Raw genomic sequence first — 288,358 nt, 5'->3', positions numbered from 1 at the left:
ACACACCTGTAAAGGGATTTGTATGTCTACAAGGGATTATAGCTTTTTAACCAGGTTTATAATTATGGTATTAGGAGGATTCATGCATTATATGGAACTTCTCAACCTTTAAAAATAGGGCAATGAGAAGAATAAATTTGTTTGCTAGAAATAAATTGAACATAATGGTCCCATTATGGGAAAACATTATGTTATAGTCTAAATAGAAAAAAAAGGCTTTTCATAGATAAACATAATCCAATAAAAATAAATCAGTGAAGTGGTTAAAACATGAGAGTGGAGAATATTTTAACCGTAGAAATGGCCCATCTGGACAAGTATGTCCCATTTGTTTTTATTCTTATTCAGGTAGTCTTTTCATCAGCTCTCTTACTAGTCAGGAATGAATCTACCTGTCTCTTGAAATACTTTTGCCTTTGTTACACTAGCTTTGATTCTCCTGCTTCAGTTACTTTGGCTGTAGTCATAACCATTACAAGACATTATATGTCCTAAATCTTCACTGATGTGATTACAGGGTTTACTGTTCTATTTTCAAATGGAATGGGATGATGGAGAAGATGGAAAATAAAAAGCAGCACTGTATTATGTGGTACTCCTTTGGTCACAAGTAACAAACTGAATTGAGCTAGGTTAAGTGAAAAAGGGGGGTTTTAGAATAAGGATACAGGTGTGTCTTTAGAAACCCAAACGCAAGGACAGAGTGGCCCTGGGGAAGGGACAGGAGCTGGAGATGAGGAAGGGAACTCGTACCGATGTTCATTACAAGCCGTGTGTGATACAAATGTCAGTAAATTCAGAGGAAAGCTGATCGAAGGCACGTAGAAATCTATGTAGTGTAACACTTTACACTGGAGCCTGGAGTATAATAAGGCTTCATTGTATTCTTTGGAAAAATCCTGCTCATAAGAAATTCATACAGTATAAGAAGAAAAAATGCTCTAAAATCCTGATAATCAGTGGTGATCCTAACTATTTTGGTAAACATCCTTCTGGATGAGTCTTAGGACATCTAGGAACACACACATACACACACACAAATGGAATCATACTATGCAGGGTTGTTCACCTGTTTCACGTGGATATCTTTTGATATCAATATATACAAACCTCAATCGTTATTTTCAGTGTCTGTATGGTTTATATAACCTGCTCCTATTTGTGAACCTTTAGGGCATTGACTTGTTTTCTCTGTTAATTACAGTGCTATATATATCCATCTTTCTGCTTACACAATTAACTACCCGTAAATTCTTAGGGGTAGCATTGCTGGATCAAAGAATATGTCATTTTACATGTGGACAAAATTATGTAAGTGGTGGACTACATCGTGAACTATGTCTATAACATTGGCTGTGGTCAGTCTTTAACATCTCTATCAATTTGATAGGTTAAAAAATCCTCCATTTTCTAAAGCTGTATGTTTTCATTGTTACTGTAGTTGATTATCTTCTCATATGTTTATTGCTATTATGATTCCTTTTTGAAAATGCTTATTTTGAGAGCGCATGTGCTGTTGCAGGAAGCCTGACATGGGGATAGATCTCACGAACTGTGAGATCATGACTTGAGCGGAAATCAAGAGTTAATTGTCTACTTAACCAACTGAGCCACCTAGGCGCCCTGTATTAGGATTCTTCTCTTAACGAAAGCTTATTAATCGTCTTTGTCCATTTTGATGGGACTATTTTCTTACTGCTTCATTTTTTTGCTTAATAAGGAAAGTAGCCTTTATATGTCTGCTGTATAAATATTGTACCTAGTTTCTTACTTTACTTTTTGATGAAAATACCACCTTTTGTTCTTTGTTTTTGTTTTTGACACATTTTTGCCATTCACAAATTTGAAATTTTAAAAAACTCACCCAGCCAGATGTCTCACTCCTTTATAGTTTCAGTTTTTGATGTCCTGTTTAGAAAAAGCTTTTCTGGGTGGCTCGGTCAGTTAAGCATCTGACTTGGGCTCAGGTCATTATCTCACAGTTGGTGAGTTTGAGCCCTGCCCTGGGTCAGGCTTTGTGAGCTCGAACCCCATGTCAGACTCTGTGCTGACAGTTCAGAGCCTGCTTCAGATTGTGTGTCTCCCTCTCTCTCTAACCCTTCCCTGCTCACATGTCATGTGTATGTGTGTGTGTGTGTGTGTCTGTCTCTCTCTCAATAATATATGAACATTAAAAAAATTTTTTTTAAAAGCTTTTCTGTCCCCGTGGTATAAAATTATTTGTTTATATATTCTTCTAGGACTCATGATTCTACCTGGAGTTTGGTTTTTTTATAAGCAGAGAGGTAGAGATCTAGATTTTTTCTTTCTCCCAAATAGCTAACCAACACCTTTTATTAACTAGTCTTACATAACTACCCAGGTATGATTACATGTACCTGGGTCTATTTCATACAAGTACTTGGTTCTTTAGTTGAATGTTTATCCTGTTTCAAGGATTCGCATATATGTTCTTACTCAGATACCTGTTTGTTAACTGTGGCTATGAGCCATTTTGATTTGGACAGTCGATGATGGTGCTTCTCTGCTTCAGACTGGGTTCCCAGGGACTGGGGTGCTAAATGGTCAGTTGTGAATGGCTCCGAGAACCGGGAATAAGATGGGAACAGTTGAAGCAAGAAGGGACCACCTGATAGACACGTTCGAGGAGCTGAGTAGGAAAAGGGTGAATGAGACCAGAAAGGCTCCTGTAAGCTAATTTTTAAAAAGGAGAAAAGTGCCTGATTTTTGTTCTAAACACTGGTGGGGGCAAGTGGGTGGGGAAATGTATACATTTGGTCTTTGTTTAAATTCAAAACCATTAAGGACTTTTACCACAGGGAAGGGGAGGAATGAGTTTTTGCCTCTTTGCCAACAGTAACATAATTTTGGTCTTTGAAATAACTGTCTTGGGACCTCAATTCCCTGTTGGTAAAGAAAATTCCCAGCCCATGTGTTGGAGCGGAAATTCATTGTTTCCTGAGTTATTTCCTTTCATGCTTAGTATGGGGGGAAATGACCAAATGTATAGATGGAGAATTGTCCCCCCCCCCAAACTGACATCTATAATATCACTTGATTCTGATGATTTCTACTGTTTTAGGTATTGCTGCTGAAGGCTTCTCCGATGCTTTAGGATATCTTCAGGGAAATCAACTCTTTACATAAACTGAGAATTTCGGTGAGTCCTTTAAAAATATATATCTTCTTTAAAAAACAAATGTTGGGGCACCTGGGTGGCTCAGTTGGTTGAGAGTCCAACTTCAGCTCAGGTCATGATCTCATGGTTCTCGGGTTCAAGCCCTGCCTCCGGCTCCGTGCTGACAGCTCAGAGCCTGGAGCCTGCTTCGGATTCTTTGCCTCTCCCTCTGCCCCTCTCCCGCTTGTACTCGGTCTCTCTCTCAAAAATAAACATTAAAAAAAAAAATTTTAGGTGCTTAATTACTTTTCAGAGAGAGAGAGAGAGAGGCTCAGCGCTGAGCCTGATAAGGGGCTCGATCTCCTGAACCATGGGATCATGACTTGAGCCGAAATTGGGAGTTGGACATTGAGCTGACTGAGCCACCCCGTGATCCCTAAAAAATGTATCCTCTTATTGGGACCCTTGGGTGGCTCATTTGGTTAAGGATCCAACTTAAGCTCAGGTCATGATCTCACGGTTCATGGGTTTGAGCCCTGCGTCGGACTCTGTGCTGACAGAGCCTGCTTCAGATTATCTGTTTTCCTCTCTTTCTGCACCTCCTCCGTGTGCGCGTGTTCTCTCTCTCTCTCAAAATTAAACATTAAAAAAAAAAAGATTAAAAAAAGATGTATCTTCTTACCAATTAGCCACTCCCTGCATTGATAAAACTTAGTGTGGAAACATTGTCACTTAGCCTGTCTCATTTGATATTTTCTGAGGCAGGCCTGTGTAGCTAGCTGTCTGGTCTTACTACTTACATTGCTGTTTGTTTTTTGCACCTCGTAGTTGGGTGGGGTGAGGATGGGAGTCTGCAAGAATGGATAAGTAGCTGTTTTTTAACCTTACAGCATGAATTCTCATTTATTCACACTTGTTTGCTTTATAAACGTTTGATTTTTGAAGTGTTTGATAAGGAATGTAGAAAATTCTAGTAGTCATTGCACTGTGAAACTGCTTGGTGGCTCTTGGAGCCTTCCAGGGATGGAACACTATTGCTCTAACATGAAATGAACTTGGGTTATAGATTATGGGTTTTGCACTCTGATTGTCCCAGATGGGGCTGCACGGTCCCAAGTTCCCTCGGCAGGGACAAAAGGCAGGTCCTTGCTGTCCTTGGATTGACATTTGACAGGTTAAGAAGGATTGGCTGTGCCCCTCTTCTCAAAAACCGTATTGTGGCACACGAGGCTTACTGGTTCTGTTTCTGACCAGCTGCACAACTGGGGACAAGCTGATCTTTGCCAATTTTCGTATCTTCATCTGTAAAACGTGTAGGCTGGCCCCAATTAGTTGTTCCCACACTTTGAGATTTTGTGGAACAGGAAAAAAAAAAACTTCATGACCAATTTCTATTATATGTTTTTGGCTATGTATATATAAAGTTGATCATTATTAAAGCTGGATGAGTGTGTGAGTCTTCACTATGCTTATATCCTATACTCTTTTGCTTCAGAATTTTTCATCATTAAAGATTTGAAAAAAAAAAAAACTTCGCATCTAACATCTCATGAAAAAACAGATACTTTAATACTGAAAAAGTAGGAATGTCCTACGTTTGTCTTTAGATGGCATGCGCTTAGCATTTTCATACATGAAAATTCTCTTTTGCTTATACCTCTTTGTCATTTCCCTGCTGACCTGCGACTGTTAGCCATGAACTAGCCAGCACTTGGCTGAAGACTGGCATTTGAGAAATTTTGGCATGCCTGACTGATGGCTAAGGGCTGTTCTGCCTCTAAAACTGTCTCATTCCTTTGAAGCAGGATAGAACTGTACCATAGTCCACAATAGCTCTTGTGAGAAAATGCCGTGACAGTTAGCCTAGTTGAATTGAGAGGTGAGGTCAAACAGAAGAGAAGGGACCATTCTCTTGGGAAACCCAAATAAAAAAGGCTGATTCACATGAACATGCAATTGAGCCGTGAGCTATCTTGCAGTCAATGTAAACATAAATTTGACGGGATCTTAAGTTGTTGGATAAAAGGATACAGAATCCTCCTTTCTCACCATGGTGGGCAGCCCCCCGGCCAGGTAGTATCTGACAGATGAGTGTGCCCCTCCAGTGTGGGGACGCTGAGAGGCAGGAGTGCAGTGGGCTGAATGCCTGCCTGCAGGGAGACCAGTGCTTACAGTCTGTGTGAGGAGCTGAGGACTGGGGAGGGGTGGAGGGCACGGCCCAGAGTTCTGTGCTGAGGGCAGTGGGATCACGTGTATAGGGGATAGGAAAGGGTAAGGGAGCTCTCCTGCTCAGGAACCATTTGGTTGTCCTGGTGTTGCATGTGGTCCTTGGAGGACCTACAGGTCCTGTTTGGTTAAGGGGCTTGGGCCCAGAGGGCAGGAAGCACCTCAGACATAAGCCTTTTCCTGGGTTCCAGATCCGAGAGCAGTGAGCCAAGTGCTTTCTTAGGCCATGGCCTGTACAGAAGGGAAAACTGGGCTTTCCATTTACTTCTCCTTGGGGTGTATGGCTGTGACTGGGGGCAGGGTGGGTGGAGAACAGGGGCAATAATGGACTGAATCACTAGGAGAGGAAAATACTGTGGGGAAGGAGCAGTAATAACACCTATTTCAAGATGCCTACATAATCCTGGCTGCTTTTGAAAGCTCTGTGAAATCATTCTGTGGCCAACATTGATAGGAACACAGTGGTTCAGTCCTTTGGAATTCCTCCCCTGGTGATTCCTTTAACATTCCTATTTTCTGGCAACTTAAATGAAATTTGACAGACTTACCTCGTTGTTTTCCCTTCCGTCAACCCTTCTCTTGGTTTACTGCCTGATTTGTATGTTTCATTTGGCTTGCTTTCTGAGGATATTTATTTCACTATCCTTTTTAGGAAAAAGCTATATCAAACAACAGCAACATTTGTCTTAAATGTATACGAATACGAGAAATTATCTGAAATCTTGACACTGCTGAAAGTGTCTAAAGTCATGAAGAAATGCTAGCAGAAGCTTTTATTTTGACATAAACCAGAGAGGGGAGAATTGCTTTAAGGGATGTGGGCCAGGCTGAGGCTGAATACAATTTAATGAATGAAAAATAAAATCAATCAATCATGTTCTGAGTATTTCAGAAGGCCAAGCACTGCTGGGCGAGATCTTGTAGGGGTGAACGTTGAGAATTGGAGATAGCCATGCTTCACAGGAATAAACGTGTGCTCTTAACGGGTTATGTGCATGAGAGAGGAGAGAAATTGATAAAGTGTTTGGGGGGGGGCACATATGACAAATGACTTGTTTAACGTTTTACTTAATGACTCGTGATGTATTCTGGATTTAAGAATAGATGTAATATTCTGAACTTATCTCCATTTTCCCTGCAGGCTTGTCAGAAAAATATTTAAAAACCAATTTTAAATGAAAAACACTGTTTCTGACTCTCTGGGAATCGTTAATTCCCAGTGCTGTTTAGGGGAGGTCTTGAATCGGTAAAATTCAAAGCAGGATCTACATAGCTGTTTGTCATTATCAGTCCCTTAAAAGCTCTGACGTCAGGAAGGTGAGTTCCGATGCTTATTTTTCCTCATTAAAAATGTAATCTGTTAGGCACTTTTGTCTTCCTGCCATCCTCCATTATTAGCTGGATTCTTTAGATTACTCTGCTGGTTGACTGGAGGCACTGCCACTTGCTTACCCCCCTGTGGGCTGCCTGAGTGGCTGGGAGTCCTAATTAGCATCATCCTAATTAGCATCACATCCTTGATCAGGGTTCCCTGTCATGTGCGAGGCTCCTCACTCTGCTGTCTGTGCTTAGTAAATGTTTCAGAACAACAACAATTTCCAGATTGTGTTTCATTAAACTTAGGAATTCACGGGTATAATAGAATGTGCTGTTTCTGTATGCTTTTTGACTAATGAGGCTCATCACTTAATCTCTTTCAAGGTTAGCCCTGTGGAGAGCTCAAGATTTGAGCCTTTTCTAAGAATTGATCGTCATTCCCGAACTTGACGGCTCTGGAATATTTGTGTCTGCGTTGAAATAGTCTCCTATAGAACACAAACCTTTAAAACTCCCATAGTTTAGCTATGAAGTCCCATATTCTGAAGACCTAAAATGATCAACAAAGCCTTTCTGTTTATAACAAATCGGAATTGGACAGCTTTTCAGACCAGAAAATAACTAGTCTACTCGCAGAGTTTAAACATGACTTTAAGCATGCTGCAGGCCAGCTTAAGCGTGCTGCAAGGACTCAACACAGCACCGTGAAGCCTGCTGTAAGTTGAGAAAAAACCTACAGCTGTGATCTAAACATTAGTCTTCTAGAGGATCTTGCCTGTCATATAATGTTAGTCGAAGTAATGCATGCAAATGGCTAACAGTGGAAAACATTCCAGAACGGCTTGTAATGAAAGCAATAGGGTTTTACTTTACCTCTTCCTTCACTTAGTCTTGCTTTTCTCAGAAGCAACCACCTTTTTTTTTTTTTCCCCCCTGCAGATCATTTTTACTTTTGTGGCTTGGACATGTATAAATACTATGCTAACAGCACCTTTTCTCACTTGATCAGTTTTAAGAGCTGTTGATGGTGTCTTGTTGTGATTGCTGATGAGCTCACTCTGACCATCCCCCTTCTCCCTTCCTCCCTGCAGCTGATTAACATTTTCAGTCCCATAGCTGTCTCCTCCCTGCCCCCTCAGCAACCTCCTCCATCCTTGTTCTGTCTCCTCCATAGGCTGTTACAACGTTTATTTATTTTTGGGACAGAGAGAGACAGAGCATGAACGGGGGAGGGGCAGAGAGAGAGAGGGAGACACAGAACCGGAAACAGGCTCCAGGCTCTGAGCCATCAGCCCAGAGCCCGACGCGGGGCTCGAACTCACGGGCCGCGAGATCGTGACCTGGCTGAAGTCGGACGCTTAACCGACTGCGCCACCCAGGCGCCCCTCCATAGGCTGTTTCTTGTTGACCCCCTCCCCCCACCATCATCTACCTCTCCATTTGGGGCAGCTGTACCTTTGATTTTCTAATGCTCCACGTTGGTGATATTTATATTCTCTCGTTTAGTACGGGCTTCCATGATTTACCTGTGACTTGATTCTGAATGTTAAATGCAAGAAGCGGCATTTACTCTGTTGGGATGAGGGTAGCAGCTGTTCCCATCACAGCCCAGTTACGTGGTGAGATTATAGTCCTTCCTCTCTGGGCCTGATGTCCCCATACCTTGGCACCTCCGTGGAGCATGTTTGAATGGATTCTCCCTTTTAGGTGGTAACAGCCATCTTGGGCACGGCCTCAAGTTTTCCTAGCTTCTCAGTCTTCCCGTCCTTCCGAGGAACCAGCTTTCTGTTTGGAGGTCTTAGTCCCGTTGCCCCCCACCCTGCACCTTCAACCCAGAACCGTCTAAATTCTCAGGGTATGCTGCCTACCCCTAAGCCAGTGCTGATGGCCTGGAAAAGCTAATCAGTGTTAATACTGTTGGAAAAATGGCTTCAGGCTCTGGTGTCTCAGAAGAGGTAATCACCTTGGTCTTTAAAATTAGCCTTCATTTATTGAGGATCTGGTGTGTGAGGCACCTAGGCATTTGAGGCCTGGTGTTTGCAGAAGTGCTCACACCAGCCCTTTGGAACAGAAAAATTACCATGGACACTGCTTCCATGAAGAAGTTGAGATCTAGATCAGAGCCTGATCCAAGGCCTCCCCTGGGAAGTCCTTCTTAGATCCTGGGCTGGGTGGGGGGGCATGGTGTCAGCTGTGGTTTCCTAGGTGAGAAAAGACTTACCTGCCATGTCATGGACACTTTTTTCAACGGACCCTCCCCCCACCCTGAGCAAATGGCTGCTGTTCTAAGGAAAACCAGCCCTGCTTAATTCCACCCTCATCCTTGTTGTGGGTATGCTGTGTGGCCAAGAATTCATTATGCAGAAGTCTCTGACTGGAAATGGCACTCTCCTTACCTACTCAGTGTTCCCTTTGTGAACTTGAAGCGAGACAGGGGCTTCCTACTCAACCCTGCTGGTAAATAGGGAAAAGGTGCTTTGTCAATGGTGTTGGTGGGCTTAGAGGGTTTTTTAGAGCCTGGAGTATATGTGTGGGAGTCTGGTACATTTGATCCTCTTAACGTATATTGTGTTTTGGTGGCTCTTTTAGAAGAGAGTTTGGGAAGACCATCACATTTATGTTTAACACTTTATTTTCTTATGAATGTGGCGGTCTGGGTAAATCTTTCCGTTTACCTGTGTTTGGTGGATTACGCTTATGGTCCTGACCAGGTGGATGGCAGGTGCCCAAAGCAGGCGGCTCCCTTACACGGCGTTGGGCTTCCTCTTCTCCAGCTGCTTGCTCTCCTCATGATGCAGACCCGGGTAAGGTGGAACGAGCAGTCTCTCCTCAAGCCTGTCTTGAGTTGGTCGTCTGCTTTCTAGGCAAATAGCTCATGGACGAGTGGTTGGCGTTACTCTTTGTCACTCTGCTCAGTGAAGGCAGTAGTAGCATTAACATCTTCAGTCGAAGTGCTAACAGTGCTTACTTTCCAAACCTCTAGACCTACTCAGTTTGTGCTCTCAAGTAAGTAGTGAATGAAAGGGAAGTCGGTTGAGCTGCACCTCATTTACATATGGGAGAGGTGTTTAGCCTTAATGACATCCAGTCTTAATGCACAGATAGGGGTCAATATTTACCTTGTTGCAATGGTTACAGAAGTAATCTCTCCTGCTTTGAGACTTAGTAGTGATACGCAGTCCAAGGTGACCCTAGTAAGAACTTCTAATGATCCAATTCCGGCTGACTATTTTTAATTTTTATATTTACTGACTGACTGTAAGGAGAGGATAGGGTGCTAAGCAGGTAGGGTTGTAATCTGGGTGAGACCTTTTTGGTTCCATTCTACAAAGATCACTAATCCTCACAGTTATATAGGTGACTTGACCTTTGTGTAAAAGTGACTTACTTGGACAGTTTAAATCTTGATCAAAATTTTATCCCATGGTTAGAAATGGAGCTTCTAGAAGAGTGGGACTGAACCCAACCCTTTAGCAAGAGAAGGGAAGAAGCGTTTTGTATTACCTTTGTATTACCTGGTGCTAAATAGTCCCCAAATTAGTTACATATTCTTCCATTTATTTACCTCTAAGTAGTGAAAACGATTCCATCTCCCCTGTAGGAAACCATTTGGCCCCAGGCATCGGGGTCATGCAGGATGCGTGGTTCATTTTGCCAGCGCTTTGGAAAGTTTGATGCAGGCCCCGGGACATGACCTGTGTGAAAGTGAGGCCTCGTCTCTTTGGTTGGCCACTGTTCTCAGACGTTTGGATTCAGAGGAAGCATATTCAGTTTTCTGAACTAGGAAGGACAAATACAGATCAACACCGCACAGTATAACGACGTGGGCCTTGTTCTCTTGGGTCTCCACGCTCCACAGGTGCAGAGGCATCTGACCAATGAGCAGGAGGAGAGGAAGTTTGGAGGAAGGAGCTATATCTAAAGGGGTAGAGTAGGTTTCCAAAAGAAAGCAGCATTTATTTCTGAGTGAATTGGTTTCAGTTTTGCTCCTTCCAGCAGAACAGACTATAAGCCACAGTGGGTTAAGCAAGAGAGAAGGTGATGTTTTCTCACCTGGAATGAAGTCCCGAGATGGGCTACTTAGGGCTGGCAGGGGCGTGGGCTCCTTGCAGGGTAAGTAAAATTTCACATCTTACTTGGAGGTAAACTTCTTAAAATTTTTTTTGAGGGTATGAAAAGTGAGGTAAACTTTTATTTTTAAAAAATCTTTTTCAATGTTTACTTATTTTTGAGAGGCAGAGACAGAGTGTGAACGGGGGAGGGGCAGAGAGGGAGGGAGACACAGAATCTGAAGCAGGCTCCAGGCTCGGAACTGTCAGCACAGAGCCCAACGTGGGGCTCAAACTCCCAGACTGCGAGGTCATGACCTGAGCCGAAGTCGGATGCTTAACTGATTGAACCACCCAGTCACCTGGGGATAAACTTTTAAAACCAGCACTTAAAGCAAAAAACCCTCAGAGACAAAATTGCTCCTGAACATCCCATGGGAAGATGCCCCATGAGGGGCTGGTATTGTCTCTCCTGGTCAGTCCAACAGAGCAGGCTTTTCTCCGAGCTCTGGAAGAGCTTGCTGCTAAGTCATTGGTGCTTTGGTTTAAGGCCCATGTTGTAAACGATAGAGCGGCTTGGGCATCCAGGTAGGACCCCAAGAGAAACCTAGTTCCCTGGGTTTTGCTCAGTGTCTGAAAGTTCTTATGTCCCTTCCGTGGTCTTTCTAGGACTTGCTTGCTCTCTGAGTGGGAGTGGAATTGCCTGCCGGGTTGATTATTTATACCTTTTCTTATGGAGGCTTTGAAACCCATGCAAAAGCGAAGAGAATTTTATAGTGAACTATATGTCCACCATCCTGGTTCAACAAGGATTAATCCTAGTCTTGTTTCATCTGTACCCTTCTTTCTTCCCACTCCCGATTTTGAAACACCTCTTTGCTATTTTATTCTATCAGTATTTCAGTATATGTCTCTCCAAGGTAAGACTTAGACCATATCATACTAAAAACGTAAAAATTACCAATATTTCCTTAATGTCAATAAATATCAAATTAATGTTTGACTTTTCTCAGTTGTCCCACATCCTTTTTGTTTGTTTGTTTATTTGAATTAGGATCCAAACGAGGCTTCCATGTGGCAATTGACTGATGGGGTCAGTCCAGATCAGGAGATTAGAGACCCATCTCCCCCACCCCCCTGTGATTTGTTTGTTGAAGAAACTGGATTGTTTGTCCTTTAGAGTAGAAAGCCTGAGAATGATCTTCCTCCCCTATCGACAGACATATGACAGTGTTGAGGGATATTTTTACTCGTCACATTGTAGGGAGGCTTACTGGCATCTAGTGGGTAGAGGCTTAGGATGTTGCTAAAATACTATGGCACACAGGACAGCCCTCCACAGCAAAGGATTATCTGGCCTAAAATGTCAGTAGTGCTGAGGTGGAGAAACTAGGCTGTGGAATTTCCCATACTGTGGATTTTAATGATTTCTTCTCTCTGGTGCTGTTTAAACTGTTTCTCTGTTTCTTGTGTTTTTTATGATTTGTTAAAGCTTAGGTTTTGGTCACATTCAGATCCAGATGTTTGTTTCCGTCTTGTCAAGCCTACATCAAACGTAGGCTGTGTATTTTCTTTTTTTTTTAAATTTTTTTTCAACGTTTTTTATTTATTTTTGGGACAGAGAGAGAGACAGAGCATGAACGGGGGAGGGGCAGAGAGAGAGGGAGACACAGAATTGGAAACAGGCTCCAGGCTCCGAGCCATCAGCCCAGAGCCTGACGCGGGGCTCGAACTCACGGACCGCGAGATCGTGACCTGGCTGAAGTCGGACGCTTAACCGACTGCGCCACCCAGGCGCCCCTGTGTATTTTCATTAAATTCATAGTCACGAATGGTCTCACTCTTTTGTGATGTTGGCGGTCATTGATCATTGCCTATATCTTTTCGTTCATTAGTGATTGTGAAATAGTGATTGTCAGTTCTATCATTCCTTCCTTATTTATATATGAGAATAGTTAAAGAGAAGTTTCATGGCAATTGTGTGTTTACCTTGAGGTTCATAGAAGCAAGGATCGAAGCTTGATATTCCCTATATTTTCAAATACACTGGGTTCCCTGGTGGCATCCTCCAAAAGTGATCCCTGAAGTTTTATTTTTTGTTTTGTTGTGGTTGTTTTTTTTTTTTTTTTTTGGTGTAAATATAATTGATGCATGTCAATGTAATCTCCTTACTGACATTCAAATTGTGCCAATTCTGGCCAGCAGAAACTAACTCAAGTTGGCTGCCAAATCCTTTTGGACAAGATTTGAGGTTTTTTTCTTCTTCTTTAGTATCCTTTCTGGTGTGACACAGTGTCACAGGCTTGTCTTACCTGGTTCCTACTCCCGAGTTAGATCTGCCACTTTTCCAAGGAACTCTGGTTCCGTTGAGTATTTAAAAGGCACAGTGTAGAAACTAAGAATGTTTATTCTCATTGGATTCATCGTTGTTTCTGAATCTTTTCAGTGGACCAAACTAGGGAATACGTGTATATATGTGTATTTGTGTTTGTGTATCTTATATATAAACGTAAAACCAATTATTCGTATAGATACTTCTAAGTAAAATTGAGGTATAGAGGGTTCTACTTGATCACTTTTATATCTATGTTCTTTCTTCACCACTACCCCCCCACCCTCACCCAGGTCTCAGTGATCCCATATTTTTTCATTTGCTGTATCTCATGATATGTCATACACAACAGACTTAGTTGTAAAGATGTTTGGAATAGTTCTTACCTGTGTGATTGTGCCACCAGCTGTATATATAGTTAAGTTCATTGTTTGATTTCATTTCTGGTTTTGGGAGATTCCCTTTTCAACTGAATTTTGTGCAATATTGTCATGGTTTCCAAGTCTCATCTACAACGTGAGGAATATTCAGAGGGGTTTGGTTTTACCCTTTTTGCCTTGCCGTCCTGTTTCCTCCCTCCCCATATGTGCCATTTGAAAAAAATACGGTTTGTCTTTGCACTATCTTCTTCTTTATTTAAATTTATTTGGAGAAAGAGAGGACAGGATGGGCAGAGAGAGAGGGAGAGAACCTCAAGCAGGCTCCATGCTGTCAGCATGGAACCCAGTCTGGGGCTTGAACTCGCCAACTGCAACATCATGACCTGAGCTGAAGTTGGACGCTTAGCCAACTGAGCCACCCAGCGCCCCCGCGCAATTTTTTTTATACTAGCAATTATGTGTGTGCTTTCATATTTACATATCCCTCCCTTTTTCAGTACACAATAGTATACTGTACATATTTTACCTACCTTTTTCGCTTAATTTATCCTGGCTCTTGGCCAGAGTAGTGCACAGAGATAATACACACACATTTGCACAGCTGCCCAGTCCTGCACTGTGTGAGTTTGCTCTTACTTTCTCAGCCTGCCCTGTTGGTGGGCGTGTGTGGTTTTTCATCTTTCACTATTATGAATAGTGCTGTGTGGAATAGCCTCGGGCACCCTTAAAATTATTTTTCTTTTCTAACTTTATGGAAGTTAACTGTGTATATAATGTGACTCCTTTTATGAAGAGAGAGAAGGATGTCTGCAAGCTGGTGGGATGAAGCAAACTCTGGAACGAAAAAGGGAAGTTAGGTCTGGGAGAAATAGAGATGCGCTTTTGGGCGGAATAGACATTCTGTCTTCAAGTAGAAGAAATCAGGCTTAGGAAGCCTGGTGGAATCCAGGTTTTCACCACCAGTGTTGCCTGGCCAAAGTCATTCAGCGTTACACTTCAGGGCAGGAGTTGGCAATCTTTTCCGGCAGAAAACCCAGGCTGTAAATATTTTGAGCTACCATCTCTGTTGCAGCTTCTAAAGTCGGTGTCGGAGTACAAAAAGCAGCCATAGATAATTCATAAATAAATAAGCGTGGCTGTGTTCCAATCAAAGTAGAGTTGGGCGCTGAACTTTGGATTTCATACAGTTATCATGTATTATGAAATAGGATTCTTTTGGATTTTTCTCCCCCAACCATTTAAAAATGCAAGAGTCATTCTTGGCTTGTTGCCCATAGTTTGCCAACCTCTGATCTGGGCATTTGGGAGCCGTAGAAAGTTCTTGAGCCCAGGAAGGACCTCCTCAAAAGGATTATGGACATTGGATCAAAGAGGACTCCATCAGAGGGGAGGAGCCCAGGCTGTTCAGGAGGCTGGCTGTTGATGGTCTCCATGTGGATATAATTGGAAGGTGTCAGTGGGAGAGGGAATGGATTTCTTCTTTTTGTATTACCTGAGATGGGAGAATTATTGAGAAGCATGGACCTCATTATATTGTTTGATAGGGAATTTGCTTTATGTATAAAATTGGTACTCTTTAATCTTCCATCGGTTATATACAAAGAGAGAGCCATAATCCTCATTGCACATTGTGTGAGGGTGAGGGCAGAGTCATCTCATTCCTGCCTCTATTTGCCACCCTCACCCCATCAAGAAACCCAATACTGAGCCCATTCACCAGTGATCCTGTTGTGTCAGCTGCCTTGTACCTCTCGTTTTCCTGCGACATTTGCAGCTGACTGTTGAGAAAACAGCATTTTGTTTGTGGGAGGAAAATCAAAGACGATATAAATGAAAAAAATGCATTTTCATATAATGGAAATTATTAGAGCAACTTTTAAAATGTCACTGCAGATTAATGCAGACAAGTAGGAGCTGAATATATTAGAAAGTAGGTCAAGTTACCTCATGTTTATGAATGAGGTGAATTACAGTGTGGGTTTAGGTTTATAAAATTGTGTGATACTATGGTTTATAGGAATTACCCTAGCCCAAATGATATTATGGCAAAGTATAATTAAAATAAATTGAGTTTGTTTCTTGATCCTTTGTGGCTCAGTATTTTATACCTAATATTTTATGAATTTAATAAACTAGAGAAAGTGATGAGCTTCTTGTTACTGCTCACATATCCTGTACTAGACACAGAATCTACTTGAGGGAGTTAAAGCTAAAGTAGATTGAATGCAGAGGATGAGTGCTTCCAGAATCCTTGGAAGGTGTGGAGGTGGAATTGGCTCTAGGTGAAGCCTCTAGGATACCCCACACCCCCAGAACCATTTTCTCCTACCAGAACTAGGAAAACTGCCAAGGCTGTGGGAAGCTGTCGAATTAGGAACCCAGTATTTGGGATGCTGGCTCCTTCCCTATGCCTTCTCTGCCAAGAGACCTTGCGTTTTGTGAATGCCCTAACACCCTGCCTCTTTCCCCAAGCCTCAGTTCCAAACCAAAGTTGCCTGTGAGCCCATCTCATTCGTGGAGAGAGTCTGTCACATTGGACTCCAGAGCTGCAAAGGAAGCTGGGCAATATGCAGTGTTGGGCTGTCCAGCCTTTCCCTGCTTTGAGTGAGCCAATCCCCTGAATTGCCTCAGTCTTCATTTTCAGGAAATGCCGCTTGAGAGATGCATGCTGCCACAGGTAGGCCTTTGAGGTATGGTATGTCAGAATCTCCCTTCCTTGGACACACAGGATACGTTTTGATAGACTTACAAATGAGGCTAATAAATGGTGTAATGTGTCACCTTGCCACTTGTGTGGTTAGTTAACCTGTATTAGTTAATAGTGTTACTGATAGCATAGAGAACTCAGTAAGGAAACATTTACCATTTCAAGAAAATCTTTTTTGGGGTTGGAATTATTGGAATACTAGGAAAGGAACTCCTGTAGATTAATAGTAAAAACTTCAGGGATGGTGGAATCCAGGCCTAGAGAACCTATTTTCTCCACGAAGGATGGTAGGTCAAAATACCGTGTTGATCATTCATTACTTGAGCATTCATTGTGCTAACCCAAGTGGAAGGACAATGGTAAGGCTTTTGTTCACCACGGTGTTGCCGTCTAACTTCCTCACTATCACATTCTTCTATGAGCGTTTACTTGGGCACCCCCTTTTTCATCTGGTTAGGAACAGTCATGCCCAAGGGAATGAGTAGATGGAGTACTTCAAACAGGAGGTCGTTGATTTTGAAGTTGGGCAGACCTGGGTACAAATCTTAATTCCACCACCTACTAGAATTAAAAATACTGGCAAAACTTAGTTTTCTGTACCTATGTCTTCTGTTGAGAATGGAATTAATAATAATGTTCAGCACAAGCCTGCCATGGCCCATGTTCATGCTGGGCTGTGGCTGTCAGTGTGGAGGCATCCCTGTCACTGATTGGACTGCCCTCTGCCTTTTTCTTATCTCCTGATGAATTTTCCATGTGGTTATGCTGCTGCTGTGTCTGCACAGTAGTAATTTGCTCATCCTTGGTCATGGGTCTCTTGGATGTTGCGGACGTTGCTTTTCTTTTTTGTATTCGAAGGCTTTTTCTTGCCCTTCAAGCACCCTTGGATTTCTCTCAAGACTCTTTCCTACGTGGAAAAGATCTCTCTTAGTGCTTAATAGGCATCAGAGCCATCATGGGGTCAGAGAAGTCACGGTAGCTTTTTATTTGTCATTCAGACATCTGGAGCTCCTCCTGAGATTTGAAAGGTTGATGGTGGCCTGCCTGCGTGACTCCTCCTTCTTAATTAGATTACTGATGCCATTTCAGTGATGGTTTTACACTAAAGTGGCCTTAATTCCGTTGCCTCTGCATGTTTTTTCTTCACTCCATCTCTCCTTGGACTCCCCCGCAGTCCCTAATGTGAAGCCAGTTGCAGTAGTTGGGAGCATATAGGCCTCTCTTCTTCAACAAGCCTCCAGAATGGCCACAGCTTAGTAGAGTTTTAGGAAAACATAAGGAATAATAAAAGGTTCAGAAACAGCCTTCCACACTGTCATGTGCCAAGTGAGTTTCCATAGTGTTTCTCATTTGATTTTTATCTGTAATTTGGTCTTCTTTCCTTTGGCTTTCTTTGACCCCTTGGTGAAGCCATCCTGACTCTCTCTGGGCCCTGTGCACACGTGTGTGCTTGTGTGTGCATATGTGTCTCCCTGTCCCTGGGTAGGCCCACTGCTCCACTCTTTTTGAGTTTACTGTCAGCACCCCATAGACAGTGGGCCTCACATTTACTGTGTGGAATTGAGTAAAGTGGAATCGGGTCCTGGTGTGACACATCACACCTCCCTGAATGACTGTGAGGAAGTATGTCTGTCTTCTTGCTCTTTAACGTCTAACCTCAAGGACCTTGACCTGCTTATAATTTTGTGCAAACCCTATGTGACATTTTTGTTAAACGCTTGCCCAGGATTTGAGTGATCTGTTTAATACTTGTATATATTTGAAGGTTGGTATTTGTGTTAAAAATTAGGTTGGCCTGTCCTCCCTCCCTATCTAATAGATTCCTTCATCAAACATTTATTGAACATCTACAAAATGCCAGGCATTCTGCTGGATCTTAGGGCATTGTTGCTAGCAAGATAGAGATGGGAAATACTATAGTTTAGTTGGTACAGAGGGTTTAAGATAGAGTTGAAAGTAGGTCTTGTAATATGTAGTGTAGATATCTAGTGTAGACTTTTTCCTAAGAGCAATCAGAATCCTTTAAATGGTTAAGGCTGAGGAGGATCTAGTCTGAAAACTTTAGGGAGGCCACTGAGTGAGATGTGGAGTGTGTATTCAAGGGTAGTAAGAGTACAAGTGGGGAGCTCAGTGGGAAGCTGTTGTAATTTGGGCAGGAATGATGGCATCCTACGAGAAAACCAATTTGAGAGAGTCTTAGGAGGTCGTAGTCAAGACTTGGGTGGTTGGATGTGAGAGCGCAGGAGAGGCTCAGGTCAAGGCTAAGTGTCTCTTTTCTGGCTTTGGCGGTTGGGTGGATGCCGGTTCCCCTGAAATCAGGAATGCAGGAGGGAGGGGAGCTAGTTTCAGAGCAGTGGTAGCAGGGAAGAAGTGATGAGTTTATTTTCAAAGAAGGTGATAAGCTTATGAAAGGGCTTGAAGATACAACTAGACTTGGATAAGGAGGGCAGAGGACAGATCTGCAGAGCTGATGGATGCAAGTCATGAGAGCAGATGAGGTCCACCACACAAGGGTGTACAGAAGAGGGGCTGGGAAAGAACTTTTGGACCATGAGGTTTAAGCGAAGAAGAGAGATTATGGGGGAGACTGAACAGGAGTAGGTCAGACAGAATGGGAGAATCTGCTGGAGTGGCTGCTGTTGTCCACTGCTGTCCACACAGGTAAGGACGGAGAGGGAGTGCCTGAATACCCTTGGCAGTGCTCAACAGAAGCCAGATGAGGAATAGGGTGAGTATTCAAGGTCTGTCCGTGGAGAGCACTCTTGCAGGAACGGTGGCTATGTGGGTTAGGCTGGGCCGGTGCAGTAAGTCTGCAGGGTTTGTGGGCTTGTGGTGATGGCACCTGCTCTAGGGGCAGATGAAGAGTTTAGTATAGAGGGATGCCCCTTGTGTCCTTCATTCTTGCCATGCTTATTGCTCTGTTACACATCTCCCCCCCCCCCACCCCGCCAATACTCAGAAAAATGTTTAAAGACTCACACAGTTCCAGAAATGCTGGAAGTACAGCCCAAAGAATGATTCCTTGAACCATCTGATGCCCTAATGCATGATCACCTCCAATTACTTTTACTGTAAAAGGACCTCCTTGAACCTAGCCACAGTGCAATCGTCTAAACTGCTACCACGTAATCCTCAGATGCTATTGTGTCACATGTCCCTTGCACATCCTTTAAAGCAGGAGGATCATGTTCAGAATCATTTGTGGCAGTTACTTGTCACATATCTTTTGTCTTCATTAGTCAGGACAGTCTGTGAATCTTTGCTGGACTTTGATGATTGAGACCCTTTTGAAGATAAAGGCCAGGTATTTTGTAGTGTATCCCTCCATTTAGGTTGTGTCTTGCCTCATGGTTAAATTCATGTGTTGCGTCTTGGGCATGAATATCACAGAAATGATGCTCTGTGGTTTTTGCATCCTGTCCTGTGGTGCACAATCCAGATGTGTCTCAGTATTGATGATGCTCCTGTCATCCCACGTTTGATGTGCTGTTGGCCAGGTTTTGCCTCTGAAAAGGTTTTCTCCCCTTGTTCTTAAGAATAACTATTTTGTAGGGAAGTACTTTGGAGCTTACTCGGGAGCTATCTCATTTCTCCTCAAATTTTTATTGATTCATTGATTGATGTTGGTATGGACTCACGTTTTCATATTGCGTTTCTTAAGGTAGGTCTGTTACTATCAGTTTGGTGTTTAAGTTGTTCTTGATTCGGCCAGTGGGAGCCCTTTCAAACTGGTTTCTGTGTCCTTTTGACACATCTCCATCATTCTTTGAGCAGTTCTTTACTTAATAAGATGTGCAGTGTTTATCTTAAAACTTCCCTTAGCTCATCCCTACAATCAGTTCTTTCTCTGTGGAGCCCTGGTAGCTTGCATTAGAGAGAGGTAATTTGAAGCCAAGATCTGGGCCCCAGTGTGTTCTTTGATATTGGGCTATCCTCTGTCCCAGGCCTTCTCAGTGGACAGAGCTAGGGAATACATTAGATTCTTGTTATTCACAGCAGTTACAGTCTACATTGTCTGAGGAAATACTGAATTAGTGAACGTTGAACCATTGCTCCTTGGGGAAATACAGGGTCAGGTTCTTGCCAGCCTCTGGTCACAACATTTTTAGCTGATCAATACATTACCTTGTTTTATGTGTGTTTCTATTTAAATAAGCCATATTTAATATATGTTGAATCACTCACATTGAACTCAGTGGCCAACAGCCCTCAAGCCCGATTGCAGTTTATCCAACCTACTCATTCCCTCCGTAAGGCACATCGCAGCCTTCCTGGGCCTAGGAACACTCGACCGTGTTCCACCACACTTGGGCCAATTTAAACAGCTAAATCATCAACAAAAACATGCAAATGCAAATATCATGACCCTATATCAACCACAAAAATGATGCTTGTTTAGTCTGAGCGCTGAAACCAAAAGGCAGAACATCCTCTTGTTGGACCTCAGCTGGAGTGTGTACGTTAGATGACTCCATTTTGCCACTTGGCTTGTGTCCACAAATATCGAGGAAAGTGCTGTTGGGATTACCAATAAATTTTAGCAGGGAGGTGAATTTGCAAATACAGAATCTGCGAATAGTGGGGATTAACTGTGTATCTGTCTTTGCGTGCACACATCACTGCTAAGCCCACACAGCTGTTCTCTGTGTATCTCTGCGTGTGTGCAGGTGGTTCTTTTCATCTATCTGTCTTGAAAACCATGAATTCACACCAGTATTTTAAATTCCAGTGTAACACCATGGAGTCTCTTGTAGTTTTTCTCTGTTCTAGGCCACCATGGCACCCCCCCCCCCCCCACACACACCTTGCTTGACACCTCTTTCCCACATAATGACTTGAAAGCTGATTTCTTCTGGAGGGGAAAGCTTGGTGGGGGGGGGGGGACAAGGAAGGGAATGGAGGTAATTATATATTATTATCTCATTCATATTTTATATGCCAATTTAAGATAGGCAGATATTAAAATATTGATGAAGCCTCCTTTTCATCTCATAGTTAGATATAATCCAAGGATCATCAAAAATTTGAGGAAGAAAAAAAAACCCAACCCTTTTAAAGCTGATGAGTGGTGCCGGAATTGAAAAGTGACTTGATACTATTGACTTAGGGCGGCACCATGCCCCTTGGTGAAGAGAAACACCCACCGATCGTAGGTCATGCCGGAGCCCCAGGAATACATCCTGCCTTGTAGGCTCACTCTGTCAAGACACTTGGAGGTCTCTGCCTCCATCCACGAACAGAGTCCCTGGAGGGTGGGGACTGCATTAGTTGCTCATTACTGTATCACTAAAGCTTCGCAGTATGAAGCGAATGGTGTGCATTGGTGACATTGTTTGACCACATCTCGCCAAGCGGTTGCCCAGCCTTTCAAAGCCTTTCCTTGTCTCGTAATTTTCTTGACTCTTTCCCTTGAGTTTCTCAGGAAGCTCATCCCCTTACTCCCTGTGGGACCCTTCTATGCTCTCTCAAACCAGAGGGAACATTCTTGAATGAGCGTCTGATGGCTTGGGAGAGTTTGTGTAACTTCGTGCCTAGCGTCCGCTTTGGAGTTGAAGAAAGAAGCTTTGGATTTCCAGTTGTATCACTTACTGGCTGTGTGGTCAGGAGTGAGTCGTGGGCCTTACCCCAGTCAATTTACTAATCAGTGAAATGGAGATGAGCAATGACTGCCTCACATGATTTTGGGGAGGATTAAATGAGGCAGTGTTTTGGAAGGACTTGGCACCATGGCTGTACTTAGTCAGTGTTGGCAAAGATGTCGGTGGTGGATCATTATTGATCTGTCACTGGGGTAGGTCATCTTTTTCACAGTGTAGACCCTTCCTCTCACTTGATGAGCTCAGAATTGTAGTAGAGGTCTGTTCTCCTGCGTAGTGCGGGTATCTGACCACAGCCGTGCCATGCACCTACCCCCTCTCATGTGCCGCGATGTTCTGCACCTGGTAGACAGTAGCTGTCTTTTGATTGGTCATTGAACAGTCCTCCTTCATGCGCACACCTCTCTACCCGGCCTCGTCTTGCTAGTAGAGTAATCTGCTTCCCTTTTATCAGAGAGCTGGGAGGTGCTGGTTATTTTTTCCAACCTTCCTTCTTTTTATGATGATGAATCAATACTCTCTGTGATGTGGTCGATGCCATGGTCTGCTGCTGCTAGGAAGTGTTCTTTCCCAGGTTTTCTCCCTGACATAAGTGCTGCCCTCGGTCCCCGGTGGACTCTCAGGCTCTCTTTAAACGAAGAAGTGGCTGCATAATTGCCGTCTGTTTTTACCCTTGAGCATGACGGCAACAAATGCCAAGAAGTTCTTAGCCAGGTCATCAGGGTGTTTTATCTTCCAGCCCTGGATCTTCATGGGAAGGACTTTGAGCAACTGGTTTGGGTTTTGGAAAACCGCGGCAGCCTGACCTGCAATGGAAATGAGTCTGCCTGCCTGTGAGACTTTTTTCCCTCATCTTACAATGGAAGAGCACTTTATTAAAAATAAGCATGCCCTTTGAAATGTCTTCTCACTCTTTTGGACTGACTTACACACTTAATAGGTGCTATCTACTGGGTTGATTTTTTTTTTTTTTATCAATATCTCTTCTGTCATGCTGGGACGATTTTCTATTACATGGAAATGTTGGTGTTATGAGGATCCAGCATTGGGTTTAACTCCTTAGCTCAAAATGATATTCTAGGCTTATTACCCAATCTCCTTCTTGAAGATTTGAAATCATTTGCCTGAGGTAGAACTGGAAAGAAGTGTGCTGCTTTGGGAGATAAATGACCAGCATTCAGAAATGTGTAGATGGTCGCAGGGGCTGTAAGTAATAGTAAAGAACCAAAGCTCAGGGCTCAGGCTTTGGAGTTCACGTCCTGGCTCTGTCTGTCACTCATTAGTTCCATGACCATGGGTCATACTTCGTTGTCTCTTTCCCTCAGTTTATTCACATATAAAGTGCGTTTAATGGTTTTATTTTAGTACTTACCTTCACAGGGTTGTTGTAAGATATATATAAGAGGGAATACATAACATTAAGAATATGGTAGGCCATATAAGCATAAGTCAGTGAATGTATATCATTGTTCTTATGAACATACTTTGGTGCCTTTCCATATAAGTTGTGCTACACGATAAGGGCAGAAATTAACATTCCACCTTCAATAAATATAATGGTCAACTTACACTCTGGTTCCTTTAAAGTAAGCAAAGCTATATATGCAAAGTGTGGCATGGACAAGTGGTCCTGTGTCCTACAAAGCTACTTGTAGTTGACGTGGAGCAAATGGAGCTCAGACATGGCTGGCAAGAATGTAAAATGGTACAATACTTTTGGAAAATGGTTGGACGTTTTCTTCAGTTATTTGTGTCCTACCTATGCTTTAATTAAAAAATCGAACTCTTGGAGCGCCTGGGTGGTTCAGTCGGTTGAGCATCTGACTTGAGCTTAGGTCATGATCTCACGGTTCATGGGTTTGAGCCCCATGTCGGGCTCTGTGCTGACAGCTCAGAGCCTGGAGCCTGCTCCAGATTCTGTGTCTTCTTCTCTCTCTCTGCCCCTCCCCTGCTCATACCCCATAAATCTCTCTCTCAAAAAATAAACAAACATAAAAAAAATTTTTTTAAAAATCAAACTCTCTTAATTGAAAAAATGTCGTCATAGATTTGATGGTATGAGGTATGATAGAACTTTTTTTTTTTTTTCCAGATAAACAATTTGCCCAGTACCACTTTTTGAATAAACCTACCACCTATCCTGTGTCACAGACCTTCTACCCTTTGGTATTTACCCAAGAGAAATGTAAGCTATGTCCTTAAAATGACTTGTATGTGGAGGCCGGAGGCAGGACAGTGGACACATGCACCTGTTACTATGAGCTTTATTGATAATAGTCCCAAATTGGAAACCTGAGGTGTCCATTTGAGGATCAGTAAAGTGTGCTATGTCCATTCAAGAGAATACGACTTCACGGTAAAAAGAAACGAACTATTGGTGTGTGTAGCAACATGGGTGGCTCTCAAAATAATGCCACTTGAATGAAGCCAAACCAAAAAAGTACATGCTACATGATTCCTTTCACGTAAGAGTCTAGAAACCACAAACTAATGTATGGTGACGGGAAACAGATCCCTGGTTGCCTGAGGACTGTGGAAAGTGACATTTCGCAGTGAGGGCTTTCCAGGGGGTACAGGAAAACTTTGGGGGAGTAATGGGTATGTTCTTTAGCTTGATAGTCCTGATCATCTCACAGGTATACGTAAAAATTCATATCCTTTAAATATGTGTATTTTATTTTCAATAAGGCTTTAATAAAAATATATTAGTTACTGCATACCATGGGCCCAATTTTTAAAAACATTTGTTTTGCAATGGTATGACATTCATCAGCTAGCTTAAAAAACATTTGCTCAATTGTTTATAAGCTGTTTAGTTTTCCCTTGGAATTTATAGTGCCTTATTAGAATTTTTCGAACACTGTGCCCACTTTTATGAGTTTTGATCAAATCCTCTGTGACAGATAGAAGCATGTGCATTACTGCACTGTCCTTCTAATTAGCCATTACAGCATCTAAATGTTCTAAACTTTTCTGCAGGCTTGATTTTGCTGCTTAGAATTCTAAAATAGGCTCTCTTTCTGATTTTGTCTGTATTCCCTTTCCTTCTCTCCACCTCACCACCCTTCCACCTTGCTGCTGTAAAGAGCATTTCCTCCTCCACTGTAAAAAGGGATGTGAAGGAAGCCACCTTTTTGTTGTGATCAGACTTAATAAGTTCAGTTTGTCAAAATTAGTTTAATGAGGATAACAGTTCATTTTTATCAAAAGTCAGTTAAAAATGAGGATCGTAAAATCCTACAACATGCTCAACCTAAAACATGCGAACTTAAATTTGGACTTAAGGTTAACGTGGACTTACGGGGTGCTAGGGTGGCATTGTCCGACTCTCGATTTAGGCTCAGGTCATAATCTCATGGTTTGTGAGCTGGAACCACATGCCAGGTGCTGTGCTGATGACGCAGAGCCTCCTTGGGATCCTCTCTCTCCCTTTCTCTTAGCCCCTCCCTTGCTCACTCTCTGTCTCTGTCTCTCTCTCAAAAGTAAATAAATAAACAAACAAAACCGCTTAAACAAATTTAAGAACATTCTGTGTAGGCTTACCAGTCAATAATAGGTGTAGCATACCCCCGGGAGAGCTACTTCAATTTGGCAAGTTGGTTAAATTGGCTATAAGACGGTCCACTGTATATACACATTGTAGGATATTGAAATACAGCAATCTAGATATCACTTGGCCAGAATTGAAGGACAATGAAATTCACTAACATTTTGGTGGATGTTTTTCAGTCTTGTATGTGTATATGCGTGTTTGTTTGTAGCTTTCATTATTTTGTATTCCCCTGAAATAAAGCAGTGATGAATGTGCTCAAACATAAATACACTTGCGCTTATCTCTAATTATTTCTTTTCAGTAGACTCTGAGAATTGAAAATACCAGTCTCAACAGTGTGACCGTATTTAAGACCCGTAAAGAATATTACCATATTGACTGCCCAAAAAAGCTATACCTCCTATGGAAAGAAATGTGTATTTCATCACGTTTCTGGCCAAAATGGTGGGTGTTCATCTCCCTGCTAACATGATAGAGAGTATCTTTTTTGGGTGTGTATTTTGAAGGTGTTAGTGAGGACCTTTTTATTTCCTTGACATTTGTGTTCTGTGAAAAAGCTGCCACTCTGCTTTAACCATTTTGTATTAGGATATTTTATTATCTGGATTTATTTTTTAAGCTCCAGCTAGTATCTCTCTGGTAGATAGTAGCTTTTTGTAATGCTGCAGGTAAGTTTTCAAAGTTCATTGCCTATCTTGTGACTTAATGATATTTTTACTTTTTATATTGTAAAATGTTATTGTGATACCTTCTCTTGCATTGTTCTTACTTAGGCCTTTCCCAGTCTGACTCTGGTAAATTGCATAAGTCTTAACTGTCATATGCTTTTATTGTGAAAATAGTGTTTTCAATTTCATGTAAATTTTACTGTGGTATACAGTATGAAATATGATTTAACTTAATTTTTTTTTTCAGATAAGTTTGCCTAGCACCACTTTTTGAAAATGCTTTCATTTCCTGGTAGTTTGTTGGTTTTTGTTTTTTTTTTAATGTTTATTTTGAGAGCAAGCGCCAGCATGAGCGGAGGAGGGCCAGACAGAGGGGGAGAGAGAATCCCAAGTAGGCTCTGGGTGCAGAGCCTGACCCAGGGCTCGAACCCATGAACTGTGAGATCGTGACCTGAGTCAAAATCAAGAGTCAGGGGCTTAACCGACTCAGGCCACTCAGGTGCTCCTCCTGGTAGATAGCTTTAATGAAGCTTCTTTCATGTATGAACGTTGTGTCTGTTCTAGATGTGGTGTCATTTCATGGATCTGTTTGTCTCCTAGCAGCATGAGGATGTAATAATTTTATTATTTTATTTGACGATGTAATCATTTGAGTTTTATTGTTAGTGTGAGCCGGGTTCCATTTTTTGCAACTTTTTCTTTGCTATTTTCAGTATAGTTTGTTCAGGTGGGTCGTAGCCCAGCCTTCTAGTGGTTTGCAGGTGTCTCCCTGGGTAATTTCACTCCCTGGGAATCTCAGGAGAGTTCGAGGACCTTTGCCATCTCTCACCTAAACATCTGTCTCTTATGTTCCTAACCCTTTTAACGCTCAACCTTTACTAAAGAAGATGCTTTTTGCTGTTGCTTTTTGGTGTAGTCTGAGTTCCCTCATTAATCTTACTTTCTTAGAAGGCACTTGATGAATAATAATTACTTAGAAGAGCAGAACCGAGGTTGCATGTTGCTGTGGCCTGTGTGGTCAGCCATCTGGACTGACTGTGGCAGAGTAGAAGTGTCACTTGAGTGTGCGTCTTCACGTGGGATTTCTAACTGCTCAGAAAAGGAGACATGACTGTGCGGCACTATGTGCCTGTAAAATGTCTCTATTGGGGTGTGAAGTTGAACGTAGGGCTTCCTGAAGCTCTGATTATCTAGACTGGCAATTGATAAATCACACTGCACTGGCGTTATCAGGGGTGGGGTCAGCCGCTTTCTTTTCAGCCTGTCAGCTTTATGCATTTGGAGAAAATTGTATAGCAGCTGAGATGTGTCAGAGCAGAAAGCAGAAGTTGGCCAGGCCAAGTCAGTTTGCCACCTCTGTGTTACCAGTGAGGCCAGAGGATCTGGCGGAAGGTGACCACAGTGACTTGAAGCTTGTCCTTGGCACGTTGTCCTTCTGGAACCATCCCTTGAATACCTTTAGGTGATCACTTCCAGGTTTTGGTTTCTCAGTCTGCCCTCTCCACTGGGCTAAGTGACGTGGACATTTCATCTCCCTGATCGAACGTGCAGAGGTACCCGTTCTTCATCCGCTGCATGTTTATAGAGAAGTAACGGAAGGCTCGAAGAAAGAAGAAATGGACTCTACCCCAAGCAGGGGTTGCCTTGGCTTCTCTCCCCTTTGTCATGCCTCTGTGAGCAGCGCTGTGTGGGCTGTCACACCTGGATCAGAGGGGCTGCCTGACATAGCCACAGCCCCTGCTGCCACATTGCTCCTCTGACTGCTGAACCTCCTGCCTGTGTGAAGGGCCTGTCACACTGAGTGGCTCTCCATCGGGATTTCCTTTCATTTTCCTTCCCTGGAACTTGGAAATCAAATGCACTAGGGGAGAGAGGAGTAGATTTTAGTGCCGAAGATGTAAAGGAAGGACTTTATACCTTCTGTTTAGGGGAAACCTATTCTATAGCATTCGGGGATGGCACTGGGAACAGAGTTGGTAGTCTTGGAGATGAAAAGTCCTTTCTGAAAAGGACTTCTCCACTACCCCCCAGCCTTCTCCACTACCCCTGTGGCAGGAAGGCAGGCCCTTGGACACAGGTGCATTTTACTGTGAGGTGATGACTGAGACCATGGATCCCTAATGCTGACAGAGGACTCATTAGGAGCCTCCTGGTCAGAGGGCTTGATGTGACCATTGTGAGCTGGTTGCAAGGTACGCTCTGTATGCAAGGTGCGCTCTGTATGCCTACTGGGGGCGCAGGGTTGTCATGGAGTCACAGACTTGCCCTGAAGCCCAGGGTGCTGGTGCTGCTTGTCCTCATTAATGTGTTGAGGGGACATGAGTCTCCACCTGCCACTGGAGGAGGAACGGCAGCGTGCAGTGAGCTGGGTGAGTGAGACATTCAGCAGTTCCCTTCTTGCAAACACTGTACATAATGATGAAGGTGGTGGTTCTTCAGCCTAGACAAGTGCACGTGGGAAAGGGTTTTCTGAAGCTTTCTGGTCACTTTTCTCCTGATGTGTTTAGTTTTCAGAGTGAAACGTTGTGCTGCAGATGTTGAAAACCTTTCCCAGCTTTAGGTGTAGAAAAGAAAGGTTTAGTTAGAAAGTGTGCATTAAAATGGCTCTCCTGGAGTTGCTATTAACTCTACAAGTTAAACACACAGCATATAAAGTAGCGAAGAGAATTAAACACTTTGCACTTTGAATTTTTTTGCAGAGTAACTGGGAAAAGCAAATGAGCATTTCTAGCTGTGGCTTATATTATGACCTGTTTTCTGTTTTCAGTCTGGATTGTTAGGTTGCCCGAAATGCTGAAGTGTTTGATTTTTTTTTTTTTTTAACTGAGCACAGCAATTAATGTGGGTAAACGTGTGGTATGTATTGTCTATGAATCTTCCTTGGGTTTTAAAGGTGCGAAGAGGGACTTGGTGCTGTGTATTTTTCCTGAAAAATGGCATTTAATTTCCATGTTTGGCTCTGACAACACACCTCTATTCCTTTGGAGAGGGGTGAAAGAGAAGCGGGGAAGCTATTGGTGTTGGCTTAATCATAGTTGTGGCTTTTCTTAGCTCATCTTTGGTTTGTCTCCTTAGATGAGGTCACTCCCATGTCTCATTATTCATTCATGATTGGCATGTATATAATATTTTGTATTTTCGTAGCTCTACAAAAAATCTTTTTATATCAAGGTAATTCTTGTCCTAACACTTCGACTTGCCTTTTCATTAATAATGGCAGTGGGTTGAGTAGTTGACCCTCCAAATACATGTCTACCTGAAACCACAGAATGTGACCTTACTGGGAAACAGCCTTTCTAGACACAGTTACTTAAACGGAGATGAGGTCATACTAGATGACTCCAATGACTGGTGTCCTTATAAGAAGAGGAGAGGACACAGAAGAACGCCGTGTGAAGACAGCTCAAAGAGACACGGAATGCTTCTTCCTTAGAGACTTCGGGGAGAGTATGGCCCACCAGCAACTCTTGATTTCAGATTTTGGGCTTCTATAGCTATGGAAGAAGAAATTCCTTTTGTTTTAAGATAAACACTGAGTGGTAGTTTTTAGTGCAGCTCTAGGGAACGAATACCACAACCAATACAGCATGGCAGAGATTGAAGTTTGACCGCTTATTGACCTTCAGCTTCAGGTGCCCTGAGCTTAGCAAGGTTTATTAGCAAGATTATAAACTAGAGTGTTTATAATCAAGGCAGTAAAATTTTCCATGTGCAAGAAGCTCTGGTGTCTGGTGCACCTCCTATTTTAATTTGGTCAACACATGGTGAAAGGCAATTTACTGGAATCCCAGTTGAAGGAGCTTCCGTGGCCTCATTAATCACAACCTTTGGAAGCTGTCTGTGGGGAGAGATATCTCTTGCCGTTGTTGCTCCATCGAAGTGAATTTGCAGATTCCATAAATCTGCCTCATGTAGCACCTTGGGACTTAAGGGATTGATGGGGTCTCTTAAGTACTTACTCGTTCACATTGTCATTGGTCAAGGCCTGAGGTTAGAGTGTCAACAAACAAATTGGAAACCCTGCGGAAGGTGCAGGATAATGCTGTGTGGCAGTGTCCTTTTGAATCCTCAGTGGGAAAGACAACGTTTGGGGCACGTTAGGCTGTCCCACACTCCTAGGACGTGGAGAAACACGGGATGCAGTGACTGAGAACGAGAGGAACCGTGTCCTTAAAAGAAGAAAGGACTCAGCTGGTCAAGAGAAATAAAACTGCAGTATCTTGGGGACATTGACCCAACCACCCTGTGTGCTCCCAGCCCCATATTCTAAAATCTATATTGGGGGGGCACCTGGGTGGCTCAGGTGGTTAAGCGTCCAACTTTGGCTCAGGTCACGATCTTGCAGTTTGTGTGTTTGAGGCCCATGTCAGGCTCTGTGCTGACAGCTCAGACCCTGAAACCTGCCTGGGATTTTGTGTCTCCCCCTCTGTCTGCCTCTCCACTGTTCACGTTCTCTCTCTCTGTCTCTCTCTCTCTCTCTCTCAAAAATAAAAATTAAAAAAAAATTTGTAGTATATATTGGAGGCTCAAGTTCTCCTGCTGTGAAACTCAGTTATGCATTTGCTATATATATGTTCACCTGAAGGGATTGTGGAGGTATTTAAATGACTGTGAAGTGTTACCGAGATGATGTAGTTTTGCACTTCACCATGAGATACTTTGGCTGTATTTCTTAGGACAGGAGCCCTCTTATTTGCTGTGAAGATCACCTTGACCCTAGAACAATCTGCCCAATAGAACAGAACCTCGTGTTTCCATTACTAGGCGTTGAGAAGGAATGACCACATCTAGAGGTGCTCTCCTCATGGCACAATCACTAAGTGGATTTGCTTTACTTAATATCCATATGGAGTGACTGTTTGAATGAGCGGTGGAGATTTTAACTGAGCCCTCTGCTGAAAACCCATGCCAGAGTGGAAAAGAATTAAACATTACCATACCAGTGGAAGTACAGCTCTTGGAGATTTTGCCACCCCAGATTTCTAGCTAATTCTATATGGGAGACTCTGAACAGATGAGAGCCAGGACATAAAGTCATTTTGGAATGGAGAATCGCTTTGATCGCTTTAGATAACATGTATGCACATTCAGGAAAGCCTTGATGTTATCCAGAAGAAAATCTCTTCTGTCACCCTTCCTAGGAGGCACCACACGTGAGCCAGTCTTTCTTGCTCTGACCGGGATGAGCACTGGAGTGGGTTACTGCCCTTCCCTCTGCTCCCCGCATCTTTTGAAAGTGAACCCTACCAGGCATTACTGATTTGATTTACTCCAGCGTTCGGGGTGTTCCTGTGATTTGGACACATTGGTATTGTTAATGTGGAAATGATAATTAGTCTTAATTTGGAAATGGAGAATCAGAAAGTTAAAATAATTTACTCCAGGTTATACAGTTAAGGTTAGTTGGATTTCTTTTTTTTTTTTTTAATTTTTTTTTTCAACGTTTTTTATTTATTTTTGGGACAGAGAGAGACAGAGCATGAACGGGGGAGGGGCAGAGAGAGAGGGAGACACAGAATCGGAAACAGGCTCCAGGCTTGGAGCCATCAGCCCAGAGCCTGACGCGTGGCTCGAACTCACGGACCGCGAGATCGTGACCTGGCTGAAGTCGGATGCTTAACCGACTGCGCCACCCAGGCGCCCCTAGGTTAGTTGGATTTCTTACGGGCCATGGAAGGGAAGAAATGGAAAAGAGTACGAGTGAACGATTGTCTGTATGTGTCTATAAACTTAGGGGAATTTTTTTCTGGTGATTTCTGACTTCAACCGTTTGCGATGTTGAGAGGACTATTTCAGGTCCAGAGGGATTGGGCGGGGGTGGGGGGGGGGTACCCAGCATGCAGTCTCCGTTCAAGCTGGCCTGTTAGGATGAGGGCTGAAGACTGATAGGTCTTTTCCTTAACTATTAAATAGGTGTCCCTTCATGTGCACAAAGGGAGTACAGAGAAAGCTGAGACTCCTTTCTTCTTTTCAACAATACAATTAATAATACAGAGTAAATAGTGTAAAGTTAAATAACTTGTTTACTCAACCGTTTTATGTATCCTGTTCTTAAAGGGCAAACAAGTTGGGTTTTGTAATCTTCATCTTACATGTACACTCAGTTGTCTTACTTAATATATAAATTGATTTTTTTTTTTTTGCCCATGTCAGTGATAAAGAAGACAAAAGCTTCCTTAGTCCTGCACTGTATTATGAGTAATCTAACTTTATCTTAATAAAATGAGATGTAGTTTGGGTTTCTCTTGGGCCAGTTCTATATCCTTAATAACCCCAGAAGCTGTCCACATAGCATCCATCACTGCCCAGACCAATTGCTGGAAGGCCTTCGATATTGCCCAGTGCCTCTGTGTACCCTGCCCAGCTGGCCCTAAGTGCCAGCAAGTCTTTCTCCAGCTGACAGGGCTAATCAGGATGATCAATATGGCCTCCCCTCCTCATGGCACAATCACTAAGTGGATTTGCTTTACTTAATATCCATATGGAGTGACTGTTTGAATGAGCGGTGGAGATTTTAACTGAGCCCTCTGCTGAAAACCCATGCCAGAGTGGAAAAGGATTAAACATTACCATACCAATGGAAGCACAGCTCTTGGAGACACGGTATCCCAAATCAGGTGAGTGTAGGTAAATACTATAGCACTCTAGAATGTTTTCCAGATGATTTTTCATTACTAAGGATGAAGGGGACTATTGGTTTGAACACATGGGGAAAAGCATTTGTTTTCATGGAAAATCTCATAGCTTGTAAATCAAAAGAAACATTACCATCTCTTACACAGTTCACCCAGTGACTGAGTAATGGTTCCATATTGGTAAAAACTGGGTAGAAATTTGTAAATGAGGTTTTGTTGGCTACGTTGCTAAGATAATGGTTGTGAGTTCACTCTGTGGTTCATACATGAAGTATTAGATGTGGAATGTAAATGTATCGTAAGTGTAAATCATAACTGATCGACACCAACACCATTTGGTGTAGACTGTCAGCTCCAAGGTTACTTCTAATACTAATGTGGACAAAAATACAGAATACACATTTTTTTCTCATCCTCTGTTTCTTAGCAAGTTAGCTGTCTATCATTAGGCTGCTTCTCATTAGATGTAGAACCTTTGGTTTTTGCTTTATCTTTTGAGTTCAGATATTTCATTTAGGGGTGAGAAGATACCTGGTAGGAGAGTAAAATATGAGGGAAGGGCATATGGACTTTGATTATTGGAAGAACTGTTGATTTGTCATTCCCTCAAAGAGTGGCCCGTAAGCTCATTGCTCATCTTAGATCTGCCCTTAATTGGTATTTGTTGGGGATATTATTGTAATTTTCCTGTCAGCCGTATGATGGCTGAGATCCTCCTGGATTTCCACTGTTACTCTAACCACAGAAGGGAATGAGGTATTTGATACCTCACTGGGGGCCTGAGGGTGTATTTTAAGGGCCCTAACCCATGGTTTTATAATGGAGCTGCCTGAGAATTTTGTATTCCACTCAGAAATAATATATTGCTGTTGTTTTTAAACGGCCAGTTTAACTGTAACCTTCATTTGATCCAGGAAGGTTCACACTGTTTGACCTGAAACTTTGTCTACTCTTCACAAATGGTCCTGTATTTCCATGTTTGTTTCCAGTTATGAAAAAATGTGGTCTTCAATGGCTTGCAGTATTACTTTTCTGGTGGGTTTAAAAGTGACTGTGATCCAGCCGCAAGTTTGTTGCTTCTCACCTCATCGAGGAAGCCACCTCTATCCTTGGTGAATCCTCTTTTCTGGGTCTCCACCGAAGGGTGGGATGGTTTGGCCTAGGAAGGATTGGGAGTAGGGAGATCTCAAGATAGGATATGTGAGTGCGTCGTTCTGGGGCTTTGTCTCAGAAACGGGCCAGATGAAAGGCATAGGATTTTCTCTTTGCAGGGCTGGGGTGAGGAGAGGAGGTAAAATCGTACAGTTAAGAGGGAAGAACAGAGATGGAAGAAATGGGCAAGCTTTGACAGTTTGCTGCTGCTGCTTTGTCAAGCTGTCTTAAAGCACCAGAGTGCTGACAGTTCCTCGGCAGTCCGGCGTGTAATGTCAAAAGTGTGTGGGGGTGGGTAGCTATATACATAAGCACAAGATGGGAGTAAACGCTAGGAGAGGATTGACCTTAAAAATAAAAAGTTAAAGACTAAAAACAGCACATTAATAGGACATTTACTGACCAAATGGGGGGGAAAAACCACTCAAAAACCAATGCAGCTAAGAAAGATTAAGCTTATCTTAATCAGAGGCTATTGCCTTGAACTGCTGGAGCACAGTGACCTGAAAGCTGCTTGTACCAGTAACACCCTAGATGGCTTTTCTTTTTCTTTCTGGCTGCCCCAGGGGAACTATTGTCGGGTTTAGGGGATCACTGGAAAATGCAGGAGGGTGTATTGTCATCGAGGCTGATGTGGGGGTACCGGTGGGGGCCATATCAGCAGGACCCACCTGTAAATGTCATTGTTTGAATCTTGGAAACCACACAAAACCTGTGGGTCTTAACTGACGTGCATGTCGGCCTTGAGACTGACTCAAGCCTCTGACCTACTTTTCTGGTTACTCATGCCTAAATGAACGTGTTAGGAGAGAGCTCTTCCAAGTTGGAGTTACCCTGATCACAACTGGAACTCTTCAAAGTGCTGGCCTGTGGTGGCTCCCCTTACACTGGGGTACGGTCAGGCCTTGGTGGCCGCACTAGAAGCTGAGGATTTTTCACTCTCAGAGACCTAACTATGCATTATTCATCCGTGTAATTGAATTAAAGGTGAAGAGGGCATAGGCTGTGGTTAGGACAAGGACTGGGAGGAAATGCCTTTGGCCATGAGCTGATCTTAGAGGTTTCAGTGGCCATTCCATTAGAGTGCAGTGTGAGAGTCTGGAGGAAGCCAGCAGCTGCTGGGAGCAGCTAGGCCACCGTGCCCTGGCAAGGGCAGGGAGAGGACAGGAACTCCCATAGCATATGTTTTGGGGTAGGTGGCGGAGGGAGCATGGGCTGAAGCTGATGGGCAGGGAGGACTCTCAAATACAGCCACCTGTCTTTTCAAAGTTTAGGACTGTTTGAAATCTAGCCAATCTGGGTTTTTGTGTCTCCAGCCTGGCTTTTAGCCTGTGCTCTGCTGATGTCATGTTGCTGGAGACTGCAGAGATCCAAGTGTGGGCAGATGGGAATGGATGGTGGAGAAAAGATGGCAGGCTGCTCATGTGTTGATGTGCAATAGAGGGCGGCCAGGAACCTGGAGGCTATGGCAGGGGTGGGAGGGGGTGGGGTGGGGTAGACCTGAGTTCTCTATGAAATCCATTTGCATTCTGTGTTGAACAACACAGATATGTTGTTCAATGTGGGCAGATACCACGTCCTCACACATGCCGGAGGGTGAGTTTGAGAACGCATGTCTTCCTCTAGCCCTTTCCTTCAAATCATTCATTCTGATGGTTTTCAAGCATTTGAGATGATTTTTATATAAGCGTACATACGAGGCATTAGCACATAAAAGACATTTTAACAGGAGCCGGTCGTGTATTTGTGCCAATTATTTGATACACATAATTTTTCAGAGCAACAATTCAGTCTAATATCTGATAGAATTGTGTTCTTTGTGGCTTACAAAAGTTCTTTTTTTGTTACTTTTCATCTATTTGAACAAACAGTAAAAAACAGGTGTTTAAATTCCACTTTCCAGGAATGACAATGTAGTTTGACATCTGCTAAGATGGGTCTGTCACCTCTTAGAAGTTAGCAGTCAGAGGCCCAGGCAGTCCAAAGCACTATTGACTGGACTGTGGGAACTAAATGGACATACTCACTATCACCCTTGATCGTTTTCTTCCCTAATCCTCAAGTTCTGAATCCCTTGAGACAACACCAGAACCCGAGGCTGAAGTTCCCTTTCTCCCTGATACTGGCGAGCTGACGGCAAGGATATGCAGCCACATGGAAGGCATTGGATGCTGGGAGGCCATTCTGAGATCACCTTGCCCTCACACAGGAGGAGAGGGAGACTCAGATGATCAGTGTCTCGTCCAGGGACCCAGAGCTCTTAGAGGTCCATGCATTGCTACGTGGGAAGTTAAATGAGAGCTTTTAGTTGGATCAGGTATCTGTGGCTGCTGGTGTAAAGTTGGCATACAGATGGAATTAAAGATGTCATGAATTGTGTCTGATACTGGCAGGTGGACATAGAGGGGAAGGGCTTCAGGAGTGTGGGATTAGTTTCAGCACAAGGACGAATACCAGTGTTTTTCTTCTTGGCAGATGCTCAGTTTTATTAAAAGTATTTTAAACTCTGCCCTACTAAAATAAGATTGTGGGCTTATTTTGAGGGTTGAAAGGAAGGACTAAGGTGAGTGCTGGTGGAAAAACAAACAAACAAAAAAGAAACAAGGAACATCTCACTTTAGGAGATGCTTATGCTGGCCACGCCTTCAATACGCATGCCTTTTAAAATTGCATTATCCCCCAAGGCTAATGCACTTCTAGTAGTTAGACCATTTTGTTTCTTGGCAAAAGAGAATTCTTAAGGGCATGATCCATTGTCTGCATGGATTGTACAGGAAGAAAGGTTAGATGTTCAACTTATTATATCATTCTGCCCTTTGGTAGGATGGAGTTGTATGCCAAATAATTCGGTTGGTCTCATCAAGAGGCGAATTTATACATATGCCATTTCTGTCTTGATTTCCCTTTGTCCCTCATCATGGAGGGAGTTGGTGAATTTTAGGAGCCAGCCAAGCAGGGAATTACGTAAGCAAAGTCTTTATTTTTGCTTTCACCTTGTAATCATAGAATAGTAATGTTTAATAGTTGCAATTATCCTTGAGATAAGTGAAGAGGCTTGCCACACACAGAATCATATTGTAAAACATTGATTTCTGCTTTTTAGAGGCTAACACAGAAATTGAACTGCTGTGCATCAGCGACATCATTTTAAAAATAGAGCCATACTGAATGCATGCAAAGGATTTTGTCTCTTATCTATACTAGAATTACCTCTATTTGAATTTTAAAAATTGGGGTTATTTTGCCATTATGGTATCAAGTGCGTTATTATTATTTTTTTCCCATTTCCAATTTCTCCAAGTTTTCATTTTTTTTTTTAAGAAAGCGTCATGTTAAAACTTCCCAGAATGAATGATTTTTATTAGTCAATTTTCAGCTTGCTTTTTTGCCCCTCTCAATTCTTTCCAGGTGGAGATGGTATGGTCTCCTCTGCCTTGTGCCCAGTGAAGCTTTGAAGTATTTGGCACTGGATTTAATTCATTAAGGCTCTGACTGTGCTAGGGCTTTAGTTTTCAATAGAGTAAATTACCGAAAGGGTGAAATCAATAACAACGTGGAAAGTGAACATTCTTTTTTTCTGTAGTCCTGAGGTAGAAATAAGCATTTCATAATTGTTCCAGCATAGGAAGTCTCTTTCCACTGAGAAAGGGAAGATTAACAGTGATGGTAATTGACAGTCATTGCTCTGTTTAAATCTCATATTGCACTTGCTTAGTCTTGGTAACAAGATGAGGACTACAGTTCTCTTTTTTACTGATAATTCACTGTATACTTCAGGGCAAGACTAAAATGACTGTAGTTCTCAAACTGTTCACCTACCTACTGAGTCATCCTTGACCTGTTAAAACAACACATTCAGGCTTTTACTGCATTGTCATCCTGGAGTGGCTGCTCTAGGTAAAATCACAAGTAGACAATGCTATTGAAACAGGAACAAATATTGAAATACTGTTAATACTTAGGACATTGTATATGGTAGACTTTCAATAAGTACTTGTTAAATTAAATGGAATTCCTGTAAGTATGGATGAATATGTAGAGGCCATTTGCTTTCCCTAAGTCTAAAAGACTTTTCAAAGGAAGGTCTGGATATTAAGTCAAGTCTTGCTAACTGATTACTGTAGCTGAGATCCAGTATCAGAAGAAGAGTTGGATGTTTCTGTGTGCCAAGTATGGGGAAAGAAAGTCTGACAGCCAGTGTAAGTGGGAAATGGATCTTCCATGCATAAACCCTGGTTCATTGTAGCTAAGCAGATATTAAGGGACAGGGGTAGAGGAGGGGTCTGGTATCTTACAGAGAGCTCTTCAGAGGAATTTTTATTGGGAAGCCTCTTGGAGATCCAATCAGTGGGTAAGACCAAACACGAGAGCAGAGTTTGCTTATTACTTGTAGAATCAGAGCAGAATCCTAAGTGGCCTTAGGAGAATTGGTCATAAAATAACCATATTCCAAGGCCCCATCTTTTCTTTGGAATTCCCTGTCCTGGTGACCTGCAGGGTCTCCCCAGTCAGTCCTGGTGACTGACCTCTCTGGTGGTGCGTAACCTTCCGTTTTCCATGTTTCATATCAGAAATTGAGGTGGTGGGCCAAAATTTAGGTAGAGTTCACTAGACTCCTCTACTTCCTTGGTGTCAGGAACTTCATGTGGTCCCTAGATGGCGTAAATGAGATAAAATGGATGAGCACTAAATAGTGTTCACATCTCTCTGTGAGTTGGAGCTTCCACCTCAGTCACATGAGACATTTTGTGAGATTATACTCTTTTCAAGGGGATCCTTCTCCTAAGAGAAGAACCTTGAGCTGAGCTTCAGGACGGGTCTCAACATTACCGGTAGTGACTTTGGTTTTTAAAGCTTCATATTTTTGGCCTGCCTTCCTACACTGATATCTGTTGTTTTGTGGGGGTTCTAGTTTCCCCAAATGAGGTGTTTTCCAAAGTTTTCCTGGAATTCTGAGATCGGTCCTCGTGAGGCTAGCCCAAGAGCTGAGGTTCGCGGTTTTATCTGGATTGCAAGGTTGTGCTCAGTGCGGGTCTTAATGAAGTGTTTGTTCCCTTGAGAATAAGGGATATATTGATTGGTGCATATTTGTTCTCATCTTCCCACATCTTTCCAAATATGTTTTTGGGTGCGTTATGCTTTTCTTTACTTTGGCAGTGTTTGAAGCACATGATAAACGGGAAACATTAGGCTATTAAAAAATCAAGACCTCGGTAGCCATTAAAATGGAGACTTCTAATCCATTTACACCTTGGAAAATTCCTTAGAAAGCACATAACATTCTAAAAATAATTGAGGATGCATAGACCACTTTAACACCTTTTTATTCCTAATTCAGAGAAACTCTTCGTCTGTGTCTTTGGGGAAACTGTCTTTTTTGTTTGTTTGGTGAGGTGGTGGTCCATTGTATGACACACGTAAAGATTTGTCAGAATGGTCATTAACACTATAAAATCAAATCTGGTGTCACAGAAGATTGTGCCTCTATTGGGATATTGTATTAGCTCTGTTGGCTCCAGCATATTAGACTTTTTTTTTTTTTTTTTTTTTTTAAGGCTTTCGTAATTGAACTACTTCACTCTTAGAGGTTGAACCACTTGCTGGGAAACCATCCTTATTTCCAAGTTGGTAGATTAATCCTTAGGGTGAGGGACTGTCTTAGCTATATTTATATTATAGATTGGGGGCTAACAGATAAAGGCTAAGATCACTGGTATTCAGTAATGGTTTATTTGATTGATCTTGTTAGTTTTAAGGCAATATCCCTTAATAACTGAACTCTTCCCTCTACTTGGCTATCATTTGAAAATCAGAGTGATGAATTCTGTCCCAGTGCTCAGAACACCGAACTTCTGTAATTACCAAAGGGGATTTCAGACTCATCAGGGAAAGTTCGGTTGCTATCTTCTGTCCTCGTTTATAAATGAATCTTAGGTTTGGAATTCTTTGGCCTTTCTCCCCATCTCCACCATGCAGTGGTAGTGGGGAGAAAGCTATTTTTAGTTTTAAAAGCTGATGAAGAGCAGGGTACCTGGCTGGTTCAGCCATCCCCCTGTTGGGAGTAGAACCTACTAAAATAAATGAATACACAAATAATAAAACTGATAAAGAATAATCTTGGACCCTTACCTCAGACTGTATATTAAAAAAATAATTCAAAAAGGATCAAAGATTTAGGGTGCCTGGGTGGCTCTGTTGACTGTCTGACTCTTGATTTTGGCTCAGGTAATGATCCCAGGGTCGTGGGATTGAGCCCTGTGTCAGGCTCTGTGCTGAGTGTGGAGCCTGCTTAAGATTCTCTCTCTCTCTCTCTCTCTCTCTCTCTCTCTCTCTCTCTCTCTCTCCAAAAAAATAAAAGGATCAAAGATTTTAAATGTAGGAGCTATAAGACTGCAAAACTTAGAATAAAACATAGCTGTAAATCTTCATCAACCTTGAATCAGGCAATGGTTTCTTAAATAAGACACCAAAAGAATAAGCAATGTAAGAAAAAAATAAATTGGACTTGATCAAAACTAAAAACATGGGGGCGTTGAAAGGACACTGTCAAGTAAGAGAAGAGACAGTGTGTAGAATGGGAGAAAATGTTTGCAAATTATGTAGCTGATAAGGCTCTAGTCTCAGGAATATAGAAGGAGCTCTGATAATCTAACAATAAAAAGGAAAGTAATCTTTAAAATTAGCAAGGGATTAGAATAGCTGTTTTCCCAAAGAAGATACTCACATGGTCAATAAGCACGTAAAAAGATGCTCAGCATCACTGGTCATTGGGGAAATGCCAATCAAAACCATAAGATACTGTAATAAAAACGACAGATGAGAAGAAGTGTTGGAAAGAATTTGGAGACACTGGAATCCTATAGATGTCTGGTGGGAATGTAAGTGGTGCAGCTGCTTTAAAAAAAGACGCAGTTTCTGAAAAGATTAAACAAAAAATTACCATATGACCCAGGAATTACACTCCTAGCTATATACCCCAAAGAAGAGAACTTTGAGAATTGTATCTCCTGAAACAAATTTTTTTAAAGACTTAATTTCTTAGAGAAAATTTAGATGTGCAATAAGGTTGAGAGGAAGGTACAGAGACATTCCATATATCCCCTGTTCACACACACTCACACACATACCCCACTTAACAACATCACTCAACAAAATGGCATATGTATATATTTTTTCTTTACGAAGGATAAACCTATACCCATAATAATCACCCCAAATCCATAGTTTAAAGATTCACTCTTGGGGCACATTAAATCATTTTAGGGGCGCCTGGGTGGCTCAGTCGGTTAAGCGTTTGACTTTGACTCAGGTCACAATCTCACGGTTCATGGGTTCCCGTCCCCTGTCAGGGTCTGTGTTGACAGCTCAGAGCCCGGAGCCTGCTTCTGATTCTGTGTCTCCCTCTCTCTGCCCCTCCCCTGCTCACCCTCTGCCACTCTCTCTCTCAGAAATGTATACATGTTAAAAAAATTTTTTTTAATAAAATCAATTTAGATAAATGTATATTGACATATATCCATCATTATAATATACAGAATAGTTTTACTGCCCTAAAAATTCTGTGGTCTACCTATTTAACTCCACCCTCCCCCTTGAGATCACTGATCTTTTTATTGTATCGGTGGTTTTACATTTTTGAGAATGTCATATAGTTGGAATCCTACAGTATGTAGTATTTTCAGATGGTCTTTCACTTGGTAATAAGCATTTAAGGCTCTTGCATGTCTTTTCATGGCTTGATAGCTTATTTCTTTTTAGTGCTAGATGATCCATTATCTGGATGTACCACAGTTTATTGACCCATTCACCTATGGAAGGCACATCTTGGTTGCTTGCAAATTTTGGCAGTTATGAATAAAGCTTTTATCAATATCTATTTGCAGGTTTTTATGTGGACATAAGTTTTCAACTCCTTTGGGTAAAATACCAAGGATTGTGATTGCTAGAAAAGTATATTTAATTTTCTTTCTTTTTTAAAATTGTTTTGAGAGAGAGAGATAGAGAAAGAGAGAGTGTGAGCATGTGTACACAAGCAAGGGTGGGGCAGAGACAGGGAGAGAGAATCCCAAACAGGCTCCATGCTGTCAGCATAGACCGTGATGTAGGGCTCAATCCCATGAACCATGAGATCATGACTTGAGCAGATATCAAGAGTCAGACGCTTAACCAACTGAGCCACCCAGGTGCCCCTAGAGTAGATTTAATTTTCTAAGAAACTGCCAAAGTGTCTTGCAAAGTGGCTATACAATTTTACATTCCCACCAGCAATAGATGAGTTGTTAGTTTTCCTCATGCTCTGATCACCAACATTTGGTGTTGTCAGTGTTCTGGATTTTGGCTAACCTAATGAGTGTGTAGGTGTGTATATTGTTCTAACCTAGACGTCCCTGATGACATATACTGTGGAACATCTTTTTATGTGCTTATTTGCACTTTAGATCTTCTTTGGTGAAGTGTCTGTTAAGGTCTTGGATTCATTTTTTAATCAAGATGTTTGTTACTGAATTTTAAGAGTTATTTGTGTATTTTGGGTAATAGTCTATCACATGGGTCTTTGGAAATATTTTCTCCCAGTCTTTGGCTAGTCTCCTTATTCTCTTGATAATGTGTTTCACGGAGCAGAAGTTAGTAATTTTTATGAAGCCTAGTTTATCAGTGAACTTTGTCATATATCATGTCTTTGATGTTGTACCTAAAAAAGGCATTACCATACTCAAGGTCTTCTAGGTTTTCTCCTATGATCGAGAAGGTTGTTTTTTTGTTTTTACTTTACATTTAGGTCTATCTTGAGTTACGTTTTATGAAGGGTGTATTGTATGTCTTTAGATTATTTTTTATATGGTTATCTTGTGCCAACACCATTTATTAAGAAATTATCTACTCCATTATATTGCCTTTGGTCCTTTGTCCAAAGATCATTTGATTATATCCATGGGATTCTATTTGGGTCTCTTTCTGCTCACTGATTTATATATGTATAAATTGTGAAAGGATCCCCTCATTGAATTAACACCTCCATCACTTCACATATTTACCTTTTCTTTGGTAAGAACATTTAAGTTCTACTCTTTGAACAAATTCAATTATGTAATACAGTGTTATCAATGTTAACTACTGTTAGAGCCTTGGACTTTATTTACCTTACAACTGAAAGTTTACACCCTTTTTACCAACTCTCCTTATTTCCCCTGTCACCAGCCCCTAGCACCCACTTTGCTACTGTTTGTATGAATTTGACGTTTTTTTTTCTTTGATTCAATTTGTGAGTGAGATCATGTGATAATTGTCTTTATCTGGCTTATTTCACTTATCATAATGTTCATCAAATTCATCCATACTGTTGCAAATGACAGAATTTCTTTCTTTTTGAAGGCCAAATAATCCATTGTGTATTTATATCATATATACCACATTTTCTTTATTTATTTATCATTTACTGACACTGGGGTTGTTTCCATACGTTGGCTATTGTGGATAATGTTGTGATGAACATGGGAGTGCTATAGTAAGTCTTGAAGTCAGGTAGCATCAACTTTGTTCTTCAATATCATATTGGCTATTATGGGTTCTTTGCCACTCCACATAACTTTAGAATCACTTTGTTGATATCCTTAAAATAACTTGCTGGGGTTTTGACAGAGACTGCATTGAATCTATATGTCAAATGGGCAAGAACTGACATCTTGATAATATTGAGTCTTCCTATCCATGAACATTGAATATGCCTCCATTTATTTACTGCTTTGATTTCCTTCATCCGAGTTTTATAGTTTTTCTCATACAGATCTTTGTTAGATTTATACCTAAGTATTTCATTTTGGGGGAAGTGCTGATGTCATTAGTACTGTGTTTTTAGTATCAATTTCTACTTGTTCATTGTTGGTATATAGGTAAGCAGTTGACTTTTTATATTAACATTATGTCCTATAGTTTTGCTATAATGATTCCAGTTTGTCAACTCTTCCAGATTTTCTACATAGAGGATCATGTCACCTGCAAACAAAGTTTTATTTCTTCTTTCCCAGTCTGTGTATTTTCTATTTTCGTCTCATGCCTTATTGCATTTGCAAGGACTTCTAGTACATTGTTGAAAAGGAATGGTCAAAGGAGGCATCCTTGTTTCTTACATGATCTTAGTGGGATAACTTCAAGCTTTATCATGTTAAGTGTGATGTTAGCTGTAGGTTTTTTTTGTAAATAATCTTTACCAAGTTGAGAAAGTTCCCCCTCTATTACTGGTTTACTGACAGTTTCTATCATGAATGGGTATTGGAGTTTGTCAGATGCTTTTTCTGCATGTGTTAGCATGATCAAATGATTTTGCTTTTTTAGTCTGTTGATGTGATAGATTACAATAATTGATTTTTGAAAAAAAAACCTGCTAGAACTAGTTAATAATGCAATGGGACCTTTCTCATAATTATAGGAGTATTTGTGCAAATATGGCACTAATCTTAGTTCTTGCTTCTTTCCAGGTTGTCTATCATTAGGGTAGAGGGAAGTCTATGCAGGTGGAGCCAGACTTGAGGTACCAGAAGAGGTATCCATAAATGTGACCTGAGGTCTCATGGAAGGCAAGAAAGTTGAGGAGGGCCACACAAACATTTTGAGAGCTGAGTGAGGACTTAACAGCGCCCTCCCTGGATTTTGTTTTTATAATCATCTCATCAGATGTTCACTCTTTCCTACCAGCCCAGTCAGATGGGTAGAACTTAGCCTTAAGAGCATCTCAGAGGAAGAACTGCACAGACTCGGAGGCGTTCATAACAGATGGAGGTACTTGAACAGCCACTCTTGAATGGTCTGAGGCTAGGTTTGTTTTGACATGGATTGCTTGTTTCTGTTAATGCTCTCTGCAGATATGTCACAAAGAGACTTAATATTTCAAGGGGTCTGCATTTAATTGATGTATGACCTGGTGACTTGAGTTATACCATTAACCTTTTTTTGCTTTCTGATTTTTATGTACCATATAACAGAATCAATAAAGAAGAGAATGGAAAAATAGCTCTGTTTAACATTTCAGGGGTGATAGAGTAATGTTGTCTATAAATATTTATATATTCCTGAGATGATGCCTTTTTCTTTTGACATTTAGACTGACTCATGGAGAGATTCACCACTGGGGAGGAAAGAGAATAAAGAAACTTTTTTTATCCATAAATTTATTTATATGTGTCTTTCAAAGGTAAACAGAAAACTCAAAAGGATTTTTCATTATAATATTTTTTTCTAATGGAGCATTGAAATATTTAGCAATCCTTTTCTCATCCAGGATAGTAACAGGGGAAACATGAATGTGTAACTGAATGCTCCCCAAAATCCAAATAGATGAGTTTGGCTTACAGCTTCCTGTGTGTCCCACAGCTTAATTTCCATCCAGCTTCCCTGCTCTCTCTGCACCTGGTCTCTCCTGCTTCCCTCATCCCTCCTTTCGCCCAGTCTTGGCTTCAGTCCTGTCTGCCTGAGTCATTGCCTCCCACATTTCCCCCTTGTCAGCCACAGTAATGGATAGAGACCCTCTGGGCAGCCTAAAGCCCAGCCCCAGTAAGTGCTCACCTGCCTTTCCTAGGGAGGGTGGAGGCCTGGTCAGGGAGCCTGGAAGCAAAGCAGTGCTTCCTTCTTTGGAAGCTCCGTGAACATGCTCTCTGCGTTTCAGCAATCTGGCAGGCAGGCAGGCAGAGGGAAAGCTGTGCTTTTTGACTTGGCTGGAATTACTGCAACCTGGTATAGAGAATTTGATCGTACCTTTTGATCAGGGATAGGTCTTCGGTGACCGGAAACTAGAAAGTTGATGATTACAAACGTGTAAAGTCGGGGGGATAGGGTAAATCTTTTTACAGTGTGGAGCCATGATATTTTAAAATGAAGACCAACCCTGAGAAAGTGGACATCCACTCAAATAATGGTGTAAACTGAGCACTCATCTGTTTGGGGCTCTCATGACAGTCTTTGGTGTAGGGGACTCAGAGTTCAAGGTAGTGATCCTCTGACAAGCTTATGGCATACAGTGGGATTCAACCTGTGAATTTTTAAGAGGGCTTCCTCAATGAATTCTTATTAAGTCTTATTTAAGCCTTCTGTAGCACAAATAATGATCTGTCGTGTTTTCAAGTTGACAGTTTTATAGTGAGGTATCTTTTTCAATAGTCAAATATATGTACATATGTGTATGTGTGTATATATATGCATATATAGTGGTAATGTTAAAATCTGTCTACTCCAGTGTCACTGGTAGCTTTGATAATGTGAGAACCCACAGGATTACATCGGGTGCTGCCATTGACCGCTGGTACAGTAGAGTGGCCACACAGTCCTTGCAAGTCATGGTTGGAAGTTATTTGTACTTTCTTCTCCTTCTTGCACACAAATTTAAATTTATTCTCAGCTTTCAGGACAACCCAAGCAGCTCTTTTGAGGCCTTCAAGTGTTATAGGCAAGTAATTTACAGAGGACACAGCAGTGTCATACACAGGATTTGTGCCACCATGTGGGGTGGCACTAAGGTTGGATGGCTCTTGCCTGTGCTGTGGTCTGTTCTCATTCTGACTGACTGTCACCCATTTAGATGTTGCCTGGGAATATCCAGAAAGATCTAGACTAATCATGGAGCCCTTCAGGAGCCTCAGGGATTCCAAGCCACCCAAATTCTTAGAGTCCTGACTTCATCCTGGAATCATTAAGCTGCTGGAAAGACTTTGATGATCAGAGTGGCTTTGGCCTTTATTCCAGACACATCTCTCTGTATTACTTGTTGGGGTCCTCTGTGTACAAGGAGCAGCATCTGGTCTAATGAACGGTACTCAACGAGTATAGGTTGGTGAATAAAAGGATGACTGCATTCTTTAAGAAATACGCATTTTGTACACTGTTCCAGTTGAAGTAGTTGGCTTCCTGCCATCCTGAGAAGCAGTCAGGGCTGAAACTTATTGTCTGGTTTTTTAATCGGTTCTACAGAAGACTTTAGAACTAGAGTACCCACAGTATCTCTCTGGTTTAAAGTTTTTCTGCATCTAAAACCTGAGTCATAAATTGTCCCACTGACCTTCTTTTAGGCAAGAAAGACAAAAAAATAATGGCAGACACAGGATATGTTAAGCTGGTTTTCAGTGAAGAGCTATTACCCTACTTCTTCCCTCTGCTGGCTTGACTACTGTCAGTTATCTGATTTTGTATCTTCTTGGGGCAAAGAAAAAACCTTTTAGAATTCTGTATTTTTTGTTTTTATCCAAATAGCATATTAGGCATTAGTAATAATAGTAGCAGCAAATACTGTGGTTTGGCTCTTCCAGTGATAAGATCCTTGCTATATGTTAAGTGAGTTTTGCATGAACTGAGATGTAGTATGTGCATAACCATGGAATTAGGAGGTCACACAGACCCTAAGTCATGTTACTGCTCAGGCAGTGGACTCCCAATCCAAATCTGTGTTTTGACTCCCAATCTAAATATGTTTTCTCCATAACATGGCTTATCTCACTATTAGTCAAGGCAATGGAAAGGGTATGCTTCAAATTGGCTGACAGGTTGTGGTAGTATTAAGATGAGAATAAATCTTCTCAAATCTGAAGGAACTGGCCTATTTTTTTTTTTAACAGAGCCATCATTTCTTTTAGATACTTGTTATTGTGTAATTAAAAGGAAAGAAATCAGGGGCGCCTTGGGTGGCTCAGTCGGTTAAGCGTCCGACTTCAGCTCAGGTCATGATCTCGCGGTCCTGAGTTTGAGACCCGCATCGGGCTCTGTGCTGACTACTGAGAGCCTGGAGCCTGTTTCAGATTCTGTGTCTCCCTCTCTCTCTGACCCTCCCCCATTCATGCTCTGTCTCTTTCTGTCTCAAAAATAAATAAATGTTAAAAAAAAAAAAAAGGAAAGAAATCAGATGGAGGAATTGCATCCACCTGTTTATCAATTACTTACTGAAAATCTGTCCAACATTGAGAACAGTAAGAAATCATTGTGGACCCTCAAGAAGCTTACCATTACATATGGAAAGTAGACTGAGAAAAAGTTACTCAGTGTTCAGTTTTCATGGCATACCTACACATCTGCCAGGCTCTGTACTAGGCCCTGGAGTCACTAAGTCCTGGGTGGTGAGTACTGTTGGAGAGGGGAGTAGGGAATGTGACCAACTGAGTCGTGAACAAAGAGTAGAACTTCCCCAGGGTGGAAGGGTGACTTTTCCTAATGCCATCTGGAACATGAACCTTCTCCCTTATCTACCCAATTCTGTCCATCGTGTATGAGCTTGTATCTTGCCCTCTGCCTGATGTTATTCTTCCATGACTCTACCCAAAGTTTTACTTTCATCCCTTTGGTGTTTCTGGTCCTCTGCCACGTGTCTACTTTTTTTTTTTTTTTTCCCCTAGTAACCTCTATACCCAACATGGGACTCAAACTCACGACCCTGAGATCAAGAGTCACATGCTCTTCTGATTGAGTCACCCTTCTTCTTCTTCTTCTTCTTCTTCTTCTTCTTCTTCTTCTTCTTCTTCTTCTTCTTTTTAAGAACTTCTTTATTACCTCTTAAGTGGGTCTTCTCTGTGGGTGTGGGTTGTATGTGTGCTCTGAGAGTTGAAGCCCATCGAATGCAATGCACCAGTCTCATTCCATCTGCTGTATTCCCTGAAGGACTCAACACAGTGGCTTGTACATTATAAGTGATTGGTAAATAGTTACTGATTGACTAGTTATCAGTCCCCTCTCTGCCTTTCCTTATAGCCCTGGGATATGAGTCTCAATTCTTGCTGTGTCCATGAGATACTCGTGCCCTAGATAGTTAGGTCTCCAACTTAGGGTGTTTGTGTTGAATGTGAGAGAAGACTCCACAGAAGGTCATTAAAATGACTCAGGTTAGGAATGGAATATATTATGGGGTTGCCTGGCATAAAAAGGCAGGGAAACATCCTGTTTCTTTATCCAAGGGAAGGGATGATCTCACAAGGAAGAGAACCATTCAGTTTCATCAGAATTAGAGCAGTTGAAAGTTGTCTTGTGTTGTAATTGAATTTATTTAATTCCTGGAGGAAAGTGTGTATTATGACTAAAGCCCAAATCAACGAAACTCAAAAAACATAGTTTTACTTTGCCCATAAACCACTTTCATAGTCTCTTCCATGCTTGCCTATAAGGATCCTAAGTTCTGCACATCTCCTACTACACCATCCTATGAGGACAGGCATTCTCTCCATTACAGTCTAGTTTTGTTCGGTGGGATTGAAGCAAGCTGTGGACCCCAGAGGTAGATATACCCAGGTTAGAGCCCTCCCCCTCCCTGCCAGAGCTTACTACTGATGTGACTGTGGGCAGAAGATATCCATGTCCATATGCCTGTGCATTTGCCTACCCCAATATCTGCATCTATGCCTACATTTACATGTTAATAAACACAGCGTATATGTAATTTCCCTGCAGATAATTACATACATTTGACTATATTGTTTGTCAGTTTGTGTCAAAATTGTACTAATTTCCTATATTTAGGAAAATTATACTAATTAAAATCTGAATTGAACCATAATTAGCCTGGCTAAGTGCATTAGTTTACTGAGGCAGCCGTAACAAAGAACTGCAAACTGGTGGCATAACCAACGGAAATGTATTGTCTCACAGTTCTGGAGGCTGGAAGGCTCAGGTCAGGGTGTCTTTCTGAGGGCTGTGAGAGAACAGTCTGTTGTGGGCCCCTCTCCTTGGCTTGATGGCCATCTCCTACCTGGGTCTCCTCACATTGCCTTCCCTCTATGTGTGTCTCTGTGTCCACGTTTCCCCTTTTTATAAGGACACCAGTCATTTCGGATTAGGGCCCACCTTCATGACCTCATTTTACCCTGATTATCCCCGTAAATACCCTCTCTGCAAGCAGGGTCCCATTCTGAGGTTCTGGGGCTTAGGACTTCAACATATGAATGTCGGGGAAAGGAAACATTGCCACCAATAATGCAGTGTTAGGTGTTGAATTTGATAATACGTGTCCATATAAGAAGCCAGCACTGAGAGATGACAACATAGCATAGTGTAGTCCTGTAGATGAGGCCCTGACACTTTCGAAGCCAGGAAATTCTTCAGTCGTGCTATTTCCTTAAGGATACTTATCCTTTGTTTCTCGCTCTCTGTTGGTCTCTGCATCTCTTTTATTTTTCCAGCTTTATCTTAATATATTTATGAATATATCTATTAATATATTTATTTTTGGGAGAGTGCAAGCAGGGAAGGGGTATAAGGGATCTGAGATGGGTTCTGTGCTAACAGGCTGATAGCAGTGAGCCCGATGTGGGGCTCAAACTCAGGAACCATGAGTTCATGACCTGAGCCAAAGTTGGTCTCTCAACCGACTGAGCCACCCACATGCCCCATCTTAAGTTTTATATGTTTTGAAGATTGTTTTCCAAGAATTAGTCCAGGTTGTAGAGACACATAATATGTAAGGAAACTACCTTAAAAGAGTACTTTAAGATGTTGTGCTATACTCAACTGTGCTGTCAGGAGTTCATTATTTGATGTCATCTCCCATGAGGACATGTTTGTTTCTTCGCTGTGCTCCTGATGAGGTGATATTTATGTATACAGACTGAAATTTGTTTTGGTTTTATTATTTGGAAATGTAAATCTTATCTATAATGCACTGGTAGAATTCGCAAGACTTGCAATTTGGCTTTAGTAAGTACAAGAAAATGATACTCTGTCCAAGTACTTCAACTTTGTAATTATGGTTTGATCCACCAGGCAGTTCTAGAAATTTGAGCTTACAGAAATCAAAGCATTGATATTTACTGTGTATGTCCACTATTTGCTTTAGTAGAGTCTGTTCCAATTTTTTCTTCTGTCACTTCTATTAGCAATATATTTTAAAATTTATGTTAAGCATCTTTCTTCAGCCTCTTTTCTGTAAATCTGGTTTATTGCCCATACCAGATGTTTTTCCCCTGTTCACGCCTTTGTCAATGCTATCTTTTGATATGGTCCTTGCCAGCCTGAGCCCTTGCTAGCAGGATCATTCTCCGGGCTAGATTGAACTATAAAATCTAGATTGATTATTGGCTTTCTTGGTTGTTAATGCATATTCGTTTAGCTAACCCATAAATCAAACTGCTAATACCTGTAGATTCAGATTTTTTTGGTCTTTAATATCTTCTGGGTTGCTCCTTAAATATAATGATGAATCCTTAAAAACAAGTCTACCTTAAGAAAATCTGAAATAAAAAAACAAAAGTTTTTAAACAAAATCCTATTGCAGCCTTATTTTATAATAGTGAAAACTCACAAGCAGCTGGGCCTATATAAAGGCAAAGATACAACTGAGTAAATTATGACTTGCATTGCAATATTATATACCTATTTTTAATAGTTTCTATGGGAATGCAAGCTGATGCAGCCACTCTGGAAAACAGTATGGAGGTTCCTCAAAAAACTAAAAATAGAACCCTACAACCCAGCAATTGCACTACTAGGCATTTATCCATAGGATACAGGTGTGCTGTTTCGAAGGGACACATGCACCCCCATGTTTATAGCAGCACTATCAACAATAGCCAAAGTATGGAAAGAGCCCAAATGTCCATCAATGGATGAATGGATAAAGAAGATGCGGTATGTGTGTGTGTGTGTGTGTGTATATATATATATATATATATATATATATATACATACCACACACACACAATGGAGTATTACTCGGCAATCAAAAAGAATGAAATCTTGCCATTTGCAACTACGTGGATGGAACTGGAGGTTATTATGCTAAGTGAAATTAGAGAAAGACATATATACATATATATACACACACACACACAATGGAGTATTACTCGGCAATCAAAAAGAATGAAATCTTGCCATTTGCAACTACGTGGATGGAACTGGAGGTTATTATGCTAAGTGAAATTAGAGAAAGACAAAAACCATATGACTTCACTCATATGAGGACTTTAAGAGACAAAACAGATGAACATAAGGGAAGGGAAACAAAAATAATATAAAAACAGGGAGGGGGACAAAACAGAAGAGACTCATAAATATGGAGAACAAACTGAGGGTTACTGCAGGGGTTGTGGGAGGGGGGGTGGAATAAATGGGTAAGGGGCACTAAGGAATCTACTCCTGAAATCATTGTTGCACTATATGCTAACTAATTTGGATGTAAATTAAAAAAAAACAATAAAAAATAAATAAAAGTTTCTAAAAAATGTACAATCCCATGGAAAATGATTATTGTATAATTACAATGGGGTAAACATGAGAATACAGAATGACATGGAGTGTGTGATCTCAACCACCTAAAATCCTGCATAAACAGTGGAAGATGAGTCAAGATGTTAGCATTGCTTATGTGTGGGTGGGACTATTCAAGGAAATCTGGATTCTGAAGGACTTGGGTTTAAATCTCTCCCTTCAACTGTGAGTGCCTGTTACTTAAGAGACCTAACCTCCTAAGCCTGATGATCCAGGGCAGGTAAGACCTCTCTGAATTGTGGAGTGATTTCTAGTAACACAACCCATGAAAATTCAAGTATTAACAAAAACCTTAACCCATTTGGCCACTCTCCTAACAGAGTTTTCCACGTTTCTTGTGGTTTCAAACAGCACACGGGAGGAGGCAGGGCCCACAGTGCAGTGGCCTCTGTCAAGCCCCATAACCTCGGTTGTCCTGGTTGCCTTACCTGGGTGGAGTCTAAACTCCTTAGCAAAGGGTAATGTTAAAGATTCAGGGACTTGACATACAGAAAGTGTTTAGAATTCATGAAGGCACGTAATTATTTATCTATGTTGGCTGCTGTGGATTAAGAAATTTAAAAATACAAGCTTTAGTTCCTACATGGAGGAGAAGGGAAAGAAAGCTAGAGTAAGGATTTACCTACCCTGCAGGCAGGCAGGTGGACTTGATGACTTTCATGGCTGAGTTTGGGGATGCCACAGGCTAGAGGTAATTTAACTGAATCGTTCCAATTTTCAGATATAGAATGGGGGGTGATCTCAGAATGAATGGCCACAGAAAATGAGGGTGCTTTGGAAAATCTAATCTCGTGTGTGAATGCTGAAGTGCTACTGTGATGGGCTTGGAATCTCCAGAAATGTAAATTGCATCAAATTCCCTGATTGGTTTCAGTTCTTCTCACAAATGCCTTATTGTTCTGTCTGCTGTAACAGAAATGCCCTTCTGATTTATGGTTAATGGATTAATAGAGATAAGCCTCAAGAATATGTTTTTAGTATTCTATTTTTTCTTTAGCATCTGTCCTTGCCAAAACCATGCACTATTGCCTTTTTGACTGATGTATGATGCTGTGGGTTTGCAGTTGTGAATTCACCGGTCAGAGATCAGTGCTGAAAAACCTTTGTAGTGAAAGGGATTTGGAGATAGGAAGTAGGAGATTTGTTCGTTTCTTAAACCAAACTTGATGGTGTGCCCTATTGCTAAATACCAAGCCTACACTGCTTTGGCAGATACTCTACAACCCAGTGTATACTTTTTTAGCATTAAATAAGCACAAGCATGAGGAATGTGACCTGAGAAGAAACTTGACGTTCTTTGCTCTCATTCTACCAGGTTTGGTGTGCAACACGGTGAATATTTTTTTCCACATTCATAGAACAAAGCTCTCTATTTTGTCCAGGTAAAACCCAGTCCATGTGTACCCATCCCCATGGTGTGTGCCTTAGTGACCAAGCTTATGTTTATCAGCATCGTCAGTAGCCTAGGGAATCTGCTTTCCTGGGATTTAACAGGCTTGTCACCAAGGGTCAGAAAAAAACGAATAATGGGATGAGTTTATTACCAGTGATCCAAACAAGTAGTAAATAATTCACAGTTCTCCTGGTCTCAACCGTCACTTTTGTTTTTCTTCTGCTTTTCGTTGGACGTGAGCTTTTTTTTTTCCCTAGCCTATGTATTTTTGTAAATAGCTTCAAATCATTTGAGTTGGGGTACAAGAATTCAAATTAGAGTTCAATTTGGAACCTTCTTCCCTCTTTAACTTGTAAGGGGAAACAAATAACAAGGCTTCAAGGTGGACTACAGGAGGACTAAGCTGTGTAGATGATTTATTCTGCTGTCTCAGCAACCACAGGGGACCACTGATATTGCTGGAAAGCCACCACAGCTTTCTCAGTGGTCTGAGGGAAACGAAGGTATATTCCATAGGAGTACTGTATCCTACCACATTGTCCATCTGTGAAATGGAGATGTAAAAAAAAAAATTAATAAATAAAATTTAAAAAATCTGTTGTACTTTGTAAACTCTTAGGCACATCAAGGGAGAAGACATGTGGAAGTGCTGTGGAATTCTCCAGGGCCAGATAAACACTAGATGTAGCATGTCCTGTTGTTGGAGTCGGGACTGGAGCCCGAGAGGGCTGGTGCTAGAGCAGGGGTTACAGGTGAGTGCCCCACGAGCTTAGGAGAGGAGAGGAATTCTCCATCGGGGGTGGTTGGGAAGACGAGGAAAGCCAAGCTTGATGCTGGGCTTGGGCTTATAGGGTGAGTAACCAGGAAGAACGGGATGCATGACGCATTCCAGATAGAGGTACCCCGCAAGAACTAAAATAACCAAGGCAGTTGTGCAGGATTTGAAAAGACATTGTTTTGCTAAAATGGAAAGTTCTTAGAGCATAAATGGGAGAGGACAAGTGGGTGGATGGGAGGTCTCGACCACCCTGACGCTAAGCAGGTTGAACCTGATTACCCGTACATTTCAAAGCGGTGTGCACATTCAAATCCTTTCTAAGCACAGGTTAAAACACTGTGAGCCCATAAGTGTCTGCTCCTCTTCCTTTTAGCACGTTTTCTTCCCACTTCTCTGCTCACTGCCCTTTATTAGCTCCGCCAGAGCTCTGGACTGGTCTGCAGTAACCCTCCTACCTCCTTAGAATTTCCTGGAAATTAGGCATCATCTTTAATAAAGGGCAGCTCTCAATTTGTCTGAAAGGGTCTGAAACACAACATTCTAAGACAGTGATAAGTTATACATGCAGATATCGACTTGCATAGCAGGTTTAACCGGGGGCACATCTTTGTGACCAGTGATATAATTAATGATGGAATTTCATATGGCAGTGCCAAGAGGTGAGTGGAGATGGGAAGGTAAGTTAGAGGGATCCTTGGTTGGCTCTCGTCACACCACATACAAAGCAGATCCTCGTGGCAAGATGGCAAGGTCTGGTTGTGGTTTTCTAGCAGTATGACCTTGGGGAGGTCGCTTAATCTCAAGATCCTAGTTTCTTCATTTGAAAATGGAAAATAGGATCAAAGCTCTTTTCCCCATCATTGTGTACTCCATACTGGGAGCACATTCTTCGACTTTCGTCTTGGAGGTAGTACTGCTGACTTGCCCTGCCCTCCATGGATTAAATACATCTTGAGCCCTTCTCTGCACAGGTACTTTACAGTGAGCAATGTACATTGGTCCCTGCCCTCAGGGAGCCTCCCAAGTGTCCCTGACTGCTATGGCCTTGGTCCTTTTTTTGAGTTTCTCCTTTGCCAGGCCGGAGAACTTCATCTTGTAAGCCATGAGGTTAAGCTTCTGTGGTCCATGGGATAAGTTGCCAATGAGTAGAAATAGGGCCCACTTGGTGTTTGCCCTCCAATCATACTTTAGTCATGGTATTTGTGTGGATAATTCCTAATGACTAACTTAGTAAAACATCTGTTTAAATCTTTGCCTGCAGGACATAGAAATTCCACATTTACTGAGCATCTCCGGTGCGGTGGGCCTTGGGCTAGGGCCTTGAGATTCATAGGTGGTTGTGATAATACAGTCCTTGCTGTGGGAAAACAGTGAGGGAGGAAGACCTCTCCCAGAAAATGTATTCTTGAGACCATGTTGTGTATGTGTCGTAGTGCAGGTGTACTCGGGACAGGCGGGAACACAGTGATAGCTCTGTGGGTGAAGAGGCATATGGAGGGTTTGCAAAGCAGCTCTGGGTGCCAAACGCTTGGCTGGAATTTTTATTGACTTGCCCGACCTGCTGCTGAGTTCACACCTGCGTGGGTGGTTAATCATTTCCCCTCTGTTCCATTATCACCTGACCTTTTAAGGGCTATTTCTAGTTGAGGTATGCAAAGTCAAACAGTCGTGGTTCCCATGCTTCCATGAAGGAGGACTAGAGAGGAGATCCTCATGTGAATATTCTCCTTGCTTTTCTGGTCTCCCTCCTCTGGCTGCAAAGGGGGAGCTTGATGATTCTGATATTTTTCTATGTGGGCTGTTACCATGTGAGGAAATCCCATCAGCCGTGTTCTTGTGCTGTTTTCCCCAAGCTTAGGGTTAGCTGGAGTTTCTCTCCCGAATTGTGAATGTGGGGGGCTAGAGGAGCCTCTCTACTCAGACTCTGCCGTCTGCACTCTCACTAGTTGGGAAGAGGGAGATTGAGGGGCCCGATGGGGGAAGGCCAGGTTATTAAGGAAGGCCTCTGGCTCCCTGGTAAAGCTGACTGAGACCAACATGGGACACTCTGCCTTTTCTCCTCCTCACCCATCCCTGGATGACAACCAGCTGGCTCCCCGTGAACAGTGGATTTGACTCACCCTTCTAGATGGTAACACATAGGCACCTGGATGTGCCTGGTGGGCTCAGTATCCTGTACTGAAAGTTGTGAATGTTTGAGCTGAGCACAGATAGAGGGCACAAGACAGCAAGATAGAGGGCGAGACCCTGGTTTTTGCTTTTGAAGCACCTCTTGGGAACTGTGACCCCATCAGGTGGTGGGTTTTTACTTGTCAGCTGAGCTGTTCCCCTTCCTTCCTTGGGGAAGATCAGTTAAAGAATGGAGAGAAGGGAATATCTTTCCTGGGTGTATCAAGAGAGCAGATTTGCTCACTGGAGATTGAGGTGAATGATAGCCCCACATTTTATGCTGACTTTTGGTTATGCAATGCATGCTGTTAACAGACAGGGCTGTATTTTGCTTGCTGGAGGGGGAAGCAGACCTAAAGAAGAGGTTCAGAGACAGCCATCATAATTGGGTACAGTGGTCTTCCAGTGGGTCAGAATGGAGTCAGTGGCTGGAGGTGGAGAGAGGAGAGGGATGGTGGCAGTTCTTACTTTATTCAGGATCCAGGGTCCCACTGAGGCATGGTAGCCTGGCCCTGTTGTCCTGTCAGCTGTGTATGACACTTGTGCTCCATAGAGGAGTGTGCAAAACCCTGTGGCCCCTCTCCTACATTGCCCCTGGACAGAACTCATTGACAAGCCCCAGGGCAGGGGTTTGCTTTAATGCCAGCCCTGACCCATACCGTAGGGTCAAGTTTTGCTCCTTTAGGCTCTTGGATTGGGGGAGTCTGACTGACATCCAAGATAACAGCCTGAGGAGTTCCTTGTTCCACAAGCACACTCAGCTTCCTGGCTCATCCTTGGGTAATTCTGCATGTACAAAAAGCATGTTGAATGGCTTGAATAAAGATGAACACAGGAACTGTACAGCGAACAGGGTTACTAGAAGGGGAGTGCTATCTAGACAGGAATCTTGATTGTCTTTGCTCTCTAATGCCCATGATCATGTCTACTACATAATAGATGTAAAATAAACAATAAATTGAATTGCACAGCTCAGACAGTGGCTAAATAGAATAAGCTGCTTCCAGTGTTTCTCCAACCACTGTGGCTAAGACGAGTAATAAGAAACCCTTAGCTGGCACTTTCTTTGTGTCTTTGACATGTGTCCATTTATTCCTGTAGCAACCTGCAGGTTATTGTCCCCCATTTTATGGAAGAAATGGAAGCAGACCGCAGTGAAGTAACCAGCTCAGGGTCATGAACTGGGAAGGTTGGAGCACCTCACAGCCTCACTTGACACAGCGGAGATCCCTGAGGGGTGGGTGCTCATCTTGAGCAATGGTGGACATTTCTTGGCTGGGCTGGGCTTGTTTACTCGAGGGTGGACTGGCCTGAGCCTGGCAGTCTGTACCGCCGCCACCTTTCTGAGCTGTTTACAACTCCCTGGGACCAAACAGTGTTTACTTTAAAAGGAGAGTGTCAGAGTCTCACCCCTGGTTCCATTGGCTCATCGGCCACAATGGATGGCACAGGAAGGCTTTGTGTTGGCCCCAGGTGACCTTCACACATAAATCAGGGCAAAAAATGGTCAGAATGAGAAGAAATTATGGAAAGGAAAATAACCTATGTTCTATGAATTCTATACCCTGTCCTTTAGCAAGAAACCAAAACTACAACAAAAAAACTACTTAAGATCAAGCAAGATAGGATACATTCAAATTGGGGTAAAAGAAAAAGATAGCATAAAATAGAGATAGAGGTTAGACTATAACACAGTTGGCTCTGAACCTTCTTTGCAGCCAAATCCAAAAAGGAAACCTGGTCTGCTGTCTCAGGCTCCCTGCCGGGAGAGGCAGGAATTAGCCAGAGGGGTTAGGATGCAGGGGAGTGGAGGTGAGAGTCAGCTGCAGGCCACGTGGCTGCTGTGCTGCCCTGAGAACATCTCACTGGAGAACGAGCATTCGTCTGGATCATGGCATCTTGTCTGAGCTACGAGATTTTCTCAGGGCTTGAAGGGATACATAGTGAGACTTCGCCTAAGTGTTGAAAACACATACTCATATGTACTTGACGTCTGGGTTCTTACATGCTTTGATCTGATGATCTTTTGCCATAGGTCAGGACCCTTAATGTCACAACGTGTCTGTTGTGCAAGTATCTCACTGTGTCATAGGTGGAACTAGAAACGGCTCGGTGCCGTGTTCCCTGGGAGTGGTGATTAAATGACCGTGTACTTTGGTTGCAGACCTCCTTGAGATTTGCCTGTGTGGATGATCTTCTTGCATGATAAAAAAAAAAAATCCAACCTTATAGTTTATAAGGCATTTTTATGTACAGAATTTGCATGTTTATGACGTTACCATGAAGGAAATCATGGGTCTTGTTTCATGCTTCATGTTGGGAACACTAAGTCATAATAAAACCGAGAGCCAGGAGTAAGAAGAAACTGGGGCCTTTGAGTTTTGACCACCGAGCAATGCTCTGAGAGTGACTGGTTTTCGTTTTTTGGTTTTGCTGTGTAATGTGTACCCATGTTGAAACATTGAAAGTGGTAGAAAAGTTGAGAACGCGAATCCCGTAATGAATCTCTGGTGTCGAAAGTCTCCCTTGAACTAAGGACAGTTGTCTCCAGTCTGTGGCTTCACTTTTGAGATATTAGGATGAGAAGACCCGGGGATCCTGTGGGAATAGTTGGCCAAGCATCCAGTGTCGCTGGGAAACTCCTTTCTTGGGAGCCGCTTGCCCGCTGCTATCCAAAGAGCAGAAAGAGGAAAACTAACAGGCCCAAAGGTCCCAGGTATCCTCAGACCTGGGAGTGAACCTGGAGCCCAGACTCCCTTCTAGTCCAACACCCTGCCCTTGAACCAAGACTTGGCTACACCTCTCCTCTCTTGCAGGTCCAGAATGGAGATCATGCACACTGAAGCACCTGCCTCCAGGAAGGGCACTTAGGTGTCTTGAGACTGCCCCTCAGGCCATCATCAGGTGGAAACCATGTTTGTACAGATGCTACGTAGATACGGACTTGGTGGCAATTACACGATACGTATTTCCTGGATAAATAAGCCTGAAGGGCATAAATGAGAAACACTGCCTATTCCTCCATCCCTTCCAGTAGACAGCCCTAAGAGATGAGGAGACAAGTCTGCACTTGCTGTGCCAGCCCCCTCCCCTTCTCCTCCAAACCTGCTGTTGTAGCTTCACCTCTCTGCTAATCTCTTCTTACCTCAGTTGTCAGACACCTGCCGGCCAGATTCAGTTGTATCCTCATCCTCCCTCAACTGTGATCTGCCCTTAGCACAGGTGCTCTCTCCCTCCTGCTTGGCGCACTTTCTTCTGGGCCCACCCTTTCCTGGTTCTCCTCCCTCACCCACCACCGGGCCCCCTTGCTGGTCCCTTCTTGCCCTAATTTTAGAACCTGGCTCCAGGACACAGTCTTCAGGTCTCTCTCTTGCTCACTTCCCTAGGTGATCTTTCTCATTCCGAGCATTTAAATATGATAAGCTCCCCTTCCCCCTACCATTATGTGTCCTGCTTTGTATTTGACCCTGTTCCACCTCGCTACCGAATATATCCTGAAAAAACTCATTACGGATTTTTCACCCAAACCTGTGCCTCCAGCAGCTTCCCCCAACCTCAGTCAGTGGCTTTTTCATTTTTGCATGTATTTTGGATAGAGATTTTCCCTCACTGCTGTATACATTCTGCTTCTCTCCTCCTGCTTCCAAATCTCTGGGCTGCTCTCCTGTGTTCCTTGTTGACCCACAGCCCTAGGTTCTATCCAGCAGGCTTCTTGCTGCTGTCTGCTTCCTGCTTCTCCATCTGCCCCTTTCTCCTCGCTCCCCTGTGTATCTTCTGTTTCCTTCTGAGTGCCAGTGTTTATTCTCTTGCTGTTCTATTCTTCTTTCAGCCCCATGTCATGGCTCTGTATTTTCCTTTGATTGAATCCCTCCTGGCTTGGCTAGAAAGACCATTAATTTGCTCTGCAGAAAGCCCAATTATGAGCCTGGGAAGAGCAGCCTTCATGCAGGGACACTTCCAATACTTGCTATTCCCAGAGAATGGAAGCGATTAACCATCCCATCCTCCCTGGTACATTTCATAAATGGCACCCATGACAGCAAGGACCCCCATAGCCTTTACCACTGACTGTTACCACCAGCCATGCTCAGGGATCTCAATGGTTTGGGAAACCTCACAATTGTTACCAGCCCCAGGGGGAAAACTGTTCATGCAGTGATCTCTACATTGCCGTAAATTTGTCAATTTAGGTCTAGAGTTTAAATTTTATTTTCCCAAATTGGGGAGTTGTTTAGACAAATATGCCTGTAAAAACAGAGTTGGATCTATCCTTTTATATATGGCATGATATTCTAAAGTCCTTGATATTGTGGGTGGAAAATCACTGAATATTTTGAACTTGAACTCTTCTGCCATGTTAGCGATGTAGCCACTGCCCGGCCTGTAGTAAATTGATTCAGTTGGGGAGGATTCCCAGTGAACGCTGCTGTTGTTGATTGAGAACTGTGTCTTGACATTCTTCAAGAAATATTTTTACAGACAGTTCATTCAGAACATAAGTAGATGTGAAGTGACTTTATAGTTGGATGGCCTAAATGGTTGGTTCATGCAACGATTCATGAGGCTTTAGGAATACCCTGCCCATGAACACCAGAACATCTGTTTAAAAATGTCCTGTGTCCAGTTGACCCAGGTACCTGTTGTTAGGAAGCTGGCAATCAATCAAGCATGCTAGGAAGTGATGCCCTAGAGGCACCCACTCCCTGGGCCTGGTCAGGCTGTTTCCCTTTCTGCGTGTCAACTACCTCAATTGCTTCTTAGCGTTTGCGTTCTTAAGTGGAAAGAGGGCATAAAGGCAGTGGGGGTTCAGGTTCACTCCCTGTAGGTTCTCTAAGAAAAGATAGGAAAGGATGAGAACTTGAAATTGCTGTGGATTTATGTTCTGTATCCGGTGCTAGGATTCTAACTACTAACTCTGAAGTGTGTTATTTTGTTGGCCAGGATGACAGCCAAGTGTGTCTGTGTTAGTGTTTCAGGTGCAGGATAGAATCCTCCCTCTTGTGCCTGAGGAAGGTACATTTGATTCAGGCTGGCTTGGGTTGAGGGTAAGTTTCTGGCCACAGAATAGAGCACATTGTCAAAATAAGCCATAAGCCACCAACTCACACAAGAGGAACTAAATTGTTGGACTTAGGTTTAAAAAAGAAGTTACTTATGAAATAAAACCTAGGCTAAACCTGTATGCTTTCTAAAACCATAAAACTGGACAAGAAGCGAAATATCCCAATAGTTTATCTGAACAAAATAACAACTGAAGTGGCATTTTCTTCCCTTAGAGACCCCAGAAGAGTATGTATATAGCACACTGGCTGTTTCAAATCAACCACTCTGGCCTCATTACTGATGGTGGCTGGGCATTGGGTTCCCATTGAGAACTCCTCAGGGTTTGGTTCTTTTATGAGTTAGGCAGGGCTGTTAACATTGTGGCTTATTTACTTGTGGGGAAATTAAAGTAGAGTGGCCAAAGGGCCTTGCTTGCATTTACACAGGATGCTGGTATTGGAGTTGGGCCTAGACGCCAAGTCTTCTGGTACATGGTGTCGTGGAACTTTTTTGCCCTGAGGAGCACCCAGGAGAGCATTGGTATTTGTTCTCTCTCCCCAGGAGCTGTGGGGAGAGAGCTGGGGCTCTGAGGCTGCTAACAGAAGCATCTTCAGGAGATAGCTGTGGGTGCCCAAGGCTCTCTGCTTCTCACACTGAGGACTCCCTGTTGGAAACTCCAAGTAGGGAGCATCATTGAGAAGGAGTCTTGGTGAAAATCCACGGATCCTCTTCCCTAGAGCCTCGACTTGCCACTCTCTGATAACGATAACCCTGAAACTACAAGCTGTTGTCTTATTTGGAAATTTTCAAAATCTTTTGTGTTTTTATCCAAAGTGTTCTCTTTAATTGCTGTTTTATTCCTGCAATTATTTAAAACTGATCTAGAGTCTAGCAGTTTTTTCAAGATGATTATGACCATCAGGGTTTGTCTCTCTGTGTTTTCCAGACATTCTAAGTGAGAATCTTGACATCATCTAGGAAAATGGTGGCCCTGTCCTTAAAGATTTGTGTCCGCCACTGCAATGTGGTAAAGACCATGCAGTTTGAACCATCTACAGCCGTGTACGATGCATGTCGAGTCATTCGGGAACGGGTACCTGAGGCGCAAACTGGCCAAGGTAAGCCATTGGTTATTCACCAGCTTCCTGAAATGTGTTTGTATGTTCTTTACCTAATGGCTAAAGAAACAGATGCTCTGAGTGGTACCCAAACCACCTAGTCTGTATGCTTCAAATGAAATGTCTTCTTAGCCTAGACACTACTTGCCTCCCAACTGACTTTTGTGATGACAGTGGCCAAAACTGCCATTGAATTGTCATTGTCACACCCATCATCATGACCCTTCCATACATGAGCATCGCTTTCTCTGGTTTACAAGTCACCTTTTGATACTTGATCTCATTTACCCCACAAAGTACAAATGTACCTCTTCCAGCGGTTACTGCCTATGTATAACCGGAGCCCTCTTTTCCTGGAGGAGGCTGGAACTACCATCAGAACACACAACAAGCCTTACATTTCAAGTACTTTGAAGGGGCTCTGTAAACTTTATCTCCAACATTAAAGGGAGTGGGGAGCCTCTATGAATGTGTGTTTTGTTTCCTGTTAGTTTGAACTGCTAACCACTATTAATCCAAGTTTAAACAACGGCCATTCATACGGTTTTTATTTTCCATTCCCCTTTCTCTACTCTCTACATTTCCTTCTTTTATTTTTGTTTGATTGGCATTTGGGAAATTGGGATTATTCCCAAGTTAATAAGCCTTTACTGTGAAAACAGGATAAAACTTAAAAATTAGAAACATGAGGGGCGCCTGGGTGTCTTAGTCGGTTAAGCATCTGACTCTTGATTTCCACTCAGGTCATGATCTCACAGTTTGTGAGTTCAAGCCCTGTGTCGGACTCTGCACTGACAGTGAAGAGCCTGCCTGGGATCCTCCCTCTATCTCTATGCATTTCTGTCTCACATGCACAAAATAAGTAATACATAAACAAACTTTAAAAATTTATTAAAAAATTGGAAGCATGAAAATCAAATATTCAAAGATGATTAAATGTAGGCATTGATTTTCTCAAAAAGATGTCCTAAAACTGCCAAACTTTTGGTCCAAAAGCATTATTTATATTACTTAAAACACTGTTATTTCTAGATTGCCCAAAAATAAAAATACCCCATCCCCAAACTTACTCCAAATTTTGGTTGTCCAATCATTTCTCGTGTCTTTTCTTTTACTCTTTTTCTCCCAGATTAAAAAAAATTTCTTTGGGCTGGATTGCTGTTTAGCTCTGGTGAAGATGAAGCCCTATATAGATCTTGGAGTTGTGTTTCTAAGAAACATTAGGATCTAGGACCCTCATTTGGGTGTCTGAGGTTACCTTGAATTACATTCAAGAAAACAGAAGTCTTTATTACACTTATTTATTTTTAAAGATCTGTGTGTGTGTGTGTGTGTGTGTGTGTGTGTGTGTGTATGTATGTATGTATGTAATCTCTGTACCCAAAGTGGGCCTCGCACTCCTGACCCTGAGATCAAGATTTGCATGCTCTCCTAACTGAGCCAGCGAGGTGCCCCGAGACAGAAGTCTTTAGACAGGAAATGATACTGCTTTCCTCCTGCCGCCACGTTCTTATACTTCCTGATCATCTTATGGGATTTCTGTGGAGAACACAGAGCTGTTTTCCAACTGTATTCATAATTTAGTGGAATGGGGGGCAGAGTCTTCCTCTCCCTGGCCACTCTTGCTTGACTTTTATAATGCTTTGTTGGGGTGATGGAGGGATTATTTGAAGTGTAAAAGGCTCTATTGGCCTCTCTCTGCCTCAGTGGCCTTGGGCTTAAGTGGTCACTTCCTTAGTTGGCTATCTTCTCATTCTTCATTGGTTCTCTGCCTGGTTTTTATATAGCAAGTGATAGGGAACAAAGCCCAGTGCATAAAATAGAAATTTGGACTGCTCTCTTCTTGATGTTTGCCTAAACTGTAGACATTGCTGCTGCCCACTCTTTTTAAAAAACATGAACCTTCTCTGTGGGTGTTGATTTTACAGCTCACGTCTCATTCTTCCTCATCTGCTTTAGCCCATTGGCTTGCTTGCATTGTCAAAACGAAACCTGTCTGGTAAAAGGAGGGTACCCACATCCTGCCAAATCAGCAGACTCCGGGCTTGGAAGTCCATGATGGTTACATTGTCATTCTGTCTTTTATTTTTCCCTCTTCTCCTTATCTTCCAGCTTCTGATTATGGGCTGTTTCTCTCAGATGAAGACCCCAGGAAAGGAATTTGGCTGGAAGCAGGCAGAACACTGGATTACTACATGTTGCGAAATGGGGTATGCTGGAGATGTCATGTTTTTTTGTGTGTGTTTTTGGTCACTTTGTCTCGGCTTTCCATAGAAGCCAATATATTAGTATGCCTCAAAGCAAAAGGGAGACCCAGCAATTTGTTTTGCTTCAAGGGTAACTTATTCATTGTTTTGATGTAACATACTCTGTAAGGGTTGTACAGGTAGTGATAGAAAATATCAGCAGTCCAGATTCTTGAAACTCCACAGAGTAATTAAAGCAGCTTGGGGTTAGTGCTTACAGCTGTTGGTACATGCCATGGTTGGACTTGGTAGTTATGAAATAAGACACACCATCTTTCTGTATAGGAAGTATCCCAGTGACTGATGATAAAAGGTAAGGGTAAATTAGTGGTGAAAAAAGAAAATCCTATAGGTAGTCAGATATTGAATATTAATCAGAATTCTGTTTTTTTTTAAGAAAATTCATATTAGAGGTAAGCTTAATAACAATCAGTAACAGTAACAAAAAATGATTTTGTTGGGAAGTACAGAGAGGTAATGAGTAAAAAGTGTTGTATAGTCTGCTCAGTTTAACGTCTGAGAGAATGGGTTTTAGCGTATGGAATGCACATATCAGACTGTTGAGTATTCCATAAAGTACCAGGTAATTTTCCGTTGCATAATTCTATCGTTAAGAAATAAAGTTAAGGGGCGCCTGGGTGGCTCAGTTGGTTAAGCGTCCGACTTCAGCTCAGGTCACGATCTCGCGGTCCACGAGTTAGAGCCCCGCGTCGGGCCCTGGGCTGGTGGCTCAGAGCCTGGAGCTTGCTTCCGAGTCTGTGTCTCCCTCTCTCTCTGCCCCTCCCCCGTTCATGCTGTGTCTCTCTCTGTCTCAAAAATAAATAAACGTTAAAAAAAAAATTAAAAAAAAAAAAAAAAGAAATAAAGTTAAAAAAAGGTCTCTCATTTAAAAGTGACTTCCAGGCCCACTACCCCTGTTTGATCTTGGCATTATGGTGCAAATCACTTCTCTGGGGTCTGATGCCACCACTGTAAAGAAACATGGGGGCATTATTTATTCCTTTGTGACATATGTATTAGAAACTGCCTGTAACTGTAAGATAATTGGAGAAGCACACCACTGTCTTTTTCAATGACAAGTAGGAATTTGCCTCTGCTAATTCTCTTCAAAGCAGATCATCCACAGTCTTTCAGGGAGACATCAGCTACTTTAAATTAACAGAGGTTAGTTTTCAAGAACCGTAAGCTAGAAAAAGTACTTCTCCGGGCCCAGTTTCACTATCAGATTTTTAAGAAACCTTTATGGAAGCAGTTAATTGTTAGCATGGGAGTTTCTGTATTAGTGGCAAAAATCTCATGAAAACTTAGCAGGAGGAAATCAGAGTGCTAGGAAAAATTAAATTTTTTTACAGAAGAGGGTCCAAGTTGATGACCTAATTTCCCATGTAGTGTGAAAAGCTGGTGTGGTTCTGCCCTAGGATATTTTGGAATATAAAAAGAAACAAAGACCTCAGAAAATCCGGATGCTGGATGGATCCGTGAAAACGGTGATGGTGGATGACTCTAAGACCGTTGGGGAGCTCCTGGTTACCATTTGCAGCAGGATCGGCGAGTATTGGCGTGCCTGGGTTCCAGTTTTTGTTTGGCCATTAATTACATGCCTGTTCCTTTTTCATCCCCATTTGGTGTCTTACCCACTGATTTCCTCCCATTCCTGAGACACTGTTCTCTAAATATGTAAACCCACTAACTGTTATTGTAAACACATGAATGTCTCACTGAGTCAAAACTGAGAGATTTTATTTCCCTTTCAAAAACAAAAGGAACTTTTTTTCTTTTTGAGCAGAAATATATCCCTTTATTATCAGTATCTTTTTTTAAGATAAAATTTACTGTCAAGTTGGCTAACATACAGTGCACACCGTGTGCTCTTGGGTTTTGGGAGTAGATTCCCGTGATTCATCGCTTACATACAACACCCAGTGCTCATCCCAACAAGTGCCCTCTCGGTGCCCGTCACCCATTTTCCCCTCCCCCACCCCCTCCCATCAACCCTCAGTTTGTTCTCTGTATTTAAGAGTCTCTCAAGGTTTGCCTCCCTCCCTCTCTGTAACTATTCAAAAGGAACCTTTTAATTGAAGATAGTATGTTTTAAATCCTATAATTTAGTTTCCTGCCCATGGCTGAGCTTCTGTATAAGCATTACTGACATCCAGTATTTCCTTGAAGACTGATAGGGACAGCCCATACAATTGATTGCTACACAACTTTTCTTCTTGTAGCTTCTCTTAATGCCCTCAGAGAACAAGTGTGTCTGCTTTTTGCATGAAGCCCTTCAGATGTTTGGAGAAAGTAGACTGGCCTGTCTTAGTCTTCTCTCCATGCAAAGGAAGACCTGCTCCTTCAGCCACTGCTTGGTTGACATTGCCTTGCCTTGTTCTGCATGATCTCTACTCCATACTTGTTTGTCGAAAACTAGGAGAATCGAATGTGACCTTTTAAACATGGCTTCATTAGCTGAAAAGCCACCCTTTCGGCCAGTTTCTCAATGTGTGTTCCATGGGTGGCTCCCTGACCCTTTGCTACAAGGGGCGGCTCTGAGTACCACAGGGTGCCCGGCTGGAAGGAGTGACAGGTTCATAATCCCTGGTAATTGTAACCTCATTTCTATTTTTAGGAATAACGAACTATGAAGAATATTCTTTAATCCAAGAAACGATTGAGGAAAAGAAAGAGGAAGGGACGGGTACGCTAAAAAAAGACAGGACACTGTTGCGAGACGAGAGGAAGATGGAGAAGCTGAAGGCAAAACTCCACACGGATGATGACCGTGAGTGTCTGAGAAGGAAATGTGGGCCGGGCGCACGAGGGGCCTCACCTCCCTCCCTTCACCTGTGGGACCCAGGGCAGGAGTTTTCTGTTGATTCATTCCCTCTATAAATATCTTGGTCTGTGGCACTAAAAGACCTTAAAGAAGGGGAAAAAATGACTCTGGTGCCATTTCACATCTAAAAAAGTAATCTCATAAACAAATTATGTTCACACTGTTTTCTAAAGAAGCTTACTATTTGTTTGAACTGGGGTCCAAACAAGGTTGGATGATGTGACACCTCTTTTAATTTTTTTTTTTTTCAACGTTTATTTATTTTTGGGACAGAGAGAGACAGAGCATGAATGGGGGAGGGGCAGAGAGAGAGGGAGACACAGAATCGGAAACAGGCTCCAGGCTCTGAGCCATCAGCCCAGAGCCTGACGCGGGGCTCAAACTCCCGGACCGCGAGATCGTGACCTGGCTGAAGTCGGACGCTCAACCGACTGCGCCACCCAGGCGCCCCATGTGACACCGCTTTTAGTCTCCAACTTTGCCTCCACCTCTCTCTCTCTCTCTTTCTTTTTTTTTTTCCTTGCAGTTTCTGGAAAGAAAAAAACCAGATAGTTATTTGTATAGAGTTTTCTACAATCTGGATTTTATTGGTTGTGGTATCAGCTAACATGTACTTCTGTCTCTTGTAACCCCTGGGATCTGGAGACTTGATCAGATTCGTGTGTGTGTGTGTGTGTGCGTGCATGTGTGTGTATGTGCGTATACATTTAAAGTAAAGACTCCTTCTGTGGTGTAGTGTACGTCCAGCAGAGGGTTGTATCTGGTTTTTGTCCTTTTTTGTGATGTTAATAGCCATTGGTGACCATTGCTGACATCCATTATTTCTTAGAGGTTACAAAATGGTAATTATATCATAGGAAAGTTGTCCTCTGTGGCCACACAGTTAATATTTGGAAAAGCCAATATGTACACCCCATGTGTCCCCAAAGCCTATGCTACGTGCACCTGGTTGCAGGACATTCCCCACCCCACCGAGGATCATGCACAGTTCACATAGACCTTTCCAGGCTCCTTCTTTCATTGTCCTTGCTGCTGCATTGGGAAGATGACATCGTTGTCATTACGTTTATTGATCTTCAGTGGGGCTTTCATTTCCTCTGACCCTTTCTCCATTCTTTTTTTTTTTTCACCTCATTTGATTTCCAGTTGCATATTTCTTTCCAAGTGAGATGATGGTAGACAAATCCTGAGGATTTTTATAATGTGCATGATACTCTCTCAGGTTCTGCAGGAGATGAGATCACTCCCGCACATTCCCTGTGCTGAAGTTGGTTGTAACCCAGTGAGGCTTGTAATGCTTTCTTATTCACAAGTTGTGTGCTAAGCCCAGGGAGGCTTTTGGGAGTGAGAGCTGTAGAAAATATAGAGGGGTGATCCATTCCTGTGCACCCAGATAACAGGTGAGCATGTTCTGGGATGAGATTCAAACTGGGCCACAGGCAGGGTTCCACCATCCCTGATCCCTCAGTGTCCTGCCCTTCCCTCCCCCTTCCCTCCCCATGACTTTTATTTTCCTCCTCTTTTTTGCCTAAGGGTGGAGGTAACTCCTGATATTCAGTTTATAAATTATTTCACATAATGAGACTGAAGTATCCAGTATTGACTTAAAGGAAAATGCTAACTTGGCTGTCTTGGCATAAAGCATTGATTTTCTTATGACTGTGGGGCTTTAACGAACTTGAGGAATGGCTGGGAATTGGCTCTCCTTTGGTGTTTGGTGTGTCACATGGTACATGATGGCGTATGTGAAATTATTTTGCAAAGTTAAAAAGCACAGTTCTAATAGAAGTACTTATAACTGAATATCGGTGTTCCAGAAATCCGCTTCTCTTTTGATAAATCCCTTCAAACTAAGAGGAAGAATAAACCCAGTTCTTAGATCTGTCTTGTTGTGTTGCAGTAAATTGGCTGGATCACAGCCGAACATTCAGAGAACAAGGGGTAGATGAACATGAAACGTTGCTGCTTAGAAGGAAGTTCTTCTACTCCGATCAGAATGTGGACTCGAGAGACCCTGTGCAGCTGAACTTGCTTTATGTTCAGGTACAGCATTTAATACTCACTGAAGGTGGGGAGACTTCAAGAAGCTACTGGCTTGTGGTGAAGAGACACTCAGCTGTGGCCTCCATGGTGTTTGTGGCACGTGGTTTCCATTGGGCACTGTTGAGGGATTCCTCACATGTTTGGTTGTGGTGCCTTTCTTTGGCATCTCAGATTGGGACCCGGTGGCTGGTACTATCTCTCTGTCTCTTTTTCTGACTTTGAGACACTTAACTCGCTCACTGTTGAACTAGAGCTTTCTTTGCTAGTGTCTTGAAATACATGTGAATGTTGGCCAAAAAAATCCATATTTCTCATTATTGAAAGATACTCTCTTCATAACCTTTTATGTCGTTACCGTTAACCTATTGTCGAAACTCAGACAAGTCATTGAACTTTTCAGAGCTCGCACTTTGCTAACATGGAAGACGTTGGCTTCGCACCAGATGGTCTCCAGTCTTTCTTTGGCTCAAGGAAAACCTCCCTCCTTCTCCTTAGATTCTTTCCTTCCCTCCTTCCCTTTCCTCTCCTTCCATTTATCTACTTATCTGCCCTTAGAAATAACGCAGGGATCAGCAAAATGCCGCCATAGCATTGGCTATGTTTGTAAATAAAGTTTTATTGGAATACAGCTCATTTGTTTGTGTTACACACTGACGAACCCTTTTAGTATCTCGTCACTTTTACATATTTTCTGCAGCTATTCTCATGTTTCATTGGCAGAATTCAATAGTTGTTACAGAGACCACATGACCTGCAACGTCTAATATGTTTACTGTCTGGCCTTTTGACGGGAAAAGTTTGCTGACCCTTGAGTTGGTGGGTGCAGGAATGGCATGGAGGGAGGAGGGGTGGGAGGCTAGAAAGAATGAAGATGGCAAGGCGATAAGAAAATGCTTGTTGGTTAAAGGCTCAGAGCCATAGCTTAGAGCACCTGTTGGAGAGTGGTCTGGGGGTCACCTAACTAGAGAAAGAAAAGACAGAAGAATAAATAGCAGTGATGGGTCAGGAACCGGGAGAAAGACTTCAGACATAGTAAGTTCCTGATTCTGGGACTGTGCAATTTGTTTATTTCCCTTAAATGTCTGTAGTATTGAGTTACTGTCATTGGAGTTCTCTCTCCCCCTGCCAACAACGTGTATTACATTGGCCTTTTTCTGGGGATGGGAATTGGGTTGATTTTGCCTCTAGTTAATTTTTCTCTTGCTTCTTTATTTTTCATACTCACTTCTGAAGCTTTAGTTTTAATAAACCGCGTACTGCTGATGCATTCTATCTATAGGCAATTTGGGGTAAGGACTTGTTTTCCTTTTGTTTTAATCCTGTTGTGCTACAGTCACCTGCAGAGTCCTGAGTGCGTCCCATTTGGCTGGCACTTTCCCCTTGCTCCACAGGGGGGGTGTGCTCAGATGAAGAATTGTGTCCCTGGAGAGTTTGCCTTGTTCCCCCAAGCTCCTGATGCTTTTCGCTTCCTCTTCTGTTTCAGGCTCGGGATGATATCCTGAACGGCTCCCACCCTGTCTCCTTTGAGAAAGCTTGTGAGTTTGGAGGATTTCAAGCCCAGATACAATTTGGACCTCATGTGGAACATAAACACAAGCCCGGATTCTTAGAGTAAATAACCTTTTGTTTTTTTCTTTGTTTTTCTTGTTCTCTGCTCTTCTTTTCAGTGTTTTTGAGCCATATACATAAAATACATACCCTAGTTTCAGTCAATTGTGAGGTTGTTAGCTTTTCCTCAGTTGAGTATAGGATCAAATCTGTGGTCTTTGGGAAAAGCAGGAGGCCTGGAAATTCAGTGCTGGGATGACTATGGAGGCTACTGCTCCAAGTTGGGGCGTGGAGCTTCTATGGAGACCATAGAATCTGTAGTGCTCTGCTTAGATATTGTCTAGTCTGTCCTAGGATATCTCGGGAGTTCCCCAGCGAGCTCAGGCCCTCCAGCTTCTGAAACCTCTCCCATCAGAACATCCCTTTTTCACACTAGGCCAGATTTTGTCCTCTTGAATTTCTTTGCAAGGCTCTCCTATATTAGAACAACAGAGCATAAAAGAGCTTCACATTGTTTATTACAGTATGAGGAAATCTCCGTAGCTCTGAAAGTGTGGGATACACATTAAATACTTCACTCTTCAGGGCGCCTGGGTGGCTCAGTAGGTTGAGCGTCCGACTTTGGCTCAGGTCATGATCTCATGGTTCCTGGGTTCGAACCCTGTGTCTGGCCCTGTGCTGACAGCTCAGAGTCTGGAGCCTGCTTCAGATTCTGTATCTCCCTCTCTGTCTGACCCTCCCCTGCTTACTCCCTCCCACCCTCCTCCCTCCCTCCCTCCCTCCCTCCCTCCCTCCCTCCCTCCCTTCCTTCCTTCCCTCTCTTTCTCTCTCTCTGAAAAAAATATAAACAAGCATTTAAAAAAATTTTAAATGCTTCACTCTTCCACACATCTGGTCTTTGGCTGTCTTGTATAAAATGATGGGGTGTTTGGGGGGAGGGCTCAGTACTTGGAGATTTAAGAGAAAGCACCTTTACAGATACATTATGGCCCCACAGAACTTGGGCCTTAGGGTTGAATTTCCTAGAAATGCCCAACAGGACAGACCCAGCCATACTTAGGCTGCTTTAGTTCGAAGTGATCTTGCCTTGTGTTTTGATCAGCTTCTCCAAGGGTTTTGTGTATTTCTTCCTCTGGTAATATTTCTTTACCTATTTCCCGCCCCCCCCCCCACCTCTTCTGTTTCCTCTTAGCACAGTTGAAACATTTGGCTGAGTAACCCCTTCCCCAATATCCAGAGTGTCTTGACATCAATATCCTGCTGTCATCTAGAATGCAGCTTGTAGAGGCTTTGGTAGTGGGACCTGAGCTGAATGCCAGCTGGGGGCAGACGTCACTTGTCTGTAGGATATGCCAAAATGAGATGTGTTGAGTAGGGCATCAACTGCATTGTGTTCAAGTACATTGAGGAGAAAGGATAACATAAATGCCAACTTGGCCCTTGATCCCACTTTAACTTTGGTGGGAAGTAGCTGGGACCAGCATATGTCCTAGAGTAAGAAGAAAACCTGACTTCTTTGACAGAGGTGACAGAGGTGCTTGGACAACATAGTGTTTGTGCTAAACTGAGTTGTTATCCAAAATAAAACAAAAGAAAACACCCTCTCCCCTTATGTTAATGAATCCCAAGGAACCTATCCAATATGCTTCTTTGGCCTACAATATAGGCCTTGAGTGACCTTGAGTCTGAGAATGGCCCCTACACATGTCGTGGCACTGACTTTGTTCTGTATTTTCCAAACAAGTCCTATAGTCGAGGTTCCCAAGGGCCCGTTACTACCCAGTCGGTCTGGCTTCCTTCCTGCAGGAACCACGGGAAGTTTTGCCTTTCTCTGTTCTGTGACACCCCAGATGCCTTACTTGTGTTGGGATTCCAAATGGTATCAGAGCATTGGTATTGCTCTTACAGTGTCTCCTGCAGTTTGGAGGCCTCTGGAAAACCTCATACTTACACTCCAGTAAAAGATGCCCCTTGTCTTACTCTGTGGTAACGAAGGTTAAGCAATCGTATTCAGTCTGTTTCGTTTTTCTGAGATTATAGTAAGAAGCTCATGCCTGTAGTGGTATGTGTATCCTTACTCAGATTCCAAATTAAAACAAGCTTATTATGCCTAGTGGCAATTATTTTTCCTTATGAATTTGATTTACGTTTTAATTAGACCAAATCTAGTCTAGGTAGTGAGGCATTTTCATTTTATGTAGATGTTTAATTGTATACATTATTGCATATACTCTTCAGGTAAAACTTCCTGAGGATAGTCGTCTCCTTTTAATTAAAACAAAACAATGGGGTCACATTTCCCTGACTGTGTGTTGGAAATTCAGAATGTTTTCAGGGATAATAAGTCTGAGCTGTCCCTGGTGACTGGCTGGGCCATTTTTGCCAGCCTTTGTTTTTTCCTACCTGGCTCTCCTATGTACTATGCGCTTGAACGAATTCAGAGTTTAAAAAAAAAAAAAGGTGAAGAGGTTAGACATGTCACAGAGCCAGGTTAAAGGTCCAGCCAGGCCAAAATATCAGCCACATAGCTTCTCAATAAGGTACATTAGTGAGTATATTTCTTTCACTGTTTAAAAAATTTGTACAGCACTTTTGCTCAAAGTCTGCCTACTCTGGACCTTTCTGTGAGGTCTGCCACACCTTTCTTCAGATCCTTTAATGGCTTCTGGACTCAGTACCAGCTTGGTGAAGGTATTTATTTAGAACAACGGAAATCGGAGACTCTGGAAGATTTTCAGTTTTCAGAGATTTAAGGATTATTAAATGGCTCCTGTCTGCTCTGCGTATGGGGGAAATAGATGCAAGAGAGACAGAGACAGAAATAAGACACAGAGCCATGGAGAGCTAGAATCCAGAAAACAGCCAGTTGTCCCAGATCGAGTCTGATGTGCTTTATCTCCATGACCCTTTGCTTCAGGTCCTCTGCAAAGAGCCCCAGAAAGGGATATTTTATCAGAGCGTGAAATAGACCCAGCACAATCCAATAATCATATGCATACTTGATGCTCTTCTGTGGTAAGAAAATGCTTGCAGAGAGCATGCCATCTGGTATTCTTTCACTCCATGAGGACTTCATATGTGTGTTCTATTGTGCCAGATATAGGAGGACTTAGGATGTGTGTTCTATTGTGCTGGGTATAGGGCAGATAGGAAAATATATGCTAATTCCTTGCCTTTTTTGAGGCTATAGTCTCCTTGGCAAATCAACATGAAATTGTTACTATGGAGAGGTGAAACTTGGCTCTGATTTTGACTATGTTTTGAATGCAGTGTGGTCTATTTAGGATTTCAAAAGTTGCAGTGCAGGCTATAGAGACTGCTGTGAATTATTTCAAGAAAGGTGGCAAAGGTATGGTGCCAGAAGCAATGTTGATGAAAGAATTTAGCAGAATAGAAGGCAAATGTAAAGAACATTTAGCTCAAAACAGCAGTAACACCAAAACCAGTGTAATAATGACGAACTGCAGACCCCTTAAAAACATGGTGGAAAACTCGAAAAAGTGATCAGAGTCAAAGCCTTCTATGGATCGTACTGTTATCAAAGAAGGTAAGATGCACTGATAAACTTTAGACCTTGAATCAAGTGCGTGTGATAAAACTGAGGGCAGTTCCAGGTGATGGGTATAGAGTGTTCACTATATAATTCTTTCAACATTTTCTGTGTTGGAGATTTTTCATAATAAAACGTTGGGGAAAGATTTACAGCTTCAAAGAATAGGAGTAGATGGCATAACTTCCAAACCAGTGCCAAGGAGGAAGAGCAGAGAGGAGATACAAACAACTTGACCAATGCAAGAGTAGTTGAGCCAGATGGATTATGGAAACACACCCTATGGTATATAAGATGTACAAATTAAGGGAAATACTTCTAAATATTGGACATCCTAGCAAGAAAAAGTAAATCAAACTATTAATAGAGGCTCTCATATTATATAGGTCTGTACTACTTCTAAAAGACACACACTTTAAGGACAGAGGAAAGTTTAAAGGCATATAGAAAATAATGCCCTAGGAAACTAGTTAAAGCTAGAGAAGCTGTATTTAATGTCACACAAAATAGGACTTAAGACCAAAAAAACTGAAGTAGAGACAGAGAAAGCCATTATAAAGATAGAAGGACCAATTCACCAGGATGATAAGTTGTGAAACCTGTGTGCACCTGACATTAGTTTAAAATAATTAAAGGAAAAAGACAGTATTAGAAGGAGAATTTCAGATATACATTATTAGTGGAACAATTTAGTGTGCTTTACTCAGAGAGTGAAAAGTAAAACAAGATGAGAATAAAAGATTTTAGTCAAGAGAAAGTAATGAAATAGAAATCATAGAATCAACACAACCCAAAGCTGCTGCTTTGGAAAAATTAATATGTTAATCTCTGGTAAGTTTGATCAAGAAAAAAGAAAAGTAGAAAAAGGCAAAAAAAAAATTATTGGTAATGAAAATGAGGCAGAACTTCAGATAAACTCGTTTTAAAAATCCTAAGAGAATGAAATGCAAGCTTGAAACCAAAAAAATAAAAAATAAATTGAAAATAGACACAAAAAGGATTCTGAGAAAATCAGAGATCACTAAACTTGAAAGAAATTGCCTTACCCGTTGAAAATAAACCACACAAAACAACAAAATGAAAACTAGGATCGAGGCTATTTTACATTAATTTTGTTTCCCTTCTCTTATGTTCATCTGCTGTGTGTCTTAAAGTCCTCATATGAGTGAAGTCATATGATATTTGTCTTTCTCTGACTAATTTCACTTAGCCTAATACCCTCTGGTTACATCCACGTAGTTGCAAATGGCAAGATTTCAGTCTTTTTGATAGCTGAGTAATACTCCATTGTGTGTGTGTGTGTGTGTGTGTGTGTGTGTGTGTGTGTACATACATACATACATATCACATCTTCTTTATCCATTCATCCATCGATGGATGTTTGGGCTCTTTCCATACTTTGGCTATTGTTAATAGTGCTGCTATAAACATTGGGATGCATGTGCCCCTTCAAAACAGCGTATCTGTATCCCTTGGATGAATACCCAGTAGTGCAGTTGCCGGGTCATAGGGTAGTTCTATTTTTTTTTGAGGAACCTCCATACTGTTTTCCAGAATGGCTGCACCAGCTTGCATTCCCACCAACAATGCAAAAGACATCCTCTTTCTCCGCATCCTCGCCAACATCTATTGTTGCCCGAGCTGTTAATGTTAGCCATTCTGACAGGTGTTAGGTGGTATCTCATTGTAGTTTTGATTTGTATTTCCCTGATGGTGAGTGATGTGGAGCATTTTTTCGTATGTCAGTTGGCCATCTGGAGGTCTTCTTTGGAGAAGTGTCTATTCATGTCTTTTGCCCATTCCTTCACTGAATTATTTGTTTTTTGGGTGTTGAGTTTGATAAGTTCTTTATAGATTTTGGATACTAACCCTTTATCTGATATGATGTTTGCAAATATCTTCTCCCATTCTGTCAGTTGCCTTTTAGTTTTGCTGATTGTTTCCTTTGTTGTGCAGAAGCTTTTTATTTTGTTGAGGTCCCAGTAGTTCATGTTTGCCTTTGTTTCCCTAGCCTCCGTAGACGTGTTGAGTAAGAAGTTGCTGTGGCCAAGATCAAAGAGGTTTTTGCCTGCTTTCTCCTCAAGGATTTTGATGGCTTCCTGTCTTACATTGAGGTCTTTCATCCATTTTGAGTTTATTTTTGTGTATGGTGTAAGAAAGTGGTCCAGGTTCATTCTTCTGCATGTCACGGCCCAGTTTTCCCAGCACCACTTGCTGAAGAGACTGTCTTCTTTCTATTGGATATTCTTTCCTGCTTTGTCAAAGATTAGTTGGCCATATGTTTGTGGGTCCATTTCTGAGTTGTCTATTCTGTTCCACTGATCTAAATGTCTGTTTTTACGCCAGTACCATACTGTCTGTATGAGTACAGCTTTGTAGTACAGCTTGAGGTCTGGGATTGTGATGCCTCCTCTTTGGTTTTCTTTTTCAAGATTGCTTTCGCTATTCAGGGTCTTTTCTGGTTCCATACAAATTTTAGGATTGTTTGTTCTAGCTCTGTGAAGAATGCTGGTATTATTTTGTTAGGGATTGTACTGAATATGTAGATTGCTTTGGTTAGTATAGACATTTTAACAATATTCTTCCTATCCAGAAGCATGGAATCTTTTTCCATTTTTTTTTGTCAATTTCTTTCATAAGGTTTCTATAGTTTTCAGTGTATAGATTTTTCACATCTTTGGTTAGATTTGTTCGTAGGTACTTTATGGTTTTTGGTGCAATTGTAAATGGGATAGATTCCTTTATTTATCTTTCTGTTGCTTAATTGTTGGTGTATAGGAATGTAACCAATTTCTGTGCATTGATTTTATATCCCACAACTTTGCTGAATTCATGGATCAGTTCTAGCAGTTTGTTGGTGGAATCTTTTGGGTTTTCCATAGAGATTATCATGTCATCTGCGAAGAGTGGAAGTTTGACCTCCTCCTGGCCGATTTGGATGCCTTTTATTCCTCTGTGTTGTCTGATTACTGAGGCTAAGACTTCCAATATTATGTTGAATAACACTGGCGAGAGTGGACATCCCTGTCTTGTTCCTGACGGTAGGGGGAAAGCTCTCAGTTTTTCCCCATTGAGGATGATATTAACGTTGGTGTTTCATATATGGTTTTTATGATCTTGAAGTATGCTTCTTCTATCCCTACTTACTTGAGGGTTTTTATCAAGCAAGGACACGGTCTTTTATCAAATGCTTTCTCTGCATCTATTGAGAGGATCATATGGTTCTTGTCCTTTCTTTTATTAATGTGATGAATCACATTGATTGTTTTGCGGATATTGAACCAGCCCTGCATCCCAGGTATAAATCCCACTTGGTTGTGGTGAATAATTTTTTTAATGTATTGTTGGATCCGGTTGGTCAATATCTTGTTGAGGATTTTTGCATCCGTGTTCATCAGGGAAATTGGTCTATTTACCTCCTTTTTAGTGGGGTCTCTGTCTGGTTTTAGAATCAAGGTAATGCTGGCTTCATAGGAAGAGTTTGGAAGTTTTCCTTCCATTTCTATTTTTTGGAACAGCTTCAAGAGAATAAGTGTTAACTCTTCCTTACATGTTTAGTAGAAATCGCCTGGAAAGCCATCTGGCCCTCTACTCTTGTTTTTTGGGAGAGTTTTGATTACTAAGTCGATTTCTTTATTGGTTATGGGTCTGTTCAAATTTTCTTTTTCTTCCTGTTTCAGTTTTGGTAGTGTATATGTTTCTAGGAATTGGTCCATTTCTCCCAGATTGCCCATTTTATTGGCATATAATTGCTCATAATCTTCTCTTATTATTTTTATTACTGCTGGGTTGTGATCTCCCCTCTTTCGTTTTTGATTTTATTTATTTGGGTCCTTTCCTTTTTCTTTTTGATCAAAGTGGCTAGTGGTTTATCAATTTTGTTAATTCTTTCAAAGAACCAGCTTCTGGTTTCATTGATCTGTTGTAATGTTTTTTTGGTTTTGATAGCATTAATTTCTGCTCTAATCTAGGATCAGGCTATTTTAGGGAACAGAAAGAAAGAAAATTTTAAAAACCTTCTCACCTTAATTTGGAACTAGCAGAATCAAATAGAGTGCAACGTGACATGTATTTTGATGTAACTGCCAGTTATGACCAGTTTCTTGTAGGAATGGAACATTTATTCAGCAATTTATGGCATGCCTTCTAGGCACTGGGGATAGAGCCATGTAAAAAACACAAACATTTCTGCCCTCATGGAACTTACATTCTAGTGCAGAGGGGCAGGTAATAAGTAAAATACAAAATAAGAGAAAAAGATGAAAACGCAAGACTAAAAAAATGGAACTATCACTCTGGGCAGGTGATACAATTATCTGCATATATAATCCACTTGGTCTGCAGAGAAACTTCTTAGAGTTAATATTATCAGGGTTCCTAGAAAAAAGATAAACATATAATGGCTCATCACCACCTAGGTCCAAACAATAGTATTCATACTCACCTGCAGGGCTGGAAAACAAAATACTATTTATTTATATATGGCAAATAGTATTCCCATACATAACAAAAAGAAAATGTAATTTTTAAAAGGAGAGACCTTTGGGATGCTTGAGTAGCTTGGTCATTTGAGCGTATGACTCTTGATTTTCGTTTGGGACATGGTCTCACAGTCATGGGATTGAGCCCTGCCTCTGACTTCACAGTGAGTGTGGAGACATCTTGAGGTTCTCTCCCTGCCTCTCCCTCTTCCCCTTTCCCACTTGACCTCTCTCTCTCTCTCAAAAACAAAACAAAACAAAAAAAAAAAAAACAAAAAACAAAAAAAACTTTTAGAACAAAAAGTATGATTTACCTATGAATAGAGGTATCTAAAAAGCTCCAAGATCTAACCAATAAAATGATAAAAGATAAAAGTTCATTGAAGAGCTAAGTCAAGATCTGAATAAATGGAGTGGTTTGTTAGATTAATGTGTAGGAAAACTAAATGTCATAATAGCAATTCATTTTCATCTATAAAATACAGTTCACTTTTAATCCAAATCCCACATACCAAGTAATGAGAAAACCTAATTTTAAAATGTATATGAACCTCTTAACCCCTTCCTACCTGTTTTGCCTACCCTCCAACCCCTCCCATCTCTGGTAATCCACAGTTTGTTTCCTGTGTCTGTGAGTTTGTCTTGTGTGTGCATTCATTGTTTAGATTCCATTTGTAAGTGAAATCATATTTGTCTTTCTCTGACTTAGTGATAATATCTTCTAGATCTATCCATGTTGTTGCAAATAGTAAGATTTCATTCTTTTTTGTGTTTGGTTGAATAATATTCCATTGTGTACATATACACCACATCTTCTTGATCCATTCATCCATCGATGGACACTTGGGTCACTTCCATATCTTGGCTATTATAAATAATGCTGCAGTGAACATAGGGATGCCTACATCTCATTGAATTGGTATTTTTGTTTTCTTCCATTAAATACCCAGAAGTGGAATCGTTGAATTGGATTGGTGAAGGAGATTGAGATACAGGCTTTCAGTTATCAAGTAAATAGGTCATGGGATGTAAAACATAGTATAGGGAATATGGTCAATAATATTGTAATAATTTTATATGGTGACAGATGGTCTTACGGTGGGGTTCATTTTGTAATTTGTAAAAATACTGAATCACTATGATGTACATCTGAAACTAACAGGATATTGTATGTTAATCATATGTGAGTAAAAAAAAAAAAAACTTATAAGATTATATGTATTTGTCAATATAACCATCAAAAAGTAACATGTACCAGTCAAGCCTGAAGAATGACGAAGGCTAATTGAAGGACTCACATAAATACCCAATTTCTTACAAAGCTATAGTAATCAAAATACTCTATTACTGATGCTGGGTGATAAGAGTTCTACAGGTTGATAAACCTATATTTATTGAAATTAAAATATTGGGCGAAACCTATTACCAAAATAAGAGTGAAGCTCCACAGTGTGGAAGAGGAAATTTGCATATTTGCAAAGCACGCTACAAACAACACATTAATATCCAGAAATCATTAAGAAAAGAAAAAACTAAGGAAATGACCACCCTGGATAGCAATAGGTACTTGAGAAAAGAGGAAACTTGACTGACTTATAAAGATAGGGAAAAATATTCAGTCTCGTAAGTAAACCAAATGCAAAATCAATAAGGGTATAGCATTTCGTGTCCATTAGATGGGGCACAAATTTAAATGTATGAAAACATCAAAGTGCTTTACAGAGGAAACAAGACATTTCAGAAAATGAACCTGTTGAATTTAAAAATACACACAAAGAGAAACAGAATATGTTGTTTATAGATACAAGGAGGTGAAGAAACATAATCAAATATGCATGGGAACTATAAGGAAGTGAATATAGTTAGGGAGAGAAAGAAGGATGGTTTGGGACTTCAGATAAATCTATAATTTCTCTTTAAAAACAGGTAGCAATCAGAAAGCAAATATGACCACATGATTGGTATATTCCCAATGTTTCTGCAATTAACAGTTCTTTAAAAAAGAAAAATGCAAATAGTCTGTGAGGTAACAAAAGCTTGGATTCACTGAGGTTGAACATATAACATCTGGCGAAGGCAAAATTAACAGGCCTTGGAGTTCACACAAGGTTCCACGGTGCTGTGTGCTGCAGGGGGAAATAGCCAGTGGTTGGGTATGGGAAGGTGGGTAACAAGTGAGGACCCCTCTCAGCCCTGAGGACCATAGCCCTTTGTCTTGTGGGCATGTGCCTTGGATGTGTTCTATTGAGAAAACAAAGCGACTCAGGCTGTGAATCTCTGTTGAAGAAATCAGAGTGGACTTGGAAGTTTTTCACCACAAACTCAACATAATTCTCTTGTCAACAAGCAAAGCTTTTGACACAGTAGGAGGCCTCAAGTCAATTTTTCTCTTGGCGTTTGTTCAAACTCCTATTCCTTCTTTGGACTTGGTCTTTGGAATAATTTGGCTGTGGATTGTGTTTTCAAACTAACGGTGAAGGAGGCATTTCAGTTTGTGGGTTTTTTTTAATTTTTTTTTAACATTTATTTTTGAGACAGAGCACGAGTGGGGGAGGGGCAGAGAAAGGGAGAGACACAGAAACTGAAGCAGCCTCCAGGCTCTGAGCTATCAGCACAGAGCCCCATGTGGGGCTTGAACTCATGAACCGTGAGATCATGACCTGAGCCAGAGTCGGATGCTTAACCCATTGAGCCACCCAGGGGCCCCGCAGCTTGTGTTTTTCATCCGTTCTGTCTTACCTCCTGTTCCTTACCATTACCAGCCCGTAGTTTCTTTAGTGCCTCTGCCATTATGTGCCTGACAGCCTAGGACTCTCCTATTGCTTTGAGAAGGCCATGACTGTCCAGTGGTGCCTTCATGTTCCCCTTTAGCAGCAGCCTCCTAAAGCTGGTGCCTACCTCCCTAACTACTTTCAGACTCCAGGACTTTCAAACCAGTTGCTGTCTGCCCCAAGTTGCCTCTGAGCCCCCAGACAGGTTCCAGTCCTTAGACGAAAGGGCATAGCGATTGGTTCGGGAGCTTGGAACTGCTGTGTGGCTGAGGTTAGGTCCTCAAGCCCTTTCCCGAGCTGCTTCCATGCCATCTCCACTCTACACTTCTTACCACTTTAAGTGTTTCCCAGCTCAAAAGATGTTTCCTTCCTCCCCTGTCATCACCACAGTTAGCCAGGATTTAACCAGTACCCTCAATTGCACAGATATATTCGTCTTTGACTCTGGCTTCAAATTCTAGTGTGTCTGATTCCATCACTTGAGCTTTCAGCCCACAGTGTTAGTGGTTCTCCAAATTCAGCATACATCACAATTGTGTGGAGGGCTTGTTAAAACTCACAGTGCAGGGCTTTGCTTCCAGAGCTCCTCCTTCGGCAGGTCCAGGATGAATCCTGAAATTTGTCCCTTCTGAGCCATTTCCAGATAATGCTGATGCTGATGGTCCTGGGACCAGGCTTTGAGAACTTTAGGTGCTATCAAATTTGAAATGTTGTTGCTGGCCGTTTGGTGATTTACCGTGAAGGTTGCAGTTAGTAAACCTGGGTGTTACAGTGTCCTGTGGGTGACACTGCCCCCTGCTTATACCCTTCTGCTTTCCCTCCCCTCTAAGTCTCCACCCTTTGCTGGGTAAACACCTGACTGCTTTGTGTGTTCCTTTCTGAGAAATAACACTCCTAGGAAGGAATCTATCTACTTTGCAGATGATCGCGCCAGCTTAGAGAATGGTGACTTGGCTGTGCTCATGCACTTGGGGCAGCTCTGGGACCAGTGAGAAGCAGGTCCACATTTCTCAAAATCAAAGCTGACTCATATACTTGTATACGTCTTGCCAGACCATAGAATATCTTTAAGATCCCTCTTTTGGAATTTCTTGAAGAAGCACCTTTAATTTTATATTAAAAAAAGTGAATATCTAGATTTGAGTCTAGACCCTGCTCCCCCAAATGTGTTGATTAAATTCCCCTTGTTCAGTGGCTTCTGGACATTTCTAAAAATTGCTACTGCTATGGTAATTTTCATCATTACATGATTTGGTGTTTCTCGTCTTTTATTCTTTGTGTCAAGGTTCTGAAATACTGATCACATGGTAGATTTGTTGATTAAAGGATAACTTGGAAGGATCAGAGTGTTGAGTGGCTAGAAGTGTGGTGTCTGGAGACCATAGAAGAGGCTTAAGTTATTGGTTGTGGTTAAGAACAATATAGCATCACTGAACCTCATTTTTCATGTACAAAATAGGATATTTTCTTCCAAGGGCTTTTGTCAGAATTTAATTAATCTACTTATATATGTAAAGCACCTGAAACAGCGTTTGACTTTAATAAACAGCAGCTATTAACAGAAATCCTCTATCAACATAGTTTTAGGCTGTTGATAATTCAAAAAGACATTTAAAGTACAGAATATAGGATATCTACATCTCTGAAACCCTACAATTAAACTTGCAACTTCTGTGTTCACTTGCTCGTCTTTTGATGAAAGACCAAAGTTTTTTCTTGTTGCGGATCCCCTTGGTTAGGGTTCTTTTGTTGTTTTCTTTGGATGAACCCCGTCACCTAGGACAGAATTGAAAGACCATCCTGAAGCAATCCGAAGATGAGCTATTTTTAGATTTTTGTGGTTTCCTCTTTTCAGTATTTTACAGTTGTCACACATCTAGTAACTTTTTAAAAATGTTTACCTTTCTTAAGCATTCAGTAGCTTTCTTTTTGTACCAGGTTAGCAGTTTCTGGGCGGTGCTGGCTTATTACATTATCATGTGATGCATGGTCAGCAGCAAGGGTGGACAAAAAACACAGCTGAGTTGGCCACTGGCTACAGACTTTCAATTTCCCATTGATCTTGAGCGTGTAAGAAGAAGAGCTCAAATTAGCCCGCCATCCTAGGGAAATGAAGGATGTTATAAGTGCACCCAGAAAAAGGTGTTCTTTAAAAGGCTCCGGGTAACAGAAACCCATGGTAGAAGGGAAGGAAAAAAAAAAAAGAGGTTAGAGTGGGAGAGAGCCAAAACATAAGAGACTGTTAAAAACTGAGAACAAACTGAGGGTTGATGGGGGGTGGGAGGGAGGGGAGGGTGGGTGATGGGTATTGAGGAGGGCACCTTTCGGGATGAGCCCTGGGTGTTGTATGGAAGCCAATTTGACAATAAATTTCATATATTAAAAAATAAATAAATAAATAAAAGGCTCGGGGTAAGGTTTGGAGGAGGAGAGTGCTAATCTTTTAAGAAGGGAATATTGAAGGACTCAGTAGGAGGGACTTTGCTTGGCCAGAGCCTGCTTAATTAAGAGAAAAATGTCCAATCAGGTTTGACAATCTGACCCATTTTCTCAAAGAAGGCTGACAGATTTCACTTGCATGCATGTCCCAGATGCTTAGGAGCTCTCCAAGCTCGGGTTTGGTAATCACAATAGCAACTGGGCTGGAACTGCTGCATTGCTGGCTGGCAGGCAGGGGTGACAGGCTGCCTGCTTCCCCTAGCTTCACTCTGACACTGTGAACTTTGCTGATTTACTGGAGAAAAACACGTGCCACACATGGGCACACACACACTTCATATTTTCAAATACCTTACAATAAACTCCCAAGTCAACTCCTGTGACATCAAGGCTGAACCTCTAGTGCAAGCTTCTGGAAGTTGTTTTCTGTACCGACTGAAGGATGGGAATGTCAGTTTGCAGAGTTTGAACAGAGGCATCTTGTTGCCACACAGAACTTTGCTGACATTAATGCCCGACGTGTTCTACCCCTGCCTGGCCACTGGACACTGCCATCTGGCATTCTTCTAGTAAAAGCCATTGTTGTGAGGGGTTGGCTCGGGTCCCTTTTGGGATGCTTTGGGTTACCATAGCCAAGCCTCCCTTTGTTGGTAGCACAACAGCTGCTGTCCAGTGGTCCACTCGTGATGGTTTTTCACTGTTATTTTCAGCGTGCTTCTGAGGAAAACTGTGTTGTTGGGTAGATCCGCTCTTGCTCTGGGAAGTCAGAAGCTCCCAGTCCTAACCAGTCCTGTGACCTCAGCTAAGTTACTTGACTTCTCTGTAACTCAGTCTTTTGTGTGTGTGTGTGTGTGTGTGTGTGTGTGTGTGTGTGTGTGTGTGAGAGAGAGAGAGAGAGAGACAGAGAGAGAGAGAGAGAGAGCGCGATATCTTGGTGCATTCCAGTTCTCAATCACATTTTTGTCCATGAAGTTGCTTAATGATAGTCATAACGTCCAAGGTGCTGCTGCTTAGATCGTTCTTAGACCCTGCCCCTGCTGACTGACTGACTTGGGCTCTGAAGAAATCCAGATTGCTCTGCCACTAGATCCCTGAAATTCCAGAAAACGTACTTAAAACTTTTGCCAATGGAAATGGTTTGCAGATTGACCAGGCTTCATTATTCAAGTGTTAGTATAGTCAGAATCTGGCCTCACCGTACCTCCCCTCTATGTTTTTGCTGGAGTATTGTTTCAAAACATTTGTTTACTTCTGAGACAGAGAGAGAGCAGGTGCACAAGCAGGGGAGGGGCAGAGAGAGAGGGACAGAGGATCCAAAGTGGACTGTGAGCTGACAGCAGAGAGCCCGATGCAGGGCTTGAACTCATGAACCATGAGATCATGACCTGGGCAGAAATCAAGAGTCAGAGGCTCAGCTGACTGAGCCACCCAGGTGCCCCCCCTTGCTGGAGTATTTTAGAGCAAATTCCAGGCAGCGTATTATTTCATCTCTAAGTACTTCAGTATGTTTTTCTGACAAATAAAAAAAAAAACTTAAACACATATAACCAGAAATCTATCCTAACACCTAACACAATTAGAAATAATTCTGGGATGTCTGGGGTGGCTCAGTTAAGCCTCCACTCTTGATTTCAGCTCAGGTCATGATCTCATGGTTCACGGGGTGGAGCCCTTCGTTGGGCTCTGTGCTGACAACACAGAGCCTGCTTAGGATTCTCTGTCTCCCTCTCTCTCTCTGCCCTTCCCCTGCTTGCACACATGTGCTCTCTACTCTCTAAAAACAAACTTAAAAAAATAATCCCATAATATCATCTAATACCCTGACACTGTTAAATTTCCCTCCAGTGTCTCACAAATAACATTTTACTTCATATCAGGATTCAGACACAGCCTACAAATTCTATTTGGTTGATATGGGTTTTTGTGTTTTCTATTTTTTTTTTTAAAAAAAGCTTTATGGAGATGCAGTTTACATACAATATAATTTGCCCATTTATAGTGTATGGTGTTTTTAGTGTATTCACAAGATTGTGCAACCATCACCCAATCTAATTTTAGAACACTTGTCCCTCCTGATATAAACCATTTGTCTATTCGCAGCCACTCCTCAAATCCCCATCCCCACCCCCAGCCTCTGCAAGCACTGATCCTATCTATAGATTTGCCTATTCCAGAAATTTCCTATACATGATACCACATCATATGTGGCCTCTTGTAATGGACTTCTTCCACTTAGCACAGTGTTTCCATGTTGGCTGTTGTATCACACTTAATTGCTTTTTATTGCTGAATAATGTTCTATCATATGGATCAACCACATTTTGTTTATCCCTTCATCAGTTGATGGACATTGAGTTGCTTCTACTTTTTGGCTATAACAAATACTAGGAACATTCATATACAGATGTTTGTATCAACATGTTTGCATTTTTCCTGGATACATGCCTAGGATTAGAATTGCTGTCTAATATTTTGAGAGACTACCAAGTTGTTTTCCACAGCAGCTGCACCATTTTACATTCCCACCAGCAATGCATGATGCCAATTTCTCCATATCGTTGCCAACATTTATTGTCCATTTTGTTATTGTAGCCCTCTTAGTGGATATGTGGTATCATACTGTAATTTTCTTTTAATGTCCCTGGTGGCTACTGATATTAGGTATATTTAATGTGCCTTTGGCCAATTGTGTATCTTCAGAAAAAATGTTTTTACGGATCCCCTTCCCATTTTTTGATTGGGTTGTCTTTTCATTGTTAGGTTGTAAGATTTCTTACATATTCAGGATATAAGTCCCTTATCGGGTACTTAATTTGCAATGTTGTCTCCCATTTTGCGGGATACTTCCTCACTTTCTTGATGATATCACTTGGACTTAGGGATTTTTTATTTTGATGTAGTCATACTTTTTCTTTTACTGAATATGCTTTTGTTACTGTATCTTAAGTCTTGGTCTAACTCAGGGTCATAAGGTTTTATTCCTATATTCTGTTTTATCCCTATATTCTAAGAGTTTTACAGTTTTAGCTTAGATGTAGGTCTCTGATCCATTTGGGGTTACTTTTTGTGTTTGGTGTGAAGTAGAGGGTCAACTTCATAGTTTTACTTATGGATATCCAGTTGTCTCAACACCATTTGTTAAAAAGACGATTCTGTTCCCAGTGAAAAACGACTCCTTTGCGGTAACTTAACCAGCTATAAAGGTAAAGGTTAATTTCTCGACTCTTGATTCTATTCCATTGACCTGTCTATTCTTAGGTCAGTACTCCACTGTTTTTATTACTGTAGCTTTGTGGTAAATATGTTTTTTGAAACTCTTTTAATAGTTACTATGTCCTCTTTTTCATATCTACCACCAAGCTGTTTATTTGTGAGGAACCTGGGTTCTTTTTATAGAATTGCCTAACTTAGACTTGGGCTTATTGTACCCTGGTGGTATCACTTACCATGTTCTTCTCTCCTTTTGTAAACCAATATTTAGATTTAACATCTTAATTAAATTCAGGTTAAATTATATTTTTACTTGCTCTTTATTGCCAAGAATACTTCCTGGGTGGGGCGGTATATTTCCTGTTACATCAGTTAGGAGACATGTGCTGTCTGGTTATCCTACTTTGATTGATAACAAAATCGATTAAGTGGGTTTGAATCAGACTGAACCATCTACTATAAAGCTCTCCATTAACTTGTCACTTACTGATTTTAGCAGCCACTCAGCCTTGTTTTGATCTATTGCTTATTTCATTAGAAGCTATAAAATGATGATTTTGGACTCCTTTTCTACTTCTCTATTGGTTAGCTTTGTTTCTTGCCCTAAATCAGTTTTCAGTAAGAGTTGATGCCCTAGCCACCTATTAAGGTGACCACTGATTATTTTAAAGGATCTTTATGGGATTTCATAGATCTTTGTTTTTACCCATTGTGGTCATCAATTTTTATGGCATTCTGATTGCCCCATAGCATGAAATTAGCTATATGATGTGTGGCATTTGCTTGAAAATAATCCTGGGGAGGGAATAGGTGAAGTCAGGAATGGCCGTGAATTAAAATTGTTGAAGCTCCATGGTGGATTCATCATCTCTCTTCTTTTGTAGAAGGTTTTACACATCATCCTCTTATTGGCCAATGGTTACCCCTTGATGTCAGTCCAGTGTCCTTTTGATAGCTTCTTTGATCTCAGGCCTAAGAAGCCCCAAGAACATTTGATATATTTCCTACCCCAGAGTTAGAATCAGTCACTTCTCCAGGGATTCTTGATTCCTTTTAGCAAGAAATGGTATTTGGAGGCCACCTGGTTGAGGCCTTGGGGGGTACTCATTGCCACCTTGCCTTTAGCTCCCTCTGTGGACATACTAAAAAATGTTCTTCAGAAAAAAGAATGAATCAGACATTCAGACCAGTATGTCCAATTTGAATGAAAGATTGCAAGATTTTCAGTTAGCTTTTTTATTTTTTTGGGGTTTTTTTTGCTTTATTTTGATCTGCTAACAAGTTTGGTTTCTTACAACTAACGTAATTACCATTTACTTTATCTTAATTATATATCATGCAGTATAACCTAATTTTGTAGTGTGTGGTATATTTGTGTGTTTAGCAGAGAAAGGGTAGTAGTTTTAAAATAAAGCTATCAATATTTAGTATGTCTTCTGTAGTTCATTTTAACTTTAAGACCTATCTCACGAGGGATGTATACTTAAAAGAGTTTTTTCCAGTGTTATTTAAAGTCATTTTTCTCCCTGTAGTTAGACTGTCAACTTGATAAACTGCTAGGTTGATTTTTTTCAGTTTGCTTTGGATTTTTAGGTGTTGAATTTTTTCCCTCCACTTTGTGATTCTAGGTGGTTCTAAAGTGATAACTGTAAAACAAGGAATATCCAGAGGTTTTTTTTTCCATCCTTTGCACGGATGAACGGTGCACTTTGAACGGTGTTCCCTTTGCACCGTTTTTCCCTTGTTTCCATAGAGAATCATTTTAGTTAGTACTAGGTGTATCCTTGTATTGTTTTAAAAATACACATTAACGATATAAAATGAAAAATGCTTTGTTTCCTTTATCACAAAGACACTTTTGTACCCTTTGCTTTGTCATTTCATGATGTATCATGGAATTTCTTTCTTCTTTTTTTTTATTTAAAATTTTTTTAATGTTTATTTATTTTTGAGAGAGACAGAGAGAGAGACAGAAAGTGAGTGGGGGAGGAACAGAGAGAGAGGGAGACACAGAATCAGAAGCAGGCTTCAGGCTCTGAGCTGTCAGCACAGAGCCCATTGCAGGGCTCAAACCCAAGAACCGTGAGATCATGACCTGAGCTGAAGTCAGATGCTTAACCGACTGAGCCACCCAGGTGCCCCTGGAATTTCTTTCTTCTTAATGTTAGTTTGTTCTTTATATCAGACTGGTTTTATATTTGTGTCCTATTGAAGTGCATTGTGGGATGTGATAGTCCATTCTTTTTTTTTTTTTTTTTTAATTTTTTTTTTCCCAACGTTTATTTATTTTTGGGACAGAGAGAGACAGAGCATGAACGGGGGAGGGCAGAGAGAGAGGGAGACACAGAATCGGAAACGGGCTCCAGGCTCTGAGCCATCAGCCCAGAGCCTGACGCGGGGCTCGAACTCACGGACCGCGAGATCGTGACCTGGCTGAAGTCGGACGCTTAACCGACTGCGCCACCCAGGCGCCCCAGTCCATTCTTAATTTGTACCATCAAATACTGGGAGAGTTAGTGAACTGAGTTGTACAAAAAGTTTGTTTTCTTTGCTTCACATCATAGAACAAATGCCTTACTTTTTTTTTTTTTTTTGTATTCTCTCTCAGTCTAAAGGAATTCCTGCCCAAAGAATACATCAAGCAGAGAGGAGCTGAAAAGAGAATATTTCAGGTATTGGAAATATACAGAACTTTATTATTCCTCTCACTCCCTATCTCATCTATTAGTATGAGAGGGGCCTCTGCACCTAATAGTTTCGTACCCCGTGCATGTACTCTACTTATATCATAAATGATTAGTGGCTCAAGAGTAAAGAAGCTGACAGTTCTACTCTGGGCAGATTTATTATCTTAATCCGTACCTTCTTGCTAAAGGTTACTTAGTCCTTCTGAGAAAAATGTGCATACATTTAATTTTAAAGGCATTATCTTGGTAGCATGGAAACAAGGTGATTTGCTATTAAAATGCACTGAGGAAGAAGCTACAAGTAGCTTCTTTGTCCTGATATTTGTCCTTTGAAGCTTGGAATTTGAAAATTTGTATCTTTTTAAAATCTGGTTTTTTCCCCCTAAAAGAGAGTTGTCTGTTCTAGGCCAAGAGTAAAAAAAAAAAAACCCTATTATCAGCTTTGCCATGCAACAATCACACCAGTGAATCCAGAATATCAGTCGCTTTTGGTACTGAAATGTAAATATAAGTTGAAATAGAAATTTCCTGTGTATAAAACATATTTTTTACCCTGTCTTGTTTCCAAGCCCTCTAATACGCAGGTATTTATATATCTGGGTCTTGGGAAACTGCATATTTTGCATGCATGTTAGAATTATACCTCTCCTGGAGAACATTGTTGTAGCTCTCATTGAAAGCATTGCTTCTGAACCTATTGGGATATGGAGTTCTCCAAGAAGTCGATGACACTCAGGGACCCTTGTCTGCCATGCTGCACTGTGGGAACTGCTGTGTATAGTTACAACATCTCTAGGGAGTTTGGGGTCCAGTTCTAGTTAACAAGCCCTGCATTCGAGCTTTCTCTGTGCTCCGGTCCTTGGTCAGCCGGTACATGGGTCACGGAGAGGTCTGCAACACAAAACTCGATGACTGATCATTCCCAGCAACTGTACGTGGCATATATCTTAACCACCTCTCCCAAGTCCACCTGCTGGCAGAACTCCAATAACTGATCCTTGCTGCTGTCACTTGTAGGAGCATAAGAACTGTGGAGAGATGAGCGAAATAGAAGCCAAGGTCAAGTATGTGAAACTCGCCCGATCCCTCCGGACGTACGGTGTGTCCTTTTTCCTGGTGAAGGTAAGTGGGCAGGGTGCAGAGGGGGTTTGCCTCTACCACCTCCGCTATTAAAGTATCTGCTATCAGGCTGGGTTTGTTGTCCTTAGACCCCTAGTATTTGCGGATGAAGCAGCTGGCCAGTGGTGACCAGGTTAGCCATGGGACAGACATGAGGTGTGTGAGCTCTAAGGCTGCTGAGGGAGCCTGGCCGCCCACAGGCCTCCGGGCACTTGTGTCTTGCCTTGGCACACTGTTGATGGTACAGCGTCACCGAAGGGGCACGTTTACGTCTGCTTGTGAACACTCTCCTCTGGAAGTGTTTGACTTTAAGATTACCAAGAACGCCCTGTACTATGTGCAGGCTGTTGATCACTGCATACCGAATTGATGTGGTGAACGCAGCACTTACTTTGTATAATTGACCTGAGCTGGGCGATTTTTTGTGGCCGTCAGATCTCTTTTCATGGGAATTGTGTGCCTTCCTACTAGAAGGAAAAAGGTGGGTCTTTGAAATTCAAGACTAAGGCCCTTGATGGGTGTGTTCGTAGGTGGACTGGAAAGTACTCTCATTAGCTTCTTTCCCCCTTGGTCCATCCTGACCTCACATACTCTATTTTAGTCATCTCACTAATAGGTTTCATTGATTTCCACTTGTTTTGCTGCGATTCTTGGCTTCCTGCCTTTTGCCCTTGGCCCTGGAGAAAACTCCACCCTGTGGTGGGGTTTCTCATGTTGCTTTACACAGAGGGGAGTATTACCCACTGAGCTGCAGCTGCTTTCAGGGACAGAAGTCCCAAGGCCAGAGTCAGAGTGATTTAAGGAGGTTGCTCTCCCCACAGCTCAAGAGAACTGGAGAAGAAGAAAGTTATACTGTCCTCTAGGATGTTTGGGGATAGAGATGTTTTTCTTGACTCAACTCCCCACTGGAGGAAGCTGCCTCATTTGGGCTGAGAAGAAACAGAGATGTTACACTGAAAAGAAAGTGATCTGCTTCATGCTGAGGAGTTCCTTAAACTGAACAGCTCTCGGTTTTACACCCGAAAATGCCAGAGCCTTTGCAAATGATGAATGCATAGGTGAATCACTGTGTTTTTCAGAAAAACAATTTAGAAGCTGAATTTTTTATATTTAGTGTGAGTTTGCAACTATCCATGAAGTTTTGAATGGGGCTGATACCTTGTCGGTAAAAATGACTCCATCCCACAAGACAGCAACAGGAACATAGAGTAAACAGTTACATGCCAAGGATATCTTACTCAAACCTGTCAGCAGCCCCCTGGAAGAACTACTGTAACTTTCTTTTTACAAATGAGAAAAAGAGGCCCCGAAAGATCAAATGAGTTAGCTGGGGCCCAAGGCTAATACCTGAAGGAGGCACCTCTTGAATTGAGGTATCTCTGATTTCAAAGACCTTATTCCCTGCCTTTGCCCTCTGCTGCTTGGCTGAGGTGAGCCTGTTGGAACTGTAGTCACCTGCTCTCATCACCCTAGCTCTTACATCATCACCATGAACAGATGGCAAGGTCTTCTTGTTATAGAAGAAAAAGCTGCTTTCATGGATGATTCTGAAGAACAGTAGATGACAGCTGAGTCCCAGTACCTAAGAGGTTAAACAGGTTCTCAGCATGTCTGATGCTTTGGCGTTGGTTTCCATGTTCTTGAGTTTTTCTGTAGTCCTTTATGTGTAAAATTCACCTCTTGCATTCGTATCGTTTTCCATTAATACCATCACACTTGATACAGTCAGTTCCAGTGATGTGCATGTAGCTCAGGAAATTTAGGAAAATACGTAGCACACAGCAAACTACACGTAATAATTAGGAAGGGCACTTGAGCAGCAGTTCCAGAAAAAATAAAATGTTCCCCAAGGATAATTTAGGGCCTGAGAAAAATATGCTTATGGTAGTAGAATAATTAGAGACTGAGCACAGATCTTGTTATTGCAAGGTCTTGCAGATTTACACAAAGAAAAACTTCTTTTACAAAAGCTTTTAAGGCAAAATAAGAAAATAACGGAAATTGCTTTTCTCCCTCTCTCTCTCCTCCTCTTCTTCTTCCTTTCTTGTCTTTGTTATATTTTTTTAAATTAACATCCCTTTGAAGAAAGGCCAGGATCAATTTTCATATGCATGTTAGGTATTCAAATTTTGGTTTTCTTTAGTTTTAATTTTTGTGACTTTATCAAAGTGAGCAACCTGCGCACTTTAATTTTTTGCCCAGTGGTCCTATTTGTACACATTTTAAAATGTTGTCATAATATTTCTTTTTAGAAATGTTTATTTATTTTGAGAAAGTGAGCAAGCCTGAGCAAGGTAGGAACAGAGAGAGAGAGAAAGATAGGGAATCCCAAGTAGGCTCCACACTCTGTCAGCATCGAGCTGGATGCAGGGCTTGATCTCAGAAACTGTGAGATCATGACGTGAGCCAAAACCAAGAGTCAGATGCTTAACCAGCTGAGTCCCACAGGTGCCCCTAAAATTGATCCTAATAAATAGTTTGCATGACCTCAGTTTGCCCTGTTTTAAAATTAGTACAGCTGAGGAGTAATTTCATATTATGAATTATGAACCTTAGATCAATAGGTCAAATCAGATGGCCTCATATACAGTGAAATATCTACAAAAGAAATACAGAAAACAGTCCCATTTACAATAGCATCAGAAACAATAAATTACTTAGGAATAAATTTAGTCAAGAAAGTCAAAGATATACACACTGAAAACTTTAAGGCACTGGTAAAAGAAATTTGAAAATGACACAAATAAATGGAAAGATGTCCCAGGTTCATGGATTAGAACAGTTAATATTATTATTTTTTTAAACATTTATTTACTATTGAGAGACAGAGACAGAGCATGAGCATGGGAGGGACAGAGAGAGGGAGACACAAAATCCAAAGCAGGCTCCAGGCTCTGAGCTGTCAGCACAGAGCCTGAAGCAGGGCTCAAACTCACAAACCAAGAGATCATGACCTGAGCCGAAGTCAGATGCTTAATCGACTAAGCCACCCAGGCGCCCCTAGAACAGTTAATATTATTAAATCATCTATTCACTTAGCATAATTTCAGCCTACAGGTTTGTGTACATGTTATAACAATATACACAGTTATTTTAACTTTTAGAGTTATTTTTAAAATCAGTAAGTTGGTCAAGTAAATGTACAAACGTATGTCAATGTAATGAATTCATATGTGCGTGTGTATAGATAAGCACAATCATTTAAGACATTGGATGAAAAGAGGTCCCACGTAGAATAGTGCGTGCGTGCACGCACACACGCACACACATTGTACGGCTAAGGGATAGTAAGTTTTTTAAAAGTATAAATAACAGATTTCTTTAGAACCCCAACCTAAACATGCTATTAATTATGAAAGAGTTGCATTGGCATAATTTAGGAAGTTAAAAATGAGTGAACAGCTTCTCAATCCTTATTTATATAGGCTATTAGAAATGTAAATAAGTCAATGAAATAACAACTTACGAAACATTTTAATATTGATAGTGAACACAATCATAACCTTAAGATTAATCATAGATATTCTCAGAGTGGTTAGATACGTTTATAGGTGCTTCTATCATGTTTTCGTCCATATCCATAAACATGTTGTCCTGATATTCAGAGCATTATATTTTGTTGTTATAAAAGAAAGTGCCTGGGTGTTGGGAGTCAGGAAGATTGGCCTGGAGTCCAGGAAAGCAGCATACATCTATGTGGGAAACAGCAGAAACTCGTATGACTTTGAGAGCCCTCCATAAGCCCCCTCAGCCTCAATTTCTTTCATCTGAAAACTTGTGTTCATGGCTTGTAGAGTGTAGTGCCAGGAAAGTAAGGATATTTGATAACTTTTAGATTATCCCAGCCCCTTAACTCTGTCCACATCTTCCTTATCCCTGGATCCTGAATCTTTCAACTTCTAACAGGCTTTTAGCATCCATGATGTAGAGCAAGAGTTGAAGTTTTCCAGTAAAGGGCCAAATAGTTCATCTCAGGCTTTGCAGGCCATACTATTCATCTGTGCCCATGTGGCCTGAAAGCAGCCATAGACAATACCTAAATGAATGAACTTGGTTAGATGCCTGTAAAGCTTTACTTATGGGCTCTGAAATTTGAATTTCATATAATTTTTACATGTCATATAGTATTGTTCCTCTTGTGATTTTTTTTTCAACTGCTTAAAAATGGAAAATTCACTCTTAGCTCTTAGGTCATAAAAAAGCAGACAAAAAGCGGGTGTTAGCACTGGCTAAGTTTGCTGACTCTGATGTAGAGAATGTCCATAAGCCATATAATGAGTCCATAGGGAACAGCTTTATGTGGCAGTATTCTCAGTGGCTAAGAACATATGCTTTGAAAAGAAAGATCTAGATTTGGATTCTGGTTTTGCCACTTAGTTTTACCTTAGGTAAGTTACTTTACCTTCTATCTCTCCGCCTGTTGGCTTACCTGTAAAATTGTGACATTTTATGAAGTTTAAATGAGATAATGTAAAAAAAATGAGATTTCCATGAACGGAAGCTATAAGTGTCTACAGGCTTCCTCTTTCATTGGCTCCTTTTGCATTTTATCTTGATCTGCTAATCAAAACCCCATGAGCAAGGATAAGGCATTTCCCATGAACTGCAAAGGATCTTGTTTTATTCCAAGAAATTACTGTGGAAACCTGTCTCATTTATAAATTTGTCTTGAATTTTCCCTGTGGCCCCAACCAGAGCCTTGAGGTGAGATACCTGGGGACTGACCCTCTTCTCCCCTTAACTGTAAAAACATCACAGAGGGGCATTCGGAGCCTCTGAGGATCATGAATTAAGTCGAGATAGATTGCCAGCTGCTAGAGAAAAATGGCCAGTGAACAGGATCTTTAACACTGTTTTGCTTTTGAACAGCCATCCCTTTCTTCTATGCCCCTAAAAGAAATATGTGTGCTGATAACAGAGCAGAGCATATAAGCCAGCACTTTGGAACCAAGCCAAGGTAGAATTTTCGTGAGCACAGTTGGATCCCAGGTTTAGGCCACATCCAAATCAGGGGCCTAGAGCCAATGCATGTCAAAAGCTTAACCCTCTTGGATCCCCTCACACATTTCTGAATCTCCCATGTAAAGCACAGGTGATGTGAGAATCAGCCAATCGCCACACCAGTGGGAAGAGTCAGAAGAGCAGGCTTGACCACAACCAGCCGCCAGGGCTGAGGCCACAGTCATGGTTGAGATGCGCCAGAAAGAGGAGGGGTGGGGCTTGTTAAGGAATCCTGCCCCTTCTTGGTAGAATGCGGACTTTCTCCTGCCTCTAAGTTATGCAAGCGCAAGACATCCTCAAAACAAAATCAACCTAATGAGGACCACCTGGAGAGAAGTTTCTACAGAAGTGCAGCTACAGTCCCTGTGTGTGTCTGTGCATGAGAGACCGGTCTTTACTGGGGCCTGCCCGGCCTGTTTGCTTCTGGAGATGAAAGGATGCTGGTCTGTGTAGCCGAAGGTTGGAAAGGCCAGGTGTAGGGTGGGCTGAGATTGGGAGATACAGGGAGGAAGAAGGCGCCTCTCCTAACCTGGAGGCTCTACCGCTGTGGGTCTAAGGCAGGACTTCATAGAAGAACCAACGTGGGTAGCTCGGAGCTGAGTGCTTCTTGATTTTAACTTTCTCCAGCTGCTGTGCATTTTGTGGGCAGGCCCTGAAGCAATTTTATCCTTGACAGTGGTCTCTGGTGCTGGGTTTCAGCATTTTCTGAGTTTCTTCTATCCCCTTCCCCCTAATCATGATCTTCTGACGGAATGTCCACTCTACGTTGTTTTCTTGTTCACTATGATTTCCTCTCCTGTCCAGAGTGAGCTTCTCAAGGGTCAGGGTAATCTGTCACAATTCTGTATTCCCTCACCCCAGAGCCCCTCTCGCGGAGGTGCAGATGGAAAAGTCTGAAAGCAACAGCTGCAAACCATATTTTATTTCATCTCCTCTTCCTGGTCCCAGCGGCTGGGCTCGTGCCAACCCTATGTGACTCACTGCCTAGAACTTCTTCACCTAAATCTCACTGTGGCTCCTGAAGCCAGATTAGACTAGCTGGCATCACCCACCCTGCATGGATTTCACCCCTTTGGGAACCAGCCTCTCCTTACAAAGAATCTGACTCTTCTCAGGGTTCATTTGTTAAGCGCCGAGGGCTTCTTCCCTTGCCTTATTCCCTTTCTCAGACACCCACACAGATTCCCAATCTTATTCTGTCCTCCTCCTGGGAGGAAGCTGGAGCTGTGCATTGACCTTCACTGTCAGATGGCTTAGGAACTACCAGTGGGGGCTGCGGCCGGGAGGGGTGGGGGGGTGGATTTTTGTCTTTTCTCTGATTTCACCAGAATACAGTACACTGTTGTAGACAGACCACTTTGGAAGTCAGAGACAGTTTTGAGCTACTCAAATTTGTGTTCAAATCATGGCTTTACTGCTCACTACTGTTTGCCTTGGACAAGTGGCTGGTCTCTTCATTTGCAAAATGAGGAGGATGATCCCAACGTTTGAGGGTTGCCCTGAAAATTAATGGATAATATTAACTACCTAGCACATGTCTATTATTTTAAAATTGCCTATCCCTTTGTATGCATACAGAATTGGTGTGTGCTAATTTGTAAGTGTATTCCTCCAAGAATAATGATTTAGGCGTTGCTAGGTTTCAGCAAATATTTGGGAAGTTGTTTTTTTTTTTTTTTTCCCTGATAACAATAGAAATAAATGTGAAATTATTTCTTAAGGGAAGTTTTAAGTGAATTGATTAAATGAAATTTGAAGAATAAGGAAAAAAGCACAAGAAAATTAATACAAATCATTTGAGATGATCATCGTGACCATTTTATCATGTAGTGAAATTTTTATTTTTAAATTTTTTTTGAATTTTATTTTAAAAATTTGTTTTTAAAATTTTATTTTATGTAAGATCATGCTATACAGTTTTTACTTTATACTCTCTTGCAAATTTATTGCCGTGAATGCAATTGTTTTCCAATCATATTTTTTTAAACAATTTTATGTTTATTTCTTAGAGTGTGCAAGTGGGGGAGAGGGGCAAAGGGGGGTGGAGAGGGAGAGATAGAGAGAGAATCCAGGCTCCAGACTCAGTATGGAGCCCAACTTAAGACTCAATCCCACGACCCTGGGATCATGACCTGAGTCAAAATCAAGCGTCAGACATTCGACCAACTGAGACTCCCAGGAACCCCTCCAATCATAGGATTGTTAATGGTTGTAGAATACTTGGCTACTTGACCATGTATACCCTGATTTACTTAAGAAATCCGCTGTTGTTGAAATTTTTAGTTGTTTCTAGTTTTTCACTGTGATAAACTGTAGCTATGCTTGGTATTTCCTGTTTCAGGAAAAGATGAAAGGCAAGAACAAGCTTGTGCCTCGCTTGCTGGGCATCACTAAGGACTCAGTGATGCGCGTGGATGAGAAGACCAAGGAAGTGCTACAGGAGTGGCCGCTCACCACCGTCAAGCGCTGGGCAGCCTCACCCAAGAGCTTCACGCTGGTACAGACCGGCAACAGGGAGGACTAACATGGCCTTGGGTGGTTCTGTGGGGCAGGAGAGGGGATGCAAGCCCCTTGAGTTTCTCAGGGAGCAGTGTGGAGAGAGACAGAGGTGGAAATTCAGAGACAGCAGGGACTGGTCCAGTCTTCTAGGTTCCCGATGTTGTGTCTAAGCATGCCCTAAAAGGAAACTTTCTAATGCTCAGAGGCTGATCCAAGGTTCCCTCTTTATCTAGTCGTTTTGGAAGTTCCTGAGCATTGTGACATCTCACTGAGGTGTGTTTTCCCAACCTGCCTAGAAACAGCATGCTGTATAGTGGCAATGGCATAGACTTTGGGGTAGTATTCAAAAGCAGCTGGTCATTTCCCAGTTCTGTACCCTCGCCCTAGTCGCCTGTCCACTCTGAGACTTAATGTCATTAGCTTTAACATGGGGATCATAATACGTGTTTGACAGAGTTGCTAAGATCAAACAAGATGATGATGATAAAATTCTCAGTGTGAAATATGTGGAAAGTAGGGAGAATGTAGTCGTCCCAGGCCTTCGGACCTTAATAGTTGTTAGCAGAGTATAGTTGTGTTGTTACCTTAACTATTGCTACGTTGACATGTGAGAATTGATAGGGCTGTTATTTTGTGGGGCTAGTTGAGTAATAAGAGACATCAGTGTTGAAATTTGTCCATCTCCTTAGCGCTCCTGAAGTGTACTATCCTCCAGCTCTAGTGAAATATCAGCTTGAAATATCAGCTTGTATCTAGGTAAGATCTCCCAATAGGCCATCAAAAAAAAAAAAAAAAAAAGGTATAAGGAAGGGGTTTTACAGGGAGTCTTTAGTTATCTAGTTTGATCAGTGGTTCATAGATTCTTGCCACTTGGAAGGAATCTTCAGAAAATATACCTTCTTCTATCCTGTAGTCAGTGACAGCTGTCGGTACATGGCCTTTACAAAGGGGTATTCCTACTTAGAGAACTGTATCCTTGTCTTACGTGACAGGAAGTTGTGAATAACTTGCGAAACAGAAAAATCAAGACATCTATATAACCATGTTATTTATAAGAAACTGCTGAAAGGGTTCAAGGTAGTTGCTTGTGGGAATGGGAGGGGTGGAGAGTAAAGATGGGAATGGCTAGGGCAGGGGCCCACTGTGTTTTATTATATACCTTTTAGTGCTATTGGTCCTTTAAAACTAGGTCCAATTTCCACTTTGTTGAAAACAAAAAGTTACTTTGAAGATAATAGTGATGAGTTGCAGTAACTACCTCAAGCACAAGAGAGAAAGAATATCATCAATGCCGTTTATTAAAGGTGGATTAAAGTTTGTCACATGTGATATTTCTTTCCACTCCGAGCCTTAATTTAACTTCCAAATGTTGGAGATTCTCCTGTTGTCTTCCTGTTAATGATTTTTAGTTTGATTCTGTTTTGGTTGAAGGACATACTTTGTATAATGTCAAGTCTTAGAATTTTAAGATTTGTTTTCCATCCCAGGATATGGTCCTTCTAGGAGATGTTCCCTGAATACTTGACAGGAATCTTCTGTAAATGTCAGTTAAACCTTGTTAGTTGATGGTGTTGTTCGAGTCTTCGGTATCCCAATAAGAATTACAGATTTTTCTATTTCTTTTTTCATCTTTATCACTTTTTACTTCATGTGTTTTGAAGCTCTCTTGGTGCCTGCACATTTAAGATCCCTCTGTCATGTTCATGGAGAGATTGTTTTATCATTATATTCTTCTGTTCCTAATACATTTTTTGCTCTGAAGTCTGCTTTGTCTTGATAGAGCCATTCATGCTTTTTAAAATTAATGTTTGCATGATATATCGTTTCATCCTTTTACTTTCAACTTACCTATATTGTACTTGAGATAAGTTTTTTGTAGAGTGCATAAAGTTGGATTGTGCTTTCTTTTAATCCACTTTGTCAATCTATTTTAATTGGCCTATTTAAACCATTTTTATTTCAGTCTAGTTATTGATATGTTAGGGCTTAACGCTACCATTTTATAGTACTTTTCTCTTTATGCTCCCTCTGCTTATTTTTCCTCTGTTTTCCTTCTTTTAGGTTACATAAACATTTTTGAGAGCTCCATTTTTATTTCTTAATAATGTTTCAAACCTATATCTTTGCTTAGTGTTCTTAGTGATCTAGATATTACCATATACACAAGAAAATCAAAGCCTACAGGTGTGGATACTTACACTTTAGGAAAAGTCTAGAAACTTTACTTCTATTTTGGTCTCTTTACACTCTTCACTTTTTGAATATAACTCTTCAAAGAAATACTTCTGTATCCATTGAACACCACGTGAGATGGTATTAGACCTTCGCTTCAACCATAGAATACAATTAAAGAAAACTCATGAGGTGAAGGAGAGGTTACTACATTTACTTCTATTTTTATCTATCCCACTGTTGTTTTCTTTGGAAACTTCCCAGCCTTCTTCTGTTACCAGTTTCTTTGTTTGAAGAGCTTCCTTTAGTCATTTTTTAAAGATAAGTAGATTTACTCACAACAGATTCTCTTACTTTTCCTTCATCTGAGAATGTCCTTATTTCCCTTTGATTCATAAAGGATAATTTTGACAGCTATGTTATTTAATATTGACAGTTCTTTTAGCCCTTGAAAAACGTGCTGCTTCTTTTTGGCCTCCTTGCTTTCAGAGTAGAAGTGGTCATTCAAGTTGGTGTTCATTAGTAGATAATGTGTCGCTTCCTTAAGTTGTTGGTATGGATTTATTAGGAGTTGTTCTATTTGGATTGTGATCAGCTTCTTGAGTTTGTAGCTGTATCTCTTTAATTTGGGAAATTTTTCAGCCATTATTTCTTGTAATACTTTTTTTTGTCCCACATTCTCTCACTGTGGGATTCTGATGATATGAGTGTTACATCTTTTGTTACTGCCCTCCCAGATCCCTGAAGGTCTGGTTTGTAAGTTGTTTGTTTGTTTGTTTGTTTGTTGGCTTTTGTTTAGTCTCTATTCTTTTTACTGTTCAAAGTGACTAAATTTTATTAATCTTTTTGTCAAGTTTACTGACTATATGCTCTGTCATCTCCACAGTGTTTACCTTATCACGTGAGTTTTTCTGTTTTGGTTATTATATTTTTTCACTTTCATAATTTTTATACGGTTCTTCTCACTTGTTTCTTTCTTGAAACCTCCTTTTTGTATCAGGAGAATTTGTAATTGATCATCGAAACATTTTTTATGACGGTTGCTTTAAAATCTTTATCAGGTAATTTTAATATCTGATTCAGCTCAGTATTGGCATCCATTGATGATCTTTTCTTACTCATATCATAGTTGCTTTGGTTCTTGATATGAGTAGTGATTTTTTTTAATTATAGCTGGACATGTTGGTTATTAAGTTAGACTCTTCATCTTCATTTTTGTTGTATCTGACAATCACCTTGTTTAGATTTAGTGTGTAGTGTTGTGGCCTCCTTTTGTGGGCTTTGCTTACATTGACAGCTTATTTTCTGAGCCCTGGCAGTGCTATTCTGGATTGCTTTGTTGTGACGCTACTGGGGTTCCTGCTCAAACCCTGATGGTGCTGTTTGGGAAAGTACTTCCTTGGAGCACCCGCTGTTGCTGTGTGGCCTTTGTTGGGGTAGGCAGAAGCCACAGGCCTGTCTCTGTGTCTCCCAGTGGGTGGGGGGCAGGAAGACAGAAGGCCTCACTGTGACTGCTGCTGCAAAAGGGCCAGACCACCTGCCTGTCTGGGTCGTGGAGCAGGGACTGGGATGCTGGGCTTCTCCTGCTCAGCAGCTGCCGAACACCAGCCCAGGTTTTGAAGCTGGGTTGAGACTCTCAGATAGATCTCTTTTGGGCTTTTCCTCTCCTGGTCCTTTGGCGGGAAAGAACAGATTTTTGAAATCCTGCCTGTTGGAGGTTCTGGGTTTCAGGCACCCATCCTTGAGGCTAATAGATTATAAAAGAAAACCCAAGAACTCCCCAGACAGTGGTTTCTCAAGTACTGTGGTTTCTAGCCAGTCTACCTTTCCAGCTTTCAGAGCCCTTTTACTACTTGTTGAACAAATTATAGGGTGTTCATTTGTGTTTAGAAGCAAAGAGAAAGGAAAAGCGAGTCTATGTCATCTTGCTCCCAGACTGGACCTGTTTACCTTTAAAACTGCGGAAATATAACATAGTTCTATTTCTTCTAATGCTGTCTTTTCAGGATTTTGGGGAGTATCAAGAAAGCTACTATTCAGTACAAACCACTGAGGGAGAGCAAATATCCCAGCTGATTGCAGGCTACATCGACATCATCCTCAAAAAGGTATTTCATACTGATGCACGTTGGAAAAGCTGCTGTTTTAGAACACTGAATGATGTTGCTCCCTGGGTGGGGAGAGTGGAACCTAATTTGAATTCCTTGATTCACGAATTTAATATTAGTGTTCAGATCACTTGAGTGTGCAGTCCTTCGTCTCAAGATCCTACGAGAACTTGCATTTTAGCTGCAGTTCATATTTATGTTATTACTGCCTGGTAGTGAACAGTAGTGCCTCACTTAGCTGTTGAATGAGACTAGCTAACCCCTCAGCAGCTTCCTCTCTAGGTAGTTAGGTTATGCCTTATAGCCTCTTTAGAAACCCAGGTTGAGGGGCGCCTGGGTGGCTCAGTCAGTTGAGTGACCGACTTCGGCTCAGGTCATGATCTCACAGTTTGTGAGTTCGAGCCCAGCGTCAGGCTCTGTGCTGACAGCTCGGAGCCTGGAGCCTGCTTCCGATTCTGGGTCTCCCTCTCTCTCTGCCCCTCCCCCTCTCATGCTCTGTCTCTCTCTGTCTCAGAAATAAATAAACATAAAAAAAAAAATTAAAAAAAAAAAAAAAGAAACCTAGGTTGAGGGTCTGAAAATGTTCTTGGTATTTTTCCTGAAAATTTTTTTTACCAATTTTAACGGGGTTATATGCCATAGCGGCATACTATGATTGACCACGACTTCAAGATACAGCCCACTGAGATAACCAAGTTCTACCAGAACATCAGTATATCTACTAGAACATCTCTATATTATGTTAAATAATGTATTTTGTATCGCTTTTGTTTTTGTTCACCTATCCCTTCGTCCAATAAAGGAATTTTGGGTAAACCTCAATATTGTTGCTTGTGTGTAGCTCCTTCTAAAAGGTATCTTCAGAGGTTCTGGTGTCAAAACCTGCTGACTTTGTGGGTTCTTGTTCTTGTTTTTGGTCTCGTTCTACCTCAGAAACAAAGCAAAGATAGATTTGGATTAGAGGGGGATGAGGAGTCGACTATGCTGGAAGAGTCTGTTTCCCCGAAGAAGTAAGTATTATTAAGAATGCTGGAGAACCCCCTTCTCCCTAAATGGGCAGGTTTCTTCGTGCCACCTCGGGGCTCAGTTACCCTGAAGTCCGAAACATGGCGGAGATGACAGTGGATGAAATAGAGGAGTCTTCTGGAAGTGTGGTCCCCAGACCATCATTTTCAGTGTTGAGTATGTCTTGTGGGAGGAGGCGGCTATGGATTTCAGGGAGACACTGAGCAAGATGTGGTCTTTAACTCCCATCTTTGGACACAGTGAGTATTCGTGAATCCTGTTCTGCAATAGCTCAGTGAAATCTGATAACCTGCGTCATTTTCATCAAAGGCTGGAGAGTGGGCCTCTGTTTAGTTCTGTGCCCATGGGGCAGGGGTCTAGCCGATGGAGGAGTTACTGTTTATAGAACTCTTACTGCGTGCCGCATGTGTCATGAAGCAGCACAAATGGTTAAAAACATGGACTCTGGAGCCAGATTTAAGTGGGTTCAAATCTCAGGTCTCTTTTTTTCATGTGTGGCCTTGGGGACATTACAAATTTCTTCTGCCCCTTCATCTCAACTGTAAAATGAGAATAAGGATAGTACCACCTTGTAAGTCTTATTTTGATGATTCGGTTGTTAATAAAGCATGTAAAATGATGCCTGGCATATCATAAATATTTCCTGCTCTTATCATCATTTTCAATTCAGAATAGTCTCAATTTAACTTCATTTTATAGGTGAAGAACCTGAGATGTATTAAAATTAAATAACATCTAATTAGCGATACTTTGGGGAAGTCTGAGCACTTGCTCCTGTTACATTACGTAGAGCATTATGATAATAAGTCATCTTGTCTACACTCTGTGTATCTAGCATGCTGTCTCCTTTGATCCCAATAACAACCCCCCGATGTAAGAGGTAGACCAGATATCATTGCCAGTTCATGACTGAAGAAACCAAAGCTCGCAGAAGTTACTTGAGATGCATACATGTGGCAGAGTCAGGAGTCAGTTCGGATCTTGTGATGTTTCTTCTAGGACACTGCCAGAAAATTCTAGCATATTCAAGCATATCGAACTTGCTAAGTCATAATAATTGCATCTCTAACATTTCCACACTCCGTCACTTTATCCCAATTTGCTTCATAATTACCTTGAAGGTGATTTTCCTTGTGTCCCCTATTTTAGTACACAGTTTGGAACCAAACGTGATGTGATGCATTTCACATACTTGCTGCCCTCTTGAAGAACATCTTAAGTCCTTGGAATTACTAATGACTGTAGATGGAAATCAGTAAGCTAGTGCTTTTTGCCAGGGTGAGTTGTTCCCTCAGAGGGCTGTGTTGCACTTGGACTTCTAAGAGCAGCTGAGTAACTGTATGAGCCTAGAGCACTGGGGCCTCTTCTGCCTGGGATTCCTGTAGCCCCTTCCCACTGCCTAGGGCATCACGGTGAGATTTGGTCACAGCAAAGAGGAGGAATGGTCCAGAGTGGTCCCCATCAAAAGAACTGCCACTTTTCCCTGCATCAGACGTCAGCTGAGATCACAGACTGCAGATGACTTCCTACTGGAACCCCTATATCTACCCCCCTTGGTGCCAACCCTTCCACTGTCCCTCCATGGATGCCTGCTGTCTGATATCCTAGCATGGCTCATGAATTTTGCCCTGAGCAATAAGGAATGATCTGTGATGGTGGGAAAACCCTAGAACAGAGGCCTGACTTCTTAGTGCAGCTGCTCACCCAGTCTGCCCCCTACAACCCCCCCCCCCCCACACACACACACTCCCCCAGACTCTCCTTTGCGGGTGTGCCCTCTGGGGTGCTGTGGCAGATCCACCACCTTCATATGCTCAAAGTCCTTTACTTCTCGTTCTAAGTAAATAGAAACAAGTAAAAAGTTAATTTTTTTTTAACTAGATATCCTAGGAACCTTCCCAGACTTTAGTTGAAGTCCTCTGGAGGAGGTGCCAAAGTCTGTCATATCATCAAGGCTCCAAAGGTGTTTAAACACCTTCTGTGGTCAGTGGCCTTGGACCTGGGGAAGGAGAGTAAGCTGTGGGAGATTTTCTTTTAGTTCCTTTCTACACTTCCCCCTTCAACCAAGAAGACTAAATGACCTGTGTCTCCAGTACTTAGAATAGAACCTGGCCCATGGTAGATATTTGTTGAATGAATGCTCTTTCAGGTAGGATTTACCAACTAATAGATCACTGTATCCTAAACTTTTTCTTAGACCTGGAACATCGTTGTTAGAGGAATATCTATGTGTTGGTTTGGGCGGCCGGGGAGGGGGGGCGGGGAGGGGCATGGAATTCTTTAAGAAGGACTAGTTGCATTATATCATGAATCCGTTGGGAATGGTTACTTATAGTAATAATTATAAAAAGATGCAGGGTTTGGGGAGCCTGGGTGGCTCAGTGGGTTAAGCGTCTGTCTCTTGGTTTCAGCTCAGTTGATGATGTCACGGTTTGTGACTTCGAGCTCCACATCAGGCTCCATGCTGATGGTATAGAGCCTGCCTGGGAATATCATTCTCTCTCAATCAATCAATCTCTCTCTCTCTCTCTCTCTCTCTCTCTCTCTCTCTCTCTCTCTCTCTCTCCCCCCTCCCTCCTGCCCACTCTCAAAATAAATAAATAAACTTAAAAAAAAAAAAAAAAGATTCCGGGTTCTTCAGGGTATTTGAGTATCACTTCATTCACAGTCCTGTCTGTGCATGTCTCTTTTGAATTGACCTCCAAAGCGTAACGCAGCAAACTGCTGTGGCACTTATGCTATCTTGTCATTACACTCCCTGCAAGCGGCCACCTCCCAGTGACCAGACCCTTGTCCCCTGCAGGTCTACAATCTTGCAGCAGCAGTTCAATCGGACTGGAAAGGTGGAACACAGCTCCGTGGCACTGCCCGCCGTGATGCGCTCAGGCTCCAGTGGGCCCGAGACCTTCAACGTCGGCACCATGCCCTCCCCGCAACAGCAGGTCATGGTTGGGCAGATGCACCGAGGCCACATGCCCCCACTGGTGAGACTTCCCCCACGCTTGCCCTGCGCGTCAGTGCGCCACCTCTGATGTGCGGTGGGGGGACACCAGCCCTGGCGATAGCTTGTGTGTGTCATGGTGTTCTCACTAACTCCCATCTGAGCCATGGCTCTTCAGCTGTGCCGTCCTGACGCCTGACTCCCCGGTGCTCCTGTTAAACCAGATGCTTCAGGGCACCTGGGGGGGCTTAGCCGGTGAAGCATCCAACTCTTGATTTCAGCTCAGGTCATGATGTCATGGTTCGTGAGATGGACTGGCATGGGGCTGTGCACTGATGGCCTGGAGCCTGCTTGGGATTCTCTCTCTCTCTCCATCTCTCTCTCTCTCTCTCTCTCTCTCTCTCTCTCTCTCTCTCTCAAATAAATAGGAGGGAAGGAGGTGGGTTAGTAACTCCCCGATCACAGGTGTCCTCTGGGGCTGGAGAACAGCCATGACCTCTCCACATGACTGGTGATTCAGAGCTATAGAACCCTGGTTCCCTGCCTTCACAGCATCAAGCTGCTAACTAGCCCAGGTACCCCTTAGAAGGTCTTAGAAATAGACCAGGTCTGTAGTGATCCACACTTTGCCCTGAGTGAATTGTTGCTTCTTCTCCTGCTGCTGGTGTGGTCTGCCTTCTCAAGGAATCATGTGCTTCTGGGGAAGAACTTTTTAAGAGCTGAAAAGCCTATAAGCTCAGAAGAAATTTGACTCTGAAGAAGCACATTGACTATGGGTTTTGGGTGGAATCTGTCCTTATTTACTAAGAATAGTTCTGTGTGTAACGTGTGTTTCCTATGTTTGAGATCTTTTGTCCTCAGTACTCAGAGTAGGGTAGCTTCCCTGCAAGAATTCTTTCTGGGCTTTTTGTCACCTAATTAAGCTCCACACGCTCCTGATCATAACCTCTCTATTGCAAACACCCATATCAAGCATTCTGTTGATACAATCAGCCCCTTGCTTGAAATGGGACGTGGTTGGGGTTGTTGAGACCCACCGTGAGCCACTCTCTCTTGAGCCCAGAGTTCAGTTTGGCCTTGTTTTGTATAAAGGGTAGTGTCAGTTCCAGCAGCCAAGGTATGACTGCCCTGTGGTCATCTGCCTTTGCAGACCTCGGCCCAGCAGGCTCTCATGGGGACCATCAACACAAGCATGCACGCTGTCCAGCAGGCCCAGGATGACCTCAGCGAGCTGGATTCACTGCCACCCCTAGGCCAGGATATGGTAAGTATTATTCATGGTTGTCAGTTCCGTGTCTCTGCTCTGGCAAAAAAGCTGGGTGTTGCATTCTGTCTGCATTCACCTCCAATAAGGGGAAGTGGAAACCTAGGGTTTGTTTTTTTTTGCTTTTTTGTTTTCACTATATTGAGGCTTTGTAGTGGGGTGGTACCCACAGGAAGAGAATCGTGGGGCCAAGAACTTGAACTCTGGAATCAAGTGATCTGGGCTCAAATCCCAGCTCCACTGCTAGTGTCTATGTGAATCCAGGCAACTAAGTCTCTCTAAGCCTCCGTTTTGTCATACATGCACGGGGTCCTTGTGAAGACGTGGTAATCCCGTCGTGTGTGGCATTCTTAGCACACTACCTAACACACCGAGCTCAACAAGTATTAGCTGTTAGGTCAGTGCTTCTCAGACGTTAGCCTGCATCAGTCACCTGGAAAGGCTTGTTAAAACACATTGTTGAGCTCCATGTCTTTCTTTTCTCACTCAGTAGGTCTGGGGAAGGGCCTGAGGCTTTGCATTTGCAACAAGTCCTCAGGTGCTCTGCTGTTATCTGAGTACTGTGCTTCCAGAACCACTGCCTTAGTGTTCAGCTTTTCAGTAGGGCAGGGTAAATAGCTGCCTTTCTGTAGGTGCTGCTGCACGAAATTCTCTGGCTTGTCCCTACTCAAATGGTGGCCTGTGGACCAGTGGCATTGGCAGTACGTAAGATCTCTTGAGAGGTGTGGAATCTGGGGCCTTATCCCAACCCTCTGAATCAGGAAACTCATGTTAGTGGAGGTCCCAGCTGTTTGATGTGCACATGAAAGTTGCTGAAGGACTAGCACTGCCATTCTCTGCCCTGCTTTGCATATTCCAGTTATCTGTAGGAGCTTAAAGTTGGTTCAAACTTTAGCTTTGAGGCTAAAGGCTGAGGCCCAAATCAATCCATGTCATTGAGGGCAGGGCCTGCTTTTTTCATCTCCCCAGGTGGTTCTAATGGGCAGTCATGACTGAAAACCACCGAGTTAGGACTGACAGGGCCTTCATAGCCCAGAGCCAAGTGCAGTATGTAGCCTCACGTTGGCCACCAAGCATAACTGCCCTCTAAGTCCTTCCTGCGCACTGTGTTTTCTCACTTGCATACTTGTATACCTGCAGGTGCAATTGTACTCAGTGTTTTGTCTCCCAAGTACCTGAAATCATTAAACATTTTGCAAGGGGAAACTCCAGAGTAAAAATACATAAGGCAGACACCCTGCCATATCCAAACTATTGTGAGATAGTTTTAAAATATTTGGACTTGGGGCACCTGGGTGGTTCTGTCTCTTAAGCCTCTGACTTTGGTGCGGGTCATGATCTCACGGTTCGTGCTTTGGATCCTGTCTCCCTCGCTCTCTGCCCCTCCCATGCTGACACTCTCTCAAAACAACACAATTTTTTTTTAAATATAAAATATTTGGACTTAACATTGTTGCTTTACCAATTTTTAAAGAACTAGTATACAAAAAAATATTAGTGCTAGACATATCCTAAATCTCGATGAATATTTTGGGGATGTTTTGGGAAGCAAGTCAGCATCTGATGTTACCACAGGGTCATCCTTATGAATGTAAATGATCATTTATTGGCTAACCCCAGAAATGCCAGGAAATAGAGAATTTGCTATTTATAGCTTCCAGTGAACATAAAGTCGAAGATCTGGAAAGGTTTTTAAAGACCATTGAGTTCCTACAGTAGAAGAAACAGGAGGCACAGGACATAGATGCTATTTGCCCAAGGTCATGTCTCTTGTTAGTGTTAGAACTGGGTCTAGAAGAGAGGTCTTAACCCACCCACCCCCAGGTCCTTCCAGGACAGGTGTTGCATCTACACCCCGTTCATGTTGTTAATAAAAGACAAATTTTCTGATGACAGAGAACACCCATGAGCTGAAATACCCTAATTCTCACCCTGCTCGCTAAAAGTGTAGGTGGAAATTATCAACAATTGTTCGTGCTGATATGCAATATTATCACGAGACATTAATTATTCTTATTTTTTACTGAATTTACCTAAATAAAACCATGTAGAATTTTTCTAAGATCCTAAAAGCTAAAGAGAAAGCAGTGGAAGAAACCTGGAGAACTCCCATGCCATCCAGCATCAGTGAATGAGCAAGAGGCCTGTGAAGGGCATGGCTGACTTCAGGGCCTCTTTGGTGCCGGCCCAGTGACCAGAGTATAGACACAATCTTGGTATTGTTTTATAGCGTGACCTCTCTGGTGTCCTGGGCAATCCCATGCCTGTAGTGACTGTGTCATGTACTTGTCTGCTTTTGCAGGCGTCCCGGGTATGGGTTCAGAATAAAGTCGATGAATCCAAACACGAAATCCACTCCCAGGTCGATGCGATCACAGCTGGAACAGCTTCAGTAGTTAACCTCACTGCCGGTAAGTCTCTGAGGGCTTTGTGATGTGTTGTGGTTTGCTTCTTAAAAAAAAGGACTCTTCTTTGATTGAAACAACAGATTTTCATATAATGAGAGGCTGGTCTATTTTTAGGCACACTGAGTACTTCAGGCAGTTTTTCGCACTGACCCAGGAGAAAGGTGGGGAACATCTCATTCCTTTCCATAGATATCATGCATCCTTCGAAAAGCACTTACGTAGCTCTCCTCCTTGTTCATCAGCATGATGGACGTGCCTCAAAGTGTATGGAGACTCGTGTCTCCCTTCTGGGGCTTACAGTCTAAAACTGGCTTTGGATGAATAGACCCATCATGTGTGCCTCCTTCTGTCTTGTGGCACAGCGTGACTCCCACCTTGCGCTGTCAGGTGAGAGCCCAGAAATGTCTTGGCCTCATGATGCAGCATTTCAGTGCTTCAGGAACAGAACTGACCGGCCTAAGCTGCTGACACGGACCTAACGGAAAGGGCCATGGGACGCCAAGACCTGGGGACTATGCCAGTGCTCGTGCTCAGTATTTCAGCTTAGGAGGCCTTGGGGCAAAAGATTTGGGAGGGGCAGCACCTTGGAGACATGTGTCTCCCTGTTTGCATCCAGCTTTGTGTCCAACTCCACAGTGAGGGCTGATGCCATCGCCCATCTGGGCTCTCCTCACCCTTCACCACCCTCCCTTCTCTGTCCCAGGTGACCCTGCAGACACCGACTACACAGCAGTGGGATGTGCAATCACCACCATTTCTTCCAACCTGACGGAGATGTCCAAGGGCGTGAAGCTTTTGGCAGCCTTGATGGACGACGAAGTGGGCAGTGGGGAGGACTTGCTCAGAGCCGCGAGGACCCTCGCGGGGGCAGTGTCGGACTTGCTGAAAGCTGTGCAGCCTACTTCTGGAGAGGTGAGCTCCTGGGGCACACGGTCACCCAGGTTCTGGGTGGCAGGTGCCACCTTGAGTGCCACAGGGCTGTTGCTCCCTGAGCTGTTCCTTCCATCTTGATGGGGCATGTTACCAAACTGTGGGGCATAGAGTTGGTGAACTGGGTTCGGAATCTGTAGTTCAACTTTTGGGATCAGTTGAGCTCTTAGTAGGAAATTTCCCTTTCCCCTCACCTCGGGGTACTTGATCAGATACAACTTCAGAAGCTAACACATATGGTCAATACACATTTAAAGGGGATACAAGTTTGTGCCCTAATTTCCATAAAGTGCCTATCACCTCCCTACCCGCCGAGCAAAACTCATTGATTGAACATTGCAAGTCTATCTACCTGTTGCTGGTTTATAAGACATCAGGCCCTTCCTTGCACAGATTGTACCAGGGTATTTAGGTCTCCCATCTGGCGGACGGTCTGAGACTCTCTTGTAGGTGAGCCAATCCTGAGGGGTTAGCTGTCTGATGGCACTTTGGAGGAACTGCATTTTCGTTCCAACCAGTGTGTGCTCTTTGTTGTAGCCTCGACAGACAGTTTTGACTGCTGCTGGAAGCATCGGACAAGCCAGTGGGGATCTTCTGAGACAGATTGGAGAGAATGAGACTGATGAGCGATTCCAAGTAAGATATCTGCAACCCATAATTTTGGAAAGGAGTCTAAGCGATGGTCTAGACCCAAATGGGGAGAATGTGTGAAAAACCAGATCTTCAGTGGGCTGTCAAGAATAAGATTGAGATGGCTTACGTTGGGGATGAGGTCACTGTTACTTTTTTTAAAGAAATTTTTAACTAATAAACTCCTTTCACTTACGTATCCCGCATCATCACTGTAAAGCGCTTACTTAGCTATTCTTGCTAGTCTGGATGCCGGGCGTTCATTAAACACAAAAGTGGAGGGAATAATGTCCTGAACTCCCTTGTGTCTACCATCCAACCTCTGTAATCATCGACTCATGGCCAGGCTTGTTTCATCTTCTGGGAGCGGTTTTTAAGTAAATGAGCCCAGAGTCCCCATGGGAGAGAGAGTGTGGACTCCCATACACTGCACTCACAGGTAGCTTTGGTGCCCCCCCCCTTTGTATCCAGAGGTGGATCTGTTGTCTGTGTCATAGCCCAAACCAGCATGACGGGAAAGCCTTTTTTTTTTTTTTTTTTTTTTTTTTTGTCACTCTTGTTCAATACCAAGGATATGTGCTGTTTGTCCTCTGGTGCACAGCTGTAGCCACTGTTGGCAGCTGGCTTGATGTGCTGCCAGCTCAGACTGGAGCTCAGCTTGTCTGCCTCTGTTTCCAGCCACCACAGATGAGGGGAGCTTCGGGCTACGATGAGCTGGGCTTCTCACATACTCGTGGGCACATGCCCTCCATGCCTTTCTCCTTCTCTGACGTCCTCATTTTGAGTAGTACATAACTCCATTCTGTTGAAACCTAATGGTTCGAGCTCAGGTTCTCTGGAAGAGGCCCTATTCCAAATCCCATGTCAGGTTTACTGTCAGGGAATTACACAGCATTCAGAGGAAAAAGATCATTCAGCTTTACAGTAGCGTTCAAGTTTCTTAATTCACGAGTGCCGATTCAGCTTGCCATTTCATCCGGAACTACCACACTGCATCTACACAAGATGCATCAGTTACACTAAGACAGGGTTGTACATGTTGGGATACATGGAACGTGTACCTGCATCCGTAGATGTAGCTGTCTCCTACTTTGCACATAGTTGCGATGCTGGGACCATAGGACTCATTCATGTTCTATCTACAATGCAATAAGACAGCCAATGCTTAAACACTGAAGTCATGCTGGAGGGTGAGACCCATAATGGGTGGTAGCAGTATTCTTGGAAGCCATTTCTAGGCTGGGATGGCCAGTAACGACTTAACTTGAAAGAGAATTTACTCCAGACCACATAAATATATCCCACTAAATTCAAGCAAACACCCTATTCTGCCTTGGCCTTGGCTAAACCCCCCAACTGCGCTTGTCTTGGGCATTGATTGTTTTATTAGCACAGGTAATTCTTGGTAGGCAGGGACCTACTTAGGAATTGGGTAAGTAGGAGATTCAGCTGTTGGTGTACTAGGCTTAATTATCTTGAGGTGGTCAACTTTCTTTCCTCAAAAATATTACTGCTTTCCCCAGAGTGTTTGGCAAGGTGGAGAAGCAAGTCACAGTTCTTCCTGAGATCTTTCATGCATCCTTGTATTGTTGAAGGCTTTCTCTCTTTTCTTTCTCTCTTTGACAGACTGTTACACTGTCACGTATAAATGCCAACTCTGCTCCCTGTCGTTTGTTTCTATTTAGAGGTGCTAGGAAAGCAGGTTCACGTTCACAGTAAGGTCCTGCAGACTTTCTTAGCAGTGAAAGGCCTTACTTGACTGCTTTCCATTTCTGTAAGGTCTCTAGGCAAACATCAGTGTAGTAAGGTGATCCTGTAACCTCTTGGAGTTATGAGTAGCCCCTGGCTTTCTGACATTGGATTTCTTATGCACTATTTTTCTGATTCTTGAGATCTTATCTCAGAGCTTTTCTTGGGTTCTCAATGTACTGCATGTTCCCAGAGTTAACAAAGATTTATTTTACACGGGCTACATAATAGGGGTCTTGTTGAAAGGTTTGACAAAGGCCTTGTCAGCAACTGTAGCTGTAGTATCACGTTCTTTTTCTAACTGTATTTTTTTTGGACAAAATTAATAGGAAGAACAGGATTTCTTTAAATGAGTCTAACAAAGCCCTTTAGAACAATCGTGAGCCTACACGACCAAATCTTGGTCCCTGCGTGAAAAGACGAATTCATATCAAGCGAAAGAATACTGTGACCTACTTTGGAAAGATTTTTTTTTTTTAATCTTGTGAATAATTTGTGACATTCAAGTTGAGTGTGCACTGAACATTGAAATAGGTGTTCAAGAAGTGTAACTTAGGCCATGTTGGGAGCAATTTCCAAAAGTTATGTGGCCAACAAGTGCCAGTCAGATCCCAAAAGCATCTTCACTTTTTGGCACCTCAGGCCTTGCTTTTTCCTTGGACATTCAATAAACCTTTTAAAAAAAGAAAGATAAAGACTGAACTAAACTGTTCCTTTAAGACTGTTTGTTTTTGTCCATTTAAAAATCTGCGTATGTGGTCATTTTATGGGTTTCTGATTTGCCTGGATAGCATGTAGTTTTTGCTCTGTGTAAAATTGTACAGGGTGAACACCCCTTTCAGTATATCTTCCTGTAAAATGTCTTCTTGTAAAGACTCTTTGGGTGCCCTTTGCATTCTGAATCAAAAGTGCTTTTCATTATCTGATGAATTAATAAAGACTACTGACCACATTTCCTCTGGGAGAAAGCCTGGACATGTTCGTTCAAAATAAAAATGGCTCATATATTTGGGATATGTTTGGGAAGGCATTTCCAAACCAAATAAACTACCTTCACTATTCAAAGAAAGGAAGCAAATTAAATGTAACAGTGATTATTCTTCAGGCCACACAGATGGGTGACAAATCTGGTGGGCTGAATCAAAGGATTCTCCACCCTGCAGACAGAGTGCCTTTTTGTTGAGTTGAAGCATGAACTGATACAGAAAGGCTCAAAGCTCCTTGCATCTTCAGTGAGGTCGTAGCTTATAGCTAGTTTATTTATGTAGGCTCCCTTTCCACTTTTCATAATAATTTAATCCCTGTCCAGAAGACTACGGAACCCGGAGAATAACTTACGTTCAGAGCACTCCTTGGCTCTTGAGCTGTAGGTAATGTCTGTGCATGTCCAACATTGCCCTCTGGAGGCAGAGATGTGGCTGAATTTTTGATAGTAGCTTGGATCTTTGTGCAAAATGGAAATCCAAATGATAAATTTTTGCATGACAGCAGGGCATGATGACTTGGAGGCCATGAATTCTATCCTTCCTACAGTATGTTGTATTTATGGCGTCTGGATAGATTTCCAGCTTTTCCTGATCTACTGCATCAATCACATATTCAAGAGACTTAAGACTTTCCGTGTTGAAGTACATGAATGTGAATCAGTGGTTAAAATACAAACTCTCCCCTCAAATCAACCTATTCTAGATTTAAATCTTTGTTCCTTAATGCATAGGAGACTATGTAGCTAGGATGCAAGTCTCTTTCTTGAATTACATCTAAGGTAAGTTGACATTTCAGAAAAATAAATGGAAAGAATATTCTCATGAAGTACTGGAAAAAAAAAAGTTCAAATGGAATGTCAATAAAATGTTTCATCAGACACCGCATTTTATTTCTAGGCTGTGAAGGGTGATAAAAAAAAATAGTAAATGCCTGTTTTTTTGTTTTTTTAATTCTCTTTCTAAATAGGACGTTTTAATGAGTTTGGCCAAAGCTGTAGCCAATGCTGCCGCCATGTTGGTATTAAAGGCGAAGAATGTCGCGCAAGTAGCTGAAGACACGGTCCTACAGAACAGGGTGATTGCCGCTGCCACGCAATGTGCCCTTTCTACCTCTCAGCTGGTGGCGTGCGCCAAGGTAAGCCAACTGGCACCCCTGGCCCTTTCTTCAAAGTGTCATGTGCTCTTGTTTGCCCCCAGTCACTGGGGGAAAACAGGCAGAATTTGTTTAAACTGTCTGAGGCTTAGAGCTCGCTTAGGTGTTGTCTCCAAGGTGACACGACAGGATTTTGGCAATAACTGCCCAATTGTGCTTTCATCCCAAGTTCTTTCCCCAAGTCCTCAGGCACTGGGACGTCTCGGTGTCTCATTGCCATTTCTACTTGAAAACTGTCACGTGTCCCCCTTGAAATTCTCAGTGTGTCCTGTTTACACCTGCACACCAAGGGTTCTTGCTTTGTACAAGAAGGCAGTACACTGTCAGAATGGGTTTGTAAATAACGTGCACATCTGGGGGAGCCCTTTTGCACTGCACAGTGCAAGAGTGACAGTAATCAGGATTGAGTTCATTGTTGTCACTCATGATGTGCACACTCCGGGTGTTAAACTTCACCTTGTTCAGCATATCATCCCCAGTTTACGGAAGGGAAACTGAGGCCTCTAAGGCTTCGTAAGTAGCTTGCGGCCACAGAAATCATTAAGTGGCAGAACTGGGGTTATCTCAGGCCTGTCTGGTTTTACATATCCTTTCGGCACCGTTGCGTGTTGATGCGTCAGAAGACGGGATGTGTCCATTTCTCAACTTGATGACCTATCGTATTCTATAGATCCGTGACTGGCTTAGCCCGCCATTTCCTATCCTCTGGTGGGATTTGCAGTGTCAGGCAGATGTGTTGATGGTATCGCTCCTACCTCCCTTGTACACTGTTAAAGTACCCACAGAAAAACGGACAGAACCCCCTGTTCTTTAAAGTACCTCGAGGTACAGAGTTCCAAGTACCTCTGGAAAAGAAATACAATCCTATTAGTCTTGTTATCCTAAGTCAGAGGACTCAACCTAGAGGTTACTAAAAGGAGAAGCTCTGCCATAAACACCAGAAATTTCTCTCTGTGGAAGTAGTTCGTACTATAGTTACATATCACCAGTGAAGATAACAATTGTCGGGCATCAAAAACCACCAACATAGGGTGAAATTGTGAGGTAGAAGAAATCTCAGTGATGGTACACTTTAAACCCTGGTGCTCTGAGTGAGGACCCAAGGCCCCGAGCAGGAAGGGCCTCGGAAATGCTAGTGCGGGGTGGGGACTGAGAGCTGACCCTCGGTGCCCAGGACCTGCTCCTGTCTCCCTCTAGGTGGTGAGCCCCACCATCAGCTCCCCCGTGTGCCAGGAGCAGCTGATCGAAGCAGGGAAGCTCGTGGACCGCTCGGTGGAGAACTGTGTCCGTGCCTGCCAGGCGGCCACCGACGACAGCGAGCTCCTGAAGCAGGTCAGCGCGGCGGCCAGCGTGGTCAGCCAGGCCCTGCACGATCTCCTGCAGCACGTGCGACAGTTTGCCAGCCGAGGCGAGCCCATCGGCCGCTACGACCAGGCCACCGACACCATCATGTGTGTCACCGAGAGCATCTTCAGCTCCATGGGAGATGCTGGTGAGGGGCGATGCTTGGGTGGATGGGTCAGCTTGGGGTTCCCCGATGGTCATCATTGTAACAAGAAAGGTGACGGTCACCTGGCAAGGGCAAGGTGTCATGAGCTTCTGTCGGAGACTTCGTCCCTGAGCCTGGGAGAAAGATGGAAGTCTCCCGGTTTGCCCATCCATAGCAGCCCTTAGAGAGTTAATTAGGCTTTTTAGCAAATTCTTAGCAAATTCCTTTTGTTCAAAAACCTCCATGTTGGATTTGGCCTGGTAAAGTCAAGGTAGCCACAGGAGGAGATAAGCCTGAAGCTTGGAAGGAAAAATGTATTCTGCTCACAAGTCCCAAAGAGAAAGCTACCACATGCCTGCAGGGTCACAGGGGTTTGGTCACAAGGGTTTAGTCAGGTTGCAGAAGACAGGAGTGAGGGGAGGAGCTTAAGCTCTATTCTTTTTTGGGATTTTCATTGGGAAGGCAGGGCAGGGGAAACTGCTTGGGGCTGCTTAGTTTGAAAATCTTCAGCAGGCTCTGTGCTATACAGGCGATCCTCAGTTGCCTGGCATCGGACCATAGGATGATTGAGGCCAGGAATATTGCCTCCAGGAGGGTACTGGCCAGATAGAGGCGATGTGGTTCTAAGCCGAGGTCAGTTTGCATATCAAAGGCGTGCTCCTGGCTGGACTTTTGCTATCTCTAAGAACTGGCTAGCCTTCAGAAGGGCAGTGTCTCTAGCCAGCAAGGTTTCTTTAAGACGTCAAATGTCAGGATGTACAAAAAATTTAAAAATATGTAGCTTTCAGTCTATTAGTTGAAAGGTAAGTCTCCTGAGATCCAGCCCATCCCTATCCCATCTAAATCTCCAGATTTGGCAACTCACTGATTTCTGTTTTACGTTTCCAGAAATTTTCAATCTTCCTACAGTCACACGTTTGTGTGTGTTTGCACACACGTACACGTAGCGCTTTGTTTTCACATAAATGAAATTGCATTATTTATACTCTTAAACCTTTTTCTTTTAATGTGTCTTACAGATCTTTTTCATGTTGAGCTATACACTCATCTTTTTAATGGCAGCATAATATTCTACTGAATGGACTTCTAGGATAATTTACTTAACTCATGATCTTGAAGCACATCTAGGTGGTTTCCAAGTTTTTTGGTTTGCTTCGTAGTTTTGCTTTAACAAAAATATTATTACAATAACTATTTTTATAAAAGTATCTTGGTTTACTTTTGGGGATCTATGTAATTAGTGGAACTTCTGGGCCAATATATACGTACGATTTTTTTCCTACATATGGACTTGCTTTCCAGAAAGGTTCTACACTTTGTGACCCTACCGGTAGTTTGTAAGATGTTTGTTTCCCTACTTCCTTGTCAGCACAGAGCCATATTTTATAGCAAGTATGAGAAACAAACAAAAACTTGAACTTTTCTGTATCTTCCTTATGTGATTTAAGAAAATAGGAGTACTCTACACAATTTGGATTTTTTTGTTGTTGTTTGTTGTCTTTCTTTTTTAATAGATGTTTTATTTTGGAATATTTTCACATCTACAGGAAAAAAGTAGAGGTAATACAGAAAGTTCTTATATACCCTTCCCAATTGCCCTCATTTTTAGCATCTTCCCATGGCACCCATGGCGTATTGTCCGAATTAGATTAGCTTTGGTGCATAACTGTTCACTACGGACATTATTCAGATTTCACCAGTTTTTCCACTCATGCCCTTTTATTGTCCCAGGATCCAATCCACGATACCTTGAATGTAGCACATTTTGATTTTTTATGAAAGCTTTGTTTCCCCCTTAATGTTACAGTGGTGCGGCATCCTTCTCAAATGACCTTTGCAAGAGGAAAAATTCCCTTACATTTGAGTAGTTTTATTTTAAACGTTTACTCTTACCTCCTTCCTACTTCTAAAGTAGATTTCAGTAAAATCACAGTACAGTAAAACCAAACAACTACTAATAACAAGATCAAAACTGGTGCCTGGAAGAAAAGAGTGAGCAAACAGAAAATTGATAGGGAAAACTCAGCCAAGACAAATCTTAGCAATTGAGCATGAATCTGGGGTCTGTGCTTCTTATTAGTGAGAGCCAAATGACACAGATACAGGGGATCTTGTGATACTATTCATCTGGAGTTAGGTAACATACAAATTCTTTCAAAGTTTAAAGATAATTTTTTGCCATTATGCAGAATTTAAGGAGTTTTGGGTCAGTGATTCTTGAGCTAAATGATATTCACTAGATAAATATTTATTAAATCATGTAGCAAATCCACGTAATTTTGTTCCCTGCCTTCTGTTTGTAAAGAGTTCCCCTTTGCTTAGTTGCATCCTATTTACCCCTCTCTGTTCAAGATGGAACTTGGATGGGTTTGGGGTATAAGATCCTAGTAGCCATAGGGAGTATTTTCAGTCCTGGGTCTAAGGACATAAGCCTTGCTTAGGACAGGAACTCGTGGTCTCCCTTCTTTCTGTCCCTCTTGCTAGAGGAGTGGAGACTGGACTGTGTGCTGCTTTTGAGCTTTAGAAAGCAGACAAAACAGATGGCCTCCTCAATCCCATCCCGTAGGTGAAATGGTGCGCCAGGCCCGGGTCCTGGCCCAAGCCACCTCAGACCTTGTCAACGCCATGAGGTCAGATGCGGAAGCTGAAATCGACATGGAGAATTCAAAGAAGCTCCTGGCAGCAGCAAAACTCTTGGCTGATTCCACTGCTCGCATGGTGGAAGCTGCAAAGGTATCATGTTGGATCTGTTCTATTGAAAAGTGAACATTATTAAGAGTTAGGATTTGGAAGGTGCCCTGAAGATAAAGAATGGTCAGCTGAGTGTGCATTTTTGTTGTTTAAAACCTATATGGTTTTGTAACATTTAACCTTGTTCCAGTGGGAAAGGAGAAGGGCATGGGACACGAGAATAACAGTCTTTAAGGGGAGCAGGGCTGACTCAGCTGTAGCCAACACAGTTCCTGCTTAGTGCGCACTCTCTCGCCATTGGGTTATCGCCATCGGCTTATTGCAAATGGTGGTGAATTTAAACTTGAGATCTTGAACAGCAGATTCACTTAGGCCTGTTTTTTGCCCGCAACCTTAGTATTACTTTGCCCTCCATTTGACTTCTCAACTAAACTGTCAAGATTTTACATAGTAGAGTGCTTCCTGCCTCACTGTTCTTCAAATGCCAGTAGCAGTCTTGAATGTTATATAACAGCTTGAATGAAGAGTTAAGAGTCAGCTTTTCTGCTTTTTGATGGTAATGCATTAGCATGATGCTTCTAAAAGCCAGTGATTCTTATCCCAGGGCTCTGTTTCAGAGCCCCCTCCCCCCTTCCCCGCTCTGCCCTGCCCATGAAACATTACAATGGAACGTGTCTCCATTCCACCCCTCCTGATTCACAAGGTCACTGGTGGGACTGTGCAAGTATGTTCCACAAGGGATTCTGATGCCTCCCTCTAGGTGAGAACTGTATTAAATGGATAAGGCTGTATTTTTCTATGTTCCTCTTTTGGTTATTAGGCAGCCAGCATACGTTTTTGGTGGAAATGATAGAAAATGCATATAAATATAAATAAAATAAAAAGCATCTTCAGTTTCATACTCTCAGATAACTCGTTTAATGTGTTTCTATGCATGTAAGATTCATTGAAAGTCTCCACATCTTATCCTATCTCCCCAGCCTCCAATAGAATACCTTGTATGTGAATTCTTAATATGTTATGACACACAGTGAATTACGTAGACCTTCCTCGACTGACTCACCCTTGTAGTTCCTGAGGGACTGTGATTTCTTGGAGGTAGCACAAATAGGATGAAGAGTAACCCAAGGAGAGGCAGCGTCTGAACTTACTTCCTCTGTCCCCTGAGCCCTGTTTCAGCTGAGAAGTTAGGCCATTAACCATCCCTTTTAGCCAAAAATATATATGACGGTTTTGTACAGTGGTTAATTTCTTTATGGTTTTTCAAGTTCTGTCCCTTGTATTTCTAAGTCTAAACATAGCTCTTCTTTTTTTTTTTAATTTTGTTAATGTTTGTTTATTTTTGAGAGAGAGGCAGAGTATAATCGGGGGAGGGGCAGAGAGAGGGGGAGACACAGAATTTGAAGCAGGCTCCAGACTCCAAGCTGTCAATACAGAGTCCAACACCAGGCTTGAACTTGTGAACCACGAGATCATGACCTGAGCCAAAGTCAGACACTTAACCATCTGAGCCACCCAGGAACCCCTACACATAGCTGTTTTAAAGTTTATTTATTTGTTTATTTTGAGAGAGAGAGAGAGAGAAAATGCAAGCACGCAAGCAACTAGGGGAGTGGAGCAGAGGGAGAAAGAGAAAATCCCAAGTAGGCTCCTTGCTCATCGTGGATGCAGAGCTTGATCTCAAGACCAGGATCATGATCTAGGCTGAAATCAAGAGTCGGACCCTTAACTGAGCCACCCAGGTGCCCTTAAACATAGCTATTTTAAGCAAACCTTCACGTTCACAAAAAATGATAGACTGAAAAGAACCTTAGTGTAAAATCTAATCAACCCTTGTTTTACAAAGGAGAAAATTAAAACTCAAAAAGATTTTGCCTACCATCACATAGTCAAGATTGAGCCAGGGCCAGTGTGCACATTGGTTTCTAGACGCACAACGCTCACCAGACCTTAATGCACCAAGTTACCAGAAATTTGTTTCTTTTAGGTATTTATTTTTAATGATTTATATCAGATGGGACAATGTTAAGTGGTTTCATAAATTCTTGTAGTTAAGTGTGGTGACTTTGTCTTCACGACACTATTTTCATTTGCTGGATTTTGTTCAAAGCTGAAGAACCTGTTATAGTTAGAGCTCCAAGAAATATATTTAATGTGTAGAAAAAAAATACATTTCATAATCAGTAACTAAGATTCCAGACCAAGATTAGTACCGCATATCTAATGTACATTCCTCATGAAAGAGACGTTGCTAAGGAAGGATCCAGATGCCCACTTGAGAGTCAAGTGCAGAAATGGTCTCCTGCTGCTCAAAATACCAAAGGAAGGCTCGCATAGGAGTGGTCTAAACACCTGATGACCAAAAGAATAAAATGATTTTGCTAAACTCGCAAAAGAAGACAAAAGTAGCTGAAACAATCTTTCACATGTGAGATGCAAAAGTAGAGGTTTTTTTTAGTTACTGAAACACAAAATCAAGGCTACTTAAAGTGGTTACAGTTTGAAAGAGTGGAAGATTCCCTTTGAAGGATTGCCAGAACACTTCTGTCACAGATGTTAAAACTTTTGCAGCCAGGGTGAATCCCTACCCCTTTTATAAATAGTTAAAAACAAACAAACAAACGGGTTCTTGTAAATGGTCAATTTGGCAAGTTGGCCATTTGAAAAATGGAGACATTTGAAAATTGATTTTCAATGATTGGTGAGTTTCTTTCTGTTTTTGTCTCTGCCTTATGAGCAAATATTATCACCCTAAAGTGTTGATGAAAAGAAACTCATTCATCCCTATACATTTAGAACCGGTCACAGAACATCCAGACTCTGAGAAAAATCTTGATTGCTGCTTCTCTTGCAGGTGGGAGAGGAAGGTTGGATGTGCTTTAAGTCTTGGTTGAATTAGTATGCAGTGAAGTTATATCCTCTTCCTACGTTACCTTTAGTCTTTTCCCTACTTCAGAATCCCACCCATCTAAATAAAATCCATTTTGAGGGGCCTGAGTGGCTCAGTCAGTTAAGTGTCTGACTCCCGATCTCAGGTCATGATCTCACTGTTCATGGGATCAAGCCCCACGTTGGGCGCAATGCTGAGCACTGGGCCTGCTTGGGAGTCTCTCTCCCTCTGTCTCTCTGCCCCTCCTTCCTTCAAAATAAATAAACTTTAAAAATAAATAAATAAAATCCATTTGCATTCCTCAGACACTTGAACCTACAGCAACACAGGGTGGCCATGGGCTGTGCATGGTGCCTTTCTCTTGCCCTGCCATGATCATTACTTAAGTATAGTTGAGTACCATTTCTCCTTTGCTATACTTTCCAACTCAGTCTTTCTAGGCATGGTCTTTCCTGAACAACATTTCCTTATAGTATTGGGGATGGCATTCCCAGTCCCCCGGTCCCTCTCCCCCTTCCCCTGTGTGTATATTCTCAGCCTGTTCACATAAACCCAGTGCCACAAGACAGGAAAATCTTTCCATAGTGACAAGCGTCTGTCCTGCCAGTTAATATAAAATTCTCCCCGAGAGATTGGGGCATGGGGGAGATTTATGTTAACAGCTTTTAAACCATGGATAGCTGACCACAAGTCAATTTACGTGGATGGCCAAGGCTATGATCTCAAGTGTTTAATTTTTACCATTGGATTTCTACTGTTTACTGGTACAGCTTTGAAACATCCCCAGTAGATTTTTTTGTCGTTAGGAGATGAACATCTTTATTGTAAAGATACTGCTCGAAGCATTTGCTTTCTCTTCCAGATCTTTTGTGTTACCGGGAAAAAGTAAAATTCAAGGCATGAGTTCAGCATCTGTGGCGTGCTGTCCTCTGGACCTCTCAGAATCTCTGTTTTCTCCTTCTCAGGGGGCTGCGGCCAATCCTGAGAATGAAGACCAGCAGCAGAGACTGAGAGAAGCTGCGGAAGGTCTCCGTGTGGCAACCAACGCCGCTGCCCAGAATGCTATCAAGAAAAAAATTGTCAACAGATTGGAGGTGGGTAAAGAGGCTGGTTTCTTAGAATGTCTATTTTAGATTGCCAAGAGTTATCTGAAAGAATAACATGGGGCGCCTGGGTGGCTCAGTCGGTTGAGCATCTGACTCCATAGTGGGTCATCATCTCACAGTTTGTGAGTTTGAGCCCTGCGTAGGGCTCTGTGCTGACAGCTCGGAGCCTGGAGCCTGCTTCGGGTTCTGTGTCTCCCTCTCTCTCTGCCCCTCCCCAGCTTGCTCACGCTCTCTCGCGCACACTCTCTCTCTCTCTCTCTCAAAAATGAACATTTAAAAAAAATTTTAAAGAAAGAATAACCAAATTAATAAGGCATTGCCCATATAAAGGAGGCTAAATCAAGATTGACGATCTAGTTTATTGGTTAAGGGACTTAGAAACAATGTGAAATGTTGGTTTAGGCACCTGGTACATTTAGGTTCAATGGCACACTAACGATATATTCGAAAAACAACTTCAGCTCATGTTCTCAGTAAGCAAAGCCTTTTCTGAGTTGAGCCTTCTTTTTTTTTTTTTTTTAATGTTTATTTATTTTTTGAGAGACAGAGCATGAGCCAGGGAGGGGCAGAGGGAGAGAAGGAGACACAGAATCCAAAGCAGGCTCCAGGCTCTGAGCTGTCGTCACAGAGCCCAACGTGGGGCTCAAACTCACAAACGGTGAGATCAAGACCTGAGCCGAAGCTGGATGCTTAACCAACTGAGCCAACCAGGGGCCCCTGCATTTAGCATTCTTGAATAGATTTCAATTTTTTTTTTTTTTTTTTTTTTTGCAGCAGGAAATAGGAACTTTTTTCCCCTGGCGTTAAGGGTTGCCCACATTCAGAAAGGACCTTTAGCTAAAAATTCCATACATATTTTGTCAGAGACAGTGACTCTTTCAGGACTTCCAGGAGAAAATAGAACCTTGGAAAGAGTGAAGAATGGGGATCCGGCTTCGGTGGAGAGGTGTGGATGGAGCAATAAGAAATATTTTGTCATTTTCAGAACATCTGTTTGGTGGGGGAGGTGAGGGGGGTAGGAAATAGCACTAGGTGCAAACTCTGTAAGAAAACAAGTTTCTCTCACAAAGGCATATAGGAGACTCTTACACCAAAATTTGGGAGGTTGGAGGCCAAGAACCTGCCTGTCTGAGGAATTCCTCCGTATGGTCTGGTGGATCCAGAAACAAAACCAGCCTCCTTCCAAGGGGATGGGAGCGAGCAAACCCACTTAAGTAGTCTGGTGGGGAAGCCCAGGCCTTTCTGAAGGAAGGCTTCACACGGGTGGCAAGAGGAAAGCCATGAGCACACCAGCGTTTCTGCTGCTTGCGGGGAAGAAAATGTTTCCCCAAAACATTTAGACTGGATGCCGCTTATCAGTGCCATCGTGGTCATGGAATTAATGGTCCCTTCTCTTTTTGAGAAAGACAAATGAACACCGGAACTTGAGCTATCAAGTGTGACTGTCTTTCTCTCTGGTCCCAGGGAATGTAAACCAATGGAGATAACAGGGCAGTTGTTAGACGAGGCTCGTCAGTGGCATTCAGGAGGCAGAGTCTGGGCCTGGAGTCCTCTTTCTTCTACGCGTGCAGCTGTTCTGTGCCAGCCTCTTAATGGTAGGGCAGATATAAATGTGCGTGTGTGTGCGATGGCCCCGCTCACCTACCGTCGCTCTGTCCTCCAGGTGGCAGCTAAGCAGGCCGCAGCCGCCGCCACACAGACCATCGCCGCCTCCCAGAACGCGGCCGTGTCCAACAAGAACCCCGCCGCCCAGCAACAGCTGGTTCAGAGCTGCAAGGTGAGGTTGCAGCCGCCCGAGCACCAGATCTGCTGGAGACCCCCCTGATAGCATTACAAGGCCACGCGCCCAGATAATTCAGTTAAGACTAATCATCTGGGCCCCTAATGCAGTTTGCTCTAGCCCCTGTGTTCCAGGTACACGCACATGCACACACACACACACACACACACGCACACACGCACACACATCTGGTTTTTGTCTCATAAGTGGATGCCCTCTGTTTGGAAGGAGAGTATGATGCTTTTTCTAGCATTGTCTTTCCTTTGCCTAGATTTTCTTTCTTTTCAAGAGACCGAATCAAGGAGGATCAATGAGCAGGCCATTTTAGGGCTCTGCAATAGTAATGAAGCATTGAATTTCCAGAGTGCCTCTTTCCTCGTGAGAGGTGGGCCTTCAGCTTCAGTGCTTGCTGGGAGGAGAGTTGATTTCCTGCTTTGCACCGATGGCACCCTAAGGATTGATGTTACCCTGTCTGGCCTCAGTGATGATGTGCTTCGGGGCTTTCTGTTGTTGCATGTTTTTTTCTGAGACCCGGGCCTTGATGGCATGTTGACTCCAACGTACTGCAAAGGGTACAGTGAATACCTTTGTTGCCACTTCTGAGGGCCCAGGGGGTCTGCTCTCCCAGGAGACCCCTGAAAGGTGCCAGACACGACTTGGAATTGCGTAGCTACTGCCCTTGTGTTGGCAGTGTGTCTGACCAGAGTCTCCCAAAGGTCTTTGCGGTGAGCAGCGGGGGCTGGGTGGGCAGGCGTACTTGTGTTAAGGTTCTGGGAGTTGACTGAGCTCTGTCTGCTTTTTCACATCTCCTCTGTGAAATGGTTCACCTGTGAGTGGTGTCGCCATTTCCACCTCAGAAATGCCTTTGCTTCTGAGAACCACCCAGAGCCCTCCACGTCCTGAGTCTAGGTTCTCTGAGGCCAGCCCCTCTCCAAGAAGCGAATGTACTCTGGCAGAGAAGTCTCAGCACTGGAGTAAGGCCCTGTCCTTGGGACTGTATGCAGAAAGATGGGGTTTTTCTGTGAGCCAGGCCCCCACAGAGGAGGAGAGGGTGTTTTCTGTTAGAGCCTCAATTCAGCCGCCAGCGTGGGTGAGAAAACCCTTCTTCACGAGTGCTTGCTCCTCATGTCCAGGAAAATACTACAGGATGAAACACCCCCCGCCCCTTTTTGCAGAGACTGAAGATACTCAGTGTCTGTCTATCACTGTCAGGAAGGAAATCACTGTTGATCAGCTTGCAGTGCAGAGGGGAGAGTGGACCAGACTACGGGAGCCAGCGATCCTCAAGAGGATCTGAGGAAAATCTCTGGGAAATATTTGTTTTAACCTTTGCTGGAATGGGTTCAAAAAAAAAAAAAAAAAAAACAGGTCGCCAGACTGGGGTACACTTGGGACCTTCTTCATCAGTAGTGGCCACTGTGTGCTATGGCCTTTGAGGACCTGGTCGGTCAGATGAGGAGTGCTCACTGAGGAGAAAACCCAGAAAAGGTAGTAGGCTGGTCTCCTAGGGCATTGTGGGAAATTGTTTCTTGAAGTGGTCTCACCTCAGAAACTGCTGCTTCTTCCTCCACCCTGGGCTATGGGGTTTCCAGTTTGAGAATTGAGAGGGCTACTTAATCAAAGAAGACCCATGGTGGCAATGAAAGGTGTTGGACAGAATGTATCCCTGCTAAGTGAGGAATCAAAGCACTGACCTATGCTGGCACTTGAGTAGTTCTCTTAGTTTCTTCTCGTTGGGCATTGTGACTTGGTTTTCTCTGCCTGTGAATTGTAGAGACTTTTTGATCCTTGGCTGTTAAGCTTTATAAGTGGTCATTAGCCACATTGGTATTAGTTGCAAGTGGGCAAATGCTTTTAAGACCACCTTATAGAGATTCGTACCGTGCCTAAAGGTATGAGGAGCTGAGAGTCGAGCGTGTGTGGGAAACAGCTACCCAGAGGCACTGGGTTAGGATTCATTGTTGGTAAGGACCCAGCTAGCTTAAAAGTGCTAGGTAAATCCAAGGCTTGTGATAAGCATTGCTCACATGGAATAGCGCATCCCCAAAACATCCATCACTGGTGTCATTTTGCACCCTTTTTTGGTAATTCACTGTGCCAAGTGTGCTCTGTTTTAATTTTCCTTGCTTCCTATAGGCAGTGGCTGATCACATCCCTCAGCTGGTCCAGGGGGTGAGAGGAAGCCAAGCCCAAGCTGAAGACCTTAGCGCCCAGCTGGCTCTCATCATCTCCAGCCAGAACTTCCTCCAGGTAACAGGAGCATTTGCCTTGGTCACACTCAGAGTCCCCCATGGAGGTAGGAGGTGCCCTTAATCCTTAAGGAGAAGAATTACCCAGTGTCACAGCCACAGAGAAGTTTTTGCAGTAAGCAGACCTTGGAAGGCCTTTCCTTTGAATTTCCATTTTCAGGAGAGGTGGATTTAGCTTGGCAAAGCAAAATGCTAATATGCAGGGAAATTGCCCTGGGAGATAGCCCATAATCCATTTTTCTTGGGAGGCTCATCTTTATTTCTCCTCTGTGAGGGAAAACATGTAATAAGTTGCAAGTGTTGTTGAACAGCCTGGTACTAGATATAGCTCGAAGTTTGCTGGTTTCCAGAGAGTCTAATGCTATTATCCATGTACAAGGAAAAAAGAAGTGTTGAGTGCATCTTCTCTGAAGTTGTGATCTTTTCGTATGCCGATTGTACAATTAGTTAAGTGTCGGCAGTCTTTGTGGGCTAAGGGGTAGATTCATTTTAAAGAAAACAAAATGAGAAAAGTGGTGGGAAAACTCCCTCTTTACCTACTTCTTGTCTTCAAATCCCTCAGCACTTCTGTCTGCTTGTATCTCTTGAACAGTTCCAGTGATCAGGCGATGTTCTTCCCTGTCCCTTTCTAGTTGAACCTGTCACTACAGGACCCAGTGATACATCTGTTGGGTTAATTTTTCAAGTGTCATGACTCCAACATGCAGAGACAGAACGCGAAAGTTTTAATGTTATTTCCTCACGTTATACCTACATGCAGACATACGTATTTTATGTATACATTTTTTAATTGGGATTTATTGTGTATAGACTCTTTGATTTTTATGTTAACATTTTTTTTTAATTTTTTTTTCAATGTTTTTTATTTATTTTTGGTACAGAGAGAGACAGAGCATGAACGGGGGAGGGGCAGAGAGAGAGGGAGACACAGAATGGGAAACAGGCTCCAGGCTCCGAGCCATCAGCCCAGAGCCTGACGCGGGGCTCGAACTCACGGACCGCGAGATCGTGACCTGGCTGAAGTCGGACGCTTAACCGACTGCGCCACCCAGGCGCCCCTATGTTAACATTTATATTATGAGCATTTAGCATACAGCTATGGCTCTCCTTTGTTTAGCTATTTTATCACCCCTAGGCATACAGGTTGTTTTCAATTATTTGCCATCATAAACAACCGATGATGGGATAAAGGTCTTTATCTGCGCTCTACCTTTGTACCCCTGTTGAATTATTTCCTAAGGATAAATTCCTAGAAGTAGGATTGCCAATGGCTTATTTTTATCTTTGGGACATTGAGAATTGTGACTTGGACAGGTGCTTACCTTTTCATTCAGATGGTTGGAGGGCCTGGAGCCAGTTGTATTGTCCCCACTGCAGGAAGGCTTCTAGGGTAGTATGATAGAGCCATGTAGACATGTTCCAGGGTCCACTGTATCGCCGCTCTTAGATTTCCTTTTTCTTTCGTTCTTTGAATTTTGCTATCATAGACACATCACATAGTTACAAAAATAAGGCAGAGTTAGAAATAAGTAGAAATGGGGGCACCTAGGTGGCTCTCTTGGTTAAGTGTCTGACTTCTGCTCAGGTCATGATCTTGCCATCTGTGAGTTCGAGCCCTGTGTCAGGCTCTGTGCTGACAGCTCAGAACCCGGAGCCTGCTTCAGATTCTGTGTCTCCCTCTCTCTGTGCCCCTACCCTGCTCGCACTCTGTCTGTTTCTCTCTCTCTCAGAAATAAGTGAACATTAAAAATTAAAAAAAAAAAAAGAAAGAAAGAAGTAGAAATGGAATTGACCAGAAAGTTGCTACTTTTTCAAGTTCATTCACACGTGTTGTAAAATTGTCCTTCTGGAAGGCTGAATGCATCTAAATTTCCATGTAGCAGTACGTGGAGCACATTTTCCAATACATCTTTTCCAAGTTGGGAATTCAAGCATTTAAAAAATACTTCGTTGACAATTTCTCAGTGAAGTTCTTACCGTCTGATTTTTGCATTTCCTTGATAGTCACAATGCTAAATATTTCATGTTCCAGTTGTTGTTACTATGTGAAGTTATCTACTCACATATCAGGCTGGGGTTTTTTTTTTAAGTTGTTTTTTTTTTTTTTTAACATTTATTTATTTTTGAGAGACAGCGCAAGCAGGGAAGGGACAGGGAGAGAGGGTGACACAGGATCTGAAGCAGGCTCCAGGCTCTGAGCTGTCAGCCCAGAGCCTGTCGCAGGGCTTGAACCCACAAACTGTGAGATCATGACTGAGCTGAAGTTGGACACTTAACTGACTGAGCCCCCCAGACACCCCACAGGCTGTTTTTTTTTAATGAATTGTCATGAGTTAATTAAATATTAAAAGTATTAACTTCTGCCATTAATGTTTATTTTCTGACACTTAAATTGTTTCAGCTTTATTAAGGGAAATTCTTATAACATCTATATTAAAACCCCTAAAAGTGTGTATATTCTTCGGTCCAGAGATTGTACTTTTAAAGTCCTATACAAAGAAAATTATGAACGTGTGAAAAATTTTAGCTACAAAGCCGTTTATCATACCCTGGAAAAAATGGACACATGCCCAACAACACAGGATTGAGAAATATTAATAGATGCATACATTGAAATACTATACAGCTATTAAAAATATAGAACATGTGAAACAAAAATTTGAAAAATAGAATAAAGAGGATGATCTTATTTTTGAAGATATATATGCATGCACACAGACATCCATGCATAGTGAAATTATATACTAGGTAGTGAGATGTGATGTGACAGGTCATTTTGTTTTATTTTGTCTGCCCGTATCTTTTAAAGTAGTCTGTTAGGTATATTTCAGACACAGATTAAAGAGCTATTCTAAGAAACACAAAGAAATGTATTTAATAAACTCTGTCTGCAATCTGTTTTAATGGAAACTTCAAGCCAGTATCCTAATTTTTCCCCCTCTCAATGACACATACTTTTTTCTTTTTCTTCTTCTTTCTTTCTTTTCTTTCTTTCTTTCTTTCTTTCTCTTTCTTTTTCTTTTCTTTTCTTTTCTTTTCTTTTCATTTTTCTTTTCTCTTTTCTTTTCTTCTCTTTCCTTTCCTTTCTTTCCTTTTCTTTCCTTCTTTCTTTTCTTTCTTTTTTCTTTTCTTTCTTTTTCTTTCTTTGTTTTCTTTCTTTTTTTCTTTTTCTTTCTTTGTCTTTGTCTTTTTCTTTCTTTTCCTTGTTTTCTTTCCTTCTCTTTTTCTCTTTCTCTTTCCTTCTCTGTCTTTTTCTTCCTTTTCTTTTTTTTTTTCTTTAACATTCTTAGAATGTCCTGACCCTAGAATTGGGGTGGCAATTTTCAGGGATAGTCTACATGATTTTACTCTTCCTTGTCATAGAGGAAAGTAAGTTCTGGCTTTGTTGTTTGGTCTGTGCTCTCGGACTCTTGCTGCTCAGGTGTCGTCTTACTTTCTGCTCCTCCCTTTACAGCCTGGAAGCAAGATGGTGGCCTCCGCCAAAGCCGCGGTGCCCACTGTGAGCGACCAGGCTGCAGCCATGCAGCTGAGCCAATGTGCCAAGAACCTTGCCACCAGCTTGGCAGAGCTACGTACCGCCTCGCAGAAGGCAAGTGGACCCTGTCCCAGCAGTTAGCTCATCGGGAATGGAGCTTTAGATGCCTTCCTTCTGGGTGTGACCTGTGGATGACCCAGGACCTGAACACGGCTGGGCATGTTTCCTGGCAGAGGCGTCCGTTCCATTTGCTTGATGGGGATTCGCTTTTACGGTTTTTAGCTACTGTCGCCTAGACTTAGTTTATCACTTTCCAGTTACACATGACTTGCGTCAAACTATTGTAGGTTACGTGCTCCCTGCTCCCATGCCCTGGGACAAGCAATGGTCCATGTTTCACAACCTTAAGGGAGACAGGGAGTCATCAGTTTCTTGGTGCCATGTAAATTCTAGGCCACAATAAGTAATTGCATCTTGCAGGTATTATTTTGTGAACTTCAACTATTCAGGCAGCAAAATTATTCCAGGGAGCAGGGCAGGGGGGTCATTTATAGTATCTTTTTTGCCCTGAAATCTCTTTACATCTTACATGGGAGCATTCACCTTAACAAGGTCCTCAACAGAACAGAGTTAGGGATTAGTAAGTTTCTGTCTCTAGGACTTACTTACCAATAGACCTCAGTACTGTACTGTTTGATGTGTTATTAGCATGAAATTCTGGCATGAATTCATTTTTCCTCACTGTAGCAATCCCTTTATAGAAACAAGAGGCGTCATACATGAGAAAGGGAAGAAGGTTAGAAGCTGATTTGAATTCTTGATATGAACAGTGTGCCTTATCACCAAAGAAAAATTTCCAGAGCTTTAGGATAATACTCAGTTAAAAAAAAAAAAAAAAAAAAAATCTTGAGCTGTGTTTCTCAGCCAGAGAGGTCCAAGGACCATCTGTGCTAAAGTCACCTGGGAGCATTCAGAATGCAGGTTCCTGGGCCTCACCTCTGAGCAACTGAATAAGAGTGCCTGGACAGACAGCCTGAATTTGTACATTTTACAAGTTTCTTCAGTGAGCCTTAGAGTCATCCATACCTCAACTGCTCTGGAGCAATGAGCCTCAAAGTGGGGCTCAAGCGAGACTGTCCACTGGGGAGGAAGATACTGAGAGCTTTTAAATACGTTGTTTTATATAGTGTAAGGGTTAGGAGTATAGGCTCTGGAATCCAACTACCTGCATTCAAATTCTGGCCTTGCCATCAACTAATTTTTGGTGACCTCAGCAAGTTAACCTCTCTGTGCCTCAGTTTCCCCACCTTGTAATACTGGCACATAGCAATCAATCAGTGACTATTTACTGTTGTTGTTGTCACTATTATCTAAAAAGAAAAAGAAATTAAGATTTCTCTTAAGTATTCTCTTAAGTATTTGACATACTGAGCAATAATTATACACATATAATTTATTAACGTGGGGGGGGGGCTTGATCAAAGTATTTGAAGACCAATATTTTAAATGATCAAGAGAATGAAATAGTTTTCTTAAAACAATTACGAAGGAAAAAAATCTTTAGTAATCTTCACTGTGGAAAAGTAATGGTTTATAGTCTAGAAATTTGTAGAGATTCAATAAGGTGGAAAAAGCCTTGTCTCAATAGTCCTGGGTTCATTCACTCATTCCTTCTTCATTCACTTACCACATGCTTCTCAAGTCTCTTTGTGGACACATACTGTGCGTGGTGCTGTGTCTCTAGAACCCGGACACAGTGAAGAAGGATCCTCTTAGTTTGAGCAGCAAATGCATTTCAGATCAAAATAGCTTCCAGGAGACTTTAAGTATATCCACTTTTGAAGCATACATAATTGATTATTTCGGAACGTTAGGACTGTGATCCTGAGTGAGGCTGGAAGTGCTATCAGGAAACGCTTACTCCACTTGCTTCCTGTTGCCAGTGTTGGAGAATCTCTGGGTACATCCAGAAAGGCATTTTGTACTTTGCAAAGTACTAGGGACGCTTTTCCTAGGCAGCCTTGGTACACATATTCCCAACTCTGTTGACAGGCCCATGAAGCCTGTGGTCCGATGGAAATTGACTCAGCTCTGAGCACCGTGCAGACACTTAAGAATGAACTGCAGGATGCCAAGATGGCTGCTGTGGAAAGTCAACTGAAACCACTTCCAGGGGAAACGGTAAGGAAATTCTGGAGCCCACTGGGGGTGGGACTCTGCCTTATGGTACGATCATGGTGAGGCATTTTTAGAAGCTGGAGTTGGTGTGCTTGAATTTCTGACATTGTGAAGGCAAAGCCTTAAAATAGCCCCATATTTAAGCACTGGGTTGAGTAAAAGATGGCCCTGAAGGGGCCTCTGGTAATGGTTGTGTGGCTTGGGGTTTGGCTGAGGATGAACAAGTGTCTGTTAATGATCATTACTCTTTTCATAAACAAGACACATCCTAGTGTTTTAGTCCCATGTTGTGAACCCACAGCATTTTTTAAGAAGCATGTCCATTGCAGCTAGAGGAGCTAGATTTTAAAATTTAGGAGTTCTAGGGGCGTCTGGGCGGGTCAGTCAGTTAAGGGTCCTGACTCTTAGCTCAGCTCAGGTTATGATCTCAGGTTTTGTGAGTTGTGCCCCACATCAGGCTCTGTGCTGACAGCTTAGAGCCTGCTTGGGATTCTTTCCTCTGTCCCTCACCTGCTCACACTCATTTGCACTCTCTCAAAATAAATAAACACTTATAAAATAAATTTCAAAAAAGTAGGAGTTCTAGAATCTAGCTCCAGCTTATATCCTCTACTAGCTCTAGATAAGTCTTGGATCTCCTCTGTGTCTCAGATATTTCATCTATGAAATGGATGGCAATGATGTCATTAAGGTTGACACAGAAAATACTTTCAATAGTCATTTGAAAAAACATTTCCTTAGTGCAAGTCACTAGGATGGACAATGACAAAGAACTTTAATACAGTACAGTCACAACAGTCAGTGGAATGATGGCAACAGAGATCTAATTTGATGATGTTATGGTACCTCCTGAGGCCTGTCAGGGCTTTCTTGGCTAAGATTTTACCAGGTCTTCTCGTTTGTACGTACCTCCTTTTCCACATTACTGAACATTGCTAATAAATACCACCATTTATTAAGTACCTCGTAAGCACTGTATACACACAAAATCAATCTAGTTGTAACCTTAATGAGCGAGTTCTGTTAATCCCATCTTATAGCTGAGAAACCAGAGGTGTGGAGGTAGGTTGTCACTATTCTGTGTGGTTATCTACCAGCTAGTGGTAGAGCCAGGGTTTGAATGCAGACTTATAGGACTCAAAAACCCATGCTTTTGATCGCTCATGTTGAGAGCTTCTACTCTTGACTACTGCTGCTCTTTGGGTGAACTGAAAACTTGTGGAATCTTAGAAGGAGACTTAAAAAGCACCAAATTCACCATGCAACAATGCCTGGTACATATGAAGCCCTCAGAAAATATGTGTGAAATCAAGCTACTGTGAAGTAGTAAAGACGAGGAAACTCAGGCTCAGAGAAGTTAAGTCACCTAAGGTCGCTTAGCTAATGATGAATCAGGACTGGCTGTAGGGCCAGCAGCTTTGTAATGTGGTCCACATGACCCTTTACAAACTCTTGCTCCAGGGAGCCCAAGAGAGGCTGACATGACAGGAATCCTGCCTTTTATGTAAATCAACTGGTCAGTTAGAATGCAACAAACACGATGTAATTTTTAAGAAAATTGTTTGCCCCAAAGGAATGTGTGTGCAGCATTATAACACATTGTTGGCTGCAATGGACCAGGCTCTTTTTTATTTGAAGGCACTGCCTCTCGGGAAGCATGTTGTGGAATTAAAAAATGCACATGCTCTCTGATGCCTTTCTGCACTCTTGCGGTGTGCCTGGAGGTTCTGTTCCAAAATGCTGTCCTCATCTAGTAATCAAATAATTATCCATACCCTGGACCTTCAGTAACTTTGTCCTCTGAATTATTTATTCATTTTACGAAGCAACATGATGTGCTATTCACGGGAAGCAAGCACTTCGCCCATTTTCATAATCTCATTTACCACGGCAAACCTCTCTTTCTATTGCATTTCCTTCTGGTTAGAACTCCTCAAAGTATAAAGATTGAAATTAACAATGTTAATGGTCCCACACACCAGGAAGGTGGTACCACTGGATGACTGCCCACTTCCTGCCAAGGCATAATTAATTCTCGCTAAGGATTTGTTGCAGACTTTCTAAATTAGCTTCAAAAGGCATAATGCTAATAGCTACCATTTGTTGAGTACCTACATTGATTCTGAGAACTTTCTGAGCTTAGGCATTAGGATCTCCTTAGGAAACCAAGGCATGGCGAGGTTCAGTAACCTGCCCAATCTCTCACAGTTAGCATGTGGGGGAAGGAAGTAGAGGGCAGGAGCATGAACCCAAATTTGTTCTGAAACATGGGCTTTTTCCCCTCTTTGACCCTACTCAGCATTACTGGTATTAGGGGGGAAAAAGCTAAGGCCCACGTTTGATGTGCATTGTTTTTATGCTAGGACTTCAGTGTATGTTTCTTTTCTTCTAAGCTGTCTTCCCCTTTGGATATTCTTATAGCTGGAAAAATGTGCTCAAGACCTGGGAAGTACATCCAAGGCAGTGGGCTCCTCCATGGCTCAGCTCCTAACCTGTGCTGCGCAAGGCAATGAGCACTACACAGGTGAGACTCACTCTTTTTGTGATTCCCTGTGGCCAGGTGCAGGCTCCTGGGTGTGGGCTGAGGGGTTCGGCAGCTGACGTTCATGGACTTGACCATGAACCTGACTTTGTTTTTCAACAGCGATTTACAGATTTTTCAAGCACTTTCCATTTGCTTGTTACTAGGCTTCATACTGTTAATAGGCTTCATATAAGACGAATCCAATATGATCACTCCAAACTATTTGTGGATCACCCCTACTAGCCTATAAGCAAACAGTAATTATAAACTTCTGGAACTATCTATGTGGGACTCTTGAAATCCCAGTAAAGTAAAGGAATAAAAAAAAAAGAGGAAAAGAAGATGACAATAAGATTTGAGTGAAATTTTCAAACATGGAAGGAGGCAGATGAGTGGTAGCAGACAGAGCCAGTGAACTAAAGGCCTCCCAGGATAGGGCAGCCAACAACAAACAAGCTGATTTGTACTGTAAAACCCTGGGAAGGTTTGATTATTGGAGACACCAGTTACCCCCAAAGGCAGGAGACACCCTTAAACAGGAGTCTGTACAAGAAACAGCTTGTGTAATTATCAGCTCTAGGAAAAACACCAGGATATAAGGAAACATCTCCCTAGTAGGAAGAAGACCTAATAGGAAGTCTATAGCTACCTCAAATGGAAACTTCAAGAAGTTTCATTGTAAGCCCATTATTGGAAAGAGGAAATGTGTCAGAAGAAAGCTCAAAGAGCTGAAGTGGTTCTAGGAGAGGAATGGGGAACTCTGGGATGGGGAGGAGTAGTTATAAATAGTTGGTTTTGTTACATGGTAGTACTGCTTGCCTTTGGAACACACACACACACACACTGTTAGTGAGGTATAATATACATCTAGAAGAGAGCGTTAAGTCCTAAATGTAGACCTTCATGAGTTATCACAAATGGAACGCACCCAAAACATCACCACCATGATCAAGTAATGGGACATTTTCAACACCCACATGTGCCCTCTGCTCCCTGCCCCTCATTATATTCCCTCCTGTCTCCCAGAGGTAAACACCCATGACTTGTAACAGCATTAATTGATTTGCTTGTTTGTAACTATGAAGGAAATCATGCAGATGTGTCCTTGTGTCTTCACTGTCTTTTCAGGCATTACATTGTGAGATTCATGTGATATAGGCAGCAGTTCTTACATTTCTGTTGCTTCCTGTAATATTTTATTGGATGACCATACCTATTTGAGACTTGATCCCTTTGATGGGTAAAGCTGTGGACAGTTCTAGGACATGCTGTTTAGTGGGCATAAATAAGCATTTTCTTAATAGATACCTAGAAATGGAATTGCTGGGTGCCAGGCTGTGCTTGGCTCTAGCTACCTTCCTTCGGGCACTGGTGTATGAAAGTTCCAGCTGTTCACATCCTTGTCTCCACTTTCTGTTGTCAGCCATGGTCATTCTGCTGAGTGGGTGTAGTATCCTATTATGGTTCTGATTTTTATTTCCTTGAAAAGCAGTGCATTTGAGGATTTTTTCATATACTAGTTGGCCATCTGGATATCTTGTGAAGTGTCTGTTCATGTCTTTTGCTCTTTAAAAAAAAAAAAAAAACAAACTTTGAGGGGCACCTTGGTGGCTGAGTCCGTTAAGCATCCGACATTGGCTCAGGTCACGATCTCATGGTTCCTGAGTTCCAGCCCTGCGTCAGGCTCTGTGCTGACAGTTCAGAGACTGGAGCCTGCTTCAGATTCTGTGTCTCCCTCTCTCTCTCTCCCCTCCCTGGCTCATTTTCTCTCCCTCTCCCTCCCTCCCTTTCTCTCTCTCTCTCTCTCAAAAATAACTCAAACTTTCATTTTTAACGTTTGTTTATCTTTGTATTTGTTGTAGGAAGCCCTTTTCATTTCCATGTATTTTTTATCTTGGAGCTTACCTTTTGCTCTCAAAGTTGTTCCTTGGTGAATAGATTTTTTTACAATTTTAATGTAGTTCAATTTACAGCTCTTTCCCTTAAGGTTAGTCACTGTGTCCTTTGCAAAAATTTTACCTCCAGAATCATTAAGTACTCTTTTCTGTCGCTGTCTAGAAGCTTTGTTGTTTTACTTTCTATACTTAGAAGTACGATCCATCTAAAATTGAGTTTTGTATGTGAGCAAACACAACAAGTGGTGTATCCCACACCACTTGTTGAAGCAACCATCATATCCCCAGAAGTCTTCAGTTTTCTCTGTCATTAGTTAAGGGAACTTTTATGAGAATCAGTTTCTGATCTTTAGATTCTTTTCCAATGACTTAATTGCCTCTCCCTACCTTAGTACCACACTTTGCTAATTACTGCGGTTTTATACTAAGTATTAATATCTGATTATATAAGTCCTCTGACTTTAAGTGCTGACTATTCTTAACCCTTTGCCTTTCCAAACAAATTCTACCATCAGCCTGTCAGTTTCCACTCCCCAAAAAGACCTGCTTATTTTTTCCTTTTTCTAAATTGGAGTTACATTGAATCAATTTGGGGATAAGGAACCTTTTTATATTAGTGAGGTTTCTAATCTGTGAATATGTCTTGTCCTTGCACTTAGATTTTCTTTTTAATACTGTTTTATAGCTCTATGTATATAGTTTTGTGCGTTTGTTTTCATTAGGGTGTGCATGATCTGTTTTGTCCCATTGTCAACTTTGCTATATGCTTTTGTTTAACTGGTATGTTATAAGCATCATGTATTTGTTGTTTTGCAGAGAGAGGGGTTGTTGATGCAACAATCTTTTTTTTTCAGCTGGACTATTTGTTCCATTTACCTATAACGTAATGACTGATATATTGGGATTTTAATCTAGCCTTTTACTATTTGTTTTCTGAATGTCTTACCTGTTCTGGATTCCTTTCTTGCCTTTCTTCACATTCATATGTATCTGTTACATTCTGTCTGCCCTTGACGAGCTTGTTAGTTGTATATTCATTGACTATCCTATGATTTTAAAAGTCTAACATGAGTTAGTATGTTCACCTCTTCCTGGACAGTACAAGAATCTTGGAACACTTGAACTCCCTTCACCTTTCTTCCCTCTCGTTCATTATTGCCATTTTTGTGTGTTTTAATTACACAGATATATCAGTCTTCTCAATACAGTCTCCATATTGTTTCATTTGGTCAGTATCCATTTAGAGTCCCCTCCATATTTACCCCTCCCATTGCTCTTTGTTCCTTCCTGCTTCTCCCATGTGCCTCCACTTGGGATTATTTCCTTTCTGCCTGAAGAAGTCCTTTCATTTGCCTTAGTACGAGTCAACTGGTAACAAATTCTGTCCATTTTTGTCTGCATCCACCTTTGTCGTGCCTTTATTTTTGGTGGGTAATTTCATTTATAAAATTTTAAGTTGGCAGTTATTTTATGACAGCCCTTTGAAGATGTTATTCCATTGTCATCTGGCTTTCTTGATTTCTGTTGTGAAGTCAGCTGTCAGTGTCCTTTTGTAAAGGTAATATGGTTTTCTTTAGCCCCTCTACTAGCTTTTTGAATGAAAGAAGTTTTATTGTGTGTTTATCCTGCCTTGGGTTTTAGTACTGTTTGAGAATGGGATTTGTTATCTTACATCAGTTTTGGAAATCTCTCAAGCACTGTATTTTCACGTAGTGATTCTGCCCCATTTTTTCTGTCTTCTCTGAAGATTCCAGTTACTGTCTCTATGGGGCATTTCCACTGTTTAGCCTACCTCTTCTTCTTTCCCATGTTTGCTGTGATTTTTCTCCTCCATGTGTTTTTCTCAGCATTCTCCTTTGATGAGTCTGCAGCTCACTGTTCCTCTCCTTAGCTGTGTCTACTCTGCTTTTAGCCTCTTCTGAGTTTTTAATTTGAAATGTCCTATTTTTCAGTTTGATAAAAGCCTCTTGATAGTTTTCTTGCACTTTCCAAACTTTGGATGCTGAAATTTTCTATCTTGCCATCTAATTTCTTCAACATAGTTATCACAAGTTATTGAAAGTCCTGGTCCAGTAATTCCAATATCTGGATCACCTGTGGGCCTGTATTCATTGTCATTTTTCTCCGTTTTCAGCCGTTGGTCTTACCTCCTGCTGTTGCTGATATTTTTTAATCTAATGCTAGACATGGGTACTTTAAATTGAAGAGATGGTCTGAGGCTCTGAATTGTGTTTTTTTCACTACAGAGGATTATTCTTTGTTTCTGGCATGTAGTGAACATCTAAGCAGATCACTGTAATATGGGTAGGGACGGAGCTGATTGGAAACTGTGTGGTCTATTTCCAGTTTGTTTTTTATGGGATAGCCCTTTGTGCATCCCATCAAAGCATCTGTGATGTTTACCAAGGACATTGCCTTTCATGGGCTCACAACTGTCTTTAATTCTCCCAGCCCCATGAGATTGCAGGAAGTTTTGCTCAGCTCCTGGGCAACAGTTTACAAATTAAGGAATGCCTTGAAGGGAAAAGTGGCACTGTACCTCCCTCTCTGTGCTTTTTTTCTCTTTAAAATCTTGTCCCTCTTGGGATGCCTGGGTGGCTCAGGCAGTTAAGCACTAGACTCTTGATTTCAGCTCAGGTCATGATCTGAAGGTTCGTGAGTTTGAGCCCCACATCAGGCTCCACACTGACAGTGCAAAGCCTGCTTGGGATTCTTTCTCTCCCTCTCTCTCTCTGCCCCTTCCCCATTCTCATTCTCTTTCTCTCTCTCTCTCTCTCTCTCTCTCTCTCTCTCTCTCTCTCTCAAAATAATCTTTTAAAAAATGAAATTAAAATAAAATAAAATCTTATTCCTCTTAGTGCCTTGGTCTCTCTCCACTGCCATCAAATAGATGTTTTGTATGATTTTTCCAATGAGGGGGAACTTATCTGCAATAAGTTATTCTGCCATTATGATAATCAAGGTTTTCTTTGATTTTTTTAACACTCTGTGTATCTATTACTTTAAAAACAGAGCACAATAGGAGTGCAAAAAGAGTTCTCCGTAGTATAATACAGTACCTGCAATAATAAGAATTTTGTCCTAACGGGAGAGTAAGAGAAGCTGTCAAAGAGAACTGGCCACCTGATCAGGGTTTTAAGGATTGCTTAGCATTCATTTAGTGTTCAAGGAGAAGGAAAAGTATTTATAAATTCTTACAAGGCATAGGGTACATGGGAGATGCAAGCTTCAAGAAATTCTACACCTTTCTGGAATCTTGCCAAGCTTGGTACAGCTGATGAAATGCCTCTTTAATGGAGGGAAGATTCCTTTATAGGTTCCATCATTTGATACTGATAACATCTAGGATGACAGACTGTCTAGTCTGTGTGTGAAAATAGCCTGGAAGTAGCACCATTTAGTTTTGGCAGGCGCTGAATGGGTGGTTGGGGGGATGGGAACAGTGTGTATCAAGTCCCAAAGGGAAGAGAAAAGACTGACCAAGTGACCTTGAGGAGGGTTCAGGCAAAAGGCAAGCAGGAGAGGAGTAAAAACTTAAGGATGGAAAGGGAGACTGGGTCAGCTCCTAAAGAGCCTCGTAAGCCACCTTAAATAATTTAAAACTTAAGAGCATGTGAAGACAGTGAAGAGTTTTCATCCATGGACACAGTTTAGATTGCCTTTTAAATAGGTTGCCCTTCCTCTCCTATGCAGATAAAGTGAGGAAAACAAAGTTGGAGGCAGGAAGATGAGGGTGAATGCTGCTGCATTCATCCACCTGAGAGATGGGAGTGGCCTGCAGAAGAAATGAACAGATGAATTAAAGAAAAAGAGACCTGACAGCTGTTGGTTGACTGGTCAGGGACTGGCAGGGATGGAAGTAAGGAAAACAACATGGACACTCAAGTGTTTGGCCTGAGAGCTGAATGAAGCACAGGGCCATGGGCAGGCATGGTGGGCTGGAGTTCAGGGATTCCAGATTCAACTATAGATGTATTCAGTTTGAAGCATCTCCAGGTCAAGGTCCCCATTAGGCAGCTAGGTATTTGCCTTTGAAACTCAGTAGAGAAGTTTTGACTGGAGACGATGTTCCTTAACTGTTGAATACAATGATAACAATTGAAACTGAAGAAGTATGAACAAGTTTGCCGAGAGGGAGTGGTAGAGCAAGAAAAATTATCACAAGTAACTCTGGATAACGCAAATATTTAACAAGAAGAAGGCTAAGCAGCAAAGGAGATGTTTGAAAGAAGTGAGAATGTGCAGCCTTGGAAAGAGCAAGAAAACCTGGAGAAAGGGAGGTGTCTAGAGCCAGAGAGGTAGTTGCTACCCAGAAAGTTGCCTGAGAGAGAGAGGCTTAGGGGAAGCATCCATTGGCTCTGGGAAAAACAGGGTCACTCTTCTTGTTGGAGGCAAGTCCTCGTAAGTTCGAAAATGGCTGGTAAGGAAGGAGAGAGAACGTACGTGTGGACAGCGTCTCCCTGGGTCTCAGCCGCTGCTGGGCTAGATTCTAACACAGATGTGTTTTTGTTGGGCTGCTATCCAAATGTATCCAAACCACATTTCTGCTTGGCTGAATATGGTGGCATATAGACCTCTTTTCAGATCCTGTATGACAGATTAAAAACCTGTGGCATACCAGGTTTTTACCCTGTGAGCTTGCTATGTCATCTACTGCTGTCTACACACAACCTACGTGAATTCTAATCAGCGGTGGCTGCCATTACAGAGAATTTCACTGCATCGCTGATCGCTGAGGAATCTTCTTAATGCTTGTTCCTGAACGTAATTTAAGATCCAGATAGCAAGAATACCGTGAAAACAATTGGTGTCTTCAAAGCATTGTGGTTGTTGAGACTGCAGTCTGCTTTTGTGTTGCCCACTGGCAATTCTGGCTGTGTAATGTACCCTGGACTATATGAACATTTTTGTTCGGAGGGTGGTATTTGCCTGCAGACCTGACCCTGATGAATGTCATCATTACCATCGAGAATGTTGCTGTGAACTAAGCCGTATGTAGCCATAGATGTTCATCGGGCTCCTGGCCTCTTGTTCCATTCCTTTGATGGTGTAGCTTCCTCTTCCTTGGAAACCTGATTCCTCCTAAGAGGATCCCTGAGGTGCCTTGAGATTTCATAGTGATTCCTCAGCAGAAAACACATGGGATAGACTAGCCTAAGCTCTTGGCATTCAGCTCCTCTGGTTTCTGCCTTTTTAAAAAAAATGTCTGGGTCTGTAAAAGGTTTTTCAGTAAATGATTTTTGCATAAATGTGACTTTTCTAATTGTACGTGATAAATGTTTCATTCTCTCAAAGTCGTATACAGCTCAAATAGACATGGACTCAGGAGACTATATAATAAATGGGAAGGAAAGGGGAGATGTCGAGAAATCACAGCCTGGAATTTTCAACAGAGCAGTGATCTCAGCCTCCTAAAACTGGTGGGAAACCGAGGCCCTGAGGGAAAAGGCAGCAGTCTAGGCCACACAGCTAATCAGCTACAGAGCCAGAGGTGGATGAGGCCTTAACCACATCTGGTGCCTTTCTGAGCAAGGGCATCCTTCAACCCTGTGCCAGAAGCTTAAACATAAAAAGGAATTGACTGTTCCACTCCGCTTGTTTCTCTCCTTCACATTCGCTTTATTTATCTTTGTGTTTTCTCTTCTGGGCTTCCCCTTTGCCATAAAAAAAAAAAAAAAACAAAACAAAACAAAAAAAAAAAAACACTTTGTTTAAAATTCTTTCATACCGCACGTTGCATTCAGAAGTGCCGGGTGATAAACGGTGGATTGGCAGCTTTGTAATTTGCCCTGATTAGATTGTAGAGTTATGTCCCAGCTGTGTGACTTACTAAATATTTACAGATTCGCGAGTCTGCCGTGCTGCAAAGTTGCCTTGTTTTATGGATGCAGGGCCTCGCACATTACTGTATTATGGCGCCTCATCCTCCATAAGGAGACGACCACCTGCTGCTTCTGCTGATGCAGCAGAAGCCACGGCTGGTAAAGGCCCCCTTCAGAGGCGCCCAGAGACCGTCCCGCTGAAGCTTTAGACAATCGTCACCTCGAAGCTGAGCGCAAGAGAAACTGATGTGTGTCAGTTTCACGCAGATGGTGTATGTTCCAGCAGGAATCCCTCCTAGTTCTCTACCCCAAAGAGCACTGTGCAGAGAGTCTGACCCAGAAGCTTAAGAATCCTCAGATCTAGCCCCCGCACTGCCTCTGAAAGTGTGTCACAGACAAGATACCCCTCAGTGCTAGACCTCCTCTATGAAGGAGTTGGGTGAGATCTGCTTTAAGGTGGGTTCTTCTGCATTTCTCAGGGTGTCCAGGTTCTCTTGTTACGTGCTCTGGCACTTTAGCCTTCATCTTCTGCTTGGCTATGCCAGGCCCTCAGTGCCACGTAGGAACGTTCGTGTCCATTTTATGGCAGATGGTACTATAATTTTTAACAACTAGTTTGTATTCATAGTTGATCTCCACATCCCATCATCCTTAGAAGCGAGTTTAAAGATGAACAGGCAGGGGGTGCCTGGGTGGTTCAGTCAGTTAAGCATCCAACTTCGGCTCAGGTTATCATCTCACAGCTTATAAGCTCGAGACCCGCATCAGGCTCTGTGCTGATAGCTCAAAGCTCAGAGCCTCGAGCCTGCTTCGAATTCTGTGTCCCCTTCTCTCTTTTCCCCTTCCCTGCTCACTCTCTGTCTCTCTCTCTCTCTCTCTCGTTATTTAAATAAATAAACATTTAAAAAATAAAAAATTAATGAAAAATAAAAATTAGTAAAAAATAAATAAAGACGAACAGGCACTTCCCAAAGGAAGATGTACAGATGGCCACTGAGTGTATGAAAAGGTACTCAACATCATTACTCCTTAGGGATATAAAAGTTAAACCGCAGTGAGCTACGATCATACGCCCACCAGAATGGCTAAAATAAAAAAATCTGACAATAGCAAGTTTTGGCTAGGATGTAGGGCAACTGGAACTCTGATACGTTGCTGGTGGAGCGCGTCATAGTAAAACCATTCTGAAAAGGTTTTGTAGCGTCCTCTAAAGCTAAACTTCCTCTAAGACACAGTAATTCCGCTCCAAGGTTATATCCAAGAGAAATGATTCCCTATGTCCACTTACATACATGAAAGAAATGCAGGAAAGTTACAAGAACTTTCTTGGTAGCTTAATTCATAGTATCCCTAAACACCGGTCCAAATGTCCACCCACAGAAGAGAGGATAAACAAATGGTGAATTGGTACAATGAAATACTACATATCAAGTCAGAGGAATGAATATAACAGCATGGATGAAACTCCTAGCATTCTGGCAGAGAAATAAACCAGACACAGCATACTGGTGGTTCCATCAACAGGGGATTGAAGAACAGATAAAACTAGGCTAACTAGAAGAGTGATCATTTCTAGTGTGAGAGGTTATTGACCAAGGAAGGGGACAGGTGATGGAAATGCTCTGTCTCCATCTGCATTGTGGCTACGTAGCTGTAAACATACGTAAAAATTCGCTGAGCTGCACATGTGGAGTGCTCACTTGATTGTATCTAAGTCATGCCCTGATAAAAAACAATTGGGAAGAAAAGTGCATCTGAGTGGTCCATCTGTGTACTTGATCCCACGCGCTTGGCGTTACAGGTCCGTGGACACGCACAGCAGAGTGTGTGACGGGAACCAGAGAGAAATCGCTGTTAGCCTGCCACTTGTTACAACATGTCTCTTGGATTGGCCCAGAGCCAGTGGTATGGGCTGCTCCTTCGAGAAGCATAGCAACTCACATTTCATAAAAAGTGATTTGGAGCCCACCTGGACCACACACTGTCAGAGGGTCTTCTCCTTTCTAGGAAGCTGTGGTCTAGAGGCTGACTTTCAAATAAAGTATGGCTTTTAGATGGAGTCTAACAGAAAGTCTGGTGGCATTTTATCCCTAGGGGTGGCTGCAAGAGAGACAGCCCAAGCTCTGAAAACGCTGGCCCAGGCTGCCCGTGGAGTGGCCGCATCCACCAGCGACCCCGCAGCTACGCATGCCATGTTAGATTCAGCCCGCGACGTGATGGAGGGCTCAGCCATGCTCATCCAGGAAGCCAAGCAGGCCCTGATTGCACCTGGGGATGCTGAGAGTCAGCAGAGACTAGCCCAGGTGAGGCCCCGGAATTGGCAATTGCGGTCATCGCTAAGGTGGTCACTCTTTTCCGGGTGTGAACATTGCTCAACGATGGGTGTTTTCAAGACCTTCCCAAGTAGTATAACCATGCTGGCCTTATGCGATACCCACTTTTTAACTTTGGCCTGGTAGCCCCCGTCATATGAGATCTGCTCAACTGAGTTAACAGAGAGCATGGGGGCCTTTATTGAAATCTGTCCTTGGAACTTCGGGAGCCAGGACGCTCGGCTTGTTTGCTTGGGGCCCAGGTGTGCTTAAATACATTCTTCTTCCTAGTCCAGGAGGTTAGGTAGGTCCACTTAGTGGGTCCGCTCAAAGTTTTATACTCCCTTTATTGCCTCTTCGGATGAGTCTTTGCCTGCCTAATGAAACCTGTGGGCTAGAGACCATCTAGGCAAAGTTCTAGACAGGAAACTGGGAAGATGGTTTAGGTTAAAAGACACGACACAACCCACTTCCAAAAACCTTACCCTTTGCCTAAGGATACAGAACAGTACATACAGCAAGTCCTTGGACATCCTAAAGAGGCAGCGTGAGGACAGCTCCAAGTTCAAGTCTGAAGTGCTCAGAGCATCCCGCCTGCCCTTGAGCAGGGTGAGGTGTGGGGGTGATGGCACCTGTGTGTCACAGAGAGAAATCAGCCACAGGCCTGCCTGCGACCCAAAGAATTCAAGGCCTCCTTCCACTTTGGTGGCCTCCACAGGGCTCTCAGGAAGGGGGCTCTTTGTGTTTCTTTTGGTAGTGGATATCTTTGTGGTAGAACCTGATGTAATATTAGAGAGTTCTGTGTTTGAGTCATTGTGTTTGGTGATGGGGTGCGCACGAGATGTACTATATCAGCGTGTCAGACCCTTTGCCAAGACAGGATGTTAACCCCAGTGAGAGGCCTAGAAGAGGTGATTTAATGGTAAACAGTGTCAGCTGGATGCTGGCAGATAATTTCCCGATCCTTTTCAGCTCTGCGCACTGTCACTGCTGGTTCCCAGCACATCTGCACAAGTGTTTGCACTGAAACTACTCTCTTACAGACCTTTTCTCCCTCCATGTATTCAGGTGGCCAAAGCCGTCTCGCACTCCTTGAATAACTGCGTGAATTGTCTCCCTGGCCAGAAGGATGTGGACGTGGCCTTGAAGAGCATTGGCGAGTCCAGCAAGAAGCTGCTTGTGGACTCGGTGAGAGGTTTTTGCATTGAGAAGGGGCACCTGGGGGACTGGGCTCGCCGTAGGTGTGAGAGGAGTCTTCTCCTTTCCATGGGGTCTCAGAGCAGCTAACCTCCATTTTGGGAGTCCTGTTTTTCCTCTCAATTTGCCTTTCCTTGTTTTGCTTTTCCATGAGCAAAGTTCCCAGGCGGAGCTTTTCAAGTTGACTTTTGCTTTGAGTCCTTGTTGCTGTTTGCTCTTGTATCCTCCCGGTGAAAACAGGAAAGGTGGGTATGTGATCATCTGACTTGTTATCAGGACATCACAGGCAGTCACAGGCAGGTGGTGGAGGGACATGTGTGTCCAGAACTCACTGAGAAAGCAAGTTGTCTAAGGAACTGCATCTTGGAGCCTGTTTGCTGTTTTGGGCACCCCTTTCAGTGGGGGCCTTCGGTTCATCCATCCCTTCTCTGCCGGGTGCCTGGCACATACCAGCTATGCAAGCCGCGTATGCAATGTGACTAATAGAGCCTAGCCCTAACCTCTCTGGAACTTAGGGCAATTCCGCCAGTGATGCTTCTGGTCCACGTAAAAGCTGTGTTAGCAAAGGTTACTAATTGGTGGCTATTAGTTTGGAAGAATAGGATTTGAGGTTTAATACAGCATCTGCTTTTGTGTTCTAGAAAGCTAAAGCTTTGAGAGGCTCCATCCGAAATAGAGTGATGGTTCAGAGCCATGGATCCTGGAGTCAGATTGCCCACGTGTCAGTCCTGGCTCTGCTACTCAGGAGACCACAGCCCCTGAGGATAGACCATATTCGAATCCACTGTGTCTAGCATTGACGAGGTGTTCAAGTAAATTTCAGTGAATGAAATAACGTTGGTATGTTACAGGTCATACTTCACATAGGTGGGCTCAGACCAGAGCCTTTTCGTTTAGGTGACTCAGAAATGCATCCCTGGAGAGCCCTCCTTCCCTCCATGGCGCCTTCCTTATTTCCACCACGCAAAGTAAAACTTCTTATGGAGCATGCCTTTCTCCCCCCTGCAGTTACCTCCAAGCACGAAGCCTTTCCAGGAGGCCCAGAGTGAACTGAACCAAGCTGCGGCTGATCTGAACCAGTCTGCTGGGGAAGTGGTCCATGCCACCCGGGGCCAGAGCGGAGAGCTGGCCGCAGCCTCTGGGAAGTTCAGTGATGATTTCGATGAATTCCTGGATGCTGGCATTGAGATGGCAGGGCAGGCTCAGGTGAGTGTGGCGGTGGCTGACTGGGGTTGACCCTCGCCTATCCTCTGATGGACTGTTCACCCTTGAGGGCCCGCTGGCCAAACAGGAATAGGGAACCTGTCGGCAGACCACACCGATGCGTTTTCTCTGCTGCTTAGGAAACTCTGTGACCTCACAGGCCTGGCATTCCTAAAGATGCTATTAGCTTATGTGTGAAATGCTTCTTAGAGATGACGGATAACTTTTCCCACGATCATGCAGCAGCGTTCATGGTTTATTTCTGCTTTTTGCAGGGAGGGCAGCTCTGTGTCCTGTGCTTCATAGGTCGTATAATATGGTGAGAAATCTTGTGTTTGAGGTTCGCTGGGCCCATTTGAGGAGATTGTGTCTGATGCTAAGTGTCGAATGATTAAAAATTACCTCCTTGAGATGAACAGATAAAACCCTTGTTCAGAACAAGGGGACATGACTGGTCTGGTGTCAGCTTGCAAAGCTGTTTTTTCTTGAGCTCCTGTGAACTGCCTAGAGGAGACACCCAGGGGTGTTGCTTGCTGTGTTATCTACAAATGGTTATTTCTCAGGTGGTAAGTAAGCCAGGTGAGAAATGAGACTTCTCTCAAATCAGGAACTTCTAGGCTGCGGTCAGCTCTGAATATCTAGACAGTGGCAGTCGTTTGTGCCAGGCCGAGATGTACGAGCTGCTCGACAACTCCAGCATTGTTGAGCGGGATGCTGGAATCCTGGCCTGGTCTGTGCACTGGTGTGCATGTGCTCTCTCTCCCTCTCTCTCCTTCCCTCCCCCGCTTCTAATGCCTGCCCTTGTGAGACAGCACAGCTCTCTGCTGACCCAGTTGGGGCTGGATTTCTGTCCTGTTGCGTGCATCTTGGTCAGGGTATCTGTTTGGGGGAGAGTAGACACTGGGCACCGTCTCGACCATTCAGGCCTCTGCAGACTCACCGGGCTACATGCGGTCTCCATAACTTGCTTCCATTCGAACATGGTACTCCTGGCTCTCTGAATGCCTCCCGGGAGAAATGGACAGTCCCTAATTACTCTGCCTCCTTTTGACTTTCCAGACAAAAGAAGACCAGATCCAAGTGATTGGAAACCTCAAGAATATCTCTATGGCATCCAGCAAGCTGTTGTTAGCTGCCAAATCTCTCTCTGTAGATCCAGGAGCCCCCAATGCAAAAAATCTCCTGGCTGCTGCCGCAAGGTAAGAAGGGAAACAGAATGTGCTTTCGTGTGTGCTTAAATAATGTCACTGTTGTAGAGCCGTGCCTGACATCCTGCTGCGCTTCTGTCGCTGAACACAGACGAGGTGCTGTTTCTCTGTTGTCAGAGGTAGAGTCGTGACTCTGGCATTTGATTAAACTGGCTTATTTTCATGTGCTTTCCCCACTAAAGAGGTCTTCTGTCTTCTACAGCCTTTCAGCTTGCTTAGGCTTAAGGCCCCCATTGATTTATAAACATGATGGCTTAAATAGACTTTTTTAAAGTAGTGTCGTATCTTTGGGATTATGAATGTAATATATGCCCACTGGAAAAAAAAAATGAGAAAATAGTGCAAAGTACAAAAAGCCCACAACACCCAACGACGCCTTCAACCTTTCTTGAGCGCTTACTATGTGCCTGGCATTGATGTTAATTAGATGGATTTAAACATAATCTGTTTGTCACTTGCAGAAGGGCTCCAGTTTAGGATGAATGGGGTAGGGGTGGGAGTAAATTGTTTGGGGAGAAATATTAAAACGTGAGCCTGAGTTCTGGATGTTGTCCGTGTCCTGCTTTCCCGTTGTTTTCACCCGAGGAAGCGGTTAATACAATACAACATCTGTTCTACGGCCACTGTGGCTCACTAACGGGTGATTGAATGCTGGTACGTGGAGAAAGTGCAGAGACAGCCCAGGCAGATTTTGTGTAAGCAAACCCACACTCATTTTCCTGAACCAAGAGAGTAGGGTGTTGCATGTTTCTCTGGTCCTGTAGGCATGCATGTTTTCGTAGCATTCCTTGACATAACTTGATACATAGGAAAGCTAACAGCAGTAACAGATGAGATGTGGGCAACTAGAATATATAGTATAATTGGAAGCCTTTTCAAAATGTGAAGATTAGTGATTCTTTTCTTTTTTTTTTTTTTTTAAATGTTTATTTTTGAGACAGAGACAGAGCATGAACAGGGGAGGGTCAGAGAGAGGGAGGGAGACACAGAATCTGAAACAGGCTCCAGGCTCTGAGCTGTCAGCACAGAGCCGGACGCGGGGCTTGAACTCATGAACCGCGAGATCATGACCTGAGCCAAAGTCAGACGCTTAACCGACTGAGCCACCCAGGCGCCCCGAAGATTAGTGATTCTTAAAATGCATAGCTTGAATTCTACTTCTCAGTTTTTCTTTTTAAACTTGACTTTGCTTGCTTGCTTATTGGTTTTTTTTTCATGTCTTTCTCCTGGGTGCTCAGTGCCTGTCTCTTCAAGCTAAGTTCAGAGTCAGAGCTGAATTCTAGTCCAGGCTCGAATGTTTGGCACGCTTGGTTACATTGGCTGGAGTGCTCAACCTGCCTAAACTTTCCCATCTGCAAAATGGGGGTATGTGCTACATCATCCTTAGGTTCTTGTCCATTCTCAGTATTAAGGTATCTTGGTGATAATGGTTAAAACCTGTCTTGTCCTCTCTTGACATATAGTGCTTTTTTTTTTTTTTTTTTTTTGGCGGATGGTGAGGCAATTAGATAATTTTAGAGAATTTCCCTTGAAAACAGTTATCCTTAGGTGTATATACTTTAGCTTCAAACAATAGTCAGAGCCACTAGGAGTGGAAAAAACCCCTCCCCTCTCCCCACTTCCATCTTAGGCTTTGTGACTGTGCCAGTGAGTGAGTGCCCTCCAAGGGGCAGGGGATGAGAAAGGAAGGAGTGATGTCTCCTCTGTTGAGCAGCTGTTTCTCATATAAAACCCTCTCTTGATTCCTCTTTTTCCTACAAAGACCCTTTGGATAAGGCAACTGATGTTTCCAGGTATCCGAACTCAGACGTTTTTCATTATCTTCGATTTTTTGCGTCGTTTCAAAATTATAGTTTCCAACTTAGAACGCGCTGTTCACTTTCCTAAATTATGGGAAGAAGGGGAGAGTGTAAATTGAAAGCCAGAAAAGGAAGGAAACCCAGGCCCTCAAGGAATATTGCTGCTGTCCTGGCTCTGTGGGTGTCTGAAGGCCCCCTGGTGGTGACATTGAGGAAGGGCCCCAGAGACCAGGTGATAAAGCTTTCCTTGCCTCTGTCCTGGCTTTCAGCGTTGACAGGAGGTTCCCAGCCTGATGGTTTCATAGCCAAGTACGTACTTTAAAACCATCACATGAAATCATTGTGCTGGCACATTGTCCTTGGCTTTGTGGCATATGTTGGGAAGCTGTGCTCCTTGAGGAGGTTTCCCAGTGGAAACTTCCTGCCAGATCTCCTGAGTTAGGCAAGCACCCTTTTGGAGGTAAAGCTCTGCACAGCTGGGGTGCGTGCTTGCATTCATTCATTCAGCTAGCAGATTTTTCCCAGATGCCTGCTATGGGCTAGGTCCAGCCTTGGATGCTGGGCTCACACCGTGAATACAACCGGGATGGCCCTGGTAGAGTTAGGGCATAGGGCACACACACACAGCATGCTCACCCCCTTCCATCTGGACTTGGCAACAACCCTGCATGTAAGTGCCCTTGGAGTTAAGAACCAGGTATCTTATTGCCACTGTCCTCCCTACTCTTGAGACACCAAGCCCTGCCTGTGTGTCATGTGGATGACACAGTAGCCCCAAGGATGCCATTGTGAGGACCCAGACCTGGACCAACTCAGCCCTGTCCTGCTCCCGGGTCAGCAACCTTGAATCCTTTATTCGTTATGGTCTCCAGACTCTTTCTTCTCTGGAAGAGCAGTTGAGTATGACCTTTTCCTTTGTTCTCCATTCTGCATCAGAGCCCAGGTGCATTTGAGGAGCCCAGTCCTTTGGTTTTTGATGCTTAGTGGGGATGAAGTCCTTTTCTGTTCAGTGCCCAGTTTGTTTATCTTCCTGTATAGTTGGTGAGCTCAGACTCTCCTCTGATGAATTGGATAGAGCTGGAAACCCTTTGTCAATCATTCATCAGCTTTTTCCCTGACCAGGGGCTGGTCTGATGCTCCCTGAACTTAGCCAAAGAAAGGGAAAACCAGGTTGCAGTTGCAAAAGGTGGGGGGAACATCGTACCTCTAAGCACCTCCCCTCTACCACTGCTCACACCACAGTCACCCTGGCTAGGACAACTCCCAGCTGAGAAGACTTTATGCCCACCACTGCCAGCTTTGGGACCCAGCCAGTCTTTCAGCTGCTTTCCTGTCCCCTGAGGGTTTCTTAGAACTTTGTGAGTGATTCCTCTTCCTGGGCTGCCCTTTGTTTTGAGGTTCCTGCCAGGCAGGCTTCCTCCTGTCTCCAGACACAGTGAAAAAGGATCACCCAGCAAGCAGCACTTCCACACTATGAAATAGGAAAATATAAACTAGGCCGTGTGTTGGTCTCCTCCAGAATGTTCTGTTTCCTTTTTCCAAATCTGGATCTCGCTCAGGCCTGACTTCTCTGATTGCTGTGGCCTCCCTGAAGCTCTCCCTTCCATGAAGAACCTGTGTCCTCCGTCAGTGCTGCCTGCGAGCCCAGAGTGTATCTGGCCTCTGGGAGGTTCAGGATCCTGTCTGATATGCTACCCCCATCCCTGCTTCCTTTGGCTCGCCTTCTTTGTGCCTTATCTGTTCATTATCCTGCCTCTCCAACCGGATTGCAATCACCTTGCTTTCCTAGAGAGACAAACTATATTGTTATTTTTTTTAATTCTCATGCCTTATGCAGAGCAGGACCAGGGAATATGCACAGGTGGAATTTGGGGGCTCTTTCTCACCTTCTTAAGGACACTGTTGCTTAAGGAAGGGAAATGTCTGATGTTGCTGTTTTCCCAGCCAAGCTCCTTATTAGATGATTTGTGCTTAACAGATCATCAAAAGCACAAATTGGTCGATTGTCTTTCTTACTGCTGGCACATCTCCATATCTGTTTAAAATTTCTGGGCTGCCTGGGTGGCTCAGTCGTTTGAGCCTGCGACTTCGGCTCAGGTCATGATCTCACGGTTCATGGGTTCGAGCCCCACGTCGGGCTCTGTGCTGACACCTCCGAGCCTGGAGCCTGCTTCGGATTCTGTGTCTCCCTCTCTCTCTGCCCCTCCCCCACTCACGCTCTTGCTCTCTTTCTCTATCAAAACTAAAATAAACATGAAAAAAGTAATAATAAAATTTCCCTCCAGAGCTCCCAAACTAGTTGAATCAATTCAGTATCTCTAAACACTAAACAACGTGTAGGTTAGAGAGTCATGTTTTAACATCTGAGGTTATGGATTTCAGTTTTTTTCTAAAACTGAGAATGGCTAGATATGCCTAGATAAAGGACAAAATACAAGGAAACACTCACTACTTCTAGATGGTGGAATTGTGGCTATTTAACTTTTTTGTATTTAAAAAAAAAAAACTTGTGTAGCTTTAATCATTTTTTCAATTGTATAAAAAGATCACAAAAAGTACAGTTTAGGCCTATACATTATGACCTTTAATGGGAACCCAGAATTCTCTTGTAGACTCGACATTTATTGAGTCAGTCCTTTATCATTGCACATTTGGGGTGCCTCCAATTCTTTGATCTTATAACTCACTGCTATAGTTTGAAACCTACAAATACTATTTATCACTGTCAGATCTGTGTAACCGTTTGCCTCTGGGCCACTCATTTTATTATTGGGCTCTTTAATCCAGACTAAAATTGGGAAAAACAATACCTAAACCATGCCTCTTAGCCATCGACCATTCAGACCTCAATGCTGTGCTGCACTTGTATGGATTATCCAACCACAAACCTTTGGTCTCTTGGTGTTTTTTGACCCCAAGTTTTTACTTGAAAATTTTTCACATCTGAAAAATAGTCAAAACAATAGGACAATAAACAGCTCTGTATTCTTTGGGTTCATCAATCGTCAACAGTTTTTAATGGAAAAAATCTTTATGTGAAGACTAGGTTAAAAAAAAAAAAGCCAGATAAACAGGAAACAGGGAAAGAAATAAGCTAAATGGAAAGCTTGTGTGATACGTAGAAATATCCTCCACATGATCATGTCATCACAGTCAAGGGCATTCTGCACCCTTTGTTATGCTCCTGCATGCCGACCTGTCCACTCAGAAGTATGTCTTGAAGCCTGCCACATGGAACATGGCGTTGGATCCCTGAGAGACCCATCTAGAGAAGGCATCATGGACCACACCCTCCAAGATGCCCAGAATTAGATTGTCCTGCTCCCAGTTGTTTCTGTGTTGGCTTTGCACCATGGAGAACACAGTTGCTTCCTTACAACACCTTAATTAAACACCTTGCCCCCCACATAAATGAATTGCTGGAGTTCATCGTACAAAGACTATTTTGGGATTCCTTCGTGAGTTCAGGAATGTTTTTTTCCTCTTCCCATCCACCCTAGCTAAATTTAAAATTCAAAGCAGTATCTCCTCATCAAATAATTAAGCTGATTGCCTTTGTGCATTGGCAACATCATCTTCCATCAAATGTGTTGTTCTGTGGGAAGCTGCAAAGCCAATTTAATAAAATGAGGCATCTTTTATATTAGGCCGCGTTAATGATGAACAGCGAGTGTGCTGTTTTGTTTTTGTTTGTTTTAAGTTGCCAGTTAGCTGCAGCGGTTAGTAACTATGAAGAGAATTGAGGGCCTGCCGGAGTGTAGACCAGTGATGATCCTACGGAAAAAATGGTTGTGGATCTGGCTTTGGAGGCAGATAGGCATGGGTTTGAGTGTTTTTGCTCCTTACTTGTAGCATCCCCCTAGTGAAGTCTCTCCCATCTCTGTTTTTTTCGTGTCTAAAACACAGGCTATTCAATTTTTTTTTTTTTAATTTTTTTTTTTTCCAACGTTTATTTTTATTTTTGGGACAGAGAGAGACAGAGCATGAACGGGGGAGGGGCAGAGAGAGAGGGAGACACAGAATCGGAAACAGGCTCCAGGCTCTGAGCCATCAGCCCAGAGCCTGACGCGGGGCTCGAACTCCCGGACCGCGAGATCGTGACCTGGCTGAAGTCGGACGCTTAACCGACTGCGCCACCCAGGCGCCCCCAATTTTAAGACTTACTTAGGATAAAAACAGTGTGCTATTGGCAAAGGGTTAGACACATAGGTCAATGAAATAGGGTCCAGAGGTAGACTCACATAAATAAGGCCCAGGGATTGTCCACAAAATTAGAAAAGCAAGGCCATGCAGAAAGAACAGCTGTTTTCAGTGAAGGGTGCTGAAATAATTCGACTTGCATAAGCCACCCTCACCCTCACAGAAAAAGAACCTGGACCCATATTTCACACCTTATTAAAAAATTAAAATGGACCGTGACTTTGTAAATGATCCATGGCCTAACCTAGGCAGGAGGTAAGCATAGGCTGCCCGGGAGAGGTGGAATCCTTTCCAATATAGAAAAAACTCTGAGCTGCCTCTCAAGTTCTAAGAAGAATAGAAACACGTGTAAAATCACACGAGTCTTTAATTCCTGTTAATGTTAAAGAAAAGAGCTATTTTAAACAATAATTTGGGGGCAGCTTCTAGGAAGTGGCAAATCATGTAGAATTTCATGGAAAGAAGAGATTTTAAAATTATAAGCACAGTTTACTATATGCCCGCTACGTTTTAAGATACATAAAACCTTCCAAATGATACAAAGACTATCCCAAATAGCCTAGCTCAGATCATCTTATTCCTTATGGGCTGCTAATGAAGGATATTTTAAAACAGCGTTAATATGATTTCTTTGCTATTTGCAACTTGGTTGTAAATTCTTTCCTGTGAATATGCTAAAAGATAGTCCTACTTTCTTAAAATAACTATTAGTACCCTTTAAAGGGAAATCAAATGAATAATTACAGGCAGAGTGGGGGCACTCATTCTATCTTCCCTGGTTGTGGTTTATTTTGGTCATTCAGAGCCTTGTGGAAGAGCCCGCATGGGGACCCCATCCTTTAATTTTTTTGAATGTTGACTAATTTTTGGGAGAGAGAGAGAGCCTGAGCAGTGAAGGGGCAGAAAGAGAGACACGGAATCCAAAGCAGGCTCCAGGCTCTGAGCTGTCAGCACAGAGCCTGACGCAGGGCTCGAAACCATAAACCACGAGAGATCACTACCTGAGCCGAAGTCAGACACTTAACTGACTGAGCCACCGAGGCTCCTGGGACCCCATCCTTGACAGTGATTTACTTGTATTTTTGGTGAACCAGAAAACACTGTTGGGGAAATGTTGGTATTCACAGAACAAAACAAAACCCTTTATCTGTTTCTGTCCCAGAGCTGTGACAGAGAGCATCAATCAGTTGATCACTCTGTGCACCCAGCAAGCTCCTGGACAGAAAGAATGTGATAATGCCCTGCGGGAGCTCGAGGTAAGTCCCTGTGAAGGCTGCTGGGGATTTAAGAGGGTGTGGCTCTCTGTCCTTTCTGGAAAGGGTCAGTTTCTTCTCTGTTCTTGCCTTATATCCTTCTTATAAGACTATTGGGGCCAGAGTTTCAGTCCGAGTGGGAAGGAATCAAAGTTAGATTTGGTAGGAGTATCATTTCTGCTTCCCCTTTTTCCCCTAGGATGAGGGTTAATTTGTTCAAGGATTCTCTATTTCAAATAGGAAGAGGCCTGGGTGCAGGCTGAAGATGGGCACTTTCCACCTAAAAAGTTTTGGAGTTGTTACGCTGGGGCAGGTGGGAGAAACTTGGATATATGTTCTTTTTGAGTAAAAATGACTTTCCCATTCATTTCATGTTAGTCACTGTAGGGGGCACATGAGTGGAAACCCAGAAGTAACACCTATTACAGGATCAAGGCGATGGTGGGACCCCTAGTGGCCCAGAACACAGTGTGGGTGCTCTTCAATTTATATTCAGGCTCAGGGTTTATTTATAATGGAGAATTCATGTCTGCCTCTAGCATGTATGTGGGTAAATGGAAAATCAACGTGCCTACTTGTATGTAAAGCAGTCCTAAGCAGTGCACGTTATATTGAAACAGCCAAAGAGATAACTCAATAGATAGGGGTTGGTTGTACCCCATGTACCTTTAGTTTTCTGGATGATTAGCATGGGAACACCCACCATGCTTCTGCATGGTTTGATTGAGGCCCAGTCTGCTGGGGACTATAGGCCAGGGTGCACAGCTGGAGGTGAGAAGAGGCTTGTTACCACTGGCCTAAAACATTCTGAAAACAGTGGAGGCTGTTCCCTACATTGGGTAGATTACTGCCCTATCCTGGTCTGTTCACATCCACAAATAGGATATGTGAGCTGGGTCTAAGATCTGTGGGCACAGATGCAAATACTCTGTCCTTTCACTGTATCCTTGGTTGCCAAAATTAGGACTCTTTCAGGGTTGCTGTGACTAAAACAGTTTTTATTGTGTGAAGAGTGGGAGGAGGATCTTGAATGAAATGAACTTCTTTATGCTGCCCTCTTTCCTGAGATCTTTAACTTAGTAACTCAGCAGTTTCCACCATGACGTCTCCAATCCTTGGTACCTCAACGACGGTGTCTTTGTTGGCTGTGCCCCCAAAGGCTGCTGGGTTCTAATGTACATTCTCCCTCACTGGAGAGGAGGCTGGATGGCTACATCCCCGGACTCGCCTCCCCTGGAAAATTCCCTCGTATGTGACTGTCGGGGATAATTACAATCTGAGAGCTAGCGAAGATTTTCAGTGGACTGGAGACAAAGGAGCAAGCCCCATACCCGGCTCCTTGATGGGTACCTCAACGGGAGTGAATATTTTCTATATTTTGTGAATTAAAAATAAATGAACCATCTCAGTGGACAGTTTGGAAGGGTTACCTTCTTTCATGCCTACTCATGAAAAGCTTCCAGAACTGAAAACTAAGGGTTCTCCTCATGAAGTAGAAATGAGTTAACGTGTCCTTGAAATATAAACTCCTTGGAGTTATTCAGCAGAGAAATTGTGCTAATTGACTATTGTCGGGCATTAGCTTTTAGATTTTCTTAAGAAAAAAATCTCTCCCTTTTGTGAATACCATGCTTCTCCTCCAAATGTGTGAACAGGAGACTCTCCTCTCTGTTGAAGCTAACCTGAGACATCCTCCTCCTTGCTGTCTATGTTTTTGTTGCCAGCGGAAGATCTGAAGTCACAGATAAAACCCTTTAAATTCCTTTCAAGAATCTGGAGACATGAGTGATCATGACCAGAATTCTCTGTAGGGAGGGGAAGTTGTTAGTTCATATGACGTTGGATTTCTCTTATTCTGTAACACTGGCTTGCTTTTGAAGTTGTGTTTTCCTTCTGTAGACTGTCAAGGGGATGTTGGACAATCCTAATGAACCTGTTAGTGACCTCTCTTACTTTGACTGCATTGAGAGTGTAATGGAAAACTCCAAGGTAAGGCTGTCTGTGCTGTTAACATTCCTCCTCATTGTGGGGAAAAATCTAGATGGTTTTGTATGTATCTGCCTGCAGCCACTCTGTGTGACTACATCATCATGAAGCCCTTTGCTCAAATGCTTCTTAAGCTTGGCTGCGCCTCGGAATCACCTAGGGGTCTTGTTAAACACAGATTACTGGACCTTACCCCTGAGTTTCTGATTCAGTAGATCTGAGGTGGGGCTGAGATTGTGCATTTCTGACGAGTCCCCAGGTCCCTGCCAATGCGGTCCAGAAATAACACTTTGAGATACAATGGTTAGACCATATCATGGATGAGTCTTACGGTGAGTCGAATCATAGATTTCTTTCATTTGGGACCAACTTGCAGGGGAAAGCCTGTCAGTTAACCCTGGCTTTTATGAGACCCTCTTGTGTGTTCTTTTTGCCTTCCGTTGATGGCATGCATTCTTGAGGGGACTGAAAAACTCGGAGTTTTGTGGGGGAGGTAGGAGGAATGGAAAATCTAAATAATACAGTCATTTGTGTCCCCACCCCCTGCTAAACCTTAACCTTGCTCAACAGAATCTTATTTCTTAGTATTTACTTGGATATGGGTGGCAGTTGCGGGTGGGGAGGCTAAATAGACTTCTCAGTGGACCAATAATGATGGCTTAAAAGGTTGAGAAACACTAACTTGTGATGGTAATACCGGAGTTGTTAAGAATGCTTCAAATCCACATTGCAGTGAAATACAAGTGAGAGAAACAGATAATGAGCAGCTGGCAATGCCAAGTTCATGCTTGGAGCACAAGTGTGTGTTTGTGTACATCACTCTTACGTTAGCTCTGGGGACATGGGGGCACATCTGTGTTGTGATGTCAGGACTGGCTTGCTGTGCATTGGGCTGAGACTAGATACGGGGCAGGTGTCCTGCCTCTGCCCATGTGCCTTCTATGTGACTTTCTGTAGGATCCTTGACCTTTCTGGGTTAGATTTTAAATATTAAACTCCCTTTTATCTGTTATTTTAAAGACCTCTGGGAAAAAAATACATCAATGATTTTCAGAATAAGGGGAAATACTTAAAAAATTAGGAAATAGTCTTAGTGTTCAGATCACCCATCTGTGTGTGTGTGTATGTGTGTACTTTTTAACAAAAACATATTTAAATTTTGCTGTCAATGAGTAAGTAAATAATATTACCTAGAGTATGTCTTCTGCTTCCTGGGTGTGACTACCTACAGTTTACGTATCTGATTTTTATATTCTGGGAGCTAACAGTTCTCAGTTTAGACCACTAACTTGTGGCATGCCCTATATAGATTTTACTTGATTGATTCGTGTATACTAACTATGTCTCTTTGAGATGTAGGTAACTTTTAGATGAAAGGTTCATACTTTCATTATTCACTTCTCTGTATGGAACAGAAATGATAGAATTCTCTTAAATCTCCTCTTAATGTGAATAAAGAAAAATAATGGCAAATACTGTCAATGAAGTGGCCTTGAATGTTAAGCTCAGAGAGTATCACTGGTTGGTTGTTTTGTAGGTTCTGGGCGAGTCGATGGCAGGGATTTCACAGAACGCCAAGACCGGGGACCTCCCTGCCTTTGGGGAGTGTGTGGGGATTGCGTCCAAGGCCCTCTGTGGGTTGACAGAGGCTGCAGCCCAGGTAAGGGACTGGCCCCCAGGCCCTGTGATGCAGGCCTTCTAGCCTTAAGGCCTATGTCCTTTGCTTGTGTCCCATGGTAGATTGTGGATACCGGGAATATCAGATGTCTGGGGTGGGGGGTGGGGGGGTGGGAATGGGGGAGCTCCAGCTGCAGGGGAGTACCAGATCCCTGTGGAGAGTGGGGCATGGGGGAGCTCCAGCCACAGCTCCTTCTCCAACCACCATCATAGAAACCATGGTAAAGGCGGAGGTTCCTGTGATGGCTGGGGCATTTAGACAAAACATCAGCCAGTTACCCCCCCAGGAGCAGAGCAGCCTGGCAAGGACAGTGAGACCCTGAACACCGCAGACCCAGCATAAGGGTTCAGAGGCCAGATTTGTGTGTGTGTGTGTGTATGTGTGTGTGTGTGTGTGTGTGTGTGTGTGTGTGTGTGTGTGTGTTTAAGACCATTTTTACAGATGAGTTGTTATGAGGAGAAAACAAATGGGTATTACATAATTCACATTCTCTCTGAAGCTTTAAAAATGCAAAAATCTTAGTCATGCTCTTTTTAGGATCAGAAGGAGAAAAAAATTAGATACCATCCTGCCAAGATGTGATCGGGCATGTTCCTTGCTTTTGTTCAACTGTCCTGTGCATCTCTGATAATTATTGGGTTCATGTGACTGAAGCTTCAAAAATTGTCAGCACTTACCTTGAAGGATTTGTCACTTGACAATTACCTTGAGCCTGAAAGATTTTACTGAACCAAAGGGAAACATTCCCTAGTTTGGGGGATGAAATTATCTTGCCCCTCAAATCTCACAGGAAATGACTTAAGGTTAAAATTCCCGCTCACAGATTCATTGTCTGCCTGTGATTTGACTAACCCATCCAAAGGGCTTTAAAGAGAAGACCTTCTCTTAGAGCCTCTTGTCCTCTTAGAGAGCAAATACTGCCTTTTTTTGTTTGTTTGGTTTTGGGTTTTTTTGCCCTCCTGAGCCATCCTGCGCATTCTCCTTACTTACTATTGGAAATGCGGGCCTAAACACTAAGGATGCATTAGGCTGTGAGACCAGAAACTTCCGTGCAGGACAGGCTCCAGGGTTGAGTGACCTAGCAGCTTCATGCCTTTGGTCTACACCCACTTTCTTGTGCTTCTCCCATCTTCCAGTCAAAGAGTCAGCTTCACACAACACAGACTGGGTGCCCTTAGACTCATAAGATGGCTACCAGCAGCACACAGGGCTGCCTTCATCCTTGTTCATGACCCATAGAAAAGCTTCTTTAGGCTTTCTTAGGCGCAGAGAGGTTTCGTTCCTAGAAGCCTACAGAAGACTCCTGCCACCATCGGCCCATGTATCCTTAAACCCTCACTGATGAGATTACCCTCACCACCGTGCACTAAGGAGCCCCTGAGAATGCTACATTTGCATTGCCAGGCCGTTGTCCCCTACAGGCTCATGTAGGAGCACAGACAGTCTGAGCTGTGGTTTCCTCCTCCGTTTCCAGGCTGCATACCTGGTGGGCATCTCTGATCCAAACAGCCAGGCGGGCCACCAGGGCCTTGTGGACCCCATCCAGTTTGCCAGGGCCAACCAGGCCATCCAGATGGCATGCCAGAACCTGGTGGACCCCGGCAGCAGCCCGTCACAGGTAACCATGGGGCGTGGGTGTGAGGTCTGTGAGTCCTTAAGCTGTCCTAGGTGGTGGGTAGGAGACTGTGAGAAACGAGTAAAGAATACTGTTCTCTCGGAGCTCGCAAAGTCAGGTAAACTCAGCACTGCCGATAACAACTCAGGAGCGTGAGGGGGTAGGGGGATATTGCAAAATGTGGTGAGTGTGCCAGTCTGTCAGTGCTTTGAAATGAGGTACTGGAGGCAGGAGGAGTGAAGTAATCACTGAGAGAGTCATCAGGAGTCTCATGATTTCATTCCGGTCAGAGGACATAGGTGGAGTGCTCGTTCTGTGCTCAGCACTAGGGGTCAACACGAGGACCTGATCCCCTCTGCCCTGGCACCCACTCTTCTGGATAAAGTTTGGAAGATGGGATGGTTGGGGTGTGATGACAGCACCAGGGATGCACGGGGGAACAGGGGATGAACTCGGAGGGGCTGTCAAGGTTTACTTCACAGAGACGGTGGTACTGAGCCAGAATCCAAATCCAAAGTATACTAAGGACCCACAGAGGCATTTTAGGACTAGACCATACGTGCAACACTCCTTACTCAAGTGTCATGGAGTCCTGTTCACTTACTCAAGCTGCGTGTGCTGAAGAAACAAGGCCTGGCCTGTAGGGCCCCCCGAGCCAGCCTGAGAGTCCCACAGCCACTGTGAACCCTGAGACAGGCCTAGTTGAGGCTGGAGAAGGACCTACATTCAGGAGGCAATAGAGGGGTCTTCTGACCTATAGCAGGCCTGAGAGCTGGCGTGGAATACATCAAGGCACCTAACCTCCCAACCTGTCCGATAAAGGTCAAAGATGTGTTACCAAACTCAGCCAAGTGGATCGGGTGACTCACAAGAGCCATTGGGGTTGGGGGTGGAGCCTGGAAGATGCCCGGCCCAGACCCCTTAATCAGGTGCCCACAGTCCACCTGTGCATGAAGAAGGAGCTATTACACCTTGATGTTTATTTTCCTCCTCTAGACCTGGGCTCCAGTGTGGTGGCCACACGCTGCTTGTGGCCATTAAGCACTCGCAACGTGGCCAGTCCAAGTTGTGATGGGCTGTAAGTGTAAAATACACACTGGAGCTTGAAACTTGGTATGACAAGATTGTAAAATCTCAAATTCTTAAATCGATTACCTGGTGAAATGAAATATTGTGCCTCTATCAAGTTAAATAAGCGACCGAAATAAATTTCTCTTGGTTTTCTCTACTTATTTTAAATTTTTTATGTTTATTTTTGAGAGAGACAGAGTGTGAGTGGGGGAGGGGCAGAGAGAGAGGGAGACACAGAATCTGAAGCAGGCTCCAGGCTCTGAGCCATTAGCACAGAGCCCGAATCGGGACTCGAACTCGTGAACTTTGAGATCATGACCTGAGCCGTAGTCAGCACTCAACCAACTGAGCCACCCAGGCACCCTTTTGCTTATTTTAATGAGGCTACTAGAAAATTTAAAATTTCACGTGTCATTCACACTCTACTCGTGTTGGGCAGCACTGGCCTAGATCCTGGACCATTTGCCTCTTGGCTGGCCAAGGGTCATGAATCATAGCTGCCTGGATCTCCTTTAAGACTCTCTGGAGTCCAGCCCTCTCCCAGTAAGGAAGCATCACTTCCTTTCCTTTTGTTCGTTCTCTCTTGCTTAGTAATTCTTGTCCCCTGCTTTCCTGGAGTGACTTTGGGGCAGTGGAGCTAGACACACATGTTGGAGTTACACAGGCCCTAGACAGATATGGGAGCTGAAGAGGAATCCAGGGCTCCAGACCAGGGTGGACTCCTTGGCACTGAGCATGGGATGCCCCAACCCAGCTCCACACTTTGCAGGTTCTTTCCGCGGCCACAATTGTCGCCAAGCACACCTCGGCCCTGTGCAACGCCTGTCGTATCGCCTCATCCAAGACAGCCAACCCAGTGGCCAAGAGGCACTTTGTCCAGTCAGCCAAGGAAGTCGCCAACAGCACTGCCAACCTGGTGAAGACCATCAAGGTAGGTTTCGGAGCTGAGACCGTCGTGACCCCTGTGTCACCTGTTGCCGACGGAAAAGATCTTTGCAGGATTTAAGCTCTTTGTCCCCTAAGGCTTGTGTCTAGTGAAGCTTCACTCCTGATTCAAATCACTAAGGAGGAGTCCTTTACTAATGGAGATACTTATCATGAAAAACCAACAGCCTTGGTCTCAACTAACCTTCTTGGATAATGGGGGAGGGCGTCTCCAAATTCTGTACACGGGAAGCTTAGGGGCAGAAATCGGGAAGAGGTTGGCCGTGAGGCATTTGTTGGCACTATGCTTGGGTAGCAAATACCTTGGGTTTACTCAAACAGTAAGCTAATGTAGGGTGGTTTTGAGCTCATTTGCTGCAGGGAATTTCTGGTACAGGGTCTGCCATTTTTGGTACATCTATTGGGACCTAGAGAGAAGGTGGAGGGGAGAAGGGAATGGGAGATTGTGGGAAGTCACTTTAAAAATTCAGTTTAATCTATCCTTTGATCCCTATTCTGTTTAAAGTTGTTTAAATGCTTGAAATGGAGTACTTGATTTTTAAAATAGAACGTCCCATGTTTCTATCAAGTTCATCTTTGTGTTAAAGGCCATGGACTGGTTGGGGGAGGAGCAGGGGTAGGGGCCCTTGTGAGGAAGGAATTGCAGCGGCTGGCCTATAGTATTTATAGGTGGGTGATAAAGTCACAAATCCTGTCTGCCCCGAGCGGGGACCAAGCTGCAGCTAGCAGCTGACCTTGTGGGGAAAAGAACCACAGCTCAACAGCAGACCACAGGCAAAGAGCCCAGCACCTCGCCCCCTAGATCCAAACCTCCAAAGATGGCTGTTGTGGAAGGTGAGCAACCCCCATAGGAGGTTGGGGAAGCCACTGGAGGCTTAATATTTACTTAAAGATTGTCACATTCATTGAGGGAGGGTCACCTGCTTTGTTGTCGGGCAAGCCCGGGAGTAATGGGACTTTCCCCTGTCCTCTCCAGAGGATAGGGTACCACACCCCTCATTTTCCTAGCACTACACAGAGCCACTTTAATAACGTGGAGAAGTCCATCCACAAGCTGAGCCAGCCAGAAGCAAAGGGGAGAACACACAGCAAGCTGGCGGGGGAGAGCAGGGGGCACTTAGCCCTGTCAGCAGTTTCTTAGCTGTCTAAACAAAGAGCCTGCGTCAAAGGAAAGCCTGCCTATTTGAAGACAATAATGAGATAGGTTGGAAACAAATTAAAGCCATGACCAGGTGCCCCTGGGATCCGGGCGGCAGCTTACCTTAATTACCATCATAGTCCATAGAAACTAAGAAAGCTTACATTTTTAGCTGCTTGCTTTGTACAAAGCCTGTTTCAAGTGTTTTGTGTGTATTACTCATCAATTCATACAAATCCCCTGTGCTTGTCACCCCCATTTTACAGTCAGGACACTAGGAGCTAGCAGGTTCAGTGACTTACCCAAGGTGACCCAGCCAGTAAGTGGCAGATGGGAACTGCAGCCCAGACCTGGAGCCCCTGCTCTTTCCGCTCTCGATCCTGCTCTTACCCCAGCATCCTGTTCAAATCCAGCTAACCTGGGAAGAAACACCTTGGTGTGTTTACACTCCTTATGTGCAAATTGGGGGTGGCAGGATGAAAGACAGCAGTAGAGTTGAAGGGAGTGACATCATCAGTGGTTGCTGTATGATTAACTGACTTCAGTTAAGCTTGGCCATCTTCTGATCATTAGAAAACAGACTATATTTAGACGGACCACGGGAGGGAAAAAAGGAAGGAAACTGTCCTATAGAAATTGCCAGGAACCTTTCTTTTCTGTCTCCTCCTAGTATTAAGTCCTGACCTATCTCTGTATAAAGCATCTCTGCTAAGACCTCCTGTTCTTTTCAGATTCCCCTCACGGTGTCCAACCCTCTTTGCAATTCCCGGCGGCAAATGAGCTCTTGTGATGGCCTGAAAGATAGGCCTGTGCAGGAACATCAGAGGCGGGTACGGTGGGATTGTTAGGTGGGGAAGACGAAGGCCTCGCCTCTGTGACCTCCCTGGGATCCAGTAGCAGCAGTGCACAAGGAACAGAAATGAACCTAATGCCCCTCAACTGGCTGAAATGTGCTTGGTTTTGCAATTCCCCCTGGGGGGACGGGGCAGGATTGGCCAGGGACAATGAGCCTTGTTTTTAATTTACTCAGAGGAAAATGGTCATGGTCATTTCACTGCAGCTCACCACACTATATACTGAATGTGGATTTCCTATTTTAAGGAAGGGTTAAGAATCCTGTCAGGCGGCAAAAAAAATGAATATTTAATTCCCTAAAAGTTTAAAACAGCTGCCCTGGTAGCTGCATTTTGCTCTGTTTTAGGCCTCCTAGTGCTTCTCTTTTTTCTTCTCACCATGACAATGTGGCCAACCCTAAATCCCAGTTGCCGCACCTCTATAGGCACAAAGAAAGGAGGGGGACCCAGCCAGAGAGACACTGAAGACCAGGGAACAGACCTTTGTGATGGGTTGTCAGCACCCTAAGAATGTGTGCCTCTGGGAACCTTAAACTGCTACCAAGGGCGTTCTTTAAAATCCCAGAGCTTGGCTCAGCAAGAATAAATTATCCGCACCCTCCTCCCTGGCAGGTTGCTCTAAATGCCAGACACGTTAGAAGCACACAGACCCCCTCCCCACGGTCGCTGTCTTTCCACTGGTCACCCCACAGAGGTCAGCTGCTTTTCTTTCTTCATTCAGCTCATTACCTAGTCTTAAATCACAGACGTGGAATGGAATGCTGTTTTAAATGTGCAGTCGCTCAGGTTTCGGTGCCAGGTAGAAGTTGTACGACAGCTTTTACTCTTCTGAGAAGTGAAAGCGTGGCCTTGAGTCTGACAGCGGAGTTGAAGATCAGGTTTTGCAATGAAGCATTTCCAGAATGTACCAAAGATGCCCGATCAAGCTCTCATTAATCGATGTTGATGTTGTTGCTCATCTTTATGTTTGGATTGGTAAAGTAGGTTGCGTTGTGTTTCGTTTCGTTTTGTTTTCGGAAGAAAAAGGGAAAAACTTCGCGGGTTTCTCTTCCTCCTTATTGCCTTTGTCCAAGGTCAGGAGAGAAGGGAGGCAGGGGTCACAGGCTGTCATTTGAGGCCTGAGCCTGGATAGCGTGCCAGTCTCTGGGTGTTGGTTTTATCATCTAGAACGTTAGGGATTTGTGATTAAGGTCCCAAATCTTTAAGGTCTTAAGGTCCCTCCCAACCCCTTAAAGTCCGTGAATGTTTGATTCTGGTACACGTGCAGAAATTAGGTCTCCCAGACTCCTGTGAGATTTTGCTAAGGGAACATTCAGAGGAGCTGGCCCAGGGGTCAAGAATGTCCTTGTCCTGATGGGGCCTGGGCATTTGGCTCGGTGACTTCACCCCTTTCATTGTTGTCTTTGGGGTACTAGACATTCTGTGACATGGGATGTCTACACGAAAACTGTCACGTCTGCTTAAAATTTCACCAGTGAGCAGATTTGCATATTCAGGTTACTTGCGTGGCTCAGCCATCCCCAGAGTGGAAGAGGCATTCAGAAATGACGTAATATCTGTGTAAACCATCCTCTCTGATGCTAAGTGCTACCTCCAGCGGAAATAGCTTTTCCTTTTTTTTTTTTAATGTTTTATTTATTTTGAGAGAGTCCGAGTGGGGGAGGGGCAGAGGGAGAGCAAGGAGGACAGAGCATCTGAAGAAGCCTGCTCAGCGCTGACAGCTGCGAGCCCAGTGTGGGGCTCCAACTCATGAACCACTAGATCATGACCTGAGCCGAAGTCAGACGCTCAACCAACTGAGCCACTGAGATGCCCCTAGCTTTTCCTTTTCGAAAATGAAAAAAAAAGTGGTTGACGTAGCTTGGCCCACCGTTCCACATTATTCAAGGTCCTGTCCCATGAATAGCAGTGGGCTGCGTGATGTGTGATTTTAGTGCCCAGGCTCAAAAAATATATGTCCTTTCTTCACCTCTTGGTACAGTTTATGAAACTGCACAATTAGAAAAATGCTTCTTGGGATTTACCTCGGCTAATCATCTTTGCATTTTGAATAACAAGTTCAAGTAAAGAAAGGTTGCTGGCTTGATCAGATGTCTGCCTTCCTAATAGGCTGAGAAGATTGTGGGAGGTGGAAAAGGGGTGGGGAAAAGTGTGGGGAGGTAAGAACAGGACGCATGAGCATCACTGACGGGAGGCTTGGCATCTTCCATTGAGCTAGAAGCCACATCATCCCAGCTGGAGGCGGTGGCCTTGGCCACTGGTGTGGCTGGGATTTGAGTTCCTTTGACACCGAAGACCACTTCTGCCGTCTGCCTGTTACGCCGGCTTGCCTATGCTGGGGCCACTCCTGCCCGGCTCCTGCTGTGTAATACCCGCCCTGCCTCCCAGCGTATCCTCAGATTGCTCTGAAGGCTGGCGGGGCTGGCGGGGCCTGACTCAAGGCATCATTGGTGTTGATAGTGTAACAAGACGAGAGTAACAAGACACCATGCAGGTCACCGGTGCTAACTCCACAATGACTGAGCACACGAGTGGCAGTTGGAACAGAGGCCATATATGTGAACCAGAGATGTGAGCAAGCACATAGGGTTGCTCTTGGGTCTGGAAGATTGGCAGAATTGGTGAGGTTAGAATAGGGGTCATTGCCTATGGATGAGCAGAGGCAAGGCATGCATGGTATTAGTAATGATGGCAAATTAGCAGGGCTCACGGGAATTCCTCTGAAAATGTTAGCATGGTGGATGCGTAATTATTGTCCCCAGCAGCCAGGGCTTGATTGGAATGTAGCTGTTATTCAGAAATAGCCTTTATCGCGTATGTGCCTGTCTACTCTTGCCTTCCTGAAAAATAGAAACGTTCTCATCTCAGATCTGGTTTGTTTCATAATGCTGGTGCCTCTGTTTTTTTGTGCACTAATTGTCCAAATTGGCTTTTATATATTGCTCATCACAGTTGAATTAAAAGTTTAATTGGCCATCTAATGGAGAAATTTACGTTCTTCTACAAGTATAACTGCCTTTTCAAAAGTAACCCTTTGCCTAGAAGAAGGGATACTCTCACTGGATCACAGGCTTTCTAACAGTCTTGTTCTTCAGGAGGTAGGGTCTGAGTTTGGAGAACCTCAAATCCAAGTGTTAACCCTTTGTCAGGCAGCCTGTCACGGATCACAAACTACATTCCTGAATTCTTCTCATCTGGACCATTAGTCAGCCGTGTGACTGATGAGTCACTGCCACTGTGTTACCTGCTACTATTTTTTTAAAAAAGCTCTTGAAGCATAAGATGGATAGAAAGAAAACACATATCATAGGTACAGAGTTCAGTGAACTTAAGTTGAATACACATAGGGAGCTATAGCCAGATCAAGACATAGAACGTGGCCAGCCCGCAGAAGCCCTCTTTGTGCTCCTTAGTCTCACCTGCTGTGAAGCGTCACTCGATTGCTAACACCTCACATTAGTTTAACCTCTTTTGCGCTTGCACAAATGGAATCATACAGTAAGTACATTTTTGCAACTGGCCTCTGTAAATATACGTTAGTGAGATTTGCCGATGTTGTTGGAGGTAGTTCTGGTCCATTCCTTCTCATTGGATTCCATTTTGCTCATTTCAAAATGTCGGATATAGAACCCCTACCTCCATCATTCTCTCAGGGATATTCAGGTAAAAGTTAGAAAAAGTTGAAAGTGCTATACAATGTAAAGTGTTTTTATAACTTGGGAGGGAATAGACTTAGAGTGAAAATGGAGGGAAAGAGCCCAAGGGTTATAGTCTGAAAAGTGGGGAAGAAAATGGTTCAGCTTGAAGGTCATATGCGTGGGAAATTGATGGACTTTGAGGTCAGGTGCCTTCTGAGCTACATACTAAACTTTATTTCTTATAATTGCTAATTGAGTCCCTCTGCTTGATGGCGTGATCTCTCCAATTACTTATTTAGGAATTCCCCTAACATTTTCAGTATTCCCACTAGACCACATTCTTCCAACAGGAGATGATTACAGTGACCACAAGCGGGTTGTGCATTTCAATGGGCTAATGTCTCTGTGTTTTCTCCCATCAGGCCCTGGATGGGGATTTCTCTGAAGACAACCGCAATAAGTGTCGCATTGCCACCGCACCCTTGATCGAAGCTGTGGAGAACCTGACAGCTTTCGCATCCAACCCTGAGTTTGTCAGCATTCCCGCCCAGATCAGCTCCGAGGTAGGGATCTTAGCAGCAAAGGTAATATTTCAGTCTGTGGCTAGTTTATGTGGCACTGAATGAGCATGAACAGTTAAGAGCTCCAAAAGCCCTGTCTTGTAGGACATTGTTGTTGTTGTCAATGATGATACATGCCCAGAGTTCATGAAACTCAAGGTATGCACATCTTAAGTGGTAATGCCTTAATTTTATGTATTGAGAAAAATCTCTGTGCCTAAGTTTAGGGCTGATTCTTTCTTGGTATGTGCCACCCTCAAAAGTGATATTTAAGGGCAAACATGGACCCAAGTCCACACCATTCAGGCTCTGTGTGAACCAGTCTTCATGGTTTCCTAACCTCTGTGTCACTTTCTGAAGAACCCAGGTAGTGACTTGGGAAAGAAGGGACCTTCCAGGACCCAACTTGTTCACTTAATCTGTGCACCCTGCCCTCTGACCCTTCTGCTGTTTGCTCTCAGGGCTCCCAGGCACAGGAACCGATCCTGGTCTCAGCCAAGACCATGCTGGAGAGCTCATCATACCTCATTCGTACTGCACGCTCACTGGCCATCAACCCCAAAGACCCGCCTACCTGGTCTGTGCTAGCCGGACATTCCCACACCGTGTCTGACTCTATCAAGAGTCTCATCACATCTATCAGGTTAGTTTCTACTCTAGAAATTGCTAGGGGCCTGCATCTGAACAGGGCAGAAAGTAGATAAATCCAATGGGACTTGGGTTTCATAGCAATGTACCTGATCATTATCATCATCTTTTCGTGTATCTCTTTGGGACCAGTGGTAGCACTGGGCACAATAGCTAACTTAAACACTTATTGTATGTCAGATCTGAACATTTTACCTGTATTACCGTATTTCATCATCATAACCTTGTTCTGAACATTTTACCTGTATTACCGTGTTTCGTCATCATAACCTTGAAAGGTAAACACTGCCATTGTCCACATTTTACTGATGAGAGAATTCAGGCAGAAAGGACTTAGGGAGTATTTTCACAGTCACCCCCAGGCCTGATGGTTCTAGTCCCAGGGCTAGCCATTGTACTACATTGTCTATACCTAGGAGCTTAGGCAGAGAACACCACTATGTATTTAGCAGGATTTGAGGTTACCTTATTTGGCTAAAGAGACAAAAAGAATATTCCAGGTCCCACAGTAACTCTGGACATCTCTGAACTCCTTGGCAATAGAATGAACCTGAAAAATCCCCAGGGTCAATATAACATCTCTAAGTTGGCCACATACCCCATAGCATGGAATGCATCCTTTTCCTTTGGTTATACTTCATTTTTCGATTGCTTTTGAAATTCAGCACCATGGTTCTCTTAATGCCTCACAAAGTACAATACACTAAATATTTGAACTCCTACCACAGGACTTTGTAAATAGTATACAACATAGAGAGTATAGTATGTTTACAGTGGAAATCACACTGACCTTTTTATAATACAAAGGTTTTTATTTATAATATTATTTATCGTATTAATTTATAAATATTCACGTAAGCCAGTGAAGTCCAAATTGTTGGATTAGCAGTTGTCTGTCACCAGCCTGAAATGAAGAACAGCATCCTATCCTTCTCACTAGAAACAGAGTTAGCACAAGTGTTAAATTAAGAAATGCATGGGCTATGCAGAGAGGCCTTCCCAAGCAAGAGTCAAGGATTCACTCCTTTTTTTTTTTTTAATTTTTTAATGTTTATTTTTGAGAGACAGACAGGGCTTGAGTAGGGGAGGGGTAGAGAGAGGAAGACAGAGACTCTGAGGCAGGCTCCAGGCTCCTAGCTGTCAGCACAGAGCCCGACGTGGGGCTTGAACTCACATACCGAGAGATCATGACCTGAGCCGAAGTCAACGCTTAACTGACTGAGCCACCCAGGTGCCCTAAGGATTCACTCCTTAAATAAAGCAATCAAATGTGGTAGAAGGTAGACTGGGCTCCTGCCCCAGCAGTGTTGCTGCAAGTTGTGGGACTTGAACCCCAAGGAACTATTGGACTTGCCCTGTCTCTTCCAGGGACAAGGCCCCTGGACAGAGAGAGTGTGACTACTCCATCGATGGCATCAACCGGTGCATCCGTGACATTGAGCAGGCCTCGCTGGCAGCTGTCAGCCAGAGCTTGGCCACAAGGGATGACATCTCCGTGGAGGTAGGCCGGGGCTCTGTGGCTGGATCCGAGGCCTCTGGGGATGGGGAGTGGGACCAAACTCATTTTTGATGCTGGCATTTCATCACTGAAGCACCTTCCCCTGGAACGAACCTAGGAAGTTTTTGGATGGTTTGGTGAAGGAACACATGTACTGCTGGAGTGGAAATTACAAATAGGGCTGAAACTTGGGGGAAAATGATTAATGTCGGATAAGAGTATATCAGTAAGGTGAGGTGACCATATTCGGTTTAACGCATCAGTAGAGCAGGCCAAAGTAGGTAAATTTGGATGTTTCCCTGTCCTGTGTTATCAATGTACTTCTTGACTACCAGGCATATTTAGCATTAAACTCTACACATGTGGTCCTTTTAGAGATCAAGGATTCTGCCCTCAGTTACCCATTATCCCATTGTTGGGATCCTTCTGCCTTTTTTGTGTGTGTATAGCTTTTGTGCTCGTTTCTATTATTTCCTTTATGCCTGCAATCAATTTTTTTTTTAATTTAAATTCAAGTTGGTTAACATACAGTGTAGTCTTGGCTTTGGGAATAGAACCCGGTGATTGATCGCTGGGCTTGAAAAAGGCATAGAGGACAGCAGAGAATCTATTGCTACAGAGATCAAGGGACTAAGAAATAGTCATGAGGAGCTTAAAAATGCTATAAATGAGGGGCAAAATAAAATGAAGGTGGCCATAGCACGGATTGAAGAGGCAGAGGAGAGAATAGGTGAATTAGAAGATAAAATGATGGGAAAAGAGGAAGCTGAGAAAAAGAGACATAAAAAAGGAGTATGAGGGGAGAATTAGAGAACTAAGTGATGCAATCAAATGGAACAATATCTGTATCATAGGAATTCCAGAAGAAGAAGAGAGAGAGAAAGGGGCTGAAGGTGTACTTGAACAAATCATAGCTGAGAACTTCCCTGATTTGGGGAAGGAAAAAGGCATTGAAATCCAAGAGGCACAGAGAACTCCCTTCAGACATAACTTGAATCGATCTTCTGCACTACACATCATCGTGAAACTGGCAAAATACAAGGATTAAGAGAAAATTTTGAATGCAGCTAGGGATAAACAGGCTCTAACTTACAAAGGTAGACACGTAAGAATAGTAGCAGACCTGCCTCCTGTAACTTGGAAGGCCAGAAAGAAATGGCAGGAAATCTTCAATGTGATGAACAAAAAAAAAAAAAATATGCAGGCAAGAATCCTTTATCCAGCAAGTCTGTCATTCAGAATAGAGGGAGAGATGAAGGCTTTCCCAAACAAACAAAAACTGAAGGAATTCATCACACTAAACCAGCCCTACAAGAGATCCTAAGGGGGAATTCTGTGAGTGAAATGTTGCAAGGACCACCAAGTACCAGAGACATCACTATGAGCATGAAACCTACAGACATCACAGTGACTCTAAACGCATATCTTTCTATAATAACGCTGAATGTAAATGGACTAAATGCTCCAACCACAAGACATAGGGTATCAGAATGGATTAAAAAAACAAGACCCATCTATTTGCTGTCTACAAGAGACTCATTTTAGACCAGAGGACACCTTCAGATTGAAAGTGAGGGAATGGAGAACTATCTATCATGCTACTGAAAGTCAAAAGAAAGCTGGAGTAGCCATACTTCTGTCAGACAAACTAGACTTTAAATTAAAGGCTGTTACAAGAGATGAAGAAGGGCATTATATAATAATTATAGGGTCTCTCCATCAGGAAGAGCTAACAATTATAAATGTCTATGTGCCGAATACAGGAGCCCCCAAATATATAAAACAATCACAAACATAAACAAGCTTATTGATAAGAATGTGGTAATTGCAGGGGACTTTAATACCCTACTTACAACAATGGATAGATCATCTAGACACAGGATCGATAAAGAAACAAGGGCCCTGAATGATACATTGGTTCAGATGGACTTGGCAGATATATTTAGAGCTCTGCATCCCAAAGCAACAGAAGGTACTTTCTTCTCGAGTGCACATGGAACATTCTCCAAGATAGATCACATACTGGGTCACAAAACAGCCCTTCATAAGTATACAAAAATTGAGATCATACCATGCCTACTTTCAGACCACAATGCTATAAAGCTTGAAATCAACCACAGGAAAAAGTCTAGAAAATCTTCAAAAGCATGGAGGTTAAAGAACACCCTACTATAGAATGAATGGGTCAACCAGGCAATTAGAGAAGACATTTAAAAATATATGGAAACAAATGAAAATGAAAATACAACAGTCCAAACTCTTCAGATGCAGCAAAGGCAGTCCTGAGAGGAAAATACATTGCAATCCAGGCCTATCTCAAGAAACAAGAAAAATCCCAAATACAAAATCTAACAGCACACCTAAAGGAAATAGAAGCAGAATGGCAAAGACACCCCAAACCCAGCAGAAGAAGAGAAATAATAAAGATCAGAGCAGAAATAAACACTGTAGAATCTAAAAAAACAGTAGAGCATATCAATGAAACCAAGAGTTGGTTTTTTGAAAAAATAAACAAAATTGATAAACCTTTAGCCAGGCTTCTCAAAAAGAAAAGGGAGATGACCCAAATAGATAAAATCATTAATGAAAATGGAATTATTAGAACCAATCCCTCAGAAATACAAGCAATTATCAGGGAATACTATTAAAAATTATATGCCAACAAACTGGACAACCTGGAAGAAATGGACCAATTCCTAAACACCCACACACTCCCAAACTCAAACAGGAAGAAATAGAAAACTTGAACAGATTCATAACAAGCAAAGAAACTGAATCAGTTATCAAAAATCCCCAGCAAATAAGAGTCCAGGACCAGAATGCTTCCCAGGGGAGTTCTACCAGACGTTGAAAGCAGAGATAATACCTATCCTTCTCAAGGTGTTCCAAAAAGTAGAAAGGGAAGGAAAACTTCCAGACTCATTCTATGAAGCCAACATTACTTTGATTCCTAAGCCAGACAGAGACCTGGCAAAAAAAGAGAACTATAGGCCAATATCCCTGATGAATATGGATGCAAAAATTCTCAACAAGATACTAGCAAATCAAATTCGACAGCATATAAAAAAAATTATTCACCATGGTCAAGTGGGATTCATTCCTGGGCTGCAGGGCTGGTTCAGCATTTGCAAATCAATTAGTGTGATACATCACATTAATAAAAGAAAAGATAAGAGCCATATGATCCTGTCAATGCAGAAAAAGCATTTGACAAAATTCAGCATCCTTTCTTAATAAAAACCCTCAAAAAAGTGGGGATAGAAGGAACATACTTAAACATCATAAAAGCCATTTATGAAAAGCCCACAACTAACATCATCCTCAACAGGTAAAAACTGAGAGCTTTCCCCCTGAGATCAGGAACATGACAGGGATGTCCACTCTCACTGCTGTTGTTTAGCATACTGTTGGAAGTGCTAGCATCAGCAATCAGACAACAAAAGGAAATCAAAGCATCAAAACTGGCAAAGATGAAGTCAAGCTTTCACTTTTTGCAGATGACATGATATTATACATGGAAAATCCGATAGACTCCACCAAAAGTCTGCTAGACCTGATACATGAATTCAGCAAAGTTTCAAGATACAAAATCAATGTACAGAAATCAGTTGCATTCTTATACACTAATAATGAAGCAACAGAAAGACAAAGAAACTGATCCCATTCACAATTGGACCAAGAATCATAAAATACCTAGGAATAAACCTAACCAAAGATGTAAAAGATCTGTATGCTGAAAACTATAGAAAGCTTATGAAGGAAATTGAAGAAGATACAAAGAAATGGAAAAACATTCCGTGCTCATGGATTGGAAGAATAAATATTGTTAAAATGTCAATACTACCCAAAGCTATCTACACATTCAATGCAATCCCAATCAAAATTGCACCAGCATTCTTCTCGAAGCTAGAACAAACAATCCGAAAATTTGTATGGAACCACAAAAGACCCTGAATAGCCAAAGTAATATTGAAGAAGAAGACCAAAACAGGAGGCATCACAATCCCAGACTTTAGCCTCTACTACAAAGCTGTCATCATCAAGACAGCATGGTATTGGCACAAAAACAGACACACAGACTAATGGAATAGAATAGAGACTCCAGAATTGGACCCACAAAAGTATGGCCAACTAATCTTTGACAAAGCAGGAAAGGATATCCAATGGAAAGAAGACAATCTCTTTAACAAATGGTGCTGGGAGAACTGGACAGCAACATGCAGAAGATTGAAACTAGACCACTTTCCTACACCATTCACAAAAATAAACTCAAAATGGATGAAGGACCTGAATGTGAGACAGGAAACCATCCAAACCCTAGAGGAGAAAGCAGGAAAAAACCTCTCTGACCTCAACCGCAGCAATTTCTTACTTGACACATCTCCAAAGGCAAGGGAATTAAAAGCACAAGCGAACTATTGGGACCTCATGAAGATAAAAAGCTTCTGCACCGCAAAGAAACAATCACCAAAACTAAAGGGCAACCAATGGATAGGGAAAAGATATTTGCAAATGACATATCAGACAAAGGGCTATTATCCAAAATCTATAAAGAACTCACCAAACTCCACACTCGAAAAACAAATAACCCAGTGAAGAAATAGGCAAAAGACATAAATAGACACTTCTCTAAAGAAGACATCCAGATGGCCAACAGGCACATGAAAAGATGCTCAACGTCGCTCCTCATCAGGGAAATACAAATCAAAACCACACTGAGATACCACCTCACTCCAGTCAGAGTGGCCAAGATGAACAAATCAGGAGACTATAGATGCTGATGAGGATTTGGAGAAACGGAAACCCTCTTGCACTGTTGGTGGGAGTGCAAACTGGTGCAGCTGCTCTGGAAAACAGTGTGGAGGTTTCTCAAAAAATTAAAAATAGATCTACCCTATGACCCAGCAATAGCACTGCTAGGAATTTACCCAAGGGATACAGGAGTGCTGATGCACAGGGGCACTTGTACCCCAAAGTTTATAGTAGCGCTTTCAACAATAGCCAAATTATGGAAAGAGCCTAAATGTCCATCAGCTGATGCTATATTAACTGATGAATGGATAAAGAAATTGTAGTTTATATACACAATGGAATGGCAGTGAGAAGGGATGAAATATGGCCTTTTGTAGCAACGTGGATGGAAATGGAGAGTGTTAGGCTAAGTGAAATAAGTCGTACAGAGAAAGACAGATACCGTATGTTTTCATTCTTATGTGGATCCTGAGAAACTTAACAGAAGATCATGGGGGAGGGGAAGGAAAAAAAAAAGTTAGAGAGGGAGGGAGCCAAACCATAAGAGACTCTTAAAAACTGAGAATAAACTGAGGGTTGATGGGGGTGGGAGGGTGGGGAAAGTGGGTGATGAGCATTGAGGAGAGCACCTGTTGGGATGAGCACTGGGTGTTGTATGGAAACCAACTTGACAGTAAATTTCATATTAAAAAAAAAAAAATCAGAACCCAGTGATTGATGTCTTACCTAGGGCACCCAGTGCTCATCCCAACAAGTGTCCTTCTTAATGCCCATCACCCATTTAACCCACCCCCCACCTGCCTCCCCTACAGCAACCCTGTTTGTCTCTGTATTTAAGAGTTTCTTATGATTTTCCTCCCTCTCGGTTTTTATCTTATTTTTCCTTCCCTTCTCTGATGTTCATAGAGCCATTTGGCCTGCTTTTGCCAATTTTTCCAAAGTTGAGAATAGTATTTTCCTACTTGGCTTCTGTGATTTTTTTTTTTCTGTTAACCTGCTCAAAGACCCTTGATTTATACTTCCTTCTCTCTGTGTCAAAACTGCCAACACTCAGGAGGTGCTTAATAAAATATGGATGGTCTGTTTACTGATGTGTCCCTCACTGCCACCAAATTCATCAACAATGAACTTTGCCTGCTGTCTCTAAGTAGTGGGCCCAGAGTTGGTCTTGCTCATTTTTTTTTTTTACTAGAGCTGTCGATTGTACTTCAGCTTTACCCTCCTCCCTCAATGCCAAGAAAAGAAAGAAGAAATATTCTTACCCTGTGCAGAATGTTAGAATTACTGTCAACCTGTTACTTAAAGGGGGGATATGCATACAGAAAAGTGTGCACATAAGTGTGTGGCTTAATGAATTATCACCAACTGAGTATAGCCCTTAGCACCGAGATCAAGTATCAAAGATGACCAGCACCTTGGAACCCCCACCCTCGCCCTGCCTTTCACCACCCATCCCAAAGCTTGTCCTCTGTCTTCACTTCCTCCCTAGGAAGAAAATCCCTCCCTTTGAACTATGTGTGCTCCATACTTATATCATGTTTATTTTAAGAAGCCATCTGTAATAAGATAACATTGCTGGAATGTTCCTGCATTCTTGACTATAATCACATTATGAGCAGAAAGATGATAACGAGCTACATAAGACCCTTGGAAGTTTGAAGGTTTCTTTGCACGTCTCCCCCTGTTTTTCCATTTTTCCCTCCAGGATTCTCTTTTCACTTTAGCATACTACACTGCTCTTCTCATTGAGTAACCCCTGCTCAAAGGCCCCAGGCAGTATGCAGCATTGTTCAGAGGGGAAGCTGCCTGGGCCAGACTTTCTTTTCCAACAAGCAGGACATCGTCACTTTGCCGGGAAGTACCCTATTCCATGCCGGCATGTGCTGACCTAAGATGTCCAGTGTCCTGATATATTAATGCTGAGTCTTACCAAGTGAGGCTCCTAGGAAGAATCCTACAAATCTGACCTTTCCTGCCACTAGCTTCCAGTGACCAGCTTGGAATTCCCCATCTCTGTCATGTGGCCTCATCATCCAGATACTTTGCCCCATCTCTTGACAGCATGAGTCCAATTCTTCTCTCAAAAGCCATTTTTAACATTGGCATCCACATCACCAAAAACAATGCCCTGAGAGCCTGAGCTGAGCTCAGCAGTTTACTCATCTGGCATTTTCACCGTGTCCTGTCTAGGAAATGGTCCTGCTTTCTGAGAGCTGATCTCATTTTCACGTCACCCTTCTTGCCCCCCGCCCCTTCCTTAAGGAGTTCCTAGTTTTGAGGACTCAGCCACCTGGAGGTTTCCCCGAGGCTCCGGCAGTAGCTCTCCCCATTTGGATAAAATTGTCTTCCTTCCTGGAAGGGAAATGTTTTTTTATTTCCAGTAATTGTGCTGAATAACCCAAAGTAAAGATACTGGCAACAACACTCAACACTGTGGTTGGTTTGAGTGAGGAAGAGCCGGTAGAAAAAGTATCCTTGGGGCCCGCCTCGTGTCATCCCTGGATAGAAGCGTGGGCGGCTGTGGCCCAGGGGAGCTGAGGGTCCCTGGGCAGGGCAGGTTGGACTGGTGGCTCTGTGGCTCACCCAAGTGAGCTTTTATCTACAACAGATACAGTGGATATTTTGATATCCGTTTCTCGTGGCCTCCCATGTCTTTCATACGGGCCTTTATAAATCCGTGTGGCTACGTGGTAAACTGCCATAGGGGGAATTTGACAGCCCTCTCTCCTTATCAGGCCCTACAAGAGCAGCTGACTTCAGTGGTCCAGGAAATCGGGCACCTCATCGATCCCATTGCCACAGCAGCTCGGGGGGAAGCAGCGCAGCTAGGACACAAGGTAATGGACCCTGCTGGGGGTGTGCGTGAGAGATGGGTGTGGGGCAGTCATTGATCACTGACCGTTCCGGGGTCTGTTTTCCGCTTGAATCCGGATGGAAACTAGAGTGAAGTCTTTCTGGTTATGGTCAGACTTGCCAGCCAACAAGACATGACAGTCCCATGTTGCGCTTGACCTCCCCTGGATAAGCCAGAGACTAAAGTTGATGTCCCTAGTCTGCTCTCTGCCACCATTTGTCCCTGGCTGGCTGGCCTCATTCTCATGTGTATAGGGGTACATTGTTCTCCCATGGCTTCTAATAGAGTGCCTGTTTTCACACATGAGGGAGCAAAGCAACCTTGCAAACTTCATCTTGAACAGCCAGGCCTCGCTGGACAGCCACTCCAAAGGAGCCCTTCAACTGAGAGCTCATTCCCGCGTTGTCTAAAGGCTGAATGATATTTTGCCTGTTTGGGACTCATTTTGCAAATCTTTGAAGGATAGGTGCCTTGTCCAGCAGCCTGCTGGACAGAGAGAGGGCTTCCTCAGCAGAGAGAGGGCAAAAATTGGATTTGGAACCGCCTCCAGGGTTTCCGAGCGTTTATCAGTGTGACCGTCAGTATCGATGTGCCTATCAAGAGAACTCGGTAGCCAAAATCTTGTCAGCAGGTATTGATTTTAGAAAATCAATATTGTTGCTTTTTCACATCATGAAACAGGGGAAGGGCTACTTAGCTTCCTGCTGGTTCTAAGGGCAGGTTTTTGAGATTTAAAAATGATCAGGGTCCCTCTACGCTTTCAAATGTGGCAAATTTCATTTCTCAGCTGAGTTCCTTTATAATGAGAAGAGGGCTTGTCCACCTGTGTGAACCTCTTCACACAGGAGAGGAGCCTGGAGGAGCCGGGAGGGGAGGCTGGTCTGGAGGCCGGAGCTCTGCCAGCCGGCGGACTGGAGCCACTGCTTGAATGGTGCTGGCCACGGGGAACTGAGTTTGGCACAGAAACCAGACTTCACTTCAGCGGTGACTTTTGATTCCGGTCAGAACTTTGTAAGAAAATTTTTCTAGGGGTGCCTAGGTGGCTCAGTCAGTTAAGCATCCAACTTCAGCCTAGGTCATGATCTCACCATTCCCCACTTTGAGCCCCACATGGGGCTCTGTGGTGACAGCTCAGAGCCTGGAGCCTGCCTCGGATTCTGTGTCTCCCTCTCTCTCTGCCCATCCCCTGCTTACGCGCTTGCTCTCTCTCTCTCTGTCTCAAAAATAAACATGAAAAAAATGTTTTAAAAAAGAAAAGAGAATCTATCTAGACTTGGAGGACAACAAATCTTGTCCCTGCAGGTATTGTTGTTAGTCTGGAAGATTAATTCCTGTGTCTGTGGGTGATATCAAAAGAAAGGTAATATATTGTGTCACTTGAGTGGCAAATTTACTCTCGCTCCTTGGGCTAACCCAGTCTCACTTGCCAAAAGACAGTTCTGGACAAAGGAAGCCTCGGCCCTCCTTCCACAAGAGTCTTGGACTGAGAGTTGATACCTACATGGTTCCAGTTCTTCGTTGAGACACCCTGGTGGAGTTCCCGGGTCAGCTTCACTTGGGAGTGATAAACGCAAGCTCTCAGAAACCATGCGTATTAGTTCCCTGGAGCTGCTATAACAAATTCCTAAGAACTGAGTGACTTACACCAACAGAAGTTGAATCTCTCGCAGAAGTCTAAATTCAAGGTCTCAGCAGGGCCAGACTCTTTCTGGAGGCTCTAGGGAAGAATCCATTCTTTACTCTTCTTGTTATTTATTTATTTTTTTTACCTTTTCTTTTTTTTTTTTTTTTTATTAAATTTTTTTTTTCAACGTTTATTTATTTTTGGGACAGAGAGAGACAGAGCACGAACGGGCGAGGGGCAGAGAGAGAGGGAGACACAGAATCGGAAACAGGCTCCAGGCTCTGAGCCAGCAGCCCAGAGCCCGACGCGGGGCTCGAACTCACAGACCGCGAGATCGTGACCTGGCTGAAGTCGGACGCTTAACCAACTGCGCCACCCAGGCGCCCCTACCTTTTCTTTTTAAGTTTATTTATTTTGAGAGAGACTGAGACAGCACCAGTAGGGGAGGGACAGAGAGAGAGAGAGAGAGAGAGAGGGAGAGAGAACCCCAAGAAGGCTGTGCACCATCAGCACAGAGCTCAATGTAAGGCTCAAACTCAGGAAACCATGAGATCATGCCTGAGCCGAAACCAAGAGTCAGACGCTTAACTGACTGAGCCACCCAGGTGCCCCACTTCGTTGCTCTTCTGACTGTTGGTGACTCTTCGTGTTCTTTGACCATATCCTGCCAGTGTCTGCCTCTCTGGTCACATTGTCTCCTGCTCTTTTCTTTGTCTTCCCTTCTTCTGGCTCTTATTAGAATATTTTTTAGTAGATTTAGGACCCACCCAAGCAAGCTAGGATGACCTCATCTTAAGATCCTTAGATACATCTGCAGAGACCTTTTTTTCCCCCAGTAAGATCGCACTCACAGGTTCCAGGGATTTGGACATGGTCATATCTATTTTGGGCCACCGCTCAACCCACTCTGCCACCCTAGGCCTAAGCAATCCACGTCATGTAACAAATACTCAAAATTCTGTGTTATTTTAATTTCGGTGCTACCCCAGGTAAGGATATTTCCTCTGCCCTGTCTCGAGAACAGAAGGTGTTAGAGTCTTTGCTAAGCTCCCTAAATACAGGGAAAAGCACATCCTTTCAAAAACCTTTGTCCACAATACATGGAGAATGAGGACATGTGGCATTTATCAAGTGCCTACTCCATGGCAGGCATTGTGCTGCGTACTGTTATGTATGCTAATTTAATCCTTCTAACAATCATTTGGAGGTTAGTGCTATTATTATCCCCGTTTTATAGAGGAGGAAACAGAAGTTTGGTAATAGGAAGCAGATTGCCTAAGATTTCTCGTTTAAGGAATTGACAGGATTCAGATCCAGCGGCTTCTGAAACTGGAGCCTTCTCCATCACCCAGCTCAGTTGTATTGAATTACTCTCCACACACAGCAGCCCTTGACATTTTACAGTTACAGTGATGAAATGTACTTTTAAAATTAAAAAAACAGAGGCTCCTGGGTGGCTCAGTCAGTTAAGCATCTGATTCTTGATTTCGACTCGGGCCATGATCTCGTGGTTCGTGAGATCACGCCCCACTTTGGGCTCTATGCTGACAGGGTGAAGCCTGCTTGGGATTCTCTCTCTCCCTCTTTTCCAAATAAATAAATAAACTTAAATTAAAAACAAAAGAATCAAATTAACAAATGAAAATAAATAATAAATAAATAGAATCTAGAAAACATGTTAGATTCTAATGCACTAAACACCTTGATTCCTCTAGTACATACAGGACCCATCCTGAGTCCTGCCCCCTGATGACCCATTAGTGCACTGTGGTTCACCTTGGTGGTGACCCCAGTACCCTACTAGGGGATGAGGGTGAAATCCAATGCAAATGTGTAGGGCTGATACCTGGAGTTGTGCAAGCTGGGTCTTACACAAAGGTGTTCGGGCAAAGCAGAGAGTGGGGCCAAAATCTAGTCGAGTCATGTGCCTTGGAATCAATCATGTCTGACCCACAGATAGGGAGCCCCTTTAAAATTCATCCAAAGCATCACAAAGGCCAGCAGCAGCCCTGCGGAAGCGCTTTGAAACCATCTGATTAAAGAGAACTGTAATCGAGAGTACAAAGAGCAAATGTACATTTACTGCTGGCTGATGGTCCGTCTCACTGTGAGCTCTAATGACCTTTAATATTTTGGACTCCCACCTTGGCCCAGCCACCACCAACTGCATGAACCCCTGCCCCCTGCTTCATTTCTGACCCAGTGACTGCACAGCTCAGGAGTGGCCTTCTTTCCTCTGTCCTCCTCACACTCATTATTCCTCCACATAATGGGAAGAAGCATTAAGGGAAATTGCTGGCTAGATGTCTGAGCTCACATACACTTGATGGAGCTAACTTATCAGTTAGTAATTGGCATGCACAATGAGGAGTGGAACAGAAAAGTGTGGTCAGTGCCATTGTGTTTTTTCCGAGTGGAAATAGATGGTGGTATCTGAAGCAAGTACGGTGAAATGTTCAACTCTGGCATTCTGGATGCTAGGCAAGTGGGTATTACTGTATTATTCTGGAACTTTATTTTAAATGCCTTACAGAGCAGCAAATACCAAACAAGAAACTTCTGGGGCGCCTGGGTGGTTCAGTTGTTAAAGCGTCTGACTCTTAATTTCGGCTTTGGTCATGATCTCCCAGGTTTGTGAGATCAAGCCCCATGTCTGTCTCCACGCTGACATCAGGGAGCCTGCTTGGGCTTCTCTGTCTCCCTTTCTCTCTGCCCCTCTTAAACTCACATGTGTGTGTGCTCGCTTTCTCTCTCCCTCTCTCAAACTATTTTTTAAAAAAACAAACAATATGGGGCGCCTGGGTGGCTTAGTCCGTCGAGCGTCCGACTTCGGCTCAAGTCACGATCTCACGGTTGACGAGTTCAAGCCCCGCTTTGGGCTCTGTGCTGACAGCTCGGAGCCTAGAGCCTGCTTTGGATTCTGTGTCTCCCTCTCTCTCTGCCCCTTCCCCGCTCATGCTCTGTCTCTGTCTGTCTCAAAAATAAATAAACATTAAAAAACAAACAATTTTTTTTTAATATCTATTTGTACCTTCTGCCCATTTTTTAATTGGATTATTCAGTTTGGGGGGTGTTGAGATTTTAAGTTTTTGGTTTTTTTTTAATGTTTATTTCTGAGACAGAGAGAGACAGAGCATGAGTGGGGGAGGGGCAGAGAGAGGGAGACCCAGAATCAGAAGCAGGCTCCAGGCTCTGAGCTGTCAGCACAGAGCCCGACGCGGGGCTCGAACTCACAAACCGTGAGATCATGACCTGAGTTGAAGTCAGTCGCTCAACCGACTCAGCCACCCAGGTGCCCCAACAATAAACTTCAAAAATCCAATATTACAACCATAGGAGAGCTGAACTAAAAAAGAGAAGTAGCCAACAGTAGAGCAGAAGGTGGGAATCTGGACTGTGGTCTGGGACATGGGATTCCTTTCACAGCTCCTTGTCTTAGCTGCTTGAGGTCAAACAAGTTACTCCACCCACCTAAGCCTTGGTTTCTTCATTTGTATCTACCTGGTAGGATTGTTGTGGGGATTAGATGAAGCTTGGTGAGCTGTTAGTAGAAAGCCTCGCATGTGGGATGTTCCCAGAAATGCCTGTGAGGGGCGTCTGGTGGCCCAGTAAGTTGAGCGTCCGACTTTGGCTCAGGTCACGATCTCGTGTGTGTAGGTTTTAGCCCTGCATCAAACTCTGTGCTGACAGCTCGGAGCCTGGAGCCTGCTTTGGATTCTGTGACTCCCTTTCTCTCTGCCCCTTCCCCTGCCTCCCCACTCACACACTCTCACTCCCTGTCTCTCAAAAAAATAAAACATCAAAGATTAATAAAAGATAAAATAAATTAATTAAAAAAGTAAGTAAAAATAAATAAATATGGCTCTGCGGCACCCAGTGGGTGGGTTCTCGTGAGCACAGAAGCAACATGACGTTACCTACCGGAGAGGCCTAAGCAGGAATGGTGGTTAGCCATCTGGCTAGGCTTTTTTCTTCTCCTGGACTGGACTAATCACAAACAGAACATCTAGGGCAATGTGAAATCATTTTTGCTTTTATTCCAAATCTATGGTTAGGCCAACAATGCTCCAGGTAGAAAGCAGTTGGATTGGCTTCCTCGAAAGCCTTTGCTCTCAGGCTTCTTTTCTCAGCGGTCCTTGGTCCCTTGCTCCGCTCCTGTCCCCCTTCCTTCTGAGTTCCTAAGATGCTCCTCTTTGGTTCTTTTGAAAGCTTGACAGTTGGTGAGATTTGTAAAATGCTCACGCCCAACTCAGGATCACGAAACAAATTCCTTAACACTTGGGCCTTGATGAGAGATGAGATGAAGAGCTCCCCAGAGGAAGTAACATCCAAGCAAGAGTTCATTAATGAGCAAGTGCTTCTAAAAGTAAAATTGAGTGATGAATAAGGTCTGAGGGTCTAATGTGTAACATGATGACTGTAATTCATGATAGTGAATTATATTAAATAATAGAAAAAAACAAAAAGTAAGTCTCAGCCTGTGTAAAAAGCAAATTTCAGCACGTCTGTCTCTCCCTGAGTATCATCCCAGTCCCCTCCCCACCAGTGCGACTCCTAAAGGAGACACATGTGATTGCATGATGTATCTGTGGCGTTTTTTGTGTTTTTTTTTTTTGTCTTAAAAGGTGACACAGCTGGCAAGCTACTTCGAGCCCCTGATCTTGGCCGCGGTTGGTGTCGCCTCCAAGATTCTGGACCATCAGCAGCAGATGACTGTGCTGGACCAGACCAAGACGCTCGCAGAATCTGCCCTCCAGATGCTGTATGCAGCCAAAGAAGGTGGAGGAAACCCCAAGGTACAGTTCAGGATTCCAGGGACTCACCTAGGGCCACTGAGAAGCCATGACACATTCCTCCTTGTTGTGTTCCTCCAAGGAGAACCCCTCCAGTTCTCGGTTGATTGTATGTGATTTCCCACGCAAAGATGGGAAATAATCTTCGATTGGCCTTCCCAGGGACCTTTAAGAGGAAAACCAAGAGATCTACATAATGAAGCCTTATTGAGAAGTTGCGTTTTCCATGACAGAAGGTGCAGGCAAGCGTCCTTGGGAAAGAAAAACATCCTGTGGTGTTTGCAGGAATAAAAACTAATACTGCCCGGCCCCTGCTCCGTGGTGACACCCAGCTTGCGCAAAGCAAAGCTCTGTTGTTTTCCAGTGAATGTTATTTCCATTCCCGGTTCTCAAGTTCAAAGCAAAATGTGATGCAAGGTCACCCACGGCATGTACTTCTGTTGCCTTGGGGACATTTAATATGGAAATCTCCCTTACCAGTTTGCAGGTAGAATGTTTCCACAGCCAGAGGTATCACCCAGCTACTAAGCGACCAGAGATGGTGACAGCATGCCATCTTTCAGGGTTGATACTTGTGTCAGGGTGATTATTTTACTTGTGAAACCGTCACGTACATTGTGAGAAGGTCGGAGGCTCCTCCTGCTCTTGGTACCTTCTAGCAACTGCCTCCACACGGTCCATCTGAACTTAACGGGTCCTCACTTAAGCAGACTAAGTTGTGGGATTACTGACTGGAGAGATTTGTATGGGATACTTGCCTATAGGCTATAGAAATCCATATTATGTATCTATTCTTTTTAGTGTGCTTTGTTGCATTTCTAAGGTCTTTACATGGACAACATGGTACAGCAGGGACGACTCTAGATTAAGAGGCAGAATCACAAATGGGTCCTCTCAGCTCACAGTTACTGAGCGCTGACTCTGTGTCACCCCTTACACCTCATATCCTCTTGATATTTGATCATCATAAAAATCCCGTGGTGTGAGAAGGTTCCCTCTGGACAGATGTGGAAACTGAGACTGGTTAGGTGAGTTGTCCCACGTCACAGAAGAGGTGGACGTGGAGTCAGGACGGAGCCTGCACCCTGTGAAAGCACAGGCCGACTGCCCAAAGCAAAGGCTGGAGAGAGGTCGAGGAAAGTTGCAGGAGAGAGGCGACATGTGACAAGTTGGTCTCACAAAAAGAAATTACCTGGTACATAAGGGCGGTCAGGGGCGTGCCAGGAAGAAGGAACAGCATATGCAAAGGTGTACGTGGGGTTATAAAAGGATTGTTATACCTTTAGAAAATAGCATGCGGTCTGGTGTATATGGAATGTGCTGAAAGTGGGGCCATCAGGGTGGGAGGATAGACTGGGCCGTGTTGTGACTGGTCTCCTCACACTGTACAGAGGTTGGGCTTTGTTGTGAGTCGTGGGGATGACAACGCCACCAGAGTTCAGAAACACCGCTCCCGTAGCACCATGCATACTATCTTAGACTTGGGTTTTCTGTGTGCACTTTTACCCGTCATGTATCTGGCAACTATTAAGAGCCTAATTCTTGGGATGCTAAAAATACTGAGAGCCAGCCATTGCCCTCAAGTTGTTCCCAGTGTTCTGGACAAAAAATAAGTCTCGTTGCTGAAATGGTGAGATCGAACCACAAGAACAAGAACACCCTTTTGACTGATGGATGAATGATAGTTGCCTCTGAGTTGGGCCAGCCCCTTTTGCACCTGCCCCAAAGTGGAGAAGCCAGGATTTGCCTTCCAGACCCAGTTCTGGGTTGTCTTTTCTCCAGGGCTGAGTGCTACATGTCTCCCCCTTGACCTGAGAGGCTTTTATTCCCAGCAGAGTGATTGGAATTAGGAATTTTCTGGGGGCTATTTTAACGTTTTGTTTTTTTTTTTATTTTGAGAGAGAGGCAGAGAGAGAGAGGGGGAGAAAGAATCCCAAGCAGGCTCCACGAGGTGGCTATCAGCACAGAGCCCGGCGTGGGGCTCAATCTCATGAACTCAGAGATCATGACCCGAGCCAAAACCAAGAGTTGGACGCTTAACCAGCTGAGCCACCCAGGTGCTCCACGTTTTCTGGGTTTTTAAGATATTAGCGCATCTGCTTGGACTACAAGTTCAGAGCTCCATGTGGAATTCTGTTCTATACCAAGAAACTCACGGTTGGGAGTGTGTGTAGTGAGCACTGTAAGCTTTATAATGACATCACCTGCTTGAAAATGGTGGCTGGACATGAGAGTGGAACAGTTTTCAGCGAATGACCTGAAGCATTGGCCACAAGCTGAGACATGGTTGGCGGGAGCAAGGTGGCTACATGTGTGTCTCCACTGACTGGCATCCTTCGGCCCATGCTCTGTCTATAGACCCTGACAGGCTTGTCACAGAGGATGCCTAAGATACTGCAAGTTGGCTTTTAGGTCCTTTCCTAAGAAGCCTGATGCGTGGACTTAATCACTTTGGGCGCTATTCTTTGGGCGAATATTCCCTAGGTGTTACTTGCTAAGTCTTCAGTGATGCATGTGTGTGTTAGATGTTGTGGGTCGTTGCTTGCCGAGGAAATACGGTTAAATGATGATCAGTGGCTTTGATGCGGTGACAAAGAGGATAAGCTTTGGGTCCAACATAATTGAATTCATTTCTTTGCTTCCTCATCTAGACAGTGGGGTTGATAATGAATACCTCTCAGGGAGAGTTGTAGAGATTGACTGAGATAATGTGCCTGACGCAGTAGGTATTCCAAGAAAAAAAAAAGTGACCTCCCCAGACCCTGCTGTTAATGAGTCATATGATTACAAGGAATTTGCTGGGTAGCCTCCCCCTTGCCCCGCGGAGTCCCCTCCTGCGGTCATTCTCTACCCCCAAGTTCTCCCTTCTGTACTCACCCCTACCCCACCCAGTTCCCTCCTACATCCTCCTTGAAGGGCCCCTCCTGCTTCTTCTGCCTGAGACCCTCCAGCGTATCCACAGCCCTGCGCACTGTGGGGCATTTCTAATTATTAGTGGGTTTTTTCCCTTCTGCTAACATTGACATCTGTCTCCCAACCCCCTGTAGCCTTCTCCCATTTTCCAAATTCCTGTGATGTCTGTGCCCGCTTTACTGGGCTTTGTAGTTGAAGCACTGTCATACAGAAATCAGACTCCCTTGGAAGTAGACTTCAGACGTGTTTCCAAAAAAGAACCGAGTCTGATGTTTCTCCCGTGTTGTGCTGTGAGGAACAGTAACAAGGAGCCCCTCCGGAATCTAAAATAATGAAGGGTCTTTGTTGAGCCTTCTGACTCCACTTCCCAGATTGCTGTTGGACTTAAGTATGCCCTCGTTGAGCGCCTACTGTGTCTTTGCATTCCTGACACTGGTGTGCACAGGTGGCCTGCGGGATGATAGGGACGTGGCCGTGTGGCAGGGATGAGGTTTGTCTTTGGAGGCACAGGAAGCAGCCCTGGGAGAGGCTTGGGGTAACTGGAGGAGGCTTCACAGACTCTCAGCTGACCGTTTAAGGGTCTGGGACTTAACGCGTGCAGAGTGAAGGGGAGCGGGCCTGGCGAGCTTCTCGTGCAAGCAGATGAGAAGGTGATCGTTTCTCAGGCAGCCAAGAGCAAGGGCGTGTTTTTGTGGGTTTGGATGCCCCAGTGTGGAGAAAGCGTTGTTTACGTTTTCGGAGTTCAGAGAGCAGTTCTGTGATTTACTGCTGCTGCCCCCAAAACTTGCTTCTCGTACCTTCCTCAGCCCACATGGGAAGGCACACGCTTGGCGGGCAATGCTCACTTCCTGGAAACACGCACTCGACTTTAATGTGGGGGTGCAGAATCACTGACACTTTTGTGCCACCAGTGATCGTCTCATTTGAAGTGAGATTTAGAGAATACACGCCGTCCAATTTTGCCTTCTTTTATCAATGAGAACGTCTTTGTATAGGGGCTCTCTCTAGAGGGTAACATGCAAGAAATGTCACCTTTCAGGCTTCTGTCATCAAAATAAAGCAATCTGCACATGTTGTGTTTTACCTTCTCTGTAACCAGGAAATCAGCGATCAACCTAAATTACCAGTTTCCTCCATCACATCCCTGATAGAGTTTTGCATCCTGACACGTTTGCCTCAAGACAACCACCTGTGATCTGACCGTTCAGACCTCTTCTTGATTCTTGAGACTTTTCAATTCTGCAGACTTAGCCAGTTCCTGTGGCTCACACAGCCACCTCTTAGAATTCTTCTCTTTCAGTTAGTCAAGAGAGTTAGATTTAGGGGCACCTGGGTGGCTTAGTTGGTTGAGCATCCTACTTCGTCTCAGGTCATGATTTCGGGGTTTGTGATTTTGAGCCCCGTGTCAGTTTCACTGCTATAAGCATGAAGCCTGCTTCCTATCCTCTGTCCCTTCTCTCTCTGCCCCTCCCCACTGACATGCATGCGTTCTCCCTCCCTCTCTCTCTCTTTCTCAAAAATAAATAAAAATATTAAAATAAGAAAAAAGTTACCATTTACCTTCTCTTACTGGCCTATTTACCTTCTCATCCACCAAAGTGAAAATGTCATTTCTTGGACCTTTGGAAGGGTCGTCTCCCCCTGAGGTATGTCAGGGCAGCCATGGCCACTGCCTGGGTGACCTCAATGCCTGGAGCAGTGCAATTCTAGAAATAACTCGCTGGCATCAGTTCCGATTTCTCAGTTTAAGAGCATTGTCCTCAATTCAGGCACCCGACCTAAGTTCCAGGTTTCCCGGGCCATCCTCACTGTGACCTGATGGTTACAAATTCAAGGGATTCTCAGTACCCTTCAGGTTCAATAATTTGCTAGAATGACTCAGAGAACTCAGGAGATTTCTCTACTTACTGTTACAGTTTTGTTATAAAGGAATACAAACCAGCGAAAAGAAGAGACCCAGAGGTGAGGTCTGGGGGGTGCCCGAACATGTCCCAAGGAGGTGTCACCCTCCCAGCTTATTGACATGCATCACCAACCAGAGAGGGCTCACTCCAGCTTCGCTGGATTTCAGTATGTAGGCTTGATTGATTGGTTTTAGTCGTATGACCCGTGATTCAGTCTCCAGCCCCCTCATGTCCGTAGAGGTCAGGCTGGCATTATGTTGCTCAAAGCCACAGCCCTCTAATCACATGGTTGGTCTTTCCAGCACCACCAGCCCCCCATCCTGAAATTGCCCACTGGCCGCCATGAGTCACCTCCATAGCATAAACTAATGTGTAGTCCAGGGGGCCCACCGGGAATAATAGGCAGTCCTTGATCTTGGAAAGGCTAAGTCTCCCTCCCAGGAACCTAGAGCACAGATCAGCCAGATATTTTTTTTTTTTTAACGTTTATTTATTTTTGAGACAGAGCATGAACGGGGGAGGGTCAGAGAGAGGGAGACACAGAATCTGAAACAGGCTCCAGGCTCTGAGCCGTCAGCACAGAGCTTGACGCGGGGCTCGAACTCACGGACCGCGAGATCTTGACCTGAGCTGAAGTCGGCCGCTTAACCGACTGCGCCACCCAGGCGCCCCGATCAGCCAGATATTTTACTGCTTCACACTGGGTGAGGTTCCAGGGTCGGGCTCAGCTGGTGGCAAAAGCTACCAGGTGTTGGAAGGTATACATAAGCTCGGCCCTGGGGAGCTCCAGGGGGCAGATTGGGGAACTGTGACTGGCAACACATTCATGGGCAAGAGTGGAGCCCACGATGACAGATAGAGCTGAGAGACTAGAGGCCGGGCTGTTGCTGAAATGCAGAAGAAGGCACTGAATGATGGGGACCCAGCCAACTCGGGGAACAGTAGCAAGTCCTGAGGCCCCTTGCCTTTGCCACATGATACTTGTGAGGCTTTACCTTAATTTAAAAGCCCCCTGTTTGGGGGGAAAGGCGGAAACTTCCCTTTGTAGATGGCAAACTCCCTACATTAGTGGTTTTTTTCCTAGTAGCGCTGATAAATTTGACCTGATCTGACCATCTGCTCATTTTCCTCGTGACCAGTGGTATCGTTTCAGCAGATGGCCCGCTGGTGGGTGGCATTTGTCATCCACCAGATCCGGAAGCTTTAGTACTTAAGCTCCCATTTTCAGACTGTGACTGTCAGAGGGGGTCCCTGGCAGGGACATGGTCCAACCCTCCCCTTCTAGTGGGCCGTGAGGATGAACGGGACCTGAATCACAGTGGTGAGCACAGTGCCTGGCACAGAGGAGTCCCTAGGGAATGTTAGCAGCTGCCTGCTGTTCCTGCTGTCACGTGCTTTGACATTTACTGTTACTCCTGGTCCCCTGCCTGTCACCTAGAACGAAGCAGTGACTGTCACATGCAAAAATACCTGACCCGAGATGTAAGAACACGGGTTATGAAACTAGTTGGAAAGTCACATCGGGTCCACAGGCTGGCTCCTACATTGTGTAAAGTACACACCAGCCCTTGGCATCTTGCTCGCATCCCCAGGAACATCGTTGGGTATTCTTGGCCCAGTCAGAAGAGCTGGAGCAGGTCACTGCAGCCCGAGGGAGCCCAGTTGATGGTTCAAGGTAGGAAGGAAGGGCCAGGTCCTGTTCTGACTCCCCACAAAGCCCCGTCCCCACCGTCAGCTCTGCCATCCGTGCCTGTTCAGTGGCATGAAAACAGATGGTTCCATTAATTTCTAAACAAGCCTCTCCAGAGGGGAAATTGGCACCAACAACCTGTGAAGGTTATCCTTTTAAAAAAATTATGAGTGAAAGTAAAAAATTAATGTGTCACCCTTTACATCAGCCCCACCTGGTGACTTGTCGGACCCTTCATTTCCTCTGAATACCGTGCTTCTAGAAGGAAGCAGAGCCCACTGTTGGCAAGGAGCACACGGTCTAGTTGGAGAAGGGGCAGGAGCTGTGCATCAGGCACCGTGTCAGACCCTTCACACACAGTGTTTGGGCTCATCTTCGCAGTCCACGTTCCCTCCTGCCTCTGGACCTTGGTACGGGCTGTGTCCTCTGCCTGGAAGCCTCTCCCTTTTCTCCCATCCTCACCCCGTCAACTCTGCTAGACTCTGGATTGTTCATCCAGGTCTCTGCTTCAACATGAACACCACCTATGAGAAGTCTTGTCTGGCCCCAAGGTTGCATTAGGAGCGCTCCTTAGGGGCTGTAGCAGTTCACTGCTGCTCCAAACCAGCCATCCTAAAACTTAGTGACTTCAGACACACCATTTTAGTATGCTCTCTGGTGGATCTGCAGGTGGACTGAGCTCAGCAAGGTAGTTCTCATTCAGTCCCTCCTGCCATTGAAGTCAGATGGTGGCTGGGGCTTAAATGACTGGACGCTCCATCACTCCCCGGCGCTTGAGCTGAAATCAGATGTTGAGGGGGCTGGGGCTCCGTGGGCAGCCCTTTCTCGCTCTGTGTGGCCGGCATACAGCCTCAAGATAGCCGGCCTTACCCAGTGGCCGAGGACCTCACAGGAACATCTCCTGAGAGAGCAGGGAAGTACTTGTATTGTTTTTCATTATTGAGCCTCTTTTCCCAATGTTCTTTTCTCTGAGGCCTTTGTCTCTTGATGACTATTTGACTCCAGAGTTGCTTGTCAGGGCTACAGAAATCCCAGAGAAAGCTGACGGGAGGACGACAAGAAGGCTGCTGGATTAGGTGGTATTTAGGCTGGGCCTTGAAAGAGGGCTGGGATTTGCATGGAGGGAAGAAAAGAGGCAAACTCAATAGAACCAGCTGCTACAGGCCTCAGGTGAGAGGGTGCAGCTGTGAGGAGGCTTCCAGATGGCCGCCAGGACCATACCAGGGAAGCAGGTCAGGGGGAAGAAGTCCCAAGAGGGAGGCTGCCTGGCTGCCCCCATGGAAGGCCTGTGAAGTAGAGAAGATGGCCACTAGTCTGGGCAAGCCACAATGGTCAATGATTCGCGTTTGCCTCCTGACAGTCGCCTCAAGGTAACCATCCGTGAGGTGTGTGTTTCACCTCCCAGCAGATGTCATTGTGGAAGGCCTCCTCTCGTTTGGCACGTTTCAGTTCCACACAGAGCCAGTTCCCATGGCTTACACAGCCTCTTCTAAAAATTCTTCTCTTCAGTTAATCGGTCAAGAGTTACCGTTGACCCTCGCTCAGTAGCTTCCTTGCCTTCTCATCCACCCAAGTGAAGGTGCGATCTCTTGGGCCTTTGGAAAGGTCTTCGCTCCTGAAATACTTCAGGGCAGCCACGGCCATTGCATGGGTGGCCCCAACGCCTGGAACCTCACCATTCTCACACTGACTACCTGACATTAGGTCAAGCTTCCCTAGGCTCAGGCACCTACTAGACTCCTCTTATTATAAATATACGGTGATGCAGCCATATTATCTCACCAGAATTCGGCAGAGCATTGTTACCATTATTCCCATTGTGCTGAGGAAGCAAAGGCCAGGACCACTTAGCTAGTTAGAAGTGGATCTGGAGCTAGAACCCAGCTTTTCTGATGCCAGGACCTTGGTTCTTTGTCCTGCATCTTGCTTCCCCTGGAGGTGTTTTTCAGGGAGCCTGCCATTACCATTGGTTCATCTTTTCATTCATGTATTCAACCAGCGCCTACTCTGTGCTTGTCCTGCATGTAGTAAGCCTGTGGTCATTAGAGCCTCTCCAAGTGTGGGTCAGGGGGGAACTCATGAGCGCTCGCGAGTCTGCCTGCGGAATGAACATCTGTCCCTGGAGAACTTGGCTCACTCATCCCTCCAACCTCATGACAGTGTAATTTGTGACATAATTCCAAAACCTGTTCACCTTTCTGCAGATTTGTTTGTTCGCCATATACTTAAATTTACGTCATCCAGTCTTAAGGAATGGTAGGGTATCGGGCAGCTTTGAACAGAAGTGCATTTGTTGTAAACACTTTTTTCCTTTATGTTAGTTTTTTTTATTATTTTCTTAACATTTTGTTTACTTTTTTAATATAATTTATTGTCAAATTGGTTTCCATACACAGCCAGTGCTCATCCCAACAGGTGCCCTCCTCAATGCTCATCACCCACTTTCCCCTCTCCCTCACCTCCATCAATCTTCAGTTTGTTCTCAGTATTTAAGAGTTTCTTATGGTTTGCCTCCCTCCCTCTCTGTAACTTTTTTCCCCCTTCCCCTCCCCCATGGTCTTCTGTTAAGTTTCTCCACATTAGTGAAAATATACGGTATCTGTCTTTCTCTGCCTGACTTATTTCACTTAGCATAATATCCTCCAATTCCATCCACATTGCTGCAAATGGTCAGATTTCATTCTTCCTCATTGCCAAGTAGTATTCCATTAAATATATAAATCACATCTTCTTTATCCATTCGTCAGTTGATGGCCATTTAGGCTCTTTCCATAATTTGGCTATGAAAGTGCTGCTATAAACATTGGGGTACAAGTGCCCCTATGCATCAACACTCCTGTACCCCTTGCGTAAATTCCTAGCAATGCTATTGCTGGGTCATAGGTAGATCTATTTTTAATTTTTTGAGGAACCTCCACACTGTTTTCCAGAGCAGCTGCACAGTTTGCATTCCCACCAACAGTTTAAGAAGATTCCCGTTTCTCCACATCCTCTCCAGCATCTATAGTCTCCTGATTTGTTCATTTTACCCACTCTGAGCAGCATGAGGTGGTATCTCATTGTGGCTTTGATTTGTATTTCTCTAATGATGAGTGACATTGATCATCTTTTCGTGTTTCTGTTTGCCATCTGTATGTCTTCTTTGGAGAAGTGTCTATTCATGTTTTCTGCCCATTTCTTCACTGGATTATTTGTTTTTCGGGTGTGGAGTTTGGCGAGTTCTTTATAAAGAACTCACATTTTATTGATCTCTGAGACAGAGTTTGAGTAGGGGAGGGGCAGAGAGGCAGGGAGACACAGAATCCGAAGCAGACTCCAGACTATGAACTGTCAGAACAGAGCCTGACGCGGGGCTCAAACCCATGAACCATGAGATCATGACCTGAGCCAGAGTCGGACGCTTAACTGACTGAGCCATACAGGCACCCCATGTTAGTTGTTTTTTTTTTTTTAATTAAACCCATCAGCTTATATATTTGGGAATCTGTGGCATTCTCTTTCTGCTACCCTGAACGCACTAACTTAAAACTGGTCCTGTCGTAAGATGCTGTTTCATATATTGCAATTTTTCCTTTTAAATTGTAAAAAGAGATCTTTTTCTATTTTCCCTTCTGATTTTTAATGATTTCGCACACAAACGTACCCACATAATAAAAGGAAAAACCCAGAATACATTATTGTGCTCCATAATGGAGATACAGTTTTGTATTGTGTCTTTTGAAGGTTATACTTAAAAGCAGTGAAGTGATTCTGAGGAAACTGAGCACCATTTTCTTCTGTTTATGGAAATTTCCTACAATCCTCTTTCCCCTTTGCTTTCTCAGGCCCAGCACACCCACGACGCCATCACAGAGGCCGCCCAGCTCATGAAGGAGGCTGTTGATGACATCATGGTGACACTGAATGAAGCAGCTAGCGAAGTGGGGCTGGTGGGAGGCATGGTCGATGCCATTGCAGAGGCCATGAGCAAGGTAGGCCTGGGCATCCACGTGTTCACCTTCACCCCTTGACCCCATCTCCTCCTCAGTTTCCCTCAGACGTGATCCCCAAGTGCTTTTCTCTAAGGAGTGGTCGGTCAAAGTGGATATCAGTGAGTCTCCTCTTGAGGGTTCTGATAAATGTATACATTTTCTATCCTCTGTCCACCATAGTATTCATCCCTTATTATTCCTTCATTACTTTTTTAAGCCACTCTCACCCTGTCTTTCAGTTTTATGCAGGGGAAAGAAAATGGAGATGGAGAAGGTATCACTGGCTCCTTCACTTATAAAATGGAAATAATTATTTACCTCCCCTGTTGACCTCACAGAGATGTCGTGGGGAACAAACAGCAAAGTGAAATAGTGAAGTGATTCCCAAGCGCTAGTCTTTGGAATGGCTACTTAGGAATCACAGGGAGCACGTTCCAAGACCCTACCCTAGCCATAATCAGTTGGAATCTCTGTGGGGTTGAGCCTAGGAATCTCTCTCTATATATTTTTTAATGTTTATTTAATTTTGAGAGAGAGACAGAGCATGAGCAGGGGAGGGGCAGAGAGAGAGGGAGACACAGAATCTGAAATAGGCTCCAGGCTCTGAGTTGTCAGCACGGATCCCGATGTGGGGCTTAAACCCACAAACCATGAGATCATGACCTGATTTGAAGTCTGGCGCTTAACTGACTGAGCCACCCAGGTGCCCCAGAATCTCTGTATTTTTTAAATCTCCCCATGGTTTTGGTATCTACAAATGCAGAAACCACTGAAGTAGTATGTGTGAAAGCCTGTAGTGAACTCTTGTGGGCAACAGGCATAGGAGATAATGTGAGAATTATTTCTCCTGCAGTGACCCCTCCATTGACTTGGATCAGTAGAGAAGTAAGACTGGAGAGTGTCTCCTGCTCTTTCCCCAAGGAATCCTTCACTCGTCTTAGCAGTTTGATAGTCATTAAAATTAACAATTGTTCGCCAACATCTATTTGCCATTCTGGGATAGCACAGCCAAGAACTTGAGATTTTGTCTGTGTTTTGAAATGTCCATTGTCAGACTGTGAGTACATTATTACAGTTTTTCAGGATAATAAGTGGTCTTTAATTGCTAATTTAGAGATGATTGGTTGGTTCATATCTCCATAAAGAGGTGATAGCCCGAAGCTGTAATTAGGATAATTCTCCTTAAACATCACAATCCAGGCTGAGATGCTGGGGCTCCTTCAGAGACCTCAGGCGTGCCTTGTCAGAGCCCTCCAGTAATTTCTGCTGTGGGCTTCTCGTGCCTCAAATATGGACAGTTTGGCATAAAATGAGTGAAGTTCCCCTCTTTCTAAAGGCCTTTGGGTAAGTCTCCATGGGTTTGTTTGGCTTCCAGGAGTCAGAACACCAGAACTTTCAAAGTAAGCCATGTGCCTACCAAGGTTATTAAATAATGGAGCTCAGGTCTTCTCAATACAAATTAGAAATTCAATGATAACCTTTTTCTTCCTAGGAGAAGGCATTTTTCAGAATCACCTCAATGATGGGGAAGTGTTCCACCAATCCCTGGAATATGGAAGTCAGATTCTTGAAGTCTTTTTTTTTTGATAGCCTTTGAGCCTTACCATATTGTGACGGCTTTTCAGCAAAGAAAGCAGCTCTTGTACTGGCTGCTGTCAGTCGTTTGACAGCTGCTCTCTCACTCAGCCCAGGGCACACTTGATTCTCTCTGAAGGACTGGGGAGAGAAGTCCGGTGTGAACTGATAGCAATAATTAGGAACTGCTAATGACACGACCCACAGAGGCCGGGAACAAAGGGGTTTTTTTCCTCAGTTCCACAGGGTATACAAGTAGGGTTTTATTGGTACCCCTACACTTGGACCTACCCAGACCTGCCAGCCAAAGCCCAGTGAACCACCTAGTGCCTCTTCCCCATTCTCCTTTCGATCAGCTCACCCCAAACTGCCCATCGCTGCACAGTTTGGGCTAAGTGATATTCCAGAGCCTTTCAACCCCTAAGCATTGAAGTATTAGGATTGGCACACGTTCTTAGTTCTGGTTATTTGGTTACGTTATTGATACACTGTTAGCATCATTGTCTGAACTTCTTAAAGCCATTGAGTGACTGGCGGAAAAAACCAACGTGCGCCCAAAGTTGATTCTAACGTGGACACAGTTTACACCACTTTTGGTGCTTCTGCTGTGGAGGTTCTTTTTGGAATTCTCTCTCCATGTCTAAGCACCAGAAGGTTTGGGTTAATATGAAGTAATCAACTTTCTGGTCTACCTCGGATAAAGAACTCAAGCCCTCTGAACCTCCATTTCCTCATTCAATGAGGTTAGTGGCCCTCGGCCTTGGGACTCTTGTCACCCACTGCCTTTTCTTTGTTTGAGTTTTTGTTTGGGTTATTAGATGGTGGTGGTGGTGGTGGTTTATTCTTTTTGATCAGGGATGGAGATGAAAACAAAAAAACCTGCTCTCTGCATCACTACTGTTTCCTGCAAGAAAGGTCATGTTAACATCCCCCTCAAAAAAAGTAGGAAGGCTATAATTAAAATCTCAGAGTAAAGGAAAGTTCTTTAAAGAAATCCGGAATCCAAAAATTCTGCTCCTTTGATCTTAACTGTGTCACTGTCCTCAGATTGGTAAGTTTGCCACGGTAGCCTGAAGCCCCTGTGTTCCCAGCTGCCCTCCAGCTCCAGCATCCTGATGTGTTTGTAGTTAGGCCACATTTCGTATGAAGTCTCCCAGCACATTGCTGGACACTTAGAAGATGCCCAGTCAGTCTCTACAGAGAGAAGGAATCCACGACTCAGTCCTCATTTGACCAACAGGGTCCCCATAGTGCATTGGAGACTTAGACAGCAGCTCTATCCTTGGCAAGGAAGCCTAGACAAATCCACCCTGGGGTTTGTGCTGAGGCTTTGATGGCAATTATATTCCCGAACTGTGCGGCCACATCACACATAGGCTGTAGTGATACGCCCCCTGGTCTCTGCCCAGACTTCAGACTGTCTGTCATTGCCTACCCCAGACCCCACGTTTTCCCCATGATTTCAAGGTTCTTCATCAGACAGACCAGCTTCATCCCCATGCTCTCAACAGCCCCTCTTCTGTTCACTATACTCCCTCTACCTGTATTCGTTTCTCTTTCCTCTACGTCCTTACCTGGAATACCATTCTGCAGTCAGTGGCGACAGTATCAATGATGATGGTGGCAGACATGGGTTGCCTTTCTCATCGTCATAGTGCTCATTGACATCATCATCATCTTCTTCATTATCCTGGTCATCATCTCTTCCTTCATCTCACTTGATGTGCCCTACAACAGCCTGGCGCTAGGAAGTCTCCACTGAAGGACCTGAGACTCAGAGTATAAGCGACCAGCTTGAGGCCCCCTCACAAGCCCTGGAACCAGGGCTTCTGAACCAGTATGCCCCCAACCCTTCAAGGGACAGAGTCACTGTCCCACTTGTTCCACCTCTTCCCCCCACAGTGATGTCTGCCATTTGTCAATTCCTGTTGCTTTCAGTCAGATGAGCAGCAAGTTGTTCCTAATGCTTCCAATTCCTGGTCTTCCCCAACCTAGATCAGAAGTGAGAGTTCGAGGGTGTACACTCTGTGGGCTACACCAGTCCTAGGGAAGCCATTCAGGACGTAGATTCTGCCTCCTCTCCTGAGTCATCTTCTGTCATTCTGTGCTTCCCTAGAAGTGTCTGGCTCATGCCCACTGCCATATGCTTGAACTCTAACCCTGCTTCTTGGAACATCTTCCCCACCTTTTGTGTGTGGCAGACTCCTCCCCTGGTAACAGTTGGCAGAAATGTCCTTCCTCTGGAGTGCCCTCCCTCTCCTCTCAGACAAGGCTTGGGACCTCCTTGCCTGTGTACCCCAAGTGCCATCTTGGCACTTCTGTTAAAGCCCTTATCGCCAAAGCTGAGGGATGCTGTTGACTCTAAGCCAAAGAAATTCTGTGGGCGTCTCCATTTTCAAAGTTCTGATTCTAATAAAATACAGTCCACCCTTCAACTGTCCTCTCCTGACATGTGGGTGCTTATTTCTCTCCTCTGTAGCTGGATGAAGGCACTCCTCCAGAACCAAAGGGAACATTTGTCGACTATCAGACGACTGTGGTTAAATACTCCAAAGCCATTGCGGTAACAGCTCAGGAAATGGTAAGAGGAAAAGAGCTGCCCCACCCACCGTTGGTTGCCCTGTTGTCCTCCACTACCACCACTGAGTCATCAAATCAGGGTCTGTGTTGGAGAGAGATGACTCCGTGTTTCTCGTTCCTTATGGGCCCCAGCTCTGTGCTTTATCTGTGATCTCTCCGGCTGCCTATGGTCTAGACGCCCCAGTCTGCGGGAGCTCTGATTTCATGGAAAAGCTGCAAGAGGGAATTACAGATGATTGAGACTTGGGCATGAGGACAGGGGAGCAAAGGAGGGAGAGAAAATGAGAAGGAAGTTGGAGGTAAGGGGAAAGAAAGAAATCCTATCCGCCTCGCCAAGGACTGGATGTGTTTTATCAAGTTACAGTATAAGAGAAGACACATGGGGGTAGTGCAGATTGTCTAATGGAATCAAGCTACAGTATGTGGACAATAAGATATGCTAGTCTGTCAGGCACAATGAAACAGCATGGGTCTGTAAAATCAATTTCCCAGACAACAGAAGGCATGTAACCTTTGGAGGTAATTTTCAATTTTTCTTTTTTCTTAGAATGTATTGCCATCAGAATTGTATTAGATGCATCTTTAGATAAAAATGGCATTGAGAGACAGTGAATGCTATCTTGGTATGCTAAAAAATAACACAAAAGATGACAAATGGTGTCCTCAAAAATACATAGTACGTAGTAAGAAAGCTCCTCTTAACCTCTGAAGGCTCAGAGGTCACAGAATAAAATTTTGGAAGACGCCTCTCTGCTGCTGCCACATGAGCCTGAGTTGAGAGAGGGGGTGGCTTCCCAGCTCGAGGGACTGAGCCCGGGCCTGGCTCCTGCCCCACCAGACCCAGCACCTCTGGATGGTTTTGTCATGTAGTCTTACGTCCACTAGAGGTTGAGCTTGGACCACAAAGGCTTCCCCGGCTGCTGCTACTCCTTCTTAGAAACACTGTGATTGTGCCAAGCTCATTGGTACTTAAAAGGATTTGGGATGGGAGGGGGAACAGGAGCAGTGCCTGTCTCGGCGACTAAAAGAGCTGGAGTCAGGCCCATGCTGGTTCTGCTCAGGGCGCTCCAGGGCGGGGCACAGGTCGCATCGGGCGGCCCTCCTGTGCCAAGTTCTCTGAGCAGAGAGCACAGCGCAGCAAGAGATGAAGGTATTTTGAGTGGCCTCATGGTGTTTTCTGGAACCTCTCACAGGTTAGGTTCTCAGCAGGCCCATCCTGATCCTTGATGTGCATGCTCTTGAGGAGCCCCGCCTGGGATGGCATGTCTGCTCCTAGGCTGGCTGGCCTGGACCCTGAGTTGGCAAGGGTCCGCTTCGTCATGCCAGGTTGCCCGGGATCCAGGGCTCACACAAAGCACCCTCCCTCTCGCAGGGTGTTTAGCGTGTGTGTTCCTTGGGAGCCCACACCTATGCCAGAAAGCCTGTGATGTTTCCTGGTACACCTGCGTTAGATGGCTACATGTTCCCATCCAGCCTCCGTGAACATGGAGCCATTTAAAACATTTTTTAAAGCCCTTTGAAGCCAAGGTCTTCTAATGCCACCGAGAGAGAGGAGAGGGTAGGGCAGGAGCAAAGCCTTTTAAGAGAATGAGGATATCTTCCCGGGTGGCAGTTAAAACTGCTGTTGTGACAACCAACAGGCATTTTGTTGGAGGAAAAGGAAAAGCTATAAACCACTGTGTTAGCCTTGTAGGGTAAACTTAAGTAAGTTTTTCTATGAAGCAGGAGGAAAATCCTGAATATCCCGATAATGAAAAGGCAGAGCTCGACCGTTTAGGCTACAGTATACTCTTTTTTAAGTTTATTTATTTTTGAGAGACAGCACAAGTGGGGGAGGGGCAGAGAGCGAGAGAATCCCAAGCAGACTCTGCCCAGTGCGGGGCTTGAACTCACAAAAACCAAGAGACGTGACCTGAGCCGAAACCAAGAGTCAGACGCTTAACTGGCTGAGCCACCCAGGTGCTCTAGAGTGTACTCTTAACTAAATTTATGGCTGAAACCTTATTCTTTGGCACAAATTTACTACAAAGCTATATTCTCTTTGAATATCGTCCTCCCAGACATCCGGCTCGCCCATCCCTCCTCAGTCATGATTTCCTTAACAGCCCTGTCCTCATGCCCTCTTGCCCGTGTGGGACCTGCTTCTGGGTTCCCAGAGACCAGGTCAGCTCTCTGCAGAAGCATGTGACCAGGGATGTGCACTGCATGGGGCCCGTGCCCCCCGTGTTTCCCTGGGGAACTCTCCTGCCGACCTGCAGGGCCGGCCGGGCCAGGGGCTGCCACGCTCACCTCCCGGAGTGGACGCCCGTGAGGGCCCGGCCTCCACGCTGCACAGCCGGGGCCTAGCATGTCGCCCACTGGCCTGGCCAGGGCCTGCTGGCCTGAGAGGGGCCCTGGCCTGTTGTGCACGTCGCAGCATGGGCTTCGCTTGAATTGCCCTCTCCGGTGCCCAGCCCCCCACGCAAGTCAAGAGCTTAAAAGTGAACGAACCCCTTTGGCTTCCAGTGATATTAACACGTGGTTCTCATGCTTTTCTCTGTATGTGTATGTGTGTTTGTGTCTTGCTTGTTTTCTTTTTCCAGATGACTAAGTCGGTTACTAACCCGGAGGAGTTGGGAGGACTGGCTTCACAAATGACCAGTGACTATGGGCACCTGGCTCTCCAGGGCCAGATGGCAGCAGCCACGGCGGAACCAGAGGAGGTCTGCCATCATAAGCCCCTGTTTTAAGAAGCACATGCACACTGGTACCCACGCCCGGGGATGCTCTATAGCGTAGCTCCACCCTAGAAGATTCCAGCCTGATAGCCGAAACCAGGCTTAGTTTGCACTACTCTCCTGCCGGCCCTCCAGGTCCAGATCCAGTAGGCCCGGGCTGTGCTCAGAGCTCACTGTCCTTTCTGATGCCAACAGGCTGAGAGCTGGGTCCATCTGGGGATGCGGGTTCTCAGACAGACGGCCTCTGCTGAGAGTGTTCGGCCAGCTCACCTCCCTTCCAGCCCATCGCCTGGCTCCCAGGGCAGAACACATGCTGCCATCATCCCCGTGCTTAGCACATCCCCTGCAATTATTTTCCTGTTTCTAAAGGCTCACAGAGATGTTGGAAGAACCAAGTATGGGAGTTAACTGCCTCTGATTAAGGGCTGGGTAGCCTGCTTTTGTGTAACAAAGTCTTGTCCAAATATGGTTGGTGGCTTTCTAAGATCTACCCCCCATTATCTCCTTTGGACCCCTCTGTATTACCTACCTGCCTTCCCTAAACGCACTTTCCTTAGTGGCCAAACACAGACTTTGCCTTAGAATGCCTGCACCTGTAAGATTCTGAATTTGGTGAGAGGTTGGTCCCAAGGGCCACTTTCTAAGAACCTGCTTTCATCTCTGATACCCCAAGTAATCGGGTGGTCCTCTGGGAAACAAACAAGCCGGTGGGGGCTTCACATGCCTGAATGCTGCACCCATACCAGTGTTAGCACACAGAAGGTGCCCCTCCCCGAGCGACCGCCCGGCTCCTTAGAGACTGAAAGCTCAGTCTGGAATAAAGAATAGTGGAGTCGATTATAGGGACACTGGGAAGATGAAGGTAACTACATACTGTGGGAGTTAGCATAGCCATTTATGAAGCACAGATCCTGTATATGATATTCCTAAATGAAGCGTGCTGTCAGGATGGAAGGCTGTGACTGATCTACCTTTCTCTTTGTGGTGACAGCCCGTGTCCCCAGGTTACTTGGTGTCATTTCTCCTAGGAGTCCCTTCTAAGTATGTCTTTACAAAGACTCCCAGAGATAATACAGGAATGACCCAAAACAAAATCACTTGCTAACATATGTTGTAACAACGCATGTAAATAGGAATATCATATGTATGTACTTGCATACATATATATCTAGCATGGGATGATGTAAGTTTCTAACAGTGCCTGCATTTTGAGATTTTAGTATGGTTGAGTATTAAGGCTGCAGCATGAATAATTCTGTTTGTAATGAGTCTGTTAAGTTACTACCAAGAAAGAAAAATCATCAGACCTCCCCACCTTGACCCCAGTCAGGATTCTGTTGATTCTTTACACAGTCCTGTTATTTTTTTTAATTCTTTTTTAATGTTTATTTTTTGAGAGACAGCACAGGCAAGGGAGAATCAGAGAGAGGGGGAGACCCAGAATCTGAAGCCAGCTCCAGGCTCTGAGCTGTCAGCACAGAGCCCGACACAGGGCTGAAACCCACGAACAGTGAGATCATGACCTGAAGTCGATGCTTAACCGACTGAGCCACACAGGTGGCCCCTGCCCAATCTTTTTTTTTTTTTTTTTAAATAGGCTCCCTGTGTTAGTAAGATCATCTGGACTCCTATAACTCGTTTGATTTTACTCGTGCTTTTGAATTTCCTGAATAAATGTAAGGGAACTTGAGTTACAGAAAGGAACAGTTTGGACAGAAGGAAGCAATGTTAGGCTTTGTGGGACTGAAACACTAGCAGGCTGTGGGGAAGGTTCGGATCTCTGTTTGCAGAAATCTTTAAAGACGGAATCTACATTTGTCTGGTTGGTTCAGATGTTGACCTGCCTGAGTTACTGAGTGAAGAGCCCATGATCTGTGGAGACCTTTCCACATCTGAGTTCTTCGCAGCTACCCGGCCCATGTGTGAAACAAGCAGGTTTTCTTACTGCAACCCAGAGCATGAAGCAAAATACAAAATAATGCCAGAGCAGCTGGGAAAGAAAAGGTATCGTTAAAAGCACAACACAGAATGACTTTAGTTCCTGGCCCTGCGTTTGTAGCAGCTGACGTTTTCATTAACGTTCTCCCTTTTCACCATTGCATCTTGAGTTATATTTTACATTCCAGACACAAGAGCAGTGTGACCTGAAGCAAAAGGGGGCAGAGAGAATATAAAATTACCAGTGGCTTGCTCAGGAAAATTCTTTGTGTGCATTTGCCAGACAGATATTTAGGGGAAAACTGAGAAGGTTGGGAGATCCCTAAAGCAATGTAGTTTTGTTGTTTTTTTTCCAAGACTGTGGAATTAGTTTTATATCCAAGAGGGCCCCACATCACAGCATGTGAAAGTATTTATACCCAGGGCAAATGCGAAGCCAGTCCCCCGGCCGCAGTCCTGTAGGCTGTGCCGAGTCAGCGCTTTGGGCTTTCCCGGAATGTGACCGTTCGCGGACAGGTCCCAATTCTGCCCTCTGAACATCCAGCAGGAGCTTTATCTGCTGCCGCTTCCATGGGAAACGCAACCCCTGTTAACATCACCGTGAAAACTACTTTCTTCAGAAAAACTAAAACCCTCAGGCAACTTCACGATCTGAGATCACTGCTCTCCTTAAAAAAGGAAATGTAGATCCTGTGAGCCCCAAGTCCTGAATATAAATGCCGGGGGAAGGCTCTAGTGACTACAGCTTTGTCTCTGGAGAAAACTCTGCTGGGACCATCTGTAATACTGCCTGTCTCCAAAGCCGGCGGGAACGTTCGTCAAGAGCCTGTGGCAAGAACCACAGCCTTTTCCCAAAAAATGAGACGAGTGTCTGCTCTAGAATTCTCTAAAACTTTCCACTCCAGGACACGGTTTCTATAGGTGGGAAGTGATTCTTTGCTTCTGTTGTACACTTTTGATTTCTCCTTTTAAGGAGAAATTTGTAAAGCCTGTCATGATAGCCATTTGTTGCCTCTTCAGTGTTCCCAAGCTCTCCCAGGCAGTTATGTGACCTGATTTCAGATGTGATGGTTTTGGAAGCCTGAGAAAAATCTGTACGTTTTGTTTAGTTTTATGTAGTAAAGAAGATGATCAGTATTTCTGAGACCCTCCTCCACTTGAAATTTGATCCAAAATTTCATAAAGGCCAGACTTCCAATTTCCCCCAAGGCATAAAACCAGGAGACGATGCCCATTTTATTTGGGCAAGAAGGGAATTGAAGGCTTTTCTTGCCGTTCGAGTAATGCTTTGACTAAAGTTGCCAACTTAAAACCCCAAGTTGGATGTCTCTGAGCAATATTCCTTGATAACACACCCTGGTGATAAGGCAGATCACCCTGGGGACTGGTCCTGTTTGCTGAGAATTGCAGTGTTGCCTTGACAAGTTAACGTTTTTAAATCCCTTATCTTTTTGAATACAGTCTTCAAAAAACACATTCCCTTTCTCGGATGTTCCTCCAGCAGTACAGGATGTTCTGGGACACTGCAGTAGAGTATGTTGCTTCTGTCATCCCCTTTTACGTAAACGCCTGCTCTGACTGTCCCACGTAGAAAAGAATACGATGAGAGGCGTTCATCAGGTCCATACCACACGTCACACCCATGACGGCTGCGGCCTCATTTACCGTCACAACTGCACAGTCCTTTGTTCTTCCCCATTTCACAGGTTAGCTGACGTTCAGGGAGCTCACATTGTCCAAGACCACATAGCTACAGGAGTTAGTGTGGAAGCCACTTGAAATAACTTTTTGGAATAAGTGAAGTTTCAAGTAAGTACATAATGCATGGAAATGCCGGGATTCAAACCCAGGGCATCACAGCCTTTGCTCTTTGCCCCTCACCGAGCTTTCTCTTATCACAACAGTGAACATTCACGTGGCACTTTCTACTTGGAGATGTTTTCACACACATATCTTTGACTTGGTGGCGTGTCAGCCCCGGGAAGTAGGGCAGCTTCTGTCCCATTTCACAGGTGAGGGACCAGAGGCCTGGGAGGTTAGCTGGCTTGCCCAGGGAGTTGATGTCCATGAGAGGGCCGGCCAGAAGCAGGGTCCATGGGCCTTTCTGCTGCCCATGCTGCCCTCATGGGCCAAGGGCCAGGAGTGGGGCTGGCATCCTGGGACGCCTCCCTTTCTTGTAGCGTTCAGCCCTCGGCCTGTGGACGTGCGCAAACCCTATTTCAGCATGTCCTTTGTGACCCTCCGTCCTCCTGCATACTGTCCACATAGGGCCGTGCGGCCAAGTACATAGGAGGATTGCATGGCAACCAAGAAGGCAGTCATGTGACCTGGCACAGACGTGATACCCAGACTGAGGGCTGGATTGGCCAGGAACCCCACGGGCTTGTACACCTGTGGCCTTATTTTAGGCGCATCCTTTTGCTTTCTGGTGCTGGTCTTCATCGGGGCTTCCTAACTGGAATCTCATCGCTAATGATCAGTGTCCCAGCTCCACAGTCATCTTTACAGGATCCTTTGCTACGTGCACGATGTCCCCCTCCAAGGAAGAGGCTGAGCGTCGGGACGTTGGAGTGCTTTTCATAGCATGGCCTCTTGCAGGGGTGCAGAGGGAGCATGCGAGTGTCCTGCCCGCCCATAGGTTTCAGGCTCGACACAGTGCGGGAGCAGGTCCCTTCTCCCTCATACCCCGAGGGTGATTTGAGAGTGATTTAAGAGACCTCTGCTGGTCCTGGTGCCCACCACTGTGCAGACCGGAAGCTCAGGCGTGGTTCCAAGGAGAGAGTAGGAGCAGAGCACGGAGAACGTTCTTTCTGGGCCTGGTCCTTCCTAGCACCGAGGTCACCCACCTCACTCTTAAGAGCTCTGACCCCGGGAGGCGCTTTGAAAGTCCTGCATGTTTGACTCAAGGCTCACTTTTTAAACATAACTCAGCTATTTTTAAAACTACTGGGAAAATCTGTGTGTATTTTTGAACATACTCTGGGCCAAATGGTAACCCATTGGGGGCCACCAGCGCCTTACCATGGGCTGCTGGGTGGCTTGTGCAGATGTCAGGCTGAGGCAAGTCTCTGCCTGCTATGGTTTAGGGGAATACGGGGAAAATCGCTCCTGTTTGCCTTATGCACAAAACAGGATTTTCTCAACACTGCAGCCAAATCAAAATACAGAAATGAGTTGGTGGCCAAGGCTATCTATATCTGGCCTTCAGAGTCTGACATTTAAACTTTGGCTCATTTAGCCTTATTGTTGACTTTTTATTGAGTCAGAGATAGAAGTTCCTATAGGAAAGGTATAGTTAATAACAGATGATATCAATTTTACATGTTGACTTTCCATGAGAGGTTTGGGTGGGGGGTAGGGGGCAGAGGGTGGCTCTGATCACTTCTCTTCACAGTCTGCACAGTCTCTTCATCTGTCATTGAGGTCTGACTAGCGAAGTCGTTTTTATTTTGAAATCATATGTTTCTTCCTCCATTTGTGCTTTCCCAGCAGCACCTGTCATTTAGAGCTCTGTAGGCATCCTTGACACAGAGCTCTTGCCTATGGATTAGTGCTGAGCCTCAAGTGTTTCTGGTTAAAGTACACGGATCTGAAAAAGCCTCGAGAGCCAGGCTGAGTTTTCAGCTTTCATGGGGCATCTTCCTACTTCAGCTGGGCTTCATGTTCAAACCAACAGCAAACAGCTACATTTCAGGGGTATTTCTGCTGAGTGGGTTGAATCGGACTGGAGATGGTCCAAAAGAAACCCGGCCTGCCTGATCGTGAAGCTTTCGCAGCATCCCCAAAAGAGCCGAAGTTCCACTTTCTGGATCAGGACAATTTTCTATTAAATGGATTTAAACATGCTTTCAGCCTTAAAAGGTTAAGGGAATTACCTATCTTCCCAAAAGCATTATGTGTTTCAATAACAGAGTTAACATTTGCAGCCCCCCTTGACTGCCCAAAGCCCCCCTTCCTAATAGGACGATGCTGGAAGATAGCACCCAGGTGGTCCAGATCTCCCAGCTTTTACTCGAGACACCAGAGGTCTTAGTAGCTATTCTTGGTAGAATAGCTGGAAGGAGAAGCCACGGCTTGTTGCTATCGTGGAGTCTTGGAAATAATGCTTGTTCACGAGAGCTTACGGTTTTTTGTTTTTAGTTGCTTACTTCGGCTGGAGGGCAGATTATTTATGGCAGCTGTATTGATCAGACCCAAATGAAAATTGATGTGAAATCGCCAGAGGAATGCACACTTTGGGCGGTGGAATTTATTACCCTATAAAGAGACAGCTGGCAGCTTATCCATAGTGGAGCTCGTTTGGGTTCTTTTAGGCCAAGTACCTTTTATAATCACATGACCCAGAGGTCACTAAAAGAATGCGTGCCTGCTGAGCCTTTAGCTCTGAAAATATACCTTTTTAAGGAAACCTCAACCTTGCCTGATAGGCAGCCTGGGCCCAGTGTGGATATAGCTGAGGAAGGGGGCGTTCTGATTGGAAACATACCGATGTTGCAAGAATCTGCAAGCTTTATGCTTCTTACTAAAGCTGTATATTTTGAACTTCTAATTATTTTTTAGGACTGTTGTGTGGAATAAATGAAAGCAAATGCAATACCTGCTTAGAAGAGGCCCTGACACACAGTAGGGGCTCAATAAGTGCTTGAATGGCTAATAATTACCCCCACAGAGTTCATCTAATGAACATCCATATCAGGTGGCTCAGATATAAGTTGGCAGTTCACTGGAAAAGGTAACAAATATCAGAAAGCCATTAAGCTAGCAGGATGAGGTGTAGGCCTGCTTCCTGGGGACCGTGGGCATTTTACAGTCTCTAAAAGGGGAAGTAAAATCAATGAAATTCCATACTCCACCAAGCACAGACTCCTAACAGCAATGGAATTTTCCTAGCCAGGCTCCCATAGGATGTAGGAGAAATTTTCCACGTAGGGGAGACCTCGATGGCAGAATCCCTCATGCTTCTCTTTCCCCACCCCTGGCTTGCCTCCGCAGATCGGCTTCCAGATTCGCACACGTGTGCAGGACCTGGGCCACGGCTGCATCTTCCTGGTGCAGAAGGCGGGGGCCCTCCAGGTGTGCCCCACGGACAGCTACACCAAGAGGGAGCTCATCGAGTGTGCCCGTGCAGTCACAGAGAAGGTAAGGAGCAGCCCTCAGGTCAGACACGGCCACGGTCACCCACACCCGCCCTCGATGGCCCACTGTGACCAGTGACATAAGCGGGATGCTATGCCAAAAAGGATCCAGTCAGGTCTGGTCTTCCCCCTCATGCAGGGATTCCCCAGGGATGGGGCACATAAGGGGGCCAGGGTAATCCATAGCCCTGAGAAATTCCGAACATGGGACGTACTGTCCCATGAAAGTCAGGGCCCCAGCAGTGCACCTCCTTGATGGGTTTTCTTGTAGGTAGACTGGACAGACCACATCACAGTCACGTGAGTACCAGGAGCCTCCTTTTGACACTCGTCCCCTGGGTTTCCTTCTCAGGGAGGCTCCCAGGTGCTGGGGACTCAGTAAGAAGGGCCTGAAGCTCTCTTCGGGTTACCTCCTTCCTCCCAGAAGAGACTGAGGTGTGCAAGGGTTGAGCACCGCACCCAAAGTCGCACTGCACCTTGGTTGAAAGAGCAGGATCCTGCGTGATCTTTTTAGAGTCTAGCAGCGGCTGTTTGTGGAGAGAACCCCATGGTGTAGCGAGTGGGGCTCCAGGGTCTCAGCTAAGTTTTCTCACCTTTCTGAGCCTCTGTACCCTCACCTGCAGAATGAGCACAGAGAAATACATTTCCTGGCCCATAGGGTTGTGAAAATGAAATGCGGTGATGAGCGTGAAGGTGCTTGCTTGGCATCGCGCCAGACACACAACCCAACGTGTCACAGATACTTGCTGTCCTCTGTAAGCTGCCTTCCGACACCCTCCTCCCACGAAATTTACCCTGCTCGACAAAGCCGGTTCTCTGCATCCCTTCGTTCCCGTGGCTCCTTGATGGCCCCAAAGTACACTCCTCTTCTGCTTTGCTCATTTCTTAAGAGTCCTTTTTCAGGACAGCTGTTTTGCAGGCCGAAGCATCTATACTTTGCTGGCTTCTCCCTCTCCTTCTCTTGGGTCCCCAGGACACAGAGCTCTGCACTGTTGAGCAGCCTGGCCACAGGACCCAAGGGCCGGGTGGGGGACCCCTCACCTGGCAGCTGCCGGTACAGATGCTTTTCTGTACAGGGCTGCCAGCCGAAGCCAAGCAACGCCTGGCCGTCTCCTGCAGCCCACAGGACTACCCAGGCCTCCTCGGACTCCACAGGATGAGGAAATAAATCTCTCAGCCGGAGGAAGGCATTCTCCCTCCTTTCAAAGCCCTGCCTTGTTGTCGAAGTTACTCTGGCCGGGTTCCCTTGTTGAAGACCTTGGAACTGGCACATGAAGGCGGGGAGGCAGAGGTCCAAGCAACATGATCTTCCTGAGCTGTTCTCTGTCTTACTGCTTCTCCCAGCAGAGGGTCCCTGCCACCTCCTGCCCGGAGGAGGCTCAGAGTCAGAGGATCAGCTGTTCAGACTAAACCAGCCTTTTTGGTGCTTTCTTGCTATGTACTCTGGCCCCCCATCTCCACCTGGTGTGTCTTTCTTATATGTCCTGGTTGTGTCTGTAACTTCCCACCAGCCGCAAAAGGCGTCACTTGCTCGTCTTCATGTCCTTGTCCCCTAGGAACTAGTAGCTGCTCAATAAACTCACACAGCTTTTGTAGCAGGCGGGACACTGTTTCCAGACTCTTTAAATCTGGCTGAGAACGTCCCTCTCGTTCTCATGATCACTCGTCTTGGCCTTTGTCACCTGTCCTCAGAGAGTTCTTTCTGGAAACTAGATGCTTGATTCTCAGGCCATCTCTCTTCCTGGTGGGACATAGTGGCATTTAACTCCAGGAAGGAGAATCAGGCAAAGGAGGAAGAGAAGCTTTTCCTTGTGGGCTAGTCTTGGGATGTGGCCGGTGCTCAGGAAGTGGGCCCTCTGCCCCGCATGCTGGGTTGTGTCCAACACCTCTCCTAAGATGTGAGCAGTGCAGAAGGAAGAGAGCATACGAGCTCTGTGCCTCTCAGTGTTGCTATAACTCCTCTGTCCCGGTCATTGTATTTTTAGAAAATGCATTCACGAAACTTTGCAGACTCTTCTATGAGCCAGCCATAGTCAAGGGTGGTGCATGTGTGGGCACAGAGAGATTAATACGACAGCTCCAGACTGTCTCTCAACTCAGAGCCTCCGGTCACTGGACGCGTGCTGTTTTAACCTGTGCTGAATGAGCTGCCCCGAGGCCAGGGACAGCATGCTCGTGTCTCTGGACGACGACAGCTGAGACTTTGAGCTGGCTTCTGCAGGATGAGCAAGTTAGTGGCTGGAGAATGGGGAGGGGAGCACAGGAGGCAGGGGGCAGACCCACTGCATGAGAGGCGGGGGAAGTGAGGAGCTGGCCGACGTGGCAAGAATGTGGCAGGAAGCCACAGAAGTGGAACTGGTCTGGTCGTGGGAGGAACTCAGCTTCCCTTGACAGCAGGGGAGAATTGTACGCAAGGGTGTGGGGTTAGCTTTGTGTTATAGGAAAGTGTGTCTAGGAATAGCGAGGGTTTTCTAGAAGGGGTGATGGGTGGCAGGTGGCAGTGAAGGGTTTCTGACTTGAAAGGCACTGGAGGGAACACAGCCAACTTGCTGGACTCTCAGGTCACTGGAATTATTACTTAGTGACAGGTGATAGCTCAAGGGAGTGTTGGGGTGGAGAAGTGACGCACGCAGGTCTGCTCTGGGCTCTAGCCTCAGTGGAGTCGACCATGAAGAATTTCTCATCGATAGGCAGCCAGAGGAAGGAATACTGAGTGTTAGCAGAAGGCTGTTCTACAGAAAACCTTATCAGAGCAGGGCACAAATGATCACACCTTTCACAGGAGCCTAAACTTCTTTCTGGTTCCACAAACGTAATCCTATTAAAAGTATCTCCCTGCTGATCACCTAGTATGTGATCATGTGTCATGCTAGACAGTTTACATACGTCCTCCCTCCTTATTCCTCCCAACAAGCCTTATAGGCAAGAAATAATATCCCCATTTTACAGATGAGGAAACCAAGGTCAAACAGCTTGCCCAAAGTTGTTTAGCCAGCCGGGGTACCTGGGTGGCTCCGTCAGTTGAGCGTCCAACTTTGGATCAGGTCATGATCTCAAGGTCTGTGAGTTCAAGCCCCACGTTGGGCTCTGTGCTGACAGCTCAGAGCCTGGAGCCTGCTTCGGATTCTGTGTCTCCCTCTCTCTCTCTGCCCCTCCCCCACTCATGCTCTGTCTCTGTCTCTCTCTCTCTCTCTCTCTCTGTCAAAAATAAAGAAACATTTAAAAAAAAAGTTGTGGGGCACCTGGGTGGCTCAGTCGGTTAAGTGTCCGACTTCAGCTCAGGTCATGATCTCACGGTCCGTGAGTTCGAGCCCCGCGTCGGGCTCTGTGCTGACAGCTCAGAGCCTGGAGCCTGTTTCGGATTCTGTGTCTCCCTCTCTCTCTCTGACCCTCCCCCGTTCATGCTCTGTCTCTCTCTGTCTCAAAAATAAACATTAAAAAAAAAAAAAGTTGTTTAGCCAGTGAATGATATTCACTGGTATTCAGCCTGTGATGTTGACACCAAAACTGTGTTGTTAACCCATCAGCTGCGTTGAGTCCCAGAGAGGAAATTAAGTGTTTTTGTATTGTACTTTTCTCCCCCTGGTTTTGAGATGCAATTGACAAAGGCACTAAGTTTAGGCTGTACTGGATGATGATTTATCTGTCTTGTGTATTATAAAATGATTACCACAAGAAGTTTAGTTACAGTACACCATCTCATGTAGATAAGAAATGTGTATATATATTTCCTGGTGGTAAGATCTCTTAAGATTTACTCTTAACCCTGCTGTATAAGATGGATGAACCCTACATCCCTAGTACTTATTTTGTAACTGGAAGTTTATGCCTTTTAACCACCTTTGTTCAAAACACAACTTCATTCCCACCAGGAATCTGATCCCTTTTTCTGTGAGGTTGGTTGGTTGGGTTTTGTTTTGTTTTAATTTGTATTCAATGCGTGCAAACAAACAAAAAACTTCACCCATTTCTCCTAACTCCCATCCCCTGCCTCTGGCAACTACCAATCTGTTCTCTGTCTCTGCGAGCTTGCCTTTTTTTTTTTTAATGTTTTTTTTATTTTTGAGAGAGAGAGAGGGAGGGAGGGAGGGAGGGAGGGGCAGAGTGAGAGAGAGGGAGACACAAAATCTGAAACAGGCTCCAGGCTCTGAGCTGTCAGCAGAGAGTCCAACACGGGGCTTGAACCAACACACCGGACCATGAGATCATGCCCTGAGCGAAAGTCAGACATTTAACCAAATGAGCCACCCAGGCACCCCTTGGCTTTTTAAATTCTATTTTAGGGGCGCCTGGGTGGCGCAGTTGGTTAAGCGTCCGACTTCAGCCAGGTCACGATCTCACGGTCCGTGAGTTCGAGCCCCGCGTCGGGCTCTGGGCTGACAGCTCAGAGCCTGGAGCCCGTTTCCGATTCTGTGTCTCCCTCTCTCTCTGCCCCTCCCCCGTTCATGCTCTGTCTCTCTCTGTCCCAAAAATAAATAAACGTTGAAAAAAAAAATTTAAATTCTATTTTAGGTTCCACATATGAGAGATCAAATGGCATTTCTTTCTCAGACTTATTTCACTTAGACCTTCGAGCTCTATCCATGTTGTCGCAAACGGCAAGATTTTATTCTTTTTCTGGCTGAATAACATCCCACTGGATGATAGGTTCCATATTTTCTTTATCCATTCGTCCGTCAGTGGATATTTAGGTTGTTTCCAATGCTTGGCTACTGTAAATAATGCTGCAGTGAACCTGGAGGTACATATCTTTTTGAGTTAGAATTTTTGTTTTCTTCAGATACATACCCAGAAGCGAAATTGCTGGATTATGTGATAGTTCTATTTGTAATATTTTGAGGAAACTCCCTGCTGTTTGCCCTAGTGGCTACACCAATTTACATTCCCACCAGTACTGCAAGAGGGCCCCCTTTTCTCAACATTCTCACCAACACTTGTTCTTTCTTGTCTTTTTGATAATAGCCATGCCAGCAGGTGCGAGATGGTATCTCATAGTGGTTTTGATTTTCCTGATAGGTAATGACTTTGAGCATCTTGTCATGTACCTGTGGCCCATCTGTTTGTCTTCTTTGGGAAAATGTCCATTCAGATCTTTAGCTCATTTTTATTATTAGATTGTTCTTCTGCTATTGAGTTGTATGTTTTATTTACATATCTTAGGCATTAAACCCTTATCACATATGTGATTTGCAAATGCTTTATTCAGTAGGCTGCTTTTTATTTTGCTGATGGTTTCTTTGCTGTGCAGAAGCTTTTTAGTTTTCTGTAGTCTCACTTGTTCATTTTTGCTTTTGTTGTTTCATTTTTGATATCAGATTCTAAAGTTCATCACCAGGACTTATGTCAAGAAGCTTACTGCCTACGTTTTCTTTAGGAGTTTCATGGTTTTCTTTCTTACATTCAAGTATTTAATCCTTTTTAATTTTTGTGTATGCTGTATGACAGTGGTCCAATTTAAATTTTTTGCATGTAGCTGTCCAATTTTCCCAACATCATTTATTCAAGAGACTGTTCGTTCTCCATTGTATGTTCTTGGCTCCTTTGTCGTAAATTAATTGACTGTATGCTTGGGTTTATTCTTTGACTGCCTGTTCCTTTGATCCATGTGTCTGTTTTTATGCCAGTACCATAATGTTTTGACTACTGCAACTTTGAAGTATAGTTTTAAATCAGGGAGTATGATACTTCCAACTTTGTTCTTCTTTCTCAAGATTGCTTTGTCCATTCAGGGTCATTTGTGGCTCTGTAGAAATTTTAGGATTGTTTGTTGTATTTCTGTGAAAAATGCCATTGGAATTTGAATAGGGATTGTGTTGAATCTGTAGATAGCTTTGGCTGGTATGGACATTTTAACATTGATTATTCCAATCTGTGAACATGGAGAATCTTTCCATTTATTTGTGCCTTCTTCAACTTCTTTCTTTAATGTCTTCTTCAACTTCTTTCTTTAACGTCTTGTAGTTTTTCTATACACAGGTGTCTGACCTCCTTGGTTAAATGTATTCCTAGGTCTTGTATTCTTCTCAATGCGGTTGTATAAATGGGATTGTTTTCTTAATTTCTCTCTGATGGTTCCATATGAGGGAAATATAACAGATTTTTCTGTATTGTTTTTGTATCCTGTAACTTTACTGAATTCATTGATGACTTCTGACAGTTTTAGATGGAGTCTTGAGGGTTTTCTTTATACAATATGTCATCTGCACATAGTGACGGTTTGACTTTTTCCTTTCCAGTTTGGATTCCTTTTATTTCTCTGAATTGCCTGATTGCTTTGGCTAGGGCTTCCAATATTCCATTGAATAAAAATGGCAAGTGTGGGGATCTTTATCTTGTTCCTAATCTTAGAAGAGAAGCTCTGAGCTTTTCACTATTGAGAATGATGTTAGCTGTGGGATTATCATGTGGGCTTTATTATGTTCAGGTACATACCCTCTATACCTACTTTGTTGAGAGTTTTTATTATCAAGGGGTATTGAATTTTGTCCGATGCTTTTTCTATATCTATTGAGATGATCAAAAGGTTTTTATCCTTTGTTGGGGTACCACATGGACCGATTTGTGGATGTTGAATCATCCTTGCCTCCCTGGAGTAAATCCCACTTGATCATGGTGTATGATCCTTTTAACATTTTGAATTCAGTTCACTATATTTTGTTGAGTTTTGCATCTATGTTCATCAGGCATATTGGCCTGCAATTTTCTTTTCTTGTGGCATCCTTGTCTGGCTTTGGTATCAGGGTAATTTTGGCTTTATAAAGCGAGTTTGGAAGAATTCCCTCCTTTTCTGTTTTTTGAGTTGTTTTTTTTTTTTTTTTCAGTGATGTTTGAGTCTGAAAATCTTTGGGTTACATCTTTTTTATTTCCCTGTTCCCCCTGGCATTCTCTCTGTACCTACAGGTGTCCTTGGTGTTGTCAGCTCTCCAGGCTGGGAACAAGGGGACCCAGGCATGTATCACCGCTGCCACTGCCGTGTCTGGGATTATCGCCGACCTGGACACCACCATCATGTTTGCGACTGCAGGGACCCTGAATGCAGAGAACAACGAGACCTTTGCAGACCACAGGTATGGGAGGGGAGGTCGTCCCGGGGGCTTCTGGATCTGGAGAGGTTCAGGCTGGCCTGATGGATGTTAGAGACTGCTCAGAAGCCAGAAATGCGGTTATCCATGTTGATTTCAATAAGGTGCTCAAGGGGAGAAAGTGAACCACATAATCAAAACAAGCCCTTCCTGCCAACTGTAAACGTGTAGCCATGTTCCAGCTTTGTGCCTTTCACAGCCTGAACCCAGCCTGCTCTGGCAGAGGACAGCTTTTTGATCTTCTACTTGCCAAGCTGAAAAGATGTGCCTCTCATTTGCTCCCACCCCCCATGGGAGTGGCCAGGACAGCCACATTTAGCTCTTACATAAATGGGGAGTGGGGCTCTGAGCCTCCTGTCTCTCCCAGACTGGCTCTTTAGGCCCTGCTCCTGGAGGCTGGTGCGGGGGTCTCCACTTGCTCTTAGAGAACCACCCCCCTCCCCAGTAGCCTTGCCACACGTCTGTCACCTTTCTTCCTCTCTCTTCAGTCCCAGGGCTGGGCTAGGGAGGAGATTGCCAATGCTGTCACCCATTCCAGGACCCAGCTGACCTCTCACTGAGCTACAGGGTTGGGGGCCAAACTGGCGGGCCTGAGTCTTTCGTGGACGTTTACTATTAATCGACTAGGTGGATACTAGGCTGACTTTGCTCTCCTCTCCCAATTTTCCTACACAGAAAATGAGTACCCCTGATAAGGGAGGGGAAACACATCACCTCTCTTTTTCAAAGCCCTGTAACAAAAAGCCCCGTATGAAGGGTTTCTTTGCTTCCTAATTGCTGGTAGCCAAACTTTGCCCTTTGTCTGTCCCCGTCTCCTCTGCCCTCCCCCCTTTCTCAGGGAGAACATTCTGAAGACAGCCAAGGCCTTGGTGGAGGACACGAAACTGCTGGTGTCAGGGGCTGCGTCCACCCCAGACAAGCTGGCCCAGGCAGCCCAGTCGTCGGCAGCCACCATCACCCAGCTCGCTGAAGTGGTCAAGCTGGGGGCCGCCAGCCTCGGCTCTAATGACCCTGAGACGCAGGTATGGGTGGGCCTCGGGGGGCGGGTCAGTCACCCTCATGTTCCCATAAACACTGCGCCGCAGACCGCGGAAGAGGCCCAGGGCGAAATAGGAACTTCTGCAGTAACCAGTAGGTGCGCGAGTATGTCTGTTGCTTTGGGGTCTGCTAGGAGGCATTTATCCTGGCAGGACGGTGGCACAGACTGTGATGGCAGCCACGAGGGTAGAGATGACTGGTGAGGGATTGAGCACAGTGACCCCTTGGGTATATGGGAGAGGGAAAGGGCGGGATGAGTGAGTGGATGGTGGCTCCCTGGGGAGACAGCCGGCATGGACGGGGAGACAAAGGCGGGTTCGGCGTGGGACCGTGCTAGACACACGTGCAGGTGGAACTAGAGAGGGGGCATAAGCCTGCAGAGTTAAGGGCATGTGGATTCAGGGGTGTTGCCATACAGACAATGGCTACAGCCATAGGAGAGGAAGAGCATGGGGCGAGAGAAAAAGGGGGGTTCAAGGCAGAGCTGAGGAAGCCACCATTTAAGACCGTGGTAAGGAGAAAGGGATGCCCAGAGAGATTGAGGAGCAGCAGCAGCTGCTAGGAGGAAAGCCAGGGGTCCTGATGCTAAGAGCGGGCATGTTTCATTCCACCGGAGGCACGGCTGAGTTGTCGAGAAGGTGAGGGTCTGAGAGCTGGCCACTGGCCCTCGTGCCACGGAGGGCCATTTGTGTGGAGTGGCCCGGTGAGGGAAAGGAAGGAAGCCAGCATGTATGGACACCCCTTGAGAAGTCTGGCTCTGGAGGGACGGGGAGGGACGAGCTCTGGGCTGGGAAGGGCTCTCTGCTCCTGCAACCACGCTTTGATTTAGCGCCGTCTGCCCGCTCCTTCATCCTCAGCCTGGTGGTCCAGGTGAGGGACAGCACCCACAGTTCGCTAACCTCGGAGAGCCAAGTACCCACCACCGCTCCAGCGCAAGGTGGATACTCAGCAAATGTCTCCTTAGCTGTTACGGAACCAGTAGCCAACCAGGGCCACCAGTAATGGACTCTACCCGTTCCCAAGGGCAGAACCGAAAACCCCTCTGCTCCATCCCAGCACCATCAGATGGCAAACACCTCCGTGTTCACTGCTTAAACCACTCTCAGTTAGCTCGTCTATTTGGTCCACGTGGACAAAACTGGATTGGAAGCCGCCTACCATCCAGTGCCCCTGTTGACGACAGCTACTGTTGTGGTTAACACAAGGCCGTCAGCTTTGCTCGCATGTGACCATGACCCTTCCCTGCCCGACATCCTCCAGTGGAGCAGAGCTCCATGAGGAAACATTCCACGTGTGGCCATTTCGCTCCTCCTGCTGGATTTCTCTCTGATAACATCTGAGCTCCGATTGGCTGCCCCTTGGAATTTGAAGCATTCACAGAAATGCCTACCTGTGGTATTGTTCTTACCCAGTGGAGGAAGGAAAAGCTTGAAAACGCTCAGTGAGGTTGGAATCCACACTCTCCGAGCCTGGCTCAGCCTTAGGAAGAGTGAACTGGCTGGGGAGCATTTAAGTCTTTGAACACACGGAAATGTATCGAATTATTTAGTCTTCACTCCCAAATGGTCTAGTAGATGTCCTAGAGCCCCAACTGCTAATGAGATCTCTAGTGGAAAATATCCTTTCAGAAAAATGTGCCTACTCACCAGTCAGATGCCCAGTGACCAGGGATGGGACGGTGCATGCTGGGTGTTAACAGCACACTTTGCTCGCTGTCCCTTGTTCTTCCCTGGCTGCCCCTCCCCGCTGTGGTGACCAGAATCAGTGTGAGTGAGGTCCACACCCGTCAGCCCTTCCTCAGGAGCTGATCCCCTTCTGCCCCTTGGTTTCAGAGGTTGCCAGAGGCTCCATGTACCCTGAGGGTAAGAAGGCACGGGATGGAGCCTGAAAGGTGGGAGGGGAAGAGGCACAGTGTCACTGTGCTCCCCAGCCATCTGGGACACTAGAGTTTCTGATGTGTTCTCATGTATGTTACGCAGCCACCCTCACAGCCGTGCAGTGAGATACAGTGGCACTGCCAATACCATTTGTACGTGAGGAGCCAAAGCCCTAGAGCATAATCCAAGTGTGAAGGTTAAGACCATAACCCTTGGGATCATGCTGACTAGAGTCTGAATCCCAGCCCTGCCGCTCCCAGGCCCTGAGACAGTGTGGACAGGAGCACCGTAGCTCCCACTTGAAACAGCAGGGGTGAGGATTAAGTGAGGGCATGGGTAGCGCACATGGCTCAGCGCTTGGAACACTGCCCTCAAGTAAAGGGAAGTTGGTGCGATTACAGCAGCAGGAGCTAAGAAGACTCGTGTTATGCATTCAGTGTCACGTCTTTCCTAAGTATGGCTGGTGCTTCAGACCCCAGGTCCAACACACACACTGTAAAGGTGGCCTGTGTTCTCTGTTGAGTCACGAGAGGGAAGATACCACATGCTGTCCGGCGTAATTAGGGTGCACACCTATCCATGCAGTCACTCCGTGAGTATTTACTGAGTGCCTGCTACAGGCCAGGCCCCGTTCCGAGAGCAAAACACAACACACACAAGTCCAGGCTGGCCCGCCTGGAGCTCACATCCAAGTGGGGGGAGAAGACAACAGTTCCACGTACTGATACATGCTGTAAATAAGGACGCGCTGATGGAATTTCAGGTGGGGGGTGGGGGATGGGGAGTGGTCAGGAAAGGTCTCGAAGGGCCCGACGTGTGAGCTGAGATGTGAGTAATGAGGAGAGCAAGAGCAGAGGCCCTGAAGGAGGAACGAGGGGGATCTGTCCTGGGGAAGATAGACCCGTATGCCCGTAGCATGTTGAGTGAGTCACAGAATCCTACGAACCAAAGCTGGAGACGCAGGCAGGATGCCACGGACGCCTTGGAGGCCAGGGTACGAGGCTTGCGTTTTGTTCTCCACGTTTGGGGTTACCAGTTCAGGGTCCGGGTGAGTAGCGTTGCCTCTCAGGCGTCTGCTTAGCTGGTCGCCTCCTTTCCTAGGCAACTTGTCGTCACAACCGCCGGCTGGGAGGTGTCCGAACGTGCTGGGTGTGTGTGGGGTCTGTCTTCCGGCTCAGCGTCAGCCTCCCTCGGGGATCCTGCGTCAGCATTTTCAGGGGTGGCTCCTGGGGAGTCTGCCTTGCTGCAGGCCGTGGAGCTGCCGAGATAGAGACTGGCCTCCCGGATGCCCGCGCCTGGCCCTGGGGCCGTGTGCTCTTGGTCTTGCCCGCAGGGGACCGCTGGGGCTGCTCACCTGGGCTGTCTGCTTTCTTTCAGGTGGTGTTGATCAATGCCATCAAAGACGTGGCCAAGGCCCTTTCAGATCTGATAGGTGCTACCAAGGGGGCCGCCAGCAAGCCTGCCGATGACCCCTCCATGTACCAGCTCAAGGGGGCCGCCAAGGTAGAGCGGGGTGCCAAGCAGGGACAGGCGTGGCGGGCGGTGCAGAATGAGAGAAGCACACCCAAGAATAATGGGAACATATGCATCTGAGCGCCTTCCTTGCTCAGCAGCGTTTTGTCCTCCTGGCATCAGAGCCAGAACTAAAAGGAGCGGGGAGTAGACCTCAGGGTGCTCCTCATTTTCTCTCGGCCTCTCCTTCCTGTGCAGGTGATGGTGACCAATGTCACCTCCCTCCTCAAGACTGTAAAGGCAGTGGAGGACGAGGCCACCCGGGGCACACGGGCGCTCGAGGCCACAATCGAATACATGAAACAGGAGCTCACGGTAAGGAGCCAGCAGTCACCTCCCTCGGGCATCCACGTGCAAGAGCTGACACCCGCGCCCCCCCCCCCCAGACATCTCAGTGATTTGTAGCATAAAGAGGTTTTACCTGGGGCACCTGAGCCCGGGAGGCCAACTCACCTGCCTGCGGGCAGCTTTGCATAATTGAGGCCCCGGGTGTAACCGATCTCGTCAGCGTTTGTCTACAATCAATTTGTAATTAAGAAATCAATTAAAATGTGTCACTTAGGACTGTTCAGGTTTAGTTCCACTAAAACTGGAACTGAAACTAAAGCATTACAGAAGATTGCCGGCAAAGGGAAAACTCGGTACGGGTGTTGGCTGTCACCTTGAGCTTAAATGATGTGTATGGCGTGTAGGCCCACCCAGCACCTCTTGATTCCCAGTGCCGTTGGCATCAGCTCACACGGCTGCCCACATACGGATTTTAGAGGGTGAGGTGCCCTGTTAGAAAAACACAAATGCCTTTACCTGAGATACTGGCCTGTAAAATTCAGCATCTTTCTGTGCGTGGTCCCTCTGATCTCCAAGAAATTGACCGCGTGTTCTTTCTTGCTGTGTTCCCGCATTGTATAGTGAGGGTGTCCCGGTGTTCCTGTGATATGGATATTCTCTCCTGTTCTTTTGATCCTGTGATGGCTGTGGATTGACTCACCCTAATCCCTAGAAATAGAAATGTGCTGAAAATGAGGGTTTCAAACAGATTTCTTTCTAACTGGAGGTCTGATCACAGATTCGGTTTCTCTTTGCGGGGAGCAGGGGACCTGTTTTTGCTTCCAGCTACTCTGCGTCTTTAGAGAGTCACCTGGGAAGGCCAAAGGCCCCTGCGGATCAGCAGTATAAAGCAGCAATTCTGTTGGGTTTTGTTGGTGATTGAGCCTTGCGTTCTCTTGTCCTGTTTTTAATTAAGCCGGTCTTGCTTGGTGTTAAACCCGGTTCTTGCACAAAGAAAAAACTGAAAATTGCAGGTGGTGTCGTTAAGCACTGCCTCCTGACGCTCACCTGCCTCTGTGGGCTGTATGTTTCCTATCAAAAGTCCGGGTCTGTATTCTGATAGGTGTGGGTGGGGCTAATGGTGGCAATGGAAGAGATTTGAAACTGGGAGCTTTCCTGGGACATTACCCACGGTCAACCGAAGTCTGCCAACGTGGTTTGGAATTGACAGAGGTTGTGTGTCTCCGCGGACGTGGGAAGTTTCCAAAGGAGCATGTGCTAAAGGGCCACATTAATGCAAAGGGTTCCATACATGTGGTATTCGTTCCCCTTGAGCGTTCAGGCATGGTCCTGGGTAGCTTAATTGCACCTGCCCATTTTTAGGGGGCTGGTGATGTTTGGTGCTGGTTAACAGGCTGCAAGGATGCTGGCTGGGTTCTCCCCTTTGCCTCAGGGAAAACTACCTGGCTGAAAGGTGGTTGCCTGGGGCTGAGGACAGAGCAACCCCAACTGGTTTAGGAGTACTCATGTGCAGGGACAGATGCACATGCAACATACAGCCCCTGGCACCAATCACTCATGTTAGAGAGACAAGACAGATGGGCTTGAAGCAGAAATGGCTGGCTTGACTGACAGGTGGAATTTTAAAGTGGGATATTCACTCAGCACGGTTAATTATTTCAGCTTCTCTAAAGAGTGGTGTGTATGTGTGTGTGTGTGTGTGCGCGTGTGTGGTTTTAAATAATTCACAGTGTCACTGTGGCGCCCTCGACACGAACGCCTCCACACAATTATGCAGTTATATTTGTAAGACAAGCTAAGAATAGAAGAAACTGAATGCTTCATTTCCCCCAACCCCACACCCTCTTAAAGAAAGAAAGGGGAGTTCACAGGGATGCGTCCAGGTCCGTCCTGCCCAGGAACCAGCATCAGAACTGCAGAATTTCCGGGAGCTGCCGAAGCCCCAGCAGGGAGGGGGGCAAGAACTGGGAAGCCACACCACCACCTTCCCCCGGAGAGTTTACAAATACCGAGGGTCTGTTTCCGCAGGCGAACAGGTTAATGCTGTAGACCTGTCTCCCTCACCATATGGTTCCCTTGAAGGCCGAGTACAGGTGTGCAAGACTTATCCGTGCTAGCATCCTGAAAGCAAGAATAGTATTACTCAAATTTCTAATTTCCTGCCATTTGACGGTTTCTTCCTGTTGCTGGCTCAGTTTTCAGACCATGAGCAGCATCCTGGTCAGAGAAGAACCAATTATTTTTGTCTTTGTCTTTTTTCTTTCATTTTTTTTTCCACCTGTTGTATTTCCAACTTCCAGGTGTTCCAGTCAAAAGAGGTGCCTGAAAAGACATCATCACCTGAAGAATCGATAAGGATGACGAAAGGCATCACCATGGCAACAGCCAAAGCCGTGGCCGCTGGGAACTCATGCAGACAGGAGGATGTGATTGCCACCGCCAACCTGAGCCGTAAAGCCGTGTCAGATATGCTGACGGCTTGTAAGGTAAAGGCCTTGGCGTTGTTTTGGGTGGCCGGATGATGCCCTGTCACGACTATTTGGTTTAGTCTGGAGCCAGGGAGGGGCCGGCCGTGTGCAGAAGGGAGCAGCTCAGTACCTCAAACTCGGTGACGAAATGCGTGCCGAAGAGCCCATGGGAAATGACTCTCCAGGGTAGTTTTGTGTTTGAGAGGGGATGGAGTCAGCCTGCTAGCTCACCCTCCCACTTTTCCTCTCCGTTCTTGCCAAGTAGGCAGGATGCCTGCTCTGACAGAGGTGAAGAGGCTTCTGGCCCTCTGAACAAAAAACACATCCCACTTGTACCTGCCCCCCTTTCCAGCCTCTGCAGGTCAGCATTCTGGGCCAGGAGAGGTTCTGCCATGACTGGGGGAGGAAGTGAGTCAGAGGAACAAGACAGAATGTTGGGGAACAGCCCTTTTCGCTATCTGTGCCAGACATCTTGCAGAAACTCTCGTGATCCTTGGCTAGACAAGCAGGGTAGCTGCCCTGAGCCCATCCTTGGTGAGGGCGCTGGTGGGACCTGACCATTACAAGCTTTACTTTATTTTTTTTTAATCTATTAAGAAAGTGAGTCATAAGAGCCCTCCCACCACCCCCCTTGAGCACCCCACACCAGACCTTCACCCTTCTGGGGACAGCTGGGTCCCAGAGACTCTGGCTTCTGCTCAGATTGATTGATAACCCCCCGCCATGGTGAGCGGGTTGGGGATGAGTCACAGAAGTTGAAAAAGCAGCTGTTGCAGCTTGGGGTCTGAGGAGACAGGGCCGTTCTTTGTGGGGAAGTCAGTTGTGGGAAAGCTGGCGCCAGGTCCAATAAGCAGGTAGGATGGGTGAGAGGTGACTGGGGAGAGGGACGGTGAGGCAGCCAGCCTGAAGGAATGGGTGTGTGAGGACCAGGCACGGGAGACGGTGTGGGGGGGTTGGGGGAGGAGAAGACAGTAGAAGGTGGAAGGGCCACTTTCATGGGGAACCATGTGTGCTGTGCCAGGGATTTAGACTCTCCTAAAGCCGTGTTTGCAGTTTTGATGTACTTAATGGAATCTGCCCTGTCAGAAGTGACAACTTTCCAGAGGGGTTACGGCCTCAATCAGAAAATAGTACTTTTCTAGCAAGGTAAGGTCTGAATGCCACCATGACATGCAGGGAAGGCTGGCATGCATATTCTGTCATTGGATCCTGGAGGGGAAGGGCACCAGGGATCACCCCAAGTTGATGGATGATTAAACAGGCTTGGAGAGTTTAAGGGGAATGACCATAGTCACACACTTATTTCCTCTCTTAAGGACGCTGAGGTTGATGAGTGACAAGTGCTTTGTCTCCGTGTTATAGACCTGAAATGAAAAGGGGAAATAGATTAAGGGGGAAAGGGAAGGCGGCTCGATTTTCAAGTCCCTTTCTGACACACATACCCCTGTTCTCAGGGGAGGAGGATAAGGACAGGTGCCATTTGCACAGCCTCTGCTCCTCTCTGTCTTCCTGCCCCCGGATCAGGCCACCCTGACTTTGCAGGACGAAATAACAGCCGGAGCTTCATACCTCAAAGCCAGACTTGGATGACAAGTGTCAGTGCTGAGCTCTGAGACTTCTGTTAGGAGAGCACTTATTTAGCAGACTTAGTGCAGCAAGGAAATGAGGCAGCTTGCCAGAAAGGACGTGCAATAAGGAGTATATAGAAAATCAGGGAGACCAAGCATTGGATCAAGAAGAAGCCCTTATATCCAGCCAGAAGGCCAACTTGGCATGTTGGAGCACTGCCTTTGGGGCCGAGCAGGGTGGCTGGGGCAAAAAGGGAAGCGCAGGAAGTTACATCCTGGCTCATTTTATCAGAAAAGGAGGATTACACTAAATGCTCAGGTGGCGACAAGGGCTGCCCCACGCCCTGAGTTAATTCTTGTGTCTGTTTCTCGTCTTACTTACATGTGCATATGTCTGCATTATATACAATACAATCAACTATTACAGCTAATGTCGTATGGCTCTGGTCTCTGGTGCTCTGAGTCCTTATAACTGACTCTTTAATGACCACAAATACTCTGTCAATGAATATAATTTTACCCTGTTACCAGAAATTTCAGTTGTCTGCATTTTTAAATAATGCATAAACCGTACCGCCAGGAACATCTTTGGGCATACCTGTTTTTTCCATGCTTTGAATAATTTCCTTAGGCACGTCTCCCAGGAGTGGAATTAGTCAGATGGTCTGGCATTTTAATTCGTGCCAGATTGCTCTCCCAAAGAGTTCTGCCTGGTTAGAGCCACCAGCAGTGGACAAGAGCACCCACCCTCAGTCCCCATACAACTCTAAATTGGGATCTGACACACTCCATACCAGAGGTAGCATCATAGCCTGTGTCCTCCCCGAGACATGGGCTCCATTCTCACACTTAGAGACACAGGGCAGTGGTTAAAGGCACGGCCCGTTAGTCCTCAGGTGGGCAAAACTGAGCTCAGTAATGATAGATCCTGGCCACTCAGATTATCCCCACTCTTTCTGGGGTGTATTGGGGGAGCAGGTGAGGGGAGCACCCACAGGTGTTCCCACCAGCATCCCCCAATCCTAGATGGAAAGGCTTGAGCGGAACAAACGTGAAGGCTAGTCACTATCCCCCACCACTTTGACTTTTTATCCTAATGTCTGATTCATAACGTGTCCTGGTTTGCGATGTATTTGCAGTTTTGAATGTGTTCTTATAAGCCCCAAGTTCTTTCCAGGGTAAGGCTTTGGAAGGAAGAAAGGCTGGGCAGGGTTGCCAGATTTAGCAAATAAAAAATGGCGTTTCTCAAATTAACATTAAAAATTGTTTTATTGTTTCTTCAAAAATACAGTTAACTGTGATTAACCTGGTAACCCTGTGAATGGGCGTGTCATCTGTTATATCAGGATTGAATGAAGCCAACAGGTCACAAGTGCAAGAAAAAAAGCACAGGGTGCTGTATTAACCATACGTCCTTGTTTGCTTATCTCACCGCGCATAATGTGAGATGAGTTATTTACGGCCCCTCTGAGGGTAGTGGGGAGCTTACCATCTGAAGTTTCCCAAGAGCCAGAGGAGACATTGTGAGTGCAGCATGGTCAGGCCACGGAGTGAGGGCCTGAGTGTGATCAGCCTGTGAACAGAGAGGGGCTTCAGGAACCGCCCCCCCCCCGCCATGCTGCTGGAGAAAGGCAGGCACACCCTGGGACAGCCAGCACATGTCCTGCTGTAAGCCCTAATCATGACCCTTTCCTGGGCTTCTTAGTGCATGTGGAATTTCTTACAGTGCAATAGAAGGGGACAGGGAGAAAGGATGGGAGGAGGGACAGGACTCAGGTGCTTCCGTCTGGCTCCAGGGCACTAAAAAAGGCAAGACACAAAATGTGGCGAGAGAACCTGCCGTGGACACAGGTGTGAGGTTAACAGGAGAACACGGAGGCAGGCCACCTTCTCTATCCAGGGAGTCACGGAAGGCTTCTCAGGGAGGTCGCTGAGGGCAAGGCAGAGAGAATTCCAGAATCAAGGTCTCCTCCCTCTGGGGTGCAGGGCTGGTCAGCACTGCTAGGCAGGTGCCTTCCCCTCCCCCCTTACTCCTTGGTCCACTCACCAGCTGGCTCTTCCTGTTTAAGATGTCCACATTCCTTTCTCTCCCCAGCAAGCATCCTTTCACCCTGATGTCAGCGAGGAGGTGCGCACGAGAGCATTGCGATACGGGACGGAGTGCACCCTCGGCTACCTGGACCTTCTCGAGCACGTCTTGGTGGTGAGGAGGGGCGTGGGCCGGGCCAGGACTGGGGAAGAGCTTGTTCAGATGCAGACCATCCTTTCCTCAGGAAAGTACCTCGTAGAGCGCTGTGCGGGCTCCACTTGGGAGACTGGGGGTGGATGGAGCTAGAAAGTGCCCAGCATCACACTACTTCAGCACATGGAGATGAATGAAGGCTCTAGAAGAAGCTGCAGTTAGCATCCAGGAGAGCCAGGCTCGCTCTTGGCACCAAAGAGGCAAGAATAGCATGCCAGAGGGTGGGACAGGCAAAGCCACCACTGAAACAACGTTGGGAGGTCCTGTTAGGAAGACCCCGGCCTTCCTGCGAGGACAGGGAAAGCTCCAGAAAGAGCCACCCTGGCCTCCATGACGAGTTAAGGAGAAATTTCACCCGTGCTGCAGGTGACCTACCAGCCTCTTATCCTTGAATGAGTACTCAGACCACACTGGGAATGATGCCTCCCTTCCTCTGATGACCTTCCTGTCAGCCTAGAGTGCCCACCTGGAGCTGAGACAGAAGGCTGGTAGGGAAAATGCCAGAAGGGGAGGTGGGGACAGTGGTCATGGCTTATAGGAACTGTCCACATGGGAGCCTCGGGCTTATACCGACTTAGGTTCCCCACAGATCCTTAGGGCCAAACTCTGAGCAACCGAGAAATGTATTTGCTATGTGTCTCTCTCTGTCAAAACCCGCCATGGGGAGGTCTGGGGCAGGCCCTGAGAGAATTTGTCCAGGAGTCAGACACAGCCTCCGAAGAGAATTGACTATGCCCCACATTCCCTGACTGCTCCTTCCCAAACCTTAAAAACAAAACAAACAAAACAAAAACAAAAAAAGATCACCACCAGGCCACAGACAACCGTAAACCTTTCATTTGTGGAGCCCTGAGATTTTTCATTTTGCCCTTGCGCTAATATATGAGCAAGGACATATATGAGGCTAAGGCAAAGGAAGGATCCCGAAAAGTTCGGCCCCTTGCTTGAGGTCGCCTAGCTACTAGGACAGTCCTGGAACCAAATCCCAATTCTTACTACTTCCAGGCCCGTGCTCATTCCAGCACTTCACTGCCACCTTGAAATTAAATTACCTCCCCATGTTAAACATGTTAGGTCTCTTAGGGAGGGAGCATTACTTTGATTCTTCACCCAGGGTAACATTGTGTTCCAAAAGCCCTGAACTCCGGTGACTAGAAAACAGTGCATCATCGCATGTGGGCCAAGAAAACGCGTTGGCCAGTCCTTGTTCACAAGGCACGAGCCTCTGCCGCCAAACTAACTTTCTGCGTTAGAACAGAGTTAAAGTGTTCAGTCCGGAGCATGCGTATTAGCAGGAAATTCAGGGTATTCAGAATGAAGCCAGCAAGGCTTCCAAAAGGCATTTTTTTCTCGGTGGAATCATATAGTCTTAGTCACGTAGAACCTTGTTCTATCAGAAAATTAGGAGTTGCAGCAGAAGCAGTGTTAGGCTTAGGTTTAGAATCTTTGCATTCGATTCCCAGCTGTGCCACATAAATAGCTGCATGACTACTGCTTTGTCCCAACTTGAGTTTCCTCAGATGGTAAACAGTGTCAGGAATCCGTGAGAATGTCAGGAAGATCGGGCTTCGGGGCTCAGCTCACGTGTGCTTTCCACTCACAGGGTGCCCATTTCCCATATTGCTTTCTGTCTCAGACTTTTTTTTTTTTCCTCTTAATCATTTATTGGAAGGGAAGAAAATACTGGGATTTTCGTATTCATTTAAATGAGGGATCCTCATTTTGCTCCTTTCCCCCCCCCCCCGCTCCATTTCTTTTTTTTTTTTTTTTTTTTTTTTTTTTTTTTTTTTTAATGTTTGGTTATTTTTGAGGCAGAGACAGAGCATGAGCACGGGAAGGGCAGAGAGACAGGGAGACACAGAATCCAAAGCAGGCTCTAGGCTCTGAGTTGTCAGCACAGAGCCCGACGCAGGGCTCGAATCCATGAACCGTGAAATTGTGACCCAAGCCAAAGTCAGATGCCCAACCGACTGAGCCACCCAGGCACCCCTCTCTAGCTCCATTTATTGAGCAAACCCTATGTCTTGTAGCACCTGTGCCTGTATCTGTGCAGGGCTGATCATTTACCTCACGCCTGTAGGTCCAGGCCTCAGGCACACTGCCCTCAGGCTGGTGCTTTCCGGCTTTGCTCGTGGTGAGCCATGTACCAGGAATGTCACTGCAGAGGCATCTACCTCCAGCTGTGTCTCTGACAAAGCCACACCCTGGATAAAAAGGAGGCAGCAGCCTTTAAGGTGTTTAATGGACTGAAGGTCTCCTGTCGTGCTCTGCAGCAACAAGACAGCTTATACCTGGGAGAGGAGTTTTGCCTTCATGAGGAGGGGCAGGGGCCGGCACTTGAGAAATTTTCCCAAGGGGGGAAGAAAAATGGAACCCTCAGAGGGTCCCCTCCCACCTCAAGCCAACTTTAGACCCTTTGCCAATATCTGGGAGCCAGATGTCACATCTACCAAAGGGATACCCACCCCCCTGTCTCTGACCTCTTCTCTCCGTGTGCATCTTGTTTGGGTGAGCAAAAGAAGACAAGGCCTCTAGGGGGTGGGTGGATGATTGGCCTCTTCGCCCGAGAAAAGGCCAAGAGGTCCAATGCCTCCATGAACATTAGGTAGGGAAGCTGTAGTAGCCATTCCCAGTCCACACATTCAGAGACCCCAGTTTTATGGCCGCTTAATTACTGTATCAGGCATCGGGCCTAATGATAATCATCAGGTTTTTCTGGAAGAGGAAGAAGGGCACTTGGTGCATGGAAACCCCACATCATGTGTGATTTGGGAGATTAACTATGGAGGACAGAGCTTAGCAAGAACGGGAGCATCCACTCCCTTCTTTTTCTGGGCCCAGGCAAGAGCGATTGCACTTTGCAGTAGATGTGCTTCTCTTGTGGCTGCTCATATTAGTTGATGGGTTTTCTGGTGTGAGTTCTTCCTTGTATTTATTAGAGAAATGAGACTCTTAAGCCTTATGTGTTGTCAAGTTGGATGGTCGAGGTGACTGTTAAAAGCCTGCCATCTGAGTTTCTCTTCATCTTTCATACTTTCTATACTTCATCTGGGTGTTCATCATTGTGACCGAGAATCATGGTGGAAGTAGAAACGTCTTGTTTCCCCAGAGCTGTTTTGAGGTATATTTTGTGAAGGTAGCTAGTGCTAAAAAGAAATCATTAATAGAAAGAAAGCCCGAATGGCGTTAAAAATGGCATAAAACATGCAGAACTTGTCTCATCTTTTGCAAGGATGTTTCTGCCTCCTCATGACAGGTACTGATGGTTCCGACTTGAGGGAAATGTGAATGAATTAGCATCATACCTTTATTTGTTCATATATTTGTGTTTGTCTCTTTGGAAAGCCGGACATCATCTTTGAAGGTTATTTTCTAATAAAAACATAGCAAGAGAGCAAGCCTTCCCTGGGGATTATCATAAACATAGGAAAAATAGCAGTTCATAACTGAAAATTGCAGAAGTCCTATGACAGCGTTCTTTCACGTCTGCTGTGGACATTTGTAGTTTTCTTGGGCCTGCAGCTGAGAATAAGTTCATCTCTCGTATCGTTAGCCCTAATTCTTCCTCCAAAGCAGACTGAGAAGAAATCTGGACTAACACAAGGCCCAAGTGTGGAAGATTATAGACCAGTGAGAGGCCCAGGAGCCACAAGACTGAGGCCAGTGCCGGTGGAGAACCCAGCAAGGAATAAGGAAAATGGAGACACACAAACAGGGAAGTTAGCATTCATGTCAGATACTAAATTGGCTCCTTGAGGGTGATGAATAAAGAAACAGTTAAAAAACTAGAGATTTTCACATGAACACACAGCATTCTGTTCTCCTCTTCGTTTCTGGTCTTCATGGGATGGCTACAGCATCTCCATTCTGAAAAGAAAGTTAACTTAAAACTATAACAGGAGATGGGGCACCTGGATGGCTCAGTCACTTAAGCGTCCAACTCTCGATTTTGGCTCAGGTCACGATCTCATGGTTTGTGGGATCAAGCCCCACCTCAGACTCTGTGCTGACAGCACGGTGCCTGCTTCGGATTCTTCTCTGTCCGTCTCTGCTCCTCCCCTGCTTGTGCTCTCTCTCTCTCTCAAAATAATTAAACTTATAAACAATTTAAAAAATACAAATAAATTTTAAAAACTGTAACAGATCTTGAGATATCCCCTTGGATCTCTTGTAAAATTGACGTCTTGATTTAATTGTTTAAAGAGAACTAGTAAGATTCCTGAAAGCTGAAGAAAGGCCAGATAATTGTCTAATTTTTACAAAAAGAGAAAGAAGTAGAAATTAAGGTTTGGAGACAGTGTCCAGCGATTTACAGAAATAAACTGAGGTCACTTTCAGCTGGTCAGGGAGCTTCTTTAGTGAGCTGCTGCTTTTCTTAAATTAAGGCACATCAAAATGTGGGGAAAGTTAGGCTGCTTCAGTCTTGTTCGATTTAAATACGTTAGGGCCAAGGATTCTTAACTTTAATGGCTGGTTTGTATATTTCGGTTTTTACTTTTGAAAGGGCTTAAAAATACAGAAAACCATATCAACATCCATGTGCCCACCCTGTATAATTAACTAACTTTGTTAATGCTTTGTCCTATTTGGTTCAGATCCCTACTTTAAAAAATATATATCAATAATTTTTTATCCGTTATCAATCCCATTCTCCGTTATCAATCCCATTCTCCGTTTTTCTCTAGGCACAAATAACTATCATGATTTTAGCATTCTTAGACCCCTCGGAGCTGAAAGTCCATCTCCTGCCTCCCACTACCAGCATCAGAGAAACCGCAGCACATTACACGCACAAAATTGTTCCTTAAACTGTTAAGAGGGTCCCCAGACCCAAATGCCCAGCTGGATTCTTTGGGAATTTAGAAACTCCAAATCAAGAACCCCTGCTTGGGGAATCCTTTCCTTTGGAGAATCTAGTTAGCAATTAACAAATAATGGGATCCAGTTTAGGCAGAGCCCTGTCCCTGCTGTCCAGGGAGCTGCTCTGTGAAGCTTTAGACACGCCCATGTGAGCGCTGTTGGCCTCCTGCATTTGCTCTCTGCTGGTTTGTCATAGTAGGTTTGTACTGCAAGAGGCAGCCACATTGCCTCTGTAGCAACCACAGTTCAATATTGCTGCTAAACCACAATGTGAGATCTTTGACAGCCTTAAAATTACCCTCGCTTCCACTAGCAGAGCTTTAATTTGGTTCCGTCTCTTGTCTGCTATTAGAAATCATGTTGACTTAATGGCAGAATAAAAATAGAACTCCTTTCCTCCTGCCTTGTCTGAATAGGATACTTTACCATAGGACTTGTAATTTCTCAGAGCCAGAGTATATGAAGGAGTGGCTCTCTCTCTCTCACCCTCCAGGCTCTTCTTTTTAAAGACAGAAGTCTTTAATCACTCCACTTTGATGATGTAAGTGAATGTGCCCACCACACCCCTAACTTTTTTTCCAGCTTTATTGAACCATAACTAACATACAATAAACAGATATTTAAAGTGTGCATTTTGAGTACTCATATGTGAATATATCCTTGAAAGCATCACCACAATCAAAATAACGAATGTATCCATTACTCCTCAGAATGTCTAGGCCACTGCTGGTCTTTTTGTTATTATAGATCTGTTTATACTTTCTAGACTTTTATGTAAACGGGATACATAGCACATACTTTTCTTTGTTTTGGTTCTTTCACTCAGCATCAGTATTTTCAATTCTATCCATGTTGTTATGTGTGACAATAATTTGTCCCCTTTTATTGCTAAGTAGTATTCCATCAAATGGTTCTGCCATACTTGTCCATCATTAGGTGAAGAGACAAATATTTAAGTTGTTTCCAGCTTCTGATTACTAATAAAACTGCCAAGACCGTTCTCTGTATAAATCTCTGAGCCTGAATTTGTTCATTTCTCTCAGATAAATACCTGGATGTGGAATACTTATAAAATAGGGTATGCACTTTTTTTTTCCTTTCTTGGGAAGCTTTTTTATAGTAGTTATACTATTTTACATTTCCTCCAGCAGAGTAGGAGAGTTCTGGTTGCTCCACACCCTTGTCAACACTTGAAATGGTCTGTCTTTTCAATTTTAGTCATTCCAGTGGGTGTGCAGTGGTGTCTCCCTGTGGTTTTAATGTACGTGGTTGAGTATCTTTTTTAATGCCCCTGTTTGCCCTCTGTATGTCTTTTTTGGTGAAGTCCCTATTCAGATGTTTTTGGCTGCTTTTCATTGGGTTTGTCTTATTATGGAATTTTGAGAATTTTTTACATTTTCTAGATACAAATTGTGAAATTTTTTTTAATCCTTTCTCTTAGGGTGTGGTTTGCCTTGTCGTTTTCATAACAACGTCTGGAGAGAGATGGAAATGTGTGTTATTAAAAAAGAAAATAACAATGCTGCAGAGAGTTAAGGAAACAAAAAGCTCAGATAAAACTTGAAAAAATAGAAAAGTAAAGCCAAAATAGATCTTGTATCTCAAATAATTAAACACATAAGATGAATTGAATGTTTGTTTGCATCAGTTATGTTTGCAAATTATTTTTAGGATTATATCCCGGTATAAGGGAAGAAAAAATAATTTTCTCTCTACACTTCAGAGTTCTTGCCTGAGACCCTGTGTAGTGAGGCAGATTAACAAGAGAAAAACAAATACATTGTGTACCTCATGGATGCATAGCAGATATCCAGGGGAAAAATGAGTAACTACATAGGTGGCCTAAACCACTGGCTTAAAGACCATCTTCAGTTCAGTGAAAAAAAAGGTGTGTAATTGGTTTGGGACAGGTGACGGGAGGTTGCCAGGAAAAACCTCCTGGAGGTTGCCAGGAGGTTATGCAGATTGAAATCCGTGCCTTCTCCTCTGATAAATTCTTTCATGATAAAGAGTCAACCTTCTCTTCAGGCAGGGAGAGGGAGACACTCTAAACAGAGGAAGATTTGCTTTGTCACTGTAAATTTCTCTTTCAAAAGAGTAACTTCTACTCTGTTTTCAGAGCTTCTCCCGTGTCTATTTCTCACAATAATTAGCCCCAAACAATCCGTATACCAAAGAGGTTATTTCGGAGTGCCATGCTCTGCTACCTCTCACCAGCTTCCTGTTCTTTTATTTGCATGCCCGATTGATTCTCTTTTGAGCAGCCTTATTGAGGTATAATTGGCGTACGACAGAATTTTCCCATTTCAGGCATTAAATTAATTGTTTTTTCCTGTCTTTACAGAGCTGTGCACCTATCACAAAATATTAGAATATTTGCATCACCCCAAAAAAGAAACCTCATACCCTTAAGCAGTCGTTCATTGCCCTCACTCCAATTCTAAGACCTAGACAAACACTAATCTCTTTCTGCCTCTGTATATTTGCCTATTCTGGACTTCTCATATAAATGGAATCCCACAGTATATGTGACTGCTTCTTTAAATTAGCATAATGTTTTTAAAGTTATAAAACATAAACTTCCAAGTTCATGATTTTTAAAGTTTTCAAGCCTAGTTTATATTTTGTCCCCAGAGAATCCTTACCAAATCTGAGATCACTAAGATGATTTTCTTTGGTTTGCTTCTGTATAGTTTTAATTCTTATATTTAGGTTTAGATGTGGGGAAAGGGCCAGGGTTCATACTCCTACGTATGGCTATCCAGTTGTTCCATCATCATTTGTTGAAAAGAATGATTCTGTCCCCATTGAATTAAAGGCATCTGAGCACATTTAATGACAATCAGTTGACTATATATGTGAAATCTAGTTCTGGACTCTTTTCTGCTCCATTGATCTATATGTCCAAGTACCAATATCATGATGTCTTGATTACTACTACTTTATATGAATGTTAAAATCTGGTAGTTGAAGACTTTCAACTTGGTTCTTTTTCAAAATAGTTTTAGCTCTCCTATGTGCTTTGCATTTCATATCATCATGTAAATATCTAAAAAAAAAAAAGCTTTGGGGATTTTGACTGGGATTGTGGGGGAGATTTGAGGGTAATTGACATTTTAAGAGTGTTCTAATCCGTAAACATGGCATCTATCTCCATTTGTTTAGGTCTCCTTTAATAATTTCAACAATGTTTATAATTTTTAGGATTCAGGTCTTGCACATGTGTTGTCGCATTTAGCACTAGGTGTTTCATAATTTTTATGGTGTTATAAACGATACTGCTTTTTTAAAATTCTTATTTTTTTATTGCTGTTGAACCTAAAAATATAATTGATACTAGTATATTGACCTTATAGCCTGTCACCTTGCTATACTCACTTATTCTAGAAGCTTTTGTTTACATATGCCTCAGAATTTTCTATATAGACATTCACATTATTTATAAAGAAAGATTCTTTTACTTCTTCTTTTCCATCTCTGTACCATTTACTTATTTTTCTTGCCTTATTGCACTGTCCAGGAATGTTAGTACAATACTGATAAGGGTGTGAGATCAAACATCCTTACCATATTCTTGATCTTAGGTAGAGAATGTTCAGTCTTTCATCATTTACTGTGAATCTCCCCATCATACTTTTAATTCTTTGCCTATTCTTGTTGTGTTGACCACCATGGATAAACCAACTAACCAACGAACAAGGCTATGGACCACTTAGCTTTTCAAACCCTGAGCCATAACCATTATTCACCTGGTGAACTTACAACATGTATTGTTTCAGGGGGGAAAAAAATAGTACAGGCCTTTGATTAAGTGGTGCCAAATGGTACCATTTGAGTCCAGGGCAGTGGTTCACATCTTTGGTTATATATGAGAATCACATGGGGGACTTTTAAAAACCCTGGTGCCCAAGCTGTACTTCAGTCCAATTCTATCAATAGCCCTGATGGGAATATATATTGTATCAAATTACATATTAATTTACGCAGTCTTACCACAAGTCGGTCACAAAAGGACGGTTGCTATGCCTCTTTACTAGGCAATTTACTTACACTGAGGCTTAGAAGAAAAGTAACTAGACCAGGGTTACATAGGTAAATTGACTCTAGAACCTATACTTAACTAAACTGCCTACCCCTGGCTGTATTAGAAAATAAAAGACACTTAACTTCCTCCCCCCACCTCTCCATGGTTCTAGTGTTTTAGAACTGGTCCATGAAGCTATCATATTAGGACTTGTCCCAATGGTATGTTGCTCTGTTTTCACCCATCCATTCATTTGTTCACTCATTCTCAGAATTGTACTGAGTTCTTTTCTTTTCCTAAAAATTTTCTTTAAGTAATCTCTACACCCAACATAGGGCTTGAACCCACAACTCCCAAATCAAGAGTCACATGCTTTACCAACTGAGCCAGCCAGATGCCCCTGTACTGAGTTCTTAGTATCTGCATAGTGATATGTATAAGTCCTAGGGTGAGAAAATAAGAGCAGAATAACTGAATTCATGGAACAGTAGCAAATAGAAAATAAATTTTAAAGATTGCCAAAGGAAGGAGGATGGTGATGGATGCATGTAAAGTGATGCTCAAAGACCTTTGACTAATCAGTTCAGGCATATAATACAATGTCTTCTACACACTGGTGCGGCCAGTGCTGGTCAAAGTATAATCCCACTAACTCCCCCAAACCCAGATTTTTTTTTAACCAGACTTACAGTTTTCTTTTATCTCTGGGGTCCAAAAGACTTCTTTTCCAGACTCCTAAGAATGAGTATGGGACACCAAGAAGGGAATTAACATTTAACGAACACCTGCCGTGTTGGAGGCATTGTGCAGGGTGTTTCTTATGTGTTACTCCTTTTGATCTTTATGCCAATCCTGAGGAATAGGCATTATCCCAGCTTTACAGAGGAGAAAACAGGTTCTGAGGGGTTCATTAACCTGCCCAGCGTCCAAAACCAGGCGCAAAGGAAGCCAGGTGTGTGAACACAAGTTTGTCCAGTTCCAAAGAGATGTTTATCCCTGGCTCAAGGCTTCAGAATTATCCAGAGAGAGGCAGCCGTTGTGCTTTGCTCCTGAAGGTTTGAGCATTTCTCAATCTGAAGAGTAGCACTGGGAAGCATGAGAAAGAAATGCAGAAAAAGAATGTTGGAAGAGGAATTTCAGAGTTAGGCAGAAGCAAGGTGATTTAAGTCAGAATGTAAATTTATGGGGAAGATCTCATCCCATTCTTGAGTGCATTGGAGAAGAAATCCTCACACAGGATATCCTATAAATTGGATTGGGTGTTGGATAGCCAATATCTTTTTTAACACCATCAAAAACCAAAAGGCAAAAAAGGAAACTTAAAAAAACCTTTGAGCTAGTTCAAAAAAAAAAAAAAAAGGAAAATCCTCAGAATCTCTCACAGGAGAGCTTGCCCTCTGATCAGAAGGTTGTGCTTTCTTGGGACTCTGTCTCTGAGACCCCACCAGAGTCACATATTTCTTCTGGTGCCACATTTGTTTTGTCACAAGTACCATCTGACCTGTAACCTCAGGCTTTCGCGTTCACTCGGAATGTTCCTAAACTGTGCGTAATTTTCGTGTGCATATGTTTGGTTTATGTGCAAAAGAAAGGGCAAATAAAGGACACATAAGGACTTCATCTCACTTACGATCTTACAGAAATGTGTCCAGAGGGACCTTAGAAAAACTCGTAATTCCCAACTTTTCATTTCTCACAGGAAACTGAAGGCCAGTGAGCCTTAAGTGTTTTCCCCCAAGTTTCTGAAGTCACTTGGGTGGCAGAGTTGCAACTTCAAACCAGGTCGTCCAACTCGGTTCACCAGTAAGAGTGTGCTTTCTGTCACAACGGCTACCATCTTTCTTATGCATTTGACTTATTCTTCATCCTCAGATTCTTCAGAAACCCAGCCCGGAACTCAAGCACCAGCTGGCTGCTTTCTCCAAGCGCGTCGCTGGTGCCGTGACTGAGCTCATCCAGGCAGCAGAAGCCATGAAAGGTAGGCTGGATTCTCTCGTGTCATCTCGTGGGACACCACTCACTGGCCATGAACTGAGCAAAGAAACCCCGCAGCCAACACAGGCCCTTTCTTGGTGAACGCAGTCAGAAGGAATACAGTAGGGTTTTTTTTTCTGTTGGGTTTTTTGGTTTGTTTTTTTTAGCAAATGAGAATAGAGTTAGAATTTCAAAGTAATATCCTCCTCAAGCAAGGCTCTTTTCCAGTCCTTTGATTAAGTACTTCCACTTAAATGGTATAATCCACCTAGAGCAGCTCACTTGTCTTAAGGGTATCGCCCTTTATTTTTATCTGCATTTGCCTTCATCAGAATATCCTCATTCAAATCATACAGTCCATGTCTAGGAAATGATACCATCTGCGTACATTGTTTGCACACCCCCTTGTGGTCACATTAGAAGCAGTCACCTCACCAGAGCAAGGTTTTCTTACCAGGTTCCCTTTGTCTGAGTTGAGGTGAATGGTGGTTCTCCATGAGTCCCCAGGAGAAGAGGATGACAAATCTGTGTGGTCCGCATAGTCTCAAGTATCTTGAAAATGGTTACTTGCGGTCATGAGCTTTAAGAAAGAGGTCAGAGTAAGGCTCGAGCTGGCCTTGAACCATGAGATCTTGATTTTTGACACTGCATCGATGAGTGCTCCTGCGGTAGGGCTGTATACACAACTGACTTACACAAGCGACAGGATCAGATAGGAGCTCCCCTTCGCCCAGCTGGTCTCGGTGAGAGCTGGAGAGAAGATCCCTTAGGACGGTGCAACTAGTAGGCTGACGGAGCCTCCTTGCACGTAAATCCAGATATGGTTGGTAATGAAGCCAGAGCCCTGCGGTCATAGCTACCAAGAATGACCCTCTTTGGACTGATTTTAGGAACAGAGTGGGTGGATCCAGAAGACCCAACTGTCATCGCGGAAACAGAATTACTGGGGGCTGCGGCATCCATTGAGGCTGCTGCTAAGAAGTTAGAGCAACTGAAGCCAAGAGCCAAACCGAAAGTGAGTGTCCATGTGTGGCTGCTTGTCCGATGTCAATAGGTCTTCCTGTGGATGGCTGTGAAGTGAAGCTAGGTGTGCCCACAGGGAGCCTGTCCCCTTCCCCGTGGTTAGACTGGCAAGTGGCAGACCTGCTCTACCTGCCCAGCACCTTTTTACAGGGCATGGAAAAAAACCCATGGGTTGATCCTTCAGGTTAACCACCCAGAAAAATACCTTTGGGTATCCAAAGGAAGAATCCAGGGCACTTAGGATCTGAATTTAGTTCCACTATATAGAAAGCAGGTGTTAGATGCTTACTATGGAAAGTCCCTGTTACTGAAGGGGACGTTGTCACCCTCAAATTTTCTGGTTTCCATAATGCAGTGCAAATAGCAATGCGGGGTCTCTCCTTTTCTTCAAATCAGTAAAGGGTAATGTGGACCTCAAAGTGGACCTAGTAACAGACTTCCTCAGTATATGCTGGAGACTGGTGGGCTGGTATGTTTTCTCCATCTGTGTTGGTCATCTAGATAAATGTTTAAAACTTAAGTCGTTAAGGGGAGCCTGGGTGGCTCAGTTGGTTAAGCATCTGACTTCGCCTCAGGTCATGATCTCACGGTTTGTGGGTTCGAGTCCCGCATTGGGCCCTGTGCTGACAGCTCAGAGCCTGGAGCCTGCTCTGGATTCTGTGTTTCCCTCTCTCTCTGCCCCTTGCCCGTTCATGCTCAGTCTCTCTGTAAAAAATAAATAAATTTTTAAAAATGTAAAACTTAAGATGTTAAAGAGAAACAGCCATTTAAGGACTTACTCTAAGATGGGGCCATAGGAAGGACAATTATACATAAAAGGATGGTGAGCTAGTGCTGTCCAGGGGCAAAGCCTAGTCCTGTCCAGAAGCAGTTACCTTTCACTCTACCTCCCACGGCTGTCTTCTCCCCAGAAGACGGTGGAATCAGAGGAGGCCTCTTTTTCTTTGTATTCAAGCAAGTCCCTGCTGGTACCTATCACCTCACTTCTCTTCCAAGGACCCAAAAACATTAGGAGGTAAAATATGGTTTTTCCCCTCAGAAAAAGCTGGATCCCCCAGATTAGGTATGCCTAAAACTCTACCATTTTTATAAAACCAAAATATGGAGTCTGAGCACTGAAATACACCAAACCACTCAAAAGCAGCACCCAGGTTAATGCTGCATGTAAAACAGACGTGAGCATGTAAGTGAATGTATTGAGCTTGGGAACCTTCTTAAAACCATTAAATTCTTAGAACCAGTCTCCCGATAGTTGCTGATAGTTGGTGAAGGCATTTCTGTAAATCTCTCATCAAGATATAATTTAGGAGTTATGGCTTTCTGATTTGGGGGGTTACCAGGGTTCTCTCTACTAGCCTCTAACCTGAGGGTCTTAAGAGGTCTGAGATTGTCCTAGGTGTTCTCAACAAGTTTAAGAACTGGATGTGTATGTAGGGGCAACTCCCACTTTCTGGCTTTGTCTTTATTTCTGCTTGATAAATCAGGTTAATTGCAAATGGAAAATGTGCATTCAACTAAGAAGCAAGCAACTGTTGACTAAGATTTGGAGGCTTTGTGTGTAATTTGTCTTCCCTTTGCCTCATCTGATTTAGCACAAGTAGCCTCTCCTGGAGAGCTTGCGTCTGCTATTGCTGAAGTCATGTCAATTGACACTGTTCTGGAGAATTAGCCTGGTGCTCATGTAACATTAGCACTTCCCCAGATTCTGAGAGCTCCTGTTTTAATCCCTCTCCTTTTGTCCTTTTGTAAGGTCCCTCTGTGCTCTGTCTCTGAGTCCTAATTGCCCTCTGTCCAGCCATTGATATACCTCGTGATTCTTGATCTGAAAAAAACCCAGCAATTAGAGGTCCTACCCCATAGCATTGTTGTTATAACAGTTAAATGAGATAATTTAAGAATACAGTGCCTAACTGAATAAGCAGTAACCAAAAAGATGCTTCAGAGACTTTTATCTACTACTTCCTAGGAGAATGCCTGAAAGAATAATTTTTCCATACACCCATGAGCTGATGGCCTTAGCAAAAAGAAAATAAAAGACTCACACTGATTGAGTACCAAGTATGTGCTAAGCAGTGCTTTACAGGCGTTGGCTCGTCGGGTCCTTGCAACGTGCCCACAAAGCAACGCCTGTCCATGCAGAATCAGAGGCAAAATACCTTGCCAGAGTCAGGTGGCCTCGACTGATCTGGAAGCATTGTATGTGCGCTATGGATGACACAGTCAGTTCATACCAGTTTTCTGGGTTTAGCCAATGTCAGAAGCTGGGGCAGCTCCACAGGGAAGCTTTTTGGTTTGCCTGTACCCTCTGAGCTGTTACTGCCACTTCCTGTGCAAAGGAGGAAATCCAGAGAGAAAGAAACCTGGGGGAGGGGAAGGGGTCGGGGCTGTTGCCTGTAGCCTTGTTTGTAGTAGGAAGAAGTTAGACGTGACCTGAGTGTCTCCTTGAAGAAAAAGTACACAGCTGTTGAGAATAATGTTGGTAGGACTGTTCAGTGTGCAGAGGATTCTGCTCATGGCATAAACGTAAAGTAAAAAAAACAAAACAGAACAAAAAAACAGGATGCAGAATTATGTGCTCGGTATAACTCTGTAAACAACACTTAGATACAAAGGAGACAGGCGGGGAATGTACAAAATCACAGTGGAATTCAGGGAGTGCCTGGGTTTTAAAATTTTGTAAAACAGTGTTTTAAAAATAAGAGCACTTAAAAAATAAGTGATGGCTGCAGAGGTGGATGCGTGGGTGCTCCCTGCACTGCCCTGGGGTCACCTAGCTTTTGTATTTACAGTGTGGCTCTTTATGGAGAGCCAAGGAATCCTTCCATCAAGGTCAAAGTGGACATAACTGTTGATCTGCGTCTCTTCCCTGGGGACGCCTACCTTAGGCCACTCCCCAATTCCTATAAGGAAGGGTGCTCAGTACTGTCTGAGTGCTTTCTGAGTACCCTCTGAGCTTACACCCTTACAATGATGTGAAGTCTTACACCACCCATTGGCCAGAGGCTCCTGACACGTGGATTATATTATCGATAAAATTCTTTTAAAGAAATCTTCAACCCAAACCAGGGTTTTTGTGCCTGTCTAGGAACAAAACCATCTGCTATGTGGTAATAACTGCATAAAATCAGATATCTTCCTTACCTTTATAGAGGAATGCATTTCCCCAGTTTATCAGTCAGTGAAGCATCCGACTCTTGATTTCGGCTCAGGTCATCATGATCTCGTGGTTGGTGAGATTGAGCCCCGCATCGGGCTCTGCCCTGTCAGTGGGAAGTCTGCTTGGGGTTCTCTCTCTCCCTGTCTCTCTGCCCCTCCCTGCACTCACACACACTCTGTCAAAATAAACATTTTTTTTTTTAATTCCCAGTCTGACACCAAAAGCAGCCAGTCTTTTGTGGTTCATTGGTTCTCTCCATCCCCTTCCATAACTGAAAAAAAAATAAGTAATCCCCAAGATACTGTGAATAAGCATTTGCTCTCGCATTCCCATCTCGTAACTACACACGAACACACAAGCCCTTAGTAGAGAGCAAATAACGCTTTCCTTTCGTAACGGGAGAGCACTTACACTGCTTAGAGGAATAGTATCGGGGATGGGCAATGTTTTATTTTTTTTGTCTGTTTGAATTGTTTTGCTCACCGCATTCTCAGGTCGCCTGTTTTAAAAGTAGAATGCTCCATGGTTTATGAAGATGATTCCTGGCACCTTTTCCCCCCTCAGGCCCTTAAAATCTCAGCACCTCTTTTTGCCTGGGATCTGCCAAACACAAATAACCAATTGGCACTGTTGGATCCACTGTTTTCTTGGGAAGATGGTATCAAAGCAAAAGGAGAGAAGGTCGGATGGTATTAAGGCTGGTGCGTGTACCTACAATGTTGCTAATGGTGTCGTTTCCACACTTACAGACAGACTGTGCTCCACAGAGAGGTAATGGACTTGCGGCAGTGGTGACCACCCCCTGCAGCCGTAGCCTGCAGTACTCTGCCTTTTCTCGAGCTCAGTCAAACCTGGATGCCTTTTCTGCAGGCCTCTGTGTGATATGTTTGATATATTAGGTTGTTATTTAATCCAACTATATATCAAACATATTCCTACAGTGTCTTGCCCTGTCTCCGGGGGTTCCTAATATAGTTTATAAGGCAACAGGAAAGCATATGTTAAACTCACAAGCAGATTTAGAAGACGGGGTGCTCATTCCATTTCATAATGTTATATTTCCGTTTTTTCTTGTAGCGTTTAAGACCTGTATCAGTGTCGCTAGATTCTCTTGTTTGTTGTAGAAACAAATCATAATTGTGGATGTTTTTGTAAGAGCTTGAGATATGTATAGCTTAGTTTTGTCAGTAATGAATCCTTGAGGGATATGCTCAGTGGAAAAAAAATGGAAGGTTCCAGGCCATGTTTGTGACCTGGGCTAAAAGCATTATAACCCCCACACACGTAGATTTACATTTCATCCTGATCTTCAATTTAGAAACTAGTAATTTTCATAATCTAATTTCTAGCAAATATTTAAACACAGATCAACTCTCTGTAAATTTCCCTTCTGCCCATAGTATCAAAACATATAAACCAAATTAGCCATACTAACTGTAGGGATGGTGAGTCACTGGGTTTATAAAAACCTCAGGACTAAATGTATCTAACAAAGATAGTGTGCACCCTGTCTGTCACATTTCCTGTAATAGGTTAACTGGTCAGTCGAAGTTGATAATATTTAGAATAAGCTGACAATCAGAAAGTAATTCCATGGCCTAATTGGGTGCAACAGGAAGTTTGGGATTATGAAACATTTTTTCTGGCACGCAGCAAGCCGCCTTTGGTTGGCTTTGACCTCCTCCTCATGGAAACGCCTGTGAAGTTTGTGAGTTCATTCTGATCTGTCTCAACAGAAGACTGAGCACTGCTTTCTGGAAAGAGAACCATTGTGCCAACAGCTCAGTCTTTTGGAGCAGAGAAGTGCTCTTTTAAGAGCACATTTGAGTATGTGTGTAAGCAATGCCCCACACAGGCGGCAAGCCAGTGGTTTGAACAGGTTGGTCAGGAAAGTTTCCCCTGTTATGTCTAGAAGCCATCTCCAAGTTGCTTGCAGTGAATGTGTAGTGACAGCAGCAAAGTGATGACACAGGAGAGGGAAACACAATGTTGGAGTCCCAGCTTCCAGAGTTATAACGTGGAACCTGTCCCTGGGATCCTTGTCCACTGAGAACAGATCAGTTTGGAGGGTGTGCAAGATGCTGCCACCTTCACGCAGCTAGAGGACAGTGTTTGGGTTTTGACTGCAGTTAAAGTTATTGGACCAAAATGACAAACTGTTATGGGAAAGAGATGACAAGTTATTATAAATAACGAAAAAGAAAAACCCAGTTTAAAAGGGCCTTGCGGGGAAACCCATTGTTAAAACTGATGGGATTTTCTTAATTCTTTCTGTAATCTTGCTGTTGGCCAGCATGCTGTACTGATTAGCTGAGTGGATGGGAAGGGGCAGCCAGGTGTTCAGGGAGCAGTAGGAACAGATAGGACATTTTCTGTAAGGCTGAAGTGGGGGCTTTGAGCTCATTTGCCACTAGTGGCTGCCAGTCCCGGATATGTAAAGAGTGTGAAAAGCAAAGGTGTGCGGGGAACTCAACCAGCCCGTGTTCCCAGGTGACTCCCGACCGTGTAGAACAGGAGGTCTTGTCACACTCTCGTCAGTTACATAGAGGATTCCTATCACAGCAGCGAATGTATCTGATCGAGGTATTTGAAAGCATTCCATTATCTTTTTCGTCTGTGCTTCCTAAGTAAACAGTCACATGACTTGTTTTGAAAGCACGATCATCTTTAATAATTTTTCCATCAAACAGAAGTAGCAATTAAAAGATCGTTTCAGTGGTGTTACTTTTTATCAGGAAAAAGATAAAATAAAACAAATAAAACAACAGCTACCATGGGAAAACCACTCCTAAGATACGAATCGTGCAAGCTCGGACCCTTTCTAATGGATGCTGCATGAACATGCAGTTATTACCTGGGTACAAAGAGTGGTCCCTCCCCAAGTTGGAGGCAAAACCATTTGGCACTCCTTTCTCTCCATCATCCATTTTGACTGTTTACTGTTTGCCTAGGGCTTTCAGGGGAACGAGGCCAGCTGTCCAGGTTTGGGATCTTGGCAGGTCTAGTTATTCTAAGAATCTTCCCATTTATAAATTCTCATTTATAGTAACAGTGGTGGTCCTAAAGACAACCCAGCCATGTGGCCTCTAAAAGAAAAGCTGATTTGGCTCTTATACAGTTGAGTGTTTGGGTACAGGCTAAGGTCTCCCCCAAGGCACTTCTCAGTTCAATACCAGAAGCAAACTGGTAGCAGCCAAACTATTCCACTCAGGCTTCCAATTGGCAAGAAAATGCTTCCCTGGTGTTGTGTGTGTTCTTGGTGTTGGCCTCCTTTTTTCCCTCAAGTATATTTAAATTATATGCAAAATGTCCACTCCTTTAAAAAATATTTCCAAAGTTTTTTTTTTTTTAAGTGTCTGATGTGATACGACCTTGTTTTTAACAGCAACCATTCTGCAGGACTTTGGGTAACACAGAACAAAGCACAATTTCTAAATGGAAAAATGGCACCATGAGTTGTGATCTGGTTTTTGTAGCCAGTTGTGGGAAAGGTGACCCCTGTGTTTATCAGCTCTTAGCAAGGCAGTCCCTTAAAGGAGGTTTACACAGAGGGAGGCGGACACCAGGGCAGGGACCTTTGGACCATCTCCTATGGATACCCTCAGCTACCTCACCTTCAAGCTCATGGGGGAAGGGGCCATAGGGCTGCAGGGATGTAATTCACAAATGGCAAGTAAAAGGACGACAGACCAAAACATTTTTTCTCTGGGCACCATGTGCCCCACAACCCGTCAGGGAGAAGGTTGGCCAAGATGCGGCATGAAGGAGGCAGGGTTTCTCCATGGAGGAGACTAAGAGAATAAGGAAGAGAGAAAGTCAGCACCTTCTTAAGAAATGTTTAATTTGGAACTGTAGCACGTCTAGGCTACAGGACCAAGAGAGCTGAGGTTCCTCCGTAAGTAACGAATAGAAAACTGATTGATACCTGGAGAAAGGCAGCAAATTCTCTGTGGTCAGAAAGTGCAGGGCACTGACCAGAACCCCAGATTGCCCATCTCCTTTGGGGGGGTTGAGGCAGAAGCTGGAAGCAATGCCAGTCGGTGTCATGTGTTACTTGAAACTTCATTCATCATTGGTGTATTATGGGTTTTATTTATAGTTATTTTAGCCTGTCATCAGAAGTGGCAGTTAGACCCTTTCTCCAAATGATGAGTGGAAAATGGTTCAGAGAGGGAAAACAGACTAGCTTAGCACCAAGTCTAAAAAGAACAGTTTTTAAAACCACAGAACACGAAGGTAGTAAGAGAAGTCACCATGAAATTAATTGTTAGGAATTGTTGAGCATTTGCTATGAGTCAGTTGTGCTCTACATGTATTTATAATGTACTTATAACAACCCTATCAGGTAGGAGAGAAGGCAGGTTCAGAAAACGAATTGCTCCAAAGGTTATGTCCTCAGAATGCCTGAAAGGCCAAAAGGCAAAATACAAACTGAGTAAAAACCTCCCCTTTCCCTTCCCTTCTCTTCTCCCCCTTCGTACCCCAGTAGAACCTCAAGCTCCTGAGACACATTAGATCAATCAGAACAAGACAAGAGCCTCACATGTTCTTCTGAGCACAGGAAGCAGGCATGAAGAGAGCCAGCCCAAAACGTGGCCTTTCCCCAGAGGCACTTCCCCAGACCTCCAACTGTTTAAAAGAGAAGCTCTGCAGGAGATCACCAAACAGGAAAAATACCAGCAAAAGTGTGCTTGGGCCTTTCCCAAAGCTACCAGAAAGTCAAGAGGAGGATAGGTCTATCCTCTGCTAGGGCTTAGTGGACAGTCCAGGAGGGACAGCTCCTGAGGGCTGGCGGTGAGCTGGCCAGTGCTTTCTTACAGTGAAGGGGAGCAGGGAAAAGGGCACACTGTACAGAGGATGAGAAGACAGATTCAGCAATCATTTAAGCAGAGCAGATTCTCTGTTGGCACATCTGGTGCTCTTTTCACCAGCACTGCGTTGCTAAGAGCCTCTTTGCAAAATGCTGGAAATGCCATTTGCATCCGTATGTGCACGAGTAGATGTCACACCAAACTACGGATGCAGGTTGAGGGGTGAAGGCAGAGCAGACAAATAACAACCCATGGCCTTGAACGGGGCAGGAGCCAGTGTATAGATGTGTGTTTCTTCCTCCCGGAGGAACCCAGACCGGACAGTTACTGATGTAGACGCTTACTCCATGCATTTCTCCTTCCCCAACCATGTAAATTGCCCTCTGGCTGAACTCTAGAACTTGGAAGACTCGTTTTGAATGGATACATTCATTCAGCAAACATTTATCATGTAGTCTACGCTGCCTGATTGTATACTCGAGAGACCACATTAGTGGAATAAAACACAGTCCGTGTCCTGGAGGAAATGTCAGGCGGGTAGGCTTCAGTTAACTGGGGTCTGTTTCCCGTAGCCCAGGCTAGCATTTCCCGTGGAGTAGCCCACTTCCATTAGAAATGAGACCTATTGAAACACAATCTGCATCTTGAACCAGATCATCAGGTGATTCTGAGCAAGGGCTGCCCGTTTATTAGCCTGTTTAATGAAAGCCTTTTCTTAAGTTCCCTGTGCCCTGGGTCTCGGGGTTCTTCAGGCTCTCCTTGTAGCGGCTTCACGTGACTGTCCTCATTGCCCGCCATCCCCCAGCTACAGCGGGATTTGTTCTGTTGACAAATCCTGCAATTTCGTTGTGATCCTTTTATGTAGGAAGATCCTCTGAAGACCAAGCCACTTTGTTTCTTTCCTTTTCTGCAAACACGCTTGAGCATGTGCCCTCCTCCTCTTGTAGCTCTCACCGCCCTTCCCCCAGATGCCGTCACAGGTGCTGGTGAGAGCCAAGCAGACGGCAGCATGGACAGGGACACTTAGGCATTTCCGAGTGTCCTTGGCTTGGGGAGAATCCCACCTTGTAGGCTAGAAGTTGTGTGTGGTATGAAGAAGTGCCCGGTGTTGATGTTTATGTCCAGCAGGAGACAAAAGATGGGCATTTAGTCTTAGGGATAAAGCTGGCCTACAATGTCTAGATGTTAGCCCTCTGTCCCTGTTGTCATCGCGTTCGGCTTTATTAAGCCTTTCTTGGGAAACTAGTACTTTTTAGTCAGAGCAAGTGTCTCCCAGACAGGAGGCTCTCTGCCATGTTCGTTTGAAAACATCGAGGTGTTACGGAAAGAAAAACAAAAATTCATCAGCAGGCATTATACCAGTTGCCGCTGCAAGAAAAATCTGTGGGTGTCAAAAATATTTCCAAGCTGAATATCTATTTCAAGCATGTGTTCTACAAAAAAACTTCACGGCAGCAGGAGGCATGGTAGAGGCCTTTAAAATTAGTTTTCATAGGATGATTCTGTAAGATCTAGCCACGGCTTAGAGTTAGCACTTAATTGGAAGAAAACTCCATTTTTGTGGATCCCAAAATTTGAGAAAGCAGAAATCGGATGGGGTACTTCACACTGTGCATGGACTCACCTTGGAGGCCGCCTAAGATCAGGATCTGGGACCCATGCAGAAGCCACCATGGGCTTCTGTTTCCCCTGCCACAGTGGAGGGGGCTCCCTTGGGGCTCAAGAATTATGTGATTTCCCTGGTGCTTTAATCTGTTAGATACTTGAGTTTCTTTTGTAGAATGAATCTCCAAAAAAGTTCTTAATTCGAGGTCACTGACTAGATAACTACTGATATCAGAGCCTAATGCAATTTCTTTGGGGCCTACGTATGATAGTACCTTTTATGCCAGTGTCTTACGATGAGTTGTTTTTCTATTTCAGTAAATAAATGTTATACTCCACCATTACTCCCTTACTCCAAAATGAATCCACTGCAACTGAACCCACTTCTGTCCTGAATGCTCCTAGAGCAAGACTTGGTCAGATAAGAAAGAATGTATGGCTTCTCAGAACTTCTAAAATGCTGGCGTCGTTCTCTGGATTCACCAGACGTGCACTGAAATGTTATTTTGATAACATGACTTGTAAAAAATAAAAATGAGCTTGGAATCTCTCATAGTTCAAGATGTGGTCATAAAGAATGGGGAACGGAAAAAAATTGTACATATGTATCCATCCTGTCTGATGTTCCATATGGGACCATTAGCGACCAACTTTGAGCCTCTGGCACGAAGTTAGTCATCACTGATGCCCAGAGGGGTGACCAGGCTAGTAAGAACAGATCCTCATGGAGTCCGAGAGATGGAGAATCTTAATTGCAGCCCTATGACCTCATCCCAACACTCTAGCTCCCTGAGTCTGCTTTCTCACTGTGAATATGAGAATGAATATAACTACAGTGTAAGATTTGTTTTCCTCTTTCTCAGAATTAAACAAGCATTGGAAGTGGAAATGCCTAACAAAACATTTGGCACATGGTAGGCACTCTTAAAGACGTTTTGCTGTTGCACAGCATTGCAGATACACCTGATGATGCTGCATTGCACACTTAAAATTGGTTCAGAGGGTGAATGGCATGTATATTTTAACACACAAAGAAAACTATTGCTATACCTGACCCTCACTGCAGTGTCTGAAAGGTACCAGCCACACCTTTAACTTTCCTTAACCAAAGGGGGGCTTAACCGTACTCAGGTGCACAGAACATTAGTGGTGAGCGGACCATGGAGGGCATCCAGCGTGACCACCCCAAATTGTGAGACTGCATCCCAGCCAGCCTGGGATCAAGGTCCTTATGCTTGCCCCACTTACCAGAGCTTCTCTTCGGCTACCGGGGCTGTGCTGGCCTGGTGCTGGTGAACTTAGAGCAGGGCCCTCCTAGCTTCATAACACCTGCACAGTCATGGCCGGAGGTCTTCCCCAGGTGGAGCCGGGCCTCACATTCCCGGGGAGCTGAACAAGCTCCACCTCGGTGTCATGTCACCTGGATTTCTTTCCCCCCTTTGGTGAGCTGTGGCTAGTAAGTAACTCCTTCTGCTCAGCCGCAGAAGATGCAAATACGGTTTTGCTTTTGTTTTTACCCAAGAAAAATAAGGCTTTTCACAACTCCTAGCCACCTCATCATTGTTTCAACCCATTTTTGAGCCCTAAGGTCTGGAAGAGGATTCCACCACCCACTCTTGAGAATTGATTACCGGTTATTTAAATTTCGGTTGTTGATGCTAATGGAGCAATTTGAGCGTAGTTTACTCACAGTGAATTTACATCCTGTTAAAGATTCTGGTCTGGAAAAATAGTCTTAGAATTTCCTGATTTGAAATTTGTGTAGAATGTCCATGCTAGCAGCTTGTACCTTTTAGATTCGGGGAAGGGGGGAGGCAGCAGATGGAGATTTGGGGCAGCTTAGGCCTACCTGCCCTGGGTGTGGTTTGTCAGCCAAAAGACATAAATGGATGAAGAGCCAGGTGATGGAGCAGTAAGTAGTTGGGCAAAAAAGCGCCCTTTGTGGATGTGAATGGCATGTGACGCCATTTTCTTTTGTTATAGCAAGCAGATGAGACCCTGGATTTTGAAGAACAGATTTTGGAAGCTGCTAAATCCATTGCCGCTGCCACGAGTGCCCTGGTCAAATCGGCCTCGGCAGCCCAGAGGGAGCTGGTGGCCCAAGGAAAGGTGGGTAAACCCCTCTGGCCACGTGCTGGAACGTTGCCACAGCAAGAGCCTCTGAGGGCTGAGGGAAAGATGTGAACGCTCGTGGCCCGCACTGAGGAAACCAGTGCTGCGCCCTCCCTCACCGAACGGGTAGTCTTTGCCCCATCTGACTGAAAACTCTGTTCGCTTAAGCCTGACCTCCAGAAGGACGGGTTTGGCTGCTGGGCCTCTCATCTGCTTCTCGTTAAGGAAAGCGTCCCATTCCAGACAGTGATCAGGGCCTGAAAAAGACGTTTATATTCCCACTGTAGATTAAGCTATTTAGAGATGTGAACTGTCATATTTTCCTAGCGGATGGCTGGAGGAGCACCGTGGTCCGGGACTTTCTATAATACAGTTTCCACCTCCAACGTCTCAATCCATCTTGGAGGACTGCTGAGCTAAATGCCGTCCAAGTCTGCAGTTAGCATTTTCCTGAGCCCATTGATCAAAAAGGCCAGTCTGGTTTCAAATCTGAGATTCCTTTTATCTGCTTCATCCCTAGTAACCCATTCTATCTGCATTAGCATGAAAGCATAGTTCTGTTTCAGTGACCCAAAGGATTATTAGTATATTAGAGTACTCCTGGATATAAGAGGGTCTTACAGTTTAGAATACTCCTGGTGTTGTTCCCATACGACATGGAATGACTCTATCCAAATCGCGCCTTGCAGAGAGCCTCTCAAATATAGAGGCACTACAGAAATCCTGTCAGGTTGTGGGTTTGGGAAATTTGGTCACCATCGTTTTCAATTATTTCTGCCTGATATTAAAAGGCCTTTGCCATCAGTGTATAGGTAGATGGATACGATTGCACCTTGACCTGAGAAAACTTGTAATATAGACAGGAAGTTAGGTCCAACGAGTGGCCATCTGTCTTCCTCCACGAAGTGTCTTGTGAGCTAAGCCTTGTCGTAGTCCAGACCACAGACTTCGGCTCCTCTTTCTAAACCATCGTGTGTTCTATTGCTCATTATTGACATATGTATTTCTCTCCAGCCAGCATGTGGTCTGTCCCTTTGTGCTTTTCCCTTATGCTCTGTAGATATAGCAGAGTGTTGACCTTATTTAATCAAGTACTTGTTGACCCATCAATATGTAAAGACTAAAAACGGATCAATTTTAAGATTTTAGGAATATCTTACCTACAAATTTCAGTCTCTTGATAAAGGGCTGACCGTGCACCAGATTGCTAGGTACTAAGAGAACCTAACTTGTTGACACATTGAGAAAGTTGGTAAAGGAGGCACCCCTGGACTTGAGTAAACTATAGGCTTACAGACAGGACCTTGGGGTTTTATCTGATGTTCACCGAGCCCTGGTATGGTGCCTAATAATCGCTGGCAGATCCCTAATTTCATATTCAAATTGAGGTTTGAGAACTCCTCTCTGACCTCTCCAGGCACCTCCCACCATGTAAAGGTATGTAAAGGTCTCCTCCCATAGCCATTCCCTCTACATCTGGACAGAAAATGTTTCACTTCTTCGTATAATTTCTAAATCAAAGCAGAGATCATCTTACATCTAGCTTCCTACTTCTCTCCCCACCCCTGACAAAATAGTCTGTATTTCCTTAAGACCAAGGTCTGCACTCCACCATACTAAAGGAAAGGCACTATTTTTTTTTCCCCCATCATCTGCCAGAAAGTCACAGCATGGCCTGAGGGTCAATGATCAGGAGAGATGTAAGTTTGCCTTGGCCCTTGAAAGAAGAGGGCTCAGTGGCTCCCGTGTTTGAAATGGAGAAAGGTCAGCAGAGGAAATAAGCATGTAAGGACAGCCCCAGTCCATCAATCCTGAGCAGTTTTCCCAGAAACTAAAGGGAGACCCTTCTGAGCATTTCAGATTAAGTCACTGTGGTGCCGTGGACCGCAGGCAGTCTCAGAATGGCAGAATCCCACATGAGAAAGGGTGTTCCCTTCTCACACCGGTGGTGCTGTGTGTCCGAGGAGATATCGTTCTCTCCAGTTCCAGAGCAGGGTGGAGTCTGAGGGGCTGCAGATGACCCTGCACCTTCCGGCTCTCATTACGGATTTCTACGCTCTCTAGGTGGGCTCCATCCCCGCCAATGCTGCGGATGACGGACAGTGGTCGCAGGGGCTGATTTCTGCCGTGAGTCACCTTCTCCTTCCTTCCCATTTGCCTTTTGGGTCCCCTGAGGGAGTTTTGGGCCTTGGGTCACTTCTCTGTCAACTGTCCCCAGGCCCGGATGGTGGCAGCTGCAACCAGCAGTCTCTGTGAGGCGGCCAATGCCTCTGTTCAGGGACATGCCAGTGAAGAGAAGCTCATCTCATCCGCCAAGCAGGTCGCTGCTTCCACAGCTCAGCTGCTCGTGGCCTGCAAGGTGAAGGCCGACCAGGATTCAGAGGCCATGAGGCGGCTACAGGTAATGGTCACTGATGCTGGTGGGAAAATACTCCTGTTGGAGCGGGTAAGTGTCGCCAACGGGGACAGTCTCACTTCCTTGGCATGACCCACCAGGCCTTCCATCAGCTAACGCTGTCCTACTTTTCTCATTTTTACCACATATGGCCATGCATCCTACAGCTGCTGCCCCAGTAGACTGACATTGTCCATGTGTGCCTTCTGGTCTCATGAGTTGGGGCCCTCTCTCACCCAGAATGTCCCGGCCCCTCCCCACCAGCCCAACCTGCTTGTTCTTCATGACTCCTCACTAGAGTCCCCTCTTCTAGAAAGCCCTCCCTGACCTCCTGCATGTGAGGCAGTCATTCCCTCCTCTATCCTGCCAGAGCCCCTGGCCAGACCACTCTTGGGGTTCCTGTCACCTGATACCACCGTATTTATTTTTATATCTGTCTTTCGGGAGGCTGTGAACTCCTTAGGCACAGGCACCACATCTTTATCATTGCATCTGTCACACCCGAGATGGTGCCTATTCAAGAGGGGGCCCTCCTCCACCGTTGGCAAAAGAAACCAGAGAAAGGACTGAGGCATTTATATGAGACTGTGGCTAAGGTTTCCCAGAGCCCAAAGAACATGGTTATTATGTAGATTATAATCCAGTCTCTCCCAGTGCATATACGTTTTCCTGATTGTTTTAATTACAGAAGTGTTTTAAACACAGCGAAGGAAATGGTTGAATGAAAAAAATCACATAGCCTCGACATCTTCCCATGTCAAATGTTATCATTTTTTTCTCTTCCTGTTTTATGTCTATACAAAATAGTTGTGTCTACTTGTAATCATAGCAAGAGACATTCTGCTTTTTTTCACGTAACATTTTATCATACGTGTCTTTTTGAAGACAAGGCGTCATAATTTCTCTATGCAAAGCTAACTGGTCCATTCTTCATGAGTCTCATTTTTAATGATTGCATGATATTACATCAACTGATTATGCCAGAATTTCCTTATGCCTTGGACGTTTTGTTTCCAGTTTCCTAGATTTTCCAGGTATTTAGAATATAGACTATTTCTGTTGCTGAAAAAAAATGTTCACACGTCGTGAATAAACTCATAAATGGCAGAAGTATGAGAACAATTTCACCAAAACCCAGAACTTTAATTTTATTTTGCAAGTCCTAACATGTATTTCTGTTGTTGGGTTCTCCTGAGTCTCTCTCTCACCCACCTCCCCTTACCTTCATCTGACCCCTGGGCTAAACCCAGGGGGGAAATGGGGAGCGTCATGTTGATGAACATGTGGTTTGTGGGTTTGGGGGACACTTCTGGGGAAAACATCCTGAGTTAAGAGAGACCTGGGTTCAAGTCCTGCCTCTGCCATGTATGAAGTATGTGATCTTAACACAGATGACTCAAAACCTTTCAGGCCTTGGTTTGCCTCAGCTATAAAATGTGGATAGAGATACCTCACTGGCTCTTAGGAAGGTCAAGAGATGTGAATGTGCTTTTCCAACCCCCAAGGACTTACACAGACAGAGCACAGCATCACTCTCTTTGTCATCATTGCTGATTTAACTGGATGCTGCAGTGTCCTATCTGAGTCCCTTGCAGTGACCCAGAGGTCCCGTGGGGCTAGACTGATCTGTAGTCAAATCCCATCTCTGTAACATACTAGCTGCAGGGTCTGAGGTAAGTTACTCGACCCCATTTCCTGCCTCAGAAAAGTGCACTGATGACCTCTAAACTCAGAAAGCTATTTTGAGACCAGGTTTGTCATATATATTAATTGGCTTCCCCTTCTCTTCTTGTGCAAAAAGCCCTCATAGTCCCTGTTGGTGACTTGAGATCACCAGCCAGATGAGCTAGTTCGCTTTGAGAAAAACTCAACTTTCTGATGGCTAATCCCCACACACAAGCCCTTGACTCAGAGGCGGCCTGGGCAAGGAATATGGGAGTCTTAATGCAGCTTTGACCACCCTTCGAAGAAAATTCCAAACCTCAGGGGGCAGAGGACAAGTCCCCAGGGCCATGCTTCATGAGCATTAAGAGTAAGCCAGTATGACTTCACATCAAAAAGCTTTTCTTTACCTGTCTCTAGCAATTGCCCCATCCTTGAGCACTTGGCATAAAGCCCAGCTGTGACTCGGAAAATATACCTGTCGAGGCCCTAGTTACTGTGGGGCTCCCAGCCTTCCCATGCAGGGATAGGTTGTGCTTTCCTAGCCCATCATTCCCTCAAGAAGCATTCAGCGAGTGCCACCCCTGGGCATCCAGTGTGCCAAGTACTAGGGATGCAGAGAGAACAGTCACAGCCCCTGCCCCCAAGTGACTCACTGTCCAGGAAGGGAGAGGCAACCCCAAGTGTGGAAATGGCCACAAAGAAGTGAGTGCAGAGCACGCAGGGAGCACTGTGAGTAGGTGTTGGTAAGGCCAAGGCAGACGGGAAGAGTGCTATCTGAACCACATCTTTGAGTTTTTTAAATTGGATGGGGCAGCGGGAGATAGTTTTCTAGACCAAGGAGATGACCACTGGGCATGCTTCTATTAACACGTTTCACATTGCTACCATCATTTGTGTACATAATTTTAATTCTCCCTCAAAAGTATGTGTTCTGGGGCACCCGGGTGGCTCAGTCGGTTGAGCGGCCAACTTTGGCTCAGGTCATGATCTCACAGCTCATGAGTTCGAGCCCCGTGTCGGGCTCTGTGCTGACGGCTCGGAGCCTGGAGCCTGCTTCAGGTTCTGTGTCTCCCTCTCTCTCAGCCCCTAACCCACTTGCATTCTGTCTCTGTCTCTCTCAAAAATAAATAAACATTAAAAAAAAAATTTTAATAGTAAAAGATAAAAAAAAGTATGTGTTCTTCGGGAGCCAGGAACTATATCTCATTTATCTGTGAATGAGCGAAGGTTAGGTAGGTGCCAGCATTGGTAGAATCGTTGGACAGCTGGACAGACAGATGGATACTTGCTAAAGAGAAATTCTGTGTTATAATTGGATGATAAGCCATTCATAATCCCATGAATTGTACTCTCATGTCTATTCTTGGTGAATCCAAATTGGCTGTTTCTAATGATATAATGTGTGCTTTTCCCCCCTCTCCAGGCAGCAGGAAATGCTGTGAAAAGAGCCTCAGATAATCTTGTTCGTGCAGCCCAGAAGGCAGCATTTGGCAAAGCTGACGATGACGATGTTGTAGTGAAAACAAAGTTTGTAGGGGGCATTGCTCAGGTTTGTGATTAAATCTAGACAGTGTTTACTCCCGAGATGGGCCTTTTGTTATTACAGAGACTCAAAGTAACAATGACTTCAACAGGATGGAAGTGTATTTCTCCTTTGGGAAACAATTGTGGGTGTAGGCAATCTGTGGATGGTGTGCTGGTTCCTTTGTGTGTCATCCCCAGGATCCATCTGCCTTATTCCCCCCACCTTCCCTGAGATGTTGCCTTGGCCATTTGCTCCAAAATGGGTCAGTAACCACCCTCGCCCCCAGCCATCAGAAAGGGAGAAAGAAGGGACCACAGGAGCCTGAAGTTGCGTCCCTTGCTCCCGCTCACATACCATTGGTAAGCCTTTAGTCACATGGCCAACCAACCCGGTGCAAAGGATTCTGGAAAATGTAGTATTCGTTTCTGAGTACCCCTGTGGCTAGGTAAAAATGAGGGATTCTGTTACAGAAAGGGGGAAGAAGAGAGAGTGAAAGGCAGTAGTATTATCATTTAAATAAAATGACGAATTTGGAGATACTACCCACTTCACATATTTGGCCCTACAGAGAGAATGAACGATAACCCCTTCCCACAACTTTTATAAGAGCAGCTGGGCTTCAGACTCACACAGGATTGCATTCTTGTGCATGGTAGTGAGGAGCAAACTTCAGGAAATCAGGCCTGCCGTTTAGGATATGTGCTAATACAAATCCATTATACATGATCGGTTTTCTTATCAATGCCCAGAAGTTACTCATCCCCATGCCTTCCTCAGCTCTTCCCAAACCACTTCCAGTAGACATACACTGGGTGCATTTTTATCAGCATCGATTTCTTGATGCGCTAGTTCCATGAGAAGTTCCATGAGGAAAAGTGACTGATCAGATAAGGTGGGAAAGACTGCCCTCTATACATCCACCTTGGACTAGCACATTGATGGTTAGTAGAGGCTCTGAAAGGGCCCACAGGAAAGTACGCTGTTTGGCTTTCTTGAACACTTACTTACCTTTCTCACCTGTTATCTATTAAGTGATACTCCTCAGATCATATCTTAGAAATATGAAACAAATATATGAAAGCTGTCAATTGGTTAAGGACTCCAGCTTTAGCTTCAGCATCACTTGGCCAAGTCCTGCTCCACTAGCTGGGTGTTAAGGAAGGTAGACCCACATCTCTCAGTTTCTAGTTACTCATTGGAAAAATGGGACATTCAATAAGGACTTCACCGTGTTGTCACGAGGATGATGGGACGCTCCATGCAAAGTGTTTACACAGCATCTGGTGCATAGTAGGGATGCAGTAGATGTTTGCTGTTAAATCATTGGCCAGAAGCCACTTAATTTTCTTGGGTCATTTGGATCTGAAAAAACCGAACTGTGGCCCATAGGCTGGTCTCCAGCACTAAGATACTTAGTACCATTGTACGGCTGTGTGTAGCAGAAGCTATGGGAACTTATGAGACAAGCAGTAGAGTTGGGAGGGCAGTTTCCTGGAGAGGTCTAGATCCATCCAGCTTGTCATTTTTCCTTCTAGATCATTGCCGCCCAGGAAGAGATGTTGAAAAAAGAACGAGAACTGGAAGAAGCGAGGAAAAAACTGGCCCAGATCCGCCAACAGCAGTATAAATTCCTACCCACTGAGCTGCGGGAGGATGAAGGCTAAGGCCAGAGCCAAGATGGCGTGCCCCAGGGAACGACTTTGCAACAAATAGTGTTCCTGAGAAGCTGGGACTTACCTGGAAACTGCCTGCCTCCCCTGGGGCCAACGCAGAGCCCTGAGTGCTCATTCTCACGTCTCTGTCCTGTCGGGCACCGGCTGCATGATCGTGATGTCACACGGTACAGTGTCCCACCCACAGCTCCTTCGCCACCTCCCCTCATGCCTCACCGTATCTCAGGAGAGAGGGGCGCACGTTTTGTGAACTGTTACCAAAAAAAAGAGAAGTCAGTATTATGTCGTTCTCAGACACTTTTGCTTTTGTTGGTCCTTCTCTAGGCCTGCTCCTGGGCCTTCTGTGAAATCTTAAGAGGAAACAAAAATAATGGCTTGGGGGAAAGCATTGATATCCTAGAGATTATTCTCCCTCTCAGGAGAAGATGGAGGTTGGAGTTGGACATGGCTAATAAAAGCTAGAAACGTAAACCAGTGTGGACTCCAGGAGGGCCACTGCCGTCCTTCTGTATCTCAAGCACTGGCTCACCCAGAGGATGGAGAATTCCTGCTCCCATTTGCACGCTTTCTTGCCTCAGTGTGTAAGCTCCTTGTACAATCTAGACCCGTCTTGTATTCTGTGGCCCAAAAAAAACTGAACGATTATTTTTTTCCTCCGTAATCCAAAGGGCAGAAGTATGGGGGACTGTCAGGGCTCGGTGAGCAGAGGCTGGAATAAAATGTGTGGGCTCCTTACTCTGCAGAGACTTTTTCAGTTCATACAAGTCCCATGGCCTCTGATGACAAACCCATGTCCTCCGATGACAGTCCGCTCAACACCCCCTCCGGAGCGTCCGAGGTGGGGATTCAGCTAGAATAAAGCACTTCCTTGGTGACTGCCAGGTCCTACCCGGGGTCCTCTGCTCTCAAAATGGTTAGATTTCAGAACTGCAAGGCATCTGTTTCAAAATCTGTCCCCTGCCCTCCATCCCAAGGTGCAAATTTGTTCTGTGTCTTAATATTCTTACAATCTAGATGCAAACTAAAATCAGTGTGAACCTTTAACAAGTAGACTTGCTCACTCTCGCATCTTTCAAGGGAAGGTATATGGTACATCCGGAGTCCATCTTCCTGATGCTGCACCTCCCAAATTTCGTATTATTTTCCCTTCTCTCTTTTTTTGCTCTCCTTTCAGATCCCTTTCTTTAAAAGGGCATTTTAAGGCCTTGAATTTACCTTTAATCTGAGTCTTTAATCAGAACAGTACATGAAGGACGAATGACTCGTGGAATAGATCCGAACGCCAGGTAGCAAGCGTCCGTGAGAGAATTCATGAGGGGAAGACGATGGTAACGGACGTCCATGGGTTTCAAAGCTGATAACTGGACGCTTGGGTCCTCAAAAGGCATCACTTTTAGACCTTGCCCCCTGGTCCTGCTTTAATAGACTCTAGCCTGTGGCATAATTTTAAAATTTAATTAAACCTCTGACCGTTGCCCATATTTATTAGAGGCTTGTAAGCGCTATACATCAAATTTGTTTCCAGACAAGTGGAAAGTTAGAGGAAATACAGTACAAATAAAAAGCGGAGAGAGTGTAGGGCACTGGGGGGATGTGGGTACCAGCTCTGAAGAGGAGGGAGCAACAGAGCCCTGGCCTCTCAGGAAGAAGCTCACACACTCTTGGTTCTCCCTGAGTGTAGCTAGTACAGCTCTTCCTCCCTGCCCTGGGCTGTACCCTCTCAGACCTCAGGATGAAAACTGAGGGCCCCCTGGACTTGGCAGGGGTGAGGGTTCTCCCCGAGAGATGTTCCCTGGACAGGCACAGGGTGCTTTCTGAGACTCTTAATCAGACCCAAAGGCTCAGAGTCAAGGTGTGTTAATGGCCTCATGTAGCAGGACCCAGGGAGCCCCTCCATGGCCCACCCTCCCCATATTTTCTTCCAGGCTGTTTGGTTCCCTCTCCTCTTCCCACCTGTCCTCTGTCACATCCCGGCGTCCCAGGAGTGAGGCAAGGGCAGACAGGGAGTTCTCTGTCCCTGCCTCAGTCATTGAAAACCTCTATTGCGTTCGATACAGAAAACCCTTCAGAGAGAGGCAGCGAAGAGGCCTGTCCTTTACAACTTGAGAGAACAGGCATGAAACCAAGCTTGTTCTTGTATGACCTATAGAAATACACTCTTGTCTCAAGTGTTCTGCTGCTAGGAGCTTTGGGGAAGTTGGTTCCCAGTTATCATTATCACCGGGCGTGGTGCTGGTTTTTCACCTGTCCCTTCCTCGTCCACACTGCAGACGTGTGTGTGTGTATGACCTCGTGGCTGCCTTCATCTCTTCCCATTTCATCAAATGGTTGAAAGACTGTGCTTCAGGAGTTATTTAGTAGGCTCTACAGCACATGACCCCAAATGGCATTGAGGGGGCTTCTGGTTCTTCTTCAAAAGGAGCTAAGGCAGATATGACTTGTGTTTGGGGTGTGAGCCTTCATTGAGGAGCCTCTAACAAGAAGATGGTTTCAGGGTAAAAATGGTCCCAGGCCTGGAGCATAGAAATGCTTCTGTCCCTGTGAAGGGAAAGCAGGTGTGTGCCCCATGAGGGGAACTGGCACTGGGCTTCGAAGCTTTCAGCTGATCTTTGTGCCCCAAAATTTCTATTTCAGAAGGTCAAAAAAGGAACCTGAACTGGACTTAAGAACTGCTCGTTGATTTGGGAGTTTGGATTTTGTTTGGTTCTGCCTTTCAAAAGTCTTGGAGTGTAAGGATGCTTAAAGCCACATTCAGTTAAGCAGCCAGCCCTTATTTAGACTGGCGGTGCCCCAGCAGGTCAGTGTGAGCAGAACCTTGAGTCCTGGGCGGTTGTGCAGTCAGGTGTCATGGGGACCCCAGGCCACCTACTGAGGAGCCACGTGGTCTTGAAGGATGAGCCACCTGAACCACTGCAAATGCTTTATCGCAAATACCCTTAGGGCTTCTCAGAGGCTTTCCCTGTGTGTTTTCTGGGTGTTTCATCAGGCTGTGAGTTTCTAGTAACCAAAGCCTATTCTAAGTTTATCAATGTATTAGTACCAAATTTCACCATCCCCAAGACAATGAACCCCACCACCAAAGTAATCCCAAGGCCGAAACCTCATGCAGGAACCAGGCTGCAGGACGATGGTGGTAAGCAAGCTGTGGTCTCCACTCCCCGGGGACTTGAGGACCTCCCACTGATAGGCCACCTCCTCCTCCTCCTCAGCATTGAACCCTCACATCTTCCCAAGCTCTGAGGTTCTGGGTCATGGCAGAGCCTCAAGGGATTCTGGCTTTGAGACCCCAGGACAGACTATGAGCATGTTCAGTTTTCAGACTCATGGAGGAAGTGTCCCCGCCGCTGACCAAGGGAGTAGCCACCTCTGAGACCCTTAGGGGAACCCAAGGAGTTGGGGGCATATGTCCCCTTCAGGCTAAGAGGCAAATAGAATTCAGAAACCCAAAGATCCTAACAGCTGTGCTAGGGGCTCGGGTTCCAACTCCCCAAGGTCTCTTCCAGGTGCTGGCCTCCCCAGTAGGGGGCCTCAGGAGAAAGGTGTCTTTGTCCACAAGCAAGGTTCTGCCACCTTTAAAAGTCCCTGAGATGACAACTCCGTCTTTCTGAGCGTCTACTTGGTATGTTTATGGTCATTAGGAACAGGCATGTGACAGAGCTTCTGGTGACTCTAAAAAAACACAATGAAGGGACATTTCTGTACAAGAGGTTGGGATTTGGCCTTCCTCTGGGCCCCGCTCGGCCTTCCCGTAAGCGTCGGCCTCTCCTTGTTCCACAGTGCATGAGTGTGGGTCTCCCTCCACCACCTTCCCACCTGGCTGCAAAATCTAGGAGCAAACAGGAAAATTAAGCTCTGCCCTATGTCATAATGTCTTTATTGATCTGGTCGCATAAATTATTTTTTTTTTAATTCACCAGAAATAAACTTTTAAAGGAATGAGCCTGTGTGAAAATGTCCTGGGAAACGGAAGGAAGGTGGGGGAGAGGGAGGAGGATGTGTCCTTTTTTTATGGGCGAGAAATTCTACCTTGAGTACAACCCCACAGTTAACCAGGCGTGTGTGTGTGACAGGAACGAAGTTCGTGTGTGTGTGTGTGTGTGTGTGTGTGTGTGTGTGTGACAGAGGCAAAGCCACAGGGACCACTGTCTATGTAGCTTTGCTGGCTCTGGAGGAAATTCAGAGAAATAGACCGTAAGTAGGAAGATGATTATTTTCCTCTGAAAGAAGCAGGCCCCGTGGACAAGCAGCTCGGAGCTCAGTGACCATGGTGTGGTACCCAGCTGACCCTGCGTTACTCTCCGACCCTGAGGGGCACCTGACCCAGGAAGATGAGCTTCCCCTCTGACAGCTGAGGCTGAAATGCAACCCACAGGGATTGCACCTTCTCCTCTGTGTTGGGGGGCGGGGGGAGTGCAGATGGCTTGGCAGCATCCTTGTGGGGGGAAGCCGCACTCCGAAAACTGTGAGGCATTTCTACTCTGCAAGAGGGCGATGTCAGAGAATCACCACGGCAACGCAGAGTGTGCCCGCTATGTCTCACAACTAAGAGGATTATTTCCCTCCCTGAAATGGTGATGGAGGATCTCTAGGCAAACTGGTGATTTGTTTCTATCTTTGACTTGACGGAAATGGGGCTCAGACTGCAGATGGCCTGAGGTGCAGTCCAGGAGGGAGCGAGGGGAGCCAGTGTTCCTGTGGCCCCCTACGTTTCCTGCCTCCATAGCAGTGGGGAAGGTGCTGTGGCCGTTTGGCGGAGGGGCACAGCATTGGGAGGCGAGGGGTTGGAGGCCGGCTATAGGAATTCACATCCTCTGTGCAGCTAAATCAGGCTGGCCCACAAAGACCTGGGTGCCCCATCGCCCGCTCTGGGAAGGACACTGGAGACCGTAGAGAAGGTCACCAACACTTGAGCCAGGGCCCTGAGCAAAGAGGGCAGAGCCCTGGAGTTGAGAAAAGCCTCACGAAGAGGGCATTCGGCCTGACTCCTAACGGATAGGAGTTTTCCTGGTAGAGAAGAGGCAGGGGTTAGCATTCCACGCACTAGGGACCACCCCATGCAGAGGCCTGGTTTCTGAAGGATGGATCGCTTAGGGGAACAAGGAGGAAGTCGGGGCTTGGGGCGTGCGGCCCAGAGAGGAGGGCGGCCAGGAACACCGCACAAGGGCCGCTGCATCCGGCTGGGGCACTGGGATTGTTATCAGATGAATCCCTCTGCAGGAAGCTCAGAGAACTCGTGATCGAAGCGTGGAGATGTACTGACAGAGGTCAGCCGCTCAGGAGTGCGTCGGGGCCCAGGCTGTTGTGCCAGAAAACTTGAGAGCAAGGAAAAAGGGTGTGAGCCGAGAGCCTCTCCGGCAGGAGATACCACAACAGGAGGGAATGACTTAGAGGGAAGCGGATAGAACGCTCATGTCTAATAGCTACTTTATTGTACACTTAGCACATGCCAGGAATGAAACTTATTACCCTCTGGAATCCCTACCACATCCACACAGAGCACGACACAGAGGCACTCCTTTATTATTTTAGAGATGATAGGGCTGAGGCACAGAGAGGTTAGGTCACATAGCCGAGGCCACACAGCTGGCAGAACTGGGATCTCCCAACCGCTGTGCTCAGATCACGCAGCTTGTGAGTGGCAAAGCAGACACTCACACTCGTTTGTTTCCAAAGCTCATGCTTGTGACCAACAGTATATGGAGAACCTGGCAGGCTGGGTAGAAATTAGGCAGAGGCAGGGGGAAGGAACCTCAAGGGCAGAGAGAACCCCGTATGCATGTGGCAGAGCCAGAGACATGCTGGAGGGGCTGCTGGGCAATTCAGGACAGGAGAGGATGGCAAGTCCTCAAGTGTGTGGAGGCAGGGGGCATCCCAGGAGTCACTGAGTGCCTAAGGAGCTTGTTCTTTAAGGTGCAGGTTCCTGAGAGCCAGCCTTGGCTTTACTCCCACCTGGCATCTCCAAAATCCTGATCTGGGGTCTCTCTCTCTCAGACCACAGCTCTTTCCTGAGTCTAAAGCCCCATGCTGGGGCACCTGTGTGGCTCAGTCGGTGAAGCATCCGGTTCTTGATACTGGCTCAGGTCATGATCTCACAGTCCGTGGGATCAAGCCCCGAGTCAGGCTCTGCGCTGACAGCACAGAATCCGCTTGGGATTCTCTCTCTCTCCCTTTCTTTTTTTTTTTTTTTTTTTTAAACAAGCCTAATTCATTTATTTTTTTTTTAATTTTTTTTTCAACGTTTATTTATTTTTGGGAAAGAGAGAGACAGAGCATGAACGGGGGAGGGGCAGAGAGAGAGGGAGACACAGAATCGGAAACAGGCTCCAGGCTCTGAGCCATCAGCCCAGAGCCTGACGCGGGGCTCGAACTCACGGACCGCGAGATCGTGACCTGGCTGAAGTCGGACGCTCAACCGACTGCGCCACCCAGGCGCCCCTCTCTCTCCCTTTCTTGACCCCTTCCCCGCTTGCTATCTCTCAAGTTTTAAAAAATCGTTTAAATAGGGGCACCTGGGTGGTTCAGTCGGTTAAGCATCCCACCTTTGGCTCAGGTCATGATCTCACAGTTCATGAGTTCAAGCCCCACATCAGGCTCTGTGCTGACAGCTCGGAGCCTGGAATCTGCTTCCAATTCTGTGTCCTCCTCTCTCTCTCTGTCCCTCCCCTGCGTGTGCTCACTCGCTCTCTCTCTCTCAAAAATAAACATTAAAAAAATAAAATTAGTTTAAATCTCCAGTGCTCAAGAATGTCTCATGGTGGAGAGCAATGCAACTGTGGGTTTTTATTTGAACATTGTCTGCAATCACAGGGTGTGATTGCAGCAGTTTCGCTAACTGAACCTCCCGAATGAGAAGCCCAGCCCCAGGTCCTCTGTACTGGCTGGCCTGGAAACGGGGACAGAAATGCCCTGTGGGGCTGGCACCTGAGAGGGACAGTAATGGGGCCCCAGCACTTGGGGCCACAAGAAGAGCTTCCTGTCTGCTTGGGCTTCTCTTCGCTCTATGTCTTATTTTTAGAAAGAGAAGTTTGATTCTGTGAAGCCCAGAACCGAATGTTGAGACATGCTTTCTGTGCTCACCAGAGGGCAAACAGCCTGGGTCTCGGGGCACCCCAGAGTGAGAAGGGGTTCCGACTGTATTCTTGGCACCCTGAAATAGGACGTTCAGAGGGATCAGGGAGGGAGAGGCAGATGGGCTCTGGGCATGAGGAAAGGTAGAAAGAGAATAAAGGCACAGTCCTTCCCTCCACAGATGTCAGAACTGCCGGGAGAAGGCAGTCTCCTTCCAGGGAGGTGAGGACGACGCACGTTGCTAGCCCTTGGGCCGAAGGCTGGGAGGGTGCAGGGACTGGGTTCTGGAGGGGCCAGGAAGCCATTAGGCTGGGCAAGCGGGAGGAGTAGGCAGAACATTGGGGGGCCTAAGCCTGCAGACGAGGGAGGGAGACGGGAGGAGGGGGTGGACCCTGAAGAGGCCCAACACTGCAGGGTAAGTAGAGGCAGAGGCCTCGGTGTGGCACGCTTCTGCCCCTCACAGGCTGTTCCCAGGTTACAGGGAGGAAGGCCCTCTGCACCCTTAAGGCCCTAGTTTATTGTGCATCCTGGCTGGTGTTGACCCCAGGGGGCAGTGTGGTTCCACGGGACACCAACCAGGCATTCTTGTTTTCCCTGAGGGAAAAGGGGCTTTCCTCTGGCAAATACTTTTAAGAAACAGAGTATTAAACAAGCGAGTGCCTTAAGAAGCCTCTGTGAGATGTCTTCAGGCCTGCGAGATACTCGGGTACACTGGATATCTCCAAAGGAGCGTATGATACATTTGGCCTTAAGGCACTTTTCTTTTCATTCCAGTGCACTTGGAGGGACAAATGTCCCACGCAGCATAGCTGGGGACGCTCTGCTCAAGGATCCGTGGGGAATGACTGCCCCCCCTCCTCACTTGTCACATGTGGCACACCCTGTCTAACATTACTAGGTAATATTTCGTCTGTGCAGCAACCTCATGTAGGTCCTAGGCGGGGATCACATCTTGGCACGTAGCTGCCCCGGCTCCTAAAACCGAGCTGTGGATATGTGAGATATTTCCTAAAGACTGATGACCCGGGTGATAAACTTGAGACCATGTTGTTTGCACCAGTGTTTACGACCTGGGGATCAGCTGTTTTGGACTCTGGCTGATTTGAACTCAAATAGGCCAAAGAAAAAAAAAATTGTTCCCAAACGGTGCCTACACATGATAGCCACCCCCTTCCTTTCCCCACTGCCTCCCAGGGCCCCACCGTGCCACAGGGCAACATTATGGTTAAAACGGTTTCTCTGAAAATTGCTCTCCTAGGGTTCCCTTCCTAACACAGCTGCATGGAAACATCTTGACCCTAAATATCCTGAAACCTCCTGGTAACACTCCCCCAACATGTGGCAAAATCCAGAGGATGGTCTCAGGCCGGAGGGGGTTGTTAATGAAACATTGAAAGGACTTCGGAGGCTGTGAGTTGATCCCTACAAAATGGTGCCCATGGCCCAAATCCCAGTGCAATGCAGAGGCCATCTGGAAGAAAGGGGAAAAGCTGGGGTGGGAGGAAGGGGTTTCTTAAGTTTTCTCCAGCAGCTCCATTGCCTCAAAAGGGCACCTGAAATTCAATTCCCCAATCCATCCTTTTTTTTTTTTTTTTTTTTTTTGCCACAGAAGGCAGCACAATGAAGTGAAAAGAACACACACGGGGGCTCTGGACTATAGGTTGACCTAGTTTTAAGCACATCATGTTGCTTCCAAGCCCACAGGGATATACATTGGATGGACCTTGCCCTTTCTCTCCCCAGCATTTGTTTTCCCCCAATGGGGCTGCAGCAACATTTGGGGCCAGTGGACCCTAGTCAGGGTTGGGCATGACTGGTCCAAGGACACCACTCCAAGGTTGGTGATTGGTTCTGGAAAAACCTGATCGGGCCAATCAGCTGGGAGGCAATGTCTGCTGAAGGCGTTAGCCTCTCTCTCCCGCACATCAATAGTGAAAAGAGAGGCTGCTTCTGAGCACAGCTGAGCCAGCCTCGGGATGGAGCCCATCCCAAGGATGCACAGTGAAGACAAAGAATCTGTGTCTTTGGTGACGTGGTCGGCCAACTTGTCTAACTCTAATTCTTCCAGAATTCCCAATCCCTAACCAGTACGTCCCTACCACGTCGAAGCCTGCTCAGTCTGACTTGCTCCCAGCACACTATGACTGACCCCGGCCAGCAGTCATGGTGGAAAAGAGCCACAAGCATTTGGCCGCGTATTAGGCGCTCGGCAACCTTTTGCTTCCCCTTTCCCTCACACCTACGTGAAAGTGATCTTGAAATGTGGCCAAAGAAAACCCCATTTCTTCCACTTTCAAGAAGCAGCTCAAGTGTTCTCCCACGGGCCTAACGTGGTGCCAGACTCATAGTGGGTCTTCAGTTAAGTATTTGAATGACTCTTAACCCATGACACTCCTCTGGAGTATGATGTCAGTAGTGTCTGGATTTCAGCTCATGGCGTGCGTGATCGGGGTGGAAAAGATAACAGACAAATTTGTTGCAGAGGTCTGAGTCCTGTTTTTGGACTCTGGGATGATCAACCGGAACACGGCTCTCCCCTCCCCCACGCCCCCCACTTCCTCCACCCCCAGGCTCCCTCCCTCCCTTTCAGATAGACATCTGCCACTGGTGAGCTCAGAAGTCTGGCCAATCACCTACCAAGCAAACCATCTGAGGAATGTCTGGTATGCAGGGTATGCAATATGGTGTAGGTTTGTTTTTTCTGTTCATCACTTGGCAAGGAAATCCTTCACTATTTTGTCTGGAGGCATTAGCGTGGAGCTGAGGACCCAGGGAGTAGGAAGTAGGGACGGGTAGGTAGGATAGTTTTCCCTCTTCTCCTGCTCCCAGGACTGCACAGTACCATCCTCAACTTGGCATCCCCCAGCCAGCACCCCAGGCACCCCAGGAGAAGTCAAAGTGAAACAGAAGTAGCTGTGGCAGGAGGGGAAGGCATTTCCCCGGGGAGGAGAATAACTGAAAGCCACAGGGGAGAATAAGGCAGGGAGGAGGCTGAGCTACCGTTGAATGACACGGATCAGCGTACTTCACCTTCAGTGTCTAGCTCCTTAGTTTTGTACAGGGGACCAAATCCGGCCGGGAGTCATGAGACCCGGGTTCTAGTTTTGGCTGGGCGATCTTGGGCACGTTTCTTCACTCCATGGAACGTCTTTTTCATCAGTGAACGGGCCGTCTGTCTTCTGCCGTGACTCCAGCTGAGCCTGGATGAAGGGCACCCCTGATGTTTGACAGCTACCATATTTTTGAGTATTAATCATACACTAGGAGCTCCTCTAGGTACTTCGTAAGTACCGTCATTTTCTTTGCTGGAGCTAACACTCACTATGTGCTTGCAATGTGCCAGTCACAGGTCTCAGAACTTTATTTCCATTGCTTCATTACATCCTCATTACAAACCTACAAAGTAGATACCAACCCCATTTTACAGATGAGGAAATTGAGGCACAATTACTTTCTCCAAGTTTATACAGCTTAAAAAAGAGCAGATTCAAGCAGTGAACCCAAGGCTTCCTGGCTCGGAATTGTATCTTCAACCACTGTGCTCTGTTGTTATTCATGATTCATTTTTTGTTAAATAAAATGGTATAATCTCTAAGGACAATGAAACTCAGAGTGAGAGAAGCCATACAATTTGTCCACAGGCTTTAGAGCCAAACCTGGATGTGTTGTTCAACGTTTTTCTACCACTGTGGACCACTTCTCAACAGACCTATACAGAGAGAAGATACTTCAGACTCTCGGAGCAACCCCAGCAGCTGGCTGGGTCTGATCTCGGAAGTCCCATTTGTAACCATGATAAGGATGTCCAAATATGATGTGCGATAAGGTCAAATCCATGACTCCTACAAATAGTGAACATGTGTCAAAAATTTATTTAACTTATGAAAGAAAGAACCAGTAGAATGGCAAGGTTCATTCAAAAAATATAGAAAACCATTAATCATCCCTGAAAGAATGCTGGGGTAAGTTTACTAAATTGCTTACAAGATTAATTACCCTATAAGGCAACAAAAATGTAGCCTTTGGGTTGTAACCTATTTTACCAGCCAAAATCATGGTGCCTCTAGAAGACAGGAATCACGTGTGACTATTGGTCTCATGCAATTTCACATAATACAGTGTCCCATTTGCGAGTAAAAAAGGAATAGATCCCCAGAGAGCTAGATAAGATTTAAATGACTCTGTTAGAACACACCCCATGCAGTCGTTCTTTTGCCTAACTCCAAGTTTTGGATCCTTAGTCTAAACACAGGGCAGTGAGCTGATGACCACCCAAAGCCGTTGTAGCACGATGTTGTAAAGCATGGTGTTTAGAATCAGGAGACGCCCAAGTTCAAATCGAGGCCCTGCCGTTTTGTGTGCATGAGCAAACCTCTATACTCTGAGCCGTAGTTTAGTCATCTAAAAAGATTCTTTTTTTAATGAGGATAACCAGACTTTCTCTTCGACCTCACAGAATTTGGGGGACGATCAAGTAAGAGTGAATATAGCAGGACTGGGTCAGCTCTTGCTCTGGCTTCTGATTTAAGGGAAACCAGCCCCTGGCCGTCACGGGAGGTCCTTGTTGGAGGACTTTGAACATGGCAGGATAAATTGCTAAGCCCCTAGTTCCCTGTGATGCTCCAGCAAACACAGGTGCACCCAAACGAGCATGTGCCACCTGCACACGGAGCCAGAAAAACAAGTATTGCGAAAGACTCCAGAGACCTAGGGTCGTATTCAGGGTTCAGAGCCGCTGGAAGGGTCCTTTTGACAATGCAGCTTTGGAGAGACACAATGACCCTGAGTCGTTTCGCCGACCACCCCAGGGTGAGCTCGGCACTAGACATATGTCAGCCTTAACTGCGGTCTGGCAAACCCCTTCCCCCAGATGGTAGGTATTTTAGGCCTGGCAGGCCACATACAGCGTCTGTTGCAGAGTTTTGTTTTTATTTTTGTTTTTGTGTTTTACAGCTTTTTTCTTTTCTTTTACAACCTCTTTAAAATGTAAAAGCTATTCTCGATTTCCTGGCTGTACAAGCTGAATGTGGCCCACGGGTCGGAGATTACCGGCCCAGATGTGAATGGCTTTGGAGTCCAGAGAACTGGCCCTGAATCATGCTTTCTTCATTTTCCAGCTGTGTGCACCCGGGCAAGCTTCCTATCCCTCTGAGCCTCGGTGTCCTCACTGATGAAATTCTTTCAGGAAATACCTGCTGCTCATCTACTACCTTGCCAAGCACAAAAGAGGGTTTATGAAGCTAAAATAAAATGTAGAGGTCCCGGTATGTGAACGGGATGTGGCCTGAGGCACATCAGCTATTGCTTGAGCCCTGAAATAGCTGGGTCTGCCCGGGGCAGAGGACCCTAAAGCGGTCCATGCTTCATGACGACAAAAGTTCCACGACAATGTCCTGCCATGAGGCAGGGCTACTAGACACACCCCAACGACTCTGTGAATCTGACCTGCAGCCAAGGTCACTAAGCCCCCAGAGGAGTGTCCCGCTCCTCGTGGTCTGACAGCTGTTGCCCATGCAGACGGCACGATGCTTCTGGTGGCCTCCTGGCCCCCATCCCTGTGCCCAGCTCAGCCTGGCGTCCTTCAAAGCAAAGCCGTTTCCCCAGTCCACTCAGGGTGAAACTTGTGCCCAAGACACCAAGACCTGTTGTCTGCCATGTGCATTAGGCCTGGCCCTGTTTACAGACATAAAGACTGAGGCTCAGAGAGGTCACCCAGCTGGCTCGACCACAGCGTTCATCAATAATATTGATAGAGAGAAGTACAGTGAGTCTCCATAAGGCTGGTCTCTCCTGTGACTGCAGTCCTGTACTCTTACCAACACCCCTTTATGGCATTTTCTTATGGCCATAAGATCAGAACAGTGAAACATTTATGCTAAGTATTTCCAAGGGGATTTTTTGTTTTTAATCTCAAAGGCTAATGATTAACTCTTATTAAGGAACAAATTCCTGTACCCATCCTGGGGATTCAGACCTGGGGCATTTCTGAGCTGGAAATACCCAGGCTGCCACTAATTCTCTGCTTTATCCTCCATTTGTTCCTGAAAAGATTGGATAAAAAAAAAAATCATTACATGATTTAACATCATTTAAAAGAAATTTGTGTGCGTGTGTGTGTGTGTGTGTGTGTGTACATGTATGTATGTATGCATGTGTTGAGGTTTTCTGGGTTTTTTTTTTAAGTTTTTGTTTTGTTTTGTTTTGAGAGAGACAGAGCGAGTGGGGGTGGGGCAGAGAGACAGGGAGAGATAGAATCTCCAGCTGACAGTGCAGAGCCCGACATGGGGCTTGAACTCACTAACCGTGAGATCATGACTTGAGCTGAAACCAAGAGTCGGATGCTTAACCCACTGAGCCACCCAGGCGCCCCTAGGGGTTTTCGTAAACAGCAGAATTCTTCTGCAAAGAGAATAATGTGGTTTGCAAATTTGGATTTTGGCATAGTTGGTTTTCTTAATTATGTCTGTAACTTGAGCTACTGTTTCTTTAGTGACAGTTCCTAAATTCCCACAGATGGAGTTTGTACTGTGTGAAAACAGACTCTTCATTTCCACTAACCCTGTACTCCTTTTGTACTTTGAGAGGAGCTGGGTCGCACACACAAGGAACACCAGTGTGGCCGGCTTCCCCCAAGTAAGAGGAAGCCCTTGCTGGTCTGAGTCAGTCAGGTGCTCACCCAAACCCAGGGAGGCTACAAAAAGGAGTGCGTATGGTTTAGACGCGTCCAGACTTCCCACTGATCCCTGGCACTGTCCTCTGCTGGCCGAGTCTCATGCTTCACTGCCTGCATTGCACAGTGACCAGAAGGGACATAGATGTCCTTGCCTCTCACGATCTCCTGATCAGCGGATGCTCTCCCAAGGCACAAAACCCCGTCACCCACACCCTGTGAATCTGGAAGGATGTTTTGTTTTGTTTTGTTTTTATTTTTTTTTTATTTTAAAAAAAAATTTTTTTTCAACGTTTATTTATTTTTGGGACAGAGAGAGACAGAGCATGAACGGGGGAGGGGCAGAGAGAGAGGGAGACACAGAATCGGAAACAGGCTCCAGGCTCTGAGCCATCAGCCCAGAGCCTGACGCGGGGCTCGAACTCACGGACCGCGAGATCGTGAGCTGGCTGAAGTCGGACGCTTAACCGACTGCGCCACCCAGGCGCCCCATGTTTTGTTTTGTTTTTAAATGAAACTTCAGATCAAGACTCTGGCCTGAACGCTCATGTTGATCTGAGTTGAGCTTCTGTTGCTTTGCCACCAAATGAGACCTGAGGAGCGAAGCTAGCACAGTGCTTACCGCAGCGCCTCGCCTTGTGAGTGGTAAGTCTCCGATAGTTCTCAGTGTTTGTGGTTGTTAACACCGACTTCGTCCGTCTGCCCAGAGTCTGTGCACTCCTTCAGCGGGGTAGGCGGATGTGAAGGTTGGCCAAATTGACCAGTGGAGGGGGCTTCGAAGGTGGCCCATAGCCCTGACGCCCTGTGATGTAACCGTGTCATAGTTCCACTGCAGTCTTTCCAGTGAGTCCAGCTCATGGTTGGGGTACCAGTGGGCCCGACAAACAGGCCATGGTGATATGAGAGACAGCAGCGACTGCTCTTGACCAGGTGTGTGCCAGGTGCTTGGCACCAACCACGCCAGGAATCAGGAAGCCTCTCAAGGTGAAGGGAGTTCGGTCGGGACGGGGAAAATCATGGAAGGCTTTCCAAGAAGGTTTATGTCGTCATTTAACAAATGCTTGCTGAAAAGAGCAAATAAATACTGCATTGCCAAGAGCAGCGACTCAGAGTCCAAGGACCTGTGTTCCTGACCTTGGCTCTGACACCCTTGCGGTGTCTTCTCTGAGGCTCAGCCTTCCCAGCTGTAAGACGGGGGATTTGGACCAGATTGGCAGTTCTCACCCTGAATTCTCTTGGAGGCCAAGGTTTTCAGAAGGCCCCATGGGCAGGGGTACGTGAAGGGGAAGCAGAAGGTCAGGACCCCACACCTGCTTCGGAAGAGCGGCTTGTGTCTGCTATTTGTACAGGGACTCCGTGTGTTAATTCCACTTGGAAAAGGATTCTGCTTCAGGAGGGTTTAAACACCAGGCAGTCTCCAGGTCCCTGCCGCCCTGTCCACCTGGGGAGATGTGTGCCAGGCACTGTATTCGCTGCTGAGCCAGCACAGAGCTGGGGACCCTGAGCTCCAAGCATGTGCAGGCAGAGTGGCAGGCCAGCGGAGAGGTTCCATGACCGTGGGGGCGGTGTGGGGGGGGGGGTGCTCTTCCTTCCAGGGGAAACCCTCCAGGCCCACACTTGCCTAAAACAGAGGGCACGTGCCTTCAGGGCTCCAGGGCCCTGTGAAAGAGTAGCTGTGGGCCAGGAGTCAGGAGTCCTGACTTCCAGTCCGGTCTTGGCTCTCTCCCTTCCTCTCTGCGATTTGGCCGGGCTTCTAAGCCCCAGTGAGCCTCATTCTCGTGAGTCATGGGCTCCTTTTGAGAACGAAACAGATGGTGGACACGAGACTGGACACACGAATGCCAATGTCATTATAAAAGGAAAATCAAGGTGGAAGAATTCATTTGAAGCCAACTAACTCTAAACTGCAGATCCGCACTTCTGGGCTCAGCTGAGACACCACCTGGTAAAGTCCTGGCTGCAGGTGCGCCCCTATCTGAAGCGCTATGTTATCTTTTCTTCCTTAATGGGGTTGCCATGACTGCTCATGCCCCTGGCAAACTCTGATCTTCCTAGCCTTGCTATGGCCCTTTCTGCATGTATTTGGGGGCAGGAGCAACATGTTCCAACCCTTCTCTACCCCTTAATAGCCTTCGTGGCTTGGTTTCCCCACTTGCAAAAGAGAAATAGAACTAGTACCTATGTCCGGGAGTGTTGGTGAGATTTGAATGCACAGGTGTACATGAAAGGCCTAGACTATTACCTGGCCCGTCAAAAGGGCTTGCTATGAGCTAACCGTTATTATACTATGGTATAGTGCACGTATGTCTGTCTACAGTTGTAGACGTAGTACTCAGAAATATCGCTGCAATAAATGAACAACAGCTCAGGTTTTTGTCATGTCTGCAGTGAGCACTTTGCATATATTCATGTACACAACCCTCATACAACCGTGCGAGGTACAACTTACCATTCCCATTTTCCAAATGAGGAGACTGAAACACAGGGAGGTTCAGTACATTACCCAAAGGTACAGAGATACAAAGGGGCAGGGGCAGGATTTGAGTCCGGGCAGTCTGACTCTGCAACCTTTACTCTTTTTTTTCTGATAACTCTTTATTTATCAGGATATTTACCAGACTATATGGCTAATCTATATTCAAGGTAAAAAATGTTAAACTAGAAGAAAGCACACTAATAAAAGTCAACTTAAATTCCACCACCCAGATATGAACATCTGGCTGACCAACTTTTCCTACATGTGCTGGGTCCGTGTTTATGCAGATGCCTAGTACTTACATAATAAGATCATGACAGAGCTGCATTTTTTCTTTATCATAAGCACTATTACGGATTGAATTGTGTCCCCTCCCCCCCGCCACCGACATTTCTATGTTAAAGTCCTAACCCCCAGTACCTCAGAATATGACTTTATTTGGAAATAGGGTACTTCCAGAGGTAATCAAATTAACATGAAGTCATTTGGGTGGGCCCTAATCCGGGATGACTGGTGTTATGATTACACAGGGGAAATGTGGACACAGAGTCACGGGTAGAGGGAAGATTATATGAGGAAGCACGGGGAGAAGATGGCCGTCTCCAAGCCAAGGAGAGGGGTCTGGCACAGATCTTTCCCTCACACCCCTCAGAAGCAACCAACCCTACCCACACTTTGATCTTGCACTTCTGGCCTCCAGAACCATGAGAGAAAATACATTTCTTTGTTAAGTCACCCAATCTCTGGTAGTTTTTCACAGCAGCCCTAGAAAGCTAACACAAGCACCCTAAGTACTTCTTTGATCTCTGCTGACTTTTTTACACCTTATCTATAACCCCTCCCTCCTTCCTCTACACCTGGATTCTACTCCATTGGACCCAACTTGCTGTGGGGGCCCTGGAATTTTTTTAATGGATCCAAATTATCTCTAATTTCTACCATGTTCTGCTCTGCATGATGGGACCAGAAAGGCTTTCAGAAATTGCTATGGAGTATCTCAGTGCTATGGAGTATCACCTCTGATCCCTACTGAAGCCTCAACTTTCCTGAAAGAAGGTCAATATTATGGAGAAGCTGGTACGGAGGTGTTCCCCACTGGGGAATAATGGAAGAGAAGGGATGTCCACAAGCCACTGTCAGCATTTCAGAAAAACCTAACAGACATCATAGCTTTTATTCTTAACAGAACCAAATTAAGTACCAGGCCAGCTGTCCAGGTTGCCAACCAATAAAGGCACCAAAATATCACTGAACTAATTCAGAAAGACGGAGCCACTTAACTCCAGTCTCCAAATATGCCTCCCTGTTCAGCTGATGAAAGGTAAGTGAAGGTGACAGCATCATCTGGGAGCTAAGATGATGGAAGATCTCTCTGTCGAGCCTCTTGGTTGCCCACATGAAGATCCTGCCCTGTGCTCTCATGGGAGGTACCAGCAGCCCTGAGCCCGGCCAGAAAGCAGGGCCCTGCAGGGCCTGTGTCAGTCGACTGGACACGAGACACCAATAATGCCTGTCATGGTACGATCACTGGAATGCTGTCAGCCAAGTTTTAAGTCCTTTTAGGTGCCTTCCAGGAAGTTATCAGCTCAGAACATCAATAGAGACAACAGAAGAGACAACAAAAACTCTGAAGGTCAGTTTATAAAGAAAGAAAACATTTTAGGGATCCCTGGGTGGCTCAGTCAGTTAAGCATCCAACTTCGGCTCAGGTCACGATCTCACGGTTCATGAGTTCGAGCCCCCCGTGGGGTTCTCTGCTGTCGGTGTAGAACCCACCTCAGATCCTCTGTCCCCCTCTCTCTCTCTTCCCCTCCCCTGCTTACATGCTCTCTTTCTCTCAAAAAGTTAATTAGTTTAAAAAAGAGAGAAAACATTTAGAGCTGCACAAATAGACTTTGTAACTTACAACCATGTTAATACCTCTGTCCTTGGTGAGCATGTGAGGCTCAGGCCATCCACTTACGAATGACAGAAAAATAGGCTGACCTGCTGGGCATTTATATATGCAGCTTTATGTGACAGGAGAAAAGGAGGCATCGGGCTGAGTAGTTAGAATATTTCAACATGGGAAGACTCAGGTTGGGGCTGGGAAGAAATAAATAAGAGAACGCATCCTTGATGGTACAGAGATGGAACCCACTGAATGAATCAAGAAATGGGGACACAAGGTGAGGACGATGACCCAGGGGCAATAAATGGAAGATCTCCTATGCACCTGGTGCCACGCCAGGCTAGAGGTTCTCAAACGTTTGCTCTCGGGACCCCTTTACACTCTTAAAAATTATTGATGCCCCCAGAGCTTTTGTATGGGTGGGTTCCCATCTATTGACATTTACCACTTTATAAATCAAAACTGAGAACAATTCAAAAACAAGAAAACCCAGCACACATTCTCCTAGCTGCCAGAGCCAGTAGCCTTTGGAAAACTCTACTGTACCCTTGTGAGGGTGAAAAAAAGCAAATAATATCTTAGAATTTTCTTCTTTTTTAAAAAACTTTTTTTTAGTTTATTTATTTTGAGGGAGAGAGAGAGTGAGCACGAGCAGGGGAGGGGCAGAGAGAGAAGAAGAGAGAGAATCCCGAGCAGGTTCCACGCTGTCAATGAGGACCCCGACACAGGGCTTGAACTCATGAACTGTGAGATCATGACCTGAGCCCATATCAAGAGTTGGATGCTTAACCAACGGAGCCACCCAGGTGCCACTCTTTTTTTTTTTTAAAGTAAACTCTACATCCATCAAAATTCAAATTCACCACCTCACTATCAGGAGCCACATGTTCTTCCGACTGAGCCAGCTGGGTGCCCCGATAGCTCAGAATTTTCATGAAAATAGTTTTGACCTCACAGCCGTCCAAGGGTTTGGGGGGACTCTCTAAGGCCCCTGGACCATGCGTTGAGAGCTCCTGAGCTGGGCTGCTATATTTCAATTCGTTCATTTAAATCTCTGAAATGTATAGGATTACTATTCCCATTTTCCACAGGAGGAAAGTGAGGACTTGAAAAGCCTAACAGCTTGCCCCAGGTGACCACAGCCCTCAAACAGCAGGCCAAGATTTAACCCCGCTCTCTCAGACTCTGGAGCCAGAGGAGGGGAGCACCTGGAGAGTCCTCAGGTGGTAATGAGGTGGGAAGAATGGACCTTCCCATCACCGAGCTGACTGGCCACGAGGAGCTGGGGTGTCCAGGCTGAACCCCGCTTCGTGCGCATGCAACCTGGGCACAAACCTCTGACCGTCTGGCCTGGGGAGGGAGGCGACCGGAGGTGGTGGAAGGAATGGGTGAGTGGAGGGAGACCTGGCTGCCCGGCCAGGCTTTGCCAGCCGATGGTGGGGGGGGCTGGGGGAGGTGTGCCTGGAGGGGCGGGGCTGGATGAGGCCTTTGAGCAATATTGCTGCGACTCCCTCCCCAGCCCTGATGCCCTTATCCTGGATCCCAGTGGAAATCTCGGGGCCACTCTCAGCCGAGGGTGGAAGATGGTCTGCACAGCCTGAGAGGAAAATAGCTCTGTTCTGGCTAACCCACACGGGTGAAGGATCAGCCCAGAGAATCTGGGGCCTCTTCCAGGACCATAATAGGTGATTTTGTTCCAAAGCCTGACATTGGGAGTATCACTGAAACCCACTGAGAGCGAGAGTTTTATATTAGAACAGCATTCCAGAGCTACTGCCGGCCTTCCGCTGGGGAGCTCTGTTTCCAATCGCAGAGATGTCAAAAGGTTTTAAAGGCACAGGAGCTCATTGTGACCCAGCAAGTCAGCAGTACCGAGTGGGTATGGCTGTAGCCAGCACCATCCCGGCCGGTGCTCAAGGCACCACGGTGGCCCTGGCAGCCCCACCCCCACCTCGGACTCTGGGCCCCGCCCCCTCCTGCTTCCCAGCTCCCACGTGGGCTTGTGGGCTCGGGGCCCATCCAGTCCTGAAATTGGGGGTGCCCTTAGCGATCCACTCAGAGCCTTCAAAGGAGAGGACGTCCACACCTTCAGGCTTGCCCACATTCCCTTACTCAGGCACTTAGCTCCTGGCCACACTGTCTGGGATCACAGGCCCTGCCAGGTCCCCTGTGGCCCACATTCCCTGCCAGCCTGGCATCGTCTACATGCCACTTCCCAAGGCCTCACATGTGGCCTCCCAGGGATGGCCACACTCAGCAAGCAAAAATAACACAGTAACTAACGCTGTGCTTCACTTTAGACTTCACACCTGACCACACACCTGTCTCCCCGGGTGTCGGGTTACACAGCTGCCAGCCTCCTGAGAAGAGGGAGCTGAGGCTTGGTGGGTGAGTGAGAGTGTTCAAGGTCACCCCAGGGAGAGTGACCCCGGCCCCAGATCTCTCCATGTCAGCCCAGGGTTCTCTCTTCTGCACGGTGTGCTGTTTTTTTTTGGTGGGGGGGGAGTGGGAGAGATACAGGGCACTGGAGCCCACAGCCGTGGGGACCTGAGGGCCCCTTCCTCACCTTCGTTTGATCTCTGGTGGCCCATCTGCCTGGAGTCCTGGGAGAATCATTCTTTGAGGTTAGAATGGTACCAGTTCCAAGTTTTAATCAGCTGAGCAGTCTGTTGGATTTGAATTCTCTCTCCTAAAGAGCACCCCCCCCCCCATTTAAGTGATTCTCCTGGGCCTTCTGCCCTCTGGTTTCTGGGAGTGAGGAGGCTGCCCTTGGTAATCTGAAGAGCCTCGGTGGGCAAGACTAGACTTTGATATTCTTCCTGTGATGTGATCATGGCCACTCAGTGGGTTATTTAATAACGTGCCCTGTGGGAAGGAGACCTTCTGACCTTTCGGCCACGGTGTGATAACCCCTGCGTCTTCCTGGGATCTGGTTACAGCCAGAAAGGGAGCTAACCGCATGTTGGGGGCCCAAAGGGACTGCTCTCCCTGGTAAAGCCGCCTCTGGGAAACAGCTCTCTGCCCAGACCAGGGATGGGAGAACTTTGGGGAGTCCTGTGAGGCGTAGGCCTGGATGACCTTTGGGGGCCTCTCTAATTGTGCAGCGATGGGAGGAGGCCAGCCCGGGACCATCCTGAACCTTTACAGTGAATGGGCGCTTCAGCTGGTCGAAGGCAAGTAAGGCTCCCAGCAGGCCAGACAGCCCCAGGGGCCAAGGATGCCTCCAGAGGAGGGGGCCCAGGTGTGACGCTGACATTGCCATCTCGAATGCTTCACTCCGACGGATCACAGGCAGGTAAAGCAAGCTTTACCTGAGAGCAGAGAGAAGCCTCAAAATAATATCACTGTCACTCCTCACTGAGCTTGCTGGCTTTCTCCAGCAGGTACAGGACTCTGGGGTAGACTTAGGCATGGAAATGCACTCACGTGGGTGGGCAGTCACATGAGCTTTTTACCTCTAGGAAAATATGTTTCACTCCACCCAGATGCTTCCTGGGTCCTGAGTTTCCAGGGAGGGTCTCCTGGAGCCACTCTCTTATGCTGAACATAGAGTTGGTGGCTGATTCCAGCCTCCCAGCTGTGCTGCTAGGAAATATCTCTGAGAATCTAAGGAAATACCTTCTCCCAAGCAAACCCGGCTTTATTCCGGGAAAGCCAACCTTCCCTTCTAAAGTGACCCCTCTTCGTAGAATTATGTTCTTCGGCCCCGTGGGAAGCGTGGGAGTGCGAGAAGACCACATTTGTCCTTCAGTCCTGGGCGTTTTTGTGCTGGCGTCAGCTAAGGTGTAAACTGTTTCCTGGGTCACCACCCATGAATCAGTCACTGGTAGCCCACAGCCCCGAGGAGAGCAGAGGCAGTGGGACAGCAAATGGGTAAACAAACACGTGCATGAGAATGTGATTCAGCCACTGTTGGAGGCGAGCACAAGTGCCAAGAGAGTGAAGGTGGTCATGACTAATGCCTGTGGGCGCAAAGGAGGCTCAGCGGACATAATGGCCTGTTAGTCTGCAGCGGGGTGCGGCCCAGGTAAGAGGCAGATGATGTGCCCAGGCAAGGCCTGGAGCAGTTAATGGGGCTGGAAGTGAGGAATGAAAGAGCTGACCCCAACATGTTGGTGGCCCCTAAGACTACCTCTGGGTGGCAGGCCTGGCCCCTACCTGCTCCCGAGAGAGGATATTGAGAATAGGCTTCCGCGGAAGGTGTGGAGTGGCTCAGGGTCATCAGGTGCAAGTAACAGAAACTCGTAGGCTGACTTGAGCAAAGAAGAGCTCTATAGGGAGACCCCTGGGGTGCTCACAAAATTAGCCGGAAATCTGGAGAAAGCAGGCTTGGAAAATAGATAGGAACCAAGAAAGGCGGGGCGGCAGCCAACAGATGAAGGGCATGTCATGGAAACACTACTGCCAGGAATGATCTCCCAACTGTCCCTGCATCTTGGCATCTTTCCTTCCCAGGTCTAGGTCCCAAATGGTAGAGACTAGGATCCCGTCTCCACATTCTGACTGCCAGGGGGCAAAGAGCAGGACCCTCTCACTCCCACAGTCTGGGGAAGGGAGACTCAGAGTCCTCAAGGGACAGATCTCAGCCGTTCTCCCAGAGTCTTGGCTGAGAGCTGCTTCCTGTGGGGAATGGGTAGCAGTTTTTCTAGGTGTTTTATCCCTGCTCCTAAGCTAGGGAAAAGTTTAGCAATGTCCTGGGGGATCAGGATGAAGGAAAGAAAGAGGTTAATTTCCTGTTTTCTATCTGTGTTTTTTTAAAGATTTTATTTATTTTGAGAGACAGAGAGAGAGTGGGGAAGGCGCAGAGAGAGAGAGAGATAGAGGGAATCCCCGGCTCTTGGGGCTCAAACTCACAAACCATGACCTGAGCAGACAGAGTTGGACGTTTAACCGATGGAGCCACCCAGGCACTCCTAGTTTCTATCTTTTCTAATGTTACTACTTCATTTCTTTCTATGGCTTTTTGAAAAAATGTCATGATCATCTGTAGGCATAGAGAGCCCACTGTGACTTATATGGAATAGGGGAGGGGAATCCTAAACAGAAAATAATGAGGACATCTCTGTAAAATACTTGCAATGATCAGAGTATATTAAATGTCTAGTATGTCAGGCTCTGGATTAAGTACATTTGTTTATATAGCAGGGAGAAAAATTTATTTAAAAAGCTTGCTACACACTATTTGTAATAGCCTCAAACTGGAAACTACCCCAATGTTCACCAACATTAGAATAAATGAATTGTGGTATATTCATATAGTGGAACACCATGCAGCAGCATTCTTAGGGGGTGGTCTGCCCCTGTAGGTGCCTAAGATCCTTTCAGGAAATCTGCAAGGTCAAAACTATTTTCATAATAACCCTAAGACGTTATTTGCCTTTATTGACATTTGTACTTTATTTACATTTGCACTGATGGTGCAGGAGCAGATATGGGTAAAACTGCAGGAGACTTAGCACACATCAAGGCAGTGACGCTCAACTGGACTAGGTAGTCACTGTCTTTCTCCTTATCATACATTCTCAGAAAAATTTGGCAGTTTCACTAAAGAATATATCTTGATGAAACAGTAGAAATGATGAATTCTGTTAAACCTTAATCCCTGAGTGTAGGTCTCTAATATTCTGTGTCACAAGATAAGAAGCACACTTAAAGCCCTTCTGCATGGTGAAATACGATGATGTAGAGAAAAGCCATCCGTGTGATTGTTTGAGTTGCAAGCTAAACTAGCCGCTTTCTTGTGTGTGATTCTTGATGTCCGTACACAAGACACTCTGGCACCAGGAATGCAATTGCTGGGTCATAGCACATGTGCATGTTCAACTTGATAAGAAAATACCAAACTGTATTCTAAAGCATAAGGAATGTATATGAAATCTTGTGAATCCACATTCCAACACTTGGTATTGTCTGACATTTATATTTTTTTAATTTTTTTTTAATGTCTATTTATTTTTGAGAGAGAGAGCTTGAGCAGGAGAGGGGCAGAGAGAGAGGGAGAGAGAGGATCCCAAGCAGACTCTGTGCTGACAGCAGATGGCCCGACGTGGGACTTAAATTCACAAACCTTGAGATCATGACCCGAGCTGATGTCAGACACTTAACCAACTGAGCCACCCAAGACCTTTTTTTGCTCAAATTAGTGGCTATAAAATGGTATCTCATAGTGATCTCTGTGTTTTCCTGATTGTTAATGACATTGGATGTGTTCATTGGCCATATATTTGGCCTTCCACTGCTAATTTTGAATCAGCCTTATCAGCCTCTCTCACAGAAAATAAGAGCATGTGTGGTACCAGCTAGGACTGGGAGAGGTGGCTTAGTATTATCATATTTAATGTTATAAGATGCCATCAGTTATAAGATGCATCATCAATTTCATATAGATTTTTAGAAAAAAAGAACTGTCAAACCAAATCATACCATTTTTAAAAACTAATAACAGTGTACATATTTATCAACACAATCACACACCATCTTCCTTTTTAATATCACCATCTAGAATCAATCTTCGCATTCAGGATCTAGTTTCCTCCCAGTTGAGGCAAACACTGTAAAAGAAGTGTGGATGTATGAAGTCTCTTCCCACGAATGGACATCCTGAGTATACTTAATAAAGACAGTTAATATGCCACATTTTATGTGCATTTCCTATTTGGTTAAACTCATGGATTCATTTTCTCTGTAATTGAATTACATATCACTGGAAATTTGAAAGTCAGCCAGACACTTTTGACAGATGGGTGTGTAACGTCTAGTGACAATCTTCCGCAAGGCACCAATTAGACACAGCAGCCTCTCATGGCGCTCGGTTCCGTGATCTACTCAGACTGGCTAAGTTTGCACAGTCCCTCGATGACAAGCATGTCACGACTCATTCCTATGGTTGCTACTAGCAAATTTCGGCTGAGAGCAATTAAAAGATACAAGCCAATCCCAGAAGCATTCAAAAGGGAAAGTAGACATCTTGTTTTTCTGCTAATTATTTATTAATTAAATTGTAAATATATGTATGGGTGTGTGCGTGTGTGTGTGTGTGTGTGTGTGTGTGTGTGTGTGTCTAAAATTTATTGAGCATCTAGTAAGTGATAAATCCCATGTCAAGGACTCTCCATTATCTCTAATCAATCTCTATTGTAGTTTTGTGAGGGAAGGAATATTATCCTCATTTTAAAGAAAACTGAGATTCAGGGGTGCCTGGGTGGCTCAGTTGGTTAAGTGTCCGACTTCGGCTCAGGTCATGATCTCACTCACAGTTCATGAGTTTGAGTCCCATGTTGGACTCTGTGCTGACAGTTCAGAAGCTGGGGCCTGTTTTGGGTTCTGTGTCTCCCTCTCTCTCTGCTCCTCCCCTGCTCATGCTCTGTCTCTCTCTCTCTGAAAAATAAACATTTTTTTTTAATTATAGGAAAAAAAAGAAAACTGAGATTCAAAGACAAGGCTCCTAAGTAGCAGAATCATTATTCAAATCCAGCCCTCTCTGGCTTCGAAGCCCATAAACCTTCTACCATGCCATAAAAGGCACAAATGTTGAAGATGACGAGTCTCTTTTTTAGGTACTGAACTCCCTGGGCCACTGGGTGAGATCTCAGACAAATCATTGGCCCAGTCTTGCCTGTTTCGTCTCTAAGGGTGGATGCCTCCCTTTATGAAGGTTACTGGCAGGGACAATAGAGAGACTTACTAGAGAGTTGAGCTATGTTAAAAATAACAACAAGGTATTTACTCCTAATCCTGTTAAGCTCCTCTGAGCTGTGTGCAAGCTGAGCAGGGGAGGGCACGTTGGCTGGCCCGAGTACCGGTGGGTCTAATGTTGCTGTTAGAATCTCCCACATTTTCCCACCTCGGCCAGGGCTCCCTGTCACTGTTCCTAGTGTTGGTCCGTGCAAAACCCTAAACTTACTTGTTAGGATGGATTGGTTGTGAACAAAGGAGTTCAAGTTTGGCCCTGGAAATGTACTTCTTTTCCTTAGGCATCTCGCACGCAGAGAGAGAAGGTGCTCTAGGCAGGGGGCTGATATCCCCGGGGTACCAGAACCCAGGGGATTGTGTTTTTGCCAGTCTCCAGCTTACACACAGGTCTGATCTGGAGTTCCCACAGATCTGAGGACATCTGGGGTGGGGGTGGGAAGGGTTCCCTGCCTTTACTCAGGGAATGACGCTAAGCTATCCTGGACAAGTAAAAGCTTATTTGCGTTTTCAGACCCTCCCAAAAGATCACATTCGTTCATCTCCCTCACATGTGTGGCTAAGTCTGGACATTCGCAAGTTTTTCACCACCAAAAACCCATTTTATAATTTGTCCCCCATGGGCCTCTTTTGAAGGACTTTTGTCCACTAAGCTACATGTTGACTTTTAAAATGCTCTATGAATTGGGTATGGTCAGCAGAAAAAGAGGATCACAGCCCAAAGCAAAAGAACTTGAGATTTTTCTCAGTACAGGTTTTCATGTGAAAGTAAGTTTCCATTTCTCTTGGATAAACACCTAAAGGTGGGATTGCTGGGGCAAAGGATAAGCGCTTCTGCAACTTTATAAGAAGCCACCAAATTGTTTTCCAAAGTGTTTACTCCATTTTTGCATCCCCACCAGTGATGTATGGGATTGTAGCTCCTTCTTGGCCTCACTAGGACCTGCTATGGTCAATTTACAAAAAAATTTTAGTCGTTTTCTTTTTTTTTTTTTTTACATTTATTCACGTTTGAGAGACAGAGAGACAGAGCATAAGTGGGGGAGGGGCAGAGAGAGAGGGAGACACAGAATCCGAAGCAGGCTCCAGGCTCCGAGCTGTCAGCCCAGAGCCCAATGTGGGGCTCAAACTCACGAACTGCGAGATCATGACCCGAGCTGAAGTCAGAGGCTTAACCGACTGAGCCACCCAGGCGCCCCAAAATTTTAGTCATTCTTACAGGTATGCAGTTTTAATGTGAATTTCCCTAAAAACTAACAATGCTGAGCATGTTTACATATGCTTCTTATATGCTCTTGGGTGAGCTGCCTGTTCACATCTTTTGCATATTTTTAAATGGGTTGTTTGTTTTCTTATTGAGTTTTGAGAGTCCTTTATGTATTCTGAATACAACAAGTCCTTTGTCAGATGTGTTTTGCAATAATGTTCTCCTAGACTGTGGCTTGTCTTTTTATTTTCTTAGCGGTGTTTTGTTTTGTTTTGTTTTGTTTTGTTTTGTTTTGTTTTGCAGAGCAGAAGTTTTTATTTTGATGAGGTCTGATTTATCCATTTTCTTTTATGGATTGTGCTTTTGGTGCCATATCTAAGAAATTTTTGTCTAACTCCATGTTACAAAGACTTTTCTCTGTATTTTCTGCTACAAATTTTATAGTAGTAGGTTTGACATTTAAGTCTTTGATGCATTTTGAGTTAATTTTTGTGTAAGGTATGGAATATGGATCAAGGATTGAGTTTCTTTTCTTTTTTCTAAATGGATATCCAATTGTTTCAGCACAATGTATTTATAAAAAAAAAAAAGCGTTCTTTTTCCATGAATTGCTTTGGTAACTTTATCAAAAATCAGTTGACCATATGCATTTGGGGCTCTTTCTAGATTCTTTTCTTTGTTCTTTTTGCCGATAGTACTTGATCTTGATTATTCTAGTTCCATAGTAAGTACTGAAAGAAGATAGTATGAATTCTCTAACTTCATTTTTCTTTTTCAGTTGTTTTGACCGCTCTAGATCCTGGGGCTTGCCATACACATTTTAGAATCAGTTTGTTGATTTCTACAAAAAGTCTTCTGGGATTTT

General features: G+C 44.5%; 1 protein-coding gene across 1 annotated transcript; it reads left to right on the top strand.

The window, feature by feature from the left end:
- Positions 1-62,296: 62,296 nt before the first annotated feature.
- TLN2 (talin 2) lies at positions 62,297-262,076 on the top strand. The gene is made up of 56 exons (XM_047075024.1): positions 62,297-62,460; positions 64,573-64,670; positions 66,125-66,254; positions 67,324-67,476; positions 69,431-69,573; positions 71,057-71,184; positions 90,181-90,244; positions 91,277-91,381; positions 98,721-98,876; positions 103,057-103,158; positions 104,092-104,168; positions 106,988-107,168; positions 108,276-108,389; positions 110,692-110,800; positions 111,501-111,709; positions 112,265-112,363; positions 116,060-116,227; positions 117,443-117,737; positions 120,301-120,467; positions 124,281-124,409; positions 126,085-126,198; positions 128,338-128,451; positions 131,905-132,039; positions 133,978-134,106; positions 136,525-136,627; positions 146,439-146,647; positions 147,725-147,844; positions 148,862-149,059; positions 150,116-150,255; positions 157,426-157,519; positions 159,416-159,505; positions 161,040-161,162; positions 162,655-162,798; positions 164,636-164,797; positions 170,864-171,004; positions 171,463-171,644; positions 173,018-173,150; positions 180,635-180,736; positions 187,003-187,173; positions 197,502-197,648; positions 201,703-201,804; positions 204,386-204,505; positions 211,451-211,597; positions 218,494-218,660; positions 219,514-219,697; positions 222,968-223,093; positions 223,301-223,417; positions 225,691-225,876; positions 229,522-229,629; positions 240,425-240,530; positions 241,417-241,541; positions 253,106-253,231; positions 255,299-255,361; positions 255,453-255,635; positions 258,718-258,843; positions 260,355-262,076. The coding sequence occupies exons 1-56, from the start codon at positions 62,325-62,327 to the stop codon at positions 260,481-260,483; spliced, it is 7,629 nt and encodes a 2,542-aa protein (XP_046930980.1). The 5' UTR covers positions 62,297-62,324; the 3' UTR covers positions 260,484-262,076.
- The last annotated feature ends 26,282 nt before the right edge of the window (positions 262,077-288,358 follow it).

This window comes from Lynx rufus, unplaced genomic scaffold (genome assembly GCF_022079265.1).
Source record: "Lynx rufus isolate CCGP_SWC_20201006 ecotype Redwood Valley unplaced genomic scaffold, mLynRuf1.p SCAF_13, whole genome shotgun sequence".
NCBI lineage: Eukaryota > Metazoa > Chordata > Mammalia > Carnivora > Felidae > Lynx > Lynx rufus.
The sequence above is the reverse complement of the archived record's forward strand: the minus strand, read 5'-3'. Positions and strand labels throughout refer to the sequence as shown.

Excerpts from the sequence above, each read along its gene's own strand:
- TLN2 (XM_047075024.1), top strand. The coding sequence starts at position 62,325 with ATGGTGGCCCTGTCCTTAAAGATTTGTGTCCGCCACTGCAATGTGGTA. Across the intron at positions 64,671-66,124 it reads ACTACATGTTGCGAAATGGG|GATATTTTGGAATATAAAAA; the intron begins GTATGCTGGAGA and ends GTTCTGCCCTAG. Across the intron at positions 149,060-150,115 it reads AGATGGCAGGGCAGGCTCAG|ACAAAAGAAGACCAGATCCA; the intron begins GTGAGTGTGGCG and ends TTGACTTTCCAG.